Genomic DNA, 288358 nt, shown 5'->3' with positions numbered 1-288358 from the left:
AAAAGTACTATCCTCATCATAAGATATGACTACTGTTAGGAAGATTTCCCTTCACCCCCTCCCCTGGTTCTTGTCATGCAGACAGAAAGCAGAAGACTGGAAGTCCGAAGTGCAGGCAATGCAGGGTTTATTGGCGTTAGTTTCAAGCAAGCATCTCCATAGCTCTGAAGCCGCAGAGCCTTTTCCCAGTGTTCCCATCCCCCCCTCCTGAAGTGCACGTCCTTAGTCCAACCCCTCTCAATTTGTGGTCATGTTCTGCTTTGGGGGTCATGAGTCTGGGGGTTTATACCACCTCTTTGTATCCCATGGGAGGGGTAAGGAGTGAGGTTGTGTTCTGGCCAAGGCCAGGCTTTTCTTTGGCTTTCAGTGTGTCTTATGCTCCCGCCCCCCATTCCCCTTTCCCCTCCCAACTGGTTGCTTGACCTTGGCTTAGAGAGGAGCCAGGGAGACTTCCAGTGTGTGCTCGTATATTACACTCCCACCGTACCGAGCAACACTTTAGAGTAAGAGTATAAAAAATCAAACCCCAAATTCTATTCCAGGCTAACAAATAGACCTATAGACTAACAACTGCATCGTCTGTGTTTGTAGGACTGGGTTTGGGATATCGGTAGCCGAGAACCAAGCGTGGCTCTAAGTAGTCTTGTGTTTGATGTAGTGCATAGTCTCTTTGACTCCAAACACATCTACTGTGTCAGTCAGGGTGATATTTATCTATAGATCTGTTGTTGTAGCTTGAAGGAGATAAAGAAGGTTTGAGTCATGAGACCTCATGGGGAAATTAAATAAAATATGCCTTTTGCTTTCAGTGCCAGTTTCATGGCATTAGACTCAATGGTGTAATTTCAGCAAGGGGAATGCAGGGTGAAAGCTTGTGGATGTTCCACTTGTTCAAAATAAAAAAGAAAATGAAAAATAAGAAACCTGTGAATAGAAAAACAAACTCTTATTTGCCCTTCTCACCGATGGTGTTGAGCACTTTCCAATAATTCAAGTGTCTATGGCATTTGCGTTGTCTAAGACCATCTTGACTCCAGGTAGCTTTGTGCTAGCGAACCTAAAATCCACTTTTATTACATTTTAGGAGGAAAATATCTTAGGAAAGCACTGGTGACCTCTGGCTCAGAAGGACCTTTAACTTCCAGCGTTCAGCAGTGATAACAGTTATAATCTGTCTCCTGGGAAATTGAGGCTGCGCTCTTGGACATACAGTTATGTGTCACTTTCAGAAATGTATTTCATCTGCTTACCCAGGGCGCTGTCATAAGATCTATATCTAATGTTCTTTACAAATTGATCTAATCTACCTTTCTGAGAGGTAAGTTTAGGAGAGCTGCTGTTGTGCTGGTGTGTGTCAAAGCCATTTTACATCTAATCAATTTGACAAGTCTTAGAAAAATACTCACCTTCAGCTACCTCCCAATCATATATAGGTGGGGCTAGTAGCACCACTTATTATCAAGGTTCCCTGACATTTCTCATTATAAGTCCCTGCTTTCAGTTCCTTATAATTTTGAGAAACTTCAGCCATTTGGGTTGAAATTTTACATGCTAGGTGTTGGGCTCAGGCTGAATTGTTTTGGAAATTTTCATTTCTGAGAACAACATTAGGGAAAAATACACTGTTTTGCCCATGTTCAAAAAAATCTGGTGACCTTTTTTTGAACAGCACTAGCAATCCCATGCTTTGGAGCAGGGACTTGAAATTTGTCAGCCAGGTAGCCTTTGTGTTGGGGATCAACTCTGTCAAATCCATCCAGATCTGGCCTAATTATAAAGCCTCTGAAAAATTGCAGCTTCCACATGCTGAGTTGAGTCTTTTTAGATTTTAGCTAAAATCCTCTAACGTTCTGTCCGCACAGAGCATGCTCCAGACTGGGGTAAGCAGTACTATCCTTGCCATGTACCAGGTCCAGGGCCTGGAACTGAGAGCAGGGAGCCTTTCTCTCCTGCGCTCTCAACCCCCCGCACTGCGCTCAAACAGTGCGGCGGAGGACGCTGCCTGATTTGAACGCAGAAGGGACAAGAGCTGGAGCGGTGGCGGTCTGGATTGTGGCAAGGAGCCTCGTGGGAACTAGACTGGGACTAGGGGGTGGCGGCAGGGCAGGGGGAGGTTGGGGATTGACTGGGACTGGCAGGGCAAGGAGAGCAGAACTGAGAACCAGTAAGGGAGACGGGGGAAAGATCTGACGGGGAACCTGTGCAACCGTAATTCAGCCTCTTTGTGTGACATGATCACCTACTGTTTTAATTCTGGCATTGTCTGGTTTTCACGTGCCTTAGTTTGCACCCTTAATGTTCTTTGTGTGTAATAAAATATATAGGGTGAGATCCAGGCCCCACTGAAGCCCATGGGACTTTTTCCATTGAGTGCAGTGGGGCCCAGATTTCATTCCTAGGACGTGGGGTGGCTCAGATAACAAACAGTCAGAGGAATTCCTTTTCCTCTTACCCCATTACTACAGGGTAATCACCAGCTCTGTTTTGCTGAGCACACAGTTGTAAGCCCTGGGCCTGATTCTAATCTCAGGTGTAACTGTTTTGAAAATAAGTCTCTCCAGTGATTTGAGAGAGATTTTTCTGGGTTTGCTGTGTGGTTGCTGAGATTCAAAGCTGGCCTTTTAGGGTTCTCTTTAGTAAAGATCCCTTTGCCCCCATTGTGGTGGTTTCTCCAATTTTGCATCCTTGAGCTAAAGTAAATGTAAAGATTTTGTTCCCCTTTATAGGCAATCTACGTTTGGCAAGGCAAAAGGAATCAGCAATATAAACTTGCTGCCATTCTGGGTTTGTGGTTCCTGGGTTCCTGGGGTGTTTTCTTTCTTGTGGGGTGTGTGTGTGTCTTCTTTTTGCTGTCCATTTGCGTTAATTTTCTAAGGTTGACCATCAAAATTTATGTTTGCTTTTACTCTGAAGCTCACGTCTGAACTTTCCTCTGTAGGTGGGAACTGAGCCTCTGAACACGTTTGGCAGTGCTTTGCTCTAGCTTTCTGTTCCAATGTCAGTAAGCTTAGGTTCCCTTGTTTCCTGAAATTCTTGTGTGCTGGGGAGTGTCTGCCCCATCCATGTGTGACCCAGAGAAGGGACAAACCCAGCACTAGACTGAGAGAAGACTGCTGGCTCTGAAGGACTGCCTGAGCTTCCAGGCCTGGAGAGACGAGCTGATAGCTGTAACTGCTACGCTGCTGGGAGGTAGGGCTGATAGTTGTGCCTCCTGAGTGGAGGGAGCCATAAGATAGAAGCTTCTGAAAGGGGACAGAAGAGTTCGCAGGAAGTAAGGGGAACTTGTCTCTAACCTCCTCCTGTGCTGAGAGACTCCTGGCTCAAGCTCCAGCTACACAACAAGAGTAATGGGGGATATAACCAGATACTGGAACTGCAGGGAGTCTTGTTCCTTTCTTGTCTCCCTCCAAGGAGGCCCTTGACTGAATGAAGCTGCCCAGTGTCCGTTTTGTGCCACTTGACAGAGGGCTTTTCAATCTAGCAGACGAAAGCTATAACAAGATCTGATAGTTGGAAGCTGAAGCTAGACAAATTGAGACTCAAACTAAGAAGCACATTTTTATCGGTGAGGGTAATTAACCACCAGAATAGTTTACTGAGATTTATGGTGAATTCTCTATCACTGGCAATTCTATAGTCAAGATTGGATGTTTTTCTAAAAGATATTATCTAATTCAAATAGGAATTAAGTGTATGGCCTGTGTTATGTAGTAAATCAAACTAAATGATCATAGTGGTTTCTTCTGGTCTTATAATCTCTGAAATGGGTATCAACTCTCCTTTGGAAAAACAATGTATATGCTCGTTTATGCCACATTTTGTAGTCAGCTAAATAGAAAAAGGAGCTGTACAAGGGTATTATGAGAAAAAGATAATGATCTCTCAAGACCTCAACAAAGATGTTTGAGGAGAACTTTTACAGTCAGAGTAAAAAGAAAAAGGCTAGAAATAAGCCAAAATATTTTATTAAGCGGTGCTTAAAATTAAAGGTAGAGACCTACTGCACAGCTTCGGTGATCTGAATCTGACAGTTGCTAATCAATGTTTCTGCCAAATAGGCAGCGATAGCAAGACATTGGGGAAAAGTACATGTGGCTTGATTAAGAAGGTCATTTCTGCATAGCAACCAACATGGTAACAGGTAGGGACATATATTGACCACAGATTTTTTCAATATTTTTTTTTAAGTATTCAAAATCTAATGAAAGTTCCAGTATGTCTATTTTTACTGTAGTGGGACTAGTTAAAATTTACCCAATTAATATACCCTTTTCTTCCTTCCCCATCAGCTTCTCTCCTTGATTTCAATAGGAGTTAGGCACATGAGTAATTTTGTGATTTCTGCTCTCGGTCTTTGCCTGTTTTTGCTAAGTGCTGTGCTGCTGGATAAGTAGGAAAGAACTCTGGTTTCTGGTTCCTGTTTGAAAGGTGTTTCAGTGCCCTCTCTCAGGTCATGTCTTGTTAGACTTGCCTCAATTATTTTTTTAAGAAATTATGAAGATGAAAATACTGGATGAAAGAATTGATTTCCAGGCTCCTAGTAAACAAGATGGGCTCAGACAGCAAGAATGTTTCTGTGGTAAAACCTCCATCATCTCAAAGATGGTCTTTCCAGTGACAGTCAAGGCTGCCTCTTGGCTTTCGACTAGCAGCCTGTGGGGAAGTGAATGCTTTCCAATGTCTCCTGTTTTTCTCCTACCTCTGACTCACATTAAAATATATATATTTTTTGCCTCTGTATATTTCGAGCCCTGCTTCTAAGGCTGTGGGTGTAGGCCAGAAACTAGCCCAACATGGCAAAAAAGACTCTCCTTTGCTGTGATACCTGTAAAAACATGACAACGGTCAGGCTGCTGGTGTGCAGAGACCAAAGTCTATTGTGCTGACTAATACGGTCTCGTTGTTGACTTCCACTGTCCCGGCCTATGGTCTCTTGCCTCAGACATGGATTGTGAGCTCTTTGGGGGAGAGGCCTCTTCTTGATCTGTTTGTACAGCACCTGGCACAATGGGGTCCTGGTGCATGACGCGGACTCAGGCACTATGGGAATACAAACAATAGCAAGCTGTGTAAAAGCCTACAGTGAACTGGCACCAATATGTAGGTTCTTGCTAGGTTGGGCCTGCTGTTCTGTATGCTGCTATGTGCATTCCTGCTCCAAGTGCATTCCTAATATCTTCTCCACGTACCCAAACTTTCTCCCATGACTTTTCCATGCCAGCAAGGTTCTCTTCAGTCTTATCCAGCAGCCAGCTCACCCTCCTCCAAGCCACAGGTTCTATTCTTGCACATGTTGCTCTCTGGATCAGGAAATCAGCTTCCAGGGGTTATTCTGGATCCATTTATCTCCATCTGAATGTGCAGTTATTTCAATTTGGAGTGTCTGTCTGGGAAATGTTTTTAAAACTAAATTAGTATGATTTCCTCTACCCTCTTCAGGCTTATAGTCAAGTACATAACGACAAGTTCCATTATTAACATAGTAACTATAGACACATGTACTACAAGAACCTCCTTTAGATCTGCAAAATAAACAGAGGAATCCATTCTACCCTCATCTATAGTCAGAATCAATACTAAACTCCAACCTCTCTCAAGAGAGCATGGCCCTTTCTTCTTAATGCACAAATCTCTGATCAATAATGGAACAAAATCTACTGACATCAAAAAAAGCCAATCGAATACATCAAGAAATAGTCTTTAATATATGCAAGAATGGCCACAACTGGCAGCCAAAACATCTAAAACACTGAAGCTATTAAAAAAATGCCAACTAGCTAGACCTGGGCACAAACTTTCCAATGGAATATTTTTGTCAGAAAATGCGGATTTGTTGAATCTGAAACTTTTTGCAGAAATGTATCCATTAAATGAAACTTTTCTTGGGAAGGTTTCTTAAGTCCAGGAAGTTTGAGCAGGAGGAAAGCAGGAGAGAGAACCAACCATCCAATGCAACTAGATGGAACTAATATCAGGTGGGTGCAAAACAGGTTGGAATACCATTCCCAGAGAGTAATTATCAGTGGTTCACAGTCATGCTGGAAGGGCATAACAAATGGGGCCATGCAGGGATCAGTCCCGGGTCCTGTTCTTTTCAATATCTGCATCAATGATTTAGATAGTGACATAGAGACTACACTTATAAAGTTTGCGGACAATACCAAGCTGGAAGGCGTTGCAAGTGCTTTGGAGGATAGGATTAAAATTCAAAATGATCTGGACAAACTGGAGAAATGGTCTGAAGTAAATAGGATGAAATTCAATAAGGGCAAATGCAAAGTAATTCATTTGGGAAGGAACAATCAGTTGCACACACAAAAAATGGGCAATGACTGCCTAGGAAGGAGTACTGTGGAAAGGGATCTGGGGGTCATAGTGGACCACAAGCCAAATATGAGTCAACAGTGTAACACTGTTGCAAAAAAAGCGAACATCCTTCTGGGATGTATTAGCAGGAGTGTTGTAAGCAAGACATGAGAAGTAATTCTTCCGCTCTACTCTGCGCTGATTAGGCCTCAACTGGAGTATTGTGTCCAGTTCTGGGTGCCACATTTGAAAAAGGATGTGGACAAATTGGAGATAGTCCAAGAAGAATGACAAAAATGATTAAAGGTCTAGAAAACATGACCTATGAGGGAATGTTGAAAAAAGTGGGCTTGTTTAGTCTGGAAAAGAGAAGATGAGAGGGGACATAACTTTTTTCAAGTACGTAAAGGGTTGCTACAACAAAGAGGGAGAAAATTTGTTTTTCTTCACCTCTGAGGATAGGACAAGAAGCAATGGCCTTAAATTGCAGCAAGGGAGGTTTAGGCTGGACATTAGGAAAAACTTCCTAACTGTCAGGGTGGTTAAGTGTTGGAATAAATTGCCCAGGGAGGTTGTGGAATCTCCAGGATTGGAGATTTTTAAGAGCAGGTTGGACAAACACCTGTCAGGGATGGTCTAGATAATACTTAGTCCTGCCATGAGGCAGGGGACTAGACTGGATGACCTCTCGAGGTCCCTTCCAGTCCTATGATTTTATGATTCTATCTGCTCCGGTCCAGCCATTACCTGGGTAGTTAGAGCACTTACCTCTGATGTAGAAGACCCAGGTTCAGGTCCCTGGTGTGAAGGTGGCAGGGCGGGAACTCGAATTTTCACCTCCCACGTTCCAGGTAAACGTCTTAACCACAGGGCTATTGGCTGTTCTGGGCTGGGTTTCTCCCTCTGTGTTTTTTGTGAAATTTTTTGAAAGGTGTTGGTATCATTCCACATTGTAAAATAAACTAATGTTGAAACCTCAATTTTTTTTTTGTGACACAGAAATCTTGTTTTCCAGACAGTGCTACGACTAGCTTGTTACATATCAGCTGTGGATTTGAAGGGGGGAAAAAGAAAGAGAGAGAGGCAATTTGTTCAGGAGCAAATAAATATGATGGGTGGGGTTATAATGACTGGGGCTACTCTACTGCCCTACATAGATCTAGAAATCTTAGCAAATTGTGTAATGTTGGAGCTATAACAAATGCAATGCCACACTACTAAGAATGCTTCTGATTTCCAAATATCCAACTCGGTCATTTGCACTTAATCAGATTGTTGTTTAACATGATCATTCATTTTATTTGACCCAAACCTCAGGAACCAAATCCATTACATTAAAAACCCCAAACCTTTTCATAGAATCATAAAAGATTAGGGTTGGAAGAGATCTCAGGAGGTCATCTAGTCCAACCTCCTGCTCAAAGCCAACCCCAACTAAATCATCCCAGCCAGGGCTTTGTCAAGCCGGGCCTTAAAAACTTCTAAAGACGGAGATTTCACCACCTCCCTAGGTAACCCATTCCAGTGCTTCACCACCCTCCTAGTGAAATAGTTTTTCCGAATATCCAACCTAGACCTCCCCCACTGCAACTTGAGACCATTGCTCCTTGTTCTGTCATCTGCCACCACTGAGAACAGCCGAGCTCCATCCTCTTTGGAACCCTTCAGGTGGTTGAAGGCTGCTATAAAATCCTCCCTCATTCTTCTCTTCTGCAGACTAAACAATCCCAGTTCCCTCAGCCTCTCCTCATAAATCATGTGCTCCAGCCCCCTAATCATTTTGGTTGCCATCGGCTGCACTCTCTAAAATTTGTCCACATCCCTTCTGTAGTGGGGGGCCCCAAAACTGAATGCAATATCCCAAATGTGGCCTCACCAGTGCCAAATAGAGGGGAATGATCACTTCCCTCGAACTGCTAGCAATGCTTCTACTAATACAACTCAATATGGCGTTAGCTTTCCTGGCAACAAGGGCACACTGCTGACTCATATCCAACTTCTCATCCACTGTAACCCCTAGGTCCTTTTCTGCAGAACTGCTGCTTAGCCAGTTGGTTCCCAGCCTGTAGCAGTGCATGGGAGTCTTCCGTCCTAAGTGCAATGCAGGTGCATTAGATCTGGACCCGTGGACTTGTGCATGTCCAGCTTTTCTAAATAGTCCTTAACCTGTTCTTTCACCCCTAAGGACTGTTCACCTCCTCCCCATACTGTGCTGCCCAGTGCAGCAGTCTGGGCGCTGACTCTTATTTTGATGTGTTTATCATATCAGGGAGCTATTTCTACACAATTTGATGCCTGGTGATTTGAAAACTGTCCTTTTAATAAGTAAAATCAAATTTTGGAATGAGATTGAAGAGGAATCAGCTCGAAGCAGATCCTTGTAGTAAAAGTGGATTATCATGTTAGCCAGACATTGTTAGTGATATTCAGACATAACAGAAGGTGGTGAATTGGGCTGTCTGACCAGGTATATCTCTGGGGACATCCTTCGCCAAGTCTTTGACAGCTAGAGTGGCTCATCTCAGCAGAATTCTGCCCTCACAAAGGCATGAAACCCCTGTTAAGTCAAGTGGAGCTGCATAGATGTATTCAGTGGGTGTGCTTAAGTTCTTTCTGATTCTAGAAACAGTGAAAGTTTGAGAGAATCGCTATATTTAAAATGGAAAATAGCACTAGACCTCTTACCTCTGCCTATTTGCCTGTCTGAGACAAGCAGGTAAGGTGATATATTTTATTGGACCAATTGCTGCTGGTGGAAGGGATAAGCTTTTGCGCTGCACAGAGCTCTTCCTGAGGTGCGAGGAAGTTAATCAGAGTGTCTGAGCTAAGTACTAGTAGGGACTCATTGTTAAGCACAAGGGATTCACACATGCTATGGTAGACTATTTAAAATGAAGTGAGCAATTAAGGGTTAGGATGCAGCAGGGTATGTTGCAAATTATAGTGAGCCGTAAAGCCAGCGTCTCTTTTCACTCTATGGTTTTTAGTGTCTAGTCAAGTTATTAATTTAAGCTCCCAAGCTAGTCTTTGGAAGGCGTTGTGAAGGTTTCATTTGAGGACAGAGGACTGAGAGGTCAAGGATGGAGTGAACACTTTGTCATAAGTGTTCACCCAGGAGTGATGGGACCTTTAAATCTCTTATATTTTTTCTCTGAGAGTTTATTCAAGAGCATAGTGATTTATTTCACCCACATAGTTGTAGTTGGGACATATGATGCACTGTATGAGCTGGGGTGGGGTGTTGATCATAGCAGGCGAATATGTTGGCAGGTTTTGCATTTGTTGTTCTGGCAGGGTCTGATGCCACTTCGGGTTGGTGTCTCCTGGTCTTTGTGGAGTTTGGTGGGGCTGGGGCATTGTTCAAAGGCCAGAGGAGGGTATTCAGGAAAGTTTTATTTCGGGATGTGGTCCTCCCTTGAGTTGGCCTGCAATTGTTTGATGATACCCCGTATGGGTTCCAGTGTGGGGTGGTAGCTGACAACTAGGGGTGTGCGGTGTTTGGGGAAATTTTGGCAAACCAGTAAAGTGCCTAAACCACTATCAATTGTTGCTAATAGTAGTCAAGTTAGCAGGCCGTACTGAACCACTATTGTGTGTTGCTAATAGTAGTCAAGTTAGCAGGTCATACTGAACCACTTTGGCTTATTGTTGAAAGTAGCCAAGTCAGCAGGTCATAAATTGGTCATGCAGCGGCCACAGCATAACCAAGACAGGAGGAGAGGGAGTTTTGGATGCCACAGACAGGGCAGCTTGACCCCGTGCCCTTCCTGCTAAGAATGATGAAATTGCTGATGCATATATTTTAGAAAAACAAGAAGCCTGTTTATATGCACCCCCAGGAATATTTGTCAGGGCCCAAAGGTATGGACACTCTGAAAAAAAAATCTCTGGTTAATTGACGATCATAAGGTGTTTGACCTTTTAAACCTGCTTGCTTAGCAAGTTTTCTTTAAGGGATATGTCATTGTATTATTAATGTATAAATAAAGGGAAAAAGTTTGAGGATAGTTGGACTTTTCAAAAAGGAGCTCTTAAGGGACGCTCCCTCTGGATGCATCTTCAGGTCCCCACCGGCAGACGGACGCCTGACCAGCTGAAGCCTGTCACAGTGCCACTTGAAAACCATGCTCAGCTTCGGTAATTATTGAGGGTTGGGGGTGTTTTGCTAACCTGTTGCGGACGTGTGTAAGAGCTTGAGAGTAAGTAATGTTTAGCTTTAAGTGAAAGAACTCTTGTGTTGTCCTGTTTGTGCCAACCATCTATCGGTCAGACAGCCGTGTCTCCCTTGATTTATTTCCTGACACCACCTCGCACATAGTAAAAGTTACCGAGAGCTTTGGGTTGAAAGAACCCCGGGTAACATACGATTGGAGGGGTATTTTTGCTGCATTGAATCAGGTTTTCCCAGGGTATCTAGGTGGCCCATTAAATTATGCAATCTATTTCTCTGGTGGAGTGTCCTTGTTTGATGAAGCCATTTTAAATGTGTTAAGGCGAGTATCCCAGCCTTTCTCCTCAGAGCATATTCTTAGGTATCTGAGTGCCTGGCTGTAGATATGGTGTGTTTGTGGAGGTTACATTATCTGTGAAGGTAAGTGTAGCGATCCATGGGTTTCTTGTATATATTTGTCTGTAGCGCTCCATTGTTGAAGCTGATGGTGATGTTCAGGAATTTGATTCTGGTGTTGGAGTGTTCTAGAGAGAGTTTAATGGACAGGTAGTGGTTGTTAAAGTTGTGGTGGAAATCAAAGAGGGAATTTAGGTCATCTGTCCAGAGGATAAAAATATCATCAATGTATCTCAGGTGTATCATTGGTTTCATGGTGCATTTTTCCAAAAATTCTTCCTTGAGGTGGCCCATGAAAAGGTTGGCATGTTGGGGAGCCATCCTAGTACCCATGGATGTTCCCATGGTTTGGATAAAGTGTTTGTTGTTAAATGTAAAGTTGTTGTGGGTAAGGATGAAATGGATGAGTTCGGTGATGGGTTTGTGGTGGATTTCCACGTGTTCATTATCTTTTATGTATCTGATGCCATCGTGGTGAGGGATGTTGGTGTATAGGGAGATGACATCCATGGTGGCAAGGACAGAGTTATGTGGGACGTTGTAAATGTTGTGGAATTTCTGAAGGATGTTGATAGTGTTTTAGAGCAGTGGTTCCCAGTTTGTGGCTTGTGACCCCAAACAAGGTTGTGCCATCAGCAGATGGGGGTTGCGGTGATCCCTGGTGTGTGGAGGATGCCATTTTGCTCTGTGCAGCATGACATCACATGTACGGTGTGTACGAGGTCACGATGCATAAAGGACAATATTTTGCTCTACAAAATGGCATCCCCCTGTGTGGCATGACCTCACGTGTATGGTGCATGCGAGGTCACTCTGTGTGGAGGATACCATTTTGATCTACAAAATGGTGTCCTCCTCACTGTCTGGGGTTCCAGGAGGGAATATTTTTTTTAAATGGGGTCATAGCAGCAAAACATTTGGGAGCCCCTGTCTTAGAGGCAAGCCCCTTGTGCGGTGAGTGGCTGCCTGTCCTTAACTGGGAACAAAGACTGTTTTTCCTCGGGTGTCTGGAGAGCACCTAGCGTATAGTGGTTGCTAAGGTAAACAAATAGTATCCAGTGGTTGTCTTCAGTACCAGAAGCATGTTTTTAACCTTATCCGTTGTAGGTGGACTGAGTTTGAGCCTGTGTTTTCTGTACTGGGGTACCTGACATTGGGAATGGAAGTGACTGTATAGTCAACCACTGCATTAGAAGTTTTTATTTATATCTGCTCCCCACTTACCACTGTTTGAAATTCTCAGGTTGAAATTTTCAAAGAATTCCTTGTACTCTTACAGGACAGCTGTCTTTGGATGTGTTCCTGTTATGCTAACTTATAAAGGTTCTCCGTTTATTCGTTAGTGCTCTGATTTAATGCAAATTATTTCCTGTATGTAATAAATTGAAAACATCTTTTCTCTGTTTTCATACTGGCACATAAACTCATTGCTTTAAAGTCTCTCTTCTTTTTGTGTTATGTTGGCCACAAATCTGTTCAGGGGAATGAGGACACTCTTCTTCTATTATTTTGTGTCCAGAGGTGAAGGGGTTGGGGCACAGAGGTTGAACGAATCTAACTACAGGGAAAGATTTCCGAATAATATCCTTTCATGATTGGTGAGAGTGAGATTCCAGGCATGGTTATTATACATAATGATGTAACTATAATTGGTTCTTTGTAGAATGGTATTAAATTAAATTCACAAAATGTCAAGATCCTTTGCATTTAAGTACTATTCAGCAATGGTTTGAATGGCTAATACTTTCTACATCTAAAAAAATCCTTTTAAATGGGCTGATGTCAATTGTTTGTCGAGCTCCTATTATGAAATACTGAAACAACATAACCCCCTCACAAAAGTGCTTGCAGGAGTGGATGGATCACTCGATAATTGCCTTGTTCTATTCATTCCCTCTGAAGCTGCTGGCATTGGCAACTTTCATAAGTCAGGATACTGGGCAAGATGATGGACCGTTGCTGTGACCCAGTATGGCAGTTCTTATGTACTTAAATCATGCTGTTGTCATTTTATGGCGTTTGAAAATGGGAATGAAGTCTGATTCTGCACTTGGATCCATCTGGGTGACCAATTACTCTAGCAATGGGCTCATGACCAGATGGTACTGGGACCATCTCTTTCAGAGGCTCTACTTTCATTTGCTTCCTTCATGACTAAATACAATGAGCTACACAATGCAATAAAGAACAATTCACAAAATGTTTGGTTTTGTATTGTCTCAGTTTGTAGGTAGCCACCAGTTTAGGGAAAAAATGTCACTGTGAAATGAAATGTTTTGTTTATGCAAGAATGAAAAGCAGCCTATGCTGGTGGAAGAAGAGTCATTTTCATGTGCAAACACTTATGAAGGTGGCTACATGCAGCTGTCATTAGTGGGACGGGAGGTGTGGCTAGTGGGGTTCATATACGTCTTTTTCACATCCTGTATTAATGTTGTCATTCTGCCAGCTCTCTCCAGACAAAATTTATATAAAGGAGATATACTATGCGCAAGGAATAAAACAGTGCTTGCCAATGGCCTTAGGTCCTATTCGTTATTAATTGTAGTGGAGTAGAACCTAGAAGCCCCATTCTTCTAAGTGTTGTACATCCCCACAATAGACACTGTTCCAATGAGCTTACAGCTTAAATAGGCAGGACAGACAACAGGTGAGCGAAAAGGAGGGATCTCCATTTTACATATAGAAATAAGAGTCATGGAGTGTAAGTGTTTTGCCCAGGGTTCTACAACAAAATTCTAGTCCCACAAACACTTAGGTGGACGGAGACAGAGAAGAAGGATGTGATGGATAGGAATCGGGTAGTCTTTTAAATAGCATGTGAGCTCTGTAGTGGCCCTCATGGTCTTCTGTGTTCTAGAAACTTCCAGAAGCCTGATGGAGCTGCAGTGTATCCATGTAGCTAGGCCTTGCATGTGGAAGGGGACTGTGGGCCCCTCACTAACACTCGGTGGGGGTGTTTTGGTTGCTAGCTCCCAGCACTAAAAGGGGAGGGGACGGGTCAATGGGAAATCAAGACCCTGAGACTGATAGTTCCCAGGAACAATGGGGAGAGGCCAATGCTCCAGGTCAGCCTGATTGACAGGGGGCCAGGGGGGTCCCGTCCTCTGTGTGAGCTGGAATTGCCTGGGTCAGACAGAGCGGGGCCGAGCTAAGGAGAGAGCAGGGGCCGGAGCTGAGCTGGGAGCAGAGCTGCAGCCACAGAGCCAGAGGGGCCAGAGAAGCAGCCCAGGGAGCCGGAGGCAGAGCAGCAGCAGCAGCCGTGCTGAGGCAGAGTGGAGCTGGAGCTGGGGCTGGAGCCGTCCAGAGCCGGGTGTGGTGAACAGCTGGATAGAGCGAGGGGAACCCTGGGCAGTGGGCCCAGCGCAGGGAGATGCCCCCAGCCAAGGAGCCCTGCAGGCCAGACTTGGAGGGGGATCGTAACCCCGATGGGGCAGGGGTGACGCTGGGAAGAAGGGTCCTGCCACCTAGAGCCTGAGAGTGTGTGGGAACCGCCAGAGCACATGTCCGACCTGCAGCGTCCCTGCAGCACAGCCAGGGCTGGGGCAGGGTCCTGGGATGTGGGAGGAACAGACTGAACTTCCCTGACATCCCAGAGATGCTGGTTGTGACGTCTCCATGCCACAGAGCGGGGTGACGGGTTTCCTTTCACCTTTCCCAGTTTTCCTTATTTTTTTAAAGTAATTGCTGTTTAATAAATTGTATTTCTTTTAACTGTATGTAATAGTCAGTGGGTCAAGGAAGTGTCCAGTGCAGAGAGCACCCCGGAGTGGGGATACCCTAGCCCCTGCCCTGAGTGACCATGACAAGGTTGGTGGTCGAGCCCCCCAGGAATCCTGGGCCCAGCCTTGTTGGGGTTACGAGGACTCTGCCAGACAGGAGAGTGGCAGGGGAGCCCTTGAGGGCAGGCAGGCCTCTGGGTAAAGGAAGTGGGAGCGAGGACTCAGATCCTTTCGCTAGCCCACTTCACCGGGGTACTGTATAAGCCAGGAAAGTTCCCCATAATAGCGGGACCCGTCCCCCACTTACACATGTGGCATATCATCCATAAACACAATTATCTGGATCCCCCGTGCCCGTCTGGTTCCTTCATATTCTGAATGCTGCACAAGGAGCAAAAGGCCACAACAGAGATCAGAGCTAAGGGAGTATGTGCCATCATGCTGCCCAGACGTTTGAATTCAGATCTATATTTAAACAGGAGTATTGGCCTAGACTCTGATGCAGCACTGCACTTAGGCATGTGATTCATTTCCCTAGCCTTAAAGTTAATCATGCTTTTGTGCTTTGCGGAGTTGGAGCCATAACTTCTAGAATGGCGGATTCTGTGATTTACAAGTGACCCTCTTTACAAAGTCTCTTCCTGGGTAAATAGTTCAATATATTTCCTCTGAGCAGAGCAGTTCCCGCACCGTTTCACTTACGGTGCTTTATTACTGAAGAACGACCGTTTCCAGTAAGATCTGATAAAAGTGGTGAGATGGATTGAACGAGCGTCGATGTTGGATGACTGTTTGGCTGTGCAGTAGCTGACTGAACGGTAGCTGCTTTGTATGTAATGATATAGGTACACCACAGTAAATTAACTTCACTGGTCTCTTCTCTCACTGCTTGCCCACCTTCGTCCCTAAGTCAGTCTTCACCTGTAACGTAATCCAAGGTGAGGGAGCGAAGTGCCATGAAATTACCTTTTCTATTAAATTCCTTGTTATAAATGAAAGGGAAGATGGTTAATTCAAAGCAAAGGTGAAGGAAATAAGTTTACTGTAAATCCTCCCTGAACTGCCCCTTTGCGTAAGTTTGTAGCTTGCATCAGCATGTTTTATACCCTGCAGACACAAAAGCTTTTTGTTCAATATTCTTTTCACTTTGAGTTGCTACTGCTGTGAATCCTTTCATTTCTTCAATGGAAACTGACACATTCATACGGCACAAACCTCCTAGAAACACGCCCGCCACTGAGTCTAATTTAGGAATGAAGCAATTGATTAAATTAGCAGTTATGGATGCTTCGTAGGGAGCAGAGGGAAATGCTGGTTCGATTATTAGAGTTTTAGATATTCTAAATGATCAAAACAGTTTTATTGTGTAACTTACAAGTTATTGAACTTGTGGAATTGAGAGTTATGGCTGCAGTGGCTGAAGCCAGAGGATTCTGAAAACCTCCAATGGCAGCAAGATCTTAACTAGGAATGTCTGGTTTGCTGCCAGAATTTTAACAGGCAGCTCCCTCAAAAAGCAATGTCCAGCCCCATTTGGTGATGTTCCTTAGGTCAAATACCCTTCCCCATACCTCTCCCTCCTCTAAAAATAACCATCCATCAATGTCTACTCTTCCCTTCACTGAACATATCCAACCCTTCCATATGTTCCTGTACATCTCAGTCCACCCTGCTCCTGCTCCCCAGCACGTCACTCATGTCTCTCTCAGGGCTCCCATATCTGACTACTCTTCCTCACAGCCGGCAGATGAGTGGCCTCTGGCTGTGGGTTGGTTGCATGGGGAGATGGTCATTGTGGGTGATCTGCTGGCGGATGGGTCCCCTCCGTTGCTGAGGTGGCAGGTCTCCTTGGCCGCTGGAGTCTTCTCCTAGCTAGTGTGGTATGTAGGTCTTCCACACACACCCAGTTCCCCAGATACTTTAATGTTACCCGTGGGTGATTTAGTGCTTCGCTAGCTTCTTGCCTCCCTGAAGTTAGCATACATCTTGCCACTTATTTTCATGGTTATAGGATCAGGTGTTAACTTTTTGTTCATTTGATTGCAGGTTCTGTTACTTTCATTCCCTTATAGCTCCAGAAATGTTACTCGTCTGTTTGCCACCTCGCATTCATCAATGAGCTTCTTCATGAAATTTCCTTTCTCCCAGTTCCATAGATTGTGCCTTCCCTGCTATTGATTGCAAATTATTTGTGTGCGATACAGTGGAATGAAATAAGCAGTTTCTCTTCAATAAGTAATGCCATGTCTCATGCATAATTTTGCACAATCCATTTGCAGCATGTAAAGTTTCCAAGCATGCAGGATATTTAGTAATTGGCTCTTAATTTCTGTTCTCCCGAGCTCTGCTGCTTTGGTTTGGGTGTGGGGCCTGTTTGATAAGGAAGAAAGCCTCCTGTGGTGCTTCTCATTCTTCCCAAAGAAGCCCTCAGATCACTCCGGCATGAAGCACGACCAGGGATGGGTCCGTGAGGGGGCACAGCAGTTGTTTGCCAACTTTCTGGCATAGCAAAGTGGATGGAGGGTTACACATAACCTGTGCTCATTGGCCCTGAGAAGTATTTTTGCTTCCCCAAGCCCTCTGCACAGCACCAGCACCAATAACTGTTGTAGCTGGTGTGGGTGGGAAACTGACTTCCCTTTACATACCAGTGTGTCCTGAAACATTCCTAACCCCACAGATCATTGTTTTAACCAGGGCAGAAGCCAAGGTGACTAGTCGTGCTCAGAATATCCAATATATACACTACTAGACCGCTGTCCTTTACAATAAACGGGACAGAAAAGAGAGCACAGATGAGATGTGTGTATGTTACATAATGTATTTTTGCTGGGATGGGAGGAGGGATTAGTGTGAGGAAGGGCATAAGTACATTCTGTCTGTTTGGCTGATATGTGGGATGCTGAGGTTGGGGACACGTAAAAATTATCTCACTCTTCCAGTTTCAGTGTTAAATAGGCAAACAATCATTAAAAAAAGGGAGATAGGATCTGGAGTGGGACCCAGGAATTCTGCTGTCAATTTCTAGCTTGGCCATGGACTCCCTCTGTGACCTTAAGCAAATTGCTTCACCCCTCTGTGCCTGTGTTCCACACCTGTAAGGTAGGGACGGCAGTGCTATGAAATAGGGGTGGCCATTTTGCTTCCCTAGCTAACAGGGATATTATGAGCCTAAGTTAATAAATAATGGCTTGGAGACCAATCTCTGCGTAAGGACAAACCAGTTGCCCTGTTACCCAGCATTGCTTAGTGAGGTGAGCGTCTCCTTTTCCCCTAGTGTTTAGGTTGTGGAACCCTTCTTCAGGCTGGTGAGTACGTATGGGGTCAGAGTGCCGTCCAGGTGAATAGGAATACTTGCCTGCATGACATTCCCGCAATTAAACTCCTGCTGATCTGGACACACAGGTGAATGACAGACACAGGGACAGAGGTAAGCAATTGGCCACAACTTTATTAGCTTAACACTGGGGAGGAATGCCATGTGCCCCCCCCCCCACACACCCGCCATTTAACTGGGCCCAGTGCGGGGTCACTGGCCTCCCACCATATAACTGATACCTCGGGCTAGACCCTCCTCAGCCTGGCACCAGGGCTCAGCTCACTGCTGACTCCTCTCGCCCTGTCCCTGCCAGGGGGGTAAAGGACACCCAGGGGGACCTCAGTCTGCCAAGGTCCAGGTCTCCCCTTCCCCTTATGGCAAAGGCCCCCCAGCCATATCCCAGGCCCCATTCCCCTCTGGGAGCTGGCCCTGGGAGCCTCTATCAGCATGGGACAAGTGGTGACGTCACAAGTGGTGACGAACTCAACGTTCCCTTGTTACTCCTAACGTTTGTCTTCCTATTCTTCCCTCTCTGGACTGGAGATGGGCCTCCACCATGCTGCCAGGAAGGCGAAAACCCTCCAGTCCCTGCCAGTTTATCCCAGCAGAAAATATCCCTTTCTGATCCCCAGCCCGGCACTGGGTCAGCCACCCCGAATCCTGCAAACACAGGTCAGTATCCTCCAGCCACGGGGCAGGGGCGGGGGCAGCAACACGGCAAGATGGCCCCCGGATGCCCGGGGAGGCTTTACATTGAGAGGGGAGCCAATCAGTTCCCCTCGTCCTCCTGGCTGGCCAATTGGAAGCAAAGATGACCCTCCCTCAGGCACGCTCCCCTCGTGCACTTCTCGGCACAAGGAGAGGATCGGCTTCTCTCTGAGACCTGTGCTCAGTTTTCACCGTGGTCTCATTGTTACTGATTCACTAGCTAAAGACTCTGAGGATGCGGCTACCAGTCAGATGGGCAAAGCTGTGAGTGAATCCCGCATTCAGTTACATTCAGAAATATAAGTAGCTGGAGATTCCTTTTCCTCACTTTTCAAAGAGATTTCACTCCCATTCATGTCCCCGGAAATCATAACACTTGGCAAAATACAGGAGTCTGTCTGAGGCTGATAATTAACGTCCACATTTCTTATGATTTTTGGTAGTAGCCCAAGTTTGAAGAAACTGAAATCTCCTATCAAAGTTTTACTGAAGATGTCTGCTTCACCCAGGATCACTGTGTTACTATTGTCCAATCTCTGTTAGCATTTCCAAATAATAAATTGGAAATGTAGCTCCTCTGACTCATTGTGAGCTTTATAGGATGTTCCAGACTGGATTTTAATAAGGCCATATTACAGAGGCTGCCTTGAATGGCATTGCTAATGTTCTTATTAATTTTTATAGAGGTTGTTTGACTTAGACCTGTTACATATTTCATCGACCTTGCATGGGCAGTTTCACTGGAATGTTTAAGGACAGAGGTCGGCCTGTCCTCAGGTGACTATACTTACTGTTCTCTTTAGGATCACACCTTCCTATCTCGAAAGTTCAGTTTTTGTTTTGCTTTGTGCTTTGGTACATAGAGCAAGGTAGATTTTTCTTCGGTTGACTGAAATGACATTTGGTATCCCTTGATTTCTGGTCTGGTGCTTTTAGCTGTATAGGCCTATTAGTTAGTATCATTAGGAGTATTATTCCATTTGAAGGTGATTTCAAAGTGTATTGGCGGCAGATGAGGTTTTGGTGTGTCAGTCTTTTTCATCTAATTACCTTACTTAAGATTTGGTCTTAGAAGTCAAGACATACAAGAGTTAAGCTTTACAGAATAAATACCCGTCAATATCAACATTCTGAACCCGATCCAAAGCTCACTGGATTAAGTGGGAGCCTTTCCCTCAACTTCATTGGGGTTTGGATTGGGGGGAAAATAAAAAAAATGTGACATATGAGCAATGCAGCTGAGTGAATATTTGTGGAGCTTTGTCTTTTATTTATCTTGACCACAGCAATCTACTCGTCAGTTCAGCAACACAGTCCTAGGTACTTCATTGTTGTTCAAGGTTACAATCTGATCCTGGCATGCTTCAGAAACCCAGCCGCCTGTTGTCAGAGTGCTACCGGTGTGGTGCTCTGCTTTCTCCAATGTTGATATCACTCGGCTGCATGCGTGTGTTCCCTCTGTGTGCTGCCCCAGCTCTGCGCAGATAGCTGACACAGCAGACCCGACGAGAACCCCCAATAATCACAGAGTGTAGTAAGATGCAAAGTCATGTCGACTAGGTTTATTGCGACCTCGGACACAATGGTAGTTCCCTGTAGGTTTGTTAGCCTAATTCAGGGCATACTACGAGAAAGTGCCTCTTGGCAATGGAACCGGCTCAGTCAGTGGCGGGACTTTCCACTGCCCCCTCGGCCGGACAAAGACACCGCCCCAGGGATGCATTCTTATACACAGAAACAAACAAGTTACACATCACACCTGACGTCCATCATATTACCCTTTTGCCCCTGTCATTGATGAGTCGGCCTGTTCCTTGTTATCTGTGGAATGTTCCAGTATAGTGTGTTCTGGTACCGTGTTTATATGATACTACACTAGGTGGATATATGTTTATGCAACATCAGCCCTTTTCTCGCCAACTTCTGTGAACAGGGCCAGCTTCCAGTTCACAGCTTGCCTTTTGCTTTTAGCTAAGGCTTGACCATACTTTAGTTCAGGCCTCAGGCCTCAACTGGGCCTTTATCAGGGCCTACACTTATTACACCGCCTAATATTGCTGGGTGGGCTGTTAAAAAAGAGGGAGAATATCTACAATATTTTGGGCATTAAAAAGAAAATTTGCAAGTTTGTCTCTCAATCATTATATGAGAATCAAAGAGGGGAAGAAAACAACCTTGCTAAAAATGAAAGCCCTAGCTATGACATTTCCACTCAAAAGGCTTTTCACTCTGGGCGGAAAATAAAAATACATTTAGATTTATAGAGACGGGAACTCAAAAGCAAATTCGAAGAAGAGCTAGAAAAGGCAAGAGACCAAAGGTCAGCAGTGTTGTGAAAAATGGAAGTTCAAGCTGTACGCAGAAAAGGCAGATGGATTCCATTATATAAACTCCCAATCAGAGTCCACTGAGAGGAACAGAATATCTTCTGGGATAACTAGGTGCATGTTTCTTTTTTGGCAAGAGAAAAGGTTTCTTTTCTTAGCTTGTTAGAGAAAAAGCTTCAATATCCCAGTAATTGGCGAATACAGTGGAGGTAATTGTGTGTTAAAGACGTGAAAAAAAGAAGTGGCTAGTAAATGAACAGAATGCAAATAGGAAAATAGGCAGCAAGTGGGGACATAATGGCATCCTTTCAGTAAGGGAGGGCAAGGAAAGTTCAAACAAGTAGTAAAAGGGCTCGTTTTAGAGGATCCTCGTCCTCTAATTGCTTGAAGGAGACAGGGTGGTCCAGTGAGGGGGGGCAGCATAATAGAAATTCTTTGGGAGACCTGGGCTTTATTCCTAGATCTGCTTGTGGCTTGCTTCCTCTGTGACCTTGGGTAAACTGTTTAACCTCTCGGTGGCTCTTTTCCCCATCTGCAAAATGGAATTAATTACCCACCTTTTTAAAGCACTTTGAGAGCTATAACTGTATTTTATTAGCCAGTGACAGGGATTATCAAACTCGAGAATTCGTTAAATTCGGATTCTGTGTGTGTCACATAATCTGTATCCTGGGAGAAAGGGAACTGTATCAGGAGACTATAAAATCAAGGCTCACCTCTGACGACAGTTAATATTTCCGCGCACGTCACATCCCTTATTCCCAAGCAAGGCCTTGTATCCCAACCCTGGAAAGCAGTCAGTGATTAGCCCGTCCCATTTTACAAATGATCAGAGACCGCACAAGATGATTTTGTGCAGAGCCGGGAATAGAGCCCACATCTAATGGGGCAAACACAAGTTTCGCCACACAGCCTTTCTCACTGACTGACTACTTTGTGTGTTAGCTGGCCTAGCTGCGATTGCTTCCCCACACTCCCATCCTATGGCCAGGAATAATACCCCAGGTCCCCAATAGCCTATATTCTCCTGCTGTCTAGCAGCGTTATAAAAACCTCTCTCAAAGCATGTGTCAAATCCCCCTCTCGGGACTGGTCCCCATAGAGGATAACAGTTACTTTTGTAGCATTCTGAGCTGATCTGTATGTCCAGGGATCCATCCCTGCTGAAGACCCATGTGGTGGGGAGGGTTTGTGGCTGCATGTGATGGAATTTCCTTGTCAGTATTTTTAATTATTTTAGTTAATTCACACAGTGAGATGTATGTTTTAAAACCGTTAATGATAAATTAAGATATGACATGCAACAAAAGGCGCCTTTTCCACATCTTGACTGTCCATGTGTGACAGGAGTAAACTTGAAGGTTGAGATATGGTTAAGAGAAGTAGGGAAAATATTTCTGTGTAGCAATAGACCAGCTATTTTGTTGGCAAATCCTATTTCCCTTTGTCGACAGGCACCTCTCAGCGCTTTTTGACAAAAGTACCCAAAATAACAGTGTTGTGACAGTTACAGCAGGAATAAATGAAATGCAAAGAATTACAGGCTGGATGCACAAAGGGGCTCAGACATTGCTATACTCAGCACTGCAACACCCAACTTTTATGTGCCTACTGGAATCCCCAGGCCTGAGTTAGGCAGCAGGCTCCCTCTGCAATGTAATGGGAAGGCTTGAGTGTCTAAGATTGGATTCACACACACCAATGGGCTGAGTGGGGAGCTGCCACGGAGCTAGGGAAAGAGAGAGAATGACCTGGGTGCTCAGTTGGGACACCAGGGTTCCAGTCCCTGCTCCAATGAATATTTAAAGATATCGTACAAAGTGGAATAGTTTCAACGGGAGTGACTGAGAGACACCTGTCCCACAGCACCCTACAGCTCAGTGTTAGGGCAGGGGGAGACCCAAGTTCATGACTCTGTACCAAACCAGGGAGTGGGGGGATGTGAACGTGGGTCTCCCCTACCCCAGGTGAATGCGCTAGCCACTGAGCTATTGGGGAGACGCAGCCCCCACCCTCACTTCCCACTGCTCGGCTTCTCTTTAGTGTGGCTAGGCATGCTCCAAGACTGCTCTGAGCTCAGGCCCTGCAGGCAGGAGAGACAGGAAACCCTACTTTGAGAAACCTGCTGGTGCTTAGGTGTGAGCTAGGGGCTGAGCAGTTTGGAGGTGTTGGGACTTAGTTATTTGCAGGGATTTAGGTACTGATGGGGACTTCAGGTGCTTGCAGGGGAGGCGAGGCTGAGCAGGGGCGGATATGGGATCTCAGTGGCACCTAAATGTTGACCTCATCCAACGCTGGCCTGTCACGTTAGACACCTAAATCCCTTTGTGAATCTAGCCCTAAGGACACTAAGAAAACGGGAACTGTGACAGCCCACAGTCTTAATGTTTCCACTGGGCATTTGCATCATGCTAGGCTCGCTAATTCAATAATTGCAGGCTTGCTCAGATAGCACAAAACACTTATTTTCTGTAGCATTAGAGGTAAGTGTGTATCTGAGAACTTCACATGAACAGAGGCTGCATTGCGCGGCCTAAGGGAAGAAGTAAGACCTGGGCAAAGGGGCGGTTTGACATCACAACGGAGCAGAAAGGGCAATAAGGAATGTTGACCTGCCTAGCAGACTGCAACGTACAGGTGTGAAGGGGTTGCTGGGAGAGGGTTAGGTTGGGGGTTGACCTTGGTGAGTGAATCCTGCAGGTTTCCATGCGACTAACGCGAACAAACCTGGTCTGGATTTGTTGACCCTGTATGTTTGAGAGGCCCATGACTTCACTCAAAGAAGTGAGGCCTGGGGGAGCTGAATGTTAATGCTCTGGGTAACTGGGAATTCTTACATCTGACACTGAGGGTCTGCTTGTGACCTTGCACCACCTCTGTGCTGGCATCACTCCCTCAGTTCCAGATTCACACTCAGAACTGGGTCCTATGACAACATAGTGTGGAGCATACCATGGCGTTGACTACACCCCTGGAGAGCTGCCCAACATATACTGGGCTCATTTTAAATGCAATGCTGCATTCTGTAGTAAATTGCATGATCACCTAGGTCTCAGGGTGTCAGAGGAGGAGCCCTGTATTACATGGGCAGCCTTAATTTTCTCCCTTTCTGACTCTTTTGTGCTTCACTGGTCTAATTTAACAGTGCGTTGAATGGAAATTATGTTTTGCATTTAGTAAGTAGATTGTGTGCAGAACACACTGTGGACTCACACATACTTTGTGTGAACTGTCAACATGCAGCTTCTTGGTCAAAATGATGACTACAGTAAACCAGTTGTTTATCCTTGCAGAACTGTGTAGAAGGAACTTATTATCCCTGTAGCAGACAGTGTTTGGAATAGGGTGTAGAATGCTTAAATAATTTCACCTCTATGTTAGACATCTGAGGGATGTGGAGGGTCTAGTGTTGTGGGAGAATCATAATTGTATATCTGAGATGATCGACTGGGAATTACTGCCGGTGTGAAGGATGTGTTGAGGGTCAAAGTCAGACTCCCAAGTAGAAAGATCAATCTAACGGTGGCTCGTTCACTCTTTCTTCACATCACCACAGATGAACAAACGAAGATGCTCAAAGTATCTCCCGCGCAGCCCTGCCTGGTGAGGAGATCTTAGAACATATGTATTATTACCTTTTGATTGGCGTGTCATACAAAATGTAATCAATATTGAATGCCAGACCTCAGTGCACCCCGGATTGCTCAGAAACCTGCTTTTGTAACCTGGGCTAGAACAGCCATGAATACATACGCAAAACTCCAGCAAGACCAGTCAGAGAGAGATGCTGGATTTGGCTTTATCACTGAAGAGACACTCTTCCTGGCTGTGGTTTGTTGCATATGGTGTGTGCTTCCATGGCATTTTGGTGCTCTGATTGCAAAAACTATCCCAAATACCACGACTACAAATTCCCCATCCCCTCATACAGTTGCTATAATTTCTTTTAGTTTAATTAATGTCTTAAAGAATGAATAACTTAATAGAGCTCTCTGAAAGCAACACTTTGGAATGTGACTGATCTCTCTTTGCAAAGATGCAGATACACTGAAATCAGAAGGCTGAAAGTATTAGAGAGTTGGTGTTTCTTAATTAAGCAGGTAAGGGGGGGAAACGGCTAAGCTGCTTTCTGAATGAAATGTTGAGAAACCAGTGCTTCTGGAGCGGCTTCTCTGATCTTACTAATATTTGCATGCTCATTTTTGCATGTTTGATGTTCCTCTCAGGATTTACTGTTCCAGTTTCATTTACAGGGGAAAGTTTTCAGTGAGGTGGGCAATAAAGCCCAGAACCACAAAAGGATTTAGGCACAACTGCAATCCACAAAACTCTGTAGGCACTTAAACTCACTCGGCATCTAAACGTTTGCTGTAAAGTTCCCTATGCTCCTGCGTCTGTCTCTGTGCTTATGCACAGGGTCCCTGACACTGAGGATACAAATACCTGGCTCATGCCAAAGGTGACCCTCAGGCTGGGATAAAAGGGGTGTTTCTGCCTACCAGATTGGGGCCCATTCAAAATCCAGGTGAAGGTGATGCTGGTGTGCCCCTGAGATGACTTTTAGCCCTGTGGTTAGAGCACTCAGCTGAGATGTGAGAGATCTGGGTTCCATTTTGCCTGATGGGGTAAGAGTATGAACCAGGGTCCGCCACCTTTCAGGAGAGTGCTCTAACCATGGGGCTATGGGATAAACTGGCCGGGGGCGCTCTCAAGCATGCCGGTTGTACCTGTTCTACTTTTGACTAAATACTCAAATAGTCATTGGATGCACAAGAGAGAATGAGAATGACCCCATGGTTAGGGGACTCCTCATGTGAGCATACCTGGGCATCAGCTGCCTGACTCCAGGAGAGGGTTCTTGGTCATGGATAACAAGTGGATCTAGACGCCTCCTGAGAGAGGCAGGACTTAGGACATGCCTCTGTCCTTGGCTACCTTACACTGCTCCTCACCACTGTGCTAGCTTTTGTGGGTCACATTCTTAGGTGCCTACCTCTCCTCATTAATTGTGTAGGGAGCCTACCTGTGTAACGCAGGCTTTGGGGATCCAGCAATTTTCAAGTTATGTGTTGCAACACATCAAGTCCTTTTACGGATCTGAGCCTAAGTTCTATGCACCATTTTTAGTATTATTAATTATTATTACTTTCAAGGGTTAGTACGTGCAAGGCATTCCGATCACCAGCTGGGATCTGAAAAGCGAATCTGTAATATTAATACAAGCTACTGGTTAAAAGTCGTAGTGCCTTACAAAATAACAACGGCCAGTCCAGCTAGTATGGTCCATATTCATGTAAATATAAACAGCACTTCCAGTTCCGCTGGAGGAGGTTCATGAGATGATGGCTCTGCAGCATTGGATTAGCTTGCAAGCCTTGGGGAGATGAGGCAGACACTCATGATTTAGGCACTTAACATCCTTAGCTGTTCTAAGCCTTATTAAAGTGGGAGTGGGTGGTAGAGATGGCTGAAGGAGCCAGAAACTGGTTGGGATTTAAGAGAAGGACAAGATGACACAGACGTTGTTTTGTCTCTGAAGGCCTTTTTTATTTTGATTAGACCTACTGTCTTGCAATGTATGAAAACACACATATAACTGTTTGGCATGCCTTTAACAGGCAAGGTGGGCTTCATGGAGTGGAGTACCCCAAGGGTCGGTGCTGGGCCGGTTTTGTTTAATATCTTCATTAACGATCTGGAGGATGGTGTGGACTGCACCCTTAGCAAGTTTGCAGATGACACTAAACTGGGAGGAGTGGTTGATATGCTGGAGGGTAGGGATAGGATACAGAGGGACCTAGACACATTAGAGGATTGGGCCAAAAGAAATATGATGAGGTTCAACAAGGACAAGTGCAGAGTCCTGCACTTAGGACAGAAGAATCCCATGCACTGCTACAGACTAGGGACCGAATGGCTGGGCAGCAGTTCTGCAGAAAAGGACCTAGGGGTTACGGTGGACGAAAAGCTGGATATGAGTCAACAGTGTGCCCTTGTTGCCAAGAAGGCTAATGACATTTTGGGTTGTATAAGTAGGGGCATTTCCAGCAGATCGAGGGATGTGATCATTCCCCTCTATTCAGCACTGGTGAGGCCTCATTTGGAGTACTGTGTCCAGCTTTGGGCCCCACACTACAAGAATGATGTGGATAAATTGGAGAGAGTCCAGCGGAGGGCAACAAAAATGATTAGGGGGCTGGAGCACATGACTTATGAGGAGAGGCTGAGGGAACTGGGATTGTTTAGCCTGCAGAAGAGAAGAATGAGGGGGGATTTGATAGCTGCTTTCAACTACCTGAAAGGGGGTTCCAAAGAGGATGGATCTAGACTGTTCTCAGTGGTAGACGATGACAGAACAAGGAGTAATGGTCTCAAGTTGCAGTGGGAGAGGTTTAGGTTGGACATTAGGAAAAACTTTTTCACTAGTAGGGTGGTGAAGAACTGGAATGGGTTACCTAGTGAGGTGGTGGAATCTCCTTCCTTAGAGGTTTTTAAGGTCAGGCTTGACAAAGCCCTGGCTGGGATGATTTAGTTGGGTTTGGTCCTGCTTTGAGCAGGGGGTTGGACTAGATGACCTCCTGATGTCCCTTCCAACCCTGAGATTCTATGATTCATCCCACACCCACTAATATTATGAGAGCATTCTTACTGATGTCAGTGGGCTTTACATCAGGAACTGCATATATTTCTTAGGGTAGTGAAAGCACTCAATTTTGCCTTAAGTCAAATATACCTGATATATGTGTCTGTTGCATATCAAATGCAAGTCCTTTGTTAGTCTCTTTTGCATATGTATGTTCCATAACAGTTGCACTTCATTTTACTGAAGGTTTCACAACTAAAAGCTACTTTCTGGAGCAAAAATACTCAAAAAATACTCTATACTAACTGTATTAAGAGTTAATTGTTTTTAGATGGACTTCAAACATACCATACCTGACTGGCAAAATTGCTCTGCGAGTAGATTGCCCGTATAAACATGTACCTACCACTTTAATGTTGGAAACAATGCTTTAAGTGCTTTGTTTTGTGTGTCCAAACCATTACCATGGTAAGCCCAGAGAATTCTTTGACAGGAAGATTATCTGCAAGGTTCCATGCAGCTGTTATTACAACTGGTTCCTGGGAGTTTATTAGAAGTTGGTTGTGCTAGTGCCTGTTTCTATCTGCCCAACAACAGATATCACACTCATCACTGTGATATCTGAGAATACTACATAACTGTCAGATCCAGAATGGACCTAATTGCTGCCTCTCCCCATCATATCCTGAATAGGTAGGTTGCATGATTTGATTGGTCGGAAAGCTAAGTTGACTTAGTGGATTGTGCAGTTGTCTTGAAGGCTCTGGCAAGAGTCATGCTGCACTGAGCTCCTGCAGGAGTGGTTTCCATGGCTATGAGTTCTGCATTTGGGAAGCTGGCAGTTCTTGGCTATTGACTGTGTTTTAGGTAGGAGGCCATGATCCACAGGAGAGGTGTCCTCTTAGGAGCAGTCCCACAGAGGGATACCTGCCTGGATCAATGGAAAGGGATATTAATCTCTGTTTTGGAACAGATATGATTTAAATTTATGGGGAAACTTTATCTCTACTCCCCCTCAAATCCTAGGCACATCTAAACTTTAAAGAGGCCTAGGACTTATTGAATCCATCTTCTTATGGTCTATTTTAGCTATCTTCCAAATATCATTTCCTAGGATGTGCTGCAGTGTCTGGCCATTGAAGAACAAAGGGAGTGGGAGAGGTAGCTCTGTATGTTGGAGCTGATCTGGTGGTGTTTTGGGTTAGCAACGAACAATATACATTGACACAGTGGTCTTAATTTTTATACATTTGAGCGAAACATAGTCTGGCTCTGAGCAGAGAGCAAAAGCTGCCTGTGTTGGTGCATAGGGGAACTTTTAGAAACAATGACGTGACCAGCTGTTTTGTAAGTGGGACAACACTCCACGGTATCATAACCTAAATCTGAACAGGTTCTGCTTCATCATTTTTGCTTGAGATGAAAGCATTGGGCCAAGGCAGCTTAAATTAAAAATAAAGTCTTCAAAACACTGAACCTGTGAATACCTAAGTGAAAGCACATCTGAAAAACAAACTGAGCAGCTGATCCATCAGCTCCAAGGACACAGGAAGAGATAAGTTAACATACCCTTTTAACAATGAGTTGATATTTATATATCATGTTTTTGTTAAAATCTCAGTTTGCTTAAGACCTTGGAGACAGAAATAAATTACAGTGATACTTTCAATATCCTCTAGACTCAGTACAATCTGTCTTACATGGCTAGGAGTAGAAGGCTAACATTTTGAAACTAAAAAGTTATTTCTCTCTCCCTGCCACAATCTGCTTCTCCACTAGTTCATCCATTATGATCACCCTCCTTGGTTTATATTCCTAACAGCAGTATTGTTCTTATGGTATTTTGAATTTAAAAAGTCTCCTTCCATTGCAAAGTGTATAAGAACTTGAACTTCATGTTTTTTGAGAATCCTGATGTTTCAGCACTGTGTTTTTTTTTTAAGACCCTTCCCACTTTCTCAATCACTGTGAATAACCCCAACTTTACTGTCATCCTGGACATTCAAGCCCTTTATCTGGGCATCAACCCCTACTTGGCCATTTTTTAAAATCCATGTATCCAGTCCAGGTCCAGTTCTTGCTTCTTACAACTACATAATCTGTCTAAGATTTGCCCTTTGCTGTCTGTCCATGCTGCCAAGGCTCTTGTTCAGGTCTCATCTCATGCTTAACTACCAGAATTTACTTCTCTCAGGTCTTGATGTCAGCCATATTGCCCCAGTCAGGTCCATTCTAACCACTACTGATCGAATCATCTTCCTGGCTCATTGCTCTGACCATATTACTCACCTCTTCATCCCTCTGTTGTCTCCCCTCCTCCATCACACCGGCACAAGCACCTTGTCTTGATGCCTGCAAACCACTCCCAGCTAGTACTGGTGAGGCTAGCAGCAAATAATAATAATTAGTATTGTTGTTATTGCATTTGTAGTGCTGTTCATACACTAGAGCTCCCTCAAACTATCTTATTAAAATAATTGGATTGTTCCTGCGTCAGCTGTCACCAGAAGGGTTCCCCTCACTTCGCCATGGCTACCAATAATCATCTTCTAACTGAATACCAGTAGTTCATTTGAATTACTGTAACTCCCTTATGGCCATTTTATCAGTGACAAAGTTTTGGTTGGGCTGCAGAACAGCCTAGACTGCTTAGGAGACTTGTTTCAAGTGGATAGAATTGAAGTGTATTGAGATCTATGGGCTGGTTATGCTCAAGTCTTCTCATGCATGCTATCAACACAACCAACTAGGGGCAGAACCAAGGACCCCTGTAAAGCATTCGTCACTGACATTACTGTCCCTCTGCTTCAGGAGCAGTTCATCTGGCAAGGCAATTATAACTGCCATTCGCAAGTTGAAATGAAGTTTTGCTGTATTACTTTCAAATGCAGTTTTCTCCAGGGCATGTATTGTGGATTATGATGCTCTCAAATGGCATTTGGACTTGAGTGTAGAGTGACAGGAAGGCAGTGACAGATGCAAAGCATTGCTTTTGGCAGCGGGAAGCTGAGCAGCTGAACGAATGGCATTTTGCAGCTCAGCTGGACCGCTTGGCAATAGCAGAGGCTTTTAAAGCTCACTGTCTGATTTGCTGGGTAGATGGTTTATAGCTTTCACCGACCACTAGGCCCTGTAATGGGGAGTGACTTGTGCTTGGGAGAGAAGCTACAAAAATGGCTGCATCAGCTTGCTGAATCTTAGTCAACATCTGTCAGAGAGAGACTGCAACAGGTGGAGCCATCAGTGGAACAAGAACTCTGAGTTCCAGAGTCGGGCAGAGAGAAAACTTCAAATCATGTGTCTCCTCAAACATCACCGCAGGCCAAGTAATACAAATGCTTAGTCAGTGGCTGACTGGAGCAGACATCCAGATTGTTTGCTTGTTATGGAAAGTTATTAATAAGTTAATAAAAATGCTTCTGAAGTCATTTTTTCACGGCATCAATCAGCAATGTACCAGGCATTGGCTGAGTGCTTAAAAAGAGTCATAGCTAGAAAAGCATTATTTGTATTCGAGTAGCAGCTAGAGGCTAAGATCAGGGCCCCTTTCTGTCAGTAGCTGTATTCCCTGCTATGAAGACCTTACAGTCAAAGCAAACAAAGCTCAGGACAGAGAGAGTATGGTTTATTCTCATTTACAGATAGGGAAATGAGGCAGACAGGGATCAAGTGACTAGCCCAAAGATTCATAGATTCATAGACTTAAGGTCAGAAGGGACCATTATGGTCATCTAGTCTGACCTCCTGCACAACGCAGGCCACAGAATCTTACCCATCCACTTCTATAACAAACCCCTAACCTATGTCTGAGTTATTGAAGTCCTCAAATCGTGGTTTAAAGACTTCAAGCTGCAGAGAATCCTCAGCAAGTGACCCGTGCCCCACGCTGCAGAGGAAGGCGAAAAACCTCCAGGGCCTCTGCCCATCTGCCCTGGAGGAAAATTCCTTCCCGACCCCAAATATGGCAATCAGCTAAACCGTGAGCATGTGGGCAAGACTCACCAGCCAGCACCCAGGAAATAATTCTCTGTAGTAACTCAGATCCCACCCCATCTAACATCCCATCACAGACCATTGGGCATATTTACCTGCTAATAAGAACATAAGAAAGGCCGTACCGGGTCAGACCAAAGGTCCATCTAGCCCAGTATCCTGTCTACCGACAGTGGCCAATGCCAGGTGCCCCAGAGGGAGTGGACCTAACAGGCAATGATTAAGTGATCTCTCTCCTGCCATCCATCTCCACCCTCTGACAAACAGAGGCTAGGGACACCATTCCTTACCCATCCTGGCTAATAGCCATTAATGGACTTAACCACCATGAATTTATCCAGTTCTCTTTTAAACCCTGTTATAGTCCTAGCCTTCACAACCTCCTCCGGCAAGGAGTTCCACAAGTTGACTGTGCGCTGCGTGAAGAAGAACTTCCTTGTATTTGTTTTAAACCTGCTGCCTATTAATTTCATTTGGTGACCCCTAGTTCTTGTATTATGTGAATAAGTAAATAATTTTTCCTTATCCACTTTCTCCACATCACTCATGATTTTATATACCTCTATCATATCTCCCCTTAGTCTCCTCTTTTCCAAGATGAAGAGTCTTAGCCTCTTTAATCTCTCCTCATATGGGAGCTGTTCCAAACCCCTAATCATTTTAGTTGCCCTAATAATCAAAGATCAATTAATTGCCAAAATTAGGCTCTCCCATCATACCATCCCCTCCATAAACTTATCAAGCTTAGTCTTGAAGCCAGATATGTCTTCTGCCCCCACTACTCCCCTTGGAAGGCTGTTTGTGGCAAAGATGGGAAGTGGGCAGAGATAGCCTGACCCCCAGGCTAACGCCTTCCCAGCTCTGGGTAGGACTCGTTCGTCTATAGGAAAGGCTTTTGAAATTTGAGGCATAAAGCTTTGGCAAGTCACTTATTTTAAACCCTCTCTCTTCCTAGTATCAAGCCAGGCACAACTTTTCCGCTTCTGTAGTTGGTTATTCTCCAAAACCACATTATTCTGATTGATTTAGCAGACAGAGGGCTAAGGCAGCCATTTAAATTGTTCCCTATCAATTGTTTGTAGGAAGAAAGTGTCCACTGGCATCAGTGTGTGAAAATCGGGGTAGAGAGAGATGGCATTAAAGTTCATAGGAGACACAAAGAACAGTCATGTTATATAAGCAGAATTTTTTAAAAAGGGCTGTTAACCTAGTTAATGGCAGAGTGTATGAGTAAATAGATCTCATGGTCCTTTGTTATACAACCATATTCCTAAATATCCAAAAGACTGGGCTCTCAAAACACCATATATTGAAATTATAATTGAATCAGACACAATATTCCCAGCTTTTGATATTATGAAGCAGTGTTTTACTTTCCAAATCCTGATCCCTATGTTGCCAATTACTTAAGTCATGGTCCAAAAATGCAGTACTTTTGTCAGTCAGTGTTTCAGACCACTTCGCATACTTATGATGAGAGTTTTCAACCGGTGACTAAATCAGTATGTCCAGTTATGTACTAAGTAGATTTTTTCTTTACTGCTGTGTGTCAGGAGTCAGGCTCCAGCTGGAGAAAGAACTGTTCCCTTTGTATGGCAAATGAGGGTTTTTTGCAAACTAATGAAGCTATTTTGGCCAAAATATGTAGGCCTTAACAACAACTTATCTGGAGAACAGGCTGGTAAGAATGGATGAAACTCAAGAGAGTGATGGAGCACAATCAGAGTAACTCAGGGACTAGAGAGAATTGTGTGACTATTAGCTGAGACAGCTGTATAGAATTGGTAACATCAAAATCATGGTATTTGGAAAATCAGCAAGATTAGCATAACTTTGTGGCCTAACTGTCCTACTCTAACTAGTAGAGACATATTTTGAAGTGGTTATGTTCAAAGTGCTGTAAGTTGGAAAAGAGATAAGCAAAACAAATCATAGAATATCAGGATCAGAAGGGACCTCAGGAGGTCATCTAGTCCAACCTCCTGCAAAAAGCAGGACTAATCCGCACAGTTTTCTGTCCCAGGTCTCTAAATGGCTCCCTCAAGTACTAAACTTACAACCTTGAGTTTAGCAGGCCAATGTGCAAACCACTGAGCTATCCCTCCCCCAATGAATATATGGAGATATACTGATCTCCTAGAACTGGAAGGGACCCTGAAAGGTCATCGAGTCCAGCCCCCTGCCTTCACTAGCAGGACCAAGCACTGATTTTGCCTAAGATCTCTAAGTGGCCCCCTCATAGATTGAGCTTATAACCCTGGGTTTAGCAGGCCAATGTGCAAACCACTGAGCTATCCCTTCCCCTCGTTGCCCCTTTAAACAACCTCAATCTATCCTTGCAAGGGAAACTCATTCGTATTCCATGTTCAAGACAAAGTGAGCGCCATGGTCGCAAAATTGAAACTGTGGCATAAACGTCTTAGTCGTCATGAACTGGATTCCTTTCCATCTCTTCATGGCTTAGTAATAAACTCGACTAACGAACGTGATGATGTTCGTCCATCGTTTTCGAAGAAGACCTTAACATCTATCAGGTTGTGAGCTGTCCACGGTGCGTCCGCAAATGGCTGGTAAGGCCAATACGGGCACGGAATGTTCTGCCACATGTCGGGCAGACATGCGTGGGCACCACTGTTACAACATTTGCAGCTCTGGCTTTACGGAGTGCTCGCTTCTCTTGTGCTAGTGTTATCCTTCTAGCTTCAGATGTCTGGCAGCCTTGGTGGATCAGCGTACGCCATGTCGATCGGTCTTGTGCCAGGGTTTCCCAGGAGGTGATGTCAATATCCAGGGACTTAAGAGAGGCTTTCAGCGTATCTTTGTATCACTTCTTTTGTCCCCCATGCGATCGCTTTCCTTGAGACAGCTCACCATAGAAGAGCTGTTTGGGGATGCGGTAGTCTGGCATCCTTACAACATGGCCTGCCCAGCGTGTCTGGGCTTTCATAAGCAGAGTGTAAACTGACGGCAGGCCTGCTCTGGAAAGGACTTCTGTGTCAGGCACCTTATCCTGCCACCGAATCCTCAGAAGTCTGCGGAGGCAAGTCGTGTGCAAGTGGTTCAATTGCCTAGCGTGCCTCCTGTATACAGTCCAGGTCTCACTGGCATACATCAAGGTAGTTAGCACTACTGCTCGGTAGACTTTAAGCTTTGTAGCAAGGCTTATTCCACGGCGGTCCCACACGTTGGTCAGCAGTCCGCCAAATGCAGAACTTGCCTTGGCGATTCTGCAGTTGACCTCGATGTCAATTGTCACTGCGCGAGAAAGGGTGCTGCCAAGGTATGTGAATTGGTCCACTGCTTGCAGCTTTTGTCCCTTCACTGTGATGGTGGGCTCTTGGTGTTGGGCTTTCGGAGCTGGCTGGTGCATCACTTCGGTTTTCTTTATGTTGATAAGAAGGCCAAAGTTATCGCATGCTGCTGCGAATTTGTCCATGCTGGCTTGCATTTCCTGCTCTGATCCAGCATTCAGGGCACAATCGTCAGCAAAAAGGAGGTCTCGTAGCACAGTCTCCTTTATCTTGGTGACAGCCTGGAGTCTTCGCAGGTTGAACAGTTTCCCATCAGTCCTGTATCTCAGGCTGACTCCCAAGGAACTGTTCTGAAAGGCGTCTGACAGCATGGCTGAAAACATCATGCTGAACAGGGTCGGTGCCAACACACACCCTTGCTTGACGCCATTTGTGACGGGAAAGGCCTCTGAAGCTTCTCCGTCGTCCAGAACACGAGCCGTCATGCCGTCGTGGAACTGACGTACCATCAGGATGAATCTATCAGGGCACCCAAACTTCGACATGATACGCCACAGACCTTCACGACTGACAGTGTCAAAAGCCTTAGTGAGATCCACAAAGATGGTGTACAGTTCACGATTCTGCTCTTGACACTTCTCTTGGAGCTGTCGGACTGCGAAGATCATGTCCACAGTGCCACGCTCTTTACGAAAGCCGCACTGTGTCTCGAGTAATAGACCCTGTTCCAGGTGGTCAATCAGGCGATTCAGCAACACTCGTGCAAGGATCTTGCCTGCGCTGGAAAGCAATGATATTCCTCTATGATTGTCGCAGACTTTTCGATTTCCTTTCCTCTTGTAGAGGTGTACGATGGACGCATCTTTCAATTCCTGAGGAATAGACCCTTGATTCCAGAAGGACTGAAACAGTTGAGTGAGTTTGTCAACAAGCACTGCACCACCATCCTTATAAACTTCTGCTGGGATCGCATCAGATCCTGAGGCCTTGCCACTGGACAGCTGGCTGATGGCCTGTAGGATTTCAGACTCTGATGGTGGAACGTCCAGACTGTGGTTGATATCCGCCTGGGGCATTCTATCAATCGCCTCGTTATTAATGGAAGATGGGCGGTTCAGTATGGATTGAAAATGCTCAGCCCAACGCTGTAGAATCAGAGTCTTCTCAGTAATGAGAGTTACACCATCTAAATCCAGTAAAGGAGAGCTCCCTGAGGGCCGAGGGCCGTACAAGGATCTGAGGGCTTCGTAGAACCGTTTGGCATCGTTTCTATCAGCAAACATCTGGACTTCACCTGCCTTGGCACTCAACCAGGAGTCCTGCATCTTGCGAAGCTTGTTCTGTATGGTCCTGCGAGTGTTGTTAAAGGCATTTTTCTTAGCTGATGACGACGGGTCGTTCTGATGAGCACGGTAAAGGCGGTGCTTTTCAGCAAGTAAGGCCTTGATCTCTTCATCGTTTTCATCAAACCAGTCCTGCTGTTTCCTGTGTGAGGGTCCAAGAACCTTTAGTGCAGAAGAGTGCACAATATTCCGGAAGCGTTCCCAGTCCTTCTCAGCATTTTCCTCTAATTGCAGCTCTAAGAGTTGGTTGTCAAGATCTTCTGCTAGTAAAGCTGCTGTATTGGGGTTCCTCAGTTTACTGACGTTAATCTTTTTCACCACAGCTCTGTTTCCCTGCGGACGTCTCTTTGGCTTGATGTAAAGGCTTAATTTAGAGATGATGAGTCTATGATCAGTCCAACAGTCAGCATTCGGCATGGCCTTAGTCACCCTTACATCCTGTCTATCTTTCCTCCGCACGATGACATAATCAATGAGATGCCAGTGCTTGGAGCGTGGATGCATCCAGGACGTCTTTTTGCGAGTGGGCAGGCGGAAGATAGTATTGGTAATGATCAGATCATGAGCCACACATGTCTTCAGGAGTAGTAGGCCATTGCTGTTACATTTGCCGATTCCATTTTTTCCAATGACGCCATCCCAGGCAGAGTGATCAGATCCTACTCTCGCGTTAAAATCGCCAAGTAGAATCAGCCTGTCGGTACGCTTCACGGATGAGAGTAGGGCATCAAGATCTTCATAAAACTTGTCCTTTACTTCATCCGGATTCGTCATTGTGGGTGCGTAAGCGCTGATTAGTATAGCTTGCTTTCCTCTCGGTAGTGGAAGATGCAGTGTCATGAGTCGGTCATTCACACCCTTGGGAAGACTGGCAAATTTGCGGACAAGTTGATTCTTAACCACAAAGCCAACTCCAGATTCACGACGTTCGTCACTGCTACGTCCACACCAGAAGAATGTGTAACCACCCCCTATTTCTGTGAGCTGACCTTCGTTGGCTAGACGAGTTTCACACAAGGCTGCAATATCGATGTTAAATCTTGCGAGCTCTCTAGCGACCAGGGCTGTTCTTCTTTCTGGTCGATCTGCTGAGGGGTTATCTTGAAGCGTGCGTGCGTTCCATGTACCAATAATGAGTGGTGTCACCTTGCGGTTTGTTATTTGAAGTTTTGTTGTTCGACCGCATAAGATGGGATCCCCTCCAGCCGCGGTAAGCTGGTCAGGGTTCTGTGAAGCAAACAATGTTTAGGGCACCTTTTCTAGCCCCTTCCTCTTGCTACGGAGGTGAGCAGTGCGGTCCTAAAAAGGGCTGCTCAGTCACTCAGGTAGACGCCGAATCCAGCTGTTGCTTCGATCAGCAAGAAGACGACCATTAGACCTGAGCCGCCTGTGTGCAGGTCCACGGCTACAGCTCCAAGTGTATCCACACCTGCTGCTTCGTCGCTCGCCCATCGCCACAGGACTTTGAAATTTACGGAAGTTAGATGTCAAGACTTGCGCGTGGATTGGATTAAAGTGAGGGAGAGGTGCGCATAGTCAGCCTCACTCTCTCTTCCCAGATCCCATCTTGCTCCAATGGCAGGACAAGAGTCGAGACGGTTGGAGATGGGCTGGGCGCAGTGGTTGACCAGGGCGTCTTTCGCGTCTTGCCGTGCTCTTAGCGTACCACACCGCTTGCAGAAACCGCCTTCATGACCGTTGGTCCTATTCTAGAAGGTCTCATCCACTCAATCCGCCGGAGTCTGTCTTCACATGCTCGGGATAGACAAGGCCCTATCTCACCGTAGGTCTAAGCCCAACGGCTACCCTCAGCCTGGTTTGGCCAGCCTGTCGAAGCTGTTGCCAGGGGTGTGGCCGCTGCGCATGCTACAGCTACTAGGAGACACAGGTGAGAGCTGAGTGACAGGTGGGGACCAAAGGTGAACGAGCTGCCCTGGAAGGACACGACAGGCCCCACACCAGAGGTGCTACCCCTCCCCCAACACCCCATACACCCCGAACGTGATAGTGATGTGTTGCAAACCATGAAGCAGCATTTGGAAAGCTTGCAGAAAGCTCTTCATAAGTATTTCCCTGAACCGGACGGCACCTTTGAATGGATAAGGAACCCTTTTATCATCAATGTTCAAACATTGCCAAATAACCTCTCTGCTTCAGAAGAAGAATAGCTCTTGGAGCTGGCTTCAGATAGCTTCCTGAAAACAAAATTTGAGCAAAATACACTGATGTCATTTTGGTTGGGGGTTAGCTCTGAATATCCAGCTCTATCGGACAAAGCTGTCAAGTATCTCCTGCCTTTTCCCACCTCGTATTTGTGCGAGATCGGATTCTCTGCGCTGGTTGGCATCAAAACAAAAAACAAAATTGTCTGATTGACGTGGAGCCCCATCTTCGTCTTAAGATCACAAACATCGAGCCAGATATCCCCGCGATAGTGTCGGGTCAAACGCAGTTCCATCCCTCGCACTGAATAGTTTGCTTTGTACTGAACATTTTTCAATACTGAAACAGTAAGTATTAAAACTAGTGCTTTCTTCACTAACCTAACCAAACCAGTGTATTTTAATTTCAGAATGATACAAATTGGCCATATATGCTGTTCTGCCAGACTGTTGACTCTCACTTCTATTATTTTAATTATTTCTAGTACTATTTCTGTATGTAACTATTATTTCTATTAAAAGTTTGTTTCAACTGTATGCAATATAATTTTGTATTTATTTCTAATAAACATTTGATCCAGAATGAAACTAATTAGGAGTGTGTTATAAAAATGTGCCTCCTCCCTTCCCCCGCCAATTGTCTTCACCGGAGATGGGGTATGCCAGTAAGACAAATATCTCAAAAGGGGTACACAACTGTTGTAAGTTTGCGTAACACTGGTATAAGCTATCCAAACCATTAAAAGAGGTGAGATTTGAGAGAGGTGGAGATTAGTCCTGGTTCTAATCTTAGGAGATAACCAGACCCATCTAGCAATGTTAGCACTATCCAGCTAGCCCTTCACTACAATTATTAGCTACAATTTCTGAAGTAGGTGTCTTTTTTTCTTTGTTTTTAAGAAAAATAAATCAGAAGCTGTACCTATTTGAGAGTTCATTGCATTGTTACTGGAAAAATACTAGGACACTGGGAAGGTGTGTAAACCAAGATCATTTTCTGCTTGTTATGTATTAAATTACAGCAAAGCTTCCTGAAGTGAAAAGAATCTCTCTCTATTATCACACTCTTGGCTGTAAAATGTGTAGGTTACATCTCATTATCAGTTAAGAAATTAGAAGCTCAAGGTCACAAATAACAAAGTATCTAGTGTGACCCTCTGCAGAATTGGCTTATTAAGTTAGCTAAGTGTATTTGTAATTTTCTGTCGTTTTTGATGACCTTCATAGATGAAGGTCATCATAATAATGTATATCAACAGAGCACATTTCTTCAAGGGGCTGAGGCCTGGCATAATAAGGGAGTAAAATATTTAGAGGCATTTCATATCGCCAATGATTCTGCAAGCTCTGAAAATGTCATTGCAAATCTGACCCTAGGTCCTCATGGGTGTGGTGGTTTCCGAGGGACAGTGGAGCTGAGTGTTAGCTGCACCGGGCTGGAGCAGTGGGGGAGGAGTGCACCTCTTGCATAGCACGGAGCACAGGTGATAGGTGGAGGAAACTGGGCAGAGGAGGGCTAGGGATGGGCAAGATGGCGGGGGAGGGGGTAGCCCTCCTTAGGGTGTATAACATATAGGAACAGGGCAGAGCAAAAGGCCTAACAGAGTGGGGTGGAGAGGTGGCCACAGCGAGCCGGAGGAACATGAGGAGAGAATTTCAGAGGACCCTGCTGGCTGCCCACGGCTGGTGTGCAGGATGTTACTTCGGAAATTGTAAGGTGAAAAGAATAATTTAAAACCAATTTTAACTGTAGGGCTTGAATAGGAGAGAAGTCGTGGCAGATGGGCAAGGGGACCTGGGGTTATCTGCATCCAAAGTGTGTCTGAGGAAGACTGCAACAGGAACAAACTGGCCAAGGAAATTCCCCTGGTCCTTGCCCCCTTCCTGGAGAGGGCACAGCAGAGTTTGCGATAATACACTCGGGAGTTCCAGAGTATTCTGGGAAGCCTCTCAGGAGACCTTGCAATGTGGAAGTAGAAGAAGTCGACGTGCCAAAGAGGGGCTGTGGGACTACCAAAACAGAAACACCTTTCTTCAACTGCGCTCAGAGCATGACACCGTTGGACAGACTACACGTGGCCAGGGGTGGTGCAACAAAACCAGCTAACCCATGACACCCACCAAAGCCCATCATTAAATTAGTGCCATTTCCAAAAGCAAGTCTTGTTATCTCCTCCGTCCTCCAAAGGAGGCACAGAGCCACGACAAGGGCACTGACCTCTCATCTCACCAGTGTACACGGGGGTCAGACTCTCTTCTGCTGAAGCTGTTCCACTGTGTATTAACACTTGTGCCTTGGAGTGGGTGAGTGCACTGAGCCCTGGGCTACAGAGTCAGTCTTGCTCTCTGGCTCAGTGAATGCTGGAAGTATTTACACATGGTGGAACAGCTTCAACAGAAGAGACTGAGAGCCCCTGACTCCAGAACACCCTATACCCCATGCTTAGGGCACTCACTGGGATCCACGAGGACTGCTCTGAATCAGGCCATATGGGATTGGAACCCTGGTCTCCCACCATCAGGGTGAGTGCGCTAACTATGACATGATTGGGTATAAAGGGACCACCACGGCTGCCCGTGCAGGCCCCGATCTGCTAGGCATGCTCTTAGCTCAGTTCTGTGCACACCCACCGGCTCGGGTCCCCCCGGTGAGATAGGGCTTAGGTTTGAGTTAGGCTCTGAGCGGCTTGGCAGGATCAGAATTTAGATGGCTGCATGGCCAGCGGCAGAAACGTGGGGGGCTATTGAACTTTACCGGGTTAACTTAGGTGCCTAGGAACGTCACACGGTGTTTCCAAGGCCTGGCAGTGGCTGAGTTTTGTGAATGCCAGTGATGCCTCAGTATTGGACTTAGTTGCCTAGAATGGCAGTTAGGTACCTAAGTCCCCTTTGTAAATCTAGTTCCTTAGTGACCCGATTTTCAGAGCTGCTGAGAGCTCTGAAGCCTCTAGCAATTTAGTGGGAGCTGGTGGGTGCTAAAAAGTGAGTTCACTGATTTAGAAGCCTAATTAGACACCTAGGTCAAGGGTTAAAATAAATATATAGATAACTGGGCTGCCGTGAGTTCAAGACGATGCTATTGTTTATATTCTGCAATTGATTACATGGGTCACTTCCATTGGCTTTTAAATGTTTTGAGTAAATGAATCTATGCTATTCAGTATGGACAAATGACATTCAGAGTTAGAGACAAGGCAGGTGAGGGAATATCTTTTACTGGACCAGATTCTGATGGTGAGAGAGACAAGCTTTCGAGCCATACAGAGCTCTTCCTCAGGTCTGGCTTGAAAGCTGGTCTCTCTCACCAACAGAAGTTGGTCCAATAAAAGATATTCCCTCCCCCATCTTGTCTCTGACATTCTGGCATGGCTACAGCTACACTGCATATTCACAGTTGTCAGCTTTGATTTGTTTTTTCCTCCTGCCTGTAACTCCGTGGGTCAATGCACATTCAGCTTTGTGATCAGTAGCTACCTAAGAAGTAAGATTTTTGTACTGCAACGAAAGCCTCCACATTCCTTTTTGGTGCTAAATATTTTTTGTTTCTTTACATATTTTTAGTGCCTGTGCCTCACTTGCACATGGTTTGGAGGGCAATGTTGATTAAATGCTATAAAGAATTTAACAAGTTAAATGTTCCAATGTTCGTACCTTGCCAATGGTACAATCCATTTGAGCCACATGATAATGAAGCAGTGCTTTAGAGCAGGGTGGGGAATGCCTGGAATGATCTGAAAACTCTTTCATACTTTGCAGCTGCAGTTCAGATGTTTGCTGTAGGCTTAGTGAGTGATAGGTATTGTATAAAGGATGATGTACGGCTTAATGAATTATACCCATATGTTTGCGGTACCCTTCTCACTGGGGCCTTGTTCAGCCATGTTAACAGTGACAGAATCGGGGCCTTCAGTATTATGATGATTTATTCAGATATTGTAACTGTTACCTCCAAAATTTGCATAAAGTGCCTGCCTCCCGGTGACAAATCAATGTGTTTGTACAGTCCTGGTCCATGACTAGCGCTCCTCGGTGCTACAACAATACAAACAATAAACACTAATAATGTGGGATTTCTTGGAAAAGTGGCTTTAGAAGATTTTACCCCATGTCTCCTTTTATAGTAAAGAAAACACATGTACCATAAAATGTCCTTTATAAACTATTCAAGTAGAGAATTTACGTGTCTTGCACTGCAGGCTAATGTTCTACAAAGCCCATTTTTTTGACGATTAGCCTTACATTTCTTAACTGATTTTGAACATTTTAATTTTCAGATAGGTTCACCACAAGGTTATTTCTGAAAGAAAGTGTAACAAATGGGAAAGTTCAAAGTCCCTGTTGGTTTGCATATCATTGCCTTTATGAGCTGGTGGCATGAAGTCAGTACCCATGGCTGTAATAGATAGAGCCTGCACCTCCAGCTGTAACTCAGAGCCTGCCACTTGGTGGTGCTGTGATCCTGCTGTTTGTTAGCTGTGTCTGCTCCAAAGTTGAATACACTTTTTTGTGTGTATGGTTGTGTAGATTTTGACAATCAAATCAGTTTGGGAATAAGAAGATAAAGTGAATCTGAATAGATTCTTTATATCTTTTTTTTTCAGCTTTATCTGTGAGTACCGTAAATACATACTATTTTTTGTAAATATCAAAGTTCTTCATGGTTTGATCAACTCTACCAAAAACATCTTATTGACAGCCAGTATGAGAATATAATTCTTCATACCACCTTGAGTCCTCTTTGAATTGTCTGCACCAACCTTGCAATGCTGAAAAACAGCATCTTAAATCAAATGAAAAGGCTGGTTGATTGGACTTCATGAATCTCAAGGCCTATGCAAATAAAAGGACTGTTCAAAAACAGGGATTAGATTTTAAATGGTTCAACACTTCCCGCCTTCTGAAAAGCTTTACGGCAACTTAATTCAGTTTTACAAAACTCAAGAGTGCTGGTATTTGTGGTGGGAGAGTAAAGAGTGGCTAAGTGAGGTGGTGGAGGAATAGCTCCAGTCTTTTAGTTTTGATACATATTAAACTATTGTTAGCTGACTCGAAATGTCAGTACACTGGAGCTGGAGTTTACACTGGATAATGGATTTTCAATTTGCAGCCAATTCCAGAAAATAAAATAAAATAAAAATTAATTTTGGGACAAACAAAATGTTTCCATTTAAGGCATTTGGTAAACAATTTTGTGTTCTTTGTTATAAAACTGAAGGAAATTTCAAAACAAAAAGTCATTTTGAACATTACTTCCCCGTGTTTATTTGTGTATGCAGTTAAAGGCAGTGACAACTCTAAAGTTGTGAGTTTATTACTACATCACAGTATGTTGCCAACATGTAAATATTACAGATCATAGAATATCAGGGCTGGAAGGAACCTCAGGAGGTCATCTAGTCCCACCCCCTGCTCAAAGCAGGACCAATCCCCAACTAAATCATCCCAGCCAGGGCTTTGTCAAGCCTGACCTTAAAAACCTCTAAGGAAGGGGATTCCACCACCTCCCTAGGGAACCCATTCCAGTGCTTCACCACTCTACTAGTGAAATAGTGTTTCCTACTATCCAGCCTAGACCTCCTCCACTGCAACTTGAGACCATTGCTCCTTGTTCTGTCATCTGGTACCAGATGGCAAGAGCAGGTGCCGAAGGTGTGACTGCAGTAGCATAAGTAGACATGTTGTCATTCCCATTGATTACATGACAGAGTATCCAGAGGCCTCAGCTGAGGTGAAGTCCCATTGTGGGAGGCGCTGTGCAGACTCTAGTAAGAAAGAGTCCTCGCCCTAGAGAGCTTACCATGTAAACATTTCTGACTGGAAAAGGCTGGATGGGGAAGTAGAAGCACAGCAAGGTGGTCTGTCATGCCCAAGCGCTTGCACAGCAGGCTGGAGAACAGCTAGGAATAGAACCCAGGTCTTCTGACTCAACTGGTGCCCTAGGCATCACTGCCTCTCTGAGCACGAGAGCAGAGCAGAGCAGATGAGCTCATCTTTATTCATAGATTCATAGACTCTAGGACTGGAAGGGACCTCGAGAGGTCATCGAGTCCAGTCCCCTGCCCTCATGGCAGGACCAAACACTGTCTAGACCATCCCTGATAGACATTTATCTAACCTACTCTTAAATATCTCCAGAGATGGAGATTCCACAATCTCCCTAGGCAATTTATTCCAGTGTTTAACCACCCTGACAGTTAGGAACTTTTTCCTAATGTCCAACCTAAAGTGGAGGAGCATGATGTGAAGCCAAGAGGTGACAGTAAAGGTACGATCAGGATTGAGTTCCATGACTAATGTTAATCGGAACAGGACTGGGACCCCAAGTCAAGTCCAATAGCAAAACGTCCATTGACGTTGATGGCCCAAGCTGTTAATAAAGAAGTGGTGGGAATTTAACCCCATGTTTAGGGCTGTGTGTGGCCCCAGGAATTGCAGGTGAGTCTTGTTGATAGATTGGGGCCTTCTACAGCTGGATGGAAAGAGACCTTAAGACAAACTTTATAGAACTGGTCATTTTCATTTTAGATTACGTATTCTGTAGAGGCCAAAACCATTCCACATTCTCCTGTGCACTTTAATGAGTGACAAGCCATCTCCTCTTGCAATATCCTGTGAATGCAGCTAGTGCCCAGCGTCTCAGAACAAGGCATGAAACCATTTGTGCCACAGGCAATTTTGCAAGAACAAGACACTGGGGGCAACTTCTTCCTGTTCTCCAGCCAGTCAGTGATTCTCTTGTGACCTGAAGCAGGTGCCTGCTGCTCCATATAAATGCGCTAACTCCTGTAACTGTAGAAGACACCCTTCTTACTCATGTAAATGGCTGTTACTGCTTTGAATCCTCCTAAAATATTTTCTCAGTAATATCTTATGCCAATTAATCCAGCAAACTCATAATATAGTGAATTAAAATGTATTCTTTTTGAGCTCTCTTTGGATTTGTTGGCTTATCATTGAATTAGATGTTCCAGGGTGGTGGTGGTTGGTTTTGCCAGAGAGGGCACGTAGGGAATGCTCCATGCTGTTTGTTATTTAAATCTCTCCTTTGTGACTCCTTGCTAAACTGAGCACTCTCCCCTTCTCTGGAATTCCCTTAAGGCCTCCTAGTTCCTCTGTTACCTCTTCCTAGTGGAGTGCTCAAAACTGAGTGTAATGGCCATGCTGATTGTGTGTCACCAGTTTATATCATGGTATTTAGCCTAACACCGTACTCTGTTGCTTTCTGAATAGTCTGCACACACTCTGTTTGAGTTTCTGACCACAGGTCAGCATGGGGCAGATGCCTTCACTGAGTGTGTCTCAATTCCTGGACCTCTTGCCTGAAATTTCAGTCTATATGCTGCTGCTAAATAGAAACTTATTGTCATTGTGGCACAAATGCTACCCCCATCCTGTGCTTCAAGCAGGGCCTGGCATGACATGGACCAGTGGTGGACTGCCAACCGTTTGTTTACATTTGCATGGCTGCTCGCAGCTCCCGGTGGCTGTGGTTCTGCAACATAATATGCAACTAAATATTGGGAAGATTTTCTATACTATCCTTTTATTTCTTCTTCCAATCCTCAAACATCAAAAAGCATTCTTAAATTTCCGAAACTTTATCTTGATTTTGATAAGCATAATACAAAATGAAAGTAATTTGCTCCATAGGAAAAGTATCAGGCATTCTGTCAACAACAATACCATAGTAGACTGCCTTTCCTACTTGCTGGATAACAGCATTCAGGACTAGTTTTCCACACTCTTCTAGGAACTCACTGTGAGACCTCCACGAAAGATAATTCACTTGCATGTGAGTCTGCTGATCCTGATGCATTTTTACTTCATTTAGTTCTAAGACTCTGTTGTGCCAACTAAGCAATTCTAAAATCCCTAGGAAAAGGTCATTTCTGTGGTCCCCTGTTTCATGATTGGGTCCACAAAATGAAAGATTCCATTCAGCTAAAAACAATGTGATAGCTAAGAATGTTGCACCATTTTACTGTTTCTGCCTCAATTTGTTTTTGAAGAGCATCATCAATTTTAGTATGTTTCTTCAAACTTTTTTCCAAAATTTTCCAGTCAAAGTAGAGTGAGAAGTGGCTTTTTACTTGATCATAGAGCTTCTTCCAGTTATTTCTGAGTCCTGCATCAGAGCAGCCAAGCATTGATACTTTTTACTCGTGTTCACTGTATCATCAAAAAGACAACAAGAAAAACAGAACAGTCCTTGAGCCGATTGACTATCTTCACTCCAGTCTCTGGACACCTTTCCTCCATTGGGCCAGGCCTTGAAAAGGGTGTTTACTGGAAAAGCGCAGGCACAGGAATCTCATGGAAAATGGCTAAATTCTTAGAAACCCCATTCAATATAATCAAATCTCTATCTGTGCTTGTTAGCTGTCTTCATGGTGCCGGGTCACAGCTGGGCAGTTGTTGATCACTAGTTTCACTCTACAATTTCTTATCCAATGTGAATCCAGGACCAATATCTTTGTTTTCATTATTTCAAACAAGAATTTCTTCCTTGTGAGATCCTCCTGAATCTCCTGGATTGTGACAAGCGTCTTTTGGTGTCTTCTTCACTTCCCAGTCAGGGTCCTCTAAGTTTGCTTCCTTTTCAAGTTGTATTTGCTTTTGCTTTCATTTAGCTAATACTGACACATATCAATGTTCTCAGGCATTTCTTTACTAGCCTAGGGTCTGTTCAAAAAGTAAAACAGTTTTGTTACTTCATCTGTCTTTTCATCTCAGATTTTATTCAATACAGAACATAAATGAAGTAGAATTTATATTTCTTATAGTTAAAATGGAATGCAGAGGAAGCGTGTTCCATGCTAGTCATTAAAGGACTAGTGCTTCAAAAAGCTCAGTAACCTAGGAGGGAAATGCTGTCCATTATCAAAACTTCCATCTTTAAAACAGAATATGATAGCCATTTATGAGCCATTTAAGGTTACATTTAATAAGATGGGTGTAGAGCACATAACACAAGGAAGTCCTGATCTAGCAGCTGCCACAACACAAATCAATCATACACTTGATATTCTATTGAGTGTAGAGCTCCACTTTAGAAGACAGGACAAAGGCAGGAGGAAGTGGTTTGCTGATCTGCAATATACACCATGAACCATTCCCTACGTGGCACATTCCAGTTTTTCTCAAAGCAGATGAGGCAAGTCTGTACGAGCATTAAAGCAAGCTAAAGCTTTCCACAAGAGACTCTGACTGAACACCAAAGATGCCACTATGGGGGCTATTCCAACGACCTCATATTTTTCCAAGAGAGGAAGGGTTCTTTGTGGAAGATTTTCCTTAGGCCATGGACCAAGTCTGATTTAAAAAGCCCTCCCCAGCCGTGTTGCTTAAACACAGTTCAAAATACTTCCACAAAGACTCTCCCGTTCAACGAGTTGAAGATTTGACGTTTGGAAGTGACTACATGTCAGGCAGCACAAAGCTACAGCTGTCAGAAAAGAGACAGGCGGAGATATATTTTCAGCACCGTATTCCAAGGATCTTCCTGTCAGACAGGTAATAATGAGGTTTATGGAGAGTCCCACGGAGGAGTTAAATGACAGGAGAAAGCTTTTAGCAAACTTGAGGTAAGAACACAGCGCAAAATTCGACCTAGCCTTCTGAGGAATACTTAGCTGCCACTGACCCTCACTCCTCTTTTCACCAAGTTTATGAACACAGCTCTAATTATTCTGGTTATTTTTGTACAGGAGAATGATTATGCCACATTCTAGGTAGACATTTTCTAATGTCCAACTGCTCCCCTCCATCTGTGCCCCATATCCAGCCCTGCTCCCCTCTCTCTCCTCCCATCCCTGCCATGGGTGTCCCTGGGAGGGAGTTTCCCATGGAAAACAGAGTAGTGAGGCGTGCAGGGACTGGGCACCCCTTCCCCAGCAGTAGCAGCATAGGCTCCTCCAGCCCAGTGCTCCCCCTGAACTGCATCTCCCTCCCAGGTCAGACAAGAACAACTGGACTTGTCTCCCCTGCCCTACCTAAATACCTACTCCTCCCTGCTGGCTCGAGGCTTCCTGCCGGTCCCCTGCATTCGGAGGAACTGCCTCGGATTCCAGCAGGAGAGCCTGGCAGGCAAAGTGGGACCCGGGTGCCAGCTGGGCTCCCTCTGAAAAGAAGCCTCTCCTGCGCCACGCCAGTGCACTCCCTACTCCTCTGTGCGGACTTGAGTCTTCCCACGGTGCCTAGAGGAGGTGCTCTGGGGTTCGGCAGATGGAGTAGGCTTAGGGTGCTGGCTGCTAGCAGTAGTGCTCCCTGCCTGCTACCCCTTTTCTTACTGGCTCAAGGCGCTGGGAGGAGCAGCTGCTGGTTCCCGCAGGCCTAGCAGGACCCAGGTGCTTCTCCCAGACACATGAGATTTATAGTACTTAGTGCATTGCTGCACATGTGTGCAACTTAAAGGGAACCCAGGTCACAGTGTTGGTTGCAATGCCTCTGAATCAAATTTAGCCGAGACTCTCTGTCATTCTGGGGGCCCTTTCAAAGTGGGGGCCTCTGGGAGGTTCTGCAGATCAGTGGGGAGGAAGAATTTAAACTGAAAAATGTTCATGATAATTAAGAACTGTGTAAGTATTTTACTAGATCCCTTAAACCCATCATGGAGAGAATGCTACACTGGTTACCAACCTGGCTTAAAGGGGAAGTGAAAGCAGCTATGAAAAATCAAATGAAATAAAATAAAATAAAATAATTGGAAGAAAAGGGTAGGTGATAATACTGAATTTAAAGTAAAGCTAAGAAGTGTAGAAAACTGATAAGAGAAGCAAATGCACAGAAGAAGACATCTGTGGACAGCAGAGATAAGGACAATAAAGGGCTTTTAAGTATGTTAGGAACAGAAATAATCCTAATAATGATACTGATCCATTACTGGATGGAAATGGTAGAATTAGAAATAATTATGCCAAAAAGGCAAAAGTGTTAAATAAATATTTGTGTTTTGTATTTGAGGAACAAGCCAGTTAATGTAGTCATCAGATGATGATGATGATGAAATTCTTTCCATTCCAATAGTAACTAAAGAGGATGTTCAACAGCAGCTAGTAAAGGTGGACATTTTAAAATCAATAGGTCTGAATAGTTTGCATCCAGGAGTTTTAAAACAGCTGGCCCAAAGATCTAGCTGGACTATTAATGTTGATTAGTCAATATTTTAGTTCCAGAGGACTGGAAGAAAGCTAATGTTGTGTCAATGTTTAAAAAGGGTATATGTATGACCTGGAAAATGTATAGGTCTGTCAGCCTGATGTTAATCTTGGGCAAAACAATGGAACAGCTGATACAGACTCGATTTCACAGCGAATTAAAGGAAAGTAATATAAGTAATGCCAATCAGCTTGGGTTTATGGAAAATAGATCTTGTCCAACTATTTTGATATCATCTGCTTGTGACTGGCTGTTTACAGTAATCTTACTGCATAACTCGGACTCTTTCTAGGTTTTTTTGTTTTTTTTTTAATTGCTAGGATTCCTTTACAAAGTGTAACTTGGCCAGATATTGCTATTGTTCCTTCTGATCCTTTTAGGCTGCTATTTCCCAAATTCCCACTTTCGGAACTCCCTGTCCATCTCCCCCTGCTGGCAGTGATTTTAGAGTGCCTGTCTGCTCGGTGCCTTGTGTTCACATTCAAAGGGCTCCTTAGATCTGTTCTGTCTCGACTGCCGAAATCTGCTGATACAGACCTTTGCCCTGCCCTCTGGAAGCTGTCTCTTCAATTTGGGGCACTGTTGTTAGGCCAGCAAACCCATTTGTGTTTATGGCTCTTGGGGTAACTGCTGTAAGTGAAACACTCCGATGGGTGTTAATGTGCTCTGGGAGGATATTCTGATCTGTGCATTTTTATTCTTCATTTGCTTTTGCTTGCCAACATAATTTTTGAAATAAAGGAACTCTCTTCTTCTGTCTTTGACAGGAGATCAATTTTTTTTCTGCAAATTCTGACCTTTGGTCTTCTGCTTTAGCTGTAGCACAAAAATCAAAGTACGCCTAAGGGTGCTGCAGTCCTGGAAGAGCGCTGTGGCCTCGTGGTGCTAAAGGAGACTCCATGATAGGCTTTGCAAGTTCTATAGCATGTTCTTCAATTAATGTTGCCAGGGGCTGACAATGCTTTTGCTTCTCCCACAAGGTCCACAACATGGAAGAGAGGGAAGAAAAAGTCCACATTTAAAAAGAAGCAAAACATAATGGAATCCATTAACAATGCAATAAAACATTTAAAAATATAAAGCAAACAACTAATTTTTTTCATAAGCAAACCATCTCCTGCTTTACCCAAACAAAGACATTCTAACAATATACATTTTTCTCTTTTGTTTTTCAGAATTAGAAGCACACTGAGTTCAGCTGTAAACAAGTCATAATGCACCCATCCCCCCCTTCATTATAACCCTTTGCATATGCATACCCGTGGCCCAGGAAATGCATGGAGCCTGCAACTCTGGGCAGCTGGTTCCACTATATGGCACCTGGTTTAGTCTCCTTAATGCTTCTTGTTTGGGAGGTTTCTTTGTCCCGGTCCTACAGTGGAATCTGCTGGTGCTAAAGCTTGTGCTGAAGACCTGGGTCTGGGACTCAGGAGATGAAGGCTTAGTTCCCTGTTCAGCCCAGACTTCCTGGGTGACCTTTGGGAAGCCATTAAGAACTAAATGCACAAAGGAACTTGGGCACTGAAGCGCCCAGGTGCCTAGCCACCCAGTGGAATCAGGTGTCCAGGCTCTCAGGGAGGTCAGCACCTAGCCTCGTTTGGGATTCACAGCCAGGAACCCTCTCCTTGAGTCAGGTGCTTAAGTTGTTTCTTGCACACACCAAGCCACACAAACCAGTGAGCTGCAGAGGACGGGGCCTCAGCTTACCCCTTATAGTATGTAGTCCCCGGCTAAGGGTGCTCAGCCAGGCTCTAGGAGACCCCAGTTCAAGTCCCCCTCTACCTGATGTGGAGGAGGGTTTTGAACAGGGGTGTCCCACCTTACAGGAGAGTGTCCTAACCGTAGGCCGATGGGATATTTATGTGGGAGGGGCTGCTCTCCATCTCTCCTTTCGTAGCTGTTCCACTGGGTATGAAATAATTAATTACTAGGCATTGGCCAGAGCTAGTGAAAAGGACTCCGTAGTGCAGTGGTTTGGGCATTCACCTGAGAGGCAGTAGATCTGTTGTCAAATGCCAGACCTGAATCAGAGGGAGGAGAGAATTGAACTGGCATCTCCCACATGAATACCCTAACCACTGGGAAAATAGTCAGGGGGGAGGGTGTTAGTCTCACCCTTCGGCCATTTTTGTGAGGAGTGGGGCATGCTTTGAGAAAGCCCCAACCAGCAGAGGCAGGACAACACCTATCTTGAGAATCATGCTGGGACTTGGATGCCAAGCTGCAGAGCAGGGTCAGCACTGAGGCAGTTGTGTGCATCCTCAACTACTGAAACTTAGGGACCAGCAGAAACAGTGACCTATGGACTTTAGGCAGCTTTTGAGCAGAGGTTTTGTGAAGGCCAGTGGTGCCTAAATGTTGGACTTAGGTGCACATAAATCCCTTTGTGATTGTAGCTCTTCATATTTGTGTGTTTTAGAGCTTCCAATCTGTGATAAAGCGGTAATAACACTTCCCTTCCTCACATGGATGTTGTCCCATTCTAGAACCCAGCCTGCTCTAGGATAACAGCTGGAGACCCATGCTGGGGGCATCATAAAACTTGTGCCCATACATGGATGATAACTCTGGTAAACCTCAGATTCTTGGGATGTTTCTTTTGATAAGACGTATGTAACGCACTTATAAAATGTATGTCATGTTCCTCTGTATTGGATAGCCCACATGATAACAGCCTACTACTGCTACCCATTAACAGACTTACTACTTTAGCTCAAATGGTAGAGGACTTTATTAGGGATGGGATGATCCTAAGTTCAAAGTCTGCAGCTGACATAATAGGAATTGTTCCAAAAGTAGAAGCTGCACTGGGATGAGCTTCCTCTATAGACATTTATCAAGTGCACACTTCTAGTATATATGCTGAAAGTCACCAATTTGGCCAAAGCCTCTTCAGGAAAATCTCCAAGGTGACACATGCACAGAATCCTTCAAAGACCTGCACATGAGTTTATGGAATAGCTTCACTGACTGATGGGACTGCTCACAGTATGTGAACTGAAGTATATGCATGTGTTTCTAAAACTCCAGATTCTTAGGTCTTAATCCTACAGGTATCTACTATGAAACATAAAGATGATTGATTTGAGTAATCATCGGTAAACACCATAGTCAGTAATAAGTGTTTCCAGTATCACAGAGCCACTTTTGACAATATATGGGCTACATAAGATTTGATATTTCTTGCCAAAACAATACGTACAAGTACACACTTTTATAGACATTAGACCAAAACATTTTTGATTGGGGACATTATTCAAAGATTGCCATTTGTCAATATGTTTGCCTCTGCTCCAAGGACAGCTAGAAAGTCATGGTGGATAGACATTTATAAATTATTCCTTCAGCATTCACTGGTTTGACTTAAAGTTTCAGTTCATTTACTAGCCTAAGCAAATATTATTTTCAATGAAATTTTGCAAGATCAAAGTATTGGCAAAACAACATCAGCTGTCTGATGAACAAGTTCAAGAATTAACTTCTCCCACATTATTAACCAGGCACTGCTGGTTCACAGCTGCCTCCACCAGAAACTGAGAGAAAGCAGGATAGAGCTTATAGCCATTTCTGACATTGGTCTGCTTATTTTTAAGGTCACTTATTCCCTCTTCATCAAGATGGCTACTGCCTGCAGGAGGGTTTGAAATGCTCATTTTGACTCAAAAAATATTCTCAATAGAGCTCAAAGACACCCCAGGGCATGATTTTATGGGGACATTAATCCTTGCCTCAGATGTGCTGTGTTGCTGCTTTAGTCCCTTGGGGAACTTATTAATAGTCCCATGAAACAAGCCCTGAAGTGTCTAATTGCGATTAAAATATGGCCCTTTGTTTTTAATTAGTTTTCCTAATTATTCTCCTTAAAAACAAATTCCTGAAGTGCCCTTATGCTAGAAAAATGTCTGTGCACTTGCTATAAGTGCTTCCTCAAGCCTGTATTAGGACTTGGCATCTCTGTGGGTTTGTACTTCACTTGCAGGATAAGCCATCGCAGCTGCAAAAAAAGTCATTGTGACCTATAAACCCATCACAAAGTGGCTTAATCCCAGCTGTGGCTAATTAGCTGCATTCCAGGTAATGGGGGATGGTGCAAGGCCAGGGATCAGGTGAAAACCATCCAGTCACCTGGTCTTTTAGATTTAAGGCCAACAAGCAACTCAGCTGAGAGAGATAGAGCTGTGAGGGAGTAGGTAGGTGGTTGGTTGGTTGGAGAAGGCTGTGAGGCAAGGGACAGGACTGGTCTTATTTAATTTATCCTGGACTTTTAGGGTTTTGAGAACTAGACCCATCCCTATAGAAGGGACTGAAATTTTATCTCTGTGGGGAGTTGTATTTAATGCCCTGGGTGGTAAGTTGGCCTGCCAGTTTATAAGGCCCCTGTTCAGATAGCATATAAGCATATGCTGATGGGCCTGAGAAGGTGATTAAATGCTGTTCTAAATCAGGGACAAAGCATAGTTAATTCTCCTGCGTTTGAGCATCCAGACATTTTCAGAAATATGGGTTGTTAATAATATGCAATTAAAGTAGACCCCAGAATGTGATTTAAAATAACTTATTTTGTAGATTTTTATGGAGTAAAGGCTGAAACTTCATACATAGCCCCTCTGTGCTCACTGTACTCATGCTTCAGGCACGTTTCATAGGTCTTCCAGCAATGTGACCCCACTGGGTGTCTGTTACAACTTAAACAGAACTTTCAGCCTTAACAGATTTTTTTCCCTTTTAAATCCCATGTTCAGCCATATTTAAACATGGGAAACTAGCAGAACACATGGCAGCTACAACTAGTCAACATTGTTTATGCAGAAAATTTTCTCACTGGGAAACTGATTTTTTTCCCCTGGCTTTTTCCCCCTCCTTGAGGAGAACTGGAAAAAAAATAGGCTTCAGTGTCATTGATATGTCTGCCTTAGCTCCTGTGGTACCTCCTGGGAGTTGTAGTCTTGGTGGGGAACCTGGCCCATAGAGGAGAATGCTGGTATGAGATGCCCAAACTACAAATCCCATGATGCTTGTGGTCTCCCTTCCGGTTGAACGCTGCAGTGCATTATGGCAGTCCTATGACTCTGGGAGACAGCCCCACCCAAAGGAGAAAGGGGGAGGAAGCACTGAACTATAGTCCGTCCTCCTCTCCTCTTCTGCCCCGCCCCCCCGCCCTCCAAGGCACCACAATAGCTCAGGTGGATTGAGGTCAGTGTTGCACAACAAAGTGTTTTGATCTGGAAGGGTCTAAAAGTTTTTAATTTCAATAATTCAGAATTTTCCATTCTATGAAAAAAAAATCTCAACTTTTGGCCGGAACAATGATGGAAACAAATGTTGAAATAGTGGAATTTCTCACAGGATGGAAATTCTGATTTGTTTCAAACCAGCGTTACTAAATATATTTATCCTATCGCAGCAGTACATCTGCAGCAGTGAATTAGCTTAGCTACTCTAGCCTTCAAGTAATTGTGTGAGTGAGAGAGTGTCAGTTCTTCTTCCAGAGATTGCTCATATGCATGCCAATAAGTGTGTGCATGCACTGCGTGCACAGTCCTCGGAAGGTTTTTCCCCTAGCAGTACCCGTCAGGTTGACTGTGGAGACCCCCAGAGTGGCACCTTCATGGCGGTGTATATAGGTCTCTGCCGACCCACCGGCTGCTCAATTCCTTTTTACTGCCAGTGATGGTCATTGGAGCAGCTCAGTCTCTTGTATTCACAAGTGGCTACCTAGTGGTTCCCTTTTCTTATTTGTAAATAGTTTAATTGAGTAACTGTAGTTGTATAGTAGTTTGTAGTTAGTTAAGCTTACTATGGGGGCTCCCCCACCAGTTTTCCCCAGGCTACAGTTTTCCCCAGGCACCAGGGCATGCCTCAGTCACAGGGGTTTAAGGCATGCGAGATTACTGTATTTAAAGTCTATGCAACATAATCTAGCTAAAGTTTCAATTGTGTCATCAGAAGTCCCATCATTGGAGGTGGACAAGGTCAAAGATTAGCAGTGAGATCAGCAATAGTGCTTACACTTTCTACCACAAGAAGTTCTGAGCTCTAATTATATACTCTTAACAGGGGTGTCTCTCATCTCCAATCAATACCTGCTGAGTTTAGGGGTTTTGGAAGTCCGGGAACCAGAGAGAATTGAGGTAAGCAGTTTCTGTGATACAATCAATACTACAAAACCCTTTTTGTCATTAGGACACATAATCATAAGTCACAAAAGACTGATTCTGTCTCCTGATCTATCCTGTTTTGTGACAGGTGGTTCTGCTCATGCAGCTGCTTTTCATGAATATATATTTCTCCTTTGGATTGTAAAATATATTGATCATTCTCTCTAGAGAGCTTCTTCCTATACAGATAGGGTGATATGTGCCTCCCAGGCTATGCTAATGGAATGGTGTTATGTGAGACAGGCCAGATGGTATGTTACCTTTAAACTGTTTTAACAATTCTACAGTTTCTCAATTAAAACAAGTGAAGAGTCTGGAAATATACATATTGCCAAATAAGAGTTTACTTTAAATGTGAATTCTTTTTCATACTTCAGACATTGTTTTGAATTTGGGAAGATCTTAAATTTCATTGATTTTTCTTTTTAAATGACTATATGTATATAGTATAGGGGCAAATTTGAAAAGATATCTCAGGTTTCTAAATGTGATGGTCATTGATGTTATACTGAATATGTGGTTCCCTGAAATATGTGATGAATTTTTTTAACAGATTGAAATTTCTTATTGTCAGAATGCAGGTAAAATTCACAGCTTTTCACCTAGTGGAGTTCTCTTAGATGCCTGTGTAGGGGAAGCATTTTTAAAGACTTCCTTTTCATTGTCACACAGTTGGGTTTAGAATGGCTGTTGCTCTTGAAGGTTTCTGTTGTTTGTCTTTAGTTTCTTTCTGATGCTTTTGCTTATTTATTAAGTGGTCTGAAAGTCTGCATAAACTGAATGGCATATTCTGCCCTTGGTTGATCTCCAGATAACTGATACCCAGAATATAAAATATAAGCCGAATTCCTGCTTAATTACTACTGACATCTTGAGCTACATTCTAGGGACGTATTTACACATGAGGATTTTCATGGTGAAAGTATGGAAGCTCTTAGATTTAAACTTGCTATGTATGCAAATGAGATTTTTCTGTTTATTTAAAAACCGGAGAGCTCAGTTCTTGCCACTGTTACTGCTATTGACTGGCTTGGCTCTTTTTAAGTAGTGAAAATCAATTATAAGTCAAAGGCAATGCATATTTCTGCTTCCTCTGCAGATGGGATTTCCTTTTAGAAGGCAAGTGACTAATATTTGGGAGTGTCTTTCCCCTCCAAAGTTGCATAATCTTTATTCTGATTATATTGATCCCCTTTTAATAAGGCTAAAAATGATTCAGAGCAAAGATAAGTGCCACTGCATTTATTCTTAAAGGCTGCATTGACTCAGAATTGCCATCCTCCGGAGTCGTTTATAGATTTATTTTTTTTCCTTACGGCCACTGTTGATTCAAGTGAAGAGCTATGTTTGAAATATAGGGAGCTTATGGATTTTATGAAAGTTTTAAAAAGTGCTATTTAAAAAGGCAGCTACAAAAAGCAAGATTAAGCAAACTTCAGATTTTACAATGCCATTTCTGCTATGCTGTATGTTGCCTTGCAGTCTTCTCATATCTTTTAGCAGGAGCAAAATAGAATAACTTCATAATCTGTCACTCAAGGTTTTATGTCCTCCTAGTAAAATTCCTAGGACAAGAGTAACCCATCGTTGTGTTCTCCCCCTTAGACTGGACATTTGCAGATGCCCAGTTTTGTTTAATAAGGAAAAAAAAATATTTTCTGTTTGCAAAAAACCAGAATTTTTCCTCTGAGACATTTCAAATGAAACATTTTTATTGAAAAATTTTACATTTGAAAAATTTCCTGTGGAATGTTCTGAACAGATTCTAGGTACGATGTTTCGCCGTTAGTACCCCTAACAAAACTAAAGTGTACATGTGTGGTCATAGTGAGGCTCTGCTGTAGAGGTGGCATGTTGCTGTGAATGAACTTTTTCAAAATTTGGGGCCCACTCATCCGTCTGAAGCACTAGGAATGTTCTGAGAGTGCTAGCTGTCATTAGTGCTACAGACAGAAAACAACCCAGTCGGAGGCTGAAAATGGCCAGCTGCAGAAGGTACTCTGTGGTGGTGGTTCCTGTCTCACATTTTTTTTCAAGTTGGCATTCAGCAGAAAGACGGCTTTTCTTTTCCTTGACTAATACAGCTGCATTAGAGAGAGTCTCATTGCATTAGAGAGAGCCTCATTGTCTCTGGTGTCTGTAGCTACTCAGGGTTGATGTTCCAGAACCTGTAGAGCCTGTGAGAGTCGGATCCATTTTAATGACTGCGACCATTAAGTTTTTCATTTGCAATTTATTATTTTTAGTCCCTGGCTGTACTTTAGTGCAGACTGGTAGCCCACCTCAATACATCAGGGAAATTAAACTGCACTGAAAGGTAGGACACATAAAAATAAAATGTGTGAAAAATTGCAATGACATGGTTATGTTGGTACGGGAGTTTGTGATGTAGTGAAATTAAATATCTTTCCAATATACCAATTGTGTGTAGGCAATCCACATATTAACGGGATGCTGTGTCAGGGCCGTCTGAGGGGGGCAAATGGGGCAATTTGTCCTAGGCCCTGCAGGGGCCCCCACGAGAGTTTTTCGGGGCCCCTGGAGTGGGGTCCTTCACTCGCTCCGGGGGCCCCGGAAAACTCTTGCAGGGCCCGGGCCCCCGGAACTTCTTCCACTCCGGGTCTTTGGCGGCAATTCAGCGGCGGGGGGGCCTTCCGCTCCGGGTCTTTGGCGGCAATTCAGCGGCGGGGGGGCCTTCCGCTCCGGGTCTTTGGCGGCAATTCAGCGGCGGGGGGGCCTTCCGCACTGGAACCTGCCGCCAAAGTGCTCCGAAGACCTGCCTGGGGGGGGGGGGTCCTTCCACCCCAGGACCCACCGCCAAAGAGCTGGGTCTTCGGCAGTAATTCTGCGGTGGGGAGTCCCTGCCACGGGTCTTTGGGACACTTCGGCGGCGGGTCCCGGAGCGGAAGGACCCCAGGCCCCTGAATCCTCTGGGCGGCCCTGTGCTGTGTTGGACCTGTCCTAAGTGAAACTTGGCCTTTAGTTTGAATATCACATCAACAAATTACTACCTACTTTATGCATCCAACTTCTCAAGCATTAAGATTCCAAGGATGTTAAAAACCTCTTCACTGTCATTATCACTGACAATACGTGGGTGTATGAGAAGACTCCTGAAATTGCTATATAGGTAGCTGAATTGCCTAAGAGATGAGAAATCTGTGCTAGAGAGCATGTGCCTGCACAGGTCACTGCTTGCTGGCCACTGCCGGGCTGCAGCAAAGCACTGAAACAGTTTTCTGTTTTGTGCAGGCCGGTCAATGTGTCTGGCTCATCCTGGCTGGTCCTGGATTTATGAAAATAAAGCTCACCAGAGAAGCAGTTAAAACCTGAAAGAAAGGGTAGTGGCTTAGGGACTGTGATGTTGTGATCACGGTCTGTTTCCTTCTCCTCTTACTAGTAGTTGATATGAACGTTGAAGGGAAGTTTCCAAAGTGACTTTGGGTACCCAACTTGAGACACGTTAGAGAGGACTGATTTTATTCAGAGGGCAAGAAGCCACTTTTTGTTGTGTCAAATTGAGTGTCCAAAAATCGAGCCACTTAGAATCACTAGTCACTATAAACTGCTTTGGAGAAGATTTTCCAAGGATCAGCATGGGTTATCCTCTTTCCCCTTTCATCCGTTCTTTTGGAACTCAATACAGTATGTGCTAATTTCACTATTTTCCCCTGGATCTCAATTGCTTTGGGTCATAAACACTAATGAATCTATGATCCGAATGGTATCAAGCCAAAGGCTATCATTCTGGCTCTTGGTGCATCATCTCTGATTTGGGAAGGTCTGAAGCATTCCCCTGCGAGTGTGATGGGACTCAGTGTTGTGATATGCTAAAGCTTGCAGGTTTTGTTCAGAATTCTCAGCTCTGGTTAGTACGTGGTAGTCGCTGTTCAAAGCACCAATCATAGCATCAAAAACAGTAATTCTGGCTCCACAATTTGCTCATTGTCATTTTGATTAGTTACCAGTATGTATCTTCTCTTGTGATAGTGATACACAGCTGGTCCATGATTTAGCTCAATAATACTTTGTGGCAGTTATTCCGACCTAACTGCCAGTGTAGACAGTGCTCTGTTGATGGGAAGGCTTCTCCTGTTGACATAGCTACCGCCTCTTGGGGAGATGGGGTACGTACGCCATCGGGAGACGCTCTCCCGTCAGCATAGGTAGCATTTCCACCAAACGCTACAGTGTATCGGTGCAGCACTGTAAGTGTCGACAAGCCCTGTATGTTATAGTCTAAATGCTAATGACATATATTTATGAAATAAAACTTAAAATCTGCTGGTAACCATTTTGTCCTGTAGTTACAGGGGGAAAAGCTACCATTTAGTTAAACGTTCAACACAAACGTCACCAATCATATGTTCATGCCAAGTCTTCCTGCGTGACATGTGGATGGATTGGCAGAGACCCTGGAGGTTTTTCGCCTTCCTCTGCAGCATGGGGCAGGGGTCACTTGCTGGAGGATTCTCTGCAGCTTGAGGTCTTCAAACCACGATTTGGGGACTTCAATAACTCAGACATAGGTTAGGGGTTTGTTACAGGAGTGGGTGGGTGAGATTCTGTGGCCTGCGTTGTGCCGGAGGTCAGACTAGATGATCATAATGGTCCCTTCTGACCTTAACGTCTATGAGTCTGAGACTGTACAGCCACATGAGCACACACGTGGTGCTGTGGCATCGCTGTCGGATCCGATAGACTGCCTGGAGTGAAGACTCCTCATGACGTGCTTGAGAAGGAAGGATGATCTTGTGGGTGGTTGCAGCACTGCACTAGGCGACAAGGGATCTGAAGTCCCTGCCCTGCCACTGAGCTTTGTGTGGGCCTGGGCAAATCACTGAACATCTGTGCTTCAGTTTCTCCATTTGTAAAACGGGGATGATATTTCCTTTCTCTCCTCCTCTGTCTTGTCGGCTTAAATGTAAGTTCTTTGGGGCAGAGACTGCTTCTTACTCTAGGCATATATGATGCCTAGCGCAACGCGGCCCTGATCTTGTTGGAAACTGAAGGCTCTACTGTTATATAAAGAATAAGCCTTAACCTGGGCCTTTGTGCTTAATTATTGTACCACTCTCGGCTCTCCAGTGGCTACCACTGTGCAGTGGAAGGAGGTCTGAATCTCTCGACTTCCGTGCAGTCCAGCTAGAGCTCAGTGTTTTAATGTGGTGGCCTTTTGTTTTTCAAACGGTGGGAGAAGAAGGAAGGAGGCTGCACTGGGTTGTATGATTTCACTGGCAATGTTACAGCTGTTACCGAAATCCAGACAGCTCGTTCTCGCTGGAAATGTCTCAGACGCAGTTTGAGCTCCAGTAAAAGATCCCTCAAAACTCGTTGGATTAAAAGGCACAATTCAGTAATCTGTGACCCATTATCTTCCGATCACTGACACCATCAACCAGAACAGCTGTTTGGTATTTAAGGGAGTAAAAAGCACCTAGAAATTCTCATTGTATGCTCTCTGTTCTTTCCATATTCCTTCTTATTCTATAAGATGCTGGGGAAGGGAAGAAGCATTTAGAATAGTTCCATTTAGTTGCCAATCCACATGCTTTGTGTCAGTCAGACCACTGCTGGCCCTTCTTTCATGTTGAGTGGCACCATTACATCAGACGGTTTACTCTGGCACTCAATTATCCTCTATGAAAAGTAGAGACAGCTGCTCCTCCGCAGGCTAGCACATCTTTGGGGCGCTCCAGTGCAGAAATGACTGAAATGAATCATTAGAGGGTTAAATGTCTTAATATCTGTATAATATATAGTGGGTCCAATCAGGTAATATTACTAACGTGTAAGGATCCTGATACCAATCTCTCAGTAGACAAGTGGTTGCTGTAGGTTTTCTACAACTGTGTGTTTTGTAATAAACCCAAATCAATGCTGGCCTGCCTGTAAAAGCACAGCAAGCTTTGAACTAGAGGAACCAAGATGTTTTTAAACTTAAAAACAAACCCCAACCAAACTACTGGAGCTGATAAAAAATGTCAAAATTCAACATTTTGTTCCACTGAAAAGGGACAAAATTTCATGGAAATTCACAGAAGCAAACCTCTTCATCCTCTTGACAATGAGAACTTAACTTGATTCCTTGGTTTTAGGTTTTAAGTCAAATTTGGTTTTAAAGAAACAACCCTCACTGAAATTGTATATTTCAGCATCATAACTTTTTTTTTTTGGTGGGGGAACTATGGGCATATTTTCACTGCAGTGTTAGCCAAGGGATCAGCACCTGGGTTAGCCTGGCCCCAGTGTAAACATCCTCACTGCAAAGATATACCCCATTGCTAGGTCCTCACTGTTGTGCACTTGTTTGGGGACATATCCCATGGCTCTTTGTGCGGAGATGAGCTGGGATTCTCTACCAGTTGTGGAGAACCTTGCTGTCCTTTGTGGGGAATTGTGGGAAGGCACTGGAGGACTACCAGCGCTTGAGTGTTTTAGCCTGCATCCTCACTGCAAATTGGGCAGATTCCAGCCCAGGTGAAAGCAGAGCCTGGCTCCTAACCCACACGTGCAGACGGATGAAGCTAGCTTGGGTTTAAAGCACCTGTATAAAAGGTGCATCTGTGTGGACGACTGGGGGAGGCTAAGACCTGGGACAGAGCCTGTTAACTCTGCAGTGAAGACGTACCCGAAGTTATAAACCTAGGATAACTGGGGCTTGTCATCAAAATATTAACAAACCCTTTGTTCCAGAAATGCCAGAGGGTGCTACTGCAATCTCCTCAGCCATGCAATGCTAAAAGTCAGTATGGAAACAGCCATTAAGCGACCTAGTAAAATCACACAGAAACACAAATGAACTAATCTCCCAGCTGAAATATAATAGCTGCATAATACTAAGGAGATGTAACTCAGCATGTGGTTAGAGATTAAGAAAGAGAATGAAAAGCTGTTATGAATAAAACCAGCCAGAGATGCATGTTTTCCTTTGCAGTTAAAATACACTGGGTGAAAAGTACAACTGGAAATTGCTTCTCTTAGCAAATGTGTGAATTTGAAGAGGAAGCCAGAGAGGCACCTGAGGAGAGCAGGGACGGTGGATGGAAGAATGAGGGACGAGAACTTGCGCCCTATGACAGTGTGTGTAAAAACATGTTACCAGAAACCTGTCAGGTCAGCAGAGAGCAAATTCGATATTGGATAAGCTCTGCACATATCTGGGCTGGCCTTAGGATTTCACCTCCCCTTCCCTGTATATCCTCCCTCCCACCCTCCCCTCCCCTGCCCTACCTTCCCTTACCTCTCCTCCAATCATCCCCCCAGGATCTCTCCCCCAAACCCTTACATTCGTGGGGGGTGCTTCCATTAGTACACAGGCAAGCCCTGGAAATAAAGAATGTTCCTCTTCTCGAAGGCCAGTCTCTGGGGGGAGCTGCTGGGTACGCTGACAGGCTGGGTGAGCATGTACGTACCTTGCGAAGCAGCACCAGCTCTATCGGATCCAAGTGCTGCCCCTCTGCAATCCGTGAAGCCCCCCAGTCAGCAACCCCTGGAGCCAGATGCCCCTCACGCAGGGTGTGAGAGTGGCAAGCCCACAGCCGGCTTGGCTGTGCTTGTGCCGGAAGCAGGCGTCCAGCACCTTCTGTGCATTTAGAGAATGTCTGCAAAGGACAACGGGCCTGATAAAGCGTGGGGGTGGGCAGGGTGGCTGGAAGCCAGTGAGCGCGCATTCAGGTGAGTTCTGTGCCGCTACTGGAGCACTCTGGCGACATTAATGACACACTTGTCACAACCCCCCTGGGAAACAGGACGGTCCTTATTTCTACCCCAGTGGCAGATTGGTATGTCAGGTCAGATTAAGTAAATCAAGAAAATAGAAATGTGTATGTTACCATTCTGAACATGAAGTGGAGGCACCCACGGGGTAAGGCTGGTATTTTTATACAGGGGTGTGTTAAAATGAAGCACCTACCAGCAAACCTCTGTGTTTAGCTAACTAACTTCAAACACCCAAGTGTGGCAGGACACATCAGCCAAAATGCTCCAAGGAGGACACAGAAGGAATTGGTGTTAGGACTGGGATTAGTCCGTTGTGCTCAGGCCCTGGTTTAGGTCACTAGGTCATTGACCTCCTTGTAGAGGTCATTTCAGTGGCTCTGCAGCATGCTAACAGCTGCCCCCTACTACCAGGGCAGCCTCAGTGCAAATGCCTGTGTATTCTTGAGGTAGGCCCTGAAAATCAGCTGAATCATGCTGTGGATTTTCCAGACCCCGAGTATCAGAGGGGTAGCCGTATTAGTCTGGTTCTGTAGAAGCAGCAAAGAATCCTGTGGCACCTTATAGACTAACAGACGTTTTGCAGCATGAGCTTTCGTGGGTGAATACCCACTTCTTCGGATGCAAGCCATTTCTTCGGCTTGCATCCAAAGAAGTGGGTATTCACCCACGAAAGCTCATGCTGCAAAATGTCTGTTAGTCTATAAGGTGCCACAGGATTCCAGACCCCGAGGTCAATCCAAGAGGCCTGTGCAAAGTTAGTGATTAGTGTCCAACCCACCAATCCACTGTAGCATCAAACCACATGCAAGGAAAAGACCTGAGATCCTCTGTCTGGTGTGAAAAGAAGGAGTAGTACTTGTTCCTTTGCGTAGAGACTGTCCGGTTTGTCCAGTGTACATGGCAGAGGGGCATTGCTGGCACATGATGGCTTAGATCACATTGGTAGATGTGCAGGTGAACGAGCCCCGGATGGTGTGGCTGATGTGGTTAGATCCTATGATGGTGTCCCTGGAATAGATATGTGGACAGAGTTGGCAACAGGCTTTGTTGCAAGGATAGGTTCCTGGGTTGGTGTTTTTGTTGTGTGGTTGCTGCTGAGTATTTGCTTCAGGTTGGGGGGCTGTCTGTAAGTGAGGACTGGCCTGTCTCCCAAGATCTGTGAGAGTGACGGATCGTCCTTCAGGATAGGTTGTAGATCCTTGATGATGCGCTGGAGAGGTTTTAGTTGGGGGCTGAAGGTGACGGCTAGTGGCGTTCTGTTACTTTCTTTGTTGGGTCTGTCCTGGAGTAGGTGACTTCTGGGTATTCTTCTGGCTCTGTCAGTCTGTTCCTTCACTTCAGCAGGTGGGTATTGTAGTTTTAAGAATGCTTGATAAAGATCGTGTAGGTGTTTGTCTGAGGGATTGGAGCAAATGCAGTTGTATCTTATCACTACAAACATTTTTTTTCTCTTGCTGATAATAGCCCACCTTAATTGATTAGTCGCATTATAGTTAGTATGGCAACACCCATTTTTTCATGTTCTCTGTGTGTGTATGTATATCTTCTTACTGTATTTTCCACTGCATGCATCCGATGAAGTGGGTTTTAGCCCACAAAATCTTATGCCCAAATAAATTTGTTAGTCTCTAAGGTGCCACAAGGACTCCTCCTTCTTTTTGCTGATACAGACTAACAGAGCTACCACTCTGAAACCTGTCTGGTGTGAGTCTCGGCTATAGTGCTGGCTGCTGCGTGCACAGAGACCAGGCAAGGCATTGGCAGCCCATCCAATTGGGGAAGGCTATTCTAGCATCTGAATAGCCACAGGCAGCCAATATAGCATGGCAAAATGCTGCAAAATAAATAATATTTCCATGTATGTGGCACAGCAAGATTTCTCTCTCTGGCTTTCAGACTAAAACCCTTCCTTACCCAATGAAAAAAAGACATTGCTCTGTCTCCTAGGCATGTCTCTGCTCTAATGCTCCATGGCTGTGTTAAAATTAACCAGTTGGCTTTTCCCAGTTCCAGAGGAGGAGCTTCAATTTAGAAAGGAACTCTTCATCTGCTTTGAGCCTAATTATCTGCCCTCCCTGTGTGCGTTTCAAAAGCCAGGTTTCTCTCTCTAGTACCCTTCTGCCCTGATCTTCCTCTACATTCATCCTGTGCATTTTACAGTGTTAGTCAAATGTCTGCCCTCTCTTGTATCTCCCTCCTTAACAGTAATCTTCAGCACACACTTCGGAAGGCACGTACGCTCATAAGGAAATACACCATGTGCATCTCACAGGGTAACACCCGCTGAGCAACGCTCTAGTGACTTAGTCAAAAGGTGCCTCCCTCTTGCCATAATGGGAGAGCTGAAGCTGGTAGACTAGGGAGGCCTGGGATAATAATTGGAATGAATTATTCCAGGAAGATCTTTTTTCACAGTTTGCTCAGCTTGTAGAGCTGGGGAAATGGTTTGTGAATATATAAATCAAACTTCCTGACATGTTTTAAATAAAATATTTGTCCTTTTCTTCCCCGTTAGCTCAGTTCTTTCTGCAGAGGATGAGGTCTGCAGCAGGTTTGCTCTGTGCTATGGCACCAAAGGCCAATTCTGCTCCCTTACCACCGTGCAAATGTGAAATAACTCCACTTAATTCAGTGGAATTAGTTGGGTTTGACACAATGGGAATCCAACCCCTCAGACTGGGATTTGGCAAAGCAGATAATTGCTCACTCTGCCCATTTGGAAGCATACTGCAATTAGCAGCCCAGTGTTCGTGTATGTGCAGAGTGTACAGAGTATACAGAACTCAAGCATCATCCTCTCTTTGGGGAATATTTTGAGGGTAAACTCAGTAATGATGTATGGAGAAATCCATGTGCTTATACACAATGTGGTGATCACCATTTAAAACAGTTTTTACTTACCACTAGAACAAAATGGCATTCAAGATATTCATAGATTCCAAGGCTGGAAGGGGCCATTGTGATCAGAAGGGACCAATTTGACATCTTGTATAAGGCAGGCCATAGATCTTCCCCCACAATAATTCCTAGAGCAGATCTTTCAGGAAAAAACATCCAATCTTGATTGAAAATTTGCCAGTAATGGGGAATACAGCATGACCCTTAATAAACTATTCCAGTGGTGAATGACTCATCAGCACACATTTGCACATTATTTCCAGTTGAATTTGTCTAGCTTCAACTTCAACTATTTGTTCCCCGCGCAAATACTTAGACTGTGATCAAGTCACCCCTTAACCTTCTAAATGTAGTTCCTCGACTCTCACTATAAAGCAGGTTTTCTAATCTTTTCATCGTTCCTGTGGGCCTTCTCTCAACTCTCTCCAATTTATCAACATCCTTCTTGAATTGTGGGCACCAGAACAGGACACAGGATTTCAGCTGCAGTCACAACCAGTGCCAAATAGAGGTAAAATAACCTTTCTGCTCCTACAGACACTCCCTGACTTCCGCAAACGTTCCGATCCGGAATGCCTTGCATAAATCGAATTTTGCGTAAGTCGGGAACGTATACCCAACAATTACGAGCCAAGAAAAAGCTTATGGAACTTTTTCCATAAGTCCGGATTTGCGTAACCCAGGGAGCGTCTGTACTTGAGATTCCCCTGTCTATGCATCCCAGGATCACATTCACTATTTTGGCCACAGTGTGTCCCTGGGAGCTCATGTTCAGATGATTATGCACCACGACTCTCAAATCTCTTTCAGTGTCGCAGCTTCCAGGATAGAGTCACTGTAGATGGTTGGGACTCACCCCTGCGGCGCCTCCTGCTGGTCGTCTCAGGGAATTAGCTCTCCAGCCTCCAGAGCGCCCTCTTCAGGCTGGTGTCCCGCTGCCGCTTGGCCCCCGTGTCCCTCCCAGAACTCAGGTGCCCCGTTATCTGGGATGCTGCCCCCTGGCCATACACCCCTCCATCCCGACCTCCCCTCAGTCTGGGCTACTGCCAGCCACCAACTAGCGCCCCCCCCCCCCCCCCGGGGCAGACTGCAGTGTCAGCCACTCATCACAGGCAAGGGGTTTTGGACCTGCTGCCTTTCTCTACAACCCAGTGCCTCTGTGGGGCCTCGGACAAGGCCCTGAAGCTTGGAGCTCCCCAGCCCCTCTGGGCTTTCCCCAGCCCTGCCTCACTCTAGGCACCCTGAGCTTCCCAGCAGCCAGGCCCCCCTGTCTCTGAAAGCAGAGAGAGACAGTGTCAGCTCCTGGCTTCACTGGCCTTTATAGGGCCAGCTGGACCCTGATTGGGGCGTGACCCCCTTCTGAGGCTGCATCCCCCAATCAGCCCAGCTTTTCCCCTGCCACAACCCTCTCCAAGGGCTGGTTTTTAACCCTTTCAGGCTGGGAGCGGGTGACCACCCCGCTACAGTCCCCCATTCCCATATATCTGGGAACAAATAAATTTGTTTACATTTAGCGATATAAAACCTCATACTGTTTGCTTGCACCCATCTTACCTGGGCGATGGGTACTCCATGGCTTAATTGGGCAGGAGCCTGCTAAGCTAATTAGAACACTCAATCCATCAGCTGGGAACAGCTAAAGGCAAAGAAGCAAGTGCAAGTGGCAGGGGATAGAGGATCTCAGGATAAGAGATCTCCCTCTCCCTTGCCAGAGAGTGGGCTAAGCGGGGAGTTTATGTCCACTTGTTTGTTGCTGCGGAGGCCTATGCTGTGCTGGAGAGGACTAAGAAATAGCACACTGGTGCTTGCAAACCTGGAACGCATTCAGCTGGTCTGCGGTGGCCCAAAAGGTGAAGAGGGTCACCCTGGTACAATGTCCCTCTGCTATTAATTTTTAAATACTATAATCCAATATTGTTTGTACAGAGATCATATACAGATGCATATGTATTCTATTACATAGCAGCAATGTTATTGAATATAGTGATATCAATACTCCCCACTCCTCCCTGACCCAGCTTACTTTAATTCCCTCTTGTTTTCTAGATCAAATTAGTTTTACAAGAGCTGAAGCCAACACCCAGGCACCATTCTGTATCGACCAGACCTATAAACATTGGAACACGATTAACAAAAATCACAGCCACAATCACAGAACATCCCTCTCGGGTTCAACCTCAGCATTCAAACGTGGGATCTTCTGTTCTCAAGGCACTGGCACCTACCACAGTGTTACCCAGAGCGTTAAAGACACCTGCTACAGAGGCATGTCCATGCAGAAGCCTGTATATCACATTTCAGTAGGGAGCAGTGCCACACCTACCTACAGGTCACAGCTTCATTTCTGCCCTGAAAGATCTGCTTCGCCTACCCCCGCTTTATTTAAAAAATCCCTTTCTGGCAGCTGCTTGAGGCCACTTTTATACTTGTGTTTGTTTATTGTCTCTTTGAGAACTTATCAGATTAATATGTTTGATCGCTGCATGGTGAGCCTGATAAGTTTTATTAGTATAAAGTGCCTCTTCTCATCATACTTTTAGCTATATAAATTTGTTGGACTATTAAAATCTACGTTCTACAGCAATCGTAGCACTATCAGTCATCTATTTAATAGGAGCATGTGCTTCCATTGTAAGTCAGACTTATTAAGGACATCATTCAAAGCTTAGAAATCACCAGTGCCTCTTTGGGGTGGGGAAAGAGGGAAAGAAGAATCTCAATTGGACCATGAAATCTGTAGCTGCTTAGCAGTGAGAATTATTGGTGAACATCTGTATGCAGTACCCCTTTTCTCAAGGGGGCAGTCTACGAATGCATTCGTACACCCGTCAGCACGATATTTTACCTCTGTGTTCGGGATTCCGGGAAATACATTACCACCAGTCCCAGTTGTGATCTGTATTACAACGCTTGCCCTGTGCAGGAAAAATCAGCCAATTCCTCTGTCGGTGGTTGCTGCTGAACCATTTCTCGGCCCCGAGGGCTCACGAGCCTAGGAGAACATGCCTGGCAATCATGTAAGAATCGCTCCAAAATTAACATAGATTTGTGTGTGTGTATTTTTGGACCATTATGATAAAATTAGTATTGCTGGTGCTGTTAATACATATGAGGTTTATAGAAGTCTGGGTGAGGCAATATCTTTTATTGGACCAACTTCTGTTGGTGAGAGCTGCTCTTCAGGTCTGGGAAAGGTCCTCCCAGCGTCCCAGCTAAATCCAGGGTGGAACCGATTGTTTAGCATAAGTAATTAGCACAGGTTTTAAGGGACCATTCAAAGTGAAGTGGCCGTTAAACCTCCACAGTAAAAGGACAAAAGGAAGAGGTTAGTGGGTTACAAATTGTTATAATAAGCCATCAATTCAGCATCACTGGTGTGTGGAAGGCTGTTTCAACCGGCCTCTGGAGGATTCTCCCAATGTAACAGACTCCTTGCGTGATTCAGAGATGCTGTAGCCACTTTGGCACCCTTCTCCTTCCCTTTCCTGAGCTGTGCTGGCTGCAGCACAGGGTCTGAGGTTAAGATGTAGAATCAGATTTAAGGGACAGAGAGGAAGAGTTTGTCGGAACTGAATTATTTGATGGTCCTACTGGGTTTGTGTAGCACTATAGCCAAATCAAGGTTAACCCCTGGAAGGCGTCTGTTGTTCAGATGCCTATTAGCATGCAGCTGTTGTTTCAGGAAGAATGTCGCGGCTATAGAAATTAAATCCTGTTATGGTGAGTTCCTGGTCTGTGCTTCAGAGAATTAACTCAACAAAAGCCCAGAAGTGAGTCATGCTGTGCTCCTCGCTTCCTTTCCCCCTAATTTGAACGCTTCATCCTCTATTGCAGGCCTGCACAACATGCGGCCCGCGGAGTCTCACTGTGCGGCCCGCGGGGGGATTCTAAATCCCCCGCACACGGCGCTCTGCGGGCAGCCCAGAGCCCTTTGAATCCCGGCCGCGGCTCCAGCGGATGGGCTGGGGCTGGGATTTAAAGGGCTCAGGCTCTCCTCAGTGGCAGGAGCTCTGGGCCCTTTAAATCCCTGCCCCAGCCCCAGAAAGCTCCGGGTTCCCCCAGCCACCGGAGCCCTGGGCCCTTTAATTTGACCCTGAGGGCTCCCAGCCACCTCTTCAGCTGGGAGCCCCTGGTTGATTTAAAATCAAATATCACCTCCCAACCCCCAACCTTCCTTTTTGGCCCACAGCTGTTTTGGTGGGGCGGCGCTGAGGAAGGAGGGTTTGTTTCTGCAGGGCTGGGCGGTGCTGGAGCACAATATTTTCGCGGGGCCGGGAGTTGCTGGGGGGGGGGGGGGTTGTTTCCGCAGGGCCAGGGGGTTTTGGCCCTCAGCTGTTTTCTTTGGAGTAATGTGGCCCTCGCCGCTTTACGAGTTGTGCAGGCCTGCTCTATTGGCTTCTACAGGTTCAAAAAATAGCAAATAAAAAACAAAAGCAGAAGAGATGCTTTTGGGAACTCACCGACTTGTTACAAGATTTTCCTAGAGACCAGTGATACTGGTGCTCATACACCTGGAGTTAAAAGCACCATGTTCTCTTACTGCTCATGTACTTGATTCTTAAAATATTTTGAGTGTTCAAGCTTAGACATCTATGGAACATGGCACAGAGGTAATTTGGTCAGGGAGCCCATGGAGGAGGACAATGAGGGTTACCGGCAGCTGACCCATTGCCTCAGCCAAAAGTAGATTGTCTCAGGGGATGAAATGAATCATCTTTGTTTGTCTATGACCTTGAGGACTATGATGTGGCCCTTGCAGCTTGGGAGCTCCGCAATGAAATCCAGAGTGATTGAGATCCAGGGTCTGGCCAGTCTTTAGGGGTATTTGGGCATCCAGGATCTTCGTATGAGGTTTCTTAGTACAAGCATATATGGTACAGGATCTACACAGGCCCAGACTTCAGCATGCATAGCAGCCCACCAGAAAAAAAGGCAATAGTACGAAAAATCTTGAAGTCACCAAATGGCCTGTGAGTGGAGCATCTTGGCATAAACATAGTATTTCTAACTGGGCTTTCCCCTGTGGAATTCATATGCACCCGTTGACATATGTTACCCTGTCCTGCATGGACTGTTGCATCTTAGCCATTCCCTTTTCAGGTGGAGTCCCCTGGTGGAGGTACCTTCCTGAATGGCTGTCTGAAGGAGGATCATAACATCTAGGCAAGATCATAACATCTAGGCTTCAGGACATGGGGTGGTTCCAGACTGAGGTCCTCGTTCCCTTGGTGTTAATCCCTTTTACATGACAAGCCATCTGCTTTCCCATTTCTGGTCCTCAGATGGTATGAACTACTGAAGCCAAATTGGAAGAAGAAAAGTGCCCTTGTCTTGGGTTTAGGACCTGAGCCCTCTGAAGGTATTCACAATTTTTATGGTCGGTGAAGACACATACTGGGTTTCGGGCCCCCTCCAAATAGTGTTGTCACTCTTCAAAAGCGGATTTAATAGCAAGTAGCCTCTTTGTCCAGTATTTTGTAATTCCTTTCAGAAGTTTGTGTTTGTGTGAATAATACATGCAAGTGTGTAATAGATAGGGGCCCAGACTGTGGGACAGAGCTGGAGCAAGAGGCAGGCTAGAAGCATTTACCTGCACCACAAATAGGTGACTGGGGTCCATGTGCGCCAAAACGGGGGCTGTCCTGAAGGTGATTTTGACCTCATCAAAGGCTTGCTGTGCTACAGGTGACCAGGCAAACATGATGGACCTGTGGAGAAGGGAAGGCGGGGGAGATTTGCCCTAAGAAATTCAAAGTGAATCTTCAGTACAAGTTTTCAAATCTCAGAAAGTGCTGCTGCTCTTGGGACATCTGGGGTGCAGCCAGTTGTGAATTGCTTCAGACTTGTGAGGGTTCATTTGGATACCTTGAGGGGAGATGTTATGCCCTGAGAACTCAACGGATAGCTGGTCAAATGTGCACTTGTCAAGCTTGTCATGCAGCCCACACTTGTCTAATCTTTCAAGGACAAAACAGACATTGGGGTCGTCCCCCTCTCGAATCCACACCAGATAACATGCCCTGCAAAGATCGAATTTAGTAATGTTACTGGAGGATTGTACTCTGTCCAATAGCTCTGAGGTTAAGGGCAGGGGATGCTGGTTCCAGACTGTGACCTTGTTCAAAGTCTGTTAATCTACATTGAGGCATAGCGCTCCATCTTTCCTTTATATAAAAAAGGCCAGAGCCCATGCTGGGTAGGTGGATCACCAGATAAAGCCCTTTGCCGGGGTTTTCTTGGATGTAGCCCCAAAGGCCTCCGGCTTTGGTTCTGACATAGTCTGGGCCGGATTAAGGCATAAACTAACTAAAATACAGTTTAGGACCTTGCAAAATGAGGGGCCTCTAAAGAAAAAGATGACTCCATTTCAAATTTTATGAAAATCGGTTGATAAAGGAGATATGGGAAAAAGATTCTCTCTAAATACAGACATTTCCATTCAAATATGACAAATATACACATCTGGCTACACACACACCCTTACCCTTTACTAATTGTTCATTATCGACAGGTGGGAGGCCAGGGCCAAGAGAAAAATGATAATTGCATTTGTAAAATTAGTATTTCTACGAGTAAGTCTGCTATCAGTCTCCTAAGGCAGCGTTTTGTTGGCCACCTGCTACTGGTAAAATTCTGACCGTGCCTTCATAACTTATTTAAATAAATAATCTCCTTGCCGATAAAATGTAGTGTAATTGGTCTGCCTCATTCCATTCCGTATCTGCTGCCAGTTGCCAAAAGTGAGCGGCGTTTGCGATGGCAGGGCCCTGTCCTCGCCAAAGCTTCCACAGCATCACTTCAGTGATACAGACTTGATATTGGTTGTCGAATATAGTAGAGAAGACTTGTCAGAAAGCATCCCAGTCTGCCTTGCTCCAAGAGGGCAAAAGCCCAGTCCAATGCTTCCCACCTTTGCTTGGTTCCTGGGGTATATGCGAGGATGGAGTAACACAAGCAAATTGCACTGGTTCAAAATTCCCCATAACTGCTGGTGATCACTTGGATAGAATCCTAGAATCTCAGGGTTGGAAGGGACCTCAGGAGGTATCTAGTCCAACCCCCTGCTCAAAGCAGGACCAACCCTAACAAAATCATCCCAGCCAGGGCTTTGTCAAGCCTGACCTTAAAAACCTCTAGGGAAGGAGATTCCACCTCCTCCCTAGGTCACCCATTCCAGTGCTTCACCACCCTCCTAGTGAAACAGTGTTTCCTAATATCCAACTTAAACCTCCTCTACTGCAACTTGAGACCATTGTTCCTTGTTCTGTCATCTGCCACCGCTTAGAACAGCCGAGCTCCATCCTTTTTGGAATCCCCCCTTCAGGTAGTTAAAGGCTGCTATCAAATCCCCCCTCACTCTTCTTTTCTGCAGACTAAATAACCCCAGCTCCTTCAGCCTCTCCTCGTAAGCCATGTGCCCCAGATAGGATGAGGAATATCTCTGTGAGCTGGAAGCGTGGCTACTTCTGCAGAGAGTGAGCAAGTTGTTTATGGAGGGATACACCTGTACTACCAGCTGAGCCACTTGGGTCCTCAGTGCTACATCCTTGGTTTGGAGTTGGTTACCTTGTTTTTGTGGTTCTAGTGCCAGAGGGGGCACCACTGTTCAGCAACAATCCCACCTCCTCCATTCGGGCATCCAAGCCACTTTTTAGGAACTGGGATATAGGTGGTCTGACCTAGTGGCCAGAGCATGAGTCAGGTCTAGTGGGTGGAGTGTGTATCTAGGTCAGGGAACGGAAATGGGTGTTAGAACCAGAAGAATTGCCAAATACCAGAACCGGGGTAGACTCAGAGTCAGAATCAGGAATCAAAAACTGAGGACCAGAGCAGGAACCACATACCAAATGCCAGAGCCAAGTGTTGAGCCAGAGTTGGAGCTGGGGATCAGAGCTCCTTAATCTACCCTATGCCTCATTTTCCATCTGTAAAGCGACGAGAGCAATACCCCCTTCCTCTCCTCCTTGATCTCTGACCTGTTTAGATCCTGAAACCTTTAGGACAGGGACTGTCTGACTTTGTAGCTACAGCCCCTAACATAATGTGATCTATGGTGCATCTGGTGCTACTGTAGGACACATTAATAGATTTGGCAACTGCCCCTTCCCTGTTTGTGATTTTATTGAAGGCAGGTGGAGAGTGGGCAAACTGGAGAAAAGCAGAGAATTCTGGGAGACAAAAATGCAGTCATCAGGAATCAGTTGTGGACAGTATTAGAAGTTCCAGGGGTTACTTGCAGTTGTAATGTTACATTGCAACAGTAGGTAACCCCTGTAATTTCTCATAATGAGTCACCACAACACTGTAATTTACTAATGCAGAATCCTTGTTGTTTTCTTTAAAAGCCTTTGCTGAGAGAACACAATGCAGCAATCCCAAATCAAAGAGCCCTGTACCCTGCTACAAGCAGCCCTGTGAGGAATGCAAATGCTAGGAATTAAGTCCCATATTCCCAAAGCCGCAGCTACAGGACTTTCAATATACACTTTCAGACAGTAATGAAAAATGAGCTTTCTTCTCCTGAGCTTCCCACATGGTTCTCTGTCTGGATGGTTGGATTCAGCTGTAGGAGCTGAGAGTATGATGAGGCTGGAGATCCGTACTTGTCTGGTCATCCCATTGCCAGGTCTGTGACCCCCAAGTTGGAGAATTGTAGAAGGATGCATTCCATTTTTAGTGTTCTTTCTAAATATTTAGAAGATAAAATACCTGTAAGCAAATCTTGTGTATAGTCACCTCAGTTCTGTTGACTGGGATGGTTGACTTGAATGGAATTACTCCTGGAGTAAAGTGCTACTCTGCATGAGTAAGAACAGCAGAATCTAGTCCACTAGTGACTGACTAGGAGAAAAGATGTTATTTTACCTCTGCATTTGGTGCTGGTGCAAATGCTGCTGGAATAATGTGTCGCATGTCTGGTGCCGTATTTCAAGAAGGATATTGTAAATGGAGAGCGTTCAGAGAAGATCCGTGGGAACAATGAAAAAGTTAGAAAACATGCCTTATAGTGAGACTCAAGAAGCTCTACTTATGTATTTATTAAAGAGAAGGTTAAGGGGTGACTTTATAACTGTCTAAGTGTCTGCATGGGGATCAAATATTTAATAATGGACTCTTCAATCTAGCAGACAAGATATAAAACAATCCAGTGGCTGGAAGCTGAAGCTAGAGAAATTCAGACTGGAAATAAAGTGTAAATTTGTAAGAGTGAGTGTAATTAACCATTGGCACAATTTACCAAGGGTCGTGGCAGATTCGCCACCATTACCAATTTTTAAATCAAGATTGGGATTTTTTAAAAGATATTCTGTAGTTTGAAAGCAATGATTTTGGGGAAGTTCTCTGGCCTGTGCTATACAGGAGCTCAGACTATGGTGATGACAATGGTCCCTTCTGGCCTTGGAATCTATTTAATCAGTTTCTTAGCACTTGAGAGTGGAGCTGATCTGGAAAATGTTTTTACATCCCCGGAAAAATAGATTTTTGAAAAGTGTCCCCGTTCCAAATCGGGATGTGAAATCAATCTTCAAAATTTTCATCATTCGATTATTCTACTTGTCACGGAGGAACAGGTGAGGTGGGGAGGAGAGGAAGATGTTGACAAGGTTTAAAATATTAACAAAATCGTCTGTCTGTATCAGAATAGGTATGTCCCATTTCCCCACCCTTCATTATGAGATATGAGGCTAGAGCAGTGGTTCTCAACCCCCGACATCCTCAGGGCCATACAGGTAGAATATATAATGTGTGGCTGCGGCCCACGACACAGAGAGCTGCATACGTGGCCCACAATGGTAAATGAGAACTGACCTAGAGGCAAGTGCAGAAATGATGGAGTCTTAAGGGTTCAGGGTTCTGAACTCCCCGTCATGCTGATACCACTCTGAGGACCAGAGACAACTCTTGCCTTTTCTCTAGGCCAAAGAGGGATGAGAGCTCACTCACTTTTCATACCAAGGTGCTGCATTAACCAAAGTTATGACAATCTGCCTGAGCTCCTCACATAGAGACCATCTCCCACAACTATCCTTTGTTGCATAGACCAGTTCAGTAGCCAGGGATCTGCACAGCTGTTCACTGACCCTGCCTTTGTGTCTAATACCACCCCGTGGAGGATTGACTATGATTTGTGTTATGACATGCCTGGGGGCCCCCAGACATTGTGTAAGGTGCTGTGCAGGTGCATGACAAGACAACCTGTGCCCTGCTACCTGCAATTTCTGTCCCAAGCGGTTTATCAGTCTTAGGGTTGCCAGCCTTGGAAGGAAGCATAGGGAAGTAAGAACCTCTCTCCCCTTCTCCAGTGGTTACATGGAAAAAGACTATCCCATCCTGCTTGGTCACTTCATCCCAGGGTGTCATTGTTTTCGGGCTGCTGCTTTCTGGGGGTAGAAAACTTGGTTTATAAGGACTGTTGTAGATGAATGCCAGAAAATAGTTGGTCCCAAGTCACAGACTGAAGAGTCGTAAGGGAGTGACCTTTTTCCAGGTTGTGAGTTGAGGAGGGTCAGTTGGTCATTACCTGCTCTTCTCACTCTGCAGACTCTATGGAGATGGCAGCACAGTCATCTCCTGGGAATTCACCAAGCCATTCTGTGGGGACCACTCCGATCAGTTAAATAGCAAGATTGATCTGCTCCACCAGGGGACTGTATCTACTGTTGTCCTCTGGGAGTATTGTGGCTGTGAGGGGCTTTGCGGTGGTGAATTGAAGCAGAATAAAATGGAGACCTCATATGAGCTTTATCAGGGCCCAGATGGATGGCAGAGAGGTTTAATTTCACATTTGGGGAGCCACTCACCTTTTATAACTGCCCAGCTGTCTGCAATCAGTTGCACACATACAAAATGGGAAATGCCTGCCTAGGAAGGAGCACTGCGGAAAGGGATCTGGGGGTCATAGTGGATCACAAGCTAAATATGGGTCAACAGTGTAACACTGTTGCAAAAAAAGCGAACATCCTTTTGGGATGTATTAGCAGGAGTGTTGTAAGCTAGACACGAGAAGTAATTCTTCTGCTCTACTCTGCACTGATTAGGCCTCAACTGGAGTATTGTGTCCAGTTCTGGGCATCACATTTCAGGAAGGATGTGAATAAATTGGAGAGAGTCCGGAGAAGAGCAACACAAATGATTAAAGGTCTAGAAAACATTGGATTTGTTTAGTCTGGAAAAGAGAAGACTAAGAGGGGACATAACCTTTTACATACTTGAAAACTGTTAGATGGAGGAAGAAGAAAAATTGTTTTTCTTAACCTCTGAGGATAGGACAAGAAGCAATGGTCTTAAATTGCAGCAAGGGAGGTTTAGATTGGACATTACAAAAAAAATTCCTAACTGTCAAGGTGGTTAAGCACTGGAATAAATTGCCTAGGGAGGTTGTGGAATCTCCATTGTTGGGGATTTTTAAGAGCAGGTTAGACAATCAGGGATGGTGTAGATAATTAGTCCTTCCACGAGTGCAGAGGACTGGACAAGATGACCTCTCGAGGTCCCTGCCAGTTCTATGATTTTCCCTAGCATGTCCCACTTTCTCTCTTTGCTGGGAGTGCTCATTCTGTGCTATCTTGCAATCCTGTTTAAAGGGCTTTTCATCTCCACCTTTCATCTCTCAACTTCATGTCCATCAAAATTAGTGATTCATATTTTTTGGTCTCTGTAGTGAACTAATGTTAAAAGTTGGCGTGCTGTGAGAACAAAGGAGGAGATTTCTTTTCCTCTTCATTTCTTGGGTTTGTGGCAGATGAGTGATTCCTATACCAAAATGTTTGGCTGTTGCTGCTCTCTCTGTTTCATGCCTATGGCTCAAACATTCTGGGCCAATTGCAGTTCTCTGTGGCTTCACTAATGCTTCTAATGTAATATTTATGATAACCTGCACAGCAACCAGAGTGCTGCTTTTGCACACAGACCCCAGCAGCTGTGGCTTCCCTCTTGTTTTCCTTGTTAGCTTGCTTCTGGCACTGCCAGAGCTGGGCAGTGTGAGCAGCTTTCTGCAATGTTCTACCTCTCTATTTGCAAGCACAATGTGCTCTTTTATGTGGAATCAACATGCTTTGGCACATTTCCCAACTTCCTGGGCATCAAGGAACCCTCTGTCTCTGAGGCTTCGTCCCCCAAAGCGTTCTCAGCGGGACACATTTCACTAGAGAAATCAATACATCTTGGGCAGTGAAGCAGGGCCTTACCTGATCCAGTGTGAGGCCCTGTTGCTGCCTCAGTTTCCCCTTCTTCCCCTCTTAATCAGTTATCCCGCTGTGGGTTTTTGTTCCTTTTTTGGAGTCTGATTAATTAACATGAAGATGAAAACACAAAAATTCCCCCTCCTTGCTAGCTGGCGCTCATCCTTGGCTCAGGTTCTTTGCTCAGTCCCTACTGAGGCTTTCCTCCAGCAAGCTGGCTTCTGCTCCCTGCAGGCATGCACTCCTTGGCTCTCTGCTTGGGAGAGTGTCTGTGTAGAGCAGCGCACACCTCTCTCCTTCCCTGAGCTCCAGCTGCTATTCGAGTTCACAGCAGGCCTGGTTCTGAGCGGTAGGCTCTCGGTAAGTGACTCCTGGACTCATTCCCATCACCTGGGGAGCCGGACTAAGCTAGGCACAGGTGATGTTACCCAGGCTTATCTGAACCCAAGCTATGGTAAGGAATCTATTTTCCAGGCAGTGTCAGGAAATTAGTGTGGGGGACAGCACCTCTAACTGATAAATGATTGGTGCACACAAGGGTGCTTCTGCCCCCAAGTCCTTGTTTTTTAAAGTACAAAGCACAGACCGAAATAGCAGCCGGTCTAGAGCACCCCGGAATATAGCTACCCAAAGTCTGAGGTGATGTTGAGTGATTCAGTAGCAGGGTTCCAGTGGCTAGCCTTCCTCCGATCTGCTGGGGAGGTTCATGTCACTGACTGGTTGCTTGCAAAATATCCAAACTTCTCCAAAGTGCACTCTCTAACTGAACTTTTATACATTTTATCCGGACAAACCACATAGCCCATAACCACCTCTAATAGGCTAACAATTTCCCTAGCAACAGCCAATACTAATTCATTTTTTTTCTCATCAGCAAAGCAGATTCTGCAACAAAGTTAAAAACACAGGCACCCAGACCAAGGTCAGTTTTCCATACTCCTTCCCCTGCCCCTTCTCATGAATCCATTTTACATCCTTTTACATTCTGTAGCTCAGTAAGACTGCAGTGGCAGCTGCTTTTGTTCTGTCTGCTGGAGCCACAGCCAGATTTTCTGACTTTGTGGTAGCCTCCCTTCCAGCTCATGGGTCTACATGCACAGTATGGCTGTGCATTGTGTCAGATCTACGTCTCTCATAACAATGAGCTGAGCCACCCACTCACGCAAAGGGCAGCTCCCACTCTGAGAGGCAGAAAGAGACCAAGCTACAGTCCGGGGCCTGTGAGGCAGAGAGTTCCGTTAATACTTCACCTTGGTCACACGTGACCGGGTAAATATTCACTCTTCACTGCTGACTCTTTGGACCAGTGTTTGAGTTTTTTCAAGTAATACCTGCCTTTATTAGACTGTTCCTTTCTGTATTTCTGTCCAAGATTATATGCTGTATTTTACTCTTCTCCCATTGGGACAGATGTTGGTGAAATGTAACAGGAAAGGAGAACATTGAATAAACTGTGTGTGTGGATGAGGGGAAGAGGATACAGTCATCCAGAGAGACCTTCCCAGTTAAGACGTATCTGATTTTTCTTGGTGGGGGTGTGAGAATTATTCTTGGGCTGTGGTTTTTCACTTATAATTTTTATTCTAGATGCGATTTTTTTAAGTCTGAGGAGCTACAGGTAACTCCTGTTAATTACCAGCTTCTTAATGGGTTTTCAGTGGTGTAGTTCCTAATTGGGCCAGCATTTTTCAATTTGTATTTATTTATTTTGGACTTTCTTGTATGAAAATCAAACCACCGTAAATCAAAATGGCAAGTGTATGTCTATAGGACAGGAAACAATTTTTAGTAGGGGGGAGGGATAGCTTAGTGGTTTGAGCATTGGCTTGCTAAACCCAGGGTTGTGAGTTCAGTCCTTGAGGGGGCCACTTAGGGATCTGGGACAAAAATTGGTCCTGCTAGTGAAGGCAGGGGGCTGGACTCGATGACCTTTTGAGGTCCCTTCCAGTTCTAGGAGATTGGTATATCTCCAATTATTACCTTTTATTACCTATTAGTAGTGTGGTTGGAGGCTTCAGAGACTGCTGAAAGCACTGTAACTGTGGTGAGGATGAAAATTAGGTGAACAATTAGAACAGACTTGACCAAAACTGTGTACACCTGGAAGTGCCTGCGATACGTAAGTGATGAAAATTATGAGTTACGCTTTCTGCTCCATGGATCAGGAGCAGTAACAGGCTTTATGTTTGAACTTAATGTGTAAAACAAATTCCTCTTTCAAGTGCCAGCCATGCGGAACATCCTCTAAAAGCAGAACATAAAAAGAAACGAGTACCCTGGAAAGGTTGTCTAGCTTATTCAGATTACAAGTTTAAGAAGTACACTGGGTTTGGTATATATAATTTTAGCACTGTAGTTTCACTATGTTTTGGTGCCAGATAGAACTATTTTATTAGGAAGATTCATGTCTCAGAAGTTGCATGTGTCTGGATTGTGGCTGCAGAGGAAAAATTGTGTCCATAAGGTCATCTTAGAATAGTTTTATTTTCATCATTAACCACAAGTGCAAACTATAATCAGTTGTCCCGCTCTGGGTTTTTGCTCCTTTTTTTGGAGTCTGGTTCATTAGCATAAAGATGAACACACAAATAAAGCCGGATTTTCAGACAGTCAATATTTGTCTGAATGAAACGTTGTTTCTGCAACTAAATAGCAATGTAAATCCAGGCACAGGCCTGGCTTTGTGTGTGTGTGTGATTTTTTTTGTACTTGAAATAGATTGTTTATAATTTTTCACCTGTTAATTTTAGCATGCATGTGGTGCAATTCATGCCTGCCGTCGGTTGCTGACAAAGGTTGTGGGATGCCAATCACTGTCCAAATGAGGCTAAGGATAGCTACTAGTGTTTCTAGGAAGGATGATCCAACGTAATATGATGTGGAAACTAGTCAGCACTTGGGTCACCTGCATGCATGATTACGATTTTCAGCTCATTCCTCCTGGTTCAGTTTGGACATCAGTAGAGCCTAAGTACCAGCAGTCTTGTGTGATTGTTGCAACAGGAGACACTTACAATGCTGAGTAAGAAAAACTAACAAAAGGTGCACCTTTCTTCTTGCTTATGGCAGAGGAGGAGGACAGAGGAAGGATGGAGTATGATTTTTGTGTAAATAGCTGCAATTTCTGGACTGAGTTTGGTGCTCCCACCTCAAACTTGGCTAGGCATTCAGGTAATAGGATACAATGAGTGTTATTTACCGTTGTCTAAGTGTACAGAGCTGGGTCCTGACTCCCCAACGGATTTAACCAGGTACATAGATCCCTTTGGAATCAGTGACACTAAAGTTCTTTGCTTTATAGGAATGTACTTAACAAGGATAATACTAAGCATGTGACTGAGGATGAGATTTTAAAAAGAACCTAAATGATGTTGCACCAATAGTGCTTTGCTGAATTGGGCTCACTGTACCTCTTAGTCAACAAGCATTGGATATCTTCTAGGTACGTGAAATTCTACTGAATCGTTAGTAAGTTCAACAGCATGTGGCATAGTGACTCTGTTGGGCTCCATTCGACAGTTTTGTGTTCTCGTCCAGACGTGTGAAATGAACATGCATAATTTTCAAGCACATTCCTTAGAAAGACGCCTGAAATCACATCCAGTGAATTACAAGCCTATGAGAACACAAGGATACTCACTCCTTATGGTTATAACCAAAAATCAGAATTCAACAGCATCTCTGAGTTCTGACAGTTGTGTCCTTCAACTATTATGAAAAAATGCGCTTTCTAAGCTATTAATGTGCATTTGATATGGTATCTTAACAAGAACCACTTAGAAACACTTAAACAGTGGCTTCTTAGAGAAGCTATAAATAATAGATTAGCATTACAGAAATGTCTGTCAATGTTACTTCATTTTCCAAAGGGATATTTTCTTACTATGAATTCTTCCTTAACTCTTCAGTCTACAAGAGTTATCCATACTCTAGAACATTCTAGTTTTCCTTAATAATCTTGCAATAATTAATAGAGCAATATAAGTAGTACAGAATGTTCAGTAAATTAGCATCTTGTGGTTTTTTTTTCCCCAAGGGCTTTGGTTTTACCTTTTACAAACTGTTATACCGTAGGATTCTTCTGTTCTCTCAGAGCAACATCCAGGTTTAAAAGTGCCCTGTGTTCTCAATGCCTTATACTTTTAAGACAGTCCTGAAATTATTACAGAATGCCAACAAGTGCCACCTAAACTAAGAACTTAGCAGAGTTAGTGGGTAAATCCAATATAAAACACAACTTAGGTCCTTTAATCTTGTGTCTCTGCTAAAGCAATGTGAATGCTCTGCATGGACAACAGTGTTTTGACCAGGATATTGTGTCTAGGGAGAGCTGGATGTGGTGGGTGTATAGTCTGATGGTGGAGTGTGGTTGCATATTCAGACTGCTATTTCTGTGCTTGTTGTTCTCAGCCCAGGGCAGAAACCATTGTATTATCCTGAATAAAACCACTGGCTAGCAGCAAGCTCTCGGCTTTCTTTCTGCCACGTCAAAGGGAGCCATTCTGTAGAGTCCTGTGTTTGTACCATCACTGGTGGCAGCTAGCCTACGCTAGCACATTTCATTTGGTAGCATTTCTGGGGAGGTGTTACCACACAGCTGGAGGTATCGGGCAAGTGGACGGGTGGCACCATTATGGGTGGGAATGCAGGTGAGGAAAAGAATCGCAGAGATAAGGGTAACAGATGCCTACAGAATTTCTACACTCTCTTGTGGGGAAACAGGAAGGGTTGGTTTGTCCAGGGTTTTATACTGAGCCTCTCACCGTGGTATCAGGGCATCCAGCTTTGTTTTGCCACAGAGCTGGCCCTCAAGAGCCTTAAAACAGAAATTTTGTGTTCCTCCTTGATTAAAAGTATCGGAACAAGAAGTCTTTTCTGAGATCAGAACCCTACCCCTTCTCCAAGCACAGCTGGCTCCTCACTGTGTGAGCCAAACTGGCTTTTAAGGGTGGCTCCCTAATGGGGTACCTGTGGCTTGTTCTCTCCTTCTCCTGCTGTGCCCCCCTTGCACATGAGTAGCTTGAGGAGCAACAGCACCCAGATCAAGTGCTGCCACACCATCAAGGCTCCGGTCTAATCCAGCAAGCTCCCCTGCACAAACCCTTCTCTGGGATGAGACCGTCCGCCCCAAGGATGCTTTTGGAAGGGGTTCCTGCTTAGGGCATGAAAACAGCTAGTGAGGGCTCTGATGCTGACAGGCTAAAACACAGAAACAAATAACTGAAACCTGTCTCGTACTGGTCTGATTAATGGAAAACTGAATCTTTGTCTTATTGGTAGATGCTGCACTGCAATCTCTGTTAGCTCATCAGTCAGTGGGCTGTGTCTCAAAGTCCTGCACAGAGAGATCGAAAGAACCTTTTAAATACAGGCAACCTCTTTACAGCCCTGATAGGGTCTGAATCAATGATTGTCATTGTGTGTTCAAAGCCAGCTGATGCAGCGAGGCAAGATCTCAAAAGCAAACACTCGTTCTGGATGCTGTTATGGCCACCAGTAATAGCCAGGGGCGCAATGTACTGTCATGTGGTGACAGCACTGATGGAGCAGGTACCAGCTCTTCAGTTCCTGCTTGTTGCCTTTTATTGAATCCTTTGCCTTACCTGGTTCTTGAGGTTGCATTGTTCGTGGTGTTGCGCTCTAACGCTGATAAAGCTTTCAGGGTAATGGAGGCAGTCTGACTTCGGGAACAGGCTCATTTCCCTCTGTCTAGCTGAAGCCAAGCTCTGCTGTAAGACCAGTTTAGAATTTCACACCCAAAGCAGCGGTCAGCTCCTGTTTATGGAAGGGGGCTCTGTCCCCTCACTAACACTCGGTGGGGGTGTTTTGGTTGCTAGCTCCCAGAACCAAAAGAAAGGGGACGGGTCAATGGGAAATCAGGACCCTGAGATTGAAAGTTCCCAGGAACAATGGGGAGAGGCCAATGCTCCAGGTCAGCCTGATTGACAGGGGGCCAGGGGGGTCCCACCCTCTGTGTGGGCTGAAATTGCCTGGGTCAGACAGAGCGGGGCCGAGCTAAGGAGAGAGCAGGGGCCGGAGCTGAGCTGGGAGCAGGGCTGCAGCCACAGAGCCAGAGGGGCCAGAGAAGCAGCCCAGGGAGCTGGAGACAGAGCAGCAGCAGCAGCCATGCTGAGGCAGAGTGGAGCTGGGGCTGGAGCTGGGGCTGGAGCCGTCCAGAGCCGGGTGTGGTGAACAGCTGGATAGAGCGAGGGGGACCCTGGGCAGTGGGCCCAGCGCAGGGAGATGCCCCCAGCCAAGGGGCCCTGCAGGCCAGACTTGAGAGGGATCGTAATCCCGATGGGGTGGGGGCGATGCTGGGAAGAAGGGTCCTGCCACCTAGAGCCTGAGAGTGTGTGGGAACCGCCCGGGCAAGTGTCCCACCTGCAGTGTCCCTGCAGCACAGCCAGGGCTGGGGCAGGGTCCTGGGACATGGGAGGAAGAGACTGAACTTCCCTGACATCCCAGAGATGCTGGTTGTGACGCCCCCATGCCACAGAGCGGGGTGATGGGTTTTCCTTTCACCTTTCTCAGTTTTCCTTATTTTTTTAAAACCGATTGCTGTTTAATAAATTGTATTTGTTTGAACTGTATGTAATGATCAGTGGGTCAGGGAAGCATCCAATGCAGAGAGAGTACCCTGGAGTGGGGACACCCTAGCCCCTGACCTAAATGACCAAAGCAGGGTTGGTGGTCGAGCCCCCCAGGAATCCTGGGCCCAGCCTTGTGGGGGTTACGAGGACTCTGCCAGACAAGAGAGTGGAAGGGGAGCCCTTGAGGGCAAGCAGGCCTCTGGGTAAAGGAAGTGGGAGCGAGGACTCAGATCCTTTCGCTAGCCCACTTCACCGGGTTGTGTATAAGTCATGAAAGTTCCTCACAATAGCGGGACCATTCCCCCGCTTACATTTAGATTGCACTGTTGCAAACAGATTTGAAAGCAGTAAATGGTCCCTTCATTTTTGCTTTAACAAAATGTGAAATTTTTGAGCTTTTCCCCCCTAGAATTCCCTTAACACATTCTCTCTCTGAATTCCAGACAGGAGCATGTTATGGTTTGTGGCATCCAGTTGTAAAACTGATAGCTATAACACTTATTCTAAGACATCACAGCTCCCTGGGTGCAAAGAAAAAGAAAAGTTGGAGAAGCTGCTGGTGCTGGCTCAAAACATCAGTTTCAACCACGCCAAGAAAAGATATAATTTGCTTGCGAATGTAGATATAGATATATAGTATATAGAATGTAGATATATAGTATATAAAATAGTTTTAATTAGTTTAGAGATTATTATCCCATGAAAGAATCCTGTTTTTGTTAAGCGATTGGTTTCACTTGCATTTGTACATGGCATTGTTCCCTGCAATGAAATGTACGTAGAATACAGCTTAGTGGTGCTAAAACTTTAGATTCACTTCATTGTCTCACAAACTGAGCCCTTCATATTTCAAAGTGTGTTTTAGTGACGTCCCCACTGCCTTTACAAAAAGCCTTCTACAATTTAAACATGAATTCTTTGTTCAGCAAAGTTTTTTGTTTGGGGATTTCCTTGTATGGTTTCTTTTTTTTAATGCCAATAAAAATTTTATACCCACTTGGCATACAAAGTCTGTGTTATGGCACCCCATTCTGACAGAGTATAAGGGTTCCCCCATGGTGGGGCTCCCTCTTTTAGACTTAATCCATCCCTATGCAGTGGCTAATCTAGGGCCAGTTCTACCTGTATAGGATATGGGGCCGTGCAGAATGGGATCCTTTTACGAACACTGAAAACTTCTAGCATTAGTTGACATTTTGTACATATACAACTTCAAGTGCTAGAAGTTTGCATTTAAAAAACTGGCCACAGTATTCCAGTAGCAGCCACACCAGTGCCAAATGGCGAGGTAAAATAACCTCCCTATTCCTACTCGCGAGTCTCCTGTTTATGCACCCAAGGGTCGCATTAGCTCTTTTGGCTGCAATGTCGCACTGGTAGCTCATGTTCAGTAGCAGATTTTCCCATCCCCCTACACAAATCTTTTTCAGAGTCACTGCTTTGCAAGGTTACGTTTTCCATCCTGTAAGTATCTCCTACAGTCTTTGTTCCTAGACGTATACATTTACATTTAGCCATGTTAAAATGAATATTGTTCGCCTGTGCCCAGCTTACCAAGAGATCCAGATTCCTCTCTGTCAGTGACCTCGCCTCTTCATTATTTACCGCTCCTCCAACTTTTTTATTGTCTGCAAACTTCATCAGTGGTTTTCTTCCAGGTTATTAATAAAGAATGTTAAATAGGACAAAGTGAAAAAATTACCCTTAAAGGACCCCAGTAGAAAAATACCTGCTTAATGATATTTCCCTGTTTACAGTTACATTTTGAGACCTATCAGGTAGCAGTTTAAATCCATTTAATGTGTCACATTAATTTTATATCCTTCTAGATTTTTAATCAAAATGGCATGCGATACCATCTCAAATGCCTTACAGCAGTGTAAGTATATTATAGCAACACTTACTTTTATCAACCACACATTTTAATCCAATAAAAAATATTGTTCATTTGACAGGATCTATTTTTCCATAAACCCATGTTGATGAATGTTAATTTTATTAACCACCTTAATTTAGTCCCATATCAGCCCCTCTATTATCTTGCTCTGGATTGATGTCAGACTGACAGTCCTGTAATTACCCGAGTCATCTCAAAGAAGGAGATCAGGTTGGTTTGGCACGATCTACCTTTTGTAAAACCATGTTGTAGATGTCAGATCCTTGTCCAAAGAAAGCTTCCTCGGACTGCTCCAAAGTACGCTTTCTAACTAAACTTTTTATAAATTCTCTCCAATCAAAGCACATAACTCATAATAGCCCCTAATAGTGCAATTCGGCACGCTGCTTGGGGGCAAAACAACAGGGACTGCCGCCTCTTGCAGAATGCCACCCCAAGCACCAGCTTGGAATGCTGGTGCCTGAAGACGGCCCTGTTCAGAAGGACTGGTTTCTTTTTGGGAAAGTTAAGTGAGTGGGAAGGGTTGAGAATCCTATTTCCCAGTAGGAAGGTCCATGTAACATTCACTCTGCTTATGTAGCAGTAGCTGCTCCATAGCAGTCAAATAAATCAGCTGCAGAGTTACTAAACTAGTTACTAAAATCCTATTATGAGAATGTCTGTCCAATAAAATAGAACTCTATGAAATAAAACAAAAAAGCCAATGTATTATGGTTTACCTTTAAAAGAAATCTGCTTTAAGAGAATAGAATATCTCATCGGAGATCAGCCCATGACATCCTGCTCCAACACCTTGTAGCACTGCAGACGTACTGCGTACCAGTTGGACTGATTGTAAGAGTTGGAAGAATAACTGATTTTTCAGTTTGCTGTCGGTGCAAAAAAAAATCGCTCAATCTGAAACATTTTCTTTTGGGTTTGTGTACACAGCTAAACAGTCAGGATGATAGTGGCTCCTCCTCCAGCCCTTATGTGGCTGGCATCCAAGTCCTGAAAAAAAAAGTTTGTACCAAATAGTTTTACACGGTTCATGTCAAATTTTCAGATCATTTTGGGTTGATAAAAACTGCGTTTTTCAGCAAATAAACTATTTGCCTGAAAAAGTTTGCCTAGTTCTTATTATAATAAAGAACTTTGGGACACTAGAGAAGCTCTGTCTAGCTTGGAGCCTGCTAGACAATGTTCCTGTTGCCTTCACTTCAGTAGGAGCAGGTGTGAGCCCCCATCTCCCCCTGAGTCATAGTGATGCTAGAATAATGCTTCGCCATTTGAATATCTGATGGTCTTTAGTACAGTAGTAAATTACTGCCATTCCTCCAGCAGCCAATCAGAATACAGAGACCAAAACTTTCAGCAGGTTTGTAAACCAACACAACTAGTGGTAACATGCTGAGAGGGCATGAATATAGCTTTGTTTCCACGATTAATCCGCTTGTGTGCAGCATGGTTGTGCAGAATGGCAGGTGTCCAGTATCCATCAGTCAACGGTCAATGCACATTCATTACTTACAACTGAACAGGGATGTGTGCAGTGAGCTGGACTGATGAGTAAAGCATTGCTTCTTTATTCTTGTTTATATTTTGCAGGCACCCAGGCCCCTGACTGGGTTCTGGGACCGATAGAGCAAGGAATTGCTCAGTCATCGAGGCTGACAAGTTCTCTTTCCTACAGGACGTTTAGTTCTTAGATTAAATGTTTATATTTTCTCTCATTGTAAGAATACAAGAATGGCAATACTGGGTCAGACCTGTGGTCCTCTAGCCCAGTTTCCTGTCTTCCAACAGTGGCCAATGCCAGGTTCCCCAGAGAGAATGAACAGAACTGGGCAATTATTGAGCCATCCATCCCCTGTCGTCGAATCCCAGCTTCTGGCAGTCAGCGGTCAGGGACATCCAGACCATGGGGCTGTGTTTCTGATCACCTGGGTGAAGAGCCATTGCTGGATCTATCCTCCACAAACAGATTGGATTCTTTTTTGAACCCAGTTATAGTTTTGACCTTGACAACATTCCCTGGCAATGAGTTCCACAGGATGCCTGTGTGTTGTGGGTAGAAATACTTCCTTTTGTTTGTTTTAAACCTGCTGTGTATTAATTTCATTTTGTGACCCCTAGTTCTTGAGTTATGTGAGGGGTTAAATAGCACTTCCTTATTTGCTATCTCCACACCAGTCATTTTGTAGACCACTATCATACCTCCCCCAGTTGTCTTTTCTAAGATGACCCATCCTAGCCTTTTTAATCTCTCCTTATATGGAAGCAGTTTCATACCCCTCATCATTTGTTACCCTTCTCTGTGCCTTTTCCGATTCTAATATATCTTTTTTTTTTTTTTGGATGGACTTTTATTCTGTTTGAACTCTAATGGGCAAAGATGCCTCAACATGAGCAAGAGATCGCCAGGATTAACCTGGGTTAGCCCAAAAGGGCATATAGAGCTGGCATATTTCAGCAGCTCTATCACATCAGAAACCCAAGACTGAGACTCATTCATGTGTGTATGTTTATCTATTTTAACCTTGTAAATAACTCATTTCTTTTTCTTAGTTAAAAAAATCCTTAGTTAGTTTACTATAGGGTTGGCTACAAGCATTGTCTTTGGTGTGAGACTTCAGGTGCAAACTGACTTGGGGTAAATTACTGGTCTTTTGGGATTGTGAATAACCTGAATAATTTGTGACCTTTGGTGCAAAGTGAAATCTGTCACCGAGTCAGGGTGGGAAGGTAGCTTGGTGTGCCCAAGGAGACTGTCTGTAACTCCATGTTAAGGCTGTTGCAGTGCCTGAGGAGTGGGGCTTGTGCCCTGCTTCTTAAAAGTCTTTCCTGAAGTTGGTATTCTCACTCATGAGCCACTGCAGACAGAATTTTTGTCCCCTAGACTCCAAACAACATATAAAGACCCTAATTCCTTCTGGTTGGGGACTCCTACTCCCATCTCCCTAGAGTCCAAGCTGATGGGACGAGCGGTTCTGCACGTCTCCTCTGTGCGGGGAGTAATCAAAAAAATCTTGTGCTTTGATGGCTTACAATGGCTCATTTGCATTCATCAGGCCTACCTCTTTGGCCGGAGATAACTCCTCCTCATGGGTGCAAACCAGTGTTTCACCCTGGGGGATGTTTCTTTCCTGACTGCATTTACAGTTTCAGAGCAAATATTTTTAGTTACTTCAGAGTTTAATCTGTATTACCTTGTAGCGTGGATTACAGATATTATAAGTGAGATTGATGCATGCAGCATCTTACAAGCATTTAATAAAGTCTGTACACTACACAGATTGTTACAAGTCTAATACCTATTTTAACAATACTAACACACAGGTGAGTCAGACTGGTTTCCAGCTATACATTTGATAGTGTTTATTGAGGCCTAGGGACCTTGGCATGAGCTGGCACCTAGTCTGCCAGCATCACAAGGGGATTTCCCCAATATCCTCTACAGTGACAACAGATACAAGTAATTCATTTAGCTTCTCCGCAATGGCCTTTTCTTCCCTGAGTGCTCCGTTAGCACCTCAGTTCTCCAGTGGCCCAACTGATTGTTTGGCAGGCTTCCTGCTTCTGATGGACTTAAAAAAAATGCTGTAATGTTTGTCTTTCGCTAGTTGCTCTTCACATTTTTTTTGGCCTGCATATTTATACTTTTACACTTGACTTGCTAAAGTTTATGCTCCTTTTTATTTTCCTCGGGAGGAGTAGACTTCCAATTTTTAAAGGATTTCTTCTTTTTGTCTCTAACCGCCTCTTTTATTCTGTTTAGCTGGTGGAGGTTCTTTTGGTCCTCTTACTGTATGTGTGTATGTGTGTGTATATATACATCAAATGAGGTATAGCTTCAGGCACTATTATGGTGGTTTTGAATAGTTTCCATGCAGCTTGCAGGCATTTCACTCTTGTGACTATTCTTTTTAATTTCCATATAACTAACCGCCTCATTTTTGTGTAATTCCCCTTTTTGAAGTTAAATGCTAATGTGGTGGGTTTCTTTGGTGTTTCCCCTCCACAAGCAAGTTACATTTAATTACATTATGGTCACTATTACTGAGTGGTCCAGCTATATTCACCTCTTGGACCAGATCCCATGCACCACTTGGGACTAAATTAAGAATTTCTGCTCCCCTTTTGGGTTCCAGGACTAACTGCTCCAAGAAGTAGTCATTAATGGTATCTAGAAAGTTTATCTCTGCATCCCATCCTGAAGTGACATGTACCCAGTCAATATGGGGAAGGTTGAAATCCCCATTATTATTGGGTTTTCTTTTTTTGTAGCCTCTCAGATCTCCCTGAGCATTTCACAGCCACTATCATCATCCTGGTCATGTGATTGCTAGTATATTCCTCTGCAGGGATTGCAGGTTTAGTTCCTTCATTTGAACCCAAAGACTAGCACGAGGTTTAGTATTACTGCACCTGAGAGATGCTTTCTGGAGGTTCCCCTTTTTCTATGGTTTATTAAACTAGCTCTAATAGTTATGAAAACACTGTCCCCTTAATCATGTAGGGCTGTTATTCTGATTCATAATCCCAGAAAAAAAATCTGGACTAGAAAGAAGCAAGTTATATTCTCTTAGGTAAAAAGAGTTATGAGCTGTGCTCAGAGTCAGATTTTTTAAAATTATTTCTTATTGCCCTTCAATGCATACAGTCATTGGAAAAGACTATAAAATAGAGAAAGAACAAGTTAAGTTACTTAGACAAGTTAGAGATCTTCAAGTCACTAGGGCCTGACGAAATACATCTTAGAATACTCAAGGAGCTGACTGAGGAGATATCTGAGCCATTAGCGATTATCTTTGAAAAGTCATGGAAGATGGGAGATATTCCAGAAGATTGGAAAAGGGCAAATACAGTGCTCATCTATAAAAAGGGAAATAACTACAACCAGGGGAATTACAGACCGGTCATCTTAACTTCTATACCTGGAAAGATAATGGAGCAAATAATTAAGCAATTAATTTGCAAAAATCTAGACTCTAATAAGGTGATAAGTAACAATCAACATGGATTTGTCAAGAACAAACCATGTCAAACAAACCTGATAGCTTTCTTTGACAAGATATCAAACCTTGTGGATGCGGGGGGAAGTGGTAGATGTGATATACCTTAACTTTAGTAAAGCTTTTGATACTCTCTCACATGACCTCATAAACAAACTAGGGAAATGCAACCAAGAGGGAGCTACTATAAGGTGGATGCAAAACTGGTTGGAAAACCATTCCCAGAGAGTTATCTGGTTCACAGTCATGCTGGAAGGGCATAACGAATGGGGTCCCACAGGGATCAGTTCTGGGTCCAGTTCTGTTCAATATCTCCACCAATGATTTAGATAATGATATAGAGAGTACACTTATAAAGTTTGTGGACTCTATACCAAGCTGGGATGGGTTGCAAGTGTTTTGGAGGATAGGATTAAAATTCAAAATGATCTGGAGAAAATGGAGAAATGGTCTGAAGTAAATAGGATGAAATTCAATAAGGACAAATGCAAAGTGCTCCACTTAGGAAGGAACATTCAGTTGCACACATACAAAATGGGAAATGACTGTGCCTAGGAAGGAGTACGGCAGAAAGGGATCTTTGAGGGCTGGTCCACACTAAGAAGAGGGGTCGAACTAGGGTACGCAAATTCAGCTATGTGAATAGCGTAGCTGAGTTCGAAGTACCCTAGTTCGAACTACTCACCCGTCCAGACGCCGCGGAATCGAAGTCCGCGGCTCCAAGGTCGACTCTGCCACCGCCTTTTGCAGTGGTGGAGTACCGGAGTTCGAACTATCGCTTCCGGAGTTCGAACTATCGCATCCAGATTAGACGCGATAGTTCGAACTCCGAGAAGTCGAACTCACCGCGTCGACCCGGCTCGTAAGTGTAGACTAGCCCTGAGTCATAGTGGATCACAATGTGAGTCCACAGTGTAACACTGTTGCAAAAAAAGCGAACATCATTCTGGGATCTATTAGCAGGAATGTTGTAAGAAAGACACAAGAAGTAGTAATTCTGCTCTACTCTGCACTTTTTAGTCCTCAACTGGAGTATTGTGTCCAGTTCTGGGTGCCACATTTCAGGAAAGATGTGGGCAAATTGGAGAGAGTCCAGAGAAGAGCAACAAAAATGATTAAAGGTCTAGAAAACATGAGCTATGAGGGAAGATTGGAAAAAAATTGAGTTTGTTTAGTCTGGAAAAGAGAAGACTGAGGGGGACATAAGTTTTCAAGTACATAAAATATTGTTACAAGGAGGAGGGAGAAAAATTGTGCTGCTTAACGTTTGAGGATAGGATAAGAAGCAACGGACGGTTTAGGTTGGACATTAGGAAAAATTTCCTAACTGTCAGAGTGGTTAAGCACTGGAATAAATTGCCTAGGGTAGTTGTGGAATCTCCATCACTGGAGATTTTTAAGAGCAGGTTAGACAAACACCTGTCAGGGATGGTCTAGATAATACTTAGTCCTGCCCTGAGTGCAGGGGACTGGACTAGATGACCTCTCGAGGTCCCTTCCAGTTCTATGATGCTGTGATTCTATGATTGGTGCCAGTGCAAAGTGAGTGTCAGAGACCAAACCAGAATGACTGTCTGATCTCAAGTAAGGGGACCACACAACATGCAGGTCAGTGATCAACTGGGCCTAGAATGCTGGAGAAAAGGAAACTGCCTTCACAAATCTGAGCCTTCCTGTGGTGGGTGTAAGCAACTGGAATTATAGTTGAACTATGAAGATATTCTCTAATGGCAGGCCAAGTTAAGAGAGATATAAAGCTTCTTTCATTAGGGCTTGGCAGGTCTTCTGTCGTTCTTGACAGTTCTACGGGCTTTGTAGCATTTTGGGCTGTGTTATTCATTGTGCATGTTCCAAGTAAGAATTATTAGCTCACAAGTGTCAGGAAATGTGAAGGAAACTCATTATGTAGGAAAGATTCTCTGGCTACCGCTGGCAGAATGTGTTTGTTGTTGTTGCAATGATATTTTGACCCAAAATTCCTTTTTTGCAAATCTGAAATTTCAGTTTTGCTTATTTTTTTTTCCATCAAGAAAAAATGAAGTTACAGCTTCCTGGCAGCCTGCTCTGAAACCTTGAGTTAATTTCACTTTCTGCCCGCCTGTGAAAGTGACAGACACTTTTCTGGAGGCTGATGAGACAGCGTGCTTCGGTGGCTTTCCCAGACCCTCAGGCTCTGGAGGATGGAGAGGCAGTGAACTCAAGCACAGTGCCTTCCCCCTGCTTGTGGGGAGGGAGAGGAAAAGAACCTGAGGGCGTGTACACTCTGCTTCTCCATCCCTGCGGGAGTGTCTGTGCTGTCTGGTTCCCAGAACTGCAGTGGGAGGACGAGCAGCCTGGATCTCTGCCTCTCCAGCAGCGGGGCTAGAAGTCTCTTGTCAGCTTCACATGTGAAGTCCTTCAGTTCTCCCAAAATTGTTGGGGTTTTTTTGTTTGTTTTTTTTAAAACCACTTACTGCAAAACCCATGAAGCTGGAAGGCCATCTCCATCTGTGTCCCCTGTAGCAGCTAGGGCCACTTGCCAACGGTAGAGACAGGCCAACTTTGCTTTTTCAGCACACAATCTCTTCCCTTCTCAGTCTTCCTTGGCTTGCTACTGTCTCTTGCAGGAAACGCTGCTGAGCTGGTTCATAGTTGGCTTCTTTTCTTTTCCGGATGTTCACACTGTATTTCAGGTCACTTATCTTAAATCAATATCTCATGTTAGGCTCTGGAGAAATAAGCCGTTATGGAGCTATCCTGTTATTTTCTTAGCTTTTGTGGTGTTGGAAAAGCAGCTTACTGTAAACCAGAGTTTCTCAGCCTGTGGGTCGGGACCCAAAATTGGGTCTCCGGAATGTTTCAAAGGGTCGTGTGGCGGCTCCTGTTCCAGGGGTCTGGCTGGGCTGCCTCCCTGCTCCAAGCACTGCACCCTCTGGGGTCCCAGCGCTGTTCAGGACTGGCCCAGCTGTCACGACAACAGGAGTATGGGGAGAGCAAATGTGAGTAGGTGGCATTGCAGCCCCGTGAGCCAGGCCACAACTTCACTCTCACAAACCTGTGAGGCGCTGCACCAGCAGGCCAGGAGAGGCGAGCCAAGTCCAGCCAGTGCCACAGCTCAGGAGCTGCAGGAGCCACCACTGTGGGGTGAGTGCTGGGCAGGATCTGAAACCTGCCCTGGGCCTCCGCACCCAGGCTATGTTGTGGGTCACGACAGGCCATAAACATTCACTAATGGGTCCTGAGCCAAAAAAGGTTGAGAACCACAGCTGTACACTTTCTGCCTCCACTTACCCATGTGTGAAATGGTTACAATAATACTTGCCTGCCTCACAGGAGAGTTGTGACGCTGTGAGTACCTTGAGAGCCTTAGGGGCAGGCGCTACTTTAAGCATGAAGGTGCCATCGTTGTTACTCTTCCAAGTGGTTTTGTTGTCCTGCTATTTCTTCACACTTACTATTGAGATAGAAATGAGATACGGTGGTGAGCTGCAATGCAGCGATCAGGAATCAGTCCCATTCCTGCCCCATCTCTGAGCACAAGAGTCTCAGATAGGTCATGTGACACATGAGTCGTGATCTTTGTAATCAGAGAACTTTGCTTCTATTAGCTTTATGGTGGTCAAGGCATCCAGGCCAAAGTTAGCAGCCTTACAATTTAACAGAGAAATTAGATTAGATAAGGAATAAAATCAGTAACACAAGGTTCTTTTCTGTAGAAATCCACAGAGAGAGCAATGCAATGGAAAAGAATCCACTAAACTTGTAAGTTAATGACAAGTGAGGCAGATATTGCTGAGAGCATGAATGGAATTTGCATTTTTATCCTTCAGAAAAACCGAAGGGTCATAGAGTTTTATGGAGACACAAGTACGTTGTTCTAGAGCAGGGGTTCCCAAACTTGATTCACAGCTTGTTCAGGGTAAGCCCCTGGCGGGCCACGAGACACTTTGTTTACCTGAGTGTCCACAGCTATGGCCGCTCACAGTAGCCGTGGTTCGCCATTCCCGGCCAATGGAAAGAAAAGGAAAGAGTTTGTTCATACTGGAGCAAAAACTAAGAAAATTAGAAGAATTTTGAAAACGCATATAATGTCTATGGGCTGAACCGAAGCCCGCTGAAATTTATGATGGTCTTTCCACTGGCTTCAGTGAGCTTTGGATCAGGCCTGTAGATCACATGAAAATCACACACTTGTGTTTTCAGTGGAAGTGATAAGGGAAATGCATTTAAAAAAATATACTCAAACCCATCAACTCTGGTTTCTAAGCAACAGGCTATAAAGAAAAACAACTGGTGCCATTTCCTTTAACACTCCCTGTAATAATGTTACGTGATCATGCTGATCGCTTCTGTATAAGTGTGTATGGTCTATGTAATGCAGTGGGAATTCCTCTTTAATCAGACACTCTGAATAGTTGCTCATTTAAAGAACGACTGATTTTTATTTTTTGAAGTCTCACAAAGCTTTGGAGAAAAGCATTGGAGTACAGTTCATTGAGCCTCATGCATTCAGCAAGAGATCAAGAAAACATGCACAGATGTATTGACCTGGGAATATAGCTTGGAGTTACTTACAGACAAAGCCTGAATGTGATAGGGGGAGCTACTAATGAATAATGCCTTTAAACTGGGCTTCACTGTGCCAAGCAAACAGTGGGCAATTGCCTGTGAGATAAAAACCCCAAGGGCCTGGCTGCTTAAAGATTAAGCACCTTTGCCATAATATGATGATACTCGTAGTGCTTCTGCAGATACCAAAATGGATAAGTAACTGGGTTGTGGCTGAGAAAAGGGAGACACATTTTAGTCTCACTATTTAAATAAACATTATACTGTAAAAGTTGGTGTGATGGGGTGTACAAACGTAACGGGGCCACCAGGGGTTAAGGAATTACTTTGGATCCGGCCAGCCCCGCCCTGCCGCGCCTGCAGCAAATGCTCCACCTGGTGGAGGAATTAAAAGACCTGGCGACAGCTCATTTGGGGGCAGACCTGGAAGGGGGCAGACCTGCAAACCCCAGCCCCAGGCATGCAGAGGGAGGGCTGACATCTCTAAGGGAACTGCCCCCAAAGGGGGCCTCCCTTCCCTCAGCGAGAGCCCACCCTATAAACAGGGGGAAACATCCCCTTCGCTCCTGCATACGGGCCCTGGAGATTGGGACTACCCCAGCAGGGGGAGGCCTTGGACTGAGCTGGCCTGGCGGCACGGGTGGTGAGGGGGAGAGGAAGTGGCCCAGGGAGGGCAGCCTCAGCTGGCCTGGCTGTATGGCCGGGATGTCACCCTGTCTGTGCAAACCAGGAGCACCCTTGTGAGCGGGGTTTGGTGGGCAGGATGGTGGCGACTTTGTCAGGTTTTTGACAAAGGAAATGAATATGCTCATAGGCTGTATCAGGACCCAGCGCCCGTGGTCTCTATACAGGAGTGCCTTTGGGCCGCTCGATGCGGAGGAAGAGCAGCAATGTTAATATGTGATGATACTGCAGTAACCTGTCACTCTGCAGACGTGTAACATGCCCCAAGGAGCTTACAGTCCACAGGCCAGATGACAGACCACAGGTGTGCACGCCAAGGGGGGGAGCGCACGCAAAGAAAGTGACCAGCATGATGAGCAGTGGTCTCAGCACAGCAGCTCGTTAACAGTTGCCTAAGGAGTGTCACAAACTTAACTACTCAGAGCAGAATAAATTATTGTCGTGAACAATGACATGACAACCTTATAACACTTGACAATGGCTGATCAAAGATGACTGTAATCAGATCAGTGTCACTGAGCCAGCAGCCTCTCATGAACTTCCTGGTGGCCTTGGTCACACTACAGGCAGTCTGCCTCAGTTTCCCCTCTTGGACTGTTCAAATAAAACTTCACCAGGCTTTTTGTAATCAAAAATATCCTTCCTTGGCAGGCCACTTCCAGGCCCTACTGAGCTGGAGTCTCTCTCCTAGCTCCCTGGACTCTGCTAGAACCTTGCTCACTCCTTGCCACCTCTTATCTCTGAGCCAGCCCTTCTCATCCCTGTTGCAGCCTCCTGCTGATGTTTATAGGGAAAACACCTGGCTCCTTAGTTGGCTAGCCCCAGACCCTCCAGCCGTTAATGGGGGAGCCACCCTGTTAATTACATTCATGAGTTTGGAAAGGGTCCCAGCCTCTAACTACCTCACGTGTTCCTGGCATCCCTGCTGAGTTGAGTGGCACTGGTCAAATAATATTTGAACAATTTATTTGATGAATTTTTCTGATAAAATACTTGACTCCGTCATTTGTCTTTGCAAATAATTAATTTGAAAATTGGAGGGGTTTATCAATATTTGTGACTATATATGAACTTCATACAATAATCTCATCTTTTCCCCCTATTATTCACCTATATCTAGAGCTGGGGTTTCTTGGGGGGCAGGAGGGTGTTATGCGCAATACAGGACTTTTAAAAATGATATCCAGAAAATCACGGGCTGGTCCTGACCTCCACAAGGACCTTAGTTGGATTATTAAATAGTGGATGTGCACTCCACATGGTGGCATTGCAGCAGTTAGTGGTGCGTGCAAGCAGGGAGGTTGCACCTAGTTTCTTCTTTCGGTTTGGGGGATTCTGTGTGCCTGTAGACTTGCCCGAGCCAGGCAGGGTGATTCAGCTCGGCCAGAATCATTCACACATTAGGCGATGTGGGCACTGGATAGGTTCATCAGTTGTTTGAAGCTGCTTGGGTGCTTTCCATTGTGGGTGAGCAGCCAGGCGGGGCACACCCAGAGTTGCTCTGAGATTGGAACCAAAGGGAACTTGAGGGGAGGAGAGTGACAGCCAGACTGAAAGAGCCCAGCCATGGAGCAGCGCACGGCCAGAAGGCTCCGCTGTAAGGATTGTTCCAGGGACTGTGTTCCAGCTTGTTGGATTTAGATCGCAAGCTCCCTCCCCCGCTGGAGAAGGCACGGACTCCAGCTGCTGCAGGCTGTGCAAATTGCAGAATGTCATTGCAAAGACTCAAGGTGAGTTTGAAGGAGGCCATAAGTCTGTCATTTGTATCCCAGACTTGAAGAAACTGATGTGCCCTGGAGAGGGTGTGGACGCCATTCCCCAGAGACTGAGAAGGGTGAGTTCTTCCAGAGGCGAACCCTAGGGGAGGGTGTGTGCGTGCATAATTATATATCACATTTAAAATTCTGATAGTATTAAGACTTGGGGAAATATCTTTAACAGAGTTCTTGACAAAATTCCCAATTGTTTCAAGGGTTACGAGGAAGCGCGTATGCGAGTATGTGTGTACAAGTAAATACAGGGCCTCCTCAGACTCACGACAAAATTCGTTCCTCAGAATTGTGTTGTAAGTTGAAATGTTGCACGTCAAAACCGCTTTTCCCATAAGAATCAATGGTATGAAGGGGGGATTGGTTCCTGAACCAAGGCTTGATACACTGTTTTCACCACAATAACCCATTTTTTTGTACTAAATGAATGATAGATGTCTAATGTTGCGACATTAATTTACTGTACACTGTATTTTGTAAGCGGCATTCAAATGAACATATAAACTCTCCTATGCTGCTCAGGAGGCCAGGGAGAAGGGCCGAGCCTCAGCCAATCACTGTTCACGCTTTCTGATTGGCTGAGCCTCAGCCAATCAAAAACAAGCGGCAACCCTACCTGGCAACAAGCTACCCTACCGTCTCAAAGGCAATCAGAAGCGACCCCTTCCAGCTGCATACCAATATAATGCAACCAAGAAGTGATTTCAAGCGAACTTTATGCAAATCGAGCATTGTAGGGGCAAAACAGGCAGTCAATTGAAAAACATCGTAAGTGGCATCCGATGTAAGTTGGGCGTCGTAAGACCGAGGACTCCCTGTGTGTGTATGTGTATATATGTGTGTATATATATATATATATATATATATATATTAGCAAACGTTTTCCTTTACAGATTTGGTGTCACTCTCCCCCTATCTGGGATTTAACATTCTCCCTCTCGCTCGCTGTACGTATGTTGTGGAAAGCTGAAGCTCTGGTGTGTTCTGCAGTAGAGAAGTAAGCTGGATCGCAGGAAGAGGACTGAAATATGATCCCTGACGTTCGCATCCTGCCTTCCTCAAACCCGTTACTATGCAACACTTGTGCATGTCTACGGCTTCTGAAAGCTAATTAGAGATTGATATAGGGAGGCATGTGATTGGTGTGACTATTTCTTCTGACCTCAGCAGCAGATGTCAGGCAAGGAACAGTGAGTAAGAAAGCCAAAACAGATGTTCAGAAAACTCAAAATGAGCAATTAAGTTTGGCTAGACATCCCCCTTCCCTTCGATGATATATTATCATGGACATATCTTGTGGGATTGAGAAGGTCATTTCTTGGTTTGGGATGTGAAATAATGGAGATCGCTTCTACCAGCAGGCTGGCAGATCACAGGACTCTCTCAACCCGCTGTGCAGGTCTCTTAAGCCGCTGCCTGAGTGACTGTCCCCAGGGACACCAAACCGTGGACTTGCCTGTCTCTTCTACTCAGGTTCGGATATATTTTTTGCTTACACGTGCCTCCCTGCTAAGGCAACAGAGCAGCCGTTTCAAGCCAGTTCTGTTTAGTTCTTGAGCTCTCCAACAGCCGCACCATGCTGCTTGTCTCCTTTGGGCCTGCTCGTAGGCTCTTGTACCATTTTGGCTGCATTTACTCACTCAGACTGCAGCCCATAGGGCTAGCCTGCTTGCTTGCTTGCTTTATTATAGCTTTTCCTATGGGTTTGTTGTTTGTTTTTATTATGATAGACAATAGACTTCTAGATTTGTCCTGGAGTATTTTTGTGCAGTAACGCAAATACAGGCCACATCCTGCATGATGCGCTAAAGCAAATTAGCATAACTATGTTCGACTTAACATAGATAAGTGATGATGGCGAAAGCAAGTTAGTATACTTAGAATCATAGAATCTCAGGGTTGGAAGGGACCTCAGGAGGTATCTTGTCCAACCCCCTGCTCAAAGCAGGACCAATACCAACTAAATCATCCCAGCCAGGGCTTTGTCAAGCCTTAAAAACCTCTAAGGAAGGGGATTCCACTACCTCCCTAGGGAACCCATTCCAGTGCTTCACAACCCCCTTGGGCCTGGTCTACACTGGGCGGGGGGAAGGAGGTTGATGTAAGATACGCAACTTCAGCTATGTGAATAGTGTAGCTGAAATCAACATATCTTATTTCGACTTACCTCCCGTCCTCACAATATGGGATCAACGGCCGCGGCTCCCCTGTCGACTCCGCTTCCACCTCTCACTCTGGTGGAGTTCCAGAGCGTTTTCGGGAATCGATATATCGAGTCTAGATGAGACGCAATAAATCGATCCCCAATAGATCGATCGCTACCCGCCGATCGGGGGGGGGGGGTAGTCTGGACGTATCCTTAGTGAGAGTTTTTCCTAATAATCAACCTAAACCTCCCCCACTGCAACTTGAGACCATTACTCCTTGTTCTGTCATCTGGTACCACTGAACAGTCTAGATCCATCATCTTTGGAACTTGAAAGCAGCTATCAAATCCCCCCTCATTCTTCTCTTCTGCACACTAAACAATCCCAATTCCCTCAGCCTCTCCTCAGAAGTCATGTGCTCCAGCCCCGTAATCATTTTGGTTCCCCTCCGCTGGACTCTTTCGAATTTTTCCACATCCTTCTTGTAGTGTGGGGCCCAAAACTGGACACAGGACTCCAGATGAGGCCTCACCAATGTTGAATAGAGGGGAATTATCACATCCCTCAATCTACTGGCGATGCCCCTACTTATACAGCCCAAAATGCCGTTAGCCTTCTTGGCAACAAGGGCACACTGTTGACTCATATCCAGCTTCTCGTCCACTGTAACCCCTAGGTCCTTTTCTGCAGAACTGCTTCCTAGCCATTCGGTCCCTAGTCTGTAGCAGTGCATGGGATTCTTCCATCCTAAGTGCAGGACTCTGCACTTGTCCTTGTTGAACCTCCATCAGATTCCTTTTGGTCCAATCCTCCTTGTCTAGGTCCCTCTGTATCCTATTCCTACCCTCCAGCATATCTACCACTCCTCCCAGTTTAGTGTCATCTGAAAACTTGCTGAGGGTGCAATCCACGTCATCCTCCAGATCATTAATGAAGATATTGAACAAAACCGGCCCCAGCACCGACCCTTGGGGCACTTTGCTTGATACCGGCTGCCAACTAGACATGGAGCCATTGATCACTACCCATTGAGCCCGACGATCTAGCCAGCTTTCTATCCATCTTACAGTCCATTCATCCAACCCATACTTCTTTAACTTGCCGGCAAGAATAGTGTGGGAGACCGTATCAAAAGTTTTGCTAAAGTCAAGGAATAACACGTCCACTGCTTTCCCCTCATCCACAGACCCAGTTATCTCCTCATAGAAAGCAATTAGGTTAATCAGGCATGACTTGCCCTTGGTGAATCCATGCTGACTGTTCCTGATCATTTTCCTCTCCTCAAAGTGCTTCGGAATTGATTCCTGGAGGACCTGCTTCATGATTTTTCCAGGGACTGAGGTGAGGCTGACTGGCCTGTAGTTCTCCGGATCATCCTCCTTCCCTTTTAAAGATGGGCACTACATTAGCTTTTTTCCAGTCATCTGGGACTTCCCCCGATCGCCATGCATTTGCATGGATAATGGCCAATGGCTTTGCAATCTCATCCACCAACTCCTTTAGCACCCTCGGATGCAGCACATCCAGCCCCATGGACTTGTGCTCGTCCAGCTTTTCTAAATAGCCCTGAACCACTTCTTTCTCCACAGAGGGCTGGTCACTTCCTCCTCATACTGTGCTGCCCAGTGCAGTAATCAGGGAGCTGACCTTGTTCATGAAGATAGAGGCAAAACAAAAAAATACCGAATATATTAGCTTTTTCCACATCCTTTGTGGAAATTTGTTTGTGAACTTTGGCATAGATAAGTGGCCAACTGATAGCCCTCTGTACAATTAAATTTATAAAGGTAACGGGCACAGCACAGAGAACATGGAAATAATCACCACCAAACCAGTTCAGGCCAGAAATAACAGATGGAAGTATTAATTGTCATTGATACATATGCACATGCCAGCCTCTAGAGGAAGCTCACCTCGATATTACATGGGTGAGGAAATGAAGTTCGGACATGGAAGGTGGGAAAATGGTGCTCAGGCTGTATAAGGGGGCAGCCCACCATGTTAATAGGTTCATTTTAGTCAGGTTTTAAGTTTCTCTTGGGTCTTTCCATAGCTTTCTAGCTCTCTAGCTTCTCAAGTTCACCTTCCACTTGAGAGTTGAGGAACCTGGACCATTGGACTCCTTGGCATGCCAGAGGTGACAGGTTACCACCAGGATACCAAGGAAGCGTGTGTGGGGCTGGTTAGTTTTCCATTTGATCACTGTTCCATGTATTTCTATACAAATCTTGAAGGTTGTATTTTTTTGCCCTCAGTGTGAGTGTCCTTGTCATACATCCCAAGGGTCCTTGAAAAACTGTGTAGCCTAATTCTGGGACAAAAAACTTATCTTCTGAGACTCTAACCATGTTATATAAACCATAATATTAATCCCCTAAAAATCAGGCACCAAGCCCAAGTCTTGTGTGCTAACTTCCTGATCTGCTACCTTCAGGCCCTGCTACTTGCAAGATGGGAGCAAGTAACTGCTTGGTTTTCTTCAGTCAGCCTATGAGCTTCTAAACCAGAGGTGGGTAAACTACGGCCTGCAGGCCACGTCCTGCCTGCGGGACCGTCCTGCCTGGCCCTTGAGCTCCCGGCCGGGGAGGCTAGCCCCCGGCCCCTGACCTGCTGTACCCCCTCCCTCGCAGCCATGCTGTTGCCCGGACAGCACTCTGGGCGGTGGGGTTGTGCGCTCCTACTGAGCAGTGTGGTAGCATGTCTGGCTCAGGCCAGGCGGTGCGGCTACCAGACGTGCTGGTCTGAGCAGCATGGTAAAGGGGCCTGGGGTGGGAGGGTTCCAGGGGACAGCCGGGGCAGTTGGATGGGGCGGAGGTTCTTGGGGTGGTCAAGGGGTGGGGGGGATTGGATAAGCGTGGGAGTCCCGAGGGGCCTGTCGGGGGGGCAGGGTGTGAATAGGGATTAGGAGACAGGGAACAGGGGCGGTTGGATAGGCGTGGGGTCCCAGGGGGGCTGTCCAGGGGTGGGGGTGTGGATAGGAGTCAGCAGTCAGGGGAATGGGAGCAGGGGGGCTGGAGTCCCTGGGGCGGTTGGGCCAGGGGGGTCATGGGAGGGGCGGTCAGGGCCCAAGGAGTGGGGGGGTTGGATGGATTGGGAGTTCTGAGGGGGGCAGTCAGGGGGCAGGAAGTGGGAGGGGCTGGATAGGGGGCGGGGGCCAGGTTGGTTGGGGAGGCACAGCCTTCCCTACCTGGCCCTCCATGCAGTTTTGTAACCCCAATGTGGCCCTTGGGCCAAAAAGTTTGCCCACCCCTGTTCTAAACCATCCTCCGCTCTGGCTGTTTTGTTTTGCTCCCAAGTGGTGACAGTCACCTGGGGCCAAGGCTCTTCCCTCAATGGAAACAGGTTTAAGTAGGTGGCAGAGTTGGGTCAGAACTGCAGATGTTACATGGGGCTCTTCTGTATGTGCTTGTGAAGGGAGCTCTCCACGGCTTAGCTAAGCAGCTGTTGCTTACGGCGACCGTTGGGCTGTTAGATACAGCTCAGGCTGAGTCTCCGAAGTCCCACAGCAGTGGGAGCGGAACTGCACAGTCTGGCAGACAATCATGCTGTGCTCTTTAATGAACGGCTGCAAGGCACAGGGAATTAGGAGGAACATACACTTAGTTTGCTTTCAATTTATTTTTTGATATTCCTGAGCAGGGCATTACCCCACGTGGCCTAATGGCAGAACCACTACTCTGGCTGCAATACCATCAGGTCTCTCAGTTAGTCAGTTTGACTGGAGAGACCTTACCATTCAGTCCAGGTTTATCATTTCCTCTTCAGCTGCTGCCAACTAGTCTAATCTCCGCTCCCAAGTCACCCATGAGAAGACAGAAGAACTGGAGTCCACTATGAGATTTACTTAATTGCTTTTGGCACAGTCCATTGTTTTGTAATTGCTAGTGGGAAATTGCAGGATGTGAATACACTCTTTAAGTAACAATTTATGAAAGTGACATTTAGATTAATACAATGGAACACTTTGATTTTGTTTTAGGAATTTAATGGCACCGTTTACCTCTCGAAAAATGCAGATTGTGCATTTCAAATGCGAGATTTGGCAAATGCGTTCTGTTTTCCTTTTATAATGTACTGCATAAAGCTTCCAGAGAGAAATTAAAAACATATTATGAACAGCACAAATCATTCATCAGCCCAACATTTAAAGCTTGCAAAAACTACACAGCCACCCCCTTTTTATGTGGTTATTAAACTTTCACGTGGGAGCCTGCTATCAATGACCTTATCTCAACTTTTTAAAAATCTAGCTTTGTAAAAGGAAGCAGAAAAGAGAGATCCCAAATGTCTCTTTTACCGCTTGTTCTCAGACACTTGGACTTAAATTAATTAACGTGCACTTTTCACTTGGCCTGTGCTCTGGGCAGCTTGCAAAATGGACATGTTTCTTTTCAGAATAAATTGTCAGGATGACATCAGGAATACACTGGAATTGTACAAGGAATCTCCAGTACTAGCATTTTGCACTGTGTGTGCGGTGTGTGTGTCTATCTGTATTACTTGTGCAGGTTATATTTGCCATAAATAAGTATGTAAACAAACTTTGCTCTGTAAATCATTAGTTAGATATAGCCTTTCCTAGGCTTGACTGCACAGCTTTAGGTGTCATTTATGCAGCCATTACCACTAAGTTAAAGACCTTTTTTAGGAAAAGCTGGGACTTTTTGATCTACTCATTTTCTTTAGCAAAGCTGAGCATCCTCACCAATGGTGTACAAAGCCTCCTTTATCCACAATGTCTTCTAGGGCAAAGGTCCCTCCTGTAGCCTTCTGTTCCTGCACAAGATTAATATACATCTGGCCTTCATTAAGCACTTGAAATGAAGAAGAGGTGACTATTGAGCAGGCTGGGGAGTTGGGGTTGAATTGTCTTGTACAGGAGCTGAGACGTTGGGGTGGGACTAAGGTTTGGCAAGATTCAGGGGTGAGGATGTAGGGAGGGACTCTCAAAAGTGCTCGTTGTTGGCTCAGCTGGTCGCACTGAAGTTAATGCTATTGTGTCCAGTGAGAGCAAGGTTAGGCCAGCACAGAGCACTCTTGAGCATTCCACCTTTGGAAAATAGCACAAATTAAAATAATATTTTTAGCCTTTATGGTTGGGAAGAGAACCTCTCAAATGGAAAACCAGCATGAGGTGATGGAGTGTTGTTTTTCTTAGAAGAGGGACAGCTTGAATGGTAGCTCTGAGAGATGTGAACTCCTCATTCATCTCATTGTGGTGATAACTCTGAAACTGATGCTGACAACTGAAATATTTAAGTTTTCACCAAAAAGTTAGCAGTGATTGGATGACTAAGATAGTGCACTTCAGTGTAAATGAGGTAGGATCTGAAGCTAAAATAGGAAAAGAACAAGTCTAAGTAATTCTTTACAAGTCACATGTCATCAAGTCAGCAGAGCCTGATGAAATACATCCTAGAATACCTAAGGAACCAACTGAAGAGAACTTTGAGCCATTAGTGAATATTAAGACTAAGATTGTCATGGAGGTCATGGAAATCATGGATTCCATGATTTCCAGCGACTTCCGTGACATTGTGGACTCCGCAGAAGCCCACCCCTGCGAGGGGAAGGACCGTGCAACAGACCAGCTGCTGCTGGCAGCAACCCATGAGCTGCCCAGCTGCTGCTGCTAGCAGAGGTTCCCCCTGCTTCCATGGGCGGTGGGGAACTCCCCCTGCAGCTCCCAGTCCTGCACGGCAGTTGAGGGGGGGACCCTCCCAGCTACTGGGAAATGGGGTCCCTGCAGCTTCCAGCTGCTGCAGGAAAGGGGGCAGAGTGCTGGATCCTCCTCCTTCCCATTTTGTCATAGTATAGTCATAGTATATCAGGGCTGGAAGGGACCTCAGAAGGTCATCTAGTCCAACCGCCTGCTCAGAGCAGGACCAATCCCTGGACAGATTTTTGCCCCAACTCCCTAAATGGACCCCCTCAAGGATTGAACTCACAACCCTGGGTTTAGCAGGCCAATGCTCAAACCACTGAGCTTTTTAGTGAAAGTCAGGGACAGGTCATGGCTTCTGTGCCTCTTTGTTTATTTCCCATGACCTGTCCCTGACTATTACTAAAAATATCCATGACACAATCCTCACCTTAGTGATTATCTCGGAGAACGCATGGAACATGCAAGAGCTACGGGAGGGCTGGAAAAGGCCATGATAGCACCTACCTACCTATGTAAAGGGGAATCAGCACAACCCAGGAAATTACAGACCAGTCAGTTTAACTTTGGTACCCAGAAAGATAATGCAGCAAATAATCAAAGAATCAGTTTGTAAGCACCTAGAAGAAAATAAGGTCATAAGTAACAGTCAAGAACAAATAGTGTCAAACCAACAAAATATCCTCCTTAGGCCAGGTAACAAACCTTGCGGATGGGGGGAAGTAGTAGATGTGATGTAGTTTGATTTTAGGAAGGCTTTTGATAGTGTCTCACGTGCCCTACTCATACCTAAACCAGAGAAATATAGGCTAGACAAACTTACTGGAAGGTGGGTGCACAACTGTCTGGAAAACTCTACCCAGGGAGTAAGTTACCCATGGTCCACAATCAAGCTGGAAGGGCATAACGAGTGGGGTCCCCCGGGGATATGTCCTGGATCTGGTTCTATTCAATATCTTAATGATTTGGGTAATGGCATAGAGTCAGGGGTGGCCAAACTTACTGACCCTCCAAGCTGCATATGACAATCTTCAGAAATTTGAGAGCCAGACCGCACCTGACAGGGCTCAGGGCTTCAGCCCCGCTCTGGCTGAAACCCGGAGCCCAGCAGGTGCATCCCGTGGGACTTAAGCCCCGAGAACTTCCCCACTGAGCAGAAGCCTCTACCCCGCTGCAAGGCAGAGGGCCTGAGCTGCACCCAGTCTAGGGGGCTCCATGAGCCGCACTTTAATGGTAAAAGAGCCAAATGTGGCTCTCGAGTCACAGTTTGGCCACACCTGCCACCGAGAGTAAACTTGTGACGCTTGCGGCTGATACCCACTTGGGAAGGGCTGCAAGCGCTTCAGAGAACAGGAGAAGAATTGAAAATTATTTTGATAAACTGGAGAACTGGTCTGAATTAAAAAGGATGAAATTCAATAAGGACAAATGCCAAAGTACTGCAGTTAGGAATGAGCAATTAGTTGCACACATACAAAATGGGAAATGACTGCCTGGGAAGGAACACCACAGAAAAGGGGGTGGGGGTCATAGTGGACCACAAACTAAATATGGGTCAACAGTGTAACACTGTTACCAAAAAAAGCGAACATCCTTCTGGGCTGTATTAGCAGGAGTGTTGTAAGCAAGACACGAGAAGTAATTCTTCTGCTCTATTCAGCGTTGATATGGCCTCAGGTGGAGTATCGTGCCCAGTTCTGGGCACCACCATTCAGGAAAGATGTGGACAATTTGGAGAAAGTCAAGAGGAGAGCAACACAAATGATGAAAGGTCTAGAAAACTTGGCCTATGGGGGAAAAAATGGTTTGTGCAGTCTGGAGAAGAGCAGACTGAGGAGGGGGGAACGTGACAATAAGTCTTCAAGTCCATAAAAGGTTGTTACAAAGAGGAGGGAGATATAAATTGTTCTCCTTAATCACTGATGACAGGACAAGAAGTAATGGGGTTAAATTGCAGCCAAGCAGATTTAGATTAGACATTAGGGAAACCTTCCTAACTGCCAGGGTAGTTAAACACTGGAACAAATTGCCTAGGGAGGTTGTGGAATCTCCATCATTGGAGGTTTTTAAGGACAGGTTAGACAAACACCTGTCAGGCATGGCCAGACCCCAGTGGTTCAGGAGCCAAGTTAGCGCTCAGCCGTACCCAAAGGAGCCACAGCTGTGTGAATTCATGGTTTCATTTCCTCTAGTGCTATATTATTATTATTTATTATTCTCCCAGCAAATAAGTTAAGTTAATGCAAGTTGATACCTTAATTGGTTAATAAGATCGTAAAGGCACCCTGATGGGTTAATAGCTGAGACTGGTGAGTCATTAACTCTCACTGGTTTAATATCGTGTGCTGCACAGAGCCATGGGAGCCACGTTAAAGAGCCACGTGCAAGACACCCCAACGTTACCAGCAGCCCGTAAGCTGGCGTCAGGGGAGCAAAGCCCGGCAGCTGGAGCTGGGTGAGAGGAGGAGAGAACAGTCTGCATCATTGTGAGACAAGGAGCTCGGCTCAAGCTAGGAACTGCCAGAGGTCCTGGGTATGAGGCCAAACCTGGCCTGGGTGGTTGAAGCCCAGAGGCTGCTGCTTAGTGAGATGGGCTGTTGCTGCTGGGATGCTGCCTGAGAGAAAGAGGGCTGAGCCCACCGGGGCCAAAGCCTTTTGTTTTCAGACGGAGCCTATAGCTATCCATTGCCCTGCAAGGAGGTGAATGCGTTAAAGCGGCGTGGCCAGAAAGCCCAGCCACTGTGATGGTGGGAGTAGGCTGAAGATCATTGTGGGGAAACTGAGGCAAAGTTCTGGGACACCAAGTTTTGCCGGAAGGGGAATGTTCAAATATAGGAATCTACTGATCTGAGAAGCAGGTTAATTTCCACAAGCACATGAAGGTAGCGTGTAGAATGCTGCATAGTGGGGTGATTATGCTGAATGTTGGGTAACCTTTTACTGACTAGACTTTAAGATGTTTGTCTGTTCAGGGGAGAGATTCCCTGATCGATAGCATTGCTGTTGCTGAACAAAAGAGACTTCCTAATGAAAAGGGGAAATTGGAACCTTTTGAAATATCGCCATTCTGTAGCGTGCTTATGGGACGGAGCAGAAATCCCAGCCCAAGGTATGCGAGAGATCACAGTGCCAGTCAGAGGTATAACACAAAGGGTCCGATTCAGTCCACTTTGATCAGCACAATTGTTGTTTCTTCCTCCTCTGTACATGCTTCTAGGCAAGCAACAGTCCACGCGGGACCACTTTGTCCTGTCTCAAGCTCATTGTGGCTGGTGGCTGTAGTCCCTCTCTTCTTTGAAGTTTAAGAGTCGGAGCATATTGTCCCGTAAAAGTGTGATCTTGTTGCTTAATGCAGGGCTTTTCTGTGTGCGATGTTGCTCCTTGCCAGTCACGGCTCCTGATTTGTGCAGTTTGTACCAACAAACAGAAGTAATGTCTCATTTTCTCTTCACTCCTCTCAAATAGACTAGAGCATGAAAATAGTGTTCTTCCTAATAGATGCACTGACACTTCACGCTCCACGCAGAGCATACTCCACTTGATAGAATAATGGGCAAAGGTGTCTGGCTGCAGCTTTAGTCTCAGACCTTTTCAGCACTCTCCTAAAATACCCAAGCAAAAAACCCTGAAATCATATAAAGGGACTGAGATAGGGCTCTGCACCAAACTCTCCAGAGACACTAGACAGACAAGGGGAAATCTTGTGAAGTGGCAATCCGGTCCAGTCACAGCTCCTCAGTGCCCATGAGACAAGATGCCAGCCTGAACTTAAAACTCGTAGCTGCACTGACTCTCAGGCGCATGCCACTTCAGACTGGAAGCGACATCTGACACTTCAGCTTCCATTTCAGTGCCGCCAACCAATGGAGGAAACCTGGCCGCCTGCCCACCGGCTTAAAACTGGCTGATGGATAGTCAATAAAGGGCCACGATGAATGGCAAAGCTGGGAGATGTGGTACAGTGAGGAGCTTTGTAATTCCAGGTGCAGGAGGGAACAGGAGAGAACAAAGAGCCTGGGAGTGAAATATGCAGTTGATACTAAGTGGGAAGGAGCTTTAAACAATGTACAGATAAGGACGTGTAAACTTTTCCAGCGTGTTGTTGAAAGATACTTGCTGGGTGTGAGTGGGCAGCCAGCAGATTGGTCTGAAGTTTCTAATACGCTATGGCAGGAAGAATGGCCCGCGTCTTTTTGAGTTGCGGATACGCAGGTATCACAGCATGCAGGATGGCAGTAACCAGCCTTCTGTAAGCTTCTGCTATCTTTGGTATATTTTCTTACCCTCCAGATACTGGCAAATTGGGGAGAGTTCAGAGACCAGTGGGGATGTTAAAGGGACTAGAAAAATGAATTTACAAGTCACGATGAAGAGCTGAATAAGTATAGTGGATAGGCTAAATGACAGGAAACGTGATACCAGTCTGTAATAGTCTGAGTGTGAACAGCAAGAGGGAGATGAATATAAGTAGGAGGAAGAGGTTAAAATTGAGAGAGGGGAAATACTGATCAGGTATCAAGGCATTTTACTTGACATAGAGACCAATTAACCTGTGGAATAATCTCTGAAGGGAATTGATAGGAGCTGTAGTACTGGTCTTATTTAAAACTAGACAGGATACACTGGTAAATTCACAGTAGGGAGCCACCTGTCCTGACAGGGAGATGGAGCAGCAGACCCGTTTCATTTCTAGATTCCTTAACAATAATTAGAAGTCTAGGCTGTGCTGCAGACCCCAATAGAATAACAACTAATGTAAGGACCCTCTTCTGCAGAAGTAAACGTATTATGACAGATGGCAAGTCTGTAGGACTGACTTTTTGATTTACTGGGGCGTGGCATGAGAAATCAAGGGTCCAATCCTGCAAATATTTATTAATGAACATACAAAGCACTATGTGGAATTCTCAAGCCGTGGGCTTGTCTCTTTTGTGCACATTTATTTTCTGTTCTCATAGTTCAGTCTTCAGAGATCAAACATAAAGATGCTCAACTATACGTTTTAGGTGCTAGAAGGCTAACACCTGGTTCCTCTCAACTGGTCTTCAGCTAGTTTGTACCATTAAGCATTTCACATGCCATAACATTCACACTATTCACTACAGATGTTTTTTATCTTTATTTCAAGTGCTCTAGCAAGAGGCTTTACTGGCAGCACTGATGGCCCCTATCTATCCACAAAACACATTGTGATGCTCTGTACCTCGGGGGAACACCCTACAGCCCCGTGTCATCTTTATAAAATGATTGTGTGGTATCCAGTGCAAAGTTTGTCAGGTTGGGTGTCTTCGGAAGGCTCATGCTGCACTGAGCATGGTTGTTATAATGATGTTATAGTAATTGTTACAGTTAATTGTGATGTTGTAGTAATTGTTACAGTATTGTTATAGGTAATAATTTCATGTATATAGTTATGAGGCTGAAAATGTGTCCTCATGGCTTAAAATAAGCCCAGGCAAAAACTCTTCAAGAGCAGAGAGGCAGTTCACACCTCATCAGGGCAGGTATGGGACAAACCCAGACCAGCCTCACAGGAACCAAGGATGCTGGCCTAGGGACCAACAATAGAATCTGTTGGACTTTGAGTGAGTCACCCCCTTCCTTTGGTCAGTTTGGGACTGCGATGAGGTGACACTCACCTGACTCCTAAGGGCAGGGGGGAGGGGCAAAGCCAGGAGGGAAGAAAGGACGTATCTCCAATTATTATTATTTTATTAACATCACACACACACAGCACTGACAGGAAGTACAACTTTCTTCACTCTACCCTGCTAATCTCCAAAACCCTCACTGGAGAGATTGCCTCTAGGGGAGGGAGGGGAGATCAGTCTTCCTGTACATTAAGGTCTGCAGAAATTGTAACAAAGGTGCTGACTATGATTTTTTTTTTAAATCATCCCAAATCAGGATGAAAAGTCCAACACCATTATTTTCCTGGGACGGGATTTCCAGAACAATTCCGTTTACACAAAGAATGAAACTATGCTTTGGTTTGCCAGCTGCATGGCTGCCCCGGGAAGCAGGCAGCTAGGCAGACCCCAGGAGCCAGCTGTCCGGGGAGCAGGACAGGCAGGCTGCTAGGGAACCCAGGGCGTGGGCCAGCCGGTGAACCTGGCAGATGGGCAGATCGAGAGCCTGGGAATCCTGTGAACCACAAAGCCTGGGAATCCCAGTTCTGTGGAAGCCCACCAGGAGCCTGAAGCTATAGTAGTCCAGGAAATTCTGGCTTATGATGAGATGAGCAGGTGAGGTGGCAGGAAACCTGCCTAATTTCTATCCAAAGGTTTGGCAGAATCAGCACAGTACAGAGAAGAGCCACAAGCATGACAATAGAATGGGAAAATCTGCCTTTTAGCGATAGACTCAAGGGGCTCACTCCATTTAGTTTAACAAAGACAGTGTTCTGGGGTGACTTAATCAGTCTGTAAGTGCCTGTATGGGGAACAGAAATTTGATAATAGCAGATTCCTTAGTCAGCAGAGAAAAGTCTAACGTGATCTAATGGCTGGAAGCTGAAGCTAGATAAATTCAGGCTGCAAATCAGGTGTATGTGTTTAACAGTGAGAGTAACTACAATGGGTTGGGGTCGGTTCTCCATCACTGGCCATTTTTAAATCAAGGTTACATGTTTTCCTAAAAAAATACGCTCGGAGTTATTTCGAGGCAGTTCTCTGGTCTGTGTTATAGAGGACGTCAGCTAGATGATCAGTGACCCTTTATAGGCTTGTCTACACCGTGGGATAGTGCACCCCAGGAAGCTGTGATTTCTAAACACACTAATGTGCTGCACATTAATTGGTCTGTGTTGACCCTGCTGGTGCTCTTTAATGTAGTACTGTTTAAACAGCACCATGTTAAAGCACACCAGTAGGGTCTACATGGACCAATTAGCGTGCAACAGGTTAGCATCTGTTAGAAATCACAGCTCTATAGACCCCACCATGTAGACAAGTCCTATGAACCTACGAAACACATGCCGTGGAATATGTCCATTTCATCGAATCAGCATTTTCCGATGGAACCGTTTTTCCTGCTTTACTTAGGAGTAACAAAACAGGCATCAAACTTGGCCAAAATCTGTTGCCTTCTTCAGCAAAATTTCCACTGAAGCCAGTGGGAGTTTTCCTGAAAGAAAGGTTGCAGAATCTGGGCACATGTAGAACAGATGCTCTTTGCTTTGATAATAGTGCAGGGTTCATTCATGGAACTGGAGTGTTTATTCTTCAAATGTTAGTTACAAAATTCTGATTTGAATTGCTTAGAAACATGGAGAACTCTTCCCTACCCACCAGCCTTCACTAACACACTGGGGTTTTGCACATTAAAAACAGCACCAAAAAATTGTAAACTGCCAAGGATTTAACATTGCTTCAACCTATTTATAAGGAGGCATCCTACCAGTAGTTTACCTCAGTAGTTTAAAGATCAGTTTTACCGTGGTCAGATATTCTCTTTTCCATCCTTTCTGTTTAGCTGCAAATTCCCCCTTTTCAGTAGTTTGTAGGCACACACTAAAATTGAAGTTAGCAGTATGTGAGCTGAAATATCCTGATAATCTGCCAGATCTTTAATTTCACTATAATTGAAGGTTTGGGCTTCACCTTTAAACAACAAAGCTGAATTCTTATTATCTGAAGACTTCAAATCTGTACGTTCCTCATGAAAAAGTCGACATATTTTTTCATTCCCTCCTCACCACAAAAGAACATTGCAAATAAGAACGACCTGCCCCCAAAGGGATAACAACAGTTAAGACTATGCAAGTTTTGAGCTCAGAGATTGGCTAGCCCATGGGAAAGTTTTTACTAAATGTGCAGAGTTAGCACAGCTCACAAGGTTACTTATCCCTTGAATGTAATTGGAATTGGCTTTCAGGGATTCGTCTCTGCTCAGAACTGGCATAGAATATCCAAACATTCAGCTCTTTGCTTGCACTCACTTCTAAATAAAGGTTTATTTTGCTTGTCTTTTTTATTTGCGAAGTGAACATGGGAGAAGAAATGTAACAGACTAAAGGCCTCTTTCCTTAATGCCCAGTGTGCAAGGGGTCACAGCAAGGAGAGCCTGGGATCCCTGCCCGTACCCTGGCTGATATGGGGTGGGGCTCGGAAAGTTAAAGGGGAAGCTGTAGCAGTGGTGGCTTTACAGCAGCGGTTCTCAAATGGTGGGTTGGGACCCTGTTTTGATGGGGTCGCCAGGGCTGGTGTTAGACTCGCCGGGGCGCAGGGCCAAAGCCGAAGCCCCACTCCCACCGCCCGGAGTGGCAGGGCTCAGGTTACAGGCCCCCTGCCTGGAGCTGAAGCCTTTGGGCTTCGACTTTAGCCCCACTCGCACCCCCAAGGCAGTGGGGCTCAGACAGGCTCAGGCTTCGGTCCCCCTCTGGGGTCATGTCGTATTTTTGTTATCAGAAGCGGGTCGTGGTGCAGTGAACGTCGAGCCCTGCTTTCCAGGGAGCACTATATCTGCACAGAGTCACAGATTTTAGAGGCCAGAAAGGACCATTGTGATAATCTAATCTGACCTCCTGGATAACACAGGCCACAGGCTCCCCTGAATCATTTCCTCTTTCCAGTCCAGGGCTTTGGCTTGAAAGAGAGCAGATCTTTTAGGGGGGAAAAAAGTCTTGATTTAAATATGGCTAGTGATAGAGAATCACTATAACCCTTGGCAACTTGGTCTAATGATTAATCACCCTACTGTTAAACATATATTCTTGTTTCTAGTCTGAATTAGTCTAGCTTCATCTTCCAGCCAGTGAATCTTGTTATATGTTTGTCTGCTGGATTGAAGAGACCTCCATTGTCAAATTTCTGTTCCCCGTGTAGGTACTTATGGACTGTGATCAACTCATTCCTTAACCTTCTCTTTGTTAAGCTGAATAGACTTAAGGAGCTCATATCACTGGCAGGCATGTTTTCTAATCCTTTACGCATTCTCATGGCTCTTCGCTGAACCCTCTCCAGTTTATCAACACCCTTCTTGAATTGTGGACACCAGAACTGGACACAGGATTTCAGCAGTGTTAAAACTTCAGTATAGAAGTAATATAATCTCCCTACTCCTACACAATATTCCATTGTTCATACATCCAAGTGTTCCATTAGCCCTTTTGGCCACAGTGTCGCACTGGGAGATCCTGTTTAACTGATTATCCACCATGATGCCAAGACCTTCTCAGTCAGTGCTTTCCAGGATAGAGTCCCAGCCTGCATTCTTTATTCCTCAATGTATTACCTTACATTTGGCTGTACTGAAACACCAAGTGATCCACCCCACTGTGTCAGTGATCTGTCTTCCTCATTATTTACAGCTTTGTCATCTGCAAACTTTAGCACAAATGACTGCGGGACCCCACATGCTTGGTGAGGATGCCCCGTTTATAATTACATTTTGATAACTGTCACAGTTTTCAATCCATTTAATATGTGATATTTATTTCATATCATTCTAGTTTTTTAATCAAAATGTTGGGCAGTACTAATTTTCCATAAACACATATTGCTTGGCATTTGTTATATTACCCTCTTTTAATGCCTAATAATAGGGTCCCATATCAGCCATTCCATTATTTGGTTGGGATTGATGTCAGGCTCTGAGGACTATCAGTACCTGGGTCATGCCTTTTACATACTTTAAAATATCGACACATTATCCTCCTTCCATTTCTCTGGAATTCCCTGTGTACTAGTACTTACTGAAAATCATTAGTGGTCCAGAGAGCTCCTTGGCCAACTCTTTTTAAGGTCTTGGATTCAAGTTATCCAGGCTTGCTGATTGATTTTAAAGAATGTATAGCTTTAGTAGCTGCTGTTTAACATTCCCCACAGGTACTATTGGAATGGAATATATTTCCTCATCATCACCATGAAATAAATACATCTTCTGGATTTTCTTCAAAATACAGAACAAAAATATTTGTGGAATATTTCTGCCTTTTCTGCATCATTATTACTAATTCTGTCACTTTCACGTTGTAACCAACCAGTACCATTGTTAGGGTTCCTTTTGTTCCTAATATGCTTAAACTACTACTTGTCCTCTGGCCATACATTTCTCCTTGTATTCTTTTTATTCCCTTATCAATTTTCTACAATTCCTAACTTCTAATTTTCATTCTAATTTACAACAGTCCTACAAGGAAAGATTGAAAAAATGGGTTTGTTTAGTGTGGAGAAGAGAAGACTGAGGTGGGCATGATCACAGCTTTCAAGTACATAAAAGATTGTTATAAAGAGAAGGGTGATAAACTGTTCTCCTTATCCGCTGCAGACGGGACAAAAAGTAATGGGCTTAAATTGCAGCAAGAGAGATTTAGGTGAGACATTAGGAAAAACTTCCTAACTGTCAAGGTAGTTAAGCGCTGGAACAAATTACCTAGGGAGGTAGAGGTTTTTAAGAACAGGTTAGACAAACACCTGTCAGGGATGGTCTAGATAATACTTAGATCATGCAGTCCAGTTCCTTGCACTGAGGCAGGGCTATCAAAATCCCTTCTAGTCCTACATTTTTATGATTCTATGATTCATTGCTATTGATTTCCCCTCTTTTCCCTTTGTTATATACTGGATTTACTTTATCTCATTTTCATAGCTGCTTCCACTTTCCCTCTAAACCAGCGTGCTTTTTAACCTCTTTCTCAGTTGTGGGATTGTCTCTTTTTGGGCATCTAGTAAAATAGTCTTAAACACGTCCCAATTCACATTTTCCTATTTAAATTCTTTCTCCCAGCTAGTCTGGCTAATAATTGTTTTTATATTTGTGAAACTGGCCCTTTTCGGTACCACGTATATATTATTGATTTGGACTTTATTCTATCTGTACAGATGCAATAAAGCCATGATTATTTTCATCTAAGCTACCACTGAAGTTTAGTACTGTGAACAAATCCTCTTTATTTGTCAAGACAAGGTCTAATATAGAATTCCTCCATGTTGGATGCAGCATTTTTTTGTTAGGAAATTATCTCTATTTTTAGAAATTCCAAGTACTTGTAGCATGACACCTCCAGCATGTGTCGCAGATTGAAGTTCTGCATGATAGTGCAGCTTTTTCTCATACGCAGTGTAGATAGGTGCTTAAAAAGCCAGTTGGCCTGGTGTGCTGTGCTGGTTTGTAGCAGATGCCTATTGCAATGGTCCAGGATTCATGCTCCTGGGTGCTCTGTTAATAACTGTAAAGCCCGTATCTCGTAGTGGGTTGGTGAGGGCACTGATCCATACGCATTCACGATCATTTTCTTCTTAGTGATCAGGGACTTGGAAACAGGTAGTGCCATTTTTGACAGAGTGCCGCTCCCTCACCCACTGTGCCTGCTTGGTTCTTATTAAAATAGGTTATAACCGTGGATTGTACCATCAGAATCTCAATTAGGTCAAATGTATGCTCATGAAGAGCAATTCCAATCCCTCTTGTTTATTACCCAGGCTCCTAGCCTGTGTGCACAGTTCGTAGATAAGGTACTTGTGCTCAGTAAGGAGTAGCATAGTTCCTGGGGTTTGTAGGGACAGTAAAACCTGTTCTTGTGCAATAGCTTCCTCTAGCTGCTCTTTACATCGGCTCCTAAGAATGGCTACCTGCAGGAATGGGCACATCCTCTCCCCTCCCAGCTTGCTGAAGTCGGGAAAGGCCTCTGGTGGTGGTGACCAAGAATTCTGTGGCGCTTTGCTCTTGATTTTTTAATCTTTTTTGTCTTCATAAATCCAGCTTAAGGAAAGGGACTTGCACTCAGCCACAGTTTCAAGGCTTTTTTTTACCTCCCCAGGCTGGTGTGTCTGCCCATTGTGTGTATGAAGGGGGAGAACTTTTACAAGCAAATACGCGCATTCTCATAGCGCCTCCCCCCCCCAAGTGATTGTGTGTGTGTCTATATGACTGTGTGTGGTGCCCACATTTTTCAAAGTTGGGAGACTAAAGTTAAGCACCCAAGGCCTTATTGGTTTACCCGAATAAGTGACCTGGGTTTTCAGAGGGGCTCAGCAGGACATTGCAGTCGGACTTTAAACAATTAGCCCACTCATTTAGGTGCTGAAGAATGGAGTTTTGTGCATAAAATTAGGCATCCAGGTCATCAAAACCTGTTCTGAGCAATATCCTCTAAGTGCCTCTATCCAAAGTTCAGGGTAAGACTTCAAAGCGATTCGAGAAGCGCAGCTAGTGTGTGACTATAGTTATCGACAAGGAAAATCTGCACTAATTTCTACTTGCTTTTATGGGCAAAAAAAGAGTGAGAGAGAGAACGAGAATTGCGTAGAGGGAGAGGTGCAGACTCCAGCTGAACTGATTTAATCAGGCTGATCAAAGAAAGTACTGTCGGAAAAAAACCAGCTTTGGTTCTAACCTACCTTTAAGATTGTTTTTTGCTGAGTTGTATTTTGTCTTTCTGAACCATCTGTGTTTTCTCAAGGAGGAATAATTTTCATGCTTTGTTGTCAAATTTTCCTGACACCACAATGTCCCAGAATACTCAGTCAGAGAATACAAAATAGAGAAATGACAGTTAGGAAGAAAACCTGGTGACATTCATGTTAGATTGATTTGTATGATAAATGACAATGCAGAAGCCTCTTAAATGATACAAGAAACCAAACGGCTTCAAACTAACGCTTTCTTAAACATAGTTGACATAAGTGTGCTACATGTACAGCACACACGGTATAAATATGCAGTGGAGCAGAGACTCAATTCAAAACATCATTTGAATTACCAGAGACACTTTTAGTGCTGCTTTGCTTTTGCAACATACTGTAGCCTACGGCTGACTGTATTTAAAATATGAGTAATTGCTCTCCAGAGTTTATTGAAGATGCCAATTTCCTCTCCTTGGGTTTCTTTTACTCTGGGTGATCAGTGATTGTTTTTGAAAAAGCAAAGAATGAAACAAATAGCACTGCATAATGAAGCATGTCGTAACAGTTAGCTGTGAGGGTCTCAGAGAAACTGGAGTAACACGCAGTAGTTTCCTGTCTCTGGGGCACAAAATACTTGTGTGACAATATAACTTGCATGGCTTTTAAATGCAGGTTTTCTTTCCTCTCGTTAGCACATTACTGCACATTTAAGAGCAAAAGTAGATGCAAAATTTGTATTGTTATCTCGTACTACTGATGGACATGCTTAAATTGCAGAGGGGATTCACAGCATATCTAATGTCTTCAGACTAAGTCTTCATCAATGGGATGACCCTGAAGTGTCTGTGTTTTTATTGAATTGCACTTCTAACCTACTGTGCATTTTGTGAAATATATTAATCTGCTTTCCTTCTTATCTGAATATTGTTTTTATTATGCAAAATCAAAGCAGGAAAACACTTCTATCTTCCACAATTTGGACAAAATTACACAGACCCAGGTCTGAACCTGATCCTTCTCTTCTGATTTTCAGCTAGGGTGACCAGACAGCAAGTGTGAAAAACCGGGATAGGGGCTGGGGGGTAATAGGTGCCTATATCAGACAAAGCCCAAATATCAGGACTGTCCCTATAAAAGCAGGACATCTGGTCACTCTATTTTCAGCACTTCTGAATGACATCTGATGTCAAGATGTACAGCACATGTCCACCAAAAGTGACAGAAGTCAGCTGGGCTTTTGCAGAAGACAGACAGGAAATTTAATTAGAGATTGTCTTACACAGGTGGGTGATGGCAGGATCTATCTGAGGTCCAGGTTTTTCAGCATTTGTACCTATTGTAATCTATTTCCTTGTATGTATATTTTCATTAGTGACTCATGCTCAGAGTTTACTTCTACATCTCTAGAAAAACTTGTCCTTAATGTCGCCCTGTGGCCTGAAACCATAGGGTATCATTACACTTCAATTAGATACCCGCTGCTGGCTCATGCCCGCTGACTCTGGCTTGCAGGGCTCAGGTTGCAGAGCTGTTTAATTGTGGTATAGATGTTCTGGCTTGGGCTGTAGCCTGAACTCTGGGACCCTTCACCTGCAGGGTCCTGGAGCCTAGGCTCAGACATCTATGTTGCAACTAAACAGTCCATTAGCCTGACCCCGCCAGCCCGAATCAGCTGGCATGGGCCAGCCAGGGGTGTTTAATTGCAGTGTAGACAGACCCTAAGAGAGTAAAGAGCCCTTGTTGTCACCTGTTGGTGGAATGGGATAAACAAGGCCCAGAGCTGCTTAAGAAAATGCAGCTGGGCAGGGGCTTCCTGGGGAAAGGAGCTCTGTGCCAGCAGCTGTTGGAGAGTGAAGGGAATTGCCTGAATGGGCCAGACCTCGTTTGCATTTCAGTTTTATGTGGCAGTTTGAGGTATTCGGTTTGGGACATTTTTGGTTAAAACTCAATTCAGTTTTGAATTTTGGAGCAATAAAATGCCATTTACCTTATTGGTGTTGTAAGAGCAGCAGTGATCTGTGTGGTCTGTATAATCTGTATGCTCAAATGGTCTGTTACACTCCCCCCGCCCCTCTTTGTCTCTCCTCCCTCTCTGAATACCCCTGAAGTGGCTTCACCCCGCCCCTCCCTCCTGGAATGCTTGTGGGATGAAGGGGCTGCTTGAACAGCTGGAAGATCAGAAGAGCTCCCAGGTAGACGAGGTGTCTGGGACTCTGAGTAGGCAGGGCTCACACACCCAATGCATGGACACTGCTGGAGGTGGAGTGTGACCAACCAGATGCGGCCAAGTCATCTCTAGTCGCAGGCCATGAGGAGTAGGTCCTTAAAAGAGGAAGGGGCCATGTGCTCGCAGTGCACTCGCAAGCTTGTACCTCCTGTGAAGGCCCTTTGCCCGGACTGAGACCTCATTCCATCGTGCCTCGGGAAGACTTATCTTCATTGCGCCATCCATCGCTGCGCTGCGGGACTCTTACTTTGAAGGGCCCTGACATCTCCAGTGCGTTGCCTGTCCTGGGAGCGTGAGCGTGGGAACCCCCCACCCCTTTTCTTTTAAACTTAGCCATCAGTATAATAAACGTGCTGCTTTCTGCCAAACTCTGGTGGGTCATTAGTCCTCCTTGCGCTTACTAGCTGGCCCAATTTCAGGTAACGGATTGGAAGTACAAGGACAAGACATGAACATCAGCTCTGGGTGGGGCCTGCAGCCAGACCCAGTTCAGTAAGGGGCCCTGGACAGAGCTGAAGGAGCAGGAGAGATGGGAAAGAAAAAACAAAGGTTCCTGCCATCTGCTGAGGGTATCTCTCTGGTGGTGAGGACTCTGTAAGGGGCTCTAGATACCACTGGTCCCTCTCTAAAGTTGCAGAAGAGAGGATGGATGGAGGTGATGGATGGCACAGAGGGTGGCAGCAGCAGAAGGCATCAGAGCAGAGGTGGGGATCATGCAGAACCGTGGCATCTGGAGCCGCGCTGAGGCAGCTTGGGCTGAAGCTGCAGAGAGAGCAATAGCTATCTAAGGGGCTCTGGTACCCGCCTCTCTACCCAGCAATTAAAGCTGAAATCACTTCAGCTGGCTTAGGTGTTAGAGCTTCCAGAGCAGCCCTGGCCTGCCAGTATCCTTGGACTCCTGTGATCCAGGTTAGCAAATGGAATGGGGAGCTGGGGAGGGAGGTAGCGATAGAATGCACCAGCCACTCATAGTGGCCAGGAGGACGGAAGTTGGAGAGGGGTGAGAGTCTTACCTCATAGAATTTGTTTGTATTAATTGCTGGTTTTTCCAAATGCATTTTCTTATTCCCCTGTCTTCCCCCTGCCCCCACCCTTTTTTTGCTGCCACCAACACCTGTCGAAGGGTTATGTTAACATTCAACTCATGGAATGAACAAGGAGATATTCATATTTGTTCCAGAACGTTTGGGAGAGTTTTCGTTTCAGTTGTTAAGTGCTTGTTTTAAGATACTTGTACTTTTGACAAACAATTGGTGAGTAAATACAACCCTTAATGGAGAAGCCCTGAACCAGAAGTTCCCTTTATCATTTGAAAATGAAGATGGCCAATCCTGGAAATACCCCTTCCTGTCACCCCCATGAGCCTCAAACTTTGTGGTCTTAGCTAAGTGGGAGCGGAGTCTGAACCGGGTTTGACTAACTTTTCAAAGCCCGATTATGTTGTAAACCATGTTAAAATGACAAGTTTTTACTTTAGGTTGAAGAGTATCCTACTCTTTTGTGCAGGCTTAGGGGCTCTGTAGGGAAGTGTGCCATCTGAGTCTTCCAGCAGTCACTCTGGAAAGAGCCAGCCTTGAGCAAACTGAGTTGAGTTGTGCCTTTCTGCCTTAGGGAGCAGCCTGTTTTGTCTCTCTCTGGTTTTGGTTCTTGTGTGTTAAAGTTCTATCTTCTAAAAAATAAAGCAGTGTTGTGCTGCAACCTTCCAGAATTTTTTTTTAAAAAACCTAAAATATTCTAATTTCTCTGTGTATGCTGTGAACATAACAAAAACCAAAGCCTGACAATGTTTTGAAAAGTTACAGTTACCTCTAGTTTTCCCCATCACTTTTTATGATGGCCAAGTACACCCAGTACATTGTTAGGTCATGGCCCTGGGATATCTTTTGCAACTCTCTGTGCATTGAGTTCAAATGACTAGCATAGTATTGGGAAGCTGGCACATAATTCTCCTAGAGTAGGTGGCTTTTCTTTCAGATGTGATGTAGAAATATATAGCGGTATTTAAACTGTGGAGGAAGCTATGTGGGTAAAAAATACTTACCGTTTCTGTGAGCTTGTCTCAGCTCCAGTGTTTGTAAGGATTCACACTTTCCAAATCATTTAAGCTCAACTCTTTTCCTCATAGGCTTCACTCTTGACTTCTGGCAAAGACAATAATCCTGGTATGAAGCGGGGGAGGGGGGGAACATATCACTCTTATTGCAACCTCGTAAAGAGTGAAATATAATGATATTGAACTGTCAACTTCCAGCTGTCCACACGCTACCTAGGTCTTCAGTTAACCACGTGCAGGGGAGGGCAGAAGCTCCCACCCCCTGAGTTTCACACAGGAGGTGTGGGAGCTCCCAGGTGGAGCTCTTAACTACAGAACAGCATTAGTGTGAAATGTAAGTTGTGCAGAGGAGAGGTGCCCCTGGGGCAGGGACAGGGGCGGCTCTAGCCATTTCGCCGCCCCAAGCACGGCGGCATGCCGCGGGGGGCGCTCTGCCAGTCGCCAGTCCCGCGGCTTCGGTGGAGCTGCGGGACCAGCAGACCGTCCGCAGGCACGCCTGCGGGAGATCCGCCGGAGCCGCGGGACCAGCGGACCCTCCGCAGGCACGCCGCCGAAGGCTGGCTGCCTGCCGCCCTCCCGGCGACCGGCAGAGCGCCGCCCGCGGCATGCCGCCCCAAGCACGCGCTTGGCATGCTGGGGCCTGGAGCAGGGAGTCAGTATTTTGTTTACAAACAGAGGCCCAAGCGATTAAGATCAGAAAAGGCTGGTGATTAAATGAAGGATATGGAAGTTTAGCCTGTAAAAGAGGAATTCCTCTGTGGAGGGGGGGGAGAGGAAGGAGGGGTTGTTTTAAAGAGAACATGTAGGGGAAGGACTCTGAAAAAATACAGTGCAGCACTGAGCCTAGCTTACATTCAGAAAAGGGGGAGATTCGGATGAAGTATAAACTCACGGGGCCTTGCCCTACTAGGATGTTTCCACAGTTAAATGATCGATTCCAGGCTCAGTGAACTGCAAAACAGTGCTAGAAAGTCATCTCGGTTTTTCTACAATTGAAACAATTGTAGCATTCAAGAGATAGTAACAAAGAATATACAGTAAAAACTTAACGCTAACCAGTGTTACTTAAGTGACTTGACACAAGATGTGAGAACATGTTAGTATTAGAGCTAAGTGGGTCTAGTAATTATTAAATCCTCCCTCTCTGTCTCTCTCTGTCTGTCTCTGTCTCTCTCTAGGAATTAGAGACAGTGCTCCTATCAGCTAATTTCTAAGTTTTCTGCAAAAAAAGTAAACCCTAGAGTTTTCAGGTGCCTAAGTAGCCCTTGGAATCACAGTTAAAGTTGCCCCCTGCTACCAAAATCTGAATTGATGCCCCTGCAATTAACTGCCCATGTCAGGAGATTGGTCTAACAAACCTGTCAGTCAGACTTTATTTGTGCGAGTGGTGAATTGTCCATTTGCAGATTCAAACTGGAAAGGGATCAGCAGTTTGGATGAACTGGACCAGGCAGTCTCTTTACATGTATATCTTGGGAATATGAGCCTTGACATAAACTAAGCAATCACAGCTACTCATTCCAAACATTGTCTGATCAGGGCTGACAGGGTCCATGCCGTGTATGGCTAATATATAATGTTTTTGGTTTCAGCAAGATTATTTTGTGCTGCATTCCTGTTAGCACCACTTAACACATTTGAATAGCTGTGGGGCACATCACATGCACTACAGGGATCTGGCATAGCATGAACAGAATATTACTTGTTGAAGAGAATGGACTGACCTAGCCTTCAGGTGTAGTGCCTATTCCGGGATGCGTTCCTGTCTTCACCTTCCATATTCCCAGGATCCCTGCTCCCAGGTGTCTGATATTATTAAGCTGATTTAGTGGCCATTTGGCAGCCCTGGGCACTGAAGTCCTCCCTCTACCCACAGAACAGATCAAACAGTGACTGCAGCAGTTAAAGCTGGCCCCTACCCCTCCATCAATGTACCGTGCCACGTTTGGGAGGGACTTTCTCTATTCATACCATAGTCCATCGTTCGCGCTAGACTCAAAGGGATGAAGTACCACCCATAAGGGAGGCCAGAGCCACAAAACAGACCAGATCTTCTGAGCTGGCCAAGCAGAGCTTGATGCAGGACCAGGCGAGGGAGTAAAGGTGACCTTTCAGTTCAGCTCTGGACTAAGTTAGAGCTGTGTCTAGACTTCTACGCTTGTGCCAGTTACCTCTGGCCCCAAGGAAGTTGTTCCAGCAGCCAGGAATAGATGGAGCATAGCAACACTCTTGCCACACCTCTTTTTCCCTATTTTCGATGGTGCAGAGGTGCTGGGACATTGCTTGGCCACTTGGGGATTCTGCCTCCATGGGGAGAATTGCCAACAGGGCCGGCTCCAGACCCCAGCGCACCAAGCGCTCGCTTGGGGCGGCGTCCCACGGGAGGGTGGCAGGCGGCTCCAGCGGATCACCCGCAGGCATGCCTGTGGAGGGTCCGCTGGTCCCGCGGCTCTGGTGGAGCATCCGCAGGCATGCCTGCGGGAGGTCCACCGGAGCCGCGGGACCGGCGACCGGCAGAGCGTCCCCCACGGCGTGCCGCCCTGCTTGGGGCGGTGGAAATCCTAGAGCCGCCCCTGATTGCCAAGTAGTCAGCTAAGCTGGATATGCAGTAGCTTGGTAGCACAAAGGGGCTTCAGTGAAGCTGAGACTCCAGCCCAACGTGTCTTGACACCTAAAGGGCGACTCTTTTGTCACTAGAACAGGAGTACTTGTGGCACTTATGTGTGGTACTTCATCCCTTTGAGTCTAACATGAACAATGTAACAGAATCTGTTTCCCCATGGTAAGTATCCTCACACCTTCTTGTCAAACTGTCTGAAATGGGTCATCTTGATTATCACTACAAAAGATTTTTCTCTCCTGCTGACAATAGCTCATCTTAATTAATTAGCCTCTTAGAGTTGGTTGGGCAACTCCCACCTTTTCATGTTCTCTGTATGTGTATATATATCTCCTCACTATATGTTCCATTCCAGGCATCCGATGAAGTGGACTGTAGCCCACAAAAGCTGATGCTCAAATAAATGTGTTAGTCTCTAAGGTGCCACAAGTACTCCTGTTCTTTTTGCGGATACAGACTAACACGGCTACTACTCTGAAACCTTTTGTCACTGGAAGTTAATTTTTTTTCCAACTCGGTCTTTTAATACAAAGTGTATTGGAACTAATGGGTGACTTCCCAGTGTGCCACCCACAAGGAGTTCAAGATCATCAATGCTAGATTCAGTATGCTTATCCCTTTTGGACAGAAGAGAGGCTCTTAAAATGCTAATATTTAAAAATTCTATTCTAAACCTTTCTTTGCATTCCATTCTAAAAGTCAAAGCCTATTACATGTAATTGAAGGAGCCAATGCATCGTGCTGTATAATACCTATAAGACTGCAGACAGCTATGCGTATGCTATCCAAAACCTTTTAGTTTCTTAATGTTACATTAGGACAAGGAAAATACTTTACAAATTAAATAGAAATTAAATGCATAAATCAGCCTGGAGTTATCTTTTCAAACTCCTTATAAAAGAAAACAAATTAAACAATTGTAATTGTAGTTATTTTAGAGTTAAGCCCTAGGTCATTTTTTCACGCTTTCTGGGATATGAGAATTCCTTGTTAAAATAATAATAAGAGAGAGAGACATTGTAATAAATGCAATGCAGTAGATTGTTTTCCACCAGAAAGAATGACCTTTAGAATTCACCAGAGGCTCGTATGCTTTATTGAGCATTTTGTTAATAATGAAAATAAAGTGTTTGTTTGGTAAGCTTTCATCTCCCTGTAGGTGCTGTCTGTCTCTCTCTCTCATACGTGTGAATATGGGCACGGATCTGTATGTGACTAGATGGACTACAATGTGCAGAGAGAGGTTGCTGGCGTTCTGGGTTGGTGCTGTGTATGTATATTCATGCTACTGAGCTGTATTCGTAGCACTGCAACGCCCTCAGCTATCTAGATTCAGTGCCCTTTGGATGCCCCTACAAGCTTCTCTTGATGAGGTTGGATGTTCAAGGATGCAGGTTATACAAAGGATTAGCAGACCTCCCTGCCCCCAGGTGCTTCATTTCCTTCCACAGAATTTCACTACCCTAACGGATTTGAGAGGACTCTAGAAAAAGGTGAAGTGAGGCCCATAGTCTGAATGCGCAGAGCCCACACCCTTGCAGTAATCTAGTTTCCAGTAGTAGCCTCTCTTTCCTCTCTCTGCGGAGGCCTCTGTTCCCAGTATTGGGAGTCTGACAAGCATCGGCGCTGGGAATGGTGCTGTACAAACACATGTATGGCATCCCTCGGACCTCGATAATGAAAATGGAACAGAGGCATGTGGACTCCGCAGGAGCTTTTCATTGTCTTCAATAGGCTTTGGATCGGGCCCTCAGAATCTTAGGGGTGGGAATCTTGGCTAAGGTGTGAAATGGCTCCGTAGAGAGACGGTGACAGGGATGACCGTTCCTTTGCTGTAGTCCTATGTGCAGGAAAATATTTGGGGCGGGGGGCAGGGATTCCTAAACATCTTTATCTGGTAGCTCAAAGCTCTGTCAGGCACCCAGCCTTGGGTATTAACGTCTTCAAGGTGTCTGTGCCACTGAGGAAAAACACCAGCAAGTTAGTGGTCTGGTAAAATGAAATTCTGAGATCACTTTGGACAGGAATTTGAGCTGTGGAGCCTACCATGCAGAAGGTCATACCCATGCACATTTGGTCTGGGGCTCATTGCGTGGAGATTAGGGACCCACTCTTATTACTGGTTTCAGAGTAGCAGCTGGGTTAGTCTGTATCAGCAAAAAGAACAGGAGGACTTGTGGCACCTTAGAGACTAACACATTTATGTCAGCATAAGCTTTCGTGGGCTACTGCCCACTTCTTCGGATGCATAGAATGGAACACACAGACTGGAGATGTTTATACATACAGAGAAGATGAAAAGGTGGAAGTATGCATACCAACTGGAAGAGTCCAATCAACTGAGATGAGCTATCATCAGCAGGAAAAAAAAAACAACCTTTGAAGTGATAATTGAGATGACCCGTAGAAGGTGTGAGGAGAACTTAACATAGGGAAATAGATTCAATTAGTGTAATGACCCAACCATTCCCAGTCTCTGTTTAAACCTAAGTTAATTGTATCTAATTTGCATATTAATTCGAGTTCAGCATTCTCTCTTTGGAGTCTGTTTTTGAAGGTTTTTTTGTTGCAAAATTGCCACCTTCAAGTCTGTCACTGAGTGGTTAGAGAGGTTGAAGTGTTCTCCCACTGGTTTTTGAATGTTATGATTCCTGATGTCAGACTTGTGTCCATTTATTCTTTTGCGTAGAGACTGTCCGGTTTGGCCAATGTGCATGGCAAAGGGGTATTGCTGGCACATGATGGTATATATCACGTTGGTAGATGTGGAGGTGAACGAGCCCCTGATGGCGTGGCTGATGTGATTAGGTCCTATGATGGTGTCCCTGGAATAGATATGTGGACAGAGCTGGCATCGGGCTTTGCTGCAAGGATAGGTGCCCGGGTTAGTGTTTCTGTTGTGTGGTGTGCGGTGGCTGGTGAGTATTTGCTTCAGGTTCTTATTACTGGTAGTGGGTCTGGACTGAGGTTAATGAAACAGCTTCTTCCCAGTAGCCTACTGTGGTGAATAGAGTTACCTTGGATTTCGCAGGGGTCTCCCTCTGACATCAGAGAGACTTGTTAGCCCAGTTTGGTGAGTCGTTAGACATCTAACGACTGACCAAAGATTGAATGAAAACCTGAGCTTTTGCACATACAAAACCTTGGCAAAGAAATGTAAGCACATATCTCTACATAGGTCTCTTCCAGCCCGACATTGCTGTGGTGTAAAGGCCTTTCAAACTTTGTCTCTCCACTGTTAAATCTTCAGTTTTTGTGACTGAAATCAAATGTTTGTGGTGCCAGTAAACATGCCTAGGACCTGGGTTTTTAGTGCAGCTGGTGTCAAGTTGGATGAAGGTGGCTGATTGGCTGTTTGATTTGCCAGCCTGTTGTTTAAAAGTTTGATAAACGAAGTGATTGTCGTACTTTGATTTATTCAATTTATTATTTTCAGTGAATATGCATCTGCCTTGCAAAGCTATGGTCACAAACAATTAACACTGAAAACATGTTTTACAAATCTGCTTTGACACAAAAAGACTAAAACACACCCTAGCTTCCCCAAATCATGACCCTTCCTACTCGAAGCTCCCACTGCAGATGAAAAAGATGGGGTGAAAGACTGTGGGGCATGTCCTGAAAGGCAACAGAGATTTAGGACTTGGTCATACCAAAAAGGGAAGCAAGTTCCATAGCTGAGGGCCTCCTACCGAGAATATTCTATGGGCAGCCTCAGTTGCTCCAGCTAATCTTGCCTGCCATGGTATAGGCATGGGGTAGGCAACCTATGGCACATGTGCCGATTTTCAGTGGCACTCACACTGCCCGGGTCCTGGCCACCAGTCCGGGGGGCTCTGCATTTTAATTTAATTTTAAATGAAGCGCCATAAACATTTTTAAAACCTTATTTATTTTACATACAACAATAGTTTAGTTGCATATTATAGATTTATAGAAAGAGACCTTCTAAAAATGTTAAAATGTATTACTGGGACGCGAAACCTTAAATGAGAGTGAATAAATGAAGACTCGGCACAGGACTTCTGAAAGGTTGCCGACCCCTGGGATAGTATGAGGAGTGATGCAGTCACTGGGATACTCAGTGCCAAAATCATTACAGGGAAAATGCTTGGAGTTGCATTTGGCAATGAACAGGAAAGTAGTTCAGTTCATGTGTAATTTCATGGTATCTTCACTGGAACATGCTCCCTTTGACAGCCTGAGCTGGAGTCTTCTGTGGTGGATATTGTGGACGAGCAGTGAAAATGAGAAAAGAGAATCTGACAGTGAAGCTGTAAGGGCTGAGGTTACAAAACTGAATCCTACTGATGGTGACACTCTGACATTGATGAATATTGTGTAGCTGTGTTTTCTTAATGCTTCTTTTTGCATTTATACCTTTGGTAGTAAGCAATCAAACCCCTGGGGTCCTGTGCTGTTGATTCTGTTTATTCCATTTTAATTTTAATGAGGTCTTTTGTAATGTGATACTTTAGATGTTTCGGATTTCTGTGCCTAAGGGCATTGGAAAACACTAGATCTTTATTCAATCTGTTTTAACCATATGGAGCTCAACAAATATTTCATCCTAGTATTTTGTTTTAAGCTTACTGTGGAATTAATACAAATCTATACAATGAAGCATTTTTTTAATCTTTCTTGTATTTTTCTCTTTTCACTTCATTTTGTTTCTGCGTACAGTGCTTTCCTTTTAAAATGAAGTGAACCCAGATCACCAGCAGGATCCTGTTTTGCTATACCTGTTATATTTCTTTTGCTGGTTCTTCCCTAGTAGCTAGCAACCTGTATTCCCAGAGCAGTGCATAATACTGCTAACATTAATAATAAAACTGATGCACAAAGAAGGAAGTATATTAAATGAAGCCAAAGTTGGCTTGAGTACAATTACAAATGGGGAGGAAAATCAATGTGTGTCAATTTGAAAGAAATGGGTATAAAATGATGTTGGTGTTTTGGGATTACAATCAATGGAGAAGAGAGAGAAAAATGAAAAACTAAGGAGAAAAGTACTTTGGCTATCTTAATAGATCAGTACTCTCTCTCTCTCTATAAATATAAGGACAGCCACACCATTACAGTGTGGCTAAGCCGCCTCAGCAGATTCAGGATATGGTGTTTGTTACTTCCCCCAAAATCAGAGATTCTGAGGAAACAATTTTAAAGAGATGGGAACTAATTAGGTCATCAGGTAATGAAGCAAATCAAAAGACAGGCTTACTAGGGCACTCTGTCCCTTATGCCAGCAAAAGTTAGGCGTAGCGCTTGTTTTCTTTCTGTCCATGACTCTTGTCATGAAAAATGCAACATGGAGATAATTATTGGCCAGACTGTGTCTGGTTCTGAGGGGGTGCAAATCAAGGGGCTATAAAGGAGCCTTCCTGGCCCCTGTGGGGAGAATTAGGATATGCCCCCTGTTCTGAACTACAGAATCCCTTTCCATCAAGAGAGCAAGTTTGGCAGAAGTCTTACGACCCAGTGGAGCTAGTCCGTGTAGGCCTCAAGCATGAATAAAAGTGTGACCCACAGAAGGCTCAGCAAAGAATCCTGTGGCACCTTATAGACTAACAGACGTTTTGCAGCATGAGCTTTCGTGGGTGAATGCCCACTTCTTCGGATGCAAGAAGAAGGCTGTGAACCAAAGTGGCCTTGTTAGAATAGTAACACTAGGTAACACTAGGTATCAGCTGACCAAGCCAACATATTTCTGAGAGGATGGTACAAGAATACACAGACCTCTCAGGACACCTCCTACCGAGTCCAGCAACCGCTGTTTTGTTTTTCCAGGTGCAAAGAGTGAGCTGGACGGGAGAGAGAAGAGAGGTATCTTGGGGTGATTGCTCCTCCCTTTTAACATTCCAGTCCCTCTTTGAAAAGCATTTCCAGCTGAGAACCAAGAGACGTGGGGGTCTGTCGGAGGAGAGAGACCTCATGCAGTTTCTCTAAAGGCAGGTCTACACTATGGGGGAAAATCGATATAAGATACGCAACTTCAGCTACATGAATAACGTAGCTGAAGTCAAAGTATCTGATATCGAATTACTTACCGTCCTCACGGCGCGGGGTCGACGTCCGCGGCTCCCCATGTCGACTCAGCTACCGCCGTTCGCGTTGGTGGAGTTACGGAGTCGACATGAGCGCGTTCGGGGATCGATATATCGCGTCTAGATGAGACGCGATATATCGATCCCCGAGAAATCGATTGCTACCCGCCGATACGGCGGGTAGTGAAGACGTACCGTGAGATTCAGATCGATTTATTTTTGCCCCCATTTCTTGCCAAAGAGAGGCCACAGGATAGGTAATGGCCCATCAGCTTTGTTGACAGTTGGCTGAGGCATCTGCTTTCCCTTTGTCTTTGAGAAACTGGTTTAGCCGCTCCACAGACTGATCTGGGAGATACACTTCTGCCATGATTTCAGCTCATGTTCATAACTTTACAATTCATTGCTGCTACCTGCATTTTACCATGATATTACTGGTTGGCATGTTGTTTTCAAAGGATACGTCCTGAGGCCTGGCTTGTACAATTATTATATTAGTGTGTACAGTGTGAATGTAGGGATGCATTCTGTGTCACCCCCTATGTACCTCTCCACTGTGAGAACTGACCATTTATCCCTATCGTTTGTTCCCTGTCTTTTAACCGGTTACTGGTCCAGGAGACGACCTTCCCCCTTATCCCATGGCTGCTTACTTTGCTTACGAGCTCTTGGTGAGGGGCCTGTCCAAGGCTTTCTGAAAGTCCAAGTACATTATATCCACTGGCTCCCACTTTTGCACAAGTTTACTGACATCCTTCAAAGAATTCTAACAGAGACGAGATTTCATTTTACAAATTCATTGCTGTGTCTGATCATTCTGGTTTTTACTGTAGTTGCAACCAGTTTGCCTGCTACTGAAGTTAGGCTTACTGGCCTGTAATTGCCAGGATCATCTCTGGAGCCTTTTATAAAAATCTGTTTCACATTTGCAGAGTCTGATTTAAGCAATAGGTTACCACAATTAACAGTTTTACTATTTTGTATTTGAGTCCCTGCAGAACTGTTGTGTGAATACCATCTGGTCCTGGGGATTAACTACTGTTTAATTTACCAATTTATTCCAAAAACACCTCTAAGGACACCGCAAGGTGGGACAGTTCCTTAGATTTCTCATCCAGAAAGAATGGCTCAGGTTTGGGAATCTCCCTGACCATCCTCTGCAGTGAAGACCAATGCAAAGAATTCCTTTAGCTTCTCTGCAACAGCCTGTCTTCCTTGACTACTATTTTAGCACTAATCATCCAGTGACCACACTGATTGTTTGGCAGGTTTTCTGCTTCTGATGGACTTTAAAAAAACTGCTGCTAGTTTTTGTCTTTTGCTAGTTGCTCTTCAATATTTTTTTTTTTGTCTGCCTAATTATACGTTTACACGGGACTTGCCAAACTTTATGCTTCTTTCTATTTCCCTCAGTACAATTTAAATTCCAATTTTTAAAGGATGAACGGCCTTTTTTAGCCACGTTTAGCTATGGTGGCTTACTGTTTTTTATTTTATTTGAGGGGTATGTGTATATATGTGTGTGTGTGTATATATGTGTGTGTGTGTGTGTATATATATATAGATATAGATAGATAGATAGTTTGAGCCTCTATTACGGTCCTTTTAAAGTTTCCATGCAGCTTGTGAATGTTCCTTTTAATTTCCATTTAACTAGCCTCCTCATTTTTGTGGGCTTCCCCTTTTTTGAAGTTAAATGCTACTGTAGTGGGTTTATTTGGTATTTTTCCCTCCACAAGGATGTTAAATTTAATTACAGTTTGTTTGCTATTACTGAGTGGTTCAGTTGTATTCCTCTCTTGGACCAGATCCCTGTGCTACACCTAGGACTAAATCAAGAACTGCCTCTCCCCTGGTGGGTGCCAGGACCAGCTGCTCCAAGAAGCAGTCATCAGTGATGTCGATAAACTTTATCTCTGCACCCTCTCCTTAGGTGACATGTTACAGTCAGTGTGGGGATTGTTGAAATTTCACGTTATTACTGAGTTTTCTGGTTTTGTAGCCTCTCTAATCTCCCTTAATTCTTTACATCACCATCTTGGTCAGGTGGTTGATAATATATTCCTACTGCTGTACTTTTACCATTCAGTCATGGAATTTCTATCCGTAGAGATTCTATGGTACAGTTTGATTTATTTAAGATATTTACTATCTTTTCCTGTATGCTTTCTTCAAAATACAATGCCACTCCCCAACCAGTGTGACTGCTCTGTCATTCCTGTGTATTTTGTACCCTGGTATTTCCATGTCCCATTGATTATCATCATCATCATCATTGGACGATTCAAAATCTGTTGAGAGAGTTAAGTCCAAAGCTGATTGTGAAGAGTTACAAAGGGATCACACAAAACTGGGTGACCGAGCAACAAAATAGCAGATGAAATTCAGTGTCGATAAATCCAAAGTAATGCAGATTGGAAAAAAAATAATCCCAAATATACAAACAAAATGGTGGGGTCTAAATTAGCTGTTACCACTCAGGAAAGAGATCTCGGAGTCATCATGGATCATTTTTGGAAAACATCTGCTCAGTTTGCAGCAGCAGTCAAAAAAGTCAACAGAATCTAAGGAATTATTAGGAAAGTGATAGAAAATAACACAGATAATATCATAATACCACTATATAAATCCATGGTCTGCCCACATCTTGAATATTGTGTGCAGTTCTTGTTGCCACATCTCAAAAATGATATATTAGAATTGAAAAAAAAATACAGATAAAGGCAACAAAAATGATGAGGGGTCTGGAACAGCTTCCGTAGGAGGAGGGATTAAAAAGACGGGCTGTTCACCATAGAGAAGAGATGATGAAGAGGGGACATGGCATGTGGGAAGGGGCATACCCTCCCTCTAGTAGCGAGGAGATTAACGAGCTCTTCTGAGCTCACTCACCAGACACACCTGTAAGGCCTGCTCTGCCTGGAACGGGGGAGCTTAAAAGGGGAAAAGCTGCCACAGGAGGGGGCAGTGAAAAGGAAGAAGACGGCTGGACCTCAGGGACTGCTGGCCACAGAGACAGATGAGCCAAGAGGGAGATAGTCACAGGCCTCACCATTCCTGAAACTGCATGGACCACTTATAAAGCAGGAGAGGCTGGAGGTAGACCTATTTAAAGACACAATACCAGCTGAAAAGCCAAACTTCAAAGGGGTGACCCCAAAAGACTGCCAAAGAGACAGACCTGTTACCTGCACAAAATTCCCTGTTAATCGCACACTCTAGGGAGCACCCACTTTTACCCAGTTCCTAGGGCTCAAGGCGTAACCCTCTTAATTTAGACACCCACCATTACCCAATTCCTAGGGCTCAGTGCGTACTCTTTGTGAGTCTGCAGGACCTTTTACCAGTGAAAGAGCCTTACCCAGTAATATCCTTATCCTCAGTTTATTAACAATTATCAAACAGAATACACATGCTAAGCATACAATGCTCTGCTCACCAATCCTGATCACGCAAGCAGACTGTCCCTATTGGCCAGGCAAGGTCAGTCTTGTCTGGATTCTGGTTGCTGCATCTCACGGCCGTACAGAGGATTCTTAGCAGCTTTGATCTTAGCCTGGCTTAGAGGTGAGTTCTTCTTCTTCTTCCAGGCCTTTCCTTCTCCTTATTCTTCTGTTCCTTCTCTGCTGGTCTCCTTCTTGGACCCCAGTTTATATAGTGAAACTCAAGTCCTGCTTAGCTAGACCTTAACCAATCATTGTACTAAAATGTTACGAACCAATCTTGCCATTGTAACAAAATTCTCTAACCTAATCAGACCCCACCACCTTAATTAACGTACACCTAGCAAAATTAATTATGTAACAGACAGAAACAATCAAAGAACCAGACAGAGATCATACAGACAAACAATGGAGAAGTGAGGACCATAAAGATAAAACAAAAAAGAAATGAGGATTTCCCAACCACAACTGTTAAGTGATTTCTTGCCAGACAGGATGCCATCAAACTAAGTTTTCTTTAACCATCTTAAGATCTGTTTCTCTATCTGGTGATGGTGGGTGCTATTAGGACAGGATCTCCTTCTTAACAGCCCGATGTGACATTGTTTTAATGTCATTTAGATGGACTGTGAGGATGTGACTTCCTGCTCCTTAGCTAATGGCTGCTGCTCTCCTAATATGGCTGCAGGAAAAGGTCTTATCCCTATGACCATGTTTCTCTTTCTTTTCTTTCCCTTTAATCTGATTCCTGTCTCCCTCTAAGGAAAGGGGGGGAGGGGCTTTCTTTAGTTTGGAAAACCCCTCACATGTCACAGACAGGGGAAGGACATTATAAACAACTTGCATTGGGTCTGGTGGGGATTCAGGGGAACCTCAACCCCCACCATAGAAGTCTGTAACATGGTGTGGAGAAAGTGAATAGGGAAGTGCTATTTACTTCTTCGCATCACATAAGACAGGGGGCACCCAGTGAAATTAATAGACAGCAGGTTTAAAACAAACGTAAGGATGTACTTTTGCACACAACATACATTGAACCTGTGGAATTCATTGCCGGGGAAGTTGTGAAGCCCTAAAAAAATGAGATGTTCATGGAGGACAGGTCCATCAATGGGTGTTAGTGAAGATGATCAGGGACACAACAGTATGCTCTGGGTGTCCCTAAGCCTCTGACTGATAGAAACTGGGACTGGACAATGGGAACGAATCACTCAATAAATTGTACTGTTCTGTTCACTTGCTCTGAAGTATCTGGCACTAGCCACTGTCAGAAGACTGGATACTGGGCTAGATGGACCATTGGTCTGACCCTGTGTGGTGTTCAATGCACACAATATATTAAAAGCAGTTTCAAGTTTCTCAGCCTCCTCTCCATGGAAGAATACTAAAATGAAAGACTACCTTGCCCTTCCCTAAGGCCCTGGCTGTTCATCTATTATTCCTGCTTTAATTCTGGGTAATCAATATAGTGTCTCTCAGGGGAATATCTTTTTCACCATTCCCACTGACAAGCCAGAAGGGCTTTGGCTTGGCTGAATGATTGTTTTGTTCCATTTCGCCAAGCTGATTTCCAAACTCTGGATACACTGAGGACATCAGCTTTCCGTATGGCAGCCTAAACAAAATAGGATCAATTAAAAGAAATTGGTGCCAAACCGTAGATGTTCAACTACAATTGAACTGTTGCTGTGAAAACAGGACTTGCCTTGTGCTTAATCTCGTGTTTCAGGTACAGTTCTCTGCAGGCACTGCACTCTGCTCATACCTCTATAAAATGGGAATAGCCCATAAGCTTAAGGGACAGACGCTTTGTTCAGAGAACACCGTGGATGAGCTCTCCCATCGTAATTCTGCAAAGTACCCGGATTCCCCAAATTCAAGCTGCCAATTAGCAGCATTTTCATGTATGGACTTTTACTGAACTACCATCGTGGAATCGCCCAGATCCATTATGCTCTTCTCGGGGGACATTTCTCTGTTAGCAAAGGCCATCTCGCCCATCCCCAGGACTTTTGGTTACTCTGCAACTAATTTTGGAGGGCCTGCTATTCTATTGACATTGCACAATAAATAGCTCAGGATAAAGATCAAAAGGTAGATGGTCTATAGAGACCAACAGGACACTGCCAGGAGCTACAGGCCTGCCAATTTAATTTAGTATTCTGTTGAACTCAATTAAATCTTCAAATTTTAAAAGTTATTTTTAGCAGTATTTAACTCTGAGTTCTGTTCCTGGCTCTGCTACTGGCCTGCTGGGTGACCGTGGGCAAGTCACGTCCCTGCTTGTGCCTCAGTTTCCCCACCTGTAAAAGGAGGGTAAAGAGCCTGACATTTTTTGTGAACTGCTTTGAAATCGACTGATGAAAACGGTTACAAAAAGAGCTCTAGGTGATATTATTATTTATTAATAAAGCATTTCACGTAAGGAACCGTCATCTTCATTTCAACCAGGGCTTGTCAGAATGTTCTGGTTTTTTTAATAGAGTTTTTATTATTAAAATTGAAAGGTTTTGTAGAAAATTGAAATTTGTCAACTGAGGGTTGCCAAAAAAAAAAAGTCTTTTTTGTTTTGCTTTTTGCTTTTGGCAAATAAAAACCAAAACATTGCAGCTGAGCAAAAGTTTAAAAAATAGATTTTTGATTAAAAGCTGAAAAAAAATAAAGAAATATTTAAACCAAAAATGTGGTTCTGTAGAATGTTTTTCCCATGGAAAGGAGCCCCTTCCTGCCATGCTGTAATGTAAATGTTTTTGCTGTTATGTATTTTGTAGAATTTCTTAGAATCATCAGATCACAACTGTTCTTCCTGCCCACTTGTGTCTGAGCTCTTAGGGCTGAGAACTACAGATCTCCTATGTTGATTCTTCTATCTCAGCCAATTGGTAGGCATGTCCCCTTACACAATGCGCTTGCGGAGGAGAGGCTGTTTGAACAAAGATTCTCTCAGAGATTGTCATATTCCTATTCCCCATTGTTACTCTTCCCATCATCTGGAGCACTCTTCCCATCAGTCTGAACCACTGGGAGCATCTGCCAGGGTGTTCTCAGTGGGGAAATCTTTGGCTCTCAAACACGTTCCCTCTGATGGTCCATCAGAGCCTGAGTTTGGGAAACCTTCAAGGCATGTTACCAGGCACACTCATTAAGGGACTGATCCAGAGCTCACTGAAGACAGTGTTTGCTTTTCCATCTACCTGAAGGCTGGGCATGCAGCTGAACACAGGTTTCTGGCTGGGGCTGTTTAATAGCATGATGAGCTTTAGTTACAGGTTGTCTCCTGGTTCACTATGTCCATCGCTCTGGAAGAGAGTGCACAATCCCAGCTGTCAAAATGAGAACAGCGTGGGAAAGAGGCAGAGATGCAGGATATTCGCAAACGCATGGCTGTCTATTCTACACTTATCTAAACTGCCCACTGGAGCCTTAAAGACTGTTACTGTATTACCCTTGTTTTCTTAGAGTGACTAACTCGTTAATTTCCTGGGAGCAATGCTCAAACAGTTCTTGACTGCTTAAAGATTCAATAAGAGTTTGTTCAGGCTTGTGGTGATGCCATTATCCGCTGAGGTCAAGCATCCTATTCTTTGTTTGAGTACAGAGTGGTTATCCATCCTTGAAGACTGCATGTGACAAGTAGTTCATTCCATGTTAAAAGATCAGAACGGGTTCCATTCGATAGTGTCAAAAGTGTTCCTTCACTCCGGAGCTAATCAGAAGGGAGTAAGTAGTAAGCTGCACAATTCTGTAGTAAGAGTTCCCTTGTGAGACATGGAGACAATTGTGTATAATTTGGGTAGTGAGGGAAGAGGATTCTCTCTTTATTGGCTTGTCATTCATAGCTTACGACTTAAGCAGCTAGGGGGGACCTGGGAAAATGATTCTTTACAAGCCCAACTCTAAAGTGCATAAATACATATATTAAATAAGTGCACACTAAATAACACTGATTATGTAGCAGTGAATAAACATGTCAAACATAAAATACTCATCTGCATATAAGTAGCTAAAAGTTTCCACGGATTTATTCTGCTTACAAAACCATCAGAAAAGGGTTTGTGAATTGCAGGGGTGTGAAAAACAGAACCAGTTCTGCTGCAGCTGGAAATCTGCCTGTCAGTTTATAGTTGTCTGAGTCAGCCGTGACTCCACCTCTGTTTCTGTATAAACAAACAAAAAGCTCTGTTGTAAAAGCGTGGAAACGGGTGGAAAGGGAGAGCAAAGGAAGCAGGATGTAGGCGCCAGGCCTCCAGGCAGATGTCTCAGGAGCTGAAAATCAAACCCCCAAATTAATAGCAGCATTTTTAGGGGGAACAAAGTGTGTTTGTATGTCTGTGTGTGTGTGTGTGTGTGTGTGTGTGTGTGTGTGTGAGATATTGTGTGTTGGTGTCATTATTGCTAACTTCTGGCTCTTGGCCCTCTGCCCTTCAATTCCCCCCTCATGACCATAGAGAGTCAAAGGGCAGGTATCGACTTTCATATTCTTCACTTTCCCTGCCTCACGAGGAGCCAGAGCAGAGGTTTCACACTGGCTAGACTGGGTCATCCACTGTGTGGACTTGTGTTGCAACGGTGTTGCCTGAGACGCCATGAGGAGCATTGTGCCCTGGGAGGCACACGTGTCACTAAATGATGGGGATGAAGAGTGTGCTATATATTGGGGAGTAATACCTCAAGAACACACATTCTGTAGAATTTTTTTTTAAAACTCTGAATGTTTTGACTGACAAAATGACAACCCAGGGCATTTCAGGAATCCTTAAACAAGTTCTTTGGACACTAGGACATCTTGAAATCTGTCTCTTCAGTTTAGGGGGCCAAAGCTCGTGTTCCATGGGGGAAGCAGCAGACCTCATCCCAGGATGGTCGAATAAGGAAGAAACTCTGCCACTGGGGCATGGGGGGGAGCATAGCTGGGCTGTCCAGCCAGGAGCTGATGTAACACCGACAGACCCCTGGGGTCAAACCTGGGACCTCTGAAACCTCTACTGCCGGAGCTGAAAGACCCCTCTCTCTCAGCCGACGCTGTAGCAGGCTGATCGGTCTCAAGTAGGCCTGGGTTACAGCTGGAGGCTCTGCCCACCAGGCATTTTCGGTAATACTATGAAATGCAGAGTTGGTTGGGAAGTTCCTGGAGTCTGATAAGGCAAAAGCAAGACTGACCAGTGTAAATAATCAGTACAGAGCATGTTTTAGTGAAAGGTTTGTGTGACCTGGGCATAGTACCTAAAGGTGGGTCTCTGAAACGTTTTCAGACAGAACATTTTTCTGTTGGAAAATGACATTTTGTCAAACTCAGAATGTTTTGTGGAAATGTCATTTTTGACAGACAATGGGTTTGGTGGCAGCCGCTCATGTGCTTCTCGGTTCCTCAATTCCCTCTTTCTCTTTTGCTGGCTCCCCGTGCCTCATTCCCACCCCCCCTTCGCTCGGTTCCTGTCATTCTACGTGTTATAAGCACACAACACAGGAGGGAGGACTAGCGAGCAGCAGAGCCGGATTAATGCAGGGGCTTTAGGGGCTGCAGCCCAGAGCTGCGTACAGATGTGGTCTCCTCATCTCAAAAAAGATCTACTGGCATTAGATACTGGGCTAGATGGTCCCTAGATGGTCCCATACGAGGAAAGATTAAAGAGGCTAGGACTCTTCAGCTTGGAAAAGAGAAGACTAAGGGGGGACATGATAGAGGTATATAAAATCATGAGTGATGTTGAGAAAGTGGATAAGGAAAAGTTATTTACTTATTCCCATAATACAAGAACTAGGGGTCACCAAATGAAATTAATAGGCAGCAGGTTTAAAACAAATAAAAGGAAGTTCTTCTTCACACAGCGCACAGTCAACTTGTGGAACTCCTTACCTCAGGAGGTTGTGAAGGCTAGGACTATAACAATGTTTAAAAGGGGACTGGATAAATTCATGGTGGCTAAGTCCATAAATGGCTATTAGCCAGAATGGGTAAGAATGGTGTCCCTAGCCTCTGTTCGTCAGAGGATGGAGATGGATGGCAGGAGAGAGATCACTTGATCATTGCCTGTTAGGTTAACTCCCTCTGGGGCACCTGGCATTGGCCACTGTCGGTAGACAGATACTGGGCTAGATGGACCTTTGGTCTGACCCGGTACGGCCTTTCTTATGTTCTTATGTTCTAACAGCATTTCTATAAATCCAAATAAATGACTAGAAGGCTGTATATCACACTCTGGAACCAGCTCTCTGTTTCTCTGAGAGCAATTGCCAATGCCAAAGGTCTTCATAAAGATTTACCTGTGGCCAGGAAGCTTTTATAAGTCCCTTTTTGTCATTATTCCCTTTTCATGTGGACCTCTTCCATGAAATGTGATATTCTGAAGCTCTTGTTGAAACCAGCGGTGACAGGTGTAAATGACCGGGATGGGAATCTTTTAAAACATATGACCTGTAGAGTCCAAAGTTGTAATGCTGTCTTCCAAAATGCAGAAATTAAGATTTCAGTAGAGAAGTTGAAAAAACAAAAAACCTCTGAAATAACATTTTGATCAGGAAGAGAAAGAGAACTGGAAATACACCTCCACTGAAACTAATCCAGGAATAAGTGTTCGCTAAATTTCCGTGATTATGTTGAGTTAGAGTGGTTGTGTTGCATTTGGATTCCATTAAGAACTTGGAGAAGCTGAAAATTACCCAGGTTAGTACAAGTTTCTAAAGTGCCAATGAATGTAGGAGCTTTCATGAACTATAAGTGATGAATCGTGCGACTTTGGAGACGTCTGTGCAGAACACTGTACAGTAAATGCATCTTTTCTTTTTAAGATCACTAAAGAAACGTAAAGGAACTAATTTGGTTGCTGATGTAGATTGCACCATAATTATTGCAAAAGTATTCTTATTTTTTTTGAGTAATTTTGCTTAAGCATATCTTTAAAATGACCTTATCCCATGTTGCAAAAGATGTGACACTTAATTTGTAAAAGAACAGACAGGAATATGTTTTGGGGCTGAATTCATAGCAAGCTTTATGATTATTGCACAGCTGTTGGGGAGAACAGGGCACAGACCTGGTGTACACACCACTTTTGCTGACAGACACAAAGCTATGAATGGAGGATATGCAATTTTTAGCAAAGTAAGAACCATCTTAAACAGGTTCATAGTCGGACCCAGAATAGATCCCTGTGGAATCCCACATGAGCCCTCCTTCCAATCTGATGACATTCCATTAATAGTTACTCTTTCTTTGTATTTTTTTAACTTCTTATGCATCCACTTAATGATAATTCCACTGAGCTCGCATTTCTCCAGCTCTCTTATCAGAATGCCATGTGGGACTGTGTCAAAAACTTTGCTAAAGTCTAGGTATATTATGTCAACCTCATTCCCCTCTCCACCAAACCAGTTACCCTGCCAAAGAAGGAAATCAAGCTGGTTTGGCATGATTTGTCTTTGGTAAATCCATTCTGGCTACTAGTGATCACCCCTCCATCCTCCAGGTATTTGCAAGTTGAATGACTGGCTACCAGTCCTTTCTAATATCCTGCCTTCTAACATCTTTGCTATAGTCCAGAAAAGAACTTCCATGACAAAATCGAGGAGATGCCAGAATTGCCACTTTTCACAGATATGTATGGGAAGCACCTTGCCACCAGCTCATCAGCAGAACCCCAATCCGGGCCATGTTACTAACCATCGCTACGGAGGGTGTTCTCATTCGGTGGCAAGCAGAACGGGAACAAGCTGTTCCTTATGTAAGAAACTGTTTCCTCATCACTCAGCCTGATGAGAAACTGCCTGGCATTGAGCTGCCACGCTGCCTCGGCTGCAAGCCCAACCCTTCCAGACGCGGGGTGGTGAGGTTTGGCAAATGGCCGCACCTGGGGACTCGGGAACAACCTGCTGTTTAGCTGCAATGCCGCTGAAGATGCGACACACTTAGTTAATGGCTGATTAAATCTCGCTGGTCTGTCAGAGGGCGTCTACAAGACTCCATGCTGCTCACCCCCAGGCTACTGAATGGCTGACCTGTGTGATGCCTGCCAAACCCCTTTTGACATTTTTCTTTTTTTTGGACTTACACAGCGCTGTTTTATCTCCCTACTTCGTATTGTGTATTTTGAACTTTCCTCATCCTTATTGTACCACTTGTGCATTCCCTACTAACTACTATGAGAGAGAACTGATCGTGGGGAACGTGATGTATTTAAGAGGGGGTAACCAGTTTTTTATAACACCTACAATCCATAGCTAATAGAACACCTAATTAAAGTGCATCTAGGCCACTTGGAATATTTTATTCCAGACCATTTTATGGTGATATTTAGCACCCGTCTAACTTCTTTGCTTGACAAGGATTCTTAATATGCTGGCTGCCTGAGGTAGGAAGATTTTGGGGGCTTGAATTGGAAATGAACATTAGCCAGTCAGTTCACTTTGCCTTGAGTTACAAGCTGCTTTTGCTAAGTTCCCTTTTCTGTCGATGACGGACTAATAGAAGATGGCACTGTCACAAATGATGACTGTGAAGTGGGACTCTCAAAACAAAGCATAAGAACGCCCAAATAATAGTTCATGCCAAACGTAGAAGGAAGATGGCTACAGGCATCAGTATAAGACTTGATCCAAGGTGATCGGACGGGAGCAATTGAGGTTTGTGGCGTGTGAAGTGTTTTATAATCTCAGCAGGCTGTGTCTGTTCAGCCAGGATGTTTGAGCCCATCTAGACATGGTGAGTCAGAATATTTTACAGTGAACGTAGACACTCACAAACTTCATGCCCTGGGCTCGGTCCCACGTCATTCCATGCTTCAAACTCCCACTGGAGACAAAGACTGAGCCAGCTGGTGCTGCAGGTACTGCAGGCACCGCGTGTGTTGCACTGGGTAGCAATTTATGGCAGATGAGGGGCTGAGTCTGATCTGGGTGCTCCCCACTAGTGCTTAAATTGGACTGGAACTGAAGGAGAGTTTAACAAACCATAACATAGGGGTGGGTGGAACATTTAAAATGAACTGCAGGGTCCTTGTGCAGCTTGAGTTTTTCCACCTCATCTCGAAGTCTGAAAATAAGATTTTGTCAAGAACTCTGATGCAACTTAATTCAAAGCCAGGACGGTCTCAAGCATAACCGAGCCTGACTGTTGAAAACGGGGAGTTTGTCTTTCAAACATGAATTTGATCAAACCGCTCTCATAGGTTAAATTAAAAAAAAAATTCCAATAAAAAATCAGTTCATGTTTAAAATGTGTAAAATTTCTAATCCTAAGACATTTAATTAAAAAATGGTGGTTTTAAGAAAAAAAGTATCAGAAAACAGCTTGGAAAGAAATAACATCAGTTTTTATGCCAATGTTTCTTCTTTCTCACACACAGTCCTCATTTTCATACAGCTCCAGCTGATACCCTCTGCTGTCCTGTCTAATTGTACAGCCTCTACAACTTAAGAATACATCAATAAATGAGGGTTCTTAAGGATGAGCTTGGCCATAAATGGTTATGGACATGAGTCGCCTCACACAGGTATGGCAACTGAGGCGAGTGTAGGGGGCTGTGAACACTGCGTGAGCCCAGAGTTACACCAGTCACTGTTTTAAAATGCCAGCGTTGGAGAGGCTCTGCAGTATTTCACCTGCCGCAGGCATTTCCTCGTACTGACAGCAGGAAATATCAGGGGGATCTCGGACGCATGGGAGTGGTCATGGTCGGTAAATGCGGACGTATTGCTAGTTATAAAAATGGAATCTCCAGTTCACACATCACGCCAATATCCGTTCAAGATTCCTCCCAAAGTGAGTGTGGATGTGAACACAATGGCAGAATGAGAACAAGCTGTATTCTTAGGCCCAGATCCAAGTGAGCAGACCCTTGTCTTTGTGCAGAGTGAGCCTCTCTGATGGTGGCATCTCCGAGTCATCCTTCATGCCCATTGTTAGTGTTCTTGCTGAAGAGCGACAGGTGGGTAGTTAGCTCATGAAAATAGCCCACCTTCTAGATGCGAGCATGGTGCAACGTGCGCACCCCATCGTGTATCTTCCTCTCAGAGACGGAGCATCTTTCGGAGAGCAAGGCTTAGACCAGAAGGATCTCCACCAGATTGACCCTACTGTTACTTTAGTCCCTTAACTTGTCGGTGCCTCTCTTTCCCCATGGAGATAATACACATTGTATAGCAGTGCTTTAAAGATTAATGGGAACATCAGCTTGAAAATCAACATTCTGCCTGAAATGTCGTCACCTGTTATTTTTACAAGGAACTGCTAACTATTACTGAAGGAAATTAGAGGGGGGCGGGGAAAACCCATTTTTTCCTTTGTACAGGAATGCGGCAAATGTCGGTGGCTGCTCTGAGGAATGGAGAGAAACGGCCCCTAGATAATTGGCATTCAGAGCTCTCAAGGCCATAACTTATCTAATTAGTGGATAGTGTTTAAAACATATGGAGAATTAAAAGGACAAGGGAATCTAAAAATATCAGTGGTGATAAACCACTGGAGTTTAAATCCCTGTCTAGCTTGTGTTTATTTTAGGGGTGATTAACCACGTGCCATCCAAGAGACAACCAAGTCCTGAAGCCTTTCTGCACTCTTTCCTTAGCCATTTGGCAACAAGCTGGCATCAGGCCTGTAATGGTCACAGTTGTCAGCAGAGCTCCAATCCCGTAGCTGCACACCCACCTCCTGGGCAAAGTACTTAGATTTAACGTGTTTGACTTAGTACCACACAACATCTGATTAAAAAAATTAGCACTATCCAGTATCAATAGGGCCCACGTTGAAGGGGTTAAGAACTGGCCAACTGACATGGCAAAAAGTAGTTGCCAATGGGGAGTCATCAACGAATGGGGGTTCTCCAGGGATTGCTAGTAGCCCTGGTGCTAGTCAACATTTTATCAACGATTTGGAAGTAAATATAAAATCACTGCAAACAAAATTTGTGGCTGGCAGAAAGATTGAAGGAGTGGTGAATAATGAGAAGGCCAGGGTAGTCATGTACAATGATCTGAATCACTTGATAAGCTGGGCCCAATCAAACAAAATGTATTTTAATAGTCACATGCAAATTCCTACCTTTAGGAACAAGAAATGCAGGCCACACCTACAGAATGGGGACTTGATGCTGGGAAGCCGGGACTCTGAAATGGATTTAGGGGTCAGAGTGGACAAACAACTCAACATGAGCTCCCAGGGGGTGCTGGGGCAAAAAGGGCTGATGTGACCCTTGGACACACATTCGGGGACAGTGAGTAGAGGCAGAGGGAGGCGATTTCACGTCTGTAGAGGGCATTGGTGAGTCTGATACTGAAGTACTGTGGCCAGCTCTGGTGTCCACCTTTCTGGTGTTCAGAAAGGATGCTGGAAAATTGACGAGGGTGCAGAGATGAGGCGCAAAAATGATTTGAGGGCTGGAGAAATGTCTCACAGTGAGAGACTTGAGCTCCATCTGGTTATTAAACAGAAGACTGAATTTGTGTGTGTTTTGACATCCTGAGGAGAAAATAGCAGGTGCTAAAAGGCTCTTTAATCTATCTCAGAGAGGCAGAGCAAGAACCACTGGCTGGAAGCTGAAGCAGACAAATTCAAATTAAAAATAAGGTGCAAATTTTTAACAGTGCAGGTGATTAACCATTGAAACAGACTACTCAGGGAAGTGGTGGATTTGCATATCTTGATGCCTTCGGTTCAAGCCTGGCTGCCTTTCTGGAAGATCCACTTTAGTCAAACAAGTTATTTGGCTCAATATAGGGATAACTGTGTGCAATTTAATGGCCTGTTATAAACAGGGGGCAGATTAGATGATCTAATAGTCCTTTTGGCCTTAAAATCTATGATGCTATGACCTAATTGAGCTCCCATTCTGGTTCAGGGTTGGATCAGGCCCCAAAAGTACATATCCTTGTGCCTGAACTATAAAGGACTAATCTTGTCAGGTTCTCAGTCATAAGAAGAGCTGCCCACTAGGGGCAGACAATTAGCCAGCATATGTGGCTCAGGCAAACCTCAAGGGGTGATGAGGATTTGGCCTACAATAAATAAGGAAGTGTGCAAGAGGATAATTTTAGATTCTCACAGTTCATCTGATTGCAAATTAATATATAAGATCCCTGTATACCAGGGGTCGGCAACCTGTGGCACGCATGCCAAAGATGGCCCGCGGCTGCCTGCTGAGACTCCGCCATGCCATTAAAAATCCTGCCCGGTGCGGCAAGCCGCGGGCATAGGCGGCAGGTTTGTATAATTTTTGGTGGGGCCCAAAATGGTGGTGCCCCCCCACTCCCGCCCTGTAAGCCGATATAAAATGAAGCTACAACGCGTCAGTGCCACAAGATTACAAGGGTCAATTAAAAGTGGAAAGTCAGAAGCAGCACTTGCCTACTTCAATATACAGTATTATATTTTGTTGCACCTGTTGTGATGAAGTGGGAATGTTCTTAATATTTTCTCTGAATACTGTGTGGGTGCCTCAGTTTCCCTGCAAAAGTGCCAACTGAAGGTGTTGGGGACAAAAGAGATCAGGTGGCCTCCTTGTCCCGAAGAGACACAGAGGCCAGAGGCAGAGGAGATGAGTGTCAGTTTGGAGCTGGTTGGGGAAATGGGGAGGAGAGACCAGCACTTGGTTCTGGGCTTCCCTACCTACACCCCAAGATGGACCTGACAGAGGGGTTCTGGTTTTCTGTACCAACAAGCTCTGTTTAAACTGTGTTCCCGTCATCTAATAAACCTGCTGTTTTACTGTCTGGCTGTGAGAGTCACATCTGACTGCAGAGTTGGGGTTGCAGCGACCTCTGGTTGCCCCAGGACCCAGCCTGGGCAGACTCGCTGTGGAAAGTGCATGGTGTGGAAGGTAAGGGCGCATGCTGAATGCTCCGAGGTCCAGACCCCAGGAAGGTTGTAAGCTCTTGCCCTGGAGACAGTATGCTCCAAGAGAGGAGGCTCCCCCAGAGTCCTGACTGGCTTTGTATAGTTGGTTTGTAGTGAGTTGTTCCAAAGCATCACAGCATCCCCCCCGCTCGCTCCTCCCTCCTTCCCCCACCTCTTCCCTCTCCCCGTGCTCCCTCCCCTCCCCCCCTCCACCCCCTCCTCTCTCCCTTACCCAGAAGTCCGCACAAGGCACTGACACTACCCTCCTCCGGCCTTTGTCTCTTTTCCAGGCATTAGGAGGGCCACCCGATCTCTCTGTTCTCTCAACACCTTCAGTTGGTACCTTGCAGGGGACAACTGATTTGGGAGAAATGAAGTAAAAAGCTGCCCAAATCACCGAGCTTGAGCACTCCTGAATTTTGAGGTGTTCAAATCCGGAAGGCAGGTGCTGGGGGTGGGAGAGGGCTGTGGGCTCCATGGGGGAGCCTGGCAGCAACTGTCTGGAGCTGCATGGAGCCAGATACGCTGGTCTGAATGGCACAGTAAGCGGTTTGGGGGTTGGAGAAGGGGGTAGGGAGTTCCGGGGGGCAGTCAAGGGACAAGGAGCAGGGGGGGTTGGATGGGGGCAGAGGTTCGAAGGGGCAGTCAGGGACAGGCAGCAATTGGATAGGCATGGAGTCTAGGAGTTTATCAGGGGACAGGTAGGGGGTGCGGTCCTGGGGGGGAAGTTTGGGTGAGGTCTCAGGAGGGGTCAGTTGGGGACAAGGAGACAAGGGAGACTTAGATAGGGGCTGAGGTCCCAAGGGGCAGTTAAGGGCGTGGGTCTCGAGGGGGTAATCGGGGCGGGGAACAAGGACCAGTGTGCTTAGAAATAGGGGTGGAGGGTCCTGGGGGGCAGTTGGGAGCAGGAGTCTGGGGAGGGGGGCAATCAGGGGCTGGATTCAAAGGGCTCTGGGCTGCCTGCAACCGCAGGGAGCCCAGAGCCTTTTAAATACCAGCCGCGGCGGGGAATCAGAGGGCTCTGCGCTGCCCGCTGCGGCGGGGAGCCCAGAGCCCTTTAAATCTCAGCCGCGGCCGGGAATCAGAGGGCTCTGGGCTGCCCGCTGAGGCGGGGAGCCCAGAGCCCTTTAAATCTCAGCCGCGGCAGGGAATCAGAGGGCTCTGGGCTGCCTGCAACCGCGGGGAGCTCAGAGCCTTTTAAATCCCAGCCGCGGCCGGGAATCAGAGGGCTCTGGGCTTTCCGCTGCGGCGGGGAGCCCAGAGCCTTTTAAATCCCAGCCGCGGCTGGGAATCAGAGGGCTCTGGGCTGTCTGCTGCGGCGGGGAGCCGAGAGCCCTTTAAATCCCAGCCGCGGCTGGGATTTAAAGGGCTCTGGGCTGCCTGCAACTGTGGGGAGCCCAGAGCCTTTTAAATCCCAGCCGCGGCCGGGAATCAGAGGGCTCTGTGCTGCCCGCAGCGGCGGGGAGCCCAGAGCCTTTTAAATCCCAGCCGCGGCCGGGAATCAGAGGGCTCTGGGCTGCCTGCTGCGGCGGGGAGCCCAGAGCCATGGCTCTGGGCTGCCTGCAACCGCGGGGGAGCTTCAGAGCCTTTTTAAATCCCAGCCGCGGCTGAGATTTAACGGGCTCTGGGCTCCCCGACGCAGCGGGCAGACCCAGAGCCCTCTGATTCCCGGCCGCGGCTGGGATTTAAAAGGCTGTGGGCTCGCCCGCGTTGCAGGCAGCCCAGAGCCCTCTGATTCCCGGCCCGCGGCTGGGATTTAAAAGGCTCTGGGCTCCCCGCCGCAGCGGCCAGCCCAGAGCCCTCTGACTCCCGGCCGCGGCTGGGATTTAAAGGGCTCTAGGCTGCCAGCAGCTCAGAGCAGGGGAGAAACCTAGCTCCAAATATTGCTGGAGCAGAGCCCCTGTCTGGGAATATTCCTGGGGCTAAAGCCCCAGGAGCCCATGTAAGTTGGCGCCCATGGCCGCGGGGTCTGCAGTCTTGGGCTGGAGCTGAGCACGGCAAGCCACCGGCCGCTCCCCCACATTCTCCCCTCCCCTGGAGCCCTGCCGCCACACACGCAGAGCTCTGGGGGCTGGGGCTGGGCGCTCCTGCGGGGCAGTGTGTCTGGCTCTGCTTGGAGCCTCAAGGTAAGGGGTCCGGGGCGGGAGGGGTTGGATAAGGGGTGGGGGCAGTCAGGGGACAGGGAGCAGTGTGGGTTGGTTGGGGGGCTGGGATCCCGGGGAGGTGGTTGGGGCAGGGGTCTCTGGAGGGGGCAGTCAGGGAGCAGGGGGGTGGATGGGGCATGGGAGTCCCGGGGTCTGTCAGGGGGCAGGGGGTGGATAGGGGTTAGGGTAGTCAGGGGACAGGGAGCAAGGAGGGTCCTGGGGGGGCAGTTAGGGTGGGGGGTCTCTGGAGGGAGTGGTCAGGGGACAAGGACCTTGGGGGGTTGGATGAGTCAGAAGTTTGGGATGGGGCGCTGTCAGGAGGCAGGGGTGTGGAGAGGGGTTGTGGCAGGCAGGGAGCAGGGGGAGGGTTGTATGGGTCGGGTGTCTGGGGGTCCTGTCAGGGGGCAGGGAGCGGTTGGATGGGGTGTGGGAGTCTCGGGAGTCTGTCTGGGGGTGGGGGTGTGGATAAGGGTTGGGGCAGTCAGGGGACAGGTAGGAGGTAGGGTCCTAGGGGGGTAGTCAGGGGACAAGGAGCAGGGAGGCTTAGATAGGGGATGGGGTCCTGGGGGGCAGTTAGGGGCAGGGGTCCCAGGAGGGGGTAGTCAGGGGACAAGGAGTGAGGGGGTTGGGGGTTCTGAGGGGGGCAGTCACCCAGCCCTGACCTTCTAAAAAACATTAAAATGTATGACCGGCACACGAAACTTAAATCAGAGTGAATAAATGAAGACTCGGCACATCACTGCTGAAAGGTTGCCGACCCCTGCTGTATACGTTAAACTATTTCCATGGGATTCCTTGCCATTCACTGGAGAGTAAGGAATCTCTTGGAAATTGTTTAACATATACAGGGATCCTTATAAATTAATTTGCAGTCAAATGAACTGTGAGAATCTAAAATTATCCTCAGTTAACAGGGTTTGTTTCTAGTTTAACATAATAGTCATTGTGCCTAGAAGTACTGTACTGAGAGAACTGGCGCCATATTCCATACAAGAATTTAAACGAGAGAAATGTCTGTGAAGGAGGGATGAGACTTTTGCCCTAGGAGGTATGAAGGTGTTTGACTGCAATGCTTTCTCTACTTTAGTCATAGTAGTAAAAAGGCTAAAAATTTCTATTATGACCTGCCTTATTTTTTCCCCATCTCCTTGTTTATTTTTTTAATCTTCTGGCCATGCAGTAGTTCTGATCATTGCATCTTCTGTTAGTCACTACGCACCTCAGTATGAGGCTGTTGTGACCGGCTGTCACTTTGGAATTTACACTTCTCTGAATTACAGCTGTTGCTTTTTTTTTTTAAACCCTTTAATAGAAAATTTAAATAGAAACAATAAGCAATGGGCCTTGGTGCTGGAGGATATGCCAAGGTCCAGGGCCAGGTAATTGCCCTTCCCGCACAACACAAAAACCACATATGCACAAACGAACACGCCAGGTAAATAGTTGTAAATGCAATAAAAAATAAATTAAAACTCAACATTGTTTTACAAGTCAGAGTAATGGAGATCTGTGCGACTGCAGGTTTTATCTATGCAGTAGAGTAGAAATAAATTCTCTGACTGAAATTCTGGCCGCATTGAAGTTGAGAGGAATTTTGCAATTGATTTTTGAACAGGTTCAAGGTTTGGAATAGGTTCAAGATTTCACCCTGTGTGTCATTAGGTCGACAAACTAGTCCTATTGGCAGAGCAGATACAGTCCTTTGTTTCCTCGTGTGGAGGATCTGTATTAGGGCCCTGTGATCACAGTAATGTGTCCAAGGTCTCCCAGAACCTGATTTGGGAGGATTCTTAAGCATGTGAGTAACCGCACGGACCTCAAGGGACTGCTCACTTGGTTAGAGTTAGTCATGTGCTTATTAAGTACATTGCTGATTTGGGGCTCTGCTGGTGGGCATAGTCGTCCAGCATGAACAAAGACATACGTCTGAGCAGTGTGGGGTGGCAGACAGACATTCATGGAATGAGTGAGGGGGCAGCGTGTTCCAGCAGGATGTTCCTTTAGCAGCTAACAAAGAAGGCATGCGCTAGACGCCATCTTGTAATTTAAGTGGACGTGTAGGCAAAAGTCTCTCAGAAGTCAGAGAATGACTGTTTGACACATCACACCCTGTAGTCCCAGCCAAGAAATCACATAAATGGAACCAATATTCATAGAATCATGGCAATATAGGGCTGGAAGGGACCTTGTGAGATCGAGTCCAGATCCTTGATCTTGCTATTCTTCCTAGCTTCCCTTCCCATCGGCGTAGTCTGCTGTTGTGCTGTAACGTTGTCTCTTTGAAAAACTGCCAGCAGCTCTCCTCAACTCTTGTGCCTTTCCCTTAGATTTTCTTCCCATGGGACTTTGCCGACCAATTCTCTGAGGTGGTTAGTCTGAAGTCTGATGTTCCCCTTCCCTCCAAAAATACATAAAATAAAATAAATAACCAGCTAGTTATATAAAGGGCACGATTCAGAACTGAGAATGCCCAAGGCTGACAAAATTACTGCTCTATGTAAGATCTTGTCTACCTGGTAATTTAAGCCCTGATCCTGCAAGTATTTAGGCATGTGAATGACTTTACACACAAGACATGTCTCATGGAATTCTGCTAAATTTCCTTATGAGCCTAAGTCTTTGGATCAGGGCCAACTTGTGATATAAATATAATTTAAAGTAACAGATTTAAATCTCTGCATTATATGAAGGTATGTTTTGAAGAAACGTGTCCCTTTTTATTAGCATTAATTGTGAACCAAGTAGGAGAAACAATGAGTTTTAAACAAATGCTTTTTAAAACTTTGATTAATATGTAGGTTAGAATAACTTTTCTGATGTACTGAAACTAAAACTTCTGCAGTTTGTGAGGCAGTGCAGAGGTTTCAATTTGCAGGCCCCTTTCCTTAAAAAAGAACTCAACTGCAGTAAAATGCTTATATATATAGTGTTAAAATAAAATGTTTAAATTTAATTTTACAGCCATTTAGAGGTGGGCAGATATTGCTAAAACATGTCTATACATTTGTTTTGCTGTGTGCCCCTCTTCAGTTGTTTTGCATGGATATTCTGGCCCATGAGTTTACTGGTAGGAACATTCATTGAAACTGTGAATTACAGAAAGAAGGACGTGCTCTGGAAACCTGCTTCTAAATGTTTCACTCGTCCCATCCAGCAACAGAAATGTACTTTGTGACCTAGGTGTCCAAGAAAAGGAGCTGGAATACTTGCAACAAACTCAACTCATGGATGAGTTGTAGACAAAGAATTATTTGTGTAAGTTATTGGGTAAATTATTCAGAATTTAAACAAAACTTGTATCTGTGTAAAGATGGTTTGTGAATGGGAAAAGTGTTTAAATAGATTAAATCATAGAATCATAGAATATCAGGGTTGGAAGGGACCTCAGGAGGTATCTAGTCCAACCCCCTGCTCAAAGCAGGACCAATCCCCAACTAAATCATCCCAGCCAGGGCTTTGTCAAGCCGGGCCCTAAAAACCTCTAAGGAAGGAGATTCCACCACCTCCCTAGGTAACCCATTCCAGTGCAATACATAATTTGTTAGAAAATATTCACCAGGATGTACTCTCACGACCCTTTTAAATGTAAGAATGTGGATAATCTATTCCAGCAAAAATTGAACAATAAAGGGTCTAGCAAAGAATACAAGTGTTCGACCTTTCTTCAAAGTAACATTAATACCCAAATATAGAGAGACTGGGAATGTCAAACTTTTATTGTCATTCTGATGTCGGATTTTGAGTTGGTGATAGTCAGACATGCTCTGTAAAGACCTGGAATTAGCTCATGGGTTTAAACCTTCAAAAGAGTTTGTAGTCACAGGTCATCTCAGAAGAGCAAACAATGTCACGTGGTTTCGAAAGAGGATTTTAAAAACACAAAATGTTTCTGAGCTAGTAATCTGAGTAGTGCACAAAAATGGGAATTAATGTAATAGACTCAGCGTGCTCCTGAAGATACTGACCCTGGGCTCCAGTGGCAGAGCCGAGAACGTGTTTTTCTTGTAGAAGTTGCTGGCTTTCAGAAGGTGAAGTCGTGCTGGGATCCTTCATGTTGCTTTGTGATTTGGGAGAAGCTGGGATTAAGGAATCCTCTGGAGTCACCAAAGGTAAAATCCTGCTCCTGTTGATTTGTGGGGGAGCTGAGCTTGGCGCTAGCCAGTGCAAGCAAGTTTGGAGAATTTTGTTTTGTTTTGTTTTTCCCCCCTGGCTCCAGTAATTAAGAAAATGAAAGAAAAAGGGAACTATGGAAGTGGAACTCCCTGCTGTGCAAATAGCTCTCATTTGTCTTTGAAAATGAAATCACAGGGACCACGTTTGTTGGTAGAGCTGATTTTAGGTTTGTTGGCAGTTCAAACCACGACCCTCCCCCCCCCCCCCCCAAAAAAAATCAGTGCTGGACATTTTTATCCAATTTATTTAAAATAGCAAAGGAAAGGAAGGACTAGAGTCCCAAAACATGGCCGTGGTGGCAGCAGAGCCCTTATGTCCGATAGCCCAGTGGAAACGGTGCTCACTTGTGGCGTGGAAGACCCAGTGAGAGAGAGAGTGACTCTACATAGCCCCATCGTTAGGACACTTGCTCTGAGTATCTTGGGCAGAAATCTCATGGCTGATAGGAAAGAAACAGGCTGTGTACTCTACTCCAAGGTCGGCCTGCGGACTGTTGACCTGGCACGATGGTGAAGTGCACAGAAAGTACCACGCCCAGCATGGAAGCCGTTCACATGTGACACCGTAATCTGGACAGTGTCAGGGCGAGTTACAAGGTCTAGAGAAGAGAGAGCCGAATTCTGGATATCACTTAAAAGTCAGTGTTCACAGCGCTGATGTTTTCTTTCCAGCAAAGTTCCTCCTTTGTCAACCAGTCACATGTATTAGCTTTCCTCGTAGCTCAGGAACTGCTTTTTAACAACATAGACGTGACTTGTTGTGTTTCTGATTTGGATTGCAATTCCTGCTACACTGTATGGTTGTAGTTCCTTCAGCTGTTACCAAGGCCAGTTTAATGTGCATCTCTTATATCTTTATTTTACAGCGGTTACAGGGCTGCTAGTGACTTCACAGGAAACTCAGAGGAGATGAGTCCCTACTCCAAAGAGCTGGCAATCAAAGTCTCACTTCTGTAAACAGGTTCAGAAGGGAGGATTTGTGACTGCACAGATGTGATTGGAGGATTAGGGTATAATCTGTGTTTTACTCCTTCCTTGTGTGTCACATCTAACAGGAAGTGGAGGTGCAGGAAGAGGCCAGGGCTCACAGAGATGTTATTTATTTGTGTTATGGGCGTATCTAAGAACGCCCATCAAGGACAGGGCCCCAGCATGGTTGGGTACACACCAGTAGCAAAGGCAGTCCCTGCCCCACACACCACAGTCTAGGTGTCAGACTGGGTGGGCTGAACAGATCAGTGGGGCAGGAGGCATGGACGGGTGGGTGGGTGAGCTAACAAAATGAACAGAATTTAGTGGAAAATGGAAGTCTCAGCTCACCACTTGCCTAACCAATGCCAGATGCAGCTACTCATCATACCCGTATGTATGACTAGGTGAGTGGCTGGTTGTATTTGAAGTGTGAATGCTTCCCCTGACTGGAGGCAGGGGCGGCTCTAGGGTTTGCGGCACCCCAAGCTGGGCGGCACGCCGTGGGGGGCGCTCGGGCGCTCGCGGGTCCCGCGGCTCCGGTGGACCTCCCGTAGGGATACCTGCGGATGCTCCACCGGAGCCGTGGGACCAGCGGACCTTCCGCAGGCACGCCTGCGGGAGGTCCACCGGAGCTGCCTGCTGCCCTCCCGCGGGACGCCGCCCCAAGCACGCGCTTGGCGCGCTGGGGTCTGGAGCCGGCCCTGACTGGAGGCTTTCACTGACTGCAGCCTGGGGTGAACAGTCATATTTCCTGTGCCCAAGCATGTCTAGTGTTCCCATATTTGTCATATTTTCATGACATAGCAGTTACTGCAGCTTATGCCAAAAACAAAACAAATGAAAATCTTGGGTGAGATCCTGGCTCACTGAAGACCAGGGGAATTTTGCATTGATTTCCCTGGGGCCAGGATTTCACAGCCACTCCATCTTTATCTCTTGGTTATTGCAGGGTTACTGTATAAAACGACTCTGATTTCTAGGCTCAGAGGTGGATTACACACTACCAGAATAAGGGCTACTGTTAATGTGCACTATTTCTCTGTATCAGCCTGGACCTCTGCATGGCCTTGCCTGGGAGGAAGTCAAGAGAAGAACTGAGCGAATGCTCCATAAGGGAGCCTGGATGCGGGAAATAATCCTATTTTGTGTTTGTTTGTGTCCCTGAACTTCCCCAGATTTGCTGGGGCTCAGCAACCCTCAGGGAGTCTGAGGACTGATTAACCTTTGGTTTGGCTAGGAAAGGCCCTTCCACGTGTGATCCTGCTTCCTTATAACAACCCCAGACTTTCTGCCGTCTCCCAGGGATGTGACTGGGTAGATGAGGGAAGTCCAGTGACCTGAGGGTTGCTCTGATTTCTGTTTGGCAGTCCGTGTTCCAGTGGGCTGTTCTGACAGCCAGCTGGTGTTCAAGCCACACGCTCTGTGGGTGTGAAGGTAGAAGCTACTATTGGGTTTATGTTGCCTTTGCATTCATAGACTGGTGCAAAGTGGCGGCAGCTTTCCCTTGAGTTTGGCCCCAGGGTTGAACCTGAAGCTTCCATAGTTGCTATGAGCTGGTTTTTTTTGTGATCCAAAGTACCCCCTGCTCCCCACGCCTGTTCCAAAGCAGCCAGGCATGAAAACCTCACACAGCAGGAGACATGACAAACACAGTGAGTGTGGTGTAGGGAATTGCCGTATCCCCATTGAAAGCACCTGGCAACAGATAATTTACAAATGAAGCAAATAACAAATCTCTTGGTGTGTGGGAGTTCCTGCTTTTCCAGTTCCCAGTTCCTAGGCTGATGACTGGGGTAGCCAAGGCATCCTTTTGCCAATGGTTTCTCAGCAGTGGAGTTGTGTGTTATACAAGAAGCCATCCTGGCCATGGCCCCCTGATGCCTCAAGAAAGCTGTAAAAGTAGAAATGTTTTGTATCGGAGCTTAGTGGATGAACGTGCCTGAAATGTGCCAGCATTCCTATGGGCAGGAAGTTCCATACTCAAGGTGGCAGTAGGGCCTGTTTTATTTTTCTTTCATAGAAATATTTATCTATATTCATATCCAGAGCATATAGAAATATTTATTTTGCTTGCATTGCACAGCTCAAATCCTGTCTTGCAGCAAGTTAGTGGAGATAAGTTGGAAATGGCTGGGCTCTTTATTCAAATGCCTTCCAGATGTGGTTATACTGTTAAGGGATAGCGCTTTAACTCACAGAAACATGTCTAGCTTTGAAACCTGCTATTCCTTTTGTCTGTAAAGTATGAGTGATACCATCTGCAAGCACTGGTCTGTTTAGCCATACATACTGCATGTTTCTTGGATTTTCATTTACAATGATGCACTTTCCTCCATAGAAGATGAACAACTCAGAACAGCTCATCTCTTCAGTGAAAATAACCTCTCTGACAAACCAGTAAGAAATCCTCAAGTGCAGAAAGAGAACTCACAGACTGTAGCTGTGAGACAGACTGAAATAAACATTCCGATCTGTGAGATTGAGGCATCTCAATGGTGTGTGGAACACCCCCTGCCTGGCAGATGCAGGGGGAGAGAACACCCAGACTCCATTTCCTCTGCAAAGGGAGGCCTGTGAATCTGGAACAGACTGATGCTTTGCAATATTTGGGCTGACTTGACACAGGCCTTATATCAACGCAAGATGCTTTACGAGCTGCAAAAGACTAATGATCTCATTCATAACTTTTGGTCCGTAACCTTATTCCACGAATGTATCTCCATGCATACAGGAGTCATTGACCAAGCTCCCATTGACTCGAATGGTGCAGAATTCAGCCCCTGGTCCCACAGCTTTCAACGGCATTCTTTATGCATAGATCTTTGCAGGATTGGGTCAAAAGCAAAGAGTTTTCCTTCTGAGCAGAATACGGTGTTACTCCTGGAATCACTGTATGGACTGGGAAATGATAAGGTCACTTCAAACTGAACTGAATCTCTTGGTAAACTGAGTTCATTCAAATAGTGTGTTAGAACCCAGCCAAATGCAAGGTCCTAGGTCTAGGAACAAAGACTATATAGGTCACAGCGGGGTGTGGGGAGGAACTGCATCCTAGAAAGCAGTGACTGATGATGACTTAGAGGTCGTGATGGGCAAGCAATTGAACGTGAGTTGTGGTTTAGAAGGCTAATACCATTCTTGGCATATAAACAGGGAAATACCAAACAGAAATAAGGAGGTATTATCGTTGAATACAGCATTGGTGAGAACACTACTGAAATACCGTGTCCAGTTCTAGTGTCCACACTTAAAGATGTTTAAAAATTTGAAAGGACTCAAAGAATAGCTACCGGAATGATTTGAAGTCTGGAAAACCTGACTTACAGTGAGAAATTTAAGAAGCACAATCTATTTAGCTTATCCAAGAGAAGGTTGAGAGTTGACTTGATTATAGTCAAGAGAATTCTGATAGTAGGAGAACTCTTTAATCTAGCAAAAAAATGGCTGAAGGAGATCCAACAGCTGGGGAAACTGAACCTAGATTAGAAATAAGGCATGCATTTTAACAGTGGTGTGAATTAACCATTGGAACAATTTATCATAGGATGTCTTGGATTTTCTATATCTGGAAATTTTTAAATCATGACTGAGATGTCTCTTTCTAAAAAAAAAATATTCTAGCTCAACCCTAAGATATGGGTTTGATGTAGGAAATATTTAGAATCATGGGGTTTGAAGGGACCACAAGAGTCATCTCATCTAACTTGCTGACATTATCAGGCCTGTGTTATGCAGGAGGTCAGACTGATAGCTATAATTACAGCGACAGGTTTGTAACCTGTTTTTTTGTCATGGTAAATATAAAAGTCGTATGTTTAAGGGGAAATGGTGTGTGAAGTCACAAGTATCAAAACTCAATTATTCCTCTTTAAAAACAATATATATAAATCTCTCTTCCTGTGCCACAGTCCCTACCAAGGGGTCACCAACCACCCGCAGCACCCTCTGCCCATCACTGTAACCCCACTCTTGGCCAGGTGAGAAGGAAACATCCCAGGGGAGGGCAGTAATTTGGAGCGCGAGCCTGCCCTATGCTCACCCTGCAGTGGTGGCTCCAGTCCCACAGGGCTGTGCCCAGCTCACTGTTCTAGGCTGTGACCTGGCATATGGGGGTCCTGGCATCTCTCCTTTTTGGCCTGGCCATGCCTCCTTCATGATGGAGCGGCGGCAGAGTCAAATTTAAATGAGTTGTGTCATGACCCCAAGTGCCAGTTTTTCACACCGGGAGCAGAAAGACAGGCCCAGCCCAGAGGGACAGAAGCCGCCACTTTGCGGTGAGTGCAGGGTGATAAAAGCCCTCAGGTCAGCATAAAGGCAGTTCTAATAGAGGGCTGGATGTTGTGGGGACGGGATCAAGGGAAATTACAATAGGGTCAGAAGGGCAACAAGAGTGAAATCAGTGGGGGAATCTGTTCAACATCTTAAATGTCCATACACAAATGCAAGGAGTCTGGGGAATAAACAGGAAGAGCGGGTAGTACTGGTACATCAGCTAAAGCATGGCTTAATTGGCATCACAGGGACTTGGCGGGAAAAGTCTCATGACTGGAATATTGATATAGAGGGCTTAGCTTGTTCAGGAAGAACAGGCAGGATAAAGAGAGAGGAGGCTGTGCATTATGCATCAAGAATATATACACGTGTCTGCTTCTCCACTCCATCGGGACCTTAGAACAAGCTGAAAATCTCTGGGTAAAGATAAAGGGGGTAACAAATAGAGGTGACTTCACGGTAGAGGTCTCCTACAGGCGCATGAGGCGTTTCTAGAACAAATAACAGAACTAACCAAAACCTAATTGTAATGGGAGCTCTGACCTGCCCAGACGTCTGTTGGAAAAGTCAAATGGCAAAACACAAAATGTCCAATAAGTTCTTGAAATCTATCAGGGACAACTTTTTGTTTCAGGAAGTGGAAGAAGTAACTGGGGGGACAGCCATTTTCTACTCCTTTCTGACCATTAGGGAGGAATTGTTGGCAAATCTGAAGGTGGAAGGCAATTTGGCTGAAAGTGATCAGGAAATCATAGATTTCATGATTCTTAGAGAAAGAAGGAATGAGAGCAGCAGCAGAAGGATAATGGACTACAAAAAAAGCAGACATTAACAGACAGAGAACTTGTAGGTAAGCTGCAATGGGAAGAAAACAAAGGGCAAAGGGATTTCAGGAGAGCTGGCAGTTTCTCAAAGAGATAATATTAAGGGTACAACTGCAAAGCAATGGAAAGATCGGAAGAATAGTAAGAGGGCAATATGGCTCCATTACGAGCAATTTAATGACCTGAAAATCAAAGAGAAATCTTATGAAAAGTGGAAACATGGGCAAATTGTTAAGGGAGGAATACATAAGATGAGCACAAACATGCAGGAACAAAATTAGAAAGATGAAGGCCCAAAATGAGTTCCACTTACCAAGGCACATAGCATACAGTAAGAGGTTCTTTAAATACATTAGTAACAAGAGAAAGATGAAAGAAAGTGTAGGTTCTCTACTTAGCAGGGAAGGCTGCGGTGTTTAATGCCTATTTTGCTTCAATCTTCATTAAAAAGGTGAATAATGACCAGGTACTCAACACAATATTAATAACGAAGGGGAAGGAATGCAAGCCAAAATAGGGAACAAACAGGTTAAAGACTATCTAGATAAGTGGAGTGTATTCAAGTCAACAAAGCCTGATGAAATTCATCCTGGGGTACTGAAAGAACTAGCTGAATCAATCTCAGAACCATTAGCAATTATCTTTGAGAACTCATGGAGGACGGGTGAGGTCCCAGTGGACTGGAGAAGAGCAAACATAGTGGCTACCTTTAAAAAGAGGAACAAAATGGATCCAGGGAATTATAGACCTGTCAGCCTAACTTCAATATCTGGAAAGATACCTGAATAAATTATTCAGTAATCAGTTTGTACGTACCTAGAGGATAATAGTGTTATAAGGAGTATCCAGCATGGATTTGTCAAGAACAAATCAGGCCAAACCAACCTAACTTCCTTCTTTGACAGGGTTACTGGCCGAGTGGATAGGGCGAAAGCTGGGAGGGATTGCAAGTACTTTGAAGGACAGGATTAGAATTCCAAATGACCTTGACAAATTGGAGGATTGGTCTGAAATCAACACAATGAAATTCAATAAAGACACGTGCAAAGTACTTCACGTAGGAAGGAAAACTCAAATGCACAACTACAAAGGGAGCAATAAACGGCCAGGTGTAGCACTGCTGAAAAAGATCTGAGGGTTCTAGTGAATCACAAATTGAATATTAGTCAACAGTGTGATGCAGTTGTGAAATAGGCTAGTATCATTCTGGGGTATATTAACAGGAGTATTGTATGCAAAACACAGGAGGTAACCGACAGACTACTCAGCGCTGGTGAGGAGCACTGTGTCTAGTTCTGGGTGCCACTCGTTAGGAATGATGTGGACAAATTGGAGAAGGTCCAGAGCAGAGCGAAAAAAAAAGATTAAAGGTTTAGAAAACCTGACCTATGAGGAAAGGTTTAAAAAACTGGGTATGGTTAGTCTTGAGAGAAGAAGAGTGTGTGTGGGGGAGGAGAGGGGGCCGGAACCTGATAAGTCTTCCAATATGTTAAGGGCTATGATAAAGAGGACAGTGATCAATTGTTCTCTGTGTTCTTTGAAGGCAGGACAAGAACTAATGGGCTTAATGCAGCAAGGGAGATGTAGGATAGATATTAGGGAAAGCTTTGTATCTAAGAGTAGTTAAGCTCTGGAATAGGCTACAAAGGTAGGTTGTGGAGTCCCTGTGATTGATGGAATTATTTTTTTTTTTTTAAGAACAGGTTAGACACACATCTCTCAGAGACGGTCTAGGTTTACTTAGTCCTACTTCAGCACAGCAGGCTGGACTTGAGGACGCCTCAAGGTACCTTCCAACTTTACATTTTTATGATTCTACTCTCTAGCTCCAGTTAGTAGAGTATGTTGAAGTTGTAATTAACCGTGCTTACTGTATGGCTTGTTTGCTGTGCACTGAAGAGACCTTAGTTAGTGTGAATGTACTTATGTAACAAGCTTGCTCTGATAAGCTCTCAGGGAAAACATTTTCTGTTTGTTAGCACAATGTCAAACATTATAGAACAATGGCTATTCAGGTAATGCAGACTTTTATCAGTATGAAGGAAGAGAGGGTTATAGGCTTTTTTTTTTTTAATCACTGCAACAGTAAGTACATCTGTTTGCCATTTCCCTGTCATTTTCAGTGATATATATATAGATGAATGTATATATGAATGGGTAAGAGTTTACCAATTCAGATCTGGCAGAAGGATTGGGCCTGTCAGTGGAAATATGTGTATAGTAGGTCTTTCATATCTTACGTATTTGACAGTTGTAAATAACACAAATAGAAGGAAATTTACTAAATAAGACCCAGGAAATGCTATGTATTTGTCATTTATTAGTAACTAACATTATTATCCTTTAAAAAAAAAAAGCTTTTACTAATCGTTGCTAAGAGAAGCACCTATTTAGGGGGTAGTGCTCAAATTCTAAAATCTCAGCTGCATCATACAGTATAATTAATGCTACTCTAAATTCCTATGTTAACTTATTTCCTATTCCTGGAAGTGTTCTGACAGAACATGGGAATCTCTGACCACAGTTGGACCTTATTTATTGTTTGATGGAGCTATGCACACAAATTGACATACAGTGGTTTTTATGCCTTACTGAACACCAATTGCCTGAAAACATTAGAATCATAGAATCTCAGGGTTGGAAGAGACCTCAGGAGGTCATTTAGTCCAACCCCCTGCTCAAAGCAGGACCAACACCAATTAAATCTAAAAGCATTAATGTAGCCAAAGATGAATGACTCGTAAGGTGCACCCCTAATAAGCTTTCAAGAGGGGATTCTGGGGCATTCATATTGTAGATCCATTTGAAATAAATCACATAGGACATTATCACAAGAACAGAGATCAGAGTTGGTAAGGAATTTAAGCATCTATATTGGTATTTCTCAAACCAGTTACTTGTGATAAATGTGCAGAATATATGAGCTATGTCCTCTTTATACTTTAATTAAAATATAAATTGTTCATTTCATGCTCCATTTCTGCCAATAAGCACTCACTTGTGTAAGACCAAGGCTAGTAATTCAGTACTTTTCTTATTTTTTGACATTTGTTTTCTGCCAATGATTTCTGAAAGTTTGCTTTATATTTTCTTTCTGCCTCAAAGTTTTGAGTAGTGATGAGGATTCAAGCAACGTCAAGTGGTTCTGAACATGTCCTCCTAGTGGCTGATGTTCTGATAATGTAGTAGTGTACCTTTGGCCTTTCTGAGGTAATACTCCAGCGGCTGCCAAAAGGCCAGGCCGATACTTTACTGCACTTTCCCATGTAAGACTTAAGAGCTGACATTTATAAAATGGCTCGTGAACTGTGGTGAAGTGAGTTCTAATATCTGTGATGCAGCAAGAGCTGGACTACTGGAGTGACATTGAAAGATCTACAATGGGAGTTTTATGGGTGACCTTTTGAAGATGGAGCAATGTTGAACAGTGCCACGCCTGGTCTTGTAGTTTGGAATGCTTTTTGGCCACGTATTCATAACCTTTAATTTACTTCAGGCCATGGGCTCTCCTTTTTAGTAAAAATGTGCAGAAAATGCTAATATCCTCAGATTCACTGCACGTGAGGAACAGGGCGAGTTAATCCAAATCCTCCCACCCGTTCAGGAGATGGGGAGTTTGTGCTGTGGTAGCAGCATGGAGGTGACTAGATGCGTATATCCATTAACCAGATCTAAAAACACACCAGCTGTGCTGTGGCAGTTAGAGTAGGCTGCAGGGTCCGTAATAAGGGGACATGGCATATGACAATATAGAGCAAAAGTTTCCAAACCTCTTTCAGCGTGCTATGAGATGTACAATTAGCACGTTGCCTCTATAGTCTCACGGTACGTCTTCACTACCGGCCGGATCGGTGGGCAGCGATCGATCCAGCAGAGATCGATTTATAGCGTCTAGTCTAGATGCAATAAATTAATCCCCAAGCGCTCTCCCGTCGACTCCTGTACTCCAGCGCCGCGAGAGGCGCAGGCAGAGTCGACGGGGGAGCAGCAGCAGTCGACTCACTGCAGTGAAGACACCGCGGTAAATCGATCTAAGTATGTCGACTTCAGCTACGTTATTCACATAGCTGAAGTTATGTAACTTAGATTGATCCAACCCTCCAGTGTAGACCAGGCCTTAGACATCCATGGAAACCTTTCTATTTTCTGACACTGAGGTGCTGAATACAAATTGCTGCTGTTCCCTAGTGCAGTATTAACATGCACACACATATACCCATATATGGACTGGGGAACAGCAGCAATTTGTGTTCAGAACCTCAGTGTATATATTATATATATTTTAAAAAAAATCTTTGAGAGTTACTTTTTTCAGGGTAGCATCTGTAGCAGAACTCTGACTTTGTATTGACTCAGCCCGCAATTCTCTAGACCACCCCTCTGCCCTGCCACACACGTTTCCTTGTAAACTGTTTATAGTTCTTTTGTGTGGAACCCTTTTGTGCTGTAAGCTGCTTTCAGCAGGTGTCTGGAGTTCAAACACAGGTTTTGTAGTAGTTTGTAATACTTGCAGTGTGCAAAATGAGTTTAAGCAAGAGATAATTTTGAATGTGATAGAAAATACTTCAGCTCAACTGGTGGACAAATGGAGAAACCAGTACATGCAGACTGTCCTGTGCCGTCTTGCAGTCATGAATGGGAGTCTGATGTGTAAAAGCAAGATCTCCCAGGCAGACTGGCAAGGCGCATCTGTCTTGATGCCCAGGCAGAAATGGCTGTCCCCCAAATGCTCTCATCCAGTGCTGGTTACGTACTGCATCTGTGCCCGGGAAACATGTTTCTAGAAAAGGAAAAGCATTTCATATTAGTAAGCCTTTAACTCATAGTGGTGAGTAGTGTCTCTCTCACACACATGCACACAAAAATTGTCGTATCTACTTCAGTAGAGTTCTTCATGGAAGTAACTGCTCACTTTTGCTAGTAAAGATGTCCAGCAGTGATGTGCGCTCCCACGTCCAGCTTGAACAAAGGCCATTTCTCTTTATTCTACATGTTGGGTTATCACTTCTGGCCTGGAAGCAGGTAGGACTGGGGGTTAGCCAGCAGAGCAACTGCCATTCTTCATAACAGCATGTACTTGCAAGCATACTTGCCGGCATGAATGACAGAAGCCATCTCCTGGTATTCCAGGTCCTGGAAAGAACAGAAGGGAGTTGCTGCTTTACATTTCTTATTCTTTCCTTTTCTTCTCTTACTGATTTTTGTATTTCTGCCACTTTCTAAAATCCCCATATTTCCTTCTGACTAGAGAACTAGGAGCATGATTGGTACTGAACAAATGCTTCCAGATAACATTGGCAATGTGCTGCTGGAGGTGCCACCTTTTAGATAAGTCATAACAGCAATTTCCAGACTTCTAGTGGTTATTAAAGATTCCATGTCCCTTCTCCGCACACTAGGGCTTTCAGCCTCCCCCTGTACCCTGGCTGTAGTACAAGGTGGGTGGAAGGATGGCCTAGTGGCTAGGCCACTGCACTCTGTCCTAGGTTCAATTTTTGCCTCTGCCACAGACACCATATGTGACCTTGGACAAGTCGTTTACTCTTTCTTGTGCCAATTCTCCACCTGTAAGGTGGGGATGGCATTTGCCCACTTCAGAGGGAGGACTGGGAGGATAAAATGCGTTACCTGATTGTGAGGTGCTCAGATAACACGGGGAGAAGGGCCATATAAATATCCAGATAGGGCAACCTAAACACGGGCAAATATGTTTCGCCTACCTACATTTCCCTTCACTTCTCCACGGGGGGAATAAACATGTTTTGCAGGATTTCTGTCACAGAGTGACAGTCATAGTCTACTCCAGAACTGGCAGCAGTTTAGAGATGAATATTAGTTTGTAACACAATTTGAGACCCTTCTGCATTAAAAGGATCATGTGAATCCATCATTATTTGTGACTAATTTAATTTTAAACTAGGATAATGAAAGGTGAGGAGCCTGTATTGTCCATAGTCCAGACTAAGGGGCAGGAAGCACTCCTAGCACAGTGCTCCAGCTTCTGTGCTGGCTATTGGGGGTTGGATTCTGCATGAAGATGCACGTCAGAGCCCCTGACAGAGATTTGTTTTAGTATCTACTTTGGGAAACTGTGTATTTTGTGCATGGGAAATAGGAATCTGATACTTAGCACAGCAGAATTAGTTGATCTGCCAGTGTTCACTGAACCTAGGGTAAATCTACTGGTTGGCCTGTCTGTCCAGATGCATCTATTGGAGTCCACCACAACTGATAAGTAGCTGTGACAATGGCACATAGCTGGGATTGAAGTCAGTACACCTTTGGGATGTTCCTTTGGTGCTAAGCTCATTTTGAGAGTCTGTGCTGCCCAATACACCGAAATGAAATGACTTATTAGTTACATGGAATTTTGTCTCAGCCCAGCCGTGTTCTCCTTTCAGTTATGCACTTACGACTCATCTCTGCATTCAAACTGGTGCAAATGAAAGGAGTCTTTGTTCCTTTTTCCTGACTTGCTTGCTATTAGTCTACTATGTTAAAAAACAAACCAACCAACCAACAAACAAAACCCCACCATTTAGCACAACATTGATCCATTTTCATGCATCCTAGGCCAAATCCTTCTCCCACTTATACTAGGCAATCCCATTAAAGGCACTGGCAGGGCCTGGTATCTTTAACCACTCTGGCAATGTTATGTACAGTGTAGCAGAGCACTGTCGAGACACACAATGTATCGTACTTCATGGACCTCCTTCCATACTGGTCTCCATCCCTCACATCTCGCGTTGCGCAACCTCTGGTATTCTCTCCTTTTCACCATGGGGTGACAAAAAGGAATGCATGTTTTATTTTCAAACATCTCTTATTTTTGTATTCTAAGGCCCTTAGATATTTGCATGCTCTGATTTTAATACTGCATTATATGATAAACGATAGCCCCCCTGCGTCCAGCTTTTTTTGCTTTCTTTGTATTAAAATATTGCAGTTATTCAGTAAGTCCTTGAAAAAGCCACAGTTAATGTTCACATCATAGAATATGGACTTTTAAATCCATCCAGTATGGGCTTTGTCGTTGATTCAAACTGAACTCATTAATTAAATAAGACTCAGATTCATAAAGCAATTGCTCCTAACTGGGATGAAATGGATCTTTCAAAGTTTTTCACAAAAAGTTAGACCCCCCACTGGGTTGTGTGTGTGGGGGGTGTTCTTTCTGATTGCAATTAGGGACTTGAATCTCTCACATCCCAAATAAGTGCCCGGCCCACTAGGCTACTGAACAGAATTTTTTTCCTGGACCTGTGAAACTTTCCTGACAAAAGCTTAATTCAAATGGACACATTCCTATGGAGGGTTTTTGTTTCAATGAATCAGCATTTTCCAGAGAAAAAAAATCATCAAAAAATTTCCCAGCCAACTCTAATTGAGAGCAGATACCTGCAACACAGTCAAGTAAGGCCTGAAGGAATAAGTAAGGCAAGAGAAGGGATTGGGAGGCAGAGATAGTGAGAGAATGCACATAAATTATAGCCAAGAAAACAGGACATATGTGACAGGGTGAACTAGTCCCAGAAGCAACCTGTTGGATGGCCTCAGGGTCCTGCCATATTCGTCCCAGGAAAGGAGCAGCAGAGAGGTCCTCCAAGCAGGCTAGTGTGGCTGCAGGTGAAGCAGCCAATCAGGGCCCAGGAGGGCCCTATAAAAAAGGAGCTGCAGAGCCAGAGACAGGCAGTTTCTTGCTGGAGCTAGAGCAGTGCAGAGGGTGCTCCTGGCTGGCTAAAGGGAACTGTGGCAGAACTGACAGCTCAGTGCTAGTAGGGACTGGGGGAGTGAGGAAGAGCTCCTGGCTGGCAGCTGGGCCTGAGCTAAGGGTAAGGCATGGGTGAAGCTGAGGCCGTGGGAAAGTGGCCCAAGGAACTGAAGGCAGTTTTGCTACAGGGACATGGTGGCATGTGGCTACTATAAGTAGGGTCCCTGGGCAGGGACACGGAGTATGGATGAGCCCAGGTTTTCCCCCCATAGTTGACCGAGGGAGGGTCTACAATTGGACAGCAGTAAACCCTCAGAAGGGGACTGAGCTGTCAGGAGGCCAAGCTAAAACAGACTAAGGGGACAAAGCCATTGCCTCCGGAGAGAAAGCCCTGGGGGTCCGGCCCAGTAGCTGAACCGGGACTGGTTTAAAGACTGCAGACACACCTGACTAGAAGGGAGTGCCTGCGAGAGGTGGGTGCCATGCCATTACAACATATGATATGAGTGCAGAAATGTCACACGTTTCATTCTGTAGGAGGAAAAGCATTGAATGCTAAAGTGACGGGGAATGGATTACAGTAAGAAATGTACGTAAGAGGAAAGAACTCTAAACAGAGGGAGATTTATTGGTGCACAAGGCCAGTATAAGTGCTCTAGAAATGCAAGCATCCTGGGAATAGTGTTCTTGATAGTGGGCAGTGAATGAAGCACAGTTCCCATTGTCAATGAGAAGGGGAAAACCACATTGAAAACGTAGCACAGTGTGAATCTTAGTGTCTACCTTTCACGGTAGTTTGCATTTCAAAAAGAAGTGTGTCATCAGTAAAGTCTAATGTCCATGAGGCAGTGTGCAGTCTGTGGGTTTCTCTTTGGACAGCTTTCACAAATTCAAACTGCAGACTCTGATCACCTGGATTTAAACATGCACAGGTTCTTTTGAGAGCTTTGGGCTTAGACAAACTTGAAAGCTCCAAGCTAACCTCAACACAAACACAATGAATACCACCCACCCCCTTTTTGCCAATCCTTTTCTTTGAATAACTCTTTCCCACACAAGTCCAGTTTCATGAGTTGGTTCCACGCCATTTCGCATAGACCAGTAGTAGTTATAAATTACAGCGTCCTCAGTACTGGCATTAATTGGCATCCTGGTTGGGAATCTTATCAGAGAGCTCAAGGTTTGCTGTACTGCTCTCTTGGCACTAACAGCTCCCCCTTCAGTTCTGAGTTGTGGCCTGGTGGCAGGCATTGCATTCCCACTCTCCTTATGTGACTGCTCTGTGGATAAAGAGTGGGCTTACTCTCTACTACTGTAAATGCAGCACCTTTTACAAGAGCTCAGGGCAAGATCTTGCCGTCCTTTATTCAGGCAAAAGTCAACTGGAGTTCTGCCTGAGCAGGAACTGCAAGATCAGGGACCAAATTTAAGGTGGCTTTCAAGAAGTTTTCTACAGCTGCTTCCTTGTAGGAGCGAGGAGGCACATGATTTATTTCTGCATCCATTTTTTACAAGGGAGCTGACAATTTGCTGCATTGTTGTAATTAGATATACAAATATTTTGGTGTAATGTTTTTAAACATTGGGGGGAAAAACCCAGAGTTGTGGCTATTTTCAGTGACAGGAGTACACGCTGTACAGGATCCTACCTGGAAACCAACTTTCTTTTAAGTATATAATTTTCCATGAAATGTGGGTTTTGAAAATAATCATTGAAATGAATCTGTTGGCCCATGTTTTCATAGTGCTGTGCCAGTAGCTAGCTGTACCGTAGGTATGCACAAACACATTCTCTTTCTGCACTGGTAAAACCCCACATTGGCCCAACTATACCAGTTACTTGTGTGCACAAATTGGTACTTACATGGACCGTTACCTGGCTGCCTGGGCACTAATGGCAGTTCGTCTCTTTCTGGCTCATCTGAGGACTGACCCCAGAAGGTTCTGGGCACTTGCAACATCCACTGACTTCAGTGTGAGGTGGAGGTGTAGATGCCCTCACCTGTTTGAAGTAGGCCCCTCTGGTGCAGTTTTGCCAGCCCTTTAAATCTTTTAATCGTAAAATGGGCCGTTGTGCTGCAAAGGTGTCATAAGTAAACCTGTCATAAGGATTGTTGTTATGCAGTTCTAATGTGCAAGGATGTTACCTAAACAGGATGGAGCCATTGAACACTGTTGAGCTAATGAGCCAAGGACTAATCAGTTCTCTAAGAATCGTCATGAGAAACAGCCTCCCCCAGTGCCCACACTGACTTCTTATTGACAGAATAATTGTCATCTGCCTCCAATTTCACCAAATAGACTATCATAGATCCTAAGAAGCAATTTACAGCCCATGCTGCCGTAAGGTGTCTCTAAGAATGATGAAATGCAATGTCTTTAAAGAACTGCTATGACGTGGGTTTTTTTAATGTCAATATGAGTACAGCCCCTAATGGCTCAAGAGCCCTACTGTTGGGTTGTCTGCTCTTGTTCACCTACCATGTGGCCATGTTTACAGACAGATGAATCAAGCTAAGGCAACATATTCAGGACTTGCACTTTTTTTTTGTCTTCTGCACTGAAACATTGCACTAGTTGGAGAGAGATCCCCTGTTATTAATATGGGGATACTGGTGGGATGAGGAAAGGATCCCGATGACAATATGTGGTTGCACATATTTAGTTGGTAAATGTTTTGCGCCTGTGGCTAAAAAAAATGACTAAATATTCTTAGACTCTTCCTTTGCAATTCTGGTCATGACAGAGGAATGCTGTTGGTACCACACAGGGCTGGAGTGAGAGGGGAGGTGGGGATGGCAAATGGAAGATATAATTACATGATGAATCAGTGAATTTCAGCATTAACCTGAAAATCCAGTCTTCATGGGCCTTTTAAGGTCTGTAGGCAAAACAGTCCAATTCTGCCTTATTAGATTGCTGTTAGAATGGCCATACTGAGTCAGACCAAAGGTCCATCTAGCCCAGCATCCTGTCTACCAACAGTGACCAATGCCAGGGGCCCCAGAGGGAGTGAACAGCACAGCTAATCATCAAGTGGTTTGAGCATTGGCCTGCTAAACCCAGGGTTGTGAGTTCAATCCTTGAGGAGGCCACTTAGGGAACTGGGGTAAAAATGTGTCTGGGGATTGGTCCTGCTTTGACAGGGGGTTGGACTAGATGACCTCCCAAGGTCCCTTCCAACCCTATGATTCTATGATCTAAGTGATCTGTCCCCTATAGGATGGTGTAGCGTTGGTGAAGGTAATCACTGTTGTGTCTTTTTTAGGTCCTGCACTTTTAATGTTGAACCTACTGTAGAGATTATGAACAATTCACCCACATTAGTGGCCTAAGACCTAGAAAATGCAGAGTCTCCCTGCAACCAGACAAACACCTTAGGAAACTAGTGACCTCTGAACTTTAAAAATAGAACTGAAAAGTGGAAGACTAACTTTACCCTTTCAATGACATTTTTTGCTCCGTCTTCCAGGGTCCACCTGGGACAAAAACTCAAGGGGGAGATTTTAAAAGGACAGTGTGTAGGTAGGCACCCAGCTAAATCCATGGAAGTTGGCTACGTAACTGCCCTTTGGAAACCTTCTCCTATGTTGTCACTATGATATGCAGTACAACATGGAGAGAAATTCATCTGTCTCACCCTGAGCACAGCTCTTTATTAATTGTGAAATTGAAAACAACTGCAAGCTTCATTTGAACCATCCCCTTATGCTCCACTTTGCACTGATTAGCCATGAAGGTGAAGGTAGAAATAATTATCTTGGCAGTGTAGCTTTGCAGTATAAAGATATTTAAAGCTAACATTAGCTACTTGGCTAACTTTTCAAAATGCTTAATAAACTTTATGAAGCCTTAAACCAGGGATTTTTTTTATCAAAAATGGATGTAACCTGATTTGAATACAAACCCACTTATTTCAAAAGAGACAATACAATTTTCTGTCACTAGAGGCAATTGATTGGATTGTGGCTTTTTTATGATAAAATAAGATATTTGTGCAGACTTGACCAAAATAACCTTGTGCTTTTCATGTGACTGATTATCAAATCCTATGGCTTGGGCCAGACTTTTTTGCATGCATCCTCTCAACAGGAGGCTTGGCTGGAAGCATGATGTATGGCAAGAAAGAATGGGTGGGAGCCTGTAGCTGTTAGAAAAGTCTGTGTCCTCCCCTGTGATTACAACCCAGACCAGGGACTGTTGCACCTGATAACACCTTTCAGGGACTCTTTCCAGCATGTCATAATAACTCATTGGCTATGGAATAATATCTCAGACATTAGGCTCAGATTAAATGAATAATAATTTGAATTGAACATCGTTACAGATTAATTCCATGGCTATTTGGATAACGTTCACAACCTTTCCCACACAGACAGTGACACATCACTTGGAAATTATTATTAGCGCTACTTATCCTTATTTCCCACAAGCACCTTTGTGTTTTCTTCCATGCTGCCTGTGACGGGTTGAATCACAGAAACCCCCTTGGGGCTGCCAACTGATGTGCCAAGACTACTCCTGCCCCTGCTTTCCTGCCCTGTCACCTTAGGACTTCAGTACCCTGCGTGGTTTGAGCCAGACCTGGTAGCCTGCTGCAAACCAAGACCCAGGTCTGAACCACATCCCCTAACTGCTGTAGGCTTAACTGAAAGCTGCTCACAAACGTGTTCCTGTCTTTAACACTCAGATGCCCAACTCCCAATGGGGTCCAAACCCCAACGAAATCCGTTTTACCCTGTATAAAGCGTAAACAGGGTAAACTCATAAATTGTTCGCCCTGTATAACACTGATAGAGAGAGATGCACAGCTGTTTCCTCCCCCCCAGGTATTAATACAGACTCTGAGTTAATAAGTAAAAAGTGATTTTATTAAGTACAGAAAGTAGGGTTTAAGTGATTCCAGTTAGTGACAAATAGAACAAAGTGAATTGCCAAGTAAAATAAAATAGAACACGCAAGTCTAGGAAACTGAATACAAATAAAACCTCACCAGTTCCAGTAAGCTTCCTTTCACAGACTAGTCTCCTTCTAGTCTGGGTCCAGCAATCCCTCACACGCCCTGTAGTCACTGTCCTTTGTTCCAGTTTATTTCAGGTATCTTGGGGGGTGGAGAGGCTCTCTCTTTAGCCAGCTGAAGGCAAAATGGAGGATAGACTTTCTCTTGTGTGTGGAGACCCCCTCCTCACTCCTATGCAAAGTCTAGCTCCAAGATGGAGTCACATGGGCAAGCCACATGTCCATGCATGACTCAGTTTTTACCTGCTAAGCCACATTCCTGGGAAGGCTCAGATGTGGCTCGGTATCTTCAAGTTCATTGTTGGCTTAAGTGGTTTTTGACTGGGCACTTAATTTGCACTTTTCTCAAGAAGCTGACTAGTTAAAATCCAGCCAGTACCCAGCCCATATTCCTAACTTTGAATACAACAATGACACATGCATACAAATAGGATGAATATATTCAGTAGATCAGAACCTTTGTAGGGATATGTTACATGGCATATGTAGCCTAAAAATATTCCAATGTCATGTCACATATACAATCATAAGCATATTCCATAAAGCCTATGGGGGCACCGTCACACTGCCCCTTATTCTTGAAGAAAACTCTGCCAAAATTCACAGATCCAACCCCTGGTCTTCTCTCCTGTCCTTCCTTTGAACCGTCTGGCTTTGCTCAGGCTGGAGACCACCTGTGATTACTGCAGCCATTGAGAATGCTAATTGTATGCATATGCCTTTGTCATTTTGTCTCCCAAGCAAGCCCACCTCCATTTGTCTCTTCATTCATCTGCCAGGTCTTATCCCAGCCTGGGACACTGCGGTGCCAGGGACCGTCTCTGTGTTACTGGTTTGAACGGTGCCCAGAACAATGAAGTCTGATCCCTGACTGGCCCCTCCAGTTGCCATTGCAATAGAACTAATAATTTCTCAATGTTTCATCACGTTAGTAGTTGGTTCTAGCACTGGGGAAACATTTCCTTCCAGATTCTGAGACGATCATCCTCTTCCGCAATTTGCTGAGAAAGTCTAAAGCCCACTCCCCTCTCCCCACCTCGAGGCTCTCAGTACAGTGAGTACACAGCCTGTTTGCCTGGGGAACTGTTCCTGCGTTATCCACCAGCTGGAGCGCACCCTGACATGGGCCTGTCCCACCAGTGGAGTCCCTCAGCTGGTAGCAGGACCTGCTATTTATGCCTCTGTTCCAAAAGCTGAGACTCAAACTGGGGATCCTCATGCTCTTTACGAGGTATCCCAAAGGGAGTGAGTAGGAAGTGGGATGCGTCTCCTTGTCTATCTCACAGCAAGAGAACCATGCTGCATCTTTGCAGAACATATCACAAGACTACAAGAACAGCCCTACTGGGTCAGACCAAAGGTCTATCTAGCCCAGTATCCTGTCATCCGACAGTGGCCAGTGCCAGGTGCCCCAGAGGGAATGAACATAACATCCATCCCTTGTTGCCCATTCCCAACTTCCGGCTAATAGAGACTACGGACACCATGCCTGCCCTCCTGGCTAATAGCCACTGATGGCCCTATCCTCCATGAATTTATCTAGTTCTTTTTTGAACCCTGTTATAGTCTTAGCCTTCATGACATCCTCTGGCTAGGAGTTCCACAGGTTGACTGTGCATTCTGTGAAGAAATACTTCCTTATTTTTGTTTTAAACCTGCTGCCTATTAATTTCATTTGGTGACCCCTAGTTCTTGTGTTATGACAAGTAGTAAACAATACTTCCTTATCTACATTCTCTACACCACTCATCTCCCCTTAACAGTCTCTTTTCCAAGCTGAAAAGTCTGAGTCTTATTAATTTGTCTTCATACAAAAGCTGTTCCATACCCCTAATCATTTTTGTTGCCCTTTTCTGAACCTTTTCCAGTTCCAATATATCTTTTTTGAAATGGGATGACCACATCTGCACACAGTATTCAAGATGTGGGCGCACCATGGATTTATATAGAGGCAACATGATATTTTCTGTCCTATTTTCTATCTCCTTCTTAATTTTTCCCAGCATTCTGTTTGTTTTTCTGACAGAACTATCCACAATGACCCCAAGATCTCTTGAGTGGTAACAGATAATTTAATCCCACAGTTTATATGTATAGTTGGGATTATGTTTTCCAATGTGCATTACTTTGCATTTATCAACATTCAATTTCACCTGCCATTTTTTTGCCCAGTCACCCAGTTTTGAGAGATCCTTTTGTAGCTCTTCACAGTCTACCTGGGTCTTAACTATCTTAAGTAGTTTTGTGTCATCTGCAAATTTTGCCACCTCACTGTTTACCCCTTTTTCCAGATCCTTTATGAATATGTTGAATAGGACTGGTCCCAGTACAGACACCTGGGGAACACCACTATTTACCACTCTCCATTCTGAAAACTGACCATATATTTGTTTCTTTTCCTTTGTTTCCTATCTTCTAATTAGTTACCAATCCATGAGAGGACCTTCCCTCTTATCCCATGGCAGCTCACTTTGCATAAGAGCCTTTGGTGAGGACCTTGTCAAAGGCTTTCTGAAAATATAAGTACACTATATCCACTGGATCCCCTTGGTCCACATGCTTGTTGACCCCCTCAAAGAATTCTAGTAGATTGGTGAGGCATGATTTCCCTTTACAAAAACCATGTTGTCTCTTCTTCAACAATTTTTTTTCATTTATGTCTGATAATATTGTACTCTATTATAGTTTCAACCAGTTTGCCCAGTACTGAAGTCAGGCTTACAGACCTGTAATTGCCAGGGTCACCTCTGGAGCCCTTTTTAAAAATTGGCATCACATTAGCTATCCTCCAGTCATCTGGTACAGATGCTGATTTAAATGATAGATTACAGACTACAGTTAAAAGTTCTGCAATTCCACATTTGAGTTCATTCAGAACTCTTGGGTGAATATTATCTGGTCCTGATGACTTACTGCTGTTTAGTTTACCACTTTGTTCCAAAACCACCTCTAATGATACCTCAATTTGGGATAGTTCCTCAGATCTGTCACCTAAAAGGAATGACTCAGGTTTGGGGATCTCCCTCACATCCTCAACTATGAAGACCAATGCAAAGAATTAATTTAGTTTTTCCACAATGGCCTTATCGTCCTCGAGTGCTCCTTTAGCACCTTGATTGTCCAGCGGCCCCCTGGTTGTTTACCAGGCTTCGTGCTTCGGATGTACTTAAAAAAAAATTGCTATTACTTTTTGGGTCTTTGGCTCACTGTTCCTCAAATTCTTTTTTGGCCTTCCTAATTGTATTTTTACACTTCATTTGCCAGTGTTTATGCTCCTTTCTATTTTCCTCACTAGGATTTAACTTCCACTTTTTAAGGATGCCTTTTTGCCTCTCACTGCTTCTTTTACTTTGTTGTTTAGCCACGGTGGCTCTTTTTTGGTTCTATGTTTTTTTTAATTTGGGGGTACATTTAAGTTGAGCCTCTATTATGGTGTGTTTAAAAAGTTTCCACGCAGCTTGCAGGGATTTCACTTTTTGCGCTGTACCCTTTAATTTCTGTTTAACTAACCTCCTCATTTTTGTGTAGTTCCCCTTTCTGAAAATAAATGCTACAGTGTTGGGCTGCTGTGGTGTTTTCCCTGCCACAGGGATATTAAATTTAATTATATTATGGTCACTATTACCAAGCAGTCCAGCTATATTCACCTCTTGGACCAGATCCTGTGCTCCACTTAGGAGTAAATCAAGAATTGCCTCTCCTCTTGTGGGTTCTAGGACCAGCTGCTCCACGAAGCAGTCATTTAAGGTGTCAAGAAATGTTATCTCTGCACCTGGTCCTGAGGTGGCATGTACCCAGTCAATATGGAGATAATTGAAATCCCCTATTATTATTATTGAGTTTTTTATTTTTATAGCCTCTCTAATCTCCCTGAGCATTTCACAGTCACTATCACCATCCTGGTCAGGTGGTCGGTAATATAGCCCTACTGCTATATTCTTATTATCAGAGCATGGAATTACTATCCATAGAGATTCAATGGTGCAGTTTGTTCATTTAAGATTTTTACTTCATTTGATTCTACGCTTTCTTTCACATATAGTGCCACTCCCCCACCAGCACGACCTGTTCTCTCTTTCCGATATATTTTGTACCCTGGTATTACTGTGTCCCATTGATTATCCTCATTCCACCAAGTTTCTGTGATGCCTATTATATCAATATCCTCATTTAATACAAGGCACTCTAGTTCACCTATTTTATTATTTAGACTTCTAGCACTGGTATATAAGCACTTTAAAAACTTGTCTCCATTTAGCTGTCTGCCACTAAACAATGCAATTGAATGGGCCTCTTTTTTAGTTGATTGTTTCTGATCAGACTCTGTCTGTATTTTATCATTTTCCATCTTCTCGTCCTCACTAGGGCATAGAGATTCTCTATTAATAGATCCTCCCCTAAGGGATGTCCAAACCACGTGCTCCTCCGCACTATAGACCTTCTCATTATTATGTGCACTGCCCAGCATTCAGATGGCAGATACTGAAGTCTCTCCTTGCAGTGATTGCTGCATCTCTTGTTCCTGTAGATTTAACATATCAAAGGAATGTGTTTGCTTTAGATTTTTGGCAGTTTCAAGAATTCTACTGTAGCTCTTGTTTCATAGTATAAGATGATGTTTAGCCATTTATATAGATAGTATCCTATTAGCTCTTCCAAACCTCAGCTGCAAGTTCTGAGTCACCTCTTAAAAGCTTTGAGATTGGGCCGGTCAAATCCATTCTAGTTTGTATTTTAGTCTCTCAAATGCATAGGCTTTGAAACTGCACTCAGACTACTTCAGTTGTCTGGAAATCCAGATTGGGGGGTGGGTATGTAGGAGTATGTTGGCAGGATTTACAGGATAACAATTTATGGCTCTATTCTAAACCCCTTACTTGGAGGTCTGAGTGTGGAATTTGCCACAGAGGGTCTGTCTGCACTGCCATTAGACACCGTGGCTGGTCTGTGCCAGCTGACTCGGGATCCTGGGGCACAGGCTAAGAGGCTGTTTAATTGCAGTTTGTAGGGTCCTAAAGCCCGGGCTCCAGCCTGGGGCCGAACATCTACACCACAATTAAACAGCCCCTTAGCTTGAGCCTCGCGAGCCCCAGTCATGTGGCATGGGCCAGCCGTGGGTGTCTGCTTGCAGGGCAGACATACCCAGACTCTCCAAGCAGAGGGAAATAAACAGAATGTCTAGGATTGGTCTCTGTGGACAGCTGTTAACAAGTTTGAATTAGGGTTAGGAACGAATGGATTGGATCAGGAGGTGGGGTAACTACATTGACTTGCAGAGTTACACCAGTTGTGGTTCTGGTCCAGTATGTTCATAAAGGAGAACCACAGACATGCAGTGAGAGTGACCATCATTTTATATCAAAAAACAAAAAAAACAAGTGTAAAGTCTCCATGAGAGAGCGCAGTGTGGGTGTCTCTTTGGAGCATGTGATGCTGAAACACAAAATGACCATTTACTGACACACTGAGCAGACAGGCTGTGCTACTGGACATGGGAGCAGGGCCAGATGGTGTCATTTCATGGCCCAGGCACCACATTGGGGAGCCAGACAATGGGCCAGCAAAGAGAAAAATGCATAAAATATACATTTAAATGATCTCAGTTCCCATCAGTTCCCCGACAATTCATCCGTTTTCCCCCAGCAAGTACATCAGTCCTCCCACCAACAGCCCAGCAATTCTAACCCTCCTCTGCATTATCCTCCCTTAATTCTAGCCCGCTCCACAGTCCATTCATTTCCCATTCTTGCTCCCAGTTCTCTCCCTCCAGTCTCTTATCTCATCACTCAGTTCCACTCACCCTCCCTCAGTTGTTTCCTTCAACCCCCTCCAGTTTCCGTTCTAACGGTCAGACCTGTACCGGTCGTGTAACATGTTCTGTGATTGGAGATGTTTCCACCTGTTCCTTTCTTCTCCTGCTACCCTCAGGCAGCTTCTGAGGAGAACATGTTTACAGGACGGTGGGGGGTGAATCAGATGGGCCAATTGTTTAGAGTGTTTTTGAGTGTTTTGCTTCACATAAGCCATTTGGAGATCTTGGCAGTAGTAAAACATTTCCTGTGCATATTAGCATAATGTATTTGATGCCTGTGATTTGCCAGCTTATTGAATGTTTACAATACAGCCTTTCACGTAGTTCTGATTGAAGCTGACATTCCTTGGCATGCAGGTGCAGCTTCCCGAGGAAAGAGAAGCGGCAGGTTTTGCTAACGACTAAAAAGAAAAAAGCTTCAGTGCAATTAAATTTCAGACAGACAACATTAAAAATACACCTCTGCCCCGATATAACACGAATTCGGATATAATGCGATACAGCAGTGCTCTGGGTGGGGTGGGGATGCACAACTTTGATATAATGTGGTTTCACTGAGGACAGTGTTATATCGAGGTAGAGATGTAATCATGATGAGTTTCTGGCTGTGTGCGCACTTTGGGGCCAAGAGCAACACAAGTCTTTTTTTTGTTAGTTGCACAAAAGCATCACACAAAGATCATGAGATCTTGTGTAGTCTCCTGTGGGTTGTAGTACTTTGGTCCCATTTTGGCTGTTGGGTTTAGTGTTGGTGGCTTGTAGATGAGCTAGTGGTGCCGTCTCACCTCAAACACTCTCACTCTATTTACAACACGCCTTAGTCCATGGTCTTGCACTGGGCTAAGCATGCTCAATTCCTTTTTAAGTCACTGGGAGTTGAGAACACTCAGCAACTTCCCAGACTGGGCCGTAGCACAATTTCTCAGAACATAGTACAGCTTTTTCCTCACATTCAGTCACTATCTGACTTTCCGTTTGGTTTGTCACGCTCGGTGTTTTCAATATCTCAGTTGTCTTAACAGCACATTAATGAGGGCAGCAACAAAGCTCCCAAGTGAATGTCGTCCAAGCAAATAGTGTCTATTTTGTTGTTAATAATTTTGGTCTGCAAAGAAAAATCCACCCTCTTTTAGTTTATCCTCCTTTGGGTAACCTTATGGGCTTGATGCAGGAATCACTGGGTGAAATTCTATGGTCTCTGTTATGTGGGAGTTCAGTGTTGCTCATTATGGACCCTTCTAACCTTAAAATCTATGACTCTGTCAAAATTAAACATGTTTTACAAAAATCCAGGGCTCATGTTCCTGGTGTGTCAGTGAAACCTTATATTAGAAAAAGCATAGACTGAAAGCACGCACTGTACTCTTACTGTCATTTCACAAAACACAATAACATGCTACAAATTAGGCATTTCAGGAATAAAATTACCCACAAAACTACAGAAAATGGCAGCATGCACTTGCCATCTTTATTTCTACAAGTGCTTCTTCCATAAATAGTGCCAGGATTTCAATGTACAGTATATTCCTTTATCAGAGGGGTAGCCGTGTTAGTCTGGATCTGTAAAAAGTGACAGAGTCCTGTGGCACCTTATAGACTAACAGATGTATTGGAGCATAAGCTTTCTTGGGTGAATACCCACTTCATCAGATGCATGTAGTGGAAGTTTCCAGAGGCAGGGATAAATATGCAGACAAGACTGATTCTTGCCTGCATATTTATACCTGCCTCTGGAAACTTCCACTACATGCATCTGACAAAGTGGGTATTCACCCACGAAAGCTCATGCTCCAATACGTCTGTTAGTATTGGACTCTTTGCTGCTTTTTAGTATATTCCTTGGCACAGATTGCTGATAAATCGGAGCTCAAGGTAACTTTTGCTCATCAGCTACTAAGTGAAAACATTTGTGGTTTGTCTGATTTTGTTGCCAATGTGTTTGATTTCTCTGCTCTTTTTGTTTTCTTTCTGATTTTCAAAAAGCAGTTGAACAAGCTCTAAATGGAGCATAACTCATTTCGAGCTTCGAGACTATTCCAGTTTAGTTAATGAAAGGTAGGTAGGATAGGTAGGTAGGTGAACACAGTGACCTAGCTAAGGTCAATACGTGAATGGAATTGTTTTTTAGAATGGAATTGTTAGTTTGTGTTTGTTAGGAACAGTGACACGTCAGTCAGGTTTACTATAAAAAAAAAAAGAGCTGCAGAGAACTTTCTCCTGAGAGGAGAGTGAAATACGTGTACTTTTACCATTATAGAAAGAAAAAAAATAAAATATCTGACCTTTTCTTTTAAAATCTCCAGCACCAAAACAGTGGGGTGCAGGCAGTTGAAAGTTGGCCAGAAAACAGGCCGCAATTTGAAAAGTGGCCTTGATTTCTGGCAAAATTGGCTGAGTGCTTTTTGGGCAGACTTCTCAGCAAAAGAAGGCGATGCTACCCCTGTGTTCACTGCTAACATAGATGCATGACTCATTTAAGATCTGATTCAGAGCTTGTTGAAGTCGGTGGAAGGAGTTCCGTGGGCTTTGGACAGCTCTGTAGGGTGCACAGGACAGGAGATTTCAGTGGGGTCTAGCCAAACATGCAGATTGAGGATTTTTTTTTCTTTTTGAAGAAACGTAAGAAATTACATTTTAAAAATACACCCACACTGGCTTTGGCTTTACAAGTGCTGAAATGGCCTGATAAGCCTGAGTAACTGGAAAAGTCCCTCTGATTTAATCCTTTGACTCCCCCAAATTGGAGCCATTGTTTCTCACCCTTTGGGAATGAGGGATCCTCCTTTTTCCTGTGTGGAAAAGAATACTTGGAAATCAGCTGACGCCTACGTGGAGTTTATTTCCTTGGGAGTTTTGTCACTCTAATGGGCGGATTCGTGCATTTATTAATTTTACATGGCACTCCGTTGATTTCAGCAGTGGGGGACAGTTATTTAGAGAGTGAAGTGCTCTGCAGGGTGTTGATGGAGCCGTGGGAGTGAGAAGATGAACAGTCACAATCAAACAAGCTCAGATTAGTCAGAGGTGTCTGTGACTGAGACATAATCAATGCCATTAGTGTCACCTGGCAGAGCACCCAGGGCTAACTGCTATTTCTGGCAGGCACCTTCATTTGAATAGAATGTAAATGATTTATGATTAATAAATGCTTCTAGTGGACTGGCTCGACACTGGAGAAGTTAATCACTTTGTATGAGTATCCCATTATTTGTTCAATGCTCCTAATTTGTATTGTAAAGATTTTGTGTCAGGCAGTGTTTATGCAGGAACTAAATGAGCCTTATTTTAATTTCAGTGTATTTGTACCCACATGGAAAGATCTTAAAGGGATGGGATTCATCAGCAGAAACTCTCCTCTGCTTTTTGGTCCATGGCCACCAGGAGTCAGAGAGTGGATAAATCCAAGGGGAAGGCCAGCCAGCTATGCACAACCAAAAAGTGAAAACCTCATAGCAGAGATTTGCAGAGTAGTTGAGGAGATGGGACCAGTCTTCTGACTGCTCATGAATACAGCCAGTGGGCAATGGCCTGCCTTTGCGCTCTCTCTCCAGGTTGGGAGAACCCTCATTCCTCCTTTGCTGTGGTGTGGGCTGTCTTCAGCTATCATCAAGGGACTCTGTCATCTCCCCCAGGTGGCACATGGTTTGACAGAAGCCCTGGTGGATGGAGAATCCCTCCTTCGTGAGTTTGATAGTTGTGGTCAATCGAGGAGGTGTCACGTTCACCTCAGATAGCCATTGAAGCGTCTATCCTTATATTAGGGTGTTTGCTGAAGGATTCCCTAATATAATTCCCATAAACACCACAGCTCTCAAAGTTGAGTGGAACTTGTGACTCTTGCCCGAAAAGGGGGCAGACCTGTGGCTTCAGAATACTGGCTTTAACGTTACGTCTCTTTCTCCAGAGCGGAAATACAGTAGCTTCCACCTAAAAGGTCAGTTCAGTGTATCTTTTTATCAGGTTGCCTTTGCTACACTTGAAAGACTTTAGTCGAGAAATAATCAAGCGGTAGTGATTTCGATACTGTGTCCTGAGTAGAGCTAAGTGAATGCAAAATAGTATTTGCAAGGATTAATTGGAATCAGACCCACACATTTACTTTGATGGTATTCATGACCCATTTTTAAAGTGTCCCATGAATATCTGCAGTAGTGGAGGTTTGGTTTTGTTCACAAGAATATTTCACTGAAAATCTTGTGAACATTCATGCAAATGTGTGTTTACATGACATTTTCCACTGGGAATGTTAATGTAGCTATCTTGAAGATTTCCTTCTTTCTGTTTATAACTTTAAAGTAATGCAATCAGAGAGCAGCAATAAAAAACATAGTAATTAGTTTGAGAAAAACCTATACGTTAAAATACGTTTGCATAATGTGTTAATCAAATGGTTTTCAATAGAGCTGGTAGGAAAATGGCATTTCCATCCCATGTCAAATTCCACCATTTCAAGATTTTTCAATCCAAATTGGGATGAACATAACAGCCATACTGGGTCAGACCAAAGGTCCATCTAGCCCAGTGCCCTGTCTCCCGACAGTGGCCAATGCCAGGTGTCCCAGAGGGAATGAACAGAACAGGGAATCATCAAGTGATCCATCCAATCACCCATTCCCAGCTTCTGGCAAACAGGTGCTAGGGACACCATCCCTGTCCATCCTGGCTAATAGCCATTGATGGACCTATCCCCCATGAATTTATCTAGTGCTTTTTTGAAAAGCCAAAATTTCACAATTTACCATGTGATAAAAATACTGAAAGGTGCTGTTTAAGAAACTTCAAAATTACCTTATGGAAACAAAATATTGTGACCTTTCCTGACATGGAACAGGAAGTCCAATATTTTAAATTGAACTTTCAGAGTTTCAGCCTGGGTAGTGAAAGGAGCAGGGGTGAGTGCACAAGAGGAGGAGGCAGATTTGACACGAAGAGAATTAAATAAGTACTCCTTAGGATAGGAGTGAGGGGATGTACCTAAAAAGCAGCACTCTGTTTCTTAGGAGCTTTTCTCAGTGGTGGCAGGGCAGCCAACTTTGCTTTCACCAGTGTGAGGGGGGCTCCCTGCAATGACCAGGGTATGGAGGGTCAGGTCTAGTGGTCAGAGTCAAGGTTCAAAACCAAAACCAGCATTAGCTAGCAAGCTGAGAGTCAGGGCCAGAGGAGCAGGGATCTGGAGTAGGGTGGGACAGGAGGAACTGGGAGAAGACAGGGGCCTTGGATTGGAGGACAGGAGCCAGGAGCAGCTGGGGAGCCAGGCACCGGGGGCAGGCTTGGGGGGACAGGGACCAGGAGTCAGGTAGGCAGGAGGGGTCCATAGCAGCAGCCAGCCAAGGATTCCTCTAATTGCTCAGACAATGTCCTCTTACTTCCTGGTTTACATATTAGAGTCCCTCAGCCAATCATAGGTCATAGAATTATAAAACTGGAAGGGACCTCGAGAGTCCCCTGCACTCAAGGCAGGACTAAATATTATCTAGACCATCCTGACAGGTGTTTGTCCAACCTGCTCTTAAAACCCCCAGTGATGGAGATTCCACAACCTCCCCAGGCAATTTATTCCAGTGCTTCACCACCCTGACAGGAAGTTTTTCCTAATGACCAACCTAAACCGCCCTTGCTGCAATTTAAGCCCATTGCTGCTTGTCCTGTCCTCAGAGATTAAGACAACCAATTTTTCTCACTCCTCCTTGTAACAACCTTTTATGTACTTGAAAACCGTTATGTCCCTCCTCCCTCCCCGCCTCAGTCTTCTCTTCTCCAGACTAAACAAACCCAATTTTTTCAATCTTCCCTCCTAGGTCATGTTTTCTAGACCTTTAAACATTTTTGTTGCTCTTCTCTGGACTTTCTTCAATTTGTCCACATCTTTCCTGAAATGTGGCGCCCAGAACTGGACACAATACTCCAGTTGAGGCCTAATCAGCGTAATAATTACTTCTTGTGTCTTGCTTCCAACACTCCTGCTAATACATCCCAGAATTATGTTCGATTTTTTTTGCACTGGCATTATACTGTTGACTCATATTTAGCTTGTGATCCACTATGACCCCCAGATCCCTTTCTGTAGTACTCCTTCCTAGGCAGTCATTGCCCATTTTGTATGTGTGCAACTGATTGTTCCTTCCTAAGTGGAGCACTTTGCATTTGTCCTTATTGAATTTCATCCTATTTACTTCAGACCATTTCTCCAGTTTGTCCAGATCATTTTGAATTTTAATCCTATCCTCCAAAGCACTTGAACTCCTCCCAGCTTGGTATCGTCCAAAAACGAAGGGATGATGGCAATGAAGGGAGCTGGATATTTTCCCCCAATTCCTTAGAAGTTTTTAAGGCCCGGCTTGACAAAGCCCTGGCTGGGATGATTTAGTTGGGGATTGGTCCTGCTTTGAGCAGAGGGTGGGACTAGATGCCTCCTGAGGTCCCTTCCAACCCGGATATTCTATGTTGCAATCAGTGCAAACAACTCCTAGCCCTCAGAGACAAAGTACGAACTCTTGAGACCAGAGTGACTGAACTGGATGGATAGAGAGAGAGAGAGAGTCAGTTTCTCTCTCTCTCTGTCAGTCAGGAAAATGGTGGAGTGGCCCCACCTCCAGTCTGACAGCCTCTCTGCTGTTGAGGAGGAAGGAGAACGTCAGGCTGCTGTGGAGGGAAATCAATCCTATACTTAGTACCTTCCAGATGATGTCATTATATCCTCTTGCACCAAGGATACCCTTCCAGGGGAGGGGACCCCAGTTATTACAAAGAGGCAGGTAATAGTAATTTGGAGTTTGATTATGCAGAAATGTAGATAGCTGGGTTTGTGATGACCGGGAGAACTGCATGGTAAATTGCCCTAAGGCAGACAACTAAATATTCACAAATTTTAGAAATGGTTATCTACAAATGCTAGAAGTATAAATACTAAGATGGATGGACTTGAGTGCCTGGCTTTAAATGAGGATATGGATGTAACAGGAATCACAGAATCTTGGTGGAATGAAGATGATCAATGGGATTTGGTAATATCATGGTGCCACATTTATTGGAATGAGAGAGTGGGTTATGCTGGGGGAGTGGCACTGTATGGGACAGAAAGCAGAGAAGCCAATATAGACAAAATCGTAAATGAATCAAACTGTACCAAAGAATCTCTGTGGATAGAAAGTCCATGCTTTAAAAAAAAAAAAGGTCTCTAGAGGCAATCGTGTCAGTTACAGGCCAGTAAACCTAATTTCAGTACCCAGTAAATTAGTTTAAACTATAATAAAGAACAAAATTATGAGACACATTGATAAACATGATGTGCTGGGAAAGAGTCAACATAACCTTTGTAAAGGGAAATCCTGCCTCACCAGTTTCTTAGAATTCTTTTGGGGTATCAACAAGCATGGTGGCCAACGGGGACCCAGAGGATATAATGTACTTAGATTGTCAGAAAGCCTTTGACAAGGTCCTCACCAAAGGCTCTTACGCAAAGTAAACTGTCATGGGATAAGAGGGAAGGTCCTCTCATCGATTGGTAATTGGTTAAAAGATAGGAAAACAAAGGGCAGAATAAATGGTCAGTTTTCAGAATGGAGAGAGGTAAATAGTGGTGTCCCCCAGGGGTCTGTACTGGGCCCAGTCCTAGTTAACATATTCATAAATGATCTGGAAAAAGGGGTAAAACAGTGGGGAAATTTGCAGATGATACAAAATTCCTAAAATAGTTAAGTCCAAAGCTGAGTGCAAAGAGTTACAAAAGGATTTTACTAAACTGAGAGACTGAGCAACAAAATGACAGATAAAATTATTTTTTGATAAATGCAAACTAATGCACATTAGAAAACATAATCCCAACTGTACCTACAAATTGATGGGGTCTAAATTAGCTGTTACCACTCAAGAAATAGATCTTGGAGTCATATGGGATAGTTCTCTGGAAAAAAGAAAAGGTCATAAAAGGTAACAGTTGTTCGGAACCATTAGGGAAGAGACAGATAAAACAGAACATATCATAATGCCACCATATACATCCATGGTACACCCTCATCTTGAATACTGCGTGCAGATGTGGTCACCCCATCTCAAAACCGCTACATTAGAATGGAAAAGGTACAGAGAAGGGCAACAAAAATGATGAAGGGTATAAAACAGCTTCCGAATGAGGAGAGATGAAAAAGGCTTCGACTATTCAGTTTAGACAAGAGAAGACTAAGCAAGGGTATGATAAAGGTCTATCAAATCATGAATGGTGTGGAGAAATTGAATAAGGAAGTGATATTCATCCCTTTGTGTAACACAAGTCCCAGGGGTCACCCAATTAAATTAACAGGCAACAGGTTTAAAAGAAACTAAAGGAAGTATTTCTTCACACCTATGGAACCTGTGGAACTCATTGCTGGGGGATGTTGTGAAGGTCAAAAGTGTGACTGGGTTCAGAAAAGAACTAGATAAGTTACTGGAAGATAGCCATTTATGGACCTATTAACAGTGATTGGCAGGGACGCAGCCTCATGCTCTGGGTTCTCTAAACCTCTGACTGCCAAAGGCTGGGACTGGATGAGAGGGGATGGATCACTCGATTGCCCTGTTCTGTTCATTCCCTCTGAAGCATCTGGCACTGGCCACTGTCAGAAGACAGGATACTGAGCTAGATGGACCATGGATTTGACCTAGTACGGCCATTCTTACGATATGCATGCTGAAATACATGGATGAGACCCTTGATTAATAACCCGTGTCCTGGAAACCACCTCCATTGCTAGATCCAGTAGAATGAACGCTGCTGATTTGGGTACAGCTAGAATTAAAGCTTGGCAGGAGGCCCGGGGGTAGCTCTTATGGTGGCAGCTTTTCTACTAAGTACAAGTCTGTGGAATTGGCCCCCTTTTTTTAAAGCAACTTTATGGGAAGTGTTGTTTCCATTCCTTTGCAAAGGGTGTGAGGGCATATGCTGTGCAACAAACCTGTGTCATTAGAATTCACTGAAATCTATCACTGTCATTGCACAATTCACTTCCCTACACAGGGATGTTTTATGGATGTGACGCATACAGCTGTGTAACAAAAAGCGGGTGCCAGTCTGGTTCTGTGTACTGCATTTGTGGGGAGGAGGGGATGTTGGGATAGGCAGCAGGACCCTAGTTCACCAAAGTGCTTAAGTGCCTGCCTAAATCTATCCCCTTTTAGTAAAACACTTCAATGTCGGCTTAACTTTAAGCAATGAGGTGCACATGCGAAGTCTAACACTACTTCTTTAAAGAACGTTGATCCATGTGAGCACCAACTGCTGAAATATTTACACAGACTGCAGGAGAAAAACACACTCCAAATACAGCAATGCCAGTAGAGTGATAGCCTGTATACTTGGGAAGAAATATTTGTAATATATATTACTAAAGATTAGAGCTGGTGAAAATCATTAAACTAAACCAACTGGTGGGTTAATTTTTAATTCATTAGGTGAGAAAGAATGATGTCTGTGCAAATCGATTCTGATGGTCCAGGCTGAAATCGTAGCCCCAGAGAACATACTTTGAATAAGAAATTGAATTCTGTTTATGTTGGGCTACAGCATGCTCAGACTGCTGGGAAAAAATGGTTAGGCAGCAGCATCAAGAACTAGAATCAGTCTGAGAGAAAACATGGAGGATACAGAGCCTAAAACTAGCAACAGCTCCTGTCAGGGTGGATAAGAATCTTTTTTTTTCTTTTTTTTTTAATGGACATTTTGATTTATATGGGATTTTTTTATTTAAATTAAATACAGGTTTGTTTGTTTTTTAAATAAAGCAATTTACAATTACATTTTAAACTGAGAACCTATGTTGAGGTCTAAAATTATTACAATCTATTAACATTTAAATTAAATACAAAAATAATATTCAGTAGCAGTGTTGCTGCAAAGTATTAGAGAACATCAGACCACAGAACTGTGGGAAATCATTGGCTAAACACCTGGACCCAGAATTTGTTGACGTGATAAACCATTTGTTGACAGCAATAGCCTCTTGTGCAGGTGCAGAGAGAATATTTTCTTCATTTCAGTTTATTCAAATAGTTCAGTTCAATGACAAGTTCATTCAAAGCTAAGAAACTTATTGGAAACTGAAAAGCAGAAAAGCTTGTTTTCCTCTTTCAATTTATGAATAAAAACTAACAGAGAGAATATCAGAGAGGTAGCCGTGCTAGTCTGGATTTGTAAAAGCAGCAGAGTCCTGTGGCACCTTATAGACTAAGAAACATATTGGAGCATGAGCTTTCGTGGGTGAATACCCACTTTGTCAGATGCATGAGAGAGAATGAGATCTTCTAGTTCTAAAATCTTGAAGTGCATAGTGACCAGAAACAATCAGTTCATTTAACCAATTAAGGTGATAGTTCCTTTGTTTAATAAATTGGCTAGTTTTAAATGCAGCAAAGAGTCCTGTGGCACCTTATAGACTAAGAAACGTATTGGAGCATGAGCTTTCGTGAGTGAATACCCACTTCGTTGATGCATCCGATGAAGTGGGTATTCACCCACGAAAGCTCATGCTCCAATACGTCTGTTAGTCTATAAGGTGCCACAGGACTCTTTGCTGCTTTTACAGATCCAGACTAACATGACTACCCCTCTGATACTAGTTTTAAATGCACAACATGGTTTGATGAACTTTTTTGGAAAACTTTTTTTCTTATGTATTAAGCACAATTAAGGTATTAATTTGAAAACAAAATTAAAATGCTGTCTTGATGCATTTTAAATTAAATTTGCATTTCCATCCAAATAATGCTTGACACAAGTTATTCTTAATCCTCTTTTAAATAAGAAATGCCTCATTTACCATTTCCTAACATAAGAATGTGAATAAATATAAGTTAAACTAGATAGTTACTCAAATAAATGTATATAGATATACCATATCCTCCTGATTAGCAAAAAGAAACACCAATTTTAGGGTAAAGACTATATATAGTTGCAGATCAATGCTTTAATGGTACCAACCAGTGAAAATCAACATCTCTGCAGGAAAATAACTAAAAAGTATAACTGCAAAATGCAATTAAAACTGATTATTTAAATCAAAGTTTTTCTGCTTCCTAATTTAAATCAATCCACCCTGCCTCATCTTCTCCATGGACTTGAAATCAATGAGTTAGCTTCAAAAGGTTCCAGGTGTGATTGTGCTCTCCGTAACTCTGGTTTTATCAGGAGTAAGTGCATGAGTTAGCAGCAAAGAATCCTGTGGCACCTTATAGACTAACAGAAGTTTTGCAGCATGAGCTTTCGTGGGTGAATACCCACTTCTTCGGATGCAAGCAGTGGAAATTTCCAGGGAGAGGTGTGTATATATAAGCAAGCAAGAAGCAAGCTAGAGATAACGAGGTTAGATCAATCAGGGAGTATGGGGCCCTGTTCCAGCAGCTGAGGTGTGAAAACCAAGGGAGGAGAAACTGGTTCTGTAATTGGCAAGCCATTCACAGTCTTTGTTTAGTCCTAAACTGATGGTGTTAAACTTGCAGATGAACTGGAGCTCAGCAGTTTCTCTTTGAAGTCTGGTCCTAAAGTTTTTTTGTTGTAGTTGCATGAGTTAGTTTGGTTACATGGCTGTAAAACTGAGGGGAGATCAGAATCAGGAGTTGGTTTGGTTCATTTAAGCCTCCAAAAGTTAGACGGTCAAATTCACAAGTGGCATCAAGCTGCATAACTCTGCTGAGCTCTGTGAGTCTGTGCTGATTTACGCCAGCTGAGAACCTGGCTCCAGGAAACTTATTTCAACCGTCTGAATTGCTAGTTTGCAGATGGGGGTTAGGAAGCTCAAATAAAGCTCCTTCCTTCCAGGCTTGGTCTCGGCCAAAGAGACAAAAGCAGCTGCTCTAACACCCTTGAGGCACAGGGAGAAAAGTTTCAGGTGCTTTTTGAAAACAGAGCAGGATGCAATGCTGCTGTGAAGGAAGTGACTTACCCCCCCGGGGGGTGGGAGGGGTGCTAGTGCAGCTGGTCAGAGTCTGTCCCTGTATCAAATATAATTTAGGTGCTGAATGTTGCCCTTGGAGTGCTTATGGCTCCTGTGGAAATTCTTGGGGACCCCACAAACCTACTGTAGGGCACAGTTTGTTCTGATAAATCCTATTTGCCTTGTTCCACCCCACACCTGCCCTCCCACGCGGTGACAAAAGTCCTCATATCCGGGCATGCACAAAGTCACACACTGCTGCTGCCAATGTGATTATTTTCTCGTTTCCTGAGATTCTGCATTTGCCAGCAGCATCATTTCAACTAGGGAACTTCTGGAAGCCTCCCCCTTCTATGGGGGAAACCCCAACCCAAAAGTACATCAGATCTTTAGAGTCTGATCTTGCAGGTTTCGACACTAGTCGCCCACAGAGTTGTGTGTGCTCAGAGCCCGTGTCATCTGGAGGATTAATGAGAAAGTGGCCATAAGAAAGGATCAAAGGGGTAAAAGCTTCATCAGGTTATTTTTGATCAACTTCAGAGAGTCAGTCTGTCCCTTCAGATGGAGCCATCTGAATTAATGTCTGAGCGCTTTCACAGAACATTTCAAAGCTGCCTTCAGGATTTGAATTCTGTGATCTTATTAATTTTAATAGGCATTAGGTACTCAAATCTATTAGGCGGCTTTGGGAATCTAGAACTGGAAGTATTCTTTGACCATTGTTTAACCATTCTGACTTTTTCAGAATGCAGCTAAGACAGGTACATAAAATACAACAGGAATAGTGAATTATACAAATAACAGTAATAATAATAACAATAATAGGAAAACAAATTAAGCACATCAAAAGCAGGAAGCCTGCTAAACAACCAGTGGGGCTTCTGGATGATTGAGATGCCAAAGGAGCACTCAAGGATGATAAGTCCATTGTGGAGAAACTAAATGAATTCTTTGCATCGGTCTTCACAGCTGAGGATGTGAGGGAGATTCCCAAACCTGAGCCATTCTTTTTAGGTGGAAAATCTGAGGAACTGTCCCAGATTGAGGTGTCATTAGAGGAGGTTTTGGAACAAATTGATAAACTAAACAGTAATAAGTCATCAGGACCAGATGGTATCACCCAAGAGTTCTGAAGGAACTCAAATGTGAAATTGCAGGACTACTAACTCTAGTCCGTAACCTATCATTTAAATCAGCTGCTGTACCAGATGGCTGAAGGATAGCTAATGTGATGCCAAGTTTTATAAAGGGCTCCAGAGGTGACCCTGGCAATTACAGGCCCAGCCATTGTTATATTAACTCCTTTGAAGCGGGGCACCTGATCTTGCCTTATCTGTGTCCCTGTTTTACCCTCTGTGGGCTCCTTAACAACCCCCCTTTGGAGCCTCCTTTGATTTAACTCAGTGCATTCGCTCAGGCAGCAATGCACAATTGAGCCAAGACACTTAATATTCCTATGAAAAAGCCCAGGTGTTTTCCCAATTTGTCGCAGGTGTGGTCGTGATTAGACGGCTGCTAAGGATGAGTGGTTAATGGTGTCTCCTCTCAAGCCTACCAGAAACATTCTCCATAATAGCCCTAATAACAGACTGTCAGTGGGTGGCCGGACTGCCAGCATCTCATCCGCAGAGACACGATTCCTTTCGCACCTTCTCTTTGTAATCGAGGGTCTTGGTGTAGGGTGACCAGGTGTCCTGGTTTTATAGGGACAGTCCCGATATTTGGGGATTTTTCTTATATAAGTGCCTATTATCCCCCACACTCTGTCCTGATTTTTCATTCTTGCTATCTGGTCACCCTATGTTGGTATGACAGTGAAACCCACTGGTTTGACCCCTCCTCCCCGAAGATAGAACCCCTCCCATCTTCTAGGGTGGCAGGTAATGATGCTCTGTCCTGTAGCTATCAAGTTTATCTGCCTGCCCTGGTTGGTCCAGGGGTACTGAGTTAGCTTTGCCATTGTAAATGGCAATGTACTGGGCTGCGGTGAATTGTCTAATGGTTAATTGGCATTGGGTCTGGTCTTATTTCAAATCTTAATTATCTGCAAGAGGGGGTTAAATATCATGCTGTATTTGTCACCTTAGTTACATTGCACTAGTCAGTCCCATGCGATAGCAGGTGCATTTACAGAGGACACTGAAACAGGAGGTTTTACAAACGCCAGAGATGGCAAAAGAAAGTTCCATAGAGACATAGATTTTGGGGGGAAAGGGAAAGGTCCTGGAGTCATGTGATCGCAGCATAATCTCAGCTTTCATTTAAAACAAACACTAAGTTTCCAGCCCCCCATGGTGGCAAAGAAAATCTTGAAAAAGTCTGTAAATCTGCAGGGTGTCTGGAACAATATCTCTGAGAGGGGAATGGTCACATGCCTTTCCTGGCCGGCCCAGCCTCTCAAGGGGAAATGCCATTCTGAGAGGGGAACGTCCATACACCTCCCCATGGGGAGTGGACACCAAGATCCACTTCTCTGTCGCCCCTGCCAACACCACTCCCCAGGGCTCTGGGTATGGCCCAAGGAGACGGGCCTGGCCTGCCTCTCCAGAGGAAATGCCATTCTGAGAGACTCAGGGGCCCCAGGCTGCTGTCCTTCAGTCTTTTAGAGGGAGGAGCGGGGCTCCCTGTCACCTCCCCTCCAGGACAGGGTTGGGACATGAGGATGCCTTGTGTCATGGTGCGTCTCCACCCTTATGTTGCCTCATCCCTCCGCTGTCTGCAGTATGACGTTGGCCTCACACATGGAGGCAGATGGCCATGTCGGTAGCTGTCTCTGGCTGGTACCTGGAATGCCACTGACAGCTCTGAGCATGTCATTGCCAGAAAGCAGCCGACAAACTGGGAGTGGCTCGCAGAAGAGCAGCAGGCAGAGGAGGTTTCAGTAAATGAATATTCCTAGCTGGGCGAAGCAGGAATAAAGGCAGGGGAAATTATATTTGAAGGTTTTAAATACCAGACAGGGAGATGAATTATTTACACTGGAACAAAGAGCACAAGGAAACGAAAGGCAGTAATCCTTGGACTAATTGGCAGGAGCAGCTTCCTAACAGATTTATGGGCAAAAGTCTCCCAGGGAAAGTGGTGGGAGAGCTGTTCCTTTGATACCTAGGGAGAAATCCTGTGCTGGCCAGGGCAGGAACTAGGTGACCGAATAGGTTTCTACCAAACTCTATTTCAGTGGCTCAAAGTGATCATGATGGCTGAGGAGGAAACTAAGGCCCCAGTCCAGCAGGCCCATAAGCATGTGTGTAAACTTACTTCCATGAGTAAAGTTACACACATGTTTAAGTGAGTGCAGGAGCAGGGCCCATATGGACACTATCCCTGGGACCCGTCCGTGGCTACAGCAAAGTTTCCTTATTTCATTCAAAAATGGAATTTCACTCCCAGATCTCACTTGAGTGAGGTGCAGAACTTCGGCTAGTGAATTTCCTTTGCAATGGAATAAGGCACTTATTTCTTCCACTGGTAAATTACACAATATGGGTCCTGAATGCGCTGATACTGTTATGCATGGGGAAATGGTGTTAGGTTCTCTTCAGAGGTTTCCAAATGTGTGACTCATATTTTTCCCTCCTTTTAAGGCCTGGCCAGTTGGAATCACAGGACCGAAAGGAGCCTGGTGCTTCATAAGCAGAGACAGAAAATACAGCGCCAGTGAAAATGTAAACTCTCTCTCAAGGATTTATAAAGGTGACTCTCTTAGGGTCTGACATTGCACCACTGAGTTTTGCTATTGATGTTTGCTTGCTTCAGTGGGAGCAGGAACAGGGCCTCGCTGAGAAGTACTAAAGAATTTAGACGCCCAGCTCAAGAGAGCATTTAAATGTTTGTTTTAGTGTCCTGCTGAACAGAGAGAGAGGACTATTCTCTCGGGTTGGACTTCACCTGAGTAGGGAGGGAAATAGACTTCTAGGATGGAGGCTGGCACAACTGATTAAGAGAGCTTTAAACTAGGAATTGGGGGGAGACAGTTGGGAGATGTCCAGGTAATCTCCATGCCGGATTTTAACATTGAGAGGGAAGAAAACGAAGTTAGAAAGGATACAGCCATGGGTAGGAGGATGGGTAGTGTAGATACCAGTCTAATAGGTGATACTGGCAGTAGAATGTCTGGGCCTAATTGGGTAAAGAATGTGAGTGAAGCCAAACAGCAAAAATTAAGATGTTTATACACTAATGCGAGGAGCCTAGGTAACAAAATGGAGGAAATAGAGCTACTGATGCAGGAAGTGAAACCGGATATTATAGGGAGAACAGAAACATGGTGGAATAGTAGTCATGACTGGAGGACAGGTATTGAAGGCTATGTGCTGTTTAGGAAAGACAGAAATAAAGGCAAAGGTGGTGGAGTAGCATTGTATGTCGATGACGTTAACTAAAGAAATAAGAAGGGATAGAATGGATAAGACAGAGTCTGTCTGGGCAAAAATCACACTGGGAAAGAAAGCTACTAGAGCCTCCCCTGAGATTGTGCTTGGGGTGTGCTACAGACTGCCGGGATCTGATTTTGATATGGATAGAGACCTTTTTAATGTTTTTAATTCAGTAAACACTAATGGGAATTGTGTGATCATGGGAGACTTTAACTTCCCAGATATAGACTGGAGGACAAGTGCTAGCAATAATAATAGTGCTCAGATTTTCCTAGATGCGATAGCTGATGGATTCCTTCACCAAATAGTTGCTGTACCAACAAGAGGGATGCCATTTTAGATTTGGTTTTGGTGAGTAGTGAGGACCTCATAGAAGAAATGGTTGTAGGGGGCAACCTTGGTTCGAGCAATCATGAGATAATTCAGTTCAAACTAGATGGAAGGATAAACAAAAATAGATCCGTGACTAAGGTTTTTTATTTCAAAAGGGCTAACTTTAAAGAATTAAGGAAATTAGTTAGGGGAGTGGATTGGACTGAAGAACTAGGGGATCTAAAGGTGGAGGAGGCCTGGAATTACTTCAAGTCAAAGTTGCAGAAACTATAAGAAGCCTGCATCCCAAGAAAGGGGAAAAAATTCATAGGCAGAATTGTAGACCAAGCTGGATGAGCAAGCATCTCAGAGAGGTGATTTAAGAAAAAGCAGAAAGCCTACAAGGAATAGAAGATGGGAGTGATCAGCAAGGAAAGCTACCTTATTGAGGTCAGAACATGTAGGGATAAAGTGAGAAAGGCCAAAAGCCATGTAGAGTTTTCCCTTGCAAAGGGAATTAAAACCAATAGTAAAAGGTTCTATAGCCATATAAATAAGAGGAAAACAAAGAAAGAAGAAGGGGGACCGCTAAACAATGAGGATGGAGTGGAGGTTAAGGATAATCTAGGCATGGCCAATATTTAAACAAATACATTGCCTCAGTCTTTAATGAGGCTAATGAGGAGCTTAGGGATAATGGTAGGGTGATAAATAGGAATGAGGATATGGAGGTAGATATTACCACATCCGAGGTAGAAGCCAAACTCGAACAGCTTAATGGGACGAAATCAAGGGGACCCAGATAATCTTCATCCAATAATATTAAAGGAACTGGCACATGAAATTGCAAGCCCATTAGCAAGAATTTTTAATGCATCTGTAAACTCAGGAGTAATAGTAATAGGATGAAATTTAATAGTGAAAAGTGCAAGGTTATGCATTTAGGGATTAATAACCAGAACTATTGTTATAAGCTGGGGAGGCATCAGTTGGAAATAACAGAGGAGGAGAAGGACCTCGGAGTATCGGTTGATCACAGGATGACTATGAGCTGCCAATGTGATATGGCTGTGAAAAAAGCTAATGCGGTCTCGGGATACATCAGGCGAGGTATTTCCAGTAGAGATAAGGAGGTGTTAGTACCGTTATACAAGGCACTGGTGAGACCTCATCTGGAATACTGTGTGCAGTTCTGGTCTCCCGTGTTTAAGAAGGATGAATTCAAACTGGAACAGGTTCAGAGAAGGGCTACTAGGATGATCCGAGGAATGGAAAACCTGTCATATGAAAGGAGACTCAACGAGCTTGGCTTGTTTAGCCGAACCAAAAGAAGGCTGAGGGGGGATATGATTGCTCTTTATAAATATATCAGAGGAATAAATACCAGAGAGGGAGAGGAATTATTTAAGCTCAATACCAATGTGAACACAAGAACAAATGGATATAAACTGGCTATCAGGAAGTTTAGACTTGTAATTAGACGAAGGTTTCTAACCATAAGAGGAGTGAAGTTCTGGAACAGCCTTCCAAGGGGAGTAGTGGGGGCAAAAGACATATGTGGCTTCAAGACTAAACTTGATAAGTTTATGGAGGGGATGGTATAATGGGATAGCCTAATTTTGGCAATTAATTCATCTTTGACTACTAGCCGTAAATGGCTTGTGATGGGATGTTAGATGGGATGGGATCTGAGTTACTACAGAGAATTCTTTCCTGGTGTCTGGCCGGTGAGTCTTGCCCACATGCTCAGGGTTTAGCTGATCACCATATTTGGGGTCGAGAAGGAATTTTCCTCCAGGGCAGATTGGCAGAGGCCCTGGGGGGGTTTCGCCTGCCTCTGAAGCATGGGGCATGGGTCACTTGCTGGAAGGTTCTCTGCACCTTAAAGTCTTTGAACCATGATTTGAGGACTTCAGTGGCTCAGACACAGGTTTGATACAGGAGTGGGTGGGTGAGATTCTGTGGTCTGCATTGTGTAGGAGGTGAGACTAGATGATCATAATGGTCCGTTCTGACCTTAAAGGCTATGATTCTATGAGATGGACTGCTGCACTGGGCCCCTAACACTATTAATCACTAGGATTCTACAGGTCTCCAATAGTTCTCTAACTTTACCCTGAAGCCCTATAGACTTGAATAAGGAAGGAGATACTTTCTGCAGGTCTTTTTAACCAGGACTTAAATTCAGCTGGAGCTGTCCAGAGCAGAGCTTTGGGAAATATTTTCAATCCCCCTGGAATTTTTATAGCATGTTGGGGAAGGGAAGGGAGGAGAAGGGTGCTCCAGGAAATACTCTATAAGAATTTAAGCCCTGTTTTTAAACATTCTCTCTAATACTGTAGCAAGGAAATCTACATGATCATCCAAACACACATGGCACACTTCTCATGTTTTGTGTTCTCTAGGACTTTTCCGTGAGGATTTTCTTTAAAATAAGGTTTAACTGACACTCGTTTGGAACAGCCAGATTTGGTGGAGGTTTAACCTGTCACGTGTAAATGCAGCCCTGACTCGGGAGTAATCCCAAATTCATGTATGCTAATGTCACGCACTTATGTCTTCCCTGTATCCAGAGGGAGAAGAGAAGGGATAACACAGGTTCAGATAATACTGTGGCTAGTGTATAGCTGAAAAGTTAAATCCTGAAATGAAAATACCCAAATCACTATGCAGCCTGGGAGTCCCAAAGCTTTACCTCTAGAAAGGAGCGAAATTCAGTAACAAAAATGGAGTTTACAGTGTTTGAAAAGACTGGACAGAGGGCTAGGTGAGGACATTCTTGTAACATTCCAGCATGTGGATGTTCTAATCTGTGGTCATCTGAGGGGAGCAGGCAACGCAGTGGGACAAGGAGTCAGTGAGGGCCCATAAGAGCCGGCTGTGATGTTTTCTAGATAAGAGTTGATGGCAGCTAGCCAAGAGAATAGGAGCTTGCAATATTTCTGAGTGGCAACTTGTGCTTCTGCATGGCACGGATTCTAATGTCATGTAAATGGTTGTAACTCCACAGATCTCAAGGGAATGAGTCCTGCCATCTATAGATGTGAGATAAGATCCTGCCCATTGAGTTAATGTGCATAAAATGTACTGATAGCCTTGAATTCAATAGTTCTGTGATACGGTAGTATTTAAATTACTACTTTAGCTGACTCACATACCTTTAAACTCTGAATTAATGAAACCGCATTTGCAAACATTGCATCCTGGCTGGCTAACAGTCACAGCAATACCTTAGCATTAAATCCTAGCATGGTCCTACTTTTGTTTAATAAATTGCTTGTTTGTTTTGAAAACCAGTTTGCCTCTAAGAGTGGGTGTTGTCCCAGCATAACAAAGACAACTTTAATTTGTATTTTCCACATTTGATTGTAATCTCACAAGTTTCTGACGACTCTAAAGAGAAATAAAATTAAATCTCAGCTACATTTCCCAACGTAAGTCTGATCCTCTGCAGGTCAGTATCGGGTGCTTAACATTTCACAGGTAGTTTCACTGACTTCAGTTGACTTAATTGGAAGTATTCAGAGTTTGTAGAGTTAAACAGGTCTTTGCAGGATTGGGGCCTTCATTTGGTTCAGGTTTTTCCATAGCTTCTTTATCCCAGACGGTATTGGAGAAGAGTAGAGAGGCAAAGCCCTGCTTTTGTTATTGGATTTACTGCTACATACCTCAGTGCCTGCATATAGCATCAGTGGGGCTTGAAATAGGTGTAGGGTTCCAGCTGTGTATCTGCCCAGTGGGTCTTGGTACAGATGTAGGGCTCTGGTCTAGGAGTTCTGATTGCAGGACTGGGGCCCACAAATGACCTGTGTTGGTACAGGCTGGAATCTGGTGAAAGTTCCTATGTGTTGGTCACGAGCATGTTCTACGATCAGGCCAAAAGGTTGGCTGCTGGATTCAGCACATACTGTACTGGAGAAAAATATACTTGTAGTGTAATATTTCTACCGTTTCAGCTCCCTTTTAATGGACAAGCAAGCAATACACCTGAATGAATTTTATATGTTCCCTGAACTGCTTTCAGCTTTTGAATAACTCAGTTTGAAGCTTTAGTCAATATGAGTGGAGACATTTAAAATATCTTTGTGCTTTTCTGTCAATAAAAGATGGCAAAAGGCTAAAGAGGTGAAAATAGACAGTAATGTCGGAGATGCATCTGGTCATCGGCAGCATCCATGAGAATTAAGTTATCAACGTCTATGATGGAAAGAGATGTTTGGGATACTGTGATCTTTCTACGCGTATGTGTTGAAAAGTTGGCTGCTGAGGAGTTCTGTACAACCAATGAATACTGCTGCCATTTATCATTGGGTGATGGGAACAGTTAGTAAATCTTATTAGATCTGCCATGATGTGTATAGGGTTACAAGTGGTCTCTTAGGTACCCTGGACTCAAACAAGATAGGGCATTATAGGAGCTAATCAAAACCCTTCATTGCACCCAGAAATGGTCATGAAGTCAAAGCGCCTCTTGGAGAATCACATTAGTAGATGCCTCATGTTTGCAAGTAGCTTATTCCTGCTTGGAACCTGACATTCCTTTTACCCCAAAGCAGAGGAATCAGACCTTGATATACCACTGTGGACTCAAAATTATACCTGGGGTCTGCATTTAAGGCAGTCATATTTTTCCTGTGGCCTGTTAAATTTTGGAGTCCATTATATGAAAAAGGATAGAGCTATTTTCATCTGATTATTTTCTAGAATGTCTGAAAGCAGCATTGCTAGCATTGCTAGTATATCTATTGAGTGCAGTGCACATGGCATGATGCATATCTGCATGTACAATGTGACAACATTGTGCAAAAGGTGTCTGAGACAGCACTGTTTGGGTTTTTGTGTAAAATTGCTAATGTTTTGCCCAAATATGTTGTAACTGTAATTTTGCATGCTGCATCCAGTTCTCGTGCATGGCCTTTAAAAAGGATGGTGAGCAATGGAAAGGATTCACAGAAGAGGGACAAGAATGATTGAGATCTGGAAAACTTGCTTTTCAGTGAGAGGTAAAACCAAAAAAACTTAGTAAAAGAACTAAAAAAGAGCCACCGTGGCTTAACAACCATGTAAAAGAAGCAGTGAGAGATAAAAAGACTTCCTTTAAAAGGTGGAAGTCAAATCCTAGTGAGGCAAATAGAAAGGAGCATAAACACTGCCAACTTAAGTGCAAGAGTGTAATAAGAAAAGCCAAAGAGGAGTTTGAAGAACGACTAGCCAAAAACTCAAAAGGTAATAACAAAATGTTTTTTAAGTACATCAGAAGCAGGAAGCCTGCTAAACAACCAGTGGGGCCCCTTGATGATCAAAATACAAAAGGAGCGCTTAAAGACGATAAAGTCATTGCAGAGAAACTAAATGGATTCTTTGCTTCAGTCTTCACGGCTGAGGATGTTAGGGAGATTCCCAAACCTGAGCTGGCTTTTGTAGGTGACAAATCTGAGGAACTGTCACAGATTGAAGTGTCACTAGAGGAGGTTTTGGAATTAATTGATAAACTCAACATTAACAAGTCACCGGGACCAGATGGCATTCACCCAAGAGTTCTGAAAGAACTCAAATGTGAAATTGCGGAACTATTAACTAAGGTTTGTAACCTGTCCTTTAAATCTGCTTCGGTACCCAATGACTGGAAGTTAGCTAATGTAACGCCAATATTTAAAAAGAGCTCTAGGGGGTGATCCTGGCAATTACAGACCGGTAAGTCTAACGTCGGTACCGGGCAAATTAGTTGAAACAATAGTTAAGAATAAAATTGTCAGACACATAGAAAAACATAAACTCTTGAGCGATAGTCAACATGGTTTCTGTAAAGGGAAATCGTGTCTTACTAATCTATTAGAGTTCTTTGAAGGGGTCAGCAAACATGTGGACAAGGGGGATCTGGTGGACATAGTGTACTTAGATTTCCAGAAAGCCTTTGACAAGGTCCCTCACCAAAGGCTCTTATGTAAATTAAGCTGTCATGGGATAAAAGGGAAGGTCCTTTCATGGATTGAGAACTGGTTAAAGGACAGGGAACAAAGGGTAGAAATTAATGGTAAATTCTCAGAATGGAGAGGGGTAACTAGTGGTGTTCCCCAAGGGTCAGTCCTAGGACCAATCCTATTCAATTTATTCATAAATGATCTGGAGAAAGGGGTAAACAGTGAGGTGGCCAAGTTTGCAGATGATACTAAACTGCTCAAGATAGTTAAGACCAAAGCAGATTGTGAAGAACTTCAAAAAGATCTCACAAAACTAACTGATTGGGCAACAAAATGGCAAATGAAATTTAATGTGGATATATGTAAAGTAATGCACATTCGAAAAAATAACCCCAACTATACATACAACATGATGGGGGCTAATTTAGCTACAACGAGTCAGGAAAAAGATCTTGGAGTCATCGTGGATAGTTCTCTGAAGATGCCCACGCAGTGTGCAGAGGCGGTCCAAAAAGCAAACAGGATGTTAGGAATCATTAAAAAGGGGATAGAAAATAAGACTGAGAATATATTATTGCCCTTATATAAATCCATGGTACGCCCACATCTCGAATACTGTGTACAGATGTGGTCTCCTCACCTCAAAAAAGATATTCTAGCACTAGAAAAGGTTCAGAAAAGGGCAACTAAAATGATTAGGGGTTTGGAGAGGGTCCCATACGAGGAAAGATTAAAGAGGCTAGGACTCTTCAGCTTGGAAAAGAGAAGACTAAGGGGGGATATGATAGAGGTCTATAAAATCATGAGTGATGTTGAGAAAGTGGATAAGGAAAAATTATTTACTTATTCCCATAATACAAGAACTAGGGGTCACCAAATGAAATTAATAGGCAGCAGGTTTAAAACAAATAAAACGAAGTTCTTCTTCTTGCAGCGCACAGTCAACTTGTGGAACTCGTTACCTGAGGAGGTTGTGAAGGCTAGGACTATAACAGTGTTTAAAAGGGGACTGGATAAATTCATGGTGGCTAAGTCCATAAATGGCTATTAGCTAGGATGGGTAAGAATGGTGTCCCTAGCCTCTGTTCGTCAGAGGATGGAGATGGATGGCAGGAGAGAGATCACTTGATCATTGCCTATTAGTTTCACTCCCTCTGGGGCACCTGGCGTTGGCCACTGTCGGTAGACAGATACTGGGCTAGATGGACCTTTGGTCTGACCCAGTACGGCCATTCTTATGTTCTTATAAACTCAGTCTGGTAAGTTTAACCAAGACAAGAGGTGAGTCGATCACGTTCTACAAATTCCTGTTTGGGGGAAAGATTTCTGATAATTGAGGGCTCTTCAGTCTAGCGGAAAAAGGCATAGCAAGATCTAGGATCTGGAAGCTGGAGCTAGACCAATTCAGACAAGAAATAAAACACCAATTTTAGCAGTGAGGGGAATTTAATATTATAAAAGGGTAACTGGGATTTTGATAGATTCTCCATCATTTGAAGTCTTTAGATCAAGACCACATGCATTTCTAAAATCGCTCTAGCTCAGCCAGAAGCTATGGGCTTGAGGTGGGAATCACGGTGTGAAATTCTCTGGCCTGCGCTAGACAGGTCAGACTAGAGGATCATAATGGTCTCTTCTGGCATTAAGATCTATGAGTAGATTTGTGTACATAGATCTGGGGTCTCCTTTTTTTCATAATTTGATCCAAGTCCTATATGTTTAATTCAGAAGATACTTTAATTAGACTGGTTTAATAAACAGCAGGTAATTGTTGAATGGATGCTGTCCAGGGTGCTGAATTGCACAGTATGTCGTTTCTAGTTGCATTTCTTATCTTACTGGGTATTTTAATATAATGTTGTCTGAGTTGTGTATCGATATACAGATGATTATACAGAATATACCTGTATACATACCATACAATAGGTGCCCCTAAAAAGTGGCTTCAATTCTATCTCACTATTAAAGCTATATTTTTGGATGGGACATGATGGAATGAAAATGACATGAAAAATGCTCTTCGGTCATTTTGTCCAACAGTAGCAGTGATGTCATCATCCCACACATGTTCGTCTCTATCTGAACATCCCTGGCATCCTGATTTTCAAGCATAATTGCCACCATTACTGTGGTAGCATATTCCTTTCTGTGTCCAAGTTACATTTGGCCCCAAACTAGTGCATTTAAATCATGTGCAAGAACTTAATACCCAGGGGTCTGGTACGCCACAGCCAAGCCAGAAGGCGTGTGCTTAAAGTCTATGGTGTTAAAGAGTTATCCTGATCCCCAGTGCATTGGCCACTGTCACCCTGGTGCTGGATCCCCAGGTACCAGCACTCGCATGCTCTGCTCTGGCTCCCAAGACAAGCTGGTTCTTTCTATGACCCTTGGCTCTCGTTTGAATGGAGTTATACTACTTTAACCAGGCACCAGGGCCTCACTCTGCCCTCTTTGGTCTTGCTCTCTTATAAATAGTCTGGTATTTGGTGGTGAATGAGGAAAACACTGGCCAAGGCCTCTTTGAAATGTGGATGCACTTATCTCCCAAGTGCACTGACATTTCAGTCATTGTATCAGTTGAATGTTCACTTCAGGTGTAAAAATAATGTGCGATTCCATGATAACTTATACATTAATGCTTCTTTTTCCTTTGTGTTGGTCTAAACGGTGGCATTTGGCTGTGTCAGCTTAACAGTACGGGATGTTATCACACAAGAATACTTCAGTTCTGTTACAGTGGTTAAACTGGCCTATGCACATTTTCTTATAATTAGAGCTGGTCAAAGTTTTTTTTTAATGAAAAATACTGTTTAATTAAAAAAAATATTGGAAAATTTCACCTCAGAAAGTGGAAATTTTCCTTTTCTTTTTGGATTGTGTCAGTTGCAGGTTTTGTCAAACCTGAAATCAAGAAGTTAATTTTGTTTTTTACCTTCCCCTTTTGCCCTTCCATTTTCAGTGGCAAAAGGAGGTCGGGGGAACAGGGGAAGAGAACTGAAAACAGATTATTTTCATGGTCAAACATTTGCAGGGAAAAATTTAGAGTAATTGAATATTGTTCCTTTTCAAAACCTAGGGCAGTGGCTCTCAAACGTTTGTACTGGTGACCCCTTTCACAGAGCTAGCCTCTGAGTGTGCCCCCCCTTATAAATTAAAAAAAAAAAACTTTTTATATATTTTACACCATTATAAATGATGGCGGCAAAGCCGGGTTTGACAGCTCACAACCCCCCATATAGTAACCTCGTGACCCCCGAGGGGTCCCGACCCCCAGTTTGAGAACCAAAATGCCCTTGAAGTTTTTCATGATTCACCCCCTCCCCCTATTGTCTGGTCAGCTCACTCAGATGTTCGGCTGTCACATCCCGTAAAGGGTTTGTTCTAGGCTAGCAGGCTTGTGTGCGTTTCCCTCCTGAGATGAATAACCATGAGACCTGAGTGGGTAGGTCTTGCTTAGCTGGGCATGGGCACTAAGGCTGGTCAAAAATGGTGAGTATTTTCTGAAAAGTATTTCACACTTTTTTATTATTTTGTGCAATATTTTGATGAAACTGGATACTTTAATTTCAGTGTTTGATTTTTGGGAGGGGTGCGGGCTTCCCCTCATTCTCTTTTTTCTCAACAGTTGGATTTTGATTTATTTCATTGTAAAATTAAACAAACAAAAATACAAAGAAAACTAAAATTTTCGGTTTGTCTCCTTTGCAAAGCCATTTCTCATTGAAAACTTTTTTCCTCCTCTTGTGGGAGGAGAGCTCTCCTGTGCCGTAAGACCAGGAAGAATGGCTTCCGTTCTCATGGCTTGGCAATTATACAGTAAGGAGCAAAAATAGTCATGCATTAATTTAACGGGTGGAAATAGCTGTAACTTCCAACAAAGGCAAATCCTTCCCTGTCTAAGGATGACATGGCTTCAAAAGGCAGGAAAGTATTTTGATAAACCACAGCTGACAAGGTTTCTATAGACTCTTCATAAATATCAGTGTCTTTTCGGGCAGGCCGTTTTGCTGCATTGCTCTGGCAGCCTGCATGTGAAAAAGTGGATAAACATGGCTGCTCCCTTCCGCATGCACCTGGTTACCTTAGTAACTGAGGCTTGGTTTAGTTGAAGTGGCCATGCACTGGACAGCTGCCATCTTTCAGAGGCAGAGTGCAGAAAGCACAGTAAGTCTGATTGCCACCTACTGCTCATGGAAAGATATTGACTGTGATTACAGGGGGAGGAGGGCAGAGAGAGATGGGCACTCACAGGCTGATGAGGCCAATTTCCACAAATATTGATTTGCAAATAAATTAATATAATTGTTGTAGTTTCCCTCTGTGCCACCTGGGGTGAGCAGCAGAGATGGGTATTAAGCCACTGGCAATGCCTATGCAATTCCTATAGCTAAAACAATTAAATAATGCACTATTCCTGCTTGAGCATAAAAATAATGGAAATCATAATAAAAGTACATTGTGAAACATACACGAGCAAGTCTGAAAGAGACCAGACAGGCATGAAGATTTGTGTCCACAAGAGGGCACTAGAGTGAAAGTAAAATTCTAGTATGAGATTTCCTGTAATGAATAATAAGGGTTTGTAAGATGAAAGTAACTTATGCTTTTATTTATGACCTGATAATTGAATATATTATTTAACTGTCATATCTTTTATACATTTTATAAGCAGCACCCTGTGTACTGTGTTAATACATTGAACTAAAACTTCATCTTCATCACAAATATAGTTGAACAAGCTTCAAACTAGTTTATAGCCATTAGATTTTCGCCACAATACACTGATGCAATTTTCTGTGTTGCATACTGAGATAACTGCTAATAATCTTTCTCACATGATAAGCATAGATATTCATAAGAGTCTGAAAAATAAGCATAAAAATATTTAACACAGTCAGTGTATTAAGATGTCCGTTCCGAATTTGGAATGCTTTGATTCTACAGATAAATTAAAACTTGGATTCCATATGTTCAAAAGACAGTGGACTACTCCCAGGAGTAGGATATAGTGTTATAATGTTGTGTTTAAATCTCAAAGCATTTGACCTTCCAGGCCTTTGGTGCAGTTAGGACTGTGGGGGAATTTTTTATACATTTTGCCACCTGTTTGGCATAATGAGAAAAGTCTAAGCACCATTCCCAGAGGTCTGAGAAATTGAGGAAATGTGGAATAATGAAGAGTGCATGTTCCAGGATAAGAAAAAAGTGAAAGGTCATGTTTAAAAAATAATTGCAGTGAAGGTTACAAGCAGAAATAGGGATCTGCTTTGTTTGAGAATTGACTGTACAGCTTTATTGCTCCCTGTTGTTGGAGAAATGGGTGACAAAGGTTACAAGCCAAGCTGAGAATTTCATTAGTCACCTGTTCTATTAAACTGCATTTGACTTGGCCAGGGCATAGTTATGCATTTGTTAGGAGAAATACAATTAACTTGGTTCGTGCTAAATATGACTGTAAAACATGAATCACCAGAGACTAGCCCTATGGCTTTGTGACAGCCCTCATGCAGGAGTGGTTGGTAGGGGAGCGCTGCCTTGTGGTTATGGCTTAGGCCGGTGACATGCAGAAGGGCTTGTTGGTAGGGGAGCCTGGGTCCTTTGAGGGCTATCAGTGCTCTGAGTGCCAGGGCGACATAAAGCGGCTTTCTACCACGTCCCTGGACTCTCCCATGGTCACCGTCTGGGTAAGGCAACGTGAGGGGTGTCTGCTCACCACAAGGCACCTCCTGGCGGCTGCGTGTAGGGAGGTCGTTCTTCCCTTTCAGGCAGCAACTGCCTCCACCCGGGGTACGGCCCAGCCCCCCAGGCAGCTCAGTCCAAGGCTTTCCCCCTCCGGGATAGTCCGAACGAAACTCATGGGGATCAATCCAGTCCAGAGCTCCTAGGGGAGGGAGTGCTTCCCTCTCAGGCTGTCTCTGCAGCAGGCCCTGCTTTGCCTCAGGGAGGGACCCTGGGGCAGTTGTGTAGGGAGAGATTCTGTCTTCCCTCCGCTCGTCTCTGTGGAGCTGCCGGTAGCAAGTCTGCTCTCCTCCCTGGTCTGCCCCAAATGAGCTGCTCCCCTGCCTTTCAACTCTTCCTGCTAGTGGTACATTTGCTACAGGTGTGGCGGGGCAGGGTTGGCTGAACCCAGAGCAGTTCCTTAACCCCTTGTTGTTCAGTGTGAGGTTTGTACAGCCCATCACAAGTTTCTTTAAAATGTCAATGATAACTAGCATCAAAATATCAAGCAATGAATTTCTAGAATCCAGGATGTGATCATAGCAAGTGCCTTAAATTTGTGATTCATAGAGGCTCAGATCTATGGTCCAGGCACACGGCTGAGCTGTGTCTGCTTTATGCTGTACCTCCTGGGCAAATCTGCCTTAGAGCTGATGTAGACAATCATGGGAGGATCACCCAAGAGGCAGGTGATGCAGAATTGGTCCCCTAAGTTACCTTTGTTCCCAGCTGCAAGTGTAGGCATAGGTGCCGACTCCATGGAGGCTCCGGTCTGGAGCACCCCCAGGAAAACAATTGTGGGTGCTCATCACCCACCGGCAGCCCCACAGATCAGCTCACCCCACCCCCCAGTGCCTCCCACCCACAGCAATCAGCTGTTCAGCGGTGTGCAGGAGGCGCTCGGGGGAGAGGGTGGGAAGAGGTGGGGTGCAGGCATGGCCTGGGGCAGAGCGGGGCTCGATCACCCCCTGGCAAATGACAAAGCCATTGCCTGTGAATATAGGGGGAATGGCTGGGAAAGATGGGAGATATCAGAGCTCTGGTAATTCTGGCCATGCGATTGACCTCTTTTTGCTGTTATACGTTACAGCACCTTATCTGGGGGATCCCAAATATCCTGGGATTTAGAATCATCTCTGCATGCCTGCACTCCTTCTCTGAGCTGTGCTGTGCACTCCTGAGCTACCGTCAGTGATCTGGGCCTACATCTCAAGTGAACTGCATCGGGGTTTCGGGTCAAGTTCTCTACTGTATCCATGTTCAAAAATCCTATTGGTGTTAGTAGGAATGTAGGGAATGCAAGTAATGCAGGCTTGGGCCCTTGCTAAGAAGCAAACATGGCCACTGTTTTCTTAAGTGACTCATCTTCAGACACATGGGTCACATGGTGAGCTCAGCATGATGAATTTGGTTCATTGGCACGATTAATTTGCCTAATAACGTAATATATTCTCTTCAGCAGTCACTAGCTGGATCCTCAAAGTAAAATATCCCCATTCTGCATGGAAATTACATGTGGATGTTATGTGTTACAGTGCAGGATTGATAGGATTATGCAGATACCTGTCTCTGCAGGGTTTTCATTTAGCAACGCAGTAGCTCGGGGCCTAATGTGGAGCATTTTATAGGATAAGTGTTTCAAAAGTTGATTTATCTGTGACCTGGTGAAAGATTCGTTGTGAGCATAATTGCATCACGATGTTTATCTTGAAAGAGAGACTGGTAGCAATATTGACAGTAGATAATATTGCTATTATCGCCCCAGCATGAGCAGTTTCATTAGTATATGAACAGGAAGAGAAGTTCAGCTAGCCAGGAATTTTCCAGTACATTTTTTTCAATAAAAAAACGGTTTCAGCAAAATATCTTTTTTCAGCAGTAAATTTGTTGATTTTTTTCTCCATTTTTTTAATTTTTCTATTGAGGAAAATTGCAATGAAACATCTTGTTTTGGGGTGGCTCAGCGTGACTCTGTGTCCACCTGAGCTTCTGAATTGCATCGTGGCAGCTGTGGTTCAGGTGGCTCCTGCCTCCGTTATCCCTGCTAGGCAAGTCTACTTAGCTAGCCTACATTTCCTATGATGCACTGTGGCCCAGGGACTCCAATTCTACAGCTACGGGAGGAGACTGTGATGCATTATGGGATATGTAGTCTGGCTGGGTAACCTGGCCCATTGGGGATAATGGGGACCTGAGGTATCCCAACTACAACTCCCATGAGGCACTGTGTATGCAGAGATTAATAACAACCTGAAATGAACAGTTACAACATTTCTCAAGTATCAGAGGGGTAGCCGTGTTAGTCTGGATCTGTAAAAGCAGCGAAGAGTCTTGTGGCACCCTATAGACTAACAGACATGTTGGAGCATGAGCTTTCGTGACGAAGTGGGTATTCACCCACGAAAGCTCATGCTCCAATACGTCAGTTAGTCTATAAGGTGCCACAGGACTCTTTGCTGCTTTAACATTTCTCAAGTGAAATTTTTCAAATGAAGTTTTTATCATATGATAAATTTAGGTGTTTTAACTTTTTGTTCCAATTTGAAGTAAAAAAAACCCAACAACGTTGAAATATTGGAATTTCTCACAAGAAGGAAACTTCCGTTTTTCAATCTGTTCTTTATAGAAGGAATAAGAAAGGGGAAGAAAATTCCAGCATTGGGGGTTCTCATCATCCCAATACTCTGTTGCATCCTGGAGTTCATAGTTAGGTGCTGTGGGACTGATTAGCTAGATCACTTCACAGTGTGTGTGGCATTAGGTGAACCGCTCTGGACGCTGACCCAGGACTCCTTCCTCACTTCCCATCATGACCTCACACCGCTTAAATTGTGTTTCTGAGCTCAAAGACAGTCTCAAGGTTTCCATCCCCCTCTTAAGTCGCAACCAGAACCATATGATTCAGTTTTAAACACAATCCAGTTAATGGTTCCTTTGTACTTCTTCCTGGTGTCAGGATAGTTACAGTCCCGAAATTCAGTTCCTTCACTTGTGTTTCAGGGGCTAAGGCACAGTCCATTGGAGTCAATGGGAGCCTTTGCATAGACTTCAGTGGGCTTTGGATCAAGCCCTTGAGCTTCTTGGCAAGGAAGAAACAAGAGACCCACCACAATGTCTATTTTCTCTGCTGCTTGAGATTGTTCTGCATTCAAAGCCTTCCTCTACTGGTGCACACAAGGAAACAGCCAGCCAGCAGTGGTTATTTTGAAGGGGGTGGGAGTAAATTACTGGGGGGAAAAATCAAACTATCAAGACATTGTTCGTTCTTCATGATCCCTTCCGTGGAGAATTATTTTCTCCCCACTCCTTGTTGTTATTTTAACTCTAGCTCTTTGGGATGGGGCTGTGCCTTCCAGTGCTTCTAGAGTGCACATGTGGAGCACAGCTGGAGTATTAACAGCAACAGAATAATGCCTGCAGGTTAGTTTTATTTCTAAAAAAACATTTTGGATCTGCTCCTCGGGGATGGGACTGACTTTTTGTTCTGGGTTTGTGCAGTGCCTAGCACAGAGGGGTCCTGGTTTACAACTGGAGTCCCAGTTGTGCTACTGCAATATAAATAGTACCAGTCCCCTTGTTCTGAATAGAAATCACTGCAGAGGTGGTGAACGGTGTGAATCGCTCCCAGAGTGCAGACGGGAAAGGCATGTGAAAGTGTGAACCCCACAACTGGATTTTCAGTGTCTGGACACTCAGTCATGTCCTACAGATTTGCTTGGGTGTTTGGAGTAGCTTATACCCTCCCCATCCAGAGTCCTGTGGGGTCGGCGAGGAAGGGAGGAGAGATGCTGCTAGAACTAGAGCTGACTGGAAGATGACAATTTTGTTTCGTGTCGACTTCTGAGGTTTTGAAATGTGGGTTTCTGCCACGTTGGAATGAAACCAAACCCTTCCCAATGTTTCTGCAAAAATTAAGCTGTGTTGAAATATCCGTTTTTGAATCAAAACCTGCATGTGGGGAAGGGGTGGGGGCGGGTTCTGGCTTGCAGGGCGGAAGAGGGCAGTTCAAGTCCCTGCTCCCCATAACCACCTGACTGTAGCGTGGGAGAGAATGTGTCTCTCACACCCAAAAACGTCACTGAAGCCAGTATGCCTCTGCAAACTGTCCGTTTCGACAGGAAGACCATTTTGGCAAAATTTCATTTAGACAAAAAAATTCCAACCAGCTCTAGTTCTGTCCTACCCCTGGCCAGCAGGGAGCAGTGGAAGTCATGTGGATCCATGTACCGTTTACCACCTCCAGAGCTGAACCAGCCAGACTCTGCAACATTTGGATTTTGGTAAATTGCGTTCCTTCCAGTACAGAAAGTGCCATACAGGAGGTGAGTTGCTAGCTGGGCTCCAGTGCCGCAGACTTTCAGCCATAGCTCCTTTGTAAGTGAGCTTTATTTTGTATGAATAAATATTCATGTTCCTTTCACAACTTCTCTATCACTCATCCATTTCCAATGAGGACTACTTTTTCTTTAATTCATTGCTAACCATTACTTCTTTATTTCCTTCATATGGTTAAAATCATTTACAAATTTGTAATGACACACAATACTTTACCAGACATTCTGTATTTACTTGCATCCGCCGAAGTGGGTATTCATCCACGAAAGCTCATGCTCCAAAACGTCTGTTAGTCTATAAGGTGCCACAGGACTCTTTGCTGCTTTTACAGATCCAGACTAACACAGCTACCCCTCTGATACTCTGTATTAACACTGCTCTATACACCCTGCTCTGTTCCCATGGACTGCCTTCATTTTCAGTTTTGTCCTGGCATTGAAGTAACCACTGACAACTCCCTTCTTTTCTTTACAGAACTGGAGGTCTGTCTTTCATTTATCCTCTTCCATCATATTCCACACTGCACACACTTAACGTTGACTGTTTGACCATTCTTTGACTGTTTAAAGTTATTCATATCGACTCCCACTGCCCCTCCTGCCTAGCAGACCTTTTTTAGACTTGCCATCTATCGGTATGGACTTGATTAACTGTGCCACCTACTAGTCTTCCTTTGTGTCCAATCTGGTCGAATGTTTTATCATTATCCTGTGATGTTCCTGCTGCTCAGTGTTGCAGGTTTGATTAATATTAGTATTTCTAATTGTTCCTGGAGAGCTGCCCAATCAAGACCTTGAACCCGGAGGTTAGACATCCTATTGCAAATGAGCTTTGAATGAAAATCCTGCGTATTAGCAAATAGCATCTGTGTTAAGCTACTGTACATTTCTTGGGAGTTTCCTTCTGTGGACTCTAAAGTTCCTACTCATCACGCTGGCATGAGTTGAGTTTGTCTCATGACTGAGTTGAAGACAGGGGCTTGGCCTGCACACAAAGAACTGATAACCAGCACTCCCCAGGAGCGTTGTAGCAGCTAAACATGGCTTTTGCCTGATGCTTTAACACCTCCAGATAATCAGGCCAAGTTGAGATGTGATGAAAATGGGCACGACTCCATTGGTTTCTGTGGTCCTGCATCCTCCTCAAACTGGTCCGGCTGTGTGGTCCACGTATCAGTCTTGCCTGTGTGCATCGTTAACTGGTAAATTAAGTAATAACAGTGGATGTACTGGTTACCTATCAAGCATATACGTCGAGTGCACCTGCTGCACAGTCTATCATGAAAACCTGTTTTTACAGCCAAGTGGCTGCCTCCAGGGGCTCGGCTTTATCTCAAATGTAACTCTGTCAGCGAGGGGGACTTACGCAAGCTCTTGTGTGGTGCGCAGTATGGAGCACAGACTTTTTGCGTATCATTGCAAGTGTGCATGGAGATTAGCATGGGGTGCAATACAGGCTAAGAGCTAGTCGCAGGCCACACCAAGCAGAAGTAATTCTCAAGTATTACCACAACCAGCTTCTTACTGAGTGCTCTTGAGAATAAGGAAAGGAAGGGATGTGGGCAGGTAATGGGAATGTCAGAAGACACTCATGTTTCACTGCACCCTGATCAGGTAAATGAGGCACTTAGCTATATGCTCCTGCCTGGCTGTCTAGCTCCCGTTAATACTGAAATGTGTTTCCTTGTGTTCCATGTCCTGCTCATCATCTGCCACTCTGCACCTCTCCTCTGCAGGGTCCAACCCGAGAGATGGTTATTTTAGCCCCTTTTGTTTCCCTACATGTTAATATGAACAAATCCTTAACAATGAGGCAATACAAGTCAACGCCAATTTTTATACATAGAGTTTTTTCATGGTTTATATTTTCTGTTTATCGGTATTATATTTCCTTTTTATTTCAGCTTAATAGATTTTAAGGCTGGAAGGGAACATTAGATCATCTAGTCGGACCTACTGCATATCATTAAATGTCAGCCAGATAACCCTGAATTGAAGGTAAAATTTAATTCAGGCCAACATATTTTGGTCCTCAGGAAACTAAACTGTGTGCCCCAGGCAGGGAGCAGAAGACACCGAGTCACCAATTCCTGAGGCCTCTGCCATGTCCAGATGATCCCAGCAGGCAACCCATACCCCAAACTGCAGAGGGGAGGCAAAGCTTCGCCTACACCTCAGGGGCCCTGCCCATTTGACTTGGTGGAAAATCCCTTCCTGACCCCAGATCTGGTGATCAGCTTGTCCCTAGCCTGTGTGCAAAACACACCACACAATTATCTAAGAAAGAGGATTCTCTGTGCCATCTCAGAGCACTGCCCCCTGCCCCCCATCCAGTGTCTTGTCTTCTGCTGTGGCCATCCCTGATAATTCAGAGGAAGGCACTAAGAAAATAAATCCCAGAATACATTTAGTCAATTGTGCATCAGGGAAAAATAATTCCTTCCTAACCCCTGCAGGTGACCCATTGAAGCCTTGAAGCATCAGGTTTGACAGTAGTCATTATTCTTAATGCAGAGCTACAAGTGGTGTGAGCATACTGATGGCAGTGCAGGCAATCCTGTTCTCCCGATGGCATGGGAAGGAAATCAATGAACAGTTGAGTCACAGATTCACAGATTCTAGAAGACACAGCAACAAGCTTTTAGCCTGACCCCTCCATTCCCCATTCTTCCGCTGCCCCCACAAACAAAGGTGGCAGAATTTCTCCCTGAAGCTGGATTAAAGGGTACTTTAAAAAAGATATCATTTTAAAGACTCCAAGTTATGGTGAGTCCACCACCTTCTCACTAAGCTGTTCTGATGTTTTACCACTCTCACAGCTAGGAAACTGCATCTAATTTCAAGGCTGAATTTGTCTAACTTCAGCTTCCAGGCAGGCTGAAAAGCTCACTGCTCTCAGCTATTTCTTCCATGTGTAAGTACCTATACACAGTAATCAAGTCATCTCTCAGCCTTCTCTGCGATGAACTGCATAAATTGAGCTCCTTAAGCCTTTTGTCACTATTGTCCATTGATATTTCATTGATTCCTCTGGCTTCCCTTATCAGTAGTCTACATTTTTAAACTTATATTCATTTCCACATACTTCTCGTCTTTCAATTTTTTCTATATTATTGATTATTATTATATAATATTATTATTTTATTTTATTATCGTGCTTCCACAAATCTTTTTAAACAGGATGGCTTCTTCCCCAGCTTAACTTTTTTGATATGTCTGTGGAATCATGGCTTCTGGTACATCCAGTAGAATGTCCTTGAACAACTCCCAGTTTTAATTAATACTTTCCATTTTAAATGTATGTTCCCAGTCAGTTATGCTAACAGTTGTTTGAAGCTTTAAAAATTGATCATTTTAAAGTTCCAAATATACATATTGCTGGTTGGTGCGATACTTTGTATGCATAAGGTAAAGGCAACCAGATCATGATCGCTGGTATCTAGGCAACTGCTAACTTTGAGGTCAGCAATTAACTTCTGTCCATCAGAAATGAGTTAGTTCATGTGGGCTGCAGGACTCTGGTTTAGAAGTTAGCTGTTATTGTTAGGAATTCTGTTTTGTTACTGGCCATATGAGATGAAATCACCCATGATAGTTTTTCTTCCTCCATGTTACAGACAGATGTTTGGTGAACAGGATGAACTGTCCCTTAGTGACATTAGGTGGGCAGTAAGAGAGGCCCACCAATACCCCACATCTTTTTACCACTTAGAACTTTAATCCAAAAGCATTCGGGGTCCCTGTGAGTCTCAATTACTATGACTTTGTACCAGGTAATGGTGTCTTTGACATAGAGTGCCAGCCCTTCCCCCTTTTCCCATTCTGTCCTTGCAGAACAAGTTGTAACCATTGATTTTAACATTCCAGTCACTAGACCCATTCCACCTAGTTTCAGTAATACCAACCATACCATAAGTCTTCTCATATATGAGCATCTCCAAATCCTCTTGTTACATAGGACCCTAGCATTAGTGTATAGATAATTACACATGTGGTCCTTCCATGCTACATAGTGCTTGGATTTGTCAAATGCATGATGACTTGGGGCTGGTTTTCATATCTGGGTCTCTGAACAATGAGTGCCCTGTTATCACACTCCCTCTTCATGCTTAGCTTGAAGTCCTCCCAGCTATCCTACCTAATCTGTCACCAAGGAGATTGGTACCCCTCTCTTCTACTGAGATGGAGGCCATCAGTAGTATTCAGCCTCTCACCCCATAATAGAGACCTCAAAGCTGCACAAAACCTTCCCTGCTACAAAACCTATTTAGCCAACTGTTCACCACCAGTATCTTTTAAGAATTAGAACCAGCATTCAAAAATGTATCCTTTCATGAGCTCAGGGTTTCCCTCAGCTGTTGTTTGCACAATAATATGAACATTTCAGCATAATGAAGAGGAGTGATCTTGATAACTCTTCAGCACAAAAGGAGGCATGTTTTTTCCTGATTTTTTTGGTACTTAGATTCAAATTGAGGAAACATCTTTTTTACAGCAGACTTGAGCAGGGCAAGCGTTTCCATAACTGCTGGTGCTTTTCTGGCGTTTGCTTTACACCCCTCAGTTCTCAGATGTTTGCTTCAGTGAGGGTTGATCTGGATTTGACCAGAAACTCTATCTCCATAATAGGCTAATAAGCTTACAAGGTTGTTCAAAATGGAAATCTCTGCTCCAGCATTGCTCAACAGTTCTGTAAGTGAGCTGGTCTTTCTAAAGGTTACTCAGCTAACACAGCGGATAAAGGCCAAGATTTAAAGCCTGCTGCACTACAAAACCAAGATTTAATTTCTCCTCTGGATATGCAGAGCAGCAATGTTACTGAAAGTGAATGTTGGATTTCTACGTGCCGGGAAGAGGTTTTGGACACTGAATATTGTCTGTCCAACAGAAAGAGAAGCCATAAAAAGAAGAGGCAGCACATCTGCCCTGGCAGTAATAGGTAGATACACTCCTTAAAGGAGAGCTTGAGATTAACAAGTTTAGTTAATGGGAGTCTACAGCTGAGGTCCCAAGCAGAAGCTTACAGGCAGGTTGGGGAGGGAACAGTATTGTCCTGGGATTTAAAACAAACAGGACAGTTTGTCATAAATGCCTGCAGGCCATTGGCCTGTTTCTTTGGCTGTGCTGCCCTTTGGCACTGACAGGTGCAATTCGTGCCGCTGTCTAAGTACCATGCGTCAGGTACCTCGACATCAAAATGGCATCAATTTTCCCTGCAGTTAATTCCAGGCACAAAAAGGGAGGCGAGGTTTTAAAGAGGAGATGGCTGTCCTATTATGCACAGCAATGCATAAGCCTAACCTGAACCCAGCAGTTGGTGTCACACACCCAGGAACAGTGCAGCAAGCTACTTACTGCAGGGGGGGAAGGATTTTTAAAAGAGCAACTCACAGGCAGCAGGATAAGGAGGAACAGAGGCGCTCAGCTGCGTTGCTCCAAGGTGTGCTGTGAAATCACCTTGAAAACAGAGTCGGGTTCTTATTTCTCTGTTTGTATTGAGCTTACGTGCCTCTTTCACCAATCTGGCAATCTGGACTGTCTTCATCAGTATGAACGTAGCTGAACCTAAAAATGGACACACTCCTTCGGTAAACTGGGGAAAAGTATAAGAATTTGCAGATGCTGCAGAAGTAATGAGGCAACCGCACTAACATGGACCATTAAAATACTAAAGCTAAGTTCAACTCGGTTGTCTCTGTATGTGGTAATCTGTTACTGCTTTTAAATATAATATATAAATATGTTATACATTTATCTGCAGCACATTTCAGACCAGGCACTTTCTTCAGGAGGTAAGTTTACAACTAAACAGAATTATGTGGGGATACGCATGCACAACGTTTTTAAGCAATAATCTCTTTTAACATATGGGATGCCTGTGTACATTTCATTACTTAGATTTAAATCAACAGATACGATTACTTTTAGACCTGCTGGAACAACTCCATTTCCTTTACCATGGCTATCTGTAGGTGAAGGGACTGGGCCCTGTGAACTCTGACAGATTCCATGTGCATTATATTTCTTTGGTAATGTGCCAAAGTAACACAAACAGCCAGCGGGTGAAGGGTTCAGACTGGGGCTCTCTGGCAGCCATGGAGCAGGGGGTTTCACAGGGCTCACCTGCCGGTAGCCTCCTACTCTGGTGTGCTGTAGGCAGCCCCCCTGCCAATCTGCCTCATGGAGCTGGACCCTCCTTTATCTTGTCCAGCTGTGAGCATGGGCCAATCACAAGGTGCCATTCAGCTGAGTCCCAGCACCTGTCCACTGGGTTTCTCTCCGGAGCAGTGTCCCCTGTTCCCTACACACACAATCGTCCGCGAGAGGGGCAGATTGCCCTGTTACTCGCCTCCCCCCGGGAGCGGTGTTGCAGACACACTCTTTGTCCACCAACCTTCTCCTCCTTGTGGGAAAAGAAGTCCACATTCACATGGGTGCCTCCGCTCTGGTGGCAAACCATCCATGCATATGCTGCAGGACTAGGTGCTGTGAGGGCCCACCGGTCCCAGGCATTGCTCGTGCTGCGGCTGCCACTGGAAACTGACCCAAAATGCTGGAGGAGGGGGCTGGTGAAATTCACGCTCACAAAGAGCCTCGCTTATGTGGCTCCTGATTAGGCGAGACGTCCAGCCCCCCCGATTGGCTGGGATGCTCCACTTCAGCCAGAAAGAGGCACAGGCAGTTTTCTGAACAGCTAGATGTACGCCTGGGTGCTGCTATGGACCCTGCCTTGTCCGTCTCCATACTCCTGCCTCCCAGCCTGTTCTGATTCCTGCCCTCCTCTTCAGAGACCCGCCCTCTGCTCCCAGTTCCTGCTTTCCTGCCTTGCCTCCGGTCGCGGCTCTATGCCCGACCTCTGGGGCTGACTCCGGCTCTCACCTTTGAACTGGCACCTGATTGACTCTGACTTGAGATCCAGGCTCCCGACTCTCTCCCTCAGGCTGCCCCACCTAGAGACAGAGGGTAACAGAGGCAGTGCAGTGAAGGAAGAGCCTCGGGACCCCCTACTCCTGGAGCCGCCTTGGCTGTCAGCAAAGCCATACACCCCAGCACGAGGCAAACCCACAAAGGGGCAATAGATTTTGAGAGACTACGCTGATAGAGCCAAACATGCAGGGCTGTCTGAGAGACTGGCACTTGTTCCAGCCAACTGGGTTAGAAGCCAGGATGGGCAGGGATGGTGTCCTAGCCTCCGTTTGCCAGAAGCTGGGAATGGGCGACAGGGGATGGATCACTTGATGATTCCCTGTTCTGTTCATTCCCTCTGGGGCACCTGGCATTGGCCACTGTCGTAGGACAGGATACTGGGCTAGATGGACCTTTGGTCTGACCCAGTCTGGCCGTTCTTATGTTCCATCCAGTTCTGTCTCCTGGCTCGTCTCCTCCTAAATGTCTCGTCATTATTCCCCACTTCTTACTCCGTAGTATTCCTAAACTCTGACTTTTTTTCCTAAATACACAGCTGAAACACTTGCCCAAGTCCACATCATCAACCCCCTCATCTTGATAACTGTAACCTATTCCTCTGTTTTCTCCTTTCATCTGCATCGGCCCCCATTCAAACACCGTTCATGAGATCATCTCCCTAGTCCTGACCATGGCACCTCCCCCTATCAATTGTCCGTTGGCTCAACAATCGAATTAAATGGAGTGGGATTATGGTAAAATGCCATTATTTATATAAGCGTCTGAAATATTTGCAAACAATGTTGGCCAAGCTATAGTTTTCTGTCCCTCTCCAGTGTATTTTTAGCAAGCCACACCGGGGTTGAGCCACATGATACTTGTTCATCTGTTATGAAACCAAATTTTCAGCAATCCTCCCTTAATGCATCTGCAAAATGTATATTTACATGGTGTTTCATTGCTTAGAATCCACATTTGCATTGGCCAAACAGGCAACATACTCTTTTTAACATGCAAATTCACTGAAAGTTTGTGGCTGGGCCACTAGAGGATAACAGCCTACTAAAGTTGCCAGCTTATGTAGTTACTCCTTTAGCTCAGGTGGTGGAGGACAGTGCTTTAAACACACTGTTGGGGAGCCATTACATTTGTTTCCAAAATCCTTGAAGGTGACCATCAGTGTCAATTTTGTTTTGGTTGAGTTTATGAGGATGACATGCAAAATTCCCCCAGTTAATTGGGTAAGACAAGCATTTAGCACAGAATGGAAAATTGTAATGGGTGATCTGGGCGCCCCCAAGAGCAGCAACAGAGGAGGTAGCGCCAGCAAAACCTCATTTCTGAAGTGCTTAACGATTAAAAGGCAGCTGGGCTTGAGGGACAGCAGCGAGATCCTGCTTTTACTGGCTCCGTCTTGCCCCCGGAGAGCTGTGCGGCTGCAGCAGTCCATTGTGGCTTCTCAGCCCCAGGCATTCTTTCTATTGATTTAGGATTTGTTGAGTTCAAATGCAAGCTGCCTAATTGAACAAGCTAATTCATTTTTGAGGCGATAGCAGCAAGTGGCGTTGCTTGGAATTTTTAAAGAAATTTGTCTGTTTTCTTTGGCTTGATATTCTATTTAGGAATAAAATGGAGTGAAATTTGTTCTGAAGGCAGAACTCTTCAAAGGAAAGAGCTTGGAATCTACCTTGAGACAAAATGTGAATGCATAATTTAAGCAATAAGCATTTTGTTTTGTGTTGTTCTTTGAAGCTTGTTAAGATTCCCCAAGACAGGTGCTCCGTTAAAGCTTTGACACTGTGTTTCCCACTAACTTCCTGGTAAACTTCATAGACAGGTTGCATCGTAAATGGGGAAGTTGGAGTCCTCCACAGAGACCTAGAAATCACTCAGAAAAACTTTCATCCCAGAGTGATGCCAACTTGGAAGTTTTACAGAGCTTGCCATTGAGGCAGCCTTATTCACATGTGTAATTGTGTCTCCACAGCGAGGGGCAGGACAATAGGTAGCCAAAGCTTTCCTCTTTCTTCCCCTATCCTTAGCTCTCCTCCCTTCTTGTGCTCCCCTTTCTGCACTTCCCACTGTCTCCCACCCCACTGTTCAGTCTTTTTAGCAGAGCCGGTTGCACTGTGGAGGATTTAGCCGTTGGTGGTGAATTATTTGTGAACTCTCCTCATTTCTTTGAATGTGTTTATGAGACAGGAGCAGAGAACAATAAGGGCAACAGAAACTATGTGCTTCTAGTCAATAGACTCACAGAACTGGAAGGGACCTCGAGAGATCATCTAGTCCAGTCCCCTGCACTCAAGGCAGAAGTCCCTCACTTTTCCCTGGTCTACACTGGGGGGAGGGGGAATTGATCAAAGTTATGCAACTTCAGCTGCGTGAATAACATAGCTGAAGTCGATGTACTTAGATCGACTTACCGTGGTGTCTTCACCACAGTGAGTTGACTGCTGCCGCCCTCCCTGTTGACTCTGCCTGCGCCTCTCGTGGCGCTGGAGTACAGGAGTCGAAGGGAGAGCGCTCGGGGGTAGATTATCACTTCTAGACTAGACGCGATCAGTAGCGTAGCTGGGGGGGAGCAGGGCAGCGGCCGCTCTCCCACTGAGCACAAGTAGCACCTTTTTCATTTTTACTCACCCGGCGGTGCTCCGGGTCTTCAGCAGCAGGTCCTTCACTCGCTCCAGGTGTGTTCGGCGGCACTGAAGGACCTGCCGCTGAAGTGCTGCCGAAGACCTGGAGCACCACCCTGTCAGTAAAAGTGCCATCGGGTGAGTAAAAGTGCCGCAGTGGGTGGCGCCTTTTTTTGTGATCGCTCCCCCTGTTTGTTCCACCTGGCTATGCCACTGGACACGATAAATTGATCCCCGCTGGATCAATCGCTGCCCACCGATCCGGCAGGTAGTGTAGACATACCCTTTGTCTCCCATATTACACTTCCTGGTTCTCTCTAGTAAATGGAGGACCAAAAGCTTTATGGTTTTAACTTAACATCAGATCTCCTTTCGTATGGAAGGTTAATATTGTAATACCCTTAGGAAGTAAACCATTAAAATAGTTCAAGACTAAATTCAGATTTTCAACTTGAGCTAATGGTTTGGGGAAATAGTTTTGAGCCTCTGGATTATTCATGAGATGTTCAATTTAGCTACTTGCTCTTAGTTATACATGGGGTGTGATTGGTCACCTAAGTCAGATTATATTCTGTCTGATCTCTGACAGCCTGACAAAGTCTTTTCAAACAAATGAAGAATAGCAATGAGCAGTCAAATCCATGGGCTCATGTGAGGATGTGGATACTTACTCATACAAAAAATGCCCATTTGTCCCAACACCCGTGGAAGCAAAAACCCTTGCTCAGAAATATTCACAAACCTTGACTAATGAATACCATGAATAACAATCAGTGTAATTTTCCATTTGGGGCAAGGTTTCTAAAAGCTGTTGATCAGTATTTGACCAGCTCATTTTTTTACTCACTGTTAAATACTATGAGTGGTATAGTCATAGGTCCCATCACTGCTCTGACTCCAGTTTGTTGAGTCAATCTGCCTAGAAATTCTTGCCAACTTTCAAGTCTCTTATTCATCAGTCTTCTTATTAATATAATCAGTAGAGCTGGTTGGGAACAAGAATCTTCATCTAGGGAATTCAAACATTTCCAAAAATAATAATTCCAAATCAGAACAAAAGGCCAAAATCTCAACTTTTCCCATGAAATGAGAATTCCAAAAAAAGAAAAAATGTATTTGGGACCTTCAAATAGTTTCATTTGATAGTGTTATAAAGTTTCATAGAATATATATTGTATCAAAATATTAAATATATTATATATATAATAGTAAAAGTATTTTAATATAATGCATAAGTCTAAACAAAATCAATGAAAACAAGGTCAAAATGAAGTGTTTTTACTTTATTGAAACAAAATGTTTTGACATTATCAAAATGATACATTTTGACATAAAAACTAAATGAAATACTGAAAATAAAAATTCCCTTCAAAATTTCTCAAAATTGAGAGGTTCCCATTAAAATATTTTGATGAAACTGCCCTATGTGGTGGAAAATGGTTCTGTCACTTTTTTTTTACCAGCTCAAACCATCAGCAATATTTGTTAAGCATCCGCATAGAACTTGACACTCCACAAGATGAAAGAAGACTTGTTTCTGGTGCAGAGGAGCAGGGATTGACACACCTACACAAATCAGACACACCATGCATTAGTAGATGCAGAGGCAGATCCTATTTAAACATGTCTGTGGATGGGGAAGTATTTTCAGTGATGTGGACTTCATGGAAATAGTGAGTTTGGAGAAAGGGAAAAGAAGGGACATACTCCCATTATTTTCTCATTAATTACACACACCTTTACTACTTCAGCAGGTCCTCAAGGAATCAATTTTGAAGCACTTTGAGGAGAGGAAGGTGTTAGGAACAGTCAACATGGATTCACCAAGGGCAAGTCATGCCGGACCAATCTGATTGCCTTCTATGATGAGATAACTGGTCTGTGGATATGAGGAAAGCAGTGGACATGATATATCTTGACTTTAGCAAAGCTTTTGATATGGTCTCCCACAGTATTCTTGCCAGCAAGTTAAAAAAGTATGTATTGGATGTATTGGTATGTGCTGTTTAGGAAAGACCGAAACAAAGGTAAAGGTGGGGGAGTAGCATTGTATGTCAATAATGAGGTAAACTGTAATGAAATAACTAGTAATGGAATGGATAATACAGAGTCTGTTTGGGCAATGGTCACATTAGGGAAGAAAACTACTAGATCCTCCCCTGGGATAGTGATTGGGGTGTGCTATAGACCACCAGGATCTAGCCTGGATATGGATAGAGAACTCTTTAATGTTTTAAAGGAGGTAAATACTAATAGGAACTGTATGATCATGGGAGACTTTAACTTCCCAGATATAGATTGGGGAACAAATGCTAGTAATAATAATAGGGCTCAGCTTTTCCTAGACGTGATAGCTGATGAATTCCTTCATCAAGTAGTTACTGAACCGAGGAGGGGGGATGCCATTTTAGATTTGGTTTTGGTGAGTAGTGAGGACCTTGTTGAAGAAATGGTTGTAGGGGACAACCTTGGCTCGAGTGATCATGAGCTAATTCGGTTCAAAATAAATGGAAGGATAAACACAATTGCATCTGAGACTAAGGTTTACGATTTCAAAAGGGCTAACTTTACGAAATTAAGGCGACTAGTTAGGGAAGTGGATTGGACTAACATATTTAGGGATCTAAAGGCGGAAGACGCCTGGGATTATTTCAGGTTGAAGTTGCAGGAGCTGTCAGAGGCCTGTATCCCGAGAAAGGGAAAACGGTTTGTAGGTAGCAGTTTTAGACCGAGCTGGATGAGCAAGCATCTCAGAGGGGTGATTAAGAAAAAACAGAAAGCGTACAGGGAGTGGAAGATAGGAGGGATCAGCAAAGAAACCTACCTTAATGAGGTCAGGGGGTGTAGGGATGCAGTGAGAAAAGCCAAAAGCCGGGTAGAGATGGGCCTTGCGAAGTGAATTAAAACCAATAGTAAAAGGTTTTTTAGCCATGTAAATAGGAAGAAAACTAAGAAAGAAGAAGTGGGACCGCTTAAAACTTTAAACGGAGTGGAGATCAAGGATAAGCTAGGCATGGCACAATATCTAAATGAATATTTTGCCTCGGTCTTTAATAAGGATAATGAAGGGCTTAGGAATAGTGACAGAGTGACTGATGGGAATGAAGGTACGGGGTTGGAAATTACAGTATCCGAGGTAGAAGCCGAACTTGAACAGCTTAACGGTAGTAAATCAGGCGGCCCGGATAATCTTTATCCTAGAATATTAAAGGAATTGGCGAATGAAATTGCAAGCCCGTTAGCGATAATTTTTAATGAATCTCTGAACTCGGGGGTTGTACCGTTTGACTGGAGATTAGCTAATATAGTTCCTATTTTCAAGAAGGGGAAAAAACGTGACCCGGGTAACTACAGGCCTGTTAGTTTAACATCTGTAGTATGCAAAGTCATGGAAAAAATATTAAAGGAGAGAGTAGTTATGGACCTTGAGGTCAATGGCAATTGGGACAAATTACAACATAGTTTTACGAAAGGTAGATCGTGCCAAACCAACCTGATCTCCTTCTTTGAGAAAGTAACAGATTTTTTAGACAAGGGAAATGCGGTGGATCTAATATGTCTTGATTTCAGTAAGGCGTTTGATACGGTACCGCATGAAGAATTACTGGTTAAATTGGAAAAGATGGGGATTGAAATGAAAATCCAGAGGTGGATAAGGAACTGGTTAAAGGGGAGACTGCAACGGGTCATATTGAAAGGTGATCTGTCGGGTTGGAGGGAGGTTACCAGTGGAGTTCCTCAAGGTTTGGTTTTGGGTCCGATCTTATTCAATCTATTTATCACTGACCTCGGAACCAAAAGTAGGAGTGGGCTGATAAAGTTTGCGGATGACACGAAGTTGGGAGGTATTGCCAATTCGGAGAAGGATCAGGATATCCTCCAGGGAAATTTGGATGACCTTGTAAACTGGAGTATTAGTAATAGGATGAAATTCAATAGTGAGAAGTGTAAGGTTATGCATTTGGGGATGACTAACAGGAATTTTGGTTATAACCTGGGGATGCACCAGTTGGAAGTAACGGAAGAGGAGAAGGACCTCGGAGTCCTGGTTGATCGCAGGATGACTATGAGTCGGCAATGTGATGTGGCCGTTAAAAAAGCTAATGCGGTCTTGGGATGAATTAGGCGAGGTATTTCTAGTAGAGATAAGGAGGTGCTAGTCCCGTTATACAAGGCGTTGGTGAGACCTCATTTGGAGTACTGTGTGCAGTTTTGGTCTCCCATGTTTAAGAAGGATGAATTCAAACTGGAACGGGTACAAAGAAGGGCCACTAGAATGATCCGAGGAATGGAAGGCCTGTCGTATGAAAAGAGACTTGAGGAGCTCGGTTTGTTTTCCTTAACCAAAAGAAGGTTGAGAGGAGATATGATTGCTCTCTTTAAATATATCAGAGGTATAAATACCAGGGAGGGAGAGGAATTATTTCAGCTCAGTACTAATGTGGACATGAGAACAAATGGATATAAATTGGCAGTCGGGAAGTTTAGGCTTGAAATTAGACGAAGGTTTCTAACCATCAGGGGAGTGAAATTCTGGAACAGCCTACCGAGGGAAACAGTGGGGGCGAAGGACCTCTCTGGCTTTAAGATTAAGCTTGATAAGTTTATGGAGGGAATGGTTTGATAGGATAACACTATTTAGTCAATAGGTCAATAACGTGCTGCCACTGGTAATTAGTACTGAGAGTCAATGTTGGGATATTGAAAGTCTTTTTCCTGAGTGTCTGGCTGGAGAGTCTTGCCCGCATGCTCGGGGTTCAGCTGATCGCCATATTTGGGGTTGGGAAGGAATTTTCCTCCAGGGTAGATTGGCAGTGGCCCTGGAGGTTTTTCACCTTCCTCCGCAGCATGGGGCAGGGGTCGCTTGCTGGAGGATTACCTGCTACTTGAAGTCTTTAAACCAGGATTTGGGGACTTCAACAGCTGAGTCCAGGGAGAGAATTATTTCAAGAGTGGGTGGGTCAGCTTTTGTGGCCTGCATTTTGCGGGAGGTCAGACTAGATGATCATAATGGTCCCTTCTGATCTTAAGTTCTATGATTCTATGATTCTATGAATGGACTATAAAATGGATAGAAAGCTGGCTAGGTCATCGGGCTCAACAGGTAGTGACCAACGGCTCGATATCTAGTTGGCAGCCGGTATCAAGTGGAGTGCCCCAGGGGTTGGTCCTGGGGCCGGTTTTGTTCAACATCTGTATTAATGATCTGGATGATGGGATTAATTGCACCCTCAGCAAGTTTGCAGATGACACTTAGCTGGGGGGAGAGGTAGATATGCTGAAGGGTAGGGATAGGGTCCAGAGTGACCTAGACAAATTGGAGGATTGGGTCAAAAGAAATCTGATTAGGTTCAACAAGGACAAGTGCCAAGTCCTGCACTTAGGACAGAAGAATCCCATGCACTGCTACAGGCTGGGGACCAACTGGCTAAGCAGCAGATCTGCAGAAAAGGACCTGGGGATTACAATGGATGAGAACTGGATATGAGTCAACATTGTGCCCTATTGGTCAAGAAGGCGAACGGCATATTGGGCTGCATTAGTAGGAGCATTGCCAGCAGATCCAGGGAAGTGATTATTCCCCTCTATTCAGCACTGGTGAGGCCACACCTGGAGTATTGCATCCAGTTTTGGGCCCCCCACTACAGAAGGAATGTGGACAAATTGGAGAGAGTCCAGCGGAGCACAATGAAAATTATCATCAGGCTGGGGCACATGACTTATGAGGAGAGGCTGAGGAAACTGGGCTTGTTTAGTCTGCAGAAGAGAAGAGTGAGGAGGGGATTTGATAGCAGCCTTCAGCTACCTGAAGGGGGGTTCAAAAGAGGTTGGATCTAGACTGATCTCAGTGGTGGCAGATGACAGAACAAGAAGCAATGGTCTCAAGTTGCAGTGGGGGAGGTCTAGGCTGGATATTAGGGACTGGGTTCCCTAGGGAGGTGGTGGAATCTCCATCCTTAGAGGTTTTTAAGGTCCAGCTTGACTAAACCCTGAGTGGGATGATTTAGTTGGTGTTGGTCCTGCTTTGAGCAGGGAGTTGAGGAGCAGCAGACTCCTGAGGTGTCTTCCAAGCCTAATCTTCTATGATTCTATAAGACTTAAATCTCAATTGGTTATAAGAGGTGTGTAAATCAACACGACAGTCTGTGGTGTATAGGCCGGATTTTGTTGCAATTGTCGTAATAGCCTAGATTTTCTTGTTGCTACCTTGGCCCCTTCATATCCACTGATGGAAAATGCTGCTTTCTACCCACTTCCCCTGTGTCTGGTGTTTAATTGTTGAGCTCACTGAACAAAAAGATATTGTAGACTTTCAAAACTCCAACATCAACAAACCTTGTCACCCAGGGTTGTGCAGATCATTAGGGAGAAAAAAATCAGTTCAGTTAAAATAAGAAACAACTTTATTTAAAGGGAAACTATGGGGAAATGAGAATGGAAAGCTCTGAATAACATCTTAACAGTGTAAAATATATGAGAAGCCCTGCTTCCTGTACAGGCTGCAGGTTGGAGACAAGCCATGCATTGCATTGGGAAGTGTGAAATCAGAGTGATGTGGCCTGAAAGATTTAAGGATATATTATTTCTCCACATAAATGCTTTTTTCTTGTCTCGTATCTGTGAGCACAGTCATGCAAGTGGAAGGGGTTGTTTTAAATGGAAGAGGTTGCTTTGAGTGTTAGACCATGCAGACAGCATTGCAAATCTGGCAGGCAGTATTAAAACTTGGCATTTATTCCCCAAATCTTTGTTACAGTCAAGAAGCAAAGATGTGATAATGACATGCTAATGGTGCTGTGAAGGTGAAGAACCAGGAAAGTGCAAAAAGACCATTACATGTGTTGTTTTTTCCTGAGGTGAAAAGAAAATAGAATGGGAGGAGTGATCGCCTTGCTAGTGAAGTCTGACAGCATTCATTGGGAGGATGCTTCTAAGGCAAAGAAAACCGTGCTGCACTTTGGGAATGAAGATGATGCAAAGATACTCTCATCGAGTGTTGGATCAGGAGAAGGTCTTGTACCCAGGATTTTGAAAGAGAAAGGAAGTCTTGGTGGAAATGTAACTCTGGAAATTTAATGTGCATCCTCATAGTGAAACATGGATGTGACATCTGAGCATGCACAAACCAGAAGGGATTTAGATTAGGCTTCAGATTCAATGCCTGTGAAAACCCATAAAATCACAGAGAAAGAGAATGAAGATGGAAACCATCCTATAAAAGCACCATCCTTTCTTCTCAACTTCCATACTCCACTATAAAAGTCAGACTTGTGACTGAACAGAAAAGGGCCATCAGGCCATACAACAAACATGATTTTTACCAACATAGTAAATTCTAAGAATAGTTTTTTCCTCAAGGCAAAATATTGTAGGCAGCATGTATTCAGTGGTAAGAAGGTGTGAGGTAAAGCTTCTGAAACAACCAATAATTTATATACTCATGAGAGTGAATAGAGAATAAAAAAATGATGCTTTTCAAGTATGTACTGGAAGAAAAGAAGTTGCTTCTGCATGACACGGTGCTGTTCTGAACTGGCAGGCTGACCATAGACTCACGGTGTGCAGGAGAGAAGAGGGACTCTGTCCTAGGAAGCCATGACTCTGAACAAGATTTGGGAGTTATAGAGGATAATCAGCTGAATATGAGCTCCCAGTGCAACAGAGTGGCCAAAAGAGCAAATGCGACCGTGAGATGCTTAAACAGAAGAATCCCAAGTAGAGAGGTTATTTTATCTTTGTATTTGGCACCGGTGTGACTACTGGTGTAGGATGACCAGATGTCCCGATGTTATAGGCAGGGGCGGCTCTAGCCATTTCGCCACCCCAAGCACGGCGGCATGCCGCGGGGGGCACTCTGCCGGTTGCTGGTCCCGCGGCTCTGGTGGACCTCCCACAGGCATGCCTGCGGATGCTCCACCGAAGCCACAGGACCAGCGGACCCTCTGCAGGCACGGCTGCGGGACGTCCACCGGAGCCGCCTGCCACCCTCCCGGCAACCGGCAGAGTGCCCCCCGCGGCATGCCGCCCCAAGCATGCGCTTGGCATGCTGGGGCCTGGAGCCACCCCTGGTTATAGGGACAGTCCCGATTTTTGGGTCTTTTTCTTATATAAGCTCCTATTACCTTCCACCCCATCCTGATTTTTCGCTGTCTGGTCACCCTATACTGGTGAAATACTATGTCCAGTTCTGGTGTCCACAATTGGAGAAGGATGTTGATACCAGCTGAGTATCTGTCCATAGATCTTCCCCAAGACAATGGCTTATGATACTCACAGGCTGTGAGGCCATGTTAAGTCCATATTATATTCTCTCTCTGGCCCTGATTTTGCAGACACCGAAGCATGTGTGTAATTTTACTCACATGAGTAGTTCCAACAACCTGCTGCAGCATTTGCTGGATAAGCACTTTTCAAATTACACCTAAACAAGAGAAGAACATGGGATCTTGATTTTTTGAGACAATTGCACAGACTCACTAGATGTGGTCAGTTCCAGCCATGCCCATCAATTCCCCACCCAGAACAGCACCAGTTTAGCATTCATTCAACTCAGAAATACCCTGACAGCTACACAAAGGAACAATATTCCTTTCATCTTTTGGTTATGGTATGTGAACAGTTCATGGGAGAAATCAGTGCTATTGTTAAGGAAAATATGACTGGCTGTTTTGTAAGCTGAAGTGTTTGCTTAGCAAACTGCATGGAGTTCTAAGAGTTGAAATAAAATGACATCTTAAATAAAGGGCTTAGCTGAGCCAAAGAGAAGAAGCACTGAGAACTGGCAATACATTATTTATATCAGTTAACAGTAAGTAGTAATAGCACAACATTACCTGCAACATCACTGCTCTAAGGTTAAGATCAAGTTTGTATTATAAACCTCAATTTAATCCTTTGGCAAGCTCAAATCACATCCGATTGAAGTTACAATACATAAATACACGCCAAGCGTCTGAACTGAGTTACACAATGTGCCAGCATATCCTTGCTTGTGATTGAAATGTTGTGCACCATGATTCTTAAAAAAAAAAGTTTTTCATATCACTCGCTATAAAACTGAGGTATTTTGAAAAATAAGTTACTTTACTAAGGTCTTCTTAAATTATTAAAATAGCGATTGACAATGTTCATGGAAGCACATGTTCTGTCTTCATTCACCCCTAGGCAAACAAGATGTTCAATGGACTTACAAAGGGCATAAAGTCAAGGCAGAATTTGGACCATAGCATTTGGTAGATGCTGTGTAATATTTTTGTACATTCCTATCAATCAGAATGGCTATTCTAGTAAATAGGAGACTATGAAAAGACACAAAAGCCTGTGTTTATATGTTAAAATTCAAACACAAATTACTAACGGCAAAGAAGTGATGAGTAATGGCTGCCTTTCGTGCCTGCTAGGTATTGCTGCATCTGTGGAGTACGTATATAATTTACTCAGTTTAATGGAAGTTAAGTTTGATACTTCCATAGCAAGGCTTTTACCCCAGGCAGTCCTTTAGCTGCTGTAAATTCTGACAGCTTAAGGAACTCATAAATTATAGGTCACTCAGGGAGACCTGTGATACACTGGTACATAGAGCTAAAAGCAATGAGCTATTTTTTTTAAAGCAATCCATTATCACAGCTGCTTAGGATCAAATATGTGATCCTTTTGCAGTTGGGTTAAAATTATCAATAGCTCAAATGTAAGTGTACAAAACATTGGCAGCACCATGCTCCCACCCCTACACTTTACCCAATCTACTTGCCAGTATAAACATCTTATGCGAGATTCTGGTACCCTCACTCTATGAGCAGTCTCATGTCAGTGGAACTACTTGTGGAGAATATCAGCCTCCCATGCACAGCCCTAGCCAAATATGGACAGTTAAGAAAACACTGGAGCCCAACAAATGTCTACAAACTTACAGCGGCTGAGAAAAACTGAATGCAAACACATTGATATGGATACTTACCTGGCCCTCGTTGATGTGCTGTCTGAAGGCCTCATAGTCATGGATGGATTCTATCCCTATGCCACCACCGCTGTGCTATCTGTAGCTTACGGGGGGAAACTGAAGCACAGAGCAGATGAAGTGACATGCCCAGGGTCACATGGGAATTCTGTGGCTTAGCCAGGAATTAAATTCAAATCTCCTGAGTCCAAATGAAGTTCCCTATCCACTAGGTCACTTATCCTTCCTAGTCCAACAAGTCTGTAACAAGAGAAGGGGCAAGGTCAGCAAGCTTCCTGCATACTGTCTGACCACACCCATCTTCAAAAACGCCTGTTACAATTTGCCAAAAAGCCTCTAGAGCTCTTTTCCTAGCCGCCTGGAGGAGTGCACACATTTGGAATGGTTTCTGGCTTTGAAAACTGAATGATAACAATAACAGAGGCACTCTTCATTGGACTCTAGGGGGGGTACTTAGAAAATTTCATTTCTGGGGGATTGGCTATCAGTCAATACCCCTGTACATAATCATGCTACATGCTGGAAAGAAGTACAGGGAAAACGTCTGCATTCTCACGATGTATCTGTCATCTGAATTCCAAACACAGTTTATTACTAAGAAGTTATTGACCCTCAGAGAGGTGAAAAAGAATGGATCCCACTGAAACCCATCTATGCTGATGGGGCAATTCTGCTACAGGCTTCTTTGAACAAATGTAATGGGATCTTTGCTTTCCCTATGGGCTGGTCATACTTAAAAGTTCCTTCCAACACAAAATTTTCTACCAGTTTGAGAGAGACTCCCTACTCTGTTGGAATGCTACTAGAACCGATAGTATCCCTCAAACCAGTGGATATTTTGTAAGTGAGACTACAGTACAAGTCTATCCCCATTCTGGGAGTTGGCAATATTGATAAAAACCATGAGGAGTCTGGTGGCACCTTAAAGACCAAAACTTATGCCTAAATAAATCTGTTAGTCTTTAAAGGTGCCACCAGACTTCTCGTTGTTTGTGGATACAGACTAACATGGCTATCCCTCTCATACTTGGAAATATTGATATGTTTCATAAATGGGATCCACTGCTGAGTTCTTTTGACTTCAGCATGATTTTTCATAGCTGCTTAGTGGCACAACTGTCCAGTTCCTTTACTCAACAACGCCTGAGATATCCTTGCTGTAGAAAAATGTACTGGTCTAACCAATAAAAACATTTTCCTACTTTCAGACACCATCCATTATATACACTGAAACGTTTGACTCCAGAGTTTGTTTCTCTTTAATCCCTGTTGATAGAATTCACTGTTTTCTTCTTTCCTGTAACAAATGAAGTCAACCTCAGATGTTCTTAAAAAAATTCCTCGGTGAGTGGATTTTCATGAACATATTTCTGTAACACTCGCTCCATGCCCCGGTTCTCTTGCAGTGTGTTGCGATGCCTTCTGTTTGCTACCTTCAGAAATAAAATTGTAAAACACAGAAACAACTGCTATGAAACATTTTGTCATCCTTGCTGGTATCCTCAGCTGGAACAATGGCTTCCCGAATCTGAATTAGTGTCAAACAGTTTATTCATTCATTACAATCTGTTCTTTTATTTTCAGGATATTGTATAGCTCCAGGAATTCCTGCTTATGTTTTTTCTTCCCCGAGCTATAAATACCAGAGATGACTAATCTTTCTTCATTATTCTTCCCATCCCAGTCTTGTAGCACTTGGGTCTGTGTCTGCTGTGCAGATCCAGTGTCAGCAATGATCATCTGGAAATGGAGTAGTGAGGCAGTTTGGGAATTAGGTGAAACGCATATGTAGATAACTTTGAATTCTCCACTTATAGACTGGCCGTAGTCACAGCACTGTACTTTAACAGGGGGGTTTGCGTAATTGTTTTGATAGGAGGTTAGCAATGACCTGAAGCTGCAAAGTTTGGATACAAACATTCTTCCAGTGTTTGTGTGTAGCAAGGGGGGATTTAGGGTGTTTGGATTAAAGCCATGGTGCATACAGGGCGAGTTCTCTGGGTCTATCCAAACAGCAGCCGGTGCTGGGGTAAGGGGTGGGGGGAGGGGTGAAGCTGTCTGGCGAGCTTTCTGACAGGGCCCAACTACCTCTCAGTATAACTTAGGGGAGTCTAAGGGCCACTCTCAGTTACACCAGCTGAATGGACCTCGGGAGGCTGCACAGCTGGCCAGGAATTCCCCCCCATCCTAGCCATGAACTCCCTCTATGCACATCCGCTCCTGGCTCAGTGATTGCAACTCCCTGGAGCACTCTGCTGCCCGCTAGGGTGATACCTTCAGGGCACACGGGAAACTAGAGCACGACTGACCCCCTGTTTCCTTTGAAACCGGCTGCTGCAGGAAATCAGGCTGGATCGCTTGGGAGACCAGACGCCCCTAGCCGACTCCCTCCCAGCACTTCTCGGTTACCGACGGGGCGAGGCGCTCCTCTGTCGTGGCACCCCCCATTGAGAGCCACGCCAGCCCAGTGGTGGCTTGTCCCCTTCTGGGGCTCGGCCCTCCAAAAAAGGGCTAATTCTGCTGCCCAGCAACGGGCTTCAGGCTTCACTCAGCCAGAGTCCCAGAGTGGGAACTCTTTGGTGTATGGGGTCTTCCTAGCCATGATTGGCTGGTATCAGGGATGGGCTTTTTACCTCCACACCCATCGGGGGCAGGTAGGGGATCCCAGGCCCACCCTCTCCACCTGGTTCCAGTCCAGCAGCCAAAGGTAGGCAGGCAACTCGGTCCTGCTCCCGCGAGTGCTAGGCAATTGCCTCACTGGATCACGTCCTACTGGTCGTCCTGTGCAAGGGGGGGAATCAAAGGCTTGTGACCAGCACAAAGCAAAGAAGTCGTCTCCAGCCTTGCAAATATCCAGCAGGTCCTTTCCCCTCAGCAGGTCGGGTAGCCCGTCAGTATTCAGGGGGCCCGGCGCTGGGCCTCCCATAGTGCTCCTGGGGCAGAGCTTTAGAGCAGATGTCTGCTCCTCCACTGGCTGCCTGCGAGTGAGCTACTCTGCACCTCTCCAGAGCCCCGCCGGTAGCAGCGTTCGAGTTGCCAGGGCCTCACCCCACCACGGGAGCAGCTCAGAAACCCTGCAGGAGCAGCTCTCTCCCTCGCACAGCTAAAGCAAAGAGCAGGACAAACATTAGATTAACTAGATTCTGCTTTTCTTGTTTAATAAAACCCAAACCAAATATTCTCAGACCTTACAAAGGTTCATTCTGCGGCATTCAGAGATTCTGAGGCCAGAAGGGGCCATTGTGATTATCTCCTGTATAGCACAGGCCAGAGAACTACCCCCAAAATAATTCCTAGAGCAGAGCTGTTAGGAAAAAAACATCCAGCCTTGATTTAAAAGTATGAAGGGATGGAGAATCCACCATGACCCTGGGTAAATCATTCCAATGGCTAATTACTCACTGTTAAAAATGTACAGCTGACTTCCAGGCTGAATTTGTCTAGCTTCTTTTTTATACTTTTTTTCTGCTAGATTGAAGAGCCCATTATCAAATACTTGTTCCCCATGTAGGTATTTACAACTGATCAACTCATTAACCTTCCTTTTAGCTACATGCACACTACAGGTTAGGGGTGTGTTTTCCCAGCTCTCACACACGCACTCCCCGAGCTAGCATGAGTACACATAGCAGTAGAGCTGAGCTCGCACAGGTAGGGGCAAGGGAGACATTGTTAGTCACCCATCAGTGCCCACCAGTTTCAGGTGCAATGCGATCTAGCAGAAGCATGTGTATACAGGCAAGGGAATCACACCCTAGCTTGTAGTTTACACATAGCCTTTGTTAAGCAACATAGATTGAGCTATTTGAATCTATCACTGTCAGGCTTGTTTTCTAATCCTTTCATCATTCTCCTGGCTCTTCTCTGAACCCTCTGCAATTTATCAACATCCTTCTCCAATTGTGGACACCAGAACTGGACATAGTATTTCACTAGTATAGGGTGGTCATAGCTCTGTTGATTTCAATCAGCTGAGGAGCTGCTGCCTAGAATTCAGCAGAGTGATTTTTAGTGGCATCACACAGGTACAGCTGAATGCAGAATTTAGTCCAGTAAATAATTCTGGAGTCCATGTGAGCCTTTGGCTTGGGTAAAAGCAAGGACTTCTTTCTATTGGCGGTGGCACTGAGTTGCAAGTAATTCTGACCATGGGGAAATCCCTTCCCCTACACGGAAAAGCTGATGCAGTTAGCATGCTTCTTAGCCAACAGAGCTCTTTTGAACACAGCCTGCAAGCTGCTGTACTGTGTGGGACTTTCAGCCATGAAGAAAGTGTGCAGCAGGCTGCTCAGATGATGAGAGAGAGCTGTTCTGGGCGGGGCTGCATGGGGAGGGGAGCTGATCACTGTGTGTGCATCTTCCTGGAAGGCAAAAGAGGGAAGCCGGAAATGGATAAATGGTGATGTGGAACCGTGGTGTTGTGTGGGGGCTGGGGCTTTTTGTCTATTGGTAAAGGGTTTTCTCCTCTTTCTGCGGAGAAGTGGCAGTGAAAGATGTCGTCCAATTTATTTTTCTGGACATTCTGATTGGAATCAAATCTCCATTTTTAAACCCTGCCCTAAAGACATTGTGTTGAGACCTGAAATTCTTCTCTTTAGGGAGTACAGCACACAGCACCCCTGTCTTCTTACAGGTATCTGGGCTTCACTAGTGTCAGGGGCATGTGCGGGCGGGGGGGGAGCAGGGTCACGCCTCCCCCCAATCAGTGCAGGCACAGAACTTCTCCGGGGTGAGGAGAGCGAACTCCTGCAGCCCGGGCCAGGGTGGGAGATGGCAGATCCTCTGGCCGTGGGGCCACGAGGAGACATCCAGCTCTTCCAGCTATCAGAGGGGAGAGAGCTCTGCCAGCCCCAGAGCCCTGGTGGGGAGAACCAGCTTCTCTGGCCAGGGCGGGGCACAGAAAGTTCCTCTTAAAAAGCAGCCAGGTTTGTATTCCTGTGCACGCTCCTGAGTAGATTAGAGGCCCAGACTTGAGAGCAGGATCCCATAGTGCTGGGTGCTGCACAGACACATCTAGAGACAGCCACTGCCCTGAAGAGCTTAAATCCAAAGCGACAAGGGACACAAAGGAAGTGGTGTTACCATCCCCCTTCCTGAGGTGCGGAGATTAAGTGACTTGCCTAATGTCACCCAGGCAGGCTTTGCAGAGCTGGGAATTGAGCCCAGGATCCCAGTGACGTGACAATTCTTCTTCCCCAAGATCTGCCCCATCTGAGCTCAGGTTGCCTGGCAGTTCACTTCAGTGTCTGGCTGTGCTGGGATGGAATCCCAGCCTTTCTTCCTGGGCCTGAGAGTTCAGCTTGTCTCCAGGAGAACACCACAATGTCCCTACCTGTCCCTTTTCCTCCCCCTGATTCCTGGGTCTTCAGGGTTCAGACAGTTTGATGACTATTTTAGGCAAACAGACTTTCCAGGAAGAGCAGGTTAGGTCTATAGTAGTCAGTGCATCTGTCTCCTTGCATGGGTGAGGCTTAAAACACGGTTTCCCTCCTTCCAGAGCAGTCTCCCTTTTCCTCCGAGCCTTCCCATTTTCTGTCCTGGACTTGCTTTCCTAATAGAAGATAATTAATTATTTGTTCTTGGGCAGTGATGGAGTTTAAAGGATGTGTGTGGACCTGGTTAATTTCAGTATGTTCTACAATAGCATACACGGGGGCACAGGGACCTTCTGCATCACTGAGTTATATAATCCTGATTATCCTCCATTTCAAAAACAATTAGGTTGCTTGCCCCCACCAGGGGCTTTGCTAAGGAGGTTGCTCATGTATCCTGCCTGGACACCCCAGATCGGAGTGGTCTGAGTGGTGCTGCTGCCCAGCATGCCAGCTGGCAATGCCATTCACTCCAATCTGGCCCAGGTGCCCCTCTGTCATCTGGTCAGGGAACAAAGAGGGAGCCTGTCTCTCCCCCCCCTACCCCTACAATGTGGTGACCCTGACCTCTCCAGCTCCTGTTGGAAGCCCAGGGCAGAACCTCACCTCTCTGACGGTTAGAAATCTTCTTCTAATCTCCAGCCTACATTCATTCCTGGCACAGTTGTTCTAGTGCCAACATTGTCCTTTAGCTTAACTAGCTCTTCACCTTTCCTGGTGTGTCTGTCGAAAGAAATCTCCTTGTCTCCCGGCCTTCATTTGGCTGGACGAGACAAGCCAAGCTCCTTTCACATCAACTGACATTCCACACAGTGATCTGTGTTTAGGGTGGTGGTATCTGGGCACATCAGATCTCCGCAGTGGGATTTACCCTTATGTCCCCGTGTTGGAATCTTGGTGTGATTTCTCGTTTTCATGCCCATACGAGATCTAGCCATCCCCTCCTGATGGCTGGGTCTAGGCACATAATACAGAACTAATACTTAACAGCTCCCTAGCACTTTGATGGGCAAGCCCTCGCCAAGCCTTGCCACCCCAAGTTAGTTAATTTTTAATATGTAAAATGAAGACAGTCCCTGCTAGAAAGAACTTACCCGTGAAGGCCCTGCTGCTTAACTTTAACCATGTGGATACTCCCATTAACGTGAGAGATCACTCACACGGTGTGTCAGATCCTAATGATCACCCCCGGGGACTGCTGTGAGAGGAACCCTAGACTCTGTGCTCTTGAGCTCTGGGATTTTTGCAAGCTCCTGGGGCCTGAACTGAGTCCAGCCACTGTCCCAATCTCAGGGTCCCTAGGCACACTCTCAGAGCACAGATCTATCTGGAATCCCCTCCTAGTGCTGGAGCCCTCTGTCCATCTCCCTAGCCCCTCTGGGTGCAGCATGGACTCTTCAGACTCACTGTCCTTAACACATCCCTCCCCCAGAACTCTACCCAAGGGTGTGATGCAGCTGGTGAGGGTTCTGCTCTTTTGGAGGCATGTAACCTTTGGGAAGCGGCTAACATACAGAGACCAGAGACATTTATGCTCTTTTAAAATTAATCATGTAAAAGCACAGGACCGTACAGATCACACAAAACAATAAGCACTAAATGCATGTCCCTGCCTCAGTTTCCTCACAATGTGAGCGCGTTCTCTGGGCTGGGATTCCAGTCTGTTGGGTTCTCCAGAGTTCTTGGGGGCATCTGGGCTCATGAAAGTGGGCTGCCCTGTCACATGAGGCCACTACCTGCTGGGTGGATAGGAGAAAATGGCCCCCCACACAGATCAGCTTCTGTCCTTTTAAAACCTTCAGCCCCTTGTGTCCAGTGGTCTGTTTTTTACTCTTTATTTTTTGCTTTTTACTCTGATTTTTGCAGTTTTTGCATGACATCCTTAACGTGCTTTACTAGTTTTTCATAGTATAGTGCTGGACTGCTGAAATAGGTGGTCCCAATCTTCTGTGAGGTGTATTGCTTTCCCCCACTGAACTACTCTGGTTCAGCAAAAGAGTTAGCAACAGAATTTTTACCCAAACTTGTTTAATTTGCGTGTGAGAGCAATTAAGCTTTTGTTAAATATTTGAAAGCACTAACTTTAATAACCAATACTTTTTTAACATAACACAAAAGAAAATAGTACAAAATTAAAACAAAATGAAGTTTAAATCCAGGTTTATGCGAACACTTTAAGGGTATTAAACTTTCATGACACTCGGATGTGCTTGTGATACAAAGGTAGAAACCTGTTGAAATTATTTGGTTAGCTTTAACAATTTGCAAGGTAACCAGACATAATGCGTATAGGTCTATTTTTAGACATTTTGGCTATAACACACTTTCCTATATTTTAATACTTAATAAAGGCACTAACAAGTTTATAGAAACCTAAAATATGATCTTATTAATATTACCTTTGCATTAACATTGCAGTTTTTCCCCTACAGTTTTTTCTTTTAATAACAAGTCTTTGATTAATAAAAGAAAACTTATTTGTAATTGCATTATTTACTGAGGCATAATATGTATATACATGTATTTATAACTGAGGCCTTTTTGAGCTTTGCAAAAAATATTTTGATGTTTCTAACCCAAACATAACATTAAAGTAGTGTGGTACCATATATATATATATATATATATATAAAACCACTTTTTTATAATTGTGATGGAATATACACCCCAAAGCAGCCTTGAAAGGGCACCCCGGAGGGAAATTACACTGGATAAGCAACCCCTGAGGGGGAATAGAGCCTAGCAGAAAAGGATCAGGTGGGGCTATGATAAAGCCAGGAAGTTGGCAGCAGAATGGGCCTGTAGCCATCTCTAGCAGTGGAGAAGGAAAGGAGGAAACCAGGCGGAGTATAAGCCTGGTAGTCCTGGTCCTGAGCCAAAGCTGTACCCAGAGGAGGGTGGAGCAAGAGCCTGATGGAGGTGAAGAAGGAGCAGTCCTGGGAAACAGCAGCAAGGTTTGGGTTCCTGGGCTGAAACCTGGAGCAGTGGGTGGGCCCGGATTCTCCTACCCACCACTGCGGAAGCGGCACAGACCGGGCAGTGAAGCAGAAAATTGTCTACGACTATTGTGCAGTGGGACTTTGATACACCGAAAGGGAAAACACACAGTGACCTGAACAGAAGGCCAAGCCCTGGAGAAAGAGCAACCTGAGTTGCAGCAGGAGAGAGAAACGGCAAAGTGTGTGAATGAGTGTCGGAAGGGGGCTTCGGACGTGAGTGGAGCTAATCCCCAGCAGCCAGCGGGAGGTGCCCTGGTGGTGAGTGGACCCTGCTACAATAATTATGTGTGTAAAAATTGGCTTTTGTTGAAAGAAAAAAAAACTAGTCACATGACACAACACGGAACAACATCAGGCAACATACATGGCATATAGGATAAGCTGAAAATTAAAGATGAGTGTTGCCAAAATTGTATTTATAACTATACAAGATAAAGCATTAAGAGCTTAAAGTTATTAAGGTAATGCATTTTAGAAAACAAACAAAAATAATCAAAAGAGTTAAACATTTAATTAGGCAAGTTATTACCTTTTTATTTACAACTTTTAATTGGAATTGATCAAAATCCCTATTAAGTTATTTGCCCACTTTGTTGTATTAAATTAGCTAACTTAAGGCAGTTTCCATTACTTTATATTACTTTTATCTTAAGAATCCGACCACCTAGAAATAAGGAAAACCCATATTTCATATATTAGTTAATGCTAGGATTAAAAGTAGACTTAGTATTTCTATTGCTTAGCAATTGTAGCTTCAAGGAAGTGAGTATCATCAGCTGTTGCATTCCTGAAGGGTTAAAATCATTAATTTACTGGGCTTACTTAAAGTAACATTTTTACCTTGAGCATTTTGATGTCTTTTTTTTAATTACTTCGTCATTCTGTGATGGGGATTAACTATAATATTTAAAAGACAGAGAGGGCAGAAACGAGGCAAAAGCAATGTAGGAAGTTGGAGAGACACGAGTCGAGAGAGATTAATTAATTCCATGAGGTTATTTGAAAGTACAAGCAGCAGCGATGAGTTCAGCAAACTGAGCAAAATGAGTAGTCTGAGGGTAGAAAAGGTTCTGTTACTAAGTCTCAGAGGGGAATGGGGTTTAATGGGTTAGAGCAAGGGGTTAGGAACAAGGACCTCTGGGTTTTTATCCTGGCTCTGGGAGGAGAGTGGGGGTTGCTACATGTTCCCACAAAACCGGAATGTATTCCCCTCGGTACCTGTCACTTTCTCTGAATGCCAGGTGGATTGCAGGAGTGCCCTTCCCTGCTGTAGTTAACTGTTTCTGCACAACTCCATGGGTATTTTAAAAATATTTAGCCTGTTTCACCAGCTTAGTAAATTTCCCCTCTTGCTAGCTGCATCTCTCCTGACAAGCCCCTGCTCTTCTCTTCCTTTGTTGAGGGCATTACAGTTACTTATGACCTTCCACTTGCTCTTTTTATTTCCCATTTTGATCTTGTTCTAGTTTTAGATCCTTTGTCAGCTCTCTAGCGTTATTGTTCAGTTCTGAACAAGGGAGGCAATGCATTGCAATGCCATTTGGCTCCTTAGCTTGGCTCTTGTCTATGTTGTCCCGGCATTTTCAGGTTAAGACGGTTACACACGATTTACATTCCTGAGAGCAAAGGATGGACTAACATGATTATTTACAAATTGTACAACAAAGGATTCTAACGTCTCCTCTCTCACTTTCATTGGGCTTTAAGTTTATTATACAGCGTGTGCAAAGAATTCTTTTCCTCTCCTTTTATTCTCTGTCTGTCACATAGACAAGGAAAGCGCTTTGATCTTTATATGTACTTAAAATGTGGCTTATCTCCCAGGAATTCCTAAAATATTAGTGTTTCCCTAAGTACTTTATCAGGCACTATTTATTATCAATGGTTACTTTTCAAAGGTGGTTTGCCATAGTATCACCTCCTGTGCAGACTGAATTGTCTGAGTGCTCATAGTGCTCTTCTGCCTAGCCGGCTGCACAAGTGTACCTGAGATTAACAAACACAAGTGTCCCAAAGCTTCCTGAACATTATCCCCTTCCAAGCAGTTGGGTCGCAAACCCACCCTGCTTGGGTTGACTGTTTTGGCCAGATGGCTCATGGCTTGGCTTAAGAATGATGAATTGTGTGGTCAATTGCTTGACCCCACTTTGGTTCTTGATGAAGTATATTGAAGAGACCAAATACCCAGTGTCTTAAGTATACTTCACTTAAGAGTCAGCTACAGGAAAAAGGTTCTAGACAATGCCAGTCTCTGAGGAGCTGTCTCGTGCAGCAATGTTATATTCACCATACAGAGAAGTTGTGCTCCCCAAGTTACACATTTCGGCTGGTATTATTTATATGGTGATTTTTACAAATTACACATCTTTTTACATGTCACCAAAATCCAACCCATCCGTTTTCCCCAGTTCCCTAACGTGTCATTCTGTTCCTTCCTTATCTTTGGTTTGGATACTAGCATTCCGTGAAGGTATTTCCCTAGCTTGTACTAAGGCAGAGAACTAATGTATCTTGATATTGACAAGTTTCCCATCCTTGTGCCAAATGATTACTTCAGCAAATGTGAGGAGTTATGGGATATTTAGCAGAAGTGATCAGGATTATGGTATAGGCCGTTTAAGTTATGCCACTGTTAAAAAATTTGTGCTTAATGTTTTTGGTGATTAAGTCATACTAATGTATGTTCTGCAGGTAATACATATTATTAATATGATATATATTTATATGCTAGTCAGCATATATTAGTTAACAGCACAATCCGCTGCCAGGTGGTTCATTGCCTAAACCAGTACTTCTGAGCAGGGACCAGTCTTGCCTCAAGTGAAGAGATTTGCAAAGACTGGGTACTTAAGAGTCAGCTACCCTCTACCTTTGTTCTTTAGCCACTCCATCAGCCTTTGGAATTCCAGCCAACAGGGAGGCAAACAGAGCACTGTGAAGGCAAAAGACTGCACATTCACAATGGGTTTGCTGCCTGACGCAGACACAGGGGTCAGAATCTCTCACAGAATCCATCAATTCCCAATTCATCACACATGACAGAGTTAAGCGTGTGCGGGAGTGTTTGCAGGGTTGGGGTCTGAGGCTTCTTGCACCAGCGCAAATCCAGTTACAGGACTGGGCACTGCTAAACACTGCTTACAATGTGATTGGGTGTTGCACTCCCACTTCTGGGGGCAGAGAGGTCTGAGAACATACAGGTCACTGACTGACTGCAGCCACATGCGGCGTCAGTAGCAGAACAGGGATTAGGATGCAGTGGCATATGTCTCTGAACCCTGTACTCAGGCCAGCCTAAGCCAATCTACCCCCCAAGACATTAATCTGCAACATCAAACAGTGTGGCCCTGATCCCAGGCATGCACCAGAGTATCTTGGAGGCAGCTGTCATAAACAGATAGTTAAGGGTTAAGGGCTCTTTTACCTGTAAAGGGTTAACATACAGTACCTGATGACCACCTGACCGAAGGACCAATCAGAGATAAGATTTTTTCAAATCTCTGTGGAGGGAAGCCTTTGTCTGTGTTTTCTTTGTTTGTCTCAGGTTCTCTTTTTGGATCTAAAAGAGACCAGTCATGTCTCCAAGTTCTCCTGGAGTAGTTTCTACTATTTAATAGTGAGTATTAATTAGAAAGGCGAATTAGTCTTATGATTTGATTTCTATATTTGCAATTGTGTGTTTGCTAAAGGAAATGCTTTATTCCTGTTTGCTGATATTGCTTTTACTGAGAAAGAAAGGGGGAGGGGGAATTCTCTCCAGAGATTGATAAGGTTATACCCTATGAGTGTCCAGCTTGGGCTCATAGAGATTCTGTATTTTCTTTTTATTCTTTAATAAATTCTTTCTTGTCTTTGGACTTGGTTAATTCCTTCTCTTGTGGAAATTCAGGGGAAGGGGAGGGGGGAAGAGACAGTTCCTCCTGGGCCTGATTCAAGCAGTTTGAATCAGTTATCTCTTTCCAGGACTAGGGAAGGGGAGGGGGGAAGTGAGTCCCTCTTTGTGTTGAGTCAAGGATTTGACTCGGTGTATATCTCTCCAAAGTGGCTAGGAGAGAGAGGGGGGGGAAGTGGGCTGCTTCCCTGTGTGTAGAGATTCAAGGGGTTTGAATCTGGGTTCCCCAGGGGAAGCTTGGAGGACAGGCAGTGTGTCAGACACTTTAACCTGACTGGTGGCAGCGAAGGAGACCTACCCTAGGATTTTAGGGTGGGGGAATACATGCTGGTCCTCACTTTGAAACCCCCCAGTTTCAAGTGAGGGTGCAGACCAGGACATGGTGAGCAGCGGTGTTTCGAACCCATTGATAGAAGCACGGGTTTTTTTTCTACCAAAAGGCAGTTTTAAAGCAGTTTTCAGGGTTAGAAGGAGGTTTTTTTTTTTCTCTGCTAGGACACTGAGAAAAACTCATCCCTAGAGGTGTGTCCTTCCTTTGTGATATCAGGTATCACTCAGGATTCCTAAGGTGGGGGGAAGTGCTCCTCAAAGTACATTCCCATCCAGCGGGAAAACCAGGTTTGGGGGGGGGGGGGAGATAACCCTCCAGCCAGGTTTTTTTCTACCTGTGTCTTTTGAAAGGATCACGAGGCAGGAGAACAGATCCCTGAGAAAATAGACCAGATTTTTCTCAGGGGTAATGTTAGCAGCAGCCTTTTAGCTGGGCTGCTGAGTACAGCAACTCAGGGCAGAGGGAGACAGAGAATTTTTTTTTCTTTCTTTCCCTCTTTCTCAGTACAAAACAGTAACATTACACAAACCACAATTTGCTATACAAAGGATTAACTTCTCTTTGTTTAGTCAGGGATAAGCAGGGTTAGAAACTGTAACCCAAGCAACGGAAGAAAGCAAAACAGCACATACCCTACCTCCATAGGGGTGTGGCCAGCACCAGGACACAGAAACAATGAATAACAAGGACGCATCTAAACTGGATGCAAAACAAAGAGAACTGGACTTAAAACAACAAGATTTAAATATTAAACTCCAGGAACTGAAGATGAAAGACAAAATCAAACAGGCTGAGCACAAGAGAGAAATGGAGAAAATACAAGCCAAAGAGGCTGAGCACAAGAGAGAAAAAGAAAATACAGAATCTCTATGAGCCCAAGCTGGACACTCATAGGGGATAACCTTATCAATCTCTGGAGAGAATCTCCCCTCCCCCTTTCTTTCTCAGTAAAAGCAAAGTAACAGCAAACAGGAATAAAGCATTTCCTTTAGCAAACACACAATTGCAAATATAGAAATCAACTCAAAAGACTAACCCGCCTTTCTAATTAATACTCACTATTAAATAGTAGAAACTACTCCAGGAGAACTTGGAGACATGACTGGTCTCTTTTAGATCCAAAAAGAGAACCCGAGACAAACAAAGAAAACACAGACAAAAGCTTCCCTCCATAGAGATTTGAAAAAATCTTATCTCTGATTGGTCCTTCGGTCAGGTGGTCATCAGGTACTGCATGTTAACCCTTTACAGGTAAAAGAGCCCTTAACCCTTAACTATCTGTTTATGACAGCAGCGACTTATGTGCTTTACACTATCTCCTCCCCCCATTCCCTTCTTGGGGGCTAAACTAGCCTCTGGTGCAATTTAGCACTGCTCTAAATTGCAATGGTGGAGGGTCTTCTCCTCATCCTAGAAATCCCAGAACTGGGGGCTGGGGGGAGGCTGACAAACCTTTTGAGGCAGTTCATTCACCTAATCCTCCTTTTTCTCTTTCCCTAGCTCCTAAGAGGAACCCATTTTGTATCCCAGCTATGCATGCATTACTAATTGGGGATTTTATTAATTGTTATATAAATAATGTAAATATAATAGTGGGTAACTATTTATCCGGAACATTTATTTGTTGAATGTATTTTCGTTAGCGTGTTTAAGTTAGAATGAAGAAGATGGAAGATGCAGACGTGGTGGTGTTTGTACATTTAGGAACAAAACAACCCCCCCACACACACACACCTAGTTAAAATGAGAGACGCAGTGTCTCTCTTCTTCATTTCACTTCTGCATCAAGCCGAGATTTGCAAGGTGTAAGCGAGGGCAGAACAGAACCCAGAGCGTACAATACAATGATCTAATCTCTCCATATAAATGGCCTGTCAAGTTAGTTACGTGATCAGCTATTCAAATATTGATGAGACGTTTCCTCTTCACTCCTGTTCTCAGCTGGGCAAGTGCTGAGTTTAAGGAAATCACTTTGTCATGCTCTCCAGACATGCACAGTTCTCTCTCTATCCCCCTTCCCCCTCTCCAATCATTTCTTATCTTTCCCTGCAGACCTTTGACTGGAAGGGTAGCTACTTGGGTCATCCAACAAAGCAGAGCTCAATGGCAGCAGGTTTTCAGTGATAGCTGCTGATCAGGAATCCACAAAGAAGTAGTTACTGCTGTCATTGTGGGTCACAAACCACAAAAAATCTCAGTGAACCTTCCCGTGGTTGTCAAACCCAATGTTCAGGAGATGAGAGGAGAGCAATGGCAGTATGTCTGCAAGCAGTGCATGAATACTGGGGTTACTCTGAGCTACACGCGAGCCAGATCTGTTGCTGAGAGAGGAAGGCGAATTTGTGGTTAAGGCCCTGTGTAATCTTGGGCACAACACTGAATCTGTGTATGTCTCAAGTCCTTGTATAAAAGGAGGCTCTAGTCCATCCTTTCCCCCATCCCTGTATGAGCTGTCTGTCTAGACTGGGAGCTCTGTGGGGCAGCAGCTGTCTCATTGTTAGGGGTTGGTATCGCCCCTAGCACCATGACAGATACCAGGAATGAATTCATAGATTCATAGACTCTAGGACTGGAAGGGACCTCGAGAGATCATCGAGTCCAGTCCCCTGCCCTCATGGCAGGACCAAATACTGTCTAGACTATCCCTGATAGACATTTATCTAACTTACTCTTAAATATCTCCAGAGATGGAGATTCCACAACCTCCCTAGGCAATTTATTCCAGTGTTTAACCACCCTGACAGTTAGGAACTTTTTCCTAATGTCCAACCTAAACCTCCCTTGCTGCAGTTTAAGCCCATTGCTTCGTGTTCTTTCCTTAGAGGCTAAGGTGAACAAGTTTTCTCGCTCCTCCTGATGACACCCTTTTAGATACCTGAAAACTGCTATCATGTCCCCTCTCAGTCTTCTCTTTTCCAAACTAAACAAACCCAATTCTTTCAGCCTTCCTTCGTAGGTCATGTTCTCAAGACCTTTAATCATTCTTGTTGCTCTTCTCTGGACCCTCTCCAATTTCTCTACATCTTTCTTGAAATGTGGTGCCCAGAACTGGACACAATACTCCAGTTAAGGCCTAACCAGCGCAGAGTAGAGCAGAAGAATGACTTCTTATGTCTTGCTCACAACACAACTGTTAATGCATTCCAGAATCATATTTGCTTTTTTTGCAACAGCATCACACTGACTCATATTTAGCTTGTGGTCCACTATAACCCCTAGATCTCTTTCTGCCGTACTCCTTCCTAGACAGTCTCTTCTCATTCTGTATGTGTGAAACTGATTGTTCCTTCCTAAGTGGAGCACTTTGCATTTGTCTTTGTTAAACTTCATCCGGTTTACCTCAGACCATTTCTCCAATTTGTCCGGATCATTTTGAATTATGACCCTGTCCTCCAAAGCAGTTGCAATCCCTCCCAATTTGGTATCATCTGCAAACTTAATAAGCGTACTTTCTATGCCAACATCTAAGTCGTTGATGAAGATATTGAACAGAGCCAGTCCCAAAACAGACTTCTGCGGAACCCCACTTGTTATACCTTTCCAGCAGGATTGGGAACCATTAATAACTACTCTCTGAGTACGGTTATCCAGCCAGTTATGCACCCACCTTATAGTAGACCCATCTAAGTTGTATTTGCCTAGTTTATCTATAAGAATATAATGTGAGACCGTATCAAATGCCTTACTAAAGTCTAGGTACCACAGCCACCGCTTCTCCCTTATCTACAAGACTCGTTATCCTATCATAGAAAGCTATCAGATTGGTTTGACATGATTTGTTCTTTACAAATCCATGCTGGCTATTCTCTATCACCTTACCACCTTCCATGTGTTTGCAGATGATTTCCTTAATTACTTGCTCCGTTATCTTCCCTGGCACAGAAGTTAAACTAACTGGTCTGTAGATTCCTGGGTTGTTTTTATTTCCCTTTTTATAGATGGGCACTATATTTGCCCTTTTCCAGTCTTCTGGAATCTCTCCCGTCTCCCATGATTTTCCAAAGATAATAGCTAGAGGCTCAGATACCTCCTCTATTAGCTCCTTGAGTATTCTAGGATGCATTTCATCCGGCCCTGGTGACTTGCAGGCATCTAACTTTGCTAAGTGATTTTTAACTTGTTCTTTTTTTATTTTATCTTCTAAACCTACCCCCTTCCCATAAGCATTCACTATGTTAGACATTCCTTCAGACTTCTCCGTGAAGACCGAAACAAAGAAGTCATTAATTATCTCTGCCATTTCCAGTTTCCTGTTACTGTTTCTCCCTCCTCACTGAGCAGTGGGCCTACCCTGTCCTTGGTCTTCCTCTTGCTTCTAATGTATTGATAAAAAGTCGTCTTGTTTCCCTTTATTCCCATAGCTAGTTTGAGCTCATTTTGTGCCTTTGCCTTTCTAATCTTGCCCCTGCATTCCTGTGTTGTTTGCCTATATTCATCCTTTGTAATCTGACCTAGTTTCCATTTTTTATACGACTCCTTTTTATTTTGTAGATCATGCAAGATCTCGTGGTTAAGCCAAGCTGGTCTTTTGCCACATTTTCTGTCTTTCCTACCCAGCGGAATAGCTTGCTTTTGGGCCCTTAATAGTGTCCCTTTGAAAAACTGCCAACGCTCCTCAGTTGTTTTTCCCCTCAGTCTTGATTCCCATGAGACCTTACCTATCAGCCTCTGAGCTTACCAAAATCTGCCTTCCTGAAATCCATTGTCTCTATTTTGCTGTACTCCCTTCTACCCTCCCTTAGAATTGCAAACTCTATGATTTCATGATCACTTTCACCCAAGCTGCCTTCCACTTTCAAATTCTCAATGAGTTCCTCCCTATTTGTTAAAATCAAGTCTAGAACAGCTTCCCCCCCAGTAGCTTTTTCAACCTTCTGAAATAAAAAGTTGTCTGCAATGCAGTCCAAGAACTTATTGGATAGTCTGTGCCCCATGGTGTTATTTTCCTAACATATATCTGGATAGCTGAAGTCCCCCATCACCACCAAATCTTGGGCTTTGGATGATTTTGTTAGTTGTTCAAAAAAAGCCTCATCCACCTCTTCCACCTGGTTAGGTGGCCTGTAGTAGACTCCTAGCACAACATCATCCTTGTTTTTTACCCCTTTGAGCCTAACCCAGAGCCTTGCAACACTTCCGTCTCCTATGTCCATCTCCACCTCAGTCCAAGTGTGTACATTTTTAATATACAAGGCAACGCCTCCTCCCTTTTTCCCCTGTCTGTCCTTCCTGAGCAAGCTGTTCCCATCCACACCAACATTCCAATCGTGTGTATTATCCCACCAAGTTTCAGTGATGCCAACAATGTGATAGTTGTATTTATTTATTAGGATGAACACTGTTGATCTGATGCATTGCTAAATAGCTGTGTAGTAAGACAGGCTAGCCTTAGATATTCTGTTGTTCAGGGCGGAAAACACTTTTTGTTCCCCACCCTCCCAAAGAAGGTGGGGGTTAAAAAAAAAACAGGAACAAAACCGGCACACCAATGATCTGGTGCCCCTCCAGATGTTGAGTTGGCGCAGCCAGGACAGCCGCCTGGACTGCCCTCTCCTCTAGCTGGCCCCGATGACAGATTCTAGCATCAGGGCACACAAGTGATGTCAGAGTTGTGTGTGTTTCCCATTCCCTTCTCCTCTAACTCAGCCTAGACACAATAGCCAGCCTGGTTTTTGTAATGGTTGTAGGTGTAAAATCATAGAAAATGTTGCTCTGTGCCCCCGTGAGACTAACTCGCTGGAAGTGTGGCTTGGGCCAGAGTGGCGGGTTACCACTGAGGAAAGCAAATGCTGCATCCTGCCATGCAAAGCCCAGAGGCCTCTTTGCAGAGCATTCCTGGGCCCTGGCCCAATGTGCAGACAGACAAGATGGTGGCTTTCCTCAGCTTGGTTCACATATTGCACAGATATCAGATAAAGCAATGCAGCCAGCGTGTGGCTACTTGGGGTTAAAACACACACTTATTAGCACAATCTGTTTCTCTCATCCCTTCCCCTCTGCCTGTCCCCATGCCCTGCAGCACCCAAACCCTGTGTGAGTGTGAACACTACCACAGACCATGCACTGTAGCCCCAGGCCCGTTCTGTGCATTGCCTGGTTTGTCACGAACTCCCTCAGCACCCTCTTACACCCGAGCAGCACAGCCAAGCACAGAACTGAAAAAGTGAGAGAACTACTGAGCTGTGGTATAGAGGCGTCTAAAATGTGCGACAGCCTTAAGCTGTATTGAATTATTATTATTATTTTTTCAATTCCCTGGATTCCCTGTTCAATATTTGCCTCTCCTTTCTTTTTGCTGGCAGCAATGGGCAATGAAAATAATGGTCCGTATTCTCAGTAAAACTGGTGTAAATCCAGAGTGCTTCCAATTATTTCAACCAGGTACCTCTGGATTTACACTGATCTGGGCCAATATTTCCCAATACAGTATTTTCCAGGAGAGAGAGAGAGATACAGTACTACTTGGAGAAATATATTTGGCCAGCTTCTAAGGTGTCTTTTCTTCGTTTGTGGTTGAAGATGTTATTCCCCTCTTCCCTCCCTAGGAAAGAATAAAGATGTCTGATAGCAGTAGGGTTATTTTTAATGGGTCAAACAGAGAGCATGCAGTCATATTTGCATGGCAAGTATTCATTCAGAAAAAGATCTGGTTTGAAGACCAGAGAAATACTTGTTGAGTAAATACTGCCATTAATTGATGAATGATTAATTTGATTAACAGTATTCAGTCAGTAACTAAGTTGGTAAAATACTGCAACAAATTATTCATTGAATAAATTAGTCCCCCAAATTGGAAAAATAAATCCATTAAGGTATTTGGGAATATTTGACCAGGAGAGGAGAAAACTTGTGTGTCTGTGTGAAATTTCCCGGAGTGGATTCCCTTTGTCCCTCTGTGACTCAGGGGAGAGCAGATTTGGTGCTATCAGAACTTTTCAAGAATCCGTCCTGGCCTGCCGCACTCTAGATACAGGTTGTGGGGGATCAGGGTGCTCTTACCAATGCCTCCTGGGAAGCAATGCAGGGGGCCACACTCCCACTCACCAATCGCGGACTGACCTTCTGTGCTTCTGAAAATCCCACCCACAGTCCATACGTTGGATCATCTGATTGGTTGACCTATGGCTCTCGGGGCCAAGGATTGGTTAACAAGGGGTAAGCAAACCCTGGAAATTCTCGGTTCCCCGACTCTGAAGCCATCCAGCAGGTGGGTTGCAGAGGAATGGGCTGGCCAAGTGGCAGGAAATCAGACAGGTTTCACAGGGTTCTGTCAGAATTTTGTCAAAACTGAACCTTTCCCCGCAACATTTAAATTCAACAATCCAACAAATGCTGACCAAAAAAAGGGTAATTGGAATTTTTCCAATCAGTTTTAAGAAATGGCACCCACAGCCAGCGGAGCTAAAGTCGTTTCCCTATCGCCACATGAGCAGTGGTGGAGCATTTCTCTGAAGTTATAGGGACCTTTCTGTGATGTTCTTGTGCCCCTGTGAATCTCTGTCATCTGTGAATCTGCTTGTTTGGGTAGGCGCTGCTGTCGCAAACACTGCAGTATCCTTGAAGCAATGTCGGTTTATTAAATGTGATGGAATGCCCTGGACAGGTTACAATCTACATAGAAAACACAAATTCATTCCACGTGGTCTTAGTTTGTTGCCATGGTCAGAGTCACAGAGGGCAAAAGAAGCTTTGAACTACAGGTTTATCTGATATAACTGCACCTGAAACACTATTTTAAACATTAAAACCCTAAGCAACTTGAGTAGAAAACTTGTATCCGTCTGTCTGAAGAACTCCTGTAATGTGGGTAGCTACACTCAGAGAAGAGCCGTAGGACTTCAAAGCCATCATTGCTCTCTGCGCACTTGTGATTCAGGTCAGACTATGTCCCACCTACCCACCCCATGCTCTGCTTTGATGCCCATCTCCTCAATCCAGGACTCAGGGCACCTCCCTAACCCCACCACTTCTCACAACTTTTTATACAAACGACAGAGTCAGAAAAGAATTGAGATGAACTAGCCTGGAATAAAGTGTGGCTGCAAATTAGATGAAAGCATCTAATTGTCAGAGAGGAATGAGCCCTCCAACAGATGTAGTGGCAACAGTATTAAGGTGGAGTTTGAGGAGTTTACGAAGGGAGTTATATGACGGGGCTGCCAGGGATGTCTGGGGACTGGACCAGACTCTGTCACCCAACATAAATGATGAGGGGTATGGAACAGCTTCTATATGAGGAGAGATTAATAAGACTGGGACTTTTGAGCTTGGAAAAGAGACAACTAAGGGGGGATATAATAGAGGTCTATAAAATCATGACTGGTGTGCAGACAGTAGATAAGGAAGTGTTATTTACTCCTTCTCATAACACAAGAACTAGGGGTCACTAAGTGAAATTAATAGGCAGCAGGTTTAAAACAAACAAAAGGAAGTATTTCTTCACACAACGCGCAGTCAACCTGTGGAACTCCTTGACAGAGGATGTTGTGAAGGCCAAGGCTATAATAGGATTAAAAAAAAAAACTAGTAAGTTCATGGAGGATAGGTCCATCAATGGCTATCAGCCAGGAGGGGCATGGATGCAAAACCAAACCCAGGTGGTCCATTCCAATCCTGTATTTCTAACTTTTTAAAAAACAAATCTAATAAACTACAAGCAATGTCGCTCCCACGCATTCCAGTGCACCACAGCTCTGACTGGCACTCCTGCCCTCCACCAGGCTGACATGAGGTAAGGAAGGAGTCATCAGCACAGGTGGAATCAGCCTTGTGGTGGCTGTTGGCAGCTCCCTCTGCAGGCAAAGTGTCCCTAGCCAGTAGCAATGAGAGCTGTTAGCACTGCAATGGGAAGGAGAGAGGATTAGGAGCAGGCTAAGGAGCAAAAGGACGAGTGGGTAGAAATAAGGATAGAGATGCAAGAGGGTGAGATCTGATGGGTGGTACAATGTCTCACTACCATGGCCCTCAGGGTAATAGGAGGTGAGTGATGGAGGGGCAGCAACATCACTGCTAATATGTCCCCTGGATGCCAGCACATGGAGTGCATGTCAGGGACACCTCACCAGCTCACGCTCTCTCTCTAGCATTGCTAGCGCTCGGGTGCTCATTGTTAACATGCTGGTGCACCGTTACCTCTGCAACAGGCCGACACTTGCTGATGATCCACCCCTCTGACCAAACGAGGGAACTTGGTCGATTATTTATGGATTTGTGCTGGACCCTGTAGCATAGAAATAGGAAGGATCAATCCTTCCCGAGAAGCGATTACAACCTAAGGCCCACTCCTGTGGTAAAATGCAGACGCTTATCTTTAGGGTGCAAAAAGTCCCCGTGAGGTAAGGATGTTCATGAAGTGTCTACAGGGCCCGATCTGAGACGTGACCTGATGAATGTGAGGAGCAGAAGGGGTCCGGGAGGAGTTTAGGCATAGTGGTTATGTTGGTGGCTCAATTAGAGCGGTTTTCCTAATTTTATTTGAATAAAAATAATGAAAACAAACAGAGCCAAGAATTTCTCCCAGTGTGATGCTATATAGCAGTGACTCTGAAGTGAACAGTGAGCTCAGATGGACAGTACAGGAGGAGACAGTGCTTTGAAGAAAAAAATATGTCCTTTTAATTTTGCTTCATGATTTCTAGTGTTTTTTCCCCCACTGGACTGCTTGAGAGCTCTCCTGCATCCTTACAAGCCATTAGAGAATCCCTAATGCAAACAGAGATTGAGATCAGACATTTTCATGTGGCTGCTTAATAGTTTCTGCACAGTGGTTTGTTCCCTTGGAAACACATTCATTACAGCTGCTCTCCACATTCTCTAGCATTGTATCGTTCCTTCTGTCCAAGCCTTTAACAAGGCTTACGTTGGCCATTGAAGCTCTTCAGAAATGGAGAGAGAAAAAGACCTGAGGGATTTGGTTAACAAACCTGATGTGCATCTATCAGTGAAGACAAGACAAGCTGTGGGTTTGATTGTAAACAGTGGCACAGGGTATTTTTTTTTGTTTTAAAAAAAAAAAGATATGGTCTTTCCTCTGGAAGAACATACAGACTCATAGACTTTAAGGTCAGAAGGGACCATTATGATCCTCTAGTCTGACCTCCTGCACAATGCAGGCCACAGAATCTCTCCCATCCATTTCTATAACAAACCCCTAACCTATGTCTGAGTTATTGAAGTCCTCAAATTGTGGTTTGAAGACCTCAAGCTGCAGAGAATCCTCCAGCAAGTGACCCGTGCCCCATGCTGCAGAGGAAGGCGAAAAACCTCCAGGGCCTCTGCCAATCTTCCCTGGAGGAAAATTCCTTCCTGACCCCAAATATGGCGATCAGTTAAACTCTGAGCATGTGGGCAAGACTCACCAGCCAGCACCCAGGAAAGAATTCTCTGTAGTAACTCAGATCCCACTCCATCTAACATCCCATCACAGACATAACAATGAGTGCTTGGGATCTCCCTTCTCCCACCATGCCACAGAGAAATGGTTGAGGGACTTAAATTGCAGCAAGGGTGGTTTAGGTTGGACATTAGGAAAAACTTCCTAATTGTTAGGGTGGTTAAGCGCTGGAATAAATTGCCTAAGGAGGTTGTGGAATCTCCATCATTGGAGGTTTTTAAGAACAGATTAGACAGACATCTGTCAGGGATGGTCTAGAACGTAAGAATGGCCATACTGGGTCAGACCAAAGGTCCTTTTAGCCAAGTATCTTGTCTTTCAACAGTGGCCAATGCCAGGTGCCCCAGAGGGAATGAACAGAACAGGTGATCATCAAGTGATCCATCCCCTGTCACCCATTCCCAGCTTCTCGCAAAAGCTGTTTCTAGTTATTACTTAGTCCTGCCATGAGGGCAGGGGACTGGACTAGATGACCTACTGAGGTTGCTTTCAGTTCTTCACTTCTGTGATTCCTCCCAGCTAGTTCTTTCTGTCTCAGAACCTGCTGCTAAGACCTGGCCAAACAGCCACTGTTTCTGCTGCTCTAAAAGAGCCACCTTTTGCCAACTACTTTAAGGAGAAGAGGTGGAGTGTTATGAGTAAGGTCAGTTTTGTCATATCATTTGTTTATTAGGGGTGCACTGGCCAAGTAAAGGTGTGTCCATGTTGCAGCTACAAGAGAGACGGCTCGGTAGTTCTGTGTAGAACTGATCTAAGCTGTCCCTTCCTGTTGTAACGTTCATTCCCCTACCTTACCCTTTTCTTGTCTTCTCTTCTTTCTCTCCCTTCCCCACCCTGGTTTAGGGGGGCCTATTTTGGTTGGACATATTCCTGGCATTTTCATCTCATGACCTAATCTTTAATTACTGTATATACTTGTTCATAAGCCGAAATTTTTTTAGTAATAAAGGGAAGCACCAGAGAAGGGGGTCGGCTTATGAGCGGGTTTAGAGAGAGGGAGAGGTGGGACACAGCCCCTCCCCTCAACAGAGGGAGCAAAGAGAGCCAGCAGAGCCAGAAGGGAAGAGGTGGGGCCAGAGTCTCTTTGCTTCTGGCCACGCTGCTCTCCCCCCAGCCTCCGAAGCAGCTGCAGCTCTGGGGCTGGCAGGCTGCAGCCGTGCCGCTCAGCCCATCTCCCCCGCCCCCAGAGCAGGCTGCGGCCGCACTGCCTGGCCCGCCGGAGCATGCTGCGGCCGTGCCTCGCAGCCCAGCCCAGTGGAACGTGCTGCGGCCGCACCGCCCGGTCTGGCCCACTGGAGCAGGCTGCGGCCGCACTGCCCAGCCTGCCGAAGCAGCTCCACCCAGGTCAGAGACATCTGCCCTTGGCCCTCCCTAGATAAGTTGGGGTGGGGTCATGTGGGGGGTGGTTACAGTGGTTACACCCATGAATCCCAGCTTCTCTCCCCCCAAAAAAAATTTCCCCACCAGTTGCTGTCCCGGCCCATCAGGGTAAGCAGCTGGCGCGCCGGGACACTTTGTTTACTTAGGTTTACCTCCGTGCCTGCGGACGCTCGAGGTAAACAAACCATCTCGGCCCACCAGCGGCTTATCCTGATGGCCCGAGAGCCAAAGTTTGCTGACCCATGAATTACAGGGTCGGCTTATAAATGGGTTATAAGAATGTTCCATTTTTACTTATCCATCTTTGGGGGGGTGTTGGCTTATAAACAAACTGGCATATGATTGAGTCTATACAGTAGATTAGTGTTCAATTGCTGGAGACACCAGGCCAAACAGGACAGTCTCTACGCAAAAGAATAAATGGACACAAATCTGACATCAGGAATCATAACATTCAAAAACCAGTGGGAGAACACTTCACCCTCTCTAACCACTCAGTGACAGACTTGAAGGTGGCAATTTTACCACAAAAAAAACTTCAAAAACAGACTCCAAAGAGAGACTGCTGAACTTGAATTAATATGCAAATTAGATACAATTAACTTAGGTTTGAACAGAGACTGGGAATGGTTGGGCCATTATACTAAATGAATCTATTTCCCCACGTTAAGTATCCTCACACCTTCTATGGGTCATGTCGATTATCACTTCTAAAGTTTTTTTTCTCCTGCTGACGATAGCTCATCTCAATTGATTGGCCTCTTCCAGTTGGAATGGCTACTTCCACCTTTTCATCTTCTCTGTGTGTATCTAGATCTTGCTGTATGTTCCAGTCTATGCATCCAAAGAAGTGGGCTGTAGCTCACAAAAGCTTATGCTCAAACACATTTGTTAGTCTCTAAGGTGCCACAAGTCCTCCTGTTCTTTTTGCTGAGACAGACTAACACGGCTGCTACTCTGAAACAGGACAATCTTGGTTGTTACTGAGGCAGGACACAATCTTTTCCTGTCACCTTAGTCAAGTCACCAACTGCCGGTCCCGAGTGCTTTTCTACAAAATGAAAGTATAGAGGAGGTGGAATATTTACTGATTCAGCCTCAGGCAGCTGTGTAAATACAGACTTCATTGTGTGCTTTTGATAACTACTATCAGCATCGAATAAGGACAGAAAACAATTATTTCAGTGGAGGCAGTGAATATGTTTGAAAAATGCAGTAAGTGGCCCTCCACTGGTATGGAAGCATCCTATAGAATGTAATAGAAAATGATATTGCAGCTGTTGAATGAATTCTAGTGCTGATTTAAATAATAGAAAGGCTCTTGTGCTGTATTCCATTCCATAGGCTTTGAGAGTTACTTCTCTAGAGAAAATATTATTGCGACTGCTTCCTAATGATGTGAGGAGTGTGGCGCCTCAGAGCCCCACAGAAGTATGCAGAAAGTTTCCTGTTGACTCCTGCTTGTGGATGAGACTTATTAGCCCCATCCCAGAATGTAAGAGGGGTTGCAGTGTGTCCTTGAAGCAGAAATGCCGAGGTACAGGCCTGCAAGGAGAACCTTAGGGAAGCCAAAGTCTGGTAGGGAAACACAGAGCCCGAGTTTCTGATCCTGGCAGGTACCGATGTCCAAGCAGCCTGCTTTGTCTCCTGCTGGGCTTCTGCAGTTCGCTGATTTTTCATGCTGTTCATATACTCAGGACATTTTGAGGATGCACTAAGGATATTAGAGCTTCCCTCTCTCATTCACATTCAGCATCTGGGTGAAGGGCCAGAGATTGGCCTCAGCCCAGTGCCCCAGTCCCATAGACGGCTAAGGAAGGGAATCATAGAATATTAGGGTTGGAAGAGACCTCAGGAGGTCATCTAGTCCAACCCCCTGCTCAAAGCAGACCCAACCCCAACTAAATCATCCCAGCCAAGGCTTTGTCAAGCCAGAATCCTCTGTGTCGAAAGAGTCTCAGCTGCTCCTGGGGTCAGAGTCGAAGAAAGTGATTGACATCTTCCTGCTTTCTGAGCCTACAGAGGGAGTAGGCCTGCGTGAGGGAGAAGGGAATGAAGAATTGCTTTTGTTAGAAGAATCACAACTGTGTTATCTGAGATGAGATGACAAAACTGCACTGCCACTTTACTGAGATATAATATATTGTTCAGATCCAAGCGCCCAGTCTCCTCAGCTCTATCTGACCGGGTCCTGGAGCATACATTGGCTTGTTTGCTCATCTTGATTTGAAAAACCAGCTCCCACTGTAGGAATAAGAGATTTCATTCTCTTCCTCTGAGCTTCCTGTATTAATAACTCACGGCCTGTCCCTCAGCCCTGGAAGCATTGCTGTATTTCTGCACCAGATTCTTTTCTCTCGCTCCCTGCAGTAATAGCTTGTCAACCTGGTGATTTGCTCTGGAAGTTTTTCCAGTCCCGGGGAGCCACAAGGAGCAGTTCCCACACACAGAAGCAGTAGATGGGGGGAGAAAAGGAGGAGGCAAAGTAACATTTTTACCTAGCAACACTGGAATCCAGGGAAGGGTCTCGGTGCACAAAGAACTTTCTATCTTGGGTGTCTGAGACGTGGACAGTGGTGGGGGCTGCCTTGAGGGAGTGGAGGAGGAGTTACTGGGCCAGAAGCCTGACTGACAGGCCAGAACAACCAATGGCAAGCCTAGGCTGGTTCTCTCCGGGCATGTGCTTAACTGACTTGAATCCGCTACTTTGGACCAAGTGCTGCCCTTTGAAAGCTGTAGGAAAAAGTCAGGAGTCAGGCCTCCAAATTCACGAGGATTGGCTTAAAAACAATACAACGTTTATTTTTAACAGAACATTCTGTGTCCTTTTTTTTTGCCTTGGTGTTGTGCCAGTAGTGGGTCACATTTTCAAACTTTTCTCTGCAATGATGAAGGCTAAACACTTTTTTTCTTAAATGAAAGCTGAGATTCTCATCTAACTCCAGGAGCTGGAGCTTTCAGAAGAACACCAAAGGTGAAATTTTGGCCCACTTGAAGTCCACGGCCATTGACGTTAATGGAGCCAGGATTTCACTCCAAATATTTCTAGAATTGGAAACACCATGAAAGTCAAAAAGATTGTCCAACATGAGGGCTGCCCAACTTAAACAGGACTCTTCCCAACTGGTGATCCATGTTGACAACGTTAGTTCTGGGTGGGAATTCTCTCTCTGCACCTTTGAACCTGAAAACAAACGGCTTAATTTTAACTATTACATTTGCCTTTCCTTGTTTACAGGCCTGGTTTCATTCAGCCACAGGGCTCATTCTGGCTCTCACATATGCACTGGGCCTCAACCTTTATACGGAGAGCTAGCAAAAACCTTCAATAGCAGGAACTTGTTTATCTAGGGTTTTATAGGGCTCCCCTCACCAAAGTTCCTGCTGTTTACAAATGGAAAGATGAATGATAATATAGGACAATCTCTCATCAAATAATGGTTGCCATACTTTTTATAGATGAGCATGTACTCTTCGTGAGTTGAAAGAAAACATGGACATTAGTATCATCTACTCTCTCAAACAGCTATGAGAAAAAAAATCTATTTTAAAAATTGGGTATTAAAAGAAGTGTTCATTATTTAAATTAATTAATATCCTCACACACACATCTTTGTAGATGTGAAAGACATTTAAAGCACCCATTCCTGGAGGGTCAGATCTCTGTTGCCTATGCCTTTAAGGGGATGACAGCTGAACAATTTTCTTCCATTAAAATGATGTACATTCATCAATTGAAGATGAGCTGAATTCTGCTTAGGAAGGATGGTAACTTGTGAAGAGCATCGTAATTGTTCTGTATCTTCCCGGGTTTTGGTCTTATCACACCCTTTTTGGAGATCAGCCATCCCCGGGGCACTCAGTGTGCAAGCTGGAAGTTTCCCACACGTTGTGGAAGCCAGCAGAACATCAGCAGATTGTGAAATGCACAGGGACGTTGCTGTCATTTGCTGAATACATGATGCAGAGTTGAGAGCAGAATGTGGCACTTGACGGCAGTCTGTAAGGGATACAACCAAGTAAGATCTGGCTAGAATAATAAAAGCACTAAGCACAATGCAGAGCCTGTGCTTGCAGAACAGTGCTTTGACTTTCAGCGTTAGCTGGTGCTCCCATCCAAAGTGAATCCTCTTCCCTGGAAAGGGAAAGCAAACACCTCACTTGTTTCTGAGTCAGGACTAAGCAATGAAATTAGGGCTTTGTGGTCTGCTCGCCCTAGCGAGCCGATAGGGTGAATTGCAGAATGATGGTGCTGAAGGGCAGCAGTACAGATAAAACAGGTCTTATTTGACACATTCCCAGCAGGAGGGTGGAACAGGCTGCAAACAGTTTTCAAACTTGTTTATCTGGACTCAGGTATCAGAGGGGTGGCCGTGTTAGTCTGCATCTGTAAAAGCAGCAGAGAGTCCTGTGGCACCTCATAGACTAACAGACGTTTTGGAGCATGAGCTTTCGTGGGTGAATACCCACTTCGTCGGATGCAAGTCTTCACCCACGAAAGCTTATGCTGCAAAACTTCTGTTAGTCTATAAGGTGCCACAGGATTCTTTGCTGCTGTTATCTGGACTGATTCCAAATAACTTTTTAAATACCCCCCCCCCCCCAATGTTTGGCCATGAGTTCAGCCATGGGCATTGCATGAAAATACTGCTTCAGTCCAGAAGGGGGAGGGGTTATTTATTGCTTTCTGTTGCCACCAGCCTCTATTTCTTTTAGCCACTCATTAGAAAGGCATAGGCGGAGTTTGCCAAGCGATGCACCAGCACTGGAGCATTGAGCACGGCTCTCAGTGCGAGCCCACCTCAACCAGCCCATTCCTGGCTGTCTTTAGTGGTTTTCTATGGCTGCCTCCTGCACAGGTGCATGGCCAGCGGGACCCCTGCATCCTGACTTACTTCTAGCAGAGCCGTGCAGCTGCAGCCAGCATCTTCCCTGAGGAGACTCCAAAGGTGACTCCGAGGCCATTTCCCACAAGCTGCACTTTGCCTGCCCAACATGAGTGTCAGTGAGCTGTGAGTTACGAAGACTGGCAGAGAGACAGGAAATGTGTGTAAGAAAATCTGGGAAAACAAAACCAATATCAGAAAAACCTGAAGTGCCCATGTGCCCAGTGCAAAACAGCTGTTCTAAGAAGAGCTTTTCACTAGCGTTCACAGATTGATGGTTGAATGAATTGTCAGTGGCTTTGTTTCTGCCACAAATATCATAACATCTTCCGTGATGCTCCTTGTGCTTGGAATGCCTTCCTTGAACTAATCCCTTGCCTTCTACTATTTCAAAATCCCTTGTCAACACCCACTTCAGCTGTGAGGCCCACAGTAAATCAGTCAACAAGTGTTGCCCAGATTGAGCAGTGATCATAGAGAACCAGGAAGCTGTGCACATGGCTAACCTGGCTAGGTAACCACATGAACTCATCTTCATGCCCCCTCCTATCATTTGTCACGTTCATTTGTGTGAACTATTTTGCGGCAGTGAGGGTGCTGTCTCCCTTTGTGCCTTGAAGAGCGAGGTCCAGATCTTTAATGGGACCTTTGGCACTACTGTAATGCAGTTAATAACTTCATGCAGTTTCTGGACTGGAAAACTTCTCCAGCATCCTGCCACGTAGTCATGGTTCTTACCTGGCTTGGCTTTGTCCACACTGGCTAAGCCGTCTGTTAGTACCTGATTTAGCTGGCATTGTGTTTAAACATGATTCTTAGGTGAGACACCTGATTTCTCTATCTTTGGGGTTGTTTTGTCAACTTGCAAACCTTTTTGTAATTTCTCCATAGATGACTTCTGCTGCTGGCTTTAGGGTAAGACAGTCCTTTCTCTCCAAAGCTGACTGGAGCAGTGGTAGAAAGGCCAGCCTGAAAGTGATAAGACTGATGACTGGAAGGGTTCGATCCAAGAGGAAATGGCTTATTGACCTTGTTGGGAGCTGGGATGAAGGAGGAAACAGTCCCAAACTGGCTTAGGCAGATTAAGTAATGTATACTTGACACTCTGGTATAAAATGGCTTGGGTGTCTTTGGAGACAACAAAGAACCATGGTTCTCATATAAAAGAAGGCGAAACACTCACCCTCAGACAAAGACAATTCTTCCTGGATCCCAACCCTTTCAACCCTGTTTGGCCATGTGATCCTTCAGTGACAAGCTGCGAAACAGTTTGACTACGACTTCCAGACTCAGCAGGAGCTAAAGAGGTAATATTTCTATACTGAGTATCTTTAAACAGACGATCTGCCTATTGATGTTTTGAGCAATACCAGGCTCCAGTGTGTCCGTCTTTGAACTACTGATAATAAATGGTGCTTCTGATGATTAGTTCAGCCATACTTGATTCAGTTTGTCTTAAGTTACTGGAATCAATTGCTTTGAGTCTCTGGAGAGAAGGAACCTGAGCCCTGGTACTGGACCTCTGGCATCAGAAGAAGCTGAATCAGAAGGGAGGTAACTTTGAGCACAGTTAACTGAAAGGAGTTTGATTGGGGTCCATGCAGGCCTGGGGAGAGCCTGGAGTCCTGAAGCAGGCAAGCATGGTTCCAGGGCCCATGCTGAGTGGGAACTGAATGCTGCTTTGCAGAATGAGGAGGATGGTAAGGAGCTTTCTTGTAGGTGGCTGGCTGGCAGAGTCCCTTCTGGAATAGTTATTTAGTGCTGCTGGGGTTTCATTTGGCTATGATATTTATTGTGTGTCAGGATGCCCTGAGCTTTGTACAGACGTCTATTTTATTATTCAAACAGAAAGGAAAACCAGTGCAGATAGTGCCTAGGAAGGTCAAGGATTACACCCATTTCATTCTCCAAACACAAATTCACCATGAGCTGTAAGCGAGTTGTTGAACTCTCTGTCTGAAGATGTGTCTCAACAGTGTTTTCTCCCCTCTGGAAGTCCACAGAAGCTCTAGTGTTGACAGAATTCTTCCATGAGATGTCATCGCCAGAATACTATCTTCCGGGTTGTTCAGATCCTGCTGCCAACTAATCTCACTCTTGCCCCAACGCTCTAAGGGATGGATTACACTGTAGTTGCTAGTCAGACGAAGTGGAGTGTCGTGTCTTCTTTTTAAATAGCAGTTTAAAAACAGACTTCACTTATCTGTGCTGAAGAAATGTCATTGGCAGCCTGGTGTCATGGATGCCACGGAAGCAGATTTCAGATATGAAAGGGTAGCTGTTTATGAGGAATCGACAGAGATGAGAATCCTGCGACAGCCTCAAATACAGGAAAGAAGCAGTTACCTTTGCAACATTGTAGGAGAGTAAAAGCAGGCAATCAATGGTGTATTTCTACTTAACGCACATTCATTAATGAATGCAAGGGAAGATAAAATGTTGTCGAGAAAGCTTTATGTCTCTTTCTCAGCACTAAAGCACAATAATTACCAGTGTGCCTTGGCATAGCTTGTGCCCTGTTGGAAAGATGATTCTCTGTGGTGTGAATTATTGGCATGCTTGCATTTTTCTTACCATATTAGAGCTGGTCAAAAATAGGATATTTTCCTTGAAAAAGTTTGTTTTTTTTTCTTTCAATGAAAAATCAAAAACTAAAAACATTCAGCCCCCAAACTAAACATTTTTGGATGGAAACTTTGCCGATGAAAAAAAAAATGCTGCCCCAATGCTCCGTGGTTGTGGGTCATGTGCATTGTGTCCAGGTTCCCTGACAGGACTACATTTCCCACGATGCACAGAAAACTCATACAGAAAAGTAAGTGTGGGCAAGTAGGTGTTGTCAGTAGCTACCAGTGTGGTGCTCTGCTCTTGTTCGATGATAACAGTCGTCTGCGTGTGTGTTCCCTCTGTGTGCTGCCCCAGTTCTGCGCAGATCGCTGACACAGCAAACCCCGAGAGAACCCCCAAAGATCACAGACTCTAGTACGAAGGTACGAAGAAACCCGAGCCAGGTGTATTGTCAAACGAAGCACAGTAATAGTTTCCCGTAGACTCTACAAGACATGCTACGAATTTGTGCCCCCTGGCAATGGACCGGCTCAGTCAGTGGTGGGACTTTCCACTGCCCCCTAGGCCAGACAAAGATGTGCACTCTGGGACCTACTTTTATAGAGTTACAGGACAGATCACTCATCCCTACTGATGTATTGAGGTACAGCCCCTTGGCTCATTAGGGTTCTGTCTCCTCCTTTGATCATGTTGTTTCAAACAGATCTATCCATCATGCTGTCCTTTTGACCATGTCTTTAAGATGCACCTGCCTGTTCCTCGTTATCTCTGTGGAGTGTCCTGATGTCATCTTGGCACAAGTTCCTCTTATTAGCACTTATGTGTGGATGCACCTGCGTCTAGCAGCCCTCTTCTAGCCAGCTTCTGAGAGTGGGGCCGGCCTCTGGCTCACAGCCCAGCTCTTGCTTAGCAATGCCTGGAAGTACTTTGGTTCAGGCTTCAGGCCTCAGACTGGGCCTCTGACACAAGAGGGTATGTTTCAGGGCCTCATCTTACTACAGTAAGTTCTTCCTCACTTTCTCTGTTTTTTTTTTCTTCCTCAATTCCACCCCTTTTCTCCCAGAAGAGCAAGGTGTGTGGGGGGGAGTAAAGGCAAAAAAAAAGGTGAGGCATCCGAAATCAAAAATTGTAAGTTTAAACTAAGATTTTGTTCAATTTGATTTAGAAATTTGGCACAGAAAACCTGAAAAATTTCAAACCCCCTCACTCCCCCCCAAAAAAGGAAGAATTCTGCCCCCCCCACACACACACAGGAAAGGCCGTGATGCCAAAGAAGGAAAAGATCTGCTTCAGAGAGCCTTGATGCTTGCAGGTCATTTCAATATGGCTCTACTCTGAAGCCATGGGTAGGGCATGTAGGTAGATACAGAGACTAAAGATACCCACGTGATCTTATTTAGTCCTGTTCTAAACTCCATATCAAACACAAATGATTGCACAGGAGTTAGTGCCTAAACCTTGAAAAATATGTGGGATTTTAAAATTTGCTTGATCATGATTTCAGTAGAACTGGTTGAGAATGGGGCTGAGTGGAATAATATATATAATATTCTTTTTTGTTGTGGTTGCTAAAATATAGGGAAAATATCCACCAACTCCCAATGGTAGGTTGTGCTTCAGTAAAATGCAGCAGGGGAAAGTCAATAGGGGATGCTGGGAGTTGCTAGTGATTTTTGCTTTATTCTGCCTGTTCACTACTGTTATTCTTCAGAGCCTGAATATCTCCTGGTGTGGGAGGAGTGAAAGGAACTGAGGTGCATGTAGCAACTGACATATTCCGGAAAGGAGGGAAATGGCCAGGAGGTATTTTTCTCTTTTCAACAAAATAAAACAAAACATCAATAATGAGGGGCTTGCCAGTTGAACTTGCCTCCTGACAGTTCTAACTTCTGCTGCTGAGTGCTCTCCACAGCAGCATGCGGCGGGAAGCCATTAATCATCATCCTGCTCCAAGCACTCATGTTCGCGCCACATTCTCAATGTGATCACCTTAGTGAATGCAGATGGTGTCAGCAGTGCTTCTTGACACTGAGCATCATTAAAACTCCTGCTCAGCAGGCGAGAAATCTGTGGTCATGCAGGTCTGCTGGGAATGGGAATGCATGGGAAATCTGTGCATGTGGAGAGCGGTGATCTGATGAGCCCCAATAAGAACATGTTTACCCTAACATTTGCTGTTGGATTGTTCTCTAATGGCCATTACCTAATAACAAAGCTGTCTGTCTTTTCTATACAAATTGCCTTAGTGTCTTTATCTGGTGTCAGGTTTCATTGGTAGCTGTGTTAGTCTGTATCAGCAAAAACGAAAAAAACAACCAACCATCCAACCAACCAACCAAAAAAAACCAGGAGTCCTTGTGGCACCTTAGAGACTAACAAATTTATTTGGGCATAAGCTTTCATGGGCTAGAGCCCACTTCATCAGATGTATGAAGTAAAAGATACACCTCTATCCCGATAGAAGGTAACCCGATAGAACACGAATTTGGATATAATGAGCCCCGGGCCCTTTAAAGCGCCACCCGAACCCCACTGCTTTACCGCGTTATATCCAAATACGTGTGGAGCCCCGGGCCCTTTAAATCACTGCCCGAACCCTACTGCCAGAGCTCCGGCAGTGATTTAAAGGGCCCAGGGCTCTGGCGACTGCGGGGAGCCCCAGGCCCTTTAAATCCCTGCCCGGGCCCTGCTGCCAGAGCTCCGACAGTGACTTAAAGGGCCCTGGGCTCCGGCCTCTGCAAGGAGCCCCGGGCCCTTTAAATCACCACTGGGGAAGCCGGTCCAGTCCGGCATAGTGTACTGGACCAAACCCGATATAACGCGGTCTCACCTATAAAGTGGTTAAATTTTTTGGCTCCCGAGGACCATGTTATATCGGGGTAGAGGTGTACAGGAGCCGGTATAAATACATGAAAGGATGTTGGTTGCTTTACTAAGTGTTAAGTCAGTCTAATGAGATAAAATCAATTAACAGCAGGATACCAAGAAAGGAGAAATAACTTTTGAAGTGGTATGAGAGTGGCCCATTACAGACAGTTGACAAGAAGGTGTGAGTAACAGTAGGGAGAAATTAGTATTGGGGAAATTAAGTTTAGGTTTTGTAATAACCCAACCACTCCCAGTCTTTATTCAGGCCTAATCTGATGGTATCTAGTTTGCAAATTAATTCCAGTTCTGCAGCTTCACGTTGGAGTCTGTTTTTGAAGTTCTTTTGTTGAAGAATTGCCACTTTGAGGTCTATTATTGAGTGACCAGAGAGACTGAAGTGTTCCCCTACTGGTTTTTGAATGTTATGATTCCTGATGTCAGATTTGTGTCCATTTATTCTTTTGCATAGAGACTGTCCGATTTGGCCAATGTACATGGCAGAGGGGCACTGCTGGCACATGATGGCATATATCACATTGGTAGATGTGCAGGTGAATGAGCCCTGGATGGTGTGGCTGATGTGGTTAGATCCTATGATGGTGTCCCTTGAATAGCTATGTGGACAGAGTTGGCACTGGGGTTTGTAGCAGGATTTGGTTGCTGGGTTGGTGTTTTTGTTGTGTGGTTGCTGGTGAGTATTTGCTTCAGGTTGGGGGACTGTCTGAAAGCGAGGACTGGCCTGTCTCCCAAGGTCTGTGAGAGTGAGGGATCATCCTTCAGGATAGGTTGTAGATCCATGATGATGTGCTGGAGAGGTTTTAGTTGAGAGCTGAATGTGACGGCTAGTAGCGTTCTGTTACTTTCTTTGTTGGGCCTGTCTTGTAGAAGGTGACTTCTCGGTACCCTTCTGGCTCTGTCATTCTATTTCTTCACTTCACCAGGTGGGTATTGCAGTTTTAAGAATGTTTGATAGAGATTCTGTAGGTGTCTCTGTCTGAGGGATCGGAGCAAATGTGGTTGTATCTTAGAGCTTGGCTGTAGACAATGGATCGTGTGGTGTGATCTGGATGGAAGCTGGAGGCATGTAGGTAAGTACAGCGGTCAGTAGGTTTCCGGCATAGGGTGGTGTTTATGTGACCATCGCTTATTAGCACTGTAGTATCTAGGAAGTAGACCTCTTGTGTGGACTGGTCCAGGCTAAGGTTGATGGTGGGATGGAAATTGTTGAAATCCTGGTAGAATTCCTCAAGGGCCTCCTTTCCGTGAGTCCAGATGATGAAGATGTCATCAATGTAGTGCAAGTAGAGTAGGGGCGTAAGGGGAGGAGAGCTGAGGAAGCATTGTTCTAAGTCAGCTATAAAAATGTTGGCATACTGAGGGGCCATACGGGTCCCCCTAGCAGTCCTGCTGACTTGAAGGTATAAATTGTCCCCAAATCTGAAATAGTTGTGGGTGAGGACAAAGTCACAAAGTTGAGCCACCAGGTTTGCTGTGATGGTATCGGGGATGCTATTCCTGATGGTTTTGTAGTCCATCTTTGTGTGGAATGTTGGTGTAGACATGGTTTCTACATCCACAGTGGCTAGGATGGCATTTTCTGGAAGCTCATCAAAGGATTGTAGTTTCCTCAGGAAGTCAGTGGTGTCTCGAAGATAACTAGGAGTTCTGGTAGTATTTGGTATATTTGCCTCTTTCCTTTCACATTAGTAAAGCTCCTCTGTTGTTAGACGTGTGTGAACAAGAGATGGAGAGCCCAGTACCGAGGTACTTATTGCTTATGGTACGTCTGCGTTGTGCCCGTGTCAAGTAGCACAACATGCTTCACAACCCCCAAGAAGGGAGTGTGATTCCTTTATAGAAAGACTAATGCACTGTAACAAATCCAAGGTCTTCTCCTTTCAGCAGTGATTATAATTACTTTTATACCGCAGGAAATATTGTTTTTAACCAGTGCTGGGAATACAAGACACTGGTACAATCACACTAAGACCCTCCTCAAGACACAGCACATGCCAACATTTCTCCTCCAGGAGATGCCATTTCAAGGTGCGGACTTGGCATCTGACTGTGGTGAGGACTAAAGTCCAGAACATCTAGTTTAACGTAAGAGACTGCAAATGAGGTGAGGAAATGTTCTGACATCGCAGGCAGCCAGAACAGGAAGTAACTGACTATGGACAAGGGAGCTTGTTAATTGAGCTTTTACCAAACTAGCATGAACCAAATTTTGGTGAGATTCGTGTTGTGTTCTGCTCTACTAAGCTACTTTTCCTTATTTTCCTGTTGGTGTTTTCACTGACACAGACTAGATATCTCATTAAAGAGGCTTATGTATTAATTAGTAACTGAGTTCACAGCAAGGACTGAGCTGTTTGGCTTGAACTTGGTTCCAGGGGCTTCCCTGGCTAATATTTTTGTAAGTGAGTTAGAGGAGCAGTTCTCTTACCTCCCCTCGGCGGAGGCTCCTTTAGGACATGTCTCACTTACCAGTAGATTGTCACTGCTGCAATTGATGCAGCGAGTGTCGATTTAGTGGGTCTGGTGAAGACATGCTAAATCGATGGGAGATGATTTATGTACTCCACCTCCCTGAGAAATATAAGGGGAGTCAACAGGAGACGCTCTCCTGTCAACACAGTGCTGTGTAGCCACAGCGGTAAGTGGATTAAATACGTCAACTTCAGTTACGTTATTCATGTAACTGAAGTTGCGTAACTTAGATCGATTTACCGTGGCAGTGAAGACCAGCCCTTATTCTTTACCCTCTAGGCATTAACAGATCATCCATTTTAGTGACTGGATCTCTTTTTGCAGAATTGCCGAATACATTGAGAATTACTTATGAAAAAAGATGAATGCATTGACAAGGTTAATGTAGAATCTTTCTTCACACTGGATCTCTGTGTGTAACGTACTATACACAGAGCTTGGCTGGGCACCAAGCAGCCTAGGTTTGAGCTGTGGGTGCATGTGTCCCGTAGACTAATGGATCTCAACCTCTTTGGGCTCAGGACAAATGTGGCCTGCTGCAACCCAGTAAATAGTCTGGAAGTGGAGGCCCTGGGGTGGCTTCAGTTGAGTCCTGCCTTCTGCGGAAGTTGGCTCCTGCAGCTCCTGTGCTGTGGGGCTGGCTGGGCTTGGATCTCCATGCCAGGCATTGCAACCTCCAGGGCTACAGCGCTGCTCAGATTTGGCCCCGCTCCCCTGACTAGACTAAATGTATGTGAGTGGAGTTGTGGCCTGGCTTATGGGGTGCAGGGCCACCAACTCACATTTGGCCTCCCCAGACTACTGTCGTCATCTGGCTGGGCCAGACCTGAATGGTGCTGGGACCCCAGAGGGGGCAGTGACTGGAGCAGGGGGTGAGCCCAGCCAGCCCAGGGGACAGGAACCACAGGAGCTTTCATGCGACCCGTTGAAACATTCCGACTGAGAAACCCTGCTATAGACCTCACACCCCAGTATTTGTACTATTCTTTGTTTGTTTTCTCCCTGTGCTACTTAGTTCACAGTCCTTAATCATGCTGTATCTTACCCTTCCTTTAGAGTATCTTACATGGTTACAACCTGGCCATGATTCATTTATTACTTTGGCCTTGCTTTATGGGAACTCAACATTGTACATTTATGCTTTAGCCAATGAGATTAAATCTATCACCATGCAATAGATTGGTATACAAATCTCTTAGACTAGCAACAAAGTCCTGTGGCACCTTATAGACTAACAGACGTATTGGAGCATAAGCTTTCGTGGGTGAATACCCACATCGTCAGACGCTTGTAGTGGAAATTTCCAGACATAGGACATTCAAAGCTACCTAAGGGATTTGAGTGCCAGTTCCCATGAATGTTAATGGCTTCTCAGTTCCCTCTGGTTCTGGTTGCTTTGGAAAACTCAGTTTGTGAAAAAGTTCTGTAAATTGAGTAAGTCTCTTTCCTCCAAACTTCTAGATGCAGGTGCTTTTTTGTGGTAGCAGCTGGATAGCTGGATCCTTCCTTTTCTAGGTTATATTCTGTAGGTGTTACATAGGAAGCCTGGCTCTTCAGCCCTTCTTTCAGGTCCCCGCAAGGCCCTGTAGAACTACCCTTTCCCTTCTATCTTGGGGCATATTTGGAAAAGGAGAAGGCCAGGTGTTCCACAAGCCTGGTGCATGCTAGGACACTGGTTAGACATGGACCTGAACAGGAACCTCAGAGCCAAACCTCGTCAAACTGTAGGCAGCATTCAGATCTAAACATGAGTCTGAACTTTACAACGTGGACTGTGCGTTGTTTGGGGAGTGGGGAACAGGACCCCAGAGTGCCGCTTAATGTGAAAAGGATGAGGGCAGTGAGGTCCCATATGAGACCGACTGAGTCTTACAATCACACTAAGACCATCAGAGGTGGGAGAGGCTGAGTACTTTCTCCCCCTATCCTCAGGGACCCTTTGCTAGTGGGTGGGGGGCTGGCTTCCACAGACAGAATCTTGGAATAAGGGAGGAGTGAGTTATTTCTAGGATTTTGCATGTAGGAACCAGAGCATGTTGTAGGTGGGGGAGAATCCTAAGGGCTGTAGAGTGTGGGGGCAACAGGGCTGCAAAATTCTGCAAGATCAGATGCAAAGTTCATGAGACACTGTCAGCACTGCTAATTTTATGGGCCTTTCTGTGATCTCTTGATTTCAAGGCCAGAAGGGACCATTGTGATCATCTAGTCTGACCTCCCACATAACACAGGCCAGAGAACTGCCCCAAATAATTCCTAGAACATGTGTTTTAGAAAAACATCCAGCCTTGATTTAAAAATTGTCTGTGATGGTGAATCCATCATGACCACTGGTAAGTTGTTCCACTGGTTAATGACTCTCACTGATAAAAATGTAGGCTTTATTTCCTGTCCAAATTTGTCTAGCTTCAATTTCCAGCCACCTGATTTTGTTATACCTCTGTCTGCAAGATTGAAGAGCCCACTGTCAAATATTTGTTCCTCATGTAGCTTCTTATAGACTGTAATCAAGTTGCCCCTTAAACTTGTATTTGTTAATTTAAATAGATGGGGCTCTGTGAATTTATCACTGTCAGGCATGTTTTCTAATCCTTTAATCATTCCTGTAGTTCTTCTCTAATCATCTCCAATTTATCATCCTTCTTGAATTGTGGGCACCTGAACTGGGCACAGTATTCCAGTCACAGTCACACTAGTGCCAAATACAGAGGTAAAATAACCTCTCTGCTCCTACTCAAGATTCCCATTTATGCATCCGAGGATCACATTAGCCATTTCACATTAGCCCATTTCGCACTAGGAGCTCACGTTCAGCTGATTATCCATCACCAACCCCAAATCTTTTTCAGAGTCACTGCTTCCCAGGCTACATCCCTCCATCATGTAAGTTATGCCTACATTCTTTGTGCCAAGATGTATACATTTACATAGCCATATTAAAACACATATTGTTTTGCTTGCACCCAGCTTACCAATCGATCCAGAATCAGTGATCTCGCCTCTTCATTATATAACACCCCGTAACGTTTGTGTCGTCTGCACACTTTAGCAGTGATGATTTTATTTTTTCTTCCAGGGCATTAACAGAGCTCTGTGGGACGCCGCTAGAAACATGCACCTTCAGTGATGAGTCCCCATTTACAATGACATTTTGAGACTTCTTAGTCTCAAAAGCCTTCTTTGATGGCTTATAAAGCCCTCCTCAATGATTTATTAGTAGATGAAGATGCCATGAGAATGAGCTATGTTTGCAGCATTTCCAGCTGCCATTACAACCTTGTCAGGAGCAGATTGCTTGTGGGCAGGTTACTGTGCTGATTTACTATAATGATCATGTGGAGTCTGAAATTTAGTGCTTCATTTTTTTGGCAGAAGGATGGTTGTAAACACTACTACATTGGCCTCTTTAATGTTTTCTCACACTTGAATTCTTAGTCACTCGTATTCTTTGGTAGAAAATGGTCAGCTTATCAAAACAAAATATTTAACAGCTTTAAGAAACAAGCTGCCATCAGCTATCGCCCCACTTAAAATATTGATGTGAGTGGTTTATACTGTTGGTACTATAGCAAGGGGTTGTCCAAATTGTGTTCAGCTGAGGGCTATGTTGGCCACTGGTCAGGAGGAGGAAGGCTACAAATACATTAATTATCTAAAATGAAGCAGATTGTAGCCCCCTCCATAATAATACAGAAATAGGGGTCCAGAGTGACTCCAGATTCCAGCATACAGTGCTGTATTTTGATCCCGAAACTCCACAAGATGCAAACCTTCCAAGAAGAAATGAAAAAAAGGAAATTGTCACACAAAAAGACAAGTGAAACTGCTGGATTTTGCACATTTTTACACACTTGTAAAATGTAATTGCACATGGAGTAACTGACAAGTTGATGGAGGGGATGGTATGATGAGATTGCCTACAAGGCGTGCAGCTGATCTCTGACAAATAGCAAATATCTCCACTGTCCTGTGATGAGACACTAGATGGGGAGGGCTGTGAGTTACTACAGAGAATTCTTTGCTAGGTGTTTGGTTTGTGGGTCTTGCCCACATGCTCAGGGTCTAACTGATCGCCATTGTTGATGTTGGGAAGGAATTTTCCCTCCGATCAGATTGGCAGAGACCCTGGGGAGGGGAGGCTGCCTTCCTCTGCAGCTTTGGGCATGAATCACTTCCAGGTTTAAACTAGTGTAAATGGTGGATTTTCTGTAACTTGAAGTCTTTAAATCATGATCTGAGGATTTCAGTAACTCATCCAGAGGTTGGGATCTATTACAGGAGTGGGTGGGTGAGGTTCTGTGGCCTGCAATGTGCAGGAGGTCAGACTAGATGATTATGATGGTCCTTTCTGGCCTTAAAATCTAAGAGTTTATGAGAGACAGAGTTGTGCTGTCATTAGTGTCTATTGCCCCTCATGAATTTCTCTGGAATTCAAGTTCGCAACAGATGCAAACACATTTTATACCTGGTTATCCTGGGGGCTAAGCAGAAATTAGAATTTATATCCCCCAGGAAATTCTGATACTTCAATATTTGTTTTACATTGAATTGGGATGAAACATCAACATAGTGAAAGTATTCATGGGATGAAAAGTTCATTTTGATTTGGAAATACAGAAAGCTTTGTTTGAATCAGTTTGACTTAACTGCTGTTATAGTGCACAGTGTCACATTGGAGCTGTGGTTCATGCTCTCATTCTTCCCTATGGGTTTGGCTATCTGCCCAGACTACATCATGTAGTCATGTGACTCCCATGATTCACTACAAGGCTTGGACAGAGGGGAGACCAGGGTGCATCATGGAAGCTATAGTCCAGCCAAGTAGCCCAGCCCACAGGAATGAATGGGGACACAACAGCTGAACTACAATTCCCAGGAGGCACCACAGCACCTTAGTTTGACATTAAACTCATATGCCTGACTCGAAATGCAATGCTTGGTTCAGTTCCACAAACCAAAATATTCTGATTCATGTTGAACTGATCCAAAACTAAATATTTTGTTTAGATTTTTCCTAACCGAGAATTTTAAAAAAATCAGTAAAAAATGAAATATTCTGTGCAAAATTTTGATTTTGTGGAAATTGTATTTTTAATTGAAAAGTCATTTTGATAGAAAATCCCAACCAGCTGTGATCAATGCAGGTGCAAGTTTTTCAAAGCATATCTCAGTATTGTGATGTGGCCTGAGTTAGCAGTAAAATAGCATACATTTTGAGAGTTTGACTATAAAGCAAAAAAAAAAGGGATTGATGATATGTCTTCTCTGAACACTCACTAGTATCCAGGTATTCCTTCCCGTTCCACTACACTCAGCCTCATGGCGGTTGCTAATTCTCTCTGATTTTGATTTTTAATAGGAACTGAAACTTTATCTGTTCTCTTGATATACTGCCCGATATCACTCCTGAAGATTTAAAAAAACCCTTCTAATAGCTGGCAACCAAATGTGAAGATGGAAGGATCTAAAGCAAGTCGGAACAGTTCAGGGAAGTCACAGACTCTTTAAGGGACTGTTTGAACACCTATCTCAGAGTACAATGATTCCTTTAAAACGGTCATGAATTAAAAATCTCTCTTCGTTTTAGACAAACAGGAAGTTCTAAGTCACTGGATAAAGGCAGGAATGCTATTTAAAGCTTTATCAGCACTGGTGATGCAATTACAGCAAATGTCAGGGAATGGGGAAAAGTTATACAGGGAGACTTTCTGAGTTGAGCATATTTTACTCTCCGTCAGATCCCGCCCATCTGCTCCAGCAGTTCACTGCTGCTTTCTGGGGCAGAAAAACCTTCTTCTTCCTCTTGATACCTGGCATTTGTAATGGGGACACTTGTCTGATGGGAGCAGGCCTGAAATCAATTCCTCACCTAGCAGAAGAAGCAGCTTTCCAACAGGATGGGGGTGTCTTGGCTGCTGCGACTCTCGTATGAATTTCAACCCCCCCCCCCCCAGCAAATCATAGAGCCAACCAGTGCCCACATTTGGGGTGAGTCTAACTCATTCCAGTATCTCGGTTCTAGGGCTGCAGTGGAGAGAAGGTGTGTTAATGTTCAGGTGGTTGCCCTGCTCTGCAGCCTGTGTGCAGCCTGCACAATACAAACAGAGGGAAGACTCCTGGTTCTTTCCCTTCTGGGAATTCCCTGCAGTGGGGGAGTCCCTAGCTGATTCTGAGCTGGATCCTACAGCAGCCTCTAACCAGAGACCCCGGTGCTGGAAATGTATTGGGGGGAAAGATGTGCTCAGAGCACACTGTAGTCTAACAGTGCCCAGCTGGTGGCAGGTCACTTCAGGACCAATGCCAGCTGGAGTAGACAAGAGCAGCAGCTAGGCTGCTCTAACCAGTGCCTAGGATTGGGGCCAGGTAGAGAATTGGAAAGCCGTAACTGGCTCCCAAACAGGCTTTGCAGTGTGGCAGGACACAGCAGAGGATGTGATTCTAGCTGTGCCTCTCACAAAAGGGTGCACTCGCTAAGATCACCAAAAGCAATACTTCCAGGAGGGTTAGCATGCTACTAACTAGCAACACAGACCGGTGTGATGGTAGGGCATCCATGATGGAAGCAAAGGTCCCTGGCATTCTGGCCCAGGAGGAGAAGCTATGTGAAGATGGAGTTACTTTGTGGACAAGGGATATCTGGTCTAGCTTCTCTGTGCCTCCAGTAAAAGTTAATGAAATAAATGTTTCAAAGGCACCTTTTAATTAAGTAAAGCTGTCCCCTTAAACCAATGTTATGTTAATCTCTGAAAGGAGAAAAACCTTTAATTTGGATGGAAACTGTTAATAAACCATGTTGTGAATTTTCTCCTAGCTCGGTAATAGCTTTCAGCACATTTCCTTTCCGACTTTCACCTTATCAGCTTAATGTACCGAGCTACCTCCAGCCTGCACTCTGATTATTAATTAACAAACAGTTCGTGTACCTAATAGAATGCATTTTGGAGCTCTTTTTTTGTGCAATAGATGGATTCATTCATCTCTAAGGTAGTCTAGTGTCAATATATATCCTCCGGGCCAGCTGTGGGACTCAGCAGTGTAAATTTGCAGTGCTCCATTGATTTCAGTGGGGTGTTGTATTCCAAAAATATAAACCGAGTTGTGCGTGATAGCTGTGTCCCGCCAGGAGTCAGTCACAAGGTGCACGAATAAGAGACAGCAGGTGGCAATAACACATCTACGCCAGGAAAGAGGCAATTTGTCTACATCTGCAATGATTAGCTCTCCCCATAAGTAGCAAACAATGGTGAAATGTTAAATTGGCTAACAACTTAGGACCTGATCCTACAGTGCTTTGGTGAAATCCAGGCCCTGGGTAAAACTCTTGTCGATTTTAGTGGAGGCCAGAATTTCACCCTCTGCATACAGCAAATGTCCCATTGATTTTAACTGACATTACTCTCCACATGAGAGAGGCTGGAGTATTGAGAGAGATTTAGCAATTCAGGAGCTTAGTTACTGCACTTTATTATTTTTGGGAATTATCGAAAGAGCAGTTACAAGAACTGCAGCAGAGCCGTGTGTCAGGAACGATCAGCATGGAGTGTTTGGCTATTGCTTAGCCATTTTCTCCAGGACTCCGTGTACATTAGGCATCCTGGGTGAGCCCATGAATTGGGACAAAGAGTAGTTCCCTAATGATAAAATGAGCAAGACAGGTTTTTTCTTGTCTCAATATTAGCACTGCCTCTGCTTTCCAGACAGGTGGCCATGACAAGAATTCTTACAAAGCACCAAAGCCATCTTTTATGTAGAGCTGATTGAAAGATGGAATAAACTTAAAGAAAATGGCATAAAACTATTTACCCATGTTTTGCTTTGGCCAGTGGAGCTTCAAGCAGACATACTGTTAATATATCTCTTCAGCCTCATGTTTAATTAAACACAGGACTTGTAGTGGAATAACATCAAATCAAGCTTTTATTAAAATTTCCTTTCTTGAAGTCTCAAAGCAACCAGTATCATTAGAGTTTAAGCATGGAGCTGAATAAAATAACGAGAGAACTGTTGAGAAGAACAAGTAAATTTCAAGATAAATTCAGATTAATACTAGATTCAATTAACTTTTTTTTAACCTTTTGATTAAATAATTCTATCTGTTCCCCCATCACCATCACAACACAAATGTCTCCACATTTCTTATCTTCTCCGTCCCTTGGTATCTCTCAGTCTGAGTAGGAACGAAGTCAGCTGCCACCAAGAGAAGTTAAGGTTGTGAACATGCTTCTCCATGTGAGAACAGCACTTACTCCACATTTTGTCTCCCCTGATCTTGTTCTGAGCCTCCTCCAGAACCCTGGACAGTCTGGAGCAGGAAGAGCGAGTATGTAGTGGGAGTGATGTGAATTTCTCAGAAAAATGCTCAGCCACAGAGGGCAGGAGGTGGTCACCTGAACTCCATTTGTGATTATTGCTGGGAGAGGAACACATTTAACATTCACTTTACATCACACAGTGCAAGAAATGGTTTTGATTATCAAATTACTAGTTACCTGGAATAATCAAGAAGGTATTTTTACGAGTTTCGGCATTGTATATACAGTGTGTTAGTGAAGCTATTACAATAATTGGAAGCCAATCTTGTATTCCTTGATGTGAGCTAGAATTTGTGGTGCACAGGAATTCTGTAGTGGGGGGGGGGTCACCTGCTCCTGCCCTGAAGGGCTTGATATCAGCCCTGGTAGAGGGCTGAGGCTGCGGCAGGGCTGCTGCTAGGAAAGCAGCAAGCCTTGGTGTATTGGGGGAAATGGCCACAGCTGTGGCCACGCCCCAATCAGGCCACAGCTGTGGCCACGCCCCAATCAGGCCACAGCTGTGGCCACGCCCCAATCAGGCCACAGCTGTGGCCACGCCCCAAGCAGGCCACAGCTGTGGCCACGCCCCAATCAGGCCACAGCTGTGGCCACGCCCCAATCAGGCCACAGCTGTGGCCACGCCCCAATCAGGCCACAGCTGTGGCCACGCCCCAATCAGGCCACAGCTGTGGCCACGCCCCAATCAGGCCACAGCTGTGGCCACGCCCCAATCAGGCCACAGCTGTGGCCACGCCCCAATCAGGCCACAGCTGTGGCCACGCCCCAATCAGGCCACAGCTGTGGCCACGCCCCAATCAGGCCACAGCTGTGGCCAGAAGCACAGACAGTCTCTCTCTGCTTTCAGAGACAGGGGGGCCTGGCTGCTGGGAAGCTCAGGGTGCCTAGAGTGAGGCAGGGCTGGAGAAAGGCCAGAGGGGCTGGGGAGCTCCAGGCTGGCAACTCCCCAGGCTGCCGGGCCTTGTCCAAGGCCCCATAGAGGCACTGGGTTGCAGAGAGAGGCAGCAGGTCCAGACCACCCTTGCCTGTGATGAGTGGCTGATACTGCAGTCTGCCCCAGGGCGCGGGGGCTAGTTGGTGACTGGCAGTAGCCTACGACTGAGGCGATGTGGGGATAGGAGGTGGGGGTTCCCGGGGGAGGGGAGACCCTGAGACTGAGGGGTGAGGTGGAGTCTGTACCCTGGCAGCAGCCTCAGTCTAGGCCTGAAGCTTGTTCCTCCTTCACTTGGAGCCTAGAGCCCCAGGATTGGAGGGGCAGCACGCAAACCTAAAAGAGTGGTTGGGAGTCACTGCTGAGTAAACGAACAGACAGAGATAATATCAGACAATCGTGTGATGCATAGTGAGAGAACCAACCCAGCCCCTTAACTAACCCAGCCAGGCAGCCGGAAAGATTCATCTCAGGAGAGGAACTGAGTGGGCACAGGCCTGCTCAAGGGTACCCAGGATGTCTAAGAGGAGAGAGAAGGAGAGGCACAGCAAGGGCCGATTTAAAGGAGCGAAGCTGAGCGCTGAGATGGCCCAAGGAGGGGAGGAAAGATGTGGCTGTTTCCAAGAAGAGAGACTTCTGCCCCAGTGAGATTTGAGGCACCCATAGTCTGGGGGAGGAAGTAATGGGGCCTATTTTTGGTTTACTTCTACTTTTCTTTTGCTCTTGTGGAATAGACTTCAGTTAACACTAACTTTTTAGATTGGGATTCGTTTGAGACCGAACTTGTTCTGGTCCATTCTCGACAGAGAAGCGACCTTCTGAGGGTGGGGGGAGGAGTGAAGCGGACTTGGCCTGGGCCCCCAGGGAGGCTTCTAGACACAGCTGCTGCCAGTTAGGGGCCCAGCTATGGTGACCAGATAGCAAGGGTGAAAACTTGGGATGGGGCTGGAGGGTGGTAGATGTCTATATAAGAAAAGTCCCAAATGTCAGAGACTATCTCTATAAAATTGGGACATCTGGTCACCCTGGGCCCAGCTGACCGTGAGGAGTGGCAGGGTTAGATTTAGCCACCTTATTCAATGAAGCCATGCTTCACTAGCATCGCAGGGGGTAAGCGTCCGCTCCTGCACTCACGAGTTCACAAATGTTTGACCAGACCAAGATTGTCAAGTAGCTTGTCCCCAAACTCTCACTGCTGGGTTGTAAACATGGGACTCTGCTACTTGATTATGGACAGCTGAGGCTGAATGCAAAAAAAAAAAAAGGAAAAAAAGCTCCGATTCCCTTTAAAGGACAGTGTAGGTCCGAACACCAACTGCCTTAATTTTATAAATAACATGAGGAAAAAGGCAGGTCAGGCTCCTTTGGACCTTATAATTCAGACTGAAACTGTGTCATAAATGCTGTCAAGGCCTTGTGCATGTCCCGGGCATACACAGAAGAATTCCCAGAGTAGCCAAGACAAACATGGTACATTTTCCAGCTTTTCACTGACTAATCAGGCTTTCCACATAAGAAAATAGACATTGCCTTTTACTTATAGGTCTGGATCTGCCTTTATGGTGTCAACTCGGCTCCATTGTGAGATAGGAGACCAAATACCAAAGGACTCCAGCGCCTGTAGATTGCACATATAACACCACAATTGCACACCTGTAGATTGTGTGTATGACACAGTCATGACACACCTTAAGAACACCTGGGAAACATCCCTGATCCCCACATCTCCTAGCACAGCTACCTAGATGCCAGTTTGGAAATGGCAGCTCCCCTTCCGGTCTCCACATGTTTAAGTGCTGTATCTCCGGATGCTCCCCAGTCCCTGCCATGCTTTATTTCACAGCTACAGGACAAGTCACAATAGCTCTGTCTCCACCCAAAACACTTCCCAGGGTGGTTTCAGTGAAAAATAAGAAATAACAATGAAGGGGTAGATTCATAGTGATGCTCTGACCACTTTGCACTGTGCAGCAATGTGATGGTACCGCAGACTTGGCTTAACTACACGTAAGTCAGGAAAACAGCTGGTTTGCATCACCACCGCCGTGCAAACCATCTGGAGCATACCAGTGAATGTGGTCTGATGTGAGAATTTGGTGGCTGGACCTCAGACTGGACCTCAGACTGCAAGGGCAAGGCATTAAATACTAGCCTCTTCCAACAACAAATAGCTTTCTTCAAGCTGGAAAGTCTCCTCTTTCAGCTGAACCAAAGTATTCCACTTTCTAGTTGAGTAATGAGCGGATTAGCTGTAACTACATGAAGAGTATCAGCAATAGCATGGAAAGGATTAGTACAATACTACTACTAATTAATAATGCACTCTAACTCCATTACAACATGTGAGCTAAAATGCTGTCTTAGAGCAAATACCAACATTTCTGAATAGAAAATCTCAGGTGCATATCACTTGTTCACAGGATTCTTTGCTCTGGTAATGCAGCCTTAGTGCATGGCTTTTGAGTGCATTTTCTACTGAATACTTAAATGGGAATGATTCATCTGCTGCTGGGGATTTGCTAGTGTTTGCTTAGCTGTAATGGTAACCTGTGATGAAAAGCTGACAATTCATTCCCCTCTTTTGGAACACCTGTTGATGCTACTAGGCACGGAATACTGGGGAAACTGAATGAGCAGCAGACAAGGGTTACAAATGTTAAACATAGAACTAGAGTCAGAATCCGGAGTGTATAATAATAGAGTTCATTGTCACACTTATCCAAATAAGCATTACATTTTGATTTACAATACATTAAATACTCATTCAGTGGCCTCTCAGCCGGGGTTTTATTTCCTCACACACAAATGGCAAGGCATTGCAGTAGCTGTTAGAACAGTTCTTCTCTTTGTTTCCAGCTATATTGAAGCACTTGTTGTTCCAGCATGAGACCACATCAAATAATTGAATTTTTCTGGGATTTTGTGGGTGTGAAATTTCCATAAAAAATGTGAAATGTTTTTATTCTTGTACCAGCTCTAGTAAAACCTGTTTGGTAAAAACCATGATGTCTGGATTGCATCAGTGGTGCTACAAAGAGAGCAGAGTGTAATTTACAAAGAGGTTGTAGTGTATGCAGATTTCATCAGGGACTAGAATTATCAGCCACAAGATATGTCAAGTTATTCACAATAGTGGTTTTCAAGTTGCAGTTGAGGGATAAGGATGTCAAATGTCTTAAAAGTTTCTTTTGTAAAATGAGGAGGCTGGTTCAAGTGTCATTTGACATATACTTTCCGGATTGCTGTTCTCTCTCCTGTCCATTTGTTGCCTACAGTTACCTGGCGTTTGGTGATGCCTGAGGAATTCATATCACTTGGCTCTCTTGCATTATGACTCTGGTTGATTGTCTGAATTATGAAAGGATCGAATGGTCTCACATTAAGAGATTAGATGTGAGAGAGCATCTCACAGGTTATTTCGTGGATCCAGCTGAGGGGACAACGACAAACTCTTCAACTCACTGTAGAGATATGTCAGAGGAGGAGAGAACACAATGTTCAGTGTACGTGGGATAAGACCTGCCTGACAAGCAGAGGGGCTTGTATGTTTCAAAGAATCCTTAAAGGATGATTCAAACAATGTCACCAATCGCTGCATCAGGGAAAATATGCCAGTATGTTTCGTAGGCAGGATTCATGACTGCTTCAATATACTGAGGATTGAAACTGTGAGGAACTTCAGAGACACCAAACCAAGCTAGGTGAACGGTCAATACAAAGACAAACAAAATTAATTGTAAATAAACACACATGAGAACTAGAGAGAAATTTAATCTACTCATATACTCGAAGAGACTTTGGCATCACTGAAGACCTCTGGTCAATGTGCAGCTATGGTAATAAAAACCAATAAGATGTTAGATTCTTAAGGAACATGATGGTAAATAATATGAAGAATATTATAATGACTTTAAATAAATCAATGGTGCAGCCTCATCTACATACTGTGTGCAGTACTGGTCACCCCAGCTCATAAAGGATATTGCAGAACTAGAAGGGGTTCACAGGAAGGCAACAAGAATGATTAAGGGCTTGGAAAAGCTCTCCTAAAGAGAGATTGAGATTGTTTAGGTTGGAAAGGGAATAAATAAAATAGGACATGATAAAAGTCTATAAAATAATGACTGATCCATAACACAAGACTGTGAGGGGGCAATCAATTAAATTAAAACATGGGAAATTCAAAACCAATAAAAGGAAATACAATTTAATGCATCATGTAATAAGGCTGTGGAACTGCCTGCTACAGGAAGTCACTGAGGTCAAGAATTTAGCTGGATTCAAAAAGGATTGGACAATTTTATGGATATCAAGAATATCCAGTGTTGTCATAATTCATGATGATGACATTTTGAAAGAGGTATTAACTTTGTGCTTGAGGATTTAAGCCAGTCTCTAACTATCAGAGACCAGCATGATGTGAGGTAATATATTGGGCAGATTATCCCACAGCTATTACTGTGGTGGTGCTGTACCTTCCTCTGAAGTATCTTTCTCTAGTTGTTGTCAGAGAAAGGATATTGGACTACATGGACCTCATGGAGCCTTTTAAAAAGGGCTCCAGAGGTGACCCTGACAACTATAGGCCAGTAAGCCTCACTTCAATACCGGACAAATTGGTTGAAACTATCGTAAAGAACAAAATTGTCAGACACATAGATTAACATAATTTGTTGGGAAATAGTCAACATGGTTTTTATAAAGGGAAATCATGCCTCACCAATCTACTAGAATTCTTTGAGGGGGTCAACAAGCATGCAGACAAAGGAGATCCAGTGGATATAGTGTATTTAGATTTTCAGAAAGCCTTTGACAAGGTCCCTCACCAAAGGCTCGTAAGAAAAATAAGCTATCATGGGATAAGAGGGAAGGTCCTCTCATGGATTGGTAACTGATTAAAAGATGGGAAACAAAGAGTAGGAATAAATGGTCAGTTTTCAGAATGGAGAGAGGTAAACAGTGGTGTCCCCCAGGGGTCTGTACTGGACCCAGTCCTAGTTAACATATTCATAAACAATCTGGAAACAGGGGTAAACATTGAGGTGGCAAAATTTGAAGAAGATACAAAACTACTCAAGCTAGTTAAGTCCCAGGCAGACTGCGAAGAGCTACAAAAGGATCAGTCAAAACTGAGTGACTGGGCAACAAAATGGCGGGTGACATTTAATGTTGATAAATGCAAAGTAATGCACATTGGAAAACATAATCCTAACTATACATATACAATGATGGGTTCTAAATTAGCTGTTACCACTCCAGAAAGAGATCATGTTGCCTCTATATAAATCCATGGTACGCCCACACCTTGAATACTGTGTGCAGATGTGGTCACCCCATCTCAAAAAAGCTATATTGGAATTGGAAAAGGTTCAGAAAAGAGCAACAAAAATGATTAGGGGTATAGAACAGCTTCCATATGAAGAGAGATTAATAAGACTGGGACTTTTCAGCTTGGAAAAGAGGTGACTAATGGGGGGATATGATAGAGGTCTATAAAATCATGAGTGATATAGAGAAAGTAAATAAGGAAGTGTAATTTACTCCTTTGCATAATACAAGAACAAGGGGCCACCAAATGAAATTAATAGGTAGCAGGTTTAAAACAAACACAAGAAAGTATTTGTTCATGCAACGCACTGTCAATCTCTGGAACTCCTTGCCGGAGGGTGTTGTGAAGGCCAATACTATAACGGGGTTCAAAAGGGAGCTAGATAGCCATTGATGGACCTATCCTCCATGAATCTATTAGCCAGATGAGCAGGGATGGTGTCCCTAGCCGCTGTTTGCCAGAAGCTGGGATTAGGTGACAGGACATGGATGACTGGGTAACCTGTCTGTTCGTTCCCTTTGGGGCACCTGCCTTTGGGCCACTGTCAGAGGACAGGATACTGGGCTTGATGGACCTTTCGTCTGACCTAGTATGGCTGTTCTTATGGAGAGAAAATTACTTGCAGGAAAATGTTATGCCATTTAGAAGTCTAGGTACCCAACAAAGCAACAAACATAACACTAAAAGTGGAGGTAGAACTGTGTGATGGCAGCAATTCACGCTTTGTGAAATGTTTGCAGTTTAACCTAATTTTTGTGACAATCTCTATTTAATTCTCAATATCTTTCCAACACTTATTTATGCCAAGAAAGATCTTTCCTTTATGTGCAATCCTATTTACTTCTCTGCAGCATCGCCCAGTAATGCAACCTAGCATTTATCCCGTGAACACGTCTTGTCTTTCATTTTTCAAACTTCTTCTTGATGATCTAAAATTCTTATGCAGGGTTTATTAAAAACAAATATTCCCTGATAAATGTTTGCTAACAGAAAAGCTTTTTATGATGGTAAAAAGAAAAGTTGAGAATAATAATTGAAAACATGAAAACAAATTGGTGAGTGCACCAAATATTTTGCAACTTGAGAATTGATATTTTCTCCCACTGATTTCCCAAATGGTGATATTTTTAATGGAGTGTTTGTCAGTCTTATACACTTCTATAGTGCCCATCACGGTAGTATCTGAGCACCTCACTATCTTTAACTTATTTACCCTCAAACACCTGTGATGTAGGGCAGTGCTGCGATTCCCATTATATAGGCGAGGAACTGAGGTGCAGAGAGACTAAGGCTCAGTTCCTCCAGATGTCTGGAGTTAGGCTCCTCAGTACCTTTGAGGATCTGGGTCTAAGTGACTTGCCCAGGGTCTCTCAGGATATTTTCTGGCAGAGCTGGAAATGAACTCAGATTTACTGCACCCAGTGCTCTAACCACTGAACCATCCTTCCTCTCTGCATGTGCTACTAGGAATGTTCTTTATGAGAAATATGCCTGGCAATATAGGGCCAAGGTTTCAAAAGTGAGTGGCCAGGAGTGCATGTGCCATTTTACGTTCCTGGACTAGTCTGTATAGAGAAACTTCAGGGCACTTCCTGGCATTACACACCCCCCCGCACACAAGTTCTGAACAAACTCCGTTATTCTGGCTCATTGTACCACCCTTTCTCACACTAAATAGCACCTTCCTTCACAAATTGTTCCCCTGATTGCGAGGCAGCTACCTGAAGATGACGATACTACTCATTGTAAAGGTGATGGAATCTAGACCTCTATGTACAGTAGTGCCAAATCTTGTGATTTTCATGGTGCATCTCATGATACTTGATGCCTTTTATTAAAATCTCAGTTCCTGAAGTCACGTGACTGTGAAAATCTCACCTCTTCTTTTATTTTTTAAAGCTTCTGGTCCTGATGGCTGCAGACAAAAGCTTGAGAATGTGATTCTGCACACACAAAAATCAGAAGGCAAGGAGAAAGAACCCTAACTTTATCATTTAAATAACCCGCAAACTTATGATTTTTAAGCCACTCTCCTGACTCTTTGGGGCCTGACTCATGATTTTGAATGCTTGGGGTTGACAATGCAGAGTTGAAATTGTAGATATAGCTATAGATATAATATATGACATTCTTAAATGGTCTGAGACCCAGATGTTTAAGAGGACACAATTGTCCCATCACAGCAAGTAAGATCTGTTAGGACGCTTGTGATGGGGTGTACAAATACCACACCAGGTTGGAAAGGGTTAAAGGACAGTACTGGGCCCATGGAGCTGAGGTGTTAAATGCCTATTTTGCTTCAGTCTTCTCTAAAATGATTAATAGTGATCACATACTCAACACAATCAATATTAACAACAAGGTGATGCAAACCAAAATATGGAAAGAACAGGTTAAAGACTATCTAGATAAGTGGGGTGTATTCAAGTAGGCAGGGCCTGATGAAATTAATCCAGGGTATTTAAGGAACTAGCTGAAGCAATCTTGGAACCATTAGCAATTATCTTTGAGAACTCCTGGAGCACGGATGAGGTCCTAGAGGACTGAAGAAAGGCAAACATAGTACCTGCCTTTAAAAGGGGAACAAAGAAGACCTAGTGAATTATAGACCAGTCAGACAAACTTCAAAACCTGCAAAGACAGTGGAATAAATTATTAATCAGTTTGTAAGCACCTAGAGGATAAAAGGGTTATAAAGAACAGCCAGCATGGATTTGTCAAGAACAAATCATGCCAAACCAACCAGTTTCCCCTTTTTACTTGCCTAGTGGATGGGGGAAGCAAAAAACCCCATGATGTATCTTGATTTTAGTGGGGCACAATCCCACACGACAGTCTTGTAAAAAATTAGGGAAATGTGGTGTAGATGAAATGACTCTATGGTGAGTGCACGACTGACTGACAGACTCTACTCAACGAGTACAGTAGAACATCAGAGCTAGGAATGCTTCGGGAACGGAAATTGTTCATAACTCTGAACAAAACATTGTGACTTTTCTTTTAAAAGTTTACAAGAGAACATTGACTTAATACAGTTTTGAAACTTTACTATGCAGAAGAAAAATGCTGCTTTTAACCATTTTAATTTATATGAAACAAGCACAGAAACAGTTTCCTTACTTGGTCAAATCTTTTTAACATTTTCCCTTTATTTTTAGTAGCCTATGTTTAACACAGTACTGTACAGGATTTGCTCTTTTTGGGGGGTCTCTGCTGCCTAATTGCATACTTCCTGATCCAAATGATCTGTATGGTTGCCTGTTCATAACTCTGGTCATAACTTGAGGTTCTACTGTAGTTATCAATGGTTCACTATCAAACTGGGAGGGCACATCTAGTGTCATCCCACAGAGGTCAGTCCTGGGTCAAATACTAATCAATATTTTCATTAATGACTTGGGTAATGGAGTGGAGAATATGCTTATAAAATTTGCACATGACACCAAGCTGGGAGGTTGCAAGTACTTCGGAGGACAGGATTAGAATTCAAAATGACATTGACGAATTGAAGAATTGATCTAAATTCAACTGGATAAAATTCAATAAAAACAAGTGCAAAGTACTTCACTTAGGAAGGAAAAATAAAACACACAACTACAGAATGGGGAATAACTGGATTGGTGGTGTACTTCCAAAAAGGATCTGAGCGTTGGAGTGGAATGAGTCAAAAATAATGATGCAGCTTCGAAAAAGGCTAATATAATTTTGGAATCTATTTGCAGATGTATCAAATGTAAAACACGGAGGTAATTGTCCCTCTCTACTTGGAACTGATGAGGCCTCAGCTGGAGTAGTGGGTCCAGTTCTGGGTGCTGCACTTTAGGAAAGATGTGGATAAATTGGAGAGAAACTAGAGGAGAGCAACAAAAATGAGAATAGGTTTAGAAAACCTGACCTGTGATGAAAGGTTTAAGAAAACTGGGCATGTTCAGTCTTGGGAAAAGAAGATTGAGGGGAAACCTGGTAACAGCCTTCAATGTTAACGGCTGTTACAAAAGGGACTGATCAGTTGTTCTCCCTGCCTACTGAAAGCAGGACAAGAAGGAATGGGCTTCCTCTGCAGCAAGGGAGATTTAAGTTAGATATTAGGAAAAAAATTTCTAACTATAAGAGTAGTTACGCTCTGGAATAGGCTTCTTAGGAAGGTTGTGGGATTCCCCGTCATCGGAGATTTTAAAAAAGGGGTTGGACAAACACCTATCAGGGATGAGCTAGGTTCACTTGATCCTATCTCAGCGCATTGGGCTGGACTTTACAATCTCCCAAGGCCCCTTCTGACCCTACATTTCCCTGATTCTATAATAGTATCTTCTATCACCTCTAGAGGGGGCAGGTGGACCCCATCACATGGACGCAGGATACTAGCTGTGGGTGGCTATGTCTATCCCTAGTATCATTTTTCTTACACTAAAATTAAACGTCTATGTGGATTGGTTGAACTATTTATCATGAATGATGAGTTCCTTGTTTATAATGTGTTAGTGAATTGTTTGAGAATATAGCTGTGCAAAATTCAGAATTTCTGCCTCACAGGAAATTTCAACATTTGTTTTGTCCCAACTTGGGATGAAAAGTTGAAATTTTATCTCTTTTGCAGAAACATTTTGTATTGACATTTTCAATCAAAATTAAATATTTTGTCAATCCCAAAACTGAAATGTTTTGTTTCCATTTGTCTAAATGACAGAAAGTGATTCATTTCAACATTAAACAATATATTATCATAGTGGTGCATTGCCTCATGAAAGTTATAATTTTGGAATCTGATGCTCACACTGTCGGGACCGGGATCTCTGTCTACGTTACATCTCCCAAGATGCACCCAGAGTGATGTCATTGCCTTTATGCACCACAGAGGTTGGTAGAGAGAAATCTGCATTGCATTGTGGGAGATTCAGTCCTTCAGTGAGCGTGGTGCACAGGAGTAAATGGTGACCCAAATTACCCATCCGATAAAAAAGGCCCTAATAGCAAAATGCAGTTTAATGCTTTACTGGACTGATTTAAAATTAAACATTTGGGATCAGTTCAACAAAATGAAATATTCAGATTCCAGTCAAACCAACACAAAATGAAATATTTCATTTCAAATTTCCTGACAGAAAAGCAAACTTTTTGGCAGAATTGAAATTTTCCTTTGGAATATTTTGATTGTATGTAACCCGATTTCCCAACAGACAAAGGAAAGTTCCGAACCAGCTCACATTATGAAACACCCTTTATTTTTACAGGTATTCATTAGTCAGAAGTATTCACCAATTGTTTCAGAGTAATAACTTTCAGACTATAAGCTGCTTCTCAATTGTTCATATCTATCATTTGCTATCTATTATGTTTGTATTGTGGATGGTCACCTAAATCAAGTATT

The 288358-nt window shown here is 44.4% G+C and overlaps 1 long non-coding RNA gene across 2 annotated transcripts; it reads left to right on the top strand.

The window, feature by feature from the left end:
- The first annotated feature begins 53647 nt into the window (after window positions 1-53647).
- On the top strand, window positions 53648-211718 carry LOC123369912. Of its 2 annotated transcripts, XR_006579183.1 has the most exons (4): window positions 53648-53786; window positions 55496-55569; window positions 194669-194777; window positions 210412-211718. It is a non-coding gene; the product is annotated as an uncharacterized LOC123369912 (long non-coding RNA). The 2 variants fall into 2 exon arrangements; XR_006579184.1 differs by lacking the exons at window positions 194669-194777; window positions 210412-211718 and adding an exon at window positions 68263-68598.
- The last annotated feature ends 76640 nt before the right edge of the window (window positions 211719-288358 follow it).

This window comes from Mauremys mutica, chromosome 4 (assembly GCF_020497125.1).
Source record: "Mauremys mutica isolate MM-2020 ecotype Southern chromosome 4, ASM2049712v1, whole genome shotgun sequence".
In the NCBI taxonomy this organism is placed as follows: domain Eukaryota; kingdom Metazoa; phylum Chordata; order Testudines; family Geoemydidae; genus Mauremys; species Mauremys mutica.
Note: the sequence above shows the minus strand (reverse complement) of the source record. Positions and strands in the feature narration are given on the sequence as shown.